Source organism: Pleuronectes platessa, chromosome 13, assembly GCF_947347685.1.
Source record: "Pleuronectes platessa chromosome 13, fPlePla1.1, whole genome shotgun sequence".
In the NCBI taxonomy this organism is placed as follows: Eukaryota; Metazoa; Chordata; class Actinopteri; order Pleuronectiformes; family Pleuronectidae; genus Pleuronectes; species Pleuronectes platessa.
In genome coordinates, this window is record NC_070638.1 from 9,410,769 (window position 1) to 9,654,561 (window position 243,793).

The following is a 243,793-nucleotide window of genomic DNA, read 5'->3' on the forward strand; positions in this document are numbered from 1 at the left end:
ATTCAACAGGGCCAAAAACACTTTTGTACCAGATAGTAATGACTGGTATAGTCAGACGAACACGTCACAGAATGAGACAGGCAGCCACTATCTTCAGGTAAATAGTTAATGTTAGAACTTTATTTGATTACGGTTGGCTGCATCTGGAATGTGTTTGTTCACGTTTTCACTTGTAAAGATCATGATCATTAATATTATTGTTAAAAACCTAATAATTGAGCTACATGAACATTGTGACTCTAGTTTGAGCCTGACCCGCTGCTGTAAGTAATCTAGAGCACAAACTCCACAGTTGTAGAAATGAATAAATATGCTGTTTTAGTAACATTGTTTTAAGAAGTGCCCAAAAGTATCCCTCCGTAAGTTATATAATTATGATCTACGTATTTCAATTATATATTTGTAAATTTTAAGTATTAGGAACCAGTGTTAATTTCGTTGACGAAGACGATGACGAAATATATTCGTTAACGACCTTTTTTCCATGACGAAGACGAGACGAAGACGTAACGAAAACGAATCTTTGAAAATAAAAACTATGACGAAATCTATTTTAATTTTTGTTGACGAGACGAGACGAGACGAAAATGTTGGTGGTTGACTAAGTCACAATAATTTTTAAAAAATCATCGTATCAGGCCGTCATGAAGTATCAGGAGCGGGCGAGTGAATCTGTGTGTGTGTGTGTGTGTGTGTGTGCCTGTGCGCTCCCAGATAGCGCTCCGGTCCGTAGCTCCGCCCCCCGCCTCGCGCACTCGCTCAGAGAGACACAGTGAAAGCAGAGCGCGTTCTCGTGGAGCAGCCTCTCAGTGACGGCTGCTTCTTAACTATGGAAACAGTGAAAACCAGAGTTTCTCTGGTCTCAGCTGCTCAGAGATCAGCGCAGCAGCTTCTTCATCAGAGCAGAAGCTGCAGTTGGTTTGTACCGATGTTCAGTTTCTGTGTCCGGCTCCAGTCTGACCTGCTCTCCCTTTTTGTTTTCACATTTAAAATTAAATATATATTTTTAAGCTATTAGGCTGCAGCTATATGTTTTTATAGAAAAGGAGTTTAATGTGGCTATTAAATGTGACTAAAACTAGACTAAAATGGAATTAGTTTTCGTCGACTAAAACTAGACTAAAATGGAATTAGTTTTCGTCGACTAAAACTAGACTAAAATGGAATTTGTTTTCGTCGACTAAAACTAGACTAAAATGGAATTTGTTTTCGTCGACTAAAACTAGACTAAAACTAAGAAGGATTAAAATGACTAAAAGCTGACTAAAACTAATATGCATTTTCGTCAAAAGACTAAGACTAAGACTAAATCAAAAATAGCTGCCAAAATTAACACTGTTAGGAACATGCAGGGTAGAAAAGTCTTGAAAGATGTAATAACACAGTATTGATTTTTGAGACATCATCAGCCTTATCCGCTGAAGGTTCAGTGGGTAGAATTTAGAGGTGAGTTTTTCATGTTGCCTCTGAACACTCCTGACCTCGCTCTCCCCTTCTAAACATGACAAATACCCGTGGTAGCCTTCAATTTTCATGAAAACTCAAAATGTGTTTAGTTTGTCCGGTTCGGACTCCTGTAAAAACATGGTTGCTCAGGGATTACAGACACTAACACGAGACACAGTGCAGGTATTTTCTCAGAGACTCAAAACATTGAAATAGAAATTTAAAGTACCATATAGGTTTTTTTTGTATAAAAATGGACCAACTGAGAGCCAATCCCCAATTTCGTTTTGTTTGTTTTTGCATCCCTGCCTCATAGGTTTCACGGTAAATAAAAGTCCTGTGTCTGTTTTTATGGCGGGTGGCTGTCGTGGTCAGCGTTACGGCTGCTGGTGTGGGTCTTCGTTTGGCCAAGCATCATTTCACTTCATCTTTCCTCAGCCTCGTATAGCAGGCTTGACATGGGCCCAACGAGCTCCCCAGATATAACAAATAGTGGGAGTTGGACTTACAAACCAGAACTGTTTCTTAGTGACGACGAGGAGTAAGAAAAACACTCTGATTATGGACAATGCGGAATTTTCATCATCGCCTGTACTGGAAATTCCACACCAATATTTGATATTTACAATCAATAAATGCACAGTATGCTGCCGAGTCACATATACAGGAGATGAATGCACCTTTGTTCGGAATGACAGCTTGGGAATTCCTGAACTGTGACTCCCTCAGTAGTTTAGAGTATCGTTTTGCGGGCTTGTTCCCTTCTGTGCAATTACAGTACTCAAAGAGATTGAAAAACACTGGTGTAATGTCTCTGGTTTCAGTGCTGCCTTTATGCCGAACAGTAAATCTGTCTCGGCCATTGGTCCATTTAACCAGATAAGGAGTTATTCCATGCCTCACACAAGTCTGATGTCAGAGCCACTAATGACTTTGCTGGCTGACAGTGTTTTTTGCGCAGACATCACAGGAAGTAGCTGTTAGTCGAGCCTGCAAAGTACAGATATTTATAGGTTGAATAGACTGAAATATTAGATCTGTATAGCTTGGACACATGTGACCCTGAGTTTGGCACAAGGTGCAAAAACGACTCTCTTCATATATCTTCGAACATGAAAATGACATTTTCCTGGAATTCATCCGTACAGATTATTATGACCTCACTCGAGATGACCCTTGGTATATGTATTTTATAGTGTATGGTGTACTGACAGTGGCGTCATACAGTATAGCAGGTTTTCCAAGAGAGGACAACTGACGAATAGCGACTCAGGCTGCTTTCAGACATGAACTGAACTCCGGATAATCTCCTGGAATTATCCGGAGGGGCCGTATGTGGCAGCGCAAATGTCAGAGTCGGTTGTTGTGAACATTTTACAGAGTTATTCCCGTCAGCGCCCTAGAAAAAACTCCAGAGAGCTTCTGAGTGAGCCCATGTGAGAATACAGAAGGAAAAGGTTCTGGGAATTCACCATAAGCGAGTGGCGTGACCGACGCAAGATAGTAAAAAGTAAAAAATACACGTCAAAGATGCTAAAGAAGATTTGAGGCTTTCATGATTAAGGGCCAACGTTGGTGTCAATGTGCCGTAAACACGTAAACCCTGCAGTAGAATTGATCTGTTATGTCCTGCCTCCTGCAGGCTCTACTCAGGCGACACAAATATTATCATATTGTTGTGAATGTGTCTGACCCGGAAAGTTTCATTCTTCATATGTGAAAGGCAGAGTCCAGATAATTTCCACACTTGTTTGGAAAGTTTCCAAAGTTCTTGTCTGAAAACGACTTTATTTTTAGAGTTGTCTTTTCTGTGACTTTGTTAAAAACTAAAACCACGAGGCTTATCACAGTTTATCCAAATTTTTCGGGTCACACATCAGTGGGATCCCTTTGTTACATTGTTTTTTTATTCCCTTCTAACTTGTTCCCTGAGCTATAAGACTTCTCTTTTCCCATTTGCACTGTAGCCAGGGCAGAGGAGAAGCAGAGCAGTGTAACAGTCCAGCATGAAACCTGAGCTACGTTTAAGCTGTCGCACAATAAACCCCCGGCTGTAAAGCGAAAGCCTCCCATGTTGATGGGCAGTTAAAGCACGTGGGGTCCTAAATCTTAACGGTCAAACAGGCTTTGGGTCCAACCAAGCACCTGGATTACAGGAGAGGAAGACAGACACTTGCTGGTGTGGCTGCAGTTGTTTGCATGATTGCTTCTGTTCATCACCGTTAAGTTAGATGCGATCTTGCAATTACTGTCAAGGCCTTTTTTCCGCCATTATTGTTCAGACTTTCTCTGAGCAAAGAGCATCGAGTGATAGCATTGGCTTGTCATCTGGAAGTAAGCCACGGGGGTGTTTCAGACTGAAATAGGCCTTGTCATTGTTTTTTTTCCGAAGGCCTCCCTCACTGAAAAGTGCTTTTCTCAGCACCGGCCTGTCTGGCTGCGCTTCCTGTCCCTCAGCTCTCCCATTCACGTTGTTATTAGGCCCAGCAAATGGCCCTGGTTCACCGGTGGTCTCCCCTAATAACCGCCACTGATGGACGGGTCTCGCTGCTCGTGGCCTTGGGCGTCACTAGACATCCAGCGAGCAGGCAGAGCGCGCTCCACTGTAACATACACAGGAAAATGCTTAACTGCTGTAACTCGAGCACGGAATGAAATAGATTGTAATGACCTAAAACACATCTAATGGAGAGAAAATATTGCAGGGCCACCAGTTGCTTGGGGATAGAGGAACTGGTTTCCCTAACGGCGATGTTGAGGGACGTCGGGGGAAAAAAGGGTAATCCGATCTGCAGAGTTAATCTGGATAAGTAAAGACATGTTTACACCACAAATGAGGTCTGAATATTCTCCACTGCACTTTGCCGAATTAGAGTTTCAGTGGTATAATGAGGTGTATATACGCCTTTTAAATGTGATTTGCACAATTCCTCAAGCATGTAAAAATGACCTAAACAGAAACATGATCCCTGCAATTTCAACAGGGAACAGAGCAACTATTTGTGTAGCCTGTTACCGAATGAACACCAGATACTGAGAGAGTTAATGACAGCAGTGATGACAGCGTGGATGATTTCGATGGTGGTGAGGATGATGATGAAGACAATTACAATTTAGAAGAGGACGATGAAGATAGTGGTGACGCAAATTACTTTAAAGACGACTGACAGATTCGTTAAATCAGCAGACCTTCCATTTCATACAGAAGTAAACAAAAGCCGGCGACTAGATTGTGGGCAACAGCCATGGAATTTGTGGGTTCAACTTTTTGATTTTATCAGCTGAGTTTCCTGGCATGACATTATACAAACAATACATGAGTTGTTAAATAATCCAACCTCCACTCCACATTCAAGTTGTCGGACAGAGGAGCCTGTAAACTTTGGGTCTTAAATATACACAGGGTAGCACATGATAACAGACATGGTAAAGCTGCAAATCCCAGACACAAGGTCTCAGTAGGTTGATAGGTAGGGAGACATATTCTAGCATGTTTGCATCATTGTGCCCATTTGTGCGAACCCTGTTTTTATAAGGACATGGGGTATGCAGCCACTGGTGCGGTTAATATGTGATCCTTCCTTAGCTCCCATTTTCGCAGTTTGTAGAAAGGTTGGTGGCCCCTCTGCTTCTGCTAGGTAGCCAAGATAATTGTGTCCAGAATCAAGAAAGTGGGCAACCGAGTTAATTTATTTTTATTGTAGACGTTAAATTCATCAACCACCATATGCACTCCAGCCCCCTACACACTTCTACAACGAGTGATACAAAACTCTACAGCCCTGCCTTGCGTTAAACATTTCCAAAGTGACCTGCCGATAATCATTGTCCAAACAAAGGGTTTAGCGAGTGGTCATTTCCGTGATTAATGGACTAATGAAACTAAGTTTGCGAGTCCAAGTAGTCTCACAATTTTCGCTTCAACACTCTTAGAGTGTCATGATACATTTTATTGGGTTTCTTTAACATGGATTCCTGAAAATGTCCTCCAAGGATCTCTAACGTCTCAGTGTGCTGCTGTCATTTAGTGCCCATATCTCTAATGTCACAACCCCCCCCCCCCCCCCCCCCCAATAAACAAGGATATTTGAGCACAAGATCTGACTTAAACAAGAAAACAGAAAATCTACTTGGTATGTACTATTCTTAAAAAAGCACATTCCTTGCAATATTAGCTATTATATGACTTCTTAAAGAGGTCTTGCTTAAAAATATGTTCTTAGGGGGTGGCAGCCCGAATTCTGCATTTCCCTTGGGTGCACTGAAAGTGGCCGTCTTGAGCCTCTATGTGAGGGAAGGGGATAGGGAGTAAGATATGAGTCTGCGGTACTCAAGAGCCCCAGCCTCAACCTCACAAACATCATTTGACTCTTGGCAAGAGCTTAAACTCTGTTGCTCTGTTTCCCCTTTGGCAACCGTGAAGTGCTGGCGGGAAGATTTGGGACAACATGAACCCTGCTGGCTCCTAGCATGAATTTATAATGCAAAAATTCGAGTTACGGCCGGGTTTTAGTTTCTTCTGTCATTTGTGACCCCTTCAGATTCTGACACTGAAAGCTAACTCCTTAATCAGTCAGCCATAATCACTTTATTGTAGCGCTGCTGCCGTGGAGAGTGAAAGATGTCGGCGGGTAACATGTCTGGTCTCTGCAGCGAGGGTATTTCCTGATTCCCATGACACCTCAGTTCCCTCTCCAAACAGCCTCTGGATATCTGATTTAAACCCTTTATATGCTTTTGCTAATAAAATAGCTGGATATTTTTTGTAGCAAGGCAGATTCAGTTGTTTACAGAGCAACTACTTCTCCTTTTCAAAAACATGTTACTGTGCTAAAAAGGCCATTAATGACGGCACTGGATACAGACCTGTCACCAAAAGAAAGCAATAAATGCACAAATGGAAAAGAGATTCAGCTACTACTATCAATAGCAATGCAGTCATTTCCTGTTAAACGTAGTACAACTTTACAAGTATACTGACAAAAAACGTCCTGGACTGCTGCTTGAAACGGCTTGAATTTCTTTAAAAATACATATATATATTGAATGAAATTTTACCTTTTTAACCCACATAGTAAATGAAACACATATTAACAAAATCTGAGTTTAAAACTTCACCCTCGGTAAGTGGATGAGAGCAGAGAAAACACCGACTCCATTTTCCCCTTATACACGTTATACAGTATATAGGCTTCACATGCTTTATATACATTTGAACTGGATCTTTAATGTCTCAGTTGTCTGTCGGTGTAAAAGTTGACCGTCACAAAGTCCTTATCAGGAGGAAGCATGTTGAGGACACACGACGATGGAGACTCGTAAAAACCCAGTGACACTTGGCATATTTTCCACAACACATGAGGATGCGTCAAGAGTTACTGAGCCAGCAATATAATGTCTCACACACGCACACACACACATTCCACAACACAACGTGGACCATTAGTGGCGACTTGATGCATGTTTTAGATAATAAAAAGAACATCCTTTTTTACATACTCCTCCTGTCGTCCGACGGAGAGGCCTCAGGGAGGTGAGACACGGGTGTTGGGGGAGGGGGGCTGGCGAGGGGGATATGTTTCCCTGTGTTTTGCTGAGTTTGTTGGGTTCAGATGACTTTCATGATTAAGTCAAAGGAGCTGAGGAGGATTTACAGTCTCCCTGTGTGGCGAGGTGAAGCGAGAGAAGTCACTTTGCCTTGACAGCAAATGGAGGGAGCGTAACCCCCCCCCCCCCTTGAAGGAGCGAGGTTTCGAACTCTCTCTCTCCGATGCTTGGCTGCTTACTAACATCAGCAGGAGGCTCCAGTGATGCAAAAAAAACTGCCTTTAAAATGAAGCATCATGCAAACCCACCACCTCCCCCGGTCTACACTCCCAGTCCATCACCCTGTGTACTCACCTTTCTCAGTCATTCTCAGCCTCTATGCGTCTCTGCCCTCCCCAAGTCTTCACAGTGCTGTTTCTGTGTCCGCCCACCGCTCCCCTTAAACACACCCTCTCTGCTCTCCCCTCTCCTCAGCCTGAAATAAATCAATGCTAGTTGGAGCTCAGTTGTAATAAATCAGGCCCTGTCCGGGACTGGAGCCTGCCCAGTCAGCCTGTCACTGCCTGGCCTTCACTCAGGATTAATTAAAGGCCTGATATAAAGCCCAGATGTGCAGGAGCAAGGGAGCCCTGAACCCCATTTAGCAGCTTTAGTCTCTCTCTCTCTCTCTTCCTGAAAACACACACACATGCCCTGTACATGAACACGGACACAGGCAGATCAACACACTGAGGTCTCCACATGCGTCCATGACTTTCTTGTATGTGCCACATGGTCATATGGCGCTCATCGGGCCCTCTGTGTACTTGTCACGTCCCCGCTGTCAGAGAGTCTCTCTCCTCCTGTGATATTCCTCATGAAATGAAAAGAGGCATGGATACAGGGAGGGTAACAGCAGCAGATGCCTTTGCTGCATGTATTTGTCTCCCTAACCCTGCATCTGTCCAAAGCATCTGAATGGTGGAGAGAACGTGGAGACCATATGGGAAAAGGGTCTTTAAGGTTTTTAAAGGAGACGTGCACAGGGATCTATTCTATGGGAGGGGGAATAACAGACAGCTAATATAATCACAATAATGTGTGTTTCATTTCTAAATATATAATGTTAAGTGACAGTTGGAGCTCTTTCTGATCTCTCGATTGAATCATCTGTAAAAAAGAAAGGTTATAAGTTTGTGTGTATAGAAAAAAAAGAGGATACTATTTTGGGGGCTGAAAGAGGGCAAACAATCAAGATGCATCAGCAATGAGCTTTTGATTTAACTGCATTCATATCAAATAAACAGCTACAAAAACATATAGCTGTTGAATGGAAGACGGAGTCCAGGCCCGAATATTTTATGTGAACATCGGAAGCCCCAGTTTTCTGTCTCGAGGCTAATTCGTCAGACAATAACCGATTTAGGCCCGAGATTGTCAAGCTTATAATTCTGGCAAGGTAGATAAATTCTGATAATACATGCAAGATCACTGATGTTGTCTTACCAATTGACCAAAGAAATTACAAGAAAAAAGTTTAAATAAAAAAGTAATGGTTTAAAGACAGCATCTATAGTTTTACTGTCTCTATATGGAGTGTGTGTTTTTCTAAAGAAAACTTCTTAATACGTACACACAATGGTAAATTTAAAATCTATAAAGTAAAAAGCATGCAGTAGTAGGTTGTATCACATCAGGTTGAAAGTTTATGCTTTAACTCGTCACGCTCGAGTTTCAAACTCACTCTAACTTGACAATGACAATACATGAGCGGCTGTTAATTGAGGGTCCAAGCGATCTGACATTGTCTCGTCTTTATAGGTCCCTCAGCGGAGGCGGGTTGTGTTGCTGGAGGAGGGGGAGGTTGTTCTGACTTGTGAGGTCAAGGGTTGCGAGGCATACTTTATTGCATGATGACTGAGAGGGGGATTAGATGAGTAAGATATCACTCTGTTTTCTGGTCACGGCTGAGCGAGGTTAACCCACAGTGGCCCTGAGGCCTGGGCTGAGAGGAAGGGGGGGGGGGGGGGGGGGGGGGAAGAGGGTATCGCAAGGGCAGGGGTGGCTCAGGGGACTATTGGGCTGATTCCCGATAGCCGCAGAGCGGTCTGGCCTTCCCGTTCGACGGCAAATGCTCACACAGGAAATTAGAGGTCTGGGCTTCCCTTTTTCACACGAGATCCTCTTGCAAACAGCCCCTTTCTTTTCTTTTTGCAGATCACATTGACACTTGTGAATGCACAAAGGAGCATTTTGACAGAATTAGCATATTCCATTTCACAAGAAAAAACACACACACGATTTCACTAAGATTTCACGCCTGTGGAGTTATTTTCCAGCCATTCTTTGCAGTCATGTCAGTGCCTGTAAAACCTTTGTCCTGCTCCACAGCTCAAACTACACACAGTGGAGTCCATTTATTTGTCTGGACCGTGGGATGCCTACACCCATTACACATATATTGTTCAAAGTTCAGGCAACATAAATGACTATCATCCTTCTTCATATCTCTGCTTGCGGAGGCCGGACTGAGGATGTGGGGCCCATGCAGTCAGAGATCATGGCTTAAACAGATTGAGGCCATTCTCTCGTGTCAGACATGATATAGCCGCTTGGTGCCTAATGGGCCTGGAAAAAGAGGTAAACATGTCCTCGACCCTGTGAATTCCATTACATAAAGAAGTTGATTTGCAACTCTGGGTGCACTAACAGCAAAGATGGAACTGAACTTCTCCAGATAAGCTCTGAATGCTCGAGAAGCCAAAGCCACGGAATTCGCAGAAGAAAAACACGGACAAATAAACAAACTGCTTCGCTTTTTAAACGGTCGCTACAACACGACATGAACGGGTTTCGGTGTTTTATCAGATAATCGACAAATGACTCCGCAAAGTGTTCTCACTTAGACCCGAAGATACAATCAACACCCAGGATGAATGTTACTTGGTATCCAGGCGTTAAAGCAGGAAGAAAAATAAACCCCGAGAGTAATTGCTGATATGTTCCTAATGTGCCCCCTCACCCCTTACCTCCCCTTCCCTGTACCCCCTGCTGATAGGCCACCCCTGATGGCTGTCACACCTGGTGTTGAAGACAGTAGGGTGTATTTTATCTGCTCAGGGCCCATTGGGGGGCTATTCGTCTTCCTTCAGCCTGGTGTTGGGAGGTCAGGGACAATCCCTCTGTTTATCCCCCTGTCCGTCAACGCCGCACACATCCCTGGAGTTTCTCCCCAATCTCCCCCATGAAAGCGAGGCACACTTGCACTGCCGGGCTGTAATGGTTAAGCAGGTCAATCAAGATGCTTGGCACTAAATCCGACCAGGGGGGAATGATGTTTTAAAACATGTTTAACACCAACACATGTGAAACCGCTGCATACAGCAATTGCCAGTAGTGCAATTTATGGCTCGAGCATGACTTTTAGATAAATACGTGTCCTGACAAAGTGTCTGGCTGAGCAGAAAATGTTTCTATTCCATATTCCATCTTTTTATATTTTCTGGAGATGCATGGTCATATTTTTGTTGAACTTCGCTACACACTCCTGCAAAGTAGTTAACTTGGCCTTGTTTGGCTGTGGAGTGTGTGCAGTGGCCAGTAAGAGCACTGTTTATCTCCTCTGCATTGCACTACTGCTTCTGCCTGCACACGTGTGTCTGGGATTCTGGGATAGGTCCCCTGGGCCGACGGACCACACATGTGGAGAACGTGAACTCGGCGCTCAAACGGCTCCTCCATGACAAAAGAAGGGGAAAAACAGGAATTTGTAGTCAACAGAAACATGAAACAAGTATTTTAAATTAATGGTTTTTGACACACAAATGTACATAAAATAACACTTTATTTACGGCATGAAATTATGATTTGTCCAACGCTCCAATAAATAAATCTCCTCCGTTTAAAATTACATCACTCTCGGATGAGGTAACGTCTTGCCTTGGCCGCTTTCAGCCGCACATCAGGCTATCTCAAGTCCCATATCTCTCAGCAAGCGAACCATTTTCAGCTACACAAAATAAATCCCAGGCTTTATCAAGAATTACGTCAACAAAACCTTTTTTTGAATTCATTTTGTTTTTCAGGAAAACCAACAAACATTCTTTGCATGTTCCAAGTGACAAAGAGAACAAGCGGGAAGGAGGGAGAGAGAGAGAGAGAGAATGAGCGAAGTAGAGGAGGGAGGAGTGTGTGAGTGTAGAAGCTGAAATCTGACTCACAAGCTTGCACTCTTGCCTCTCTCTCTGGGACTCCTCGACTTGGCTTCGACTTAATTGCGTCCCCGATATAAACAAGGGGGTTAGTGTGAGAGCAGACCAGCAGCTGAGGGGCTCAAGCAGAGGGCCAGACTGGGGATTGAGTTCAGAGGGGAAGGACTTAACACAGAAACCGATATAAAATATGCAAGAGAGTGAAAAGGAGAGGGACATGGACCGAGGATTAAAGATAGAAGGGAAGAGTTAATAATTCCTTAAGACAGCAGAGATGACAAAAAATTAGGGGTCGGGACGGAATCGGGCCCCGTCACCATTTCACATGTCGCCATATTTTGCATCAAAGCCAGCACGACTGGCGTATCAAGTGGTAATGCTGCGCTGTAATGCCAGAACCGAGGCATCAGACAGTAGCCCTGCTGGCTCCAGTGCAGTCGAAGCTGCCTCTCTGAACATCTCTTTCACAGATGCTCCCCTCTGATCGATTAGTTCCAGCCCTCTCAAATAGACAGCTAGGGATTGGATTCCATTATAAGTGATCCATGCTCAGAGTCGCAGGCCCACCAGGCCGAGGCAGATGCTGCTGAGGTGCATCTCTGGATTAAGCCCCTAAACTAACAAAACAACTGAGGTAAGGGCCGGTAGCAGCCCAGAAGACCTGCGGCTGATTCAATCTACGGATAAAACCATGCCACTGGAGAATATTACCTTGTAAAACACGCTTTAGTAGCAGTACTTTTCTCTTCCAGACTGTAATGATACTGATGAATACTTTGACAATCTGTGAGCTTTATTTGGTTTTCTTGCAGAAAGTTCAGGATGGATATAACCTTATCTCTGTATCATAAATAGCAGCTGGTTAGCTTAGCATAAAAACCTACAAAAATAACCATACAAATGGGAAATTTTATTAAAATCTGCAAGTCTTCCCCAGTCTGTTACCTAAAACAAAAACATAATATTTAAATGTATCCATTAATGGTATTTTATTTTATTAAGAGCTTTATTTTCTCATTTCACGTTAACACTTAGAAAAAAAAAATCCCTTAAAATCCTGCACCATCCGAAACAAATATTTTGTATTCATAAATTCTGATGAGTGATCCACTGAACTGGTTAAACAGTAACCGCCTGTAACGGAGGCTGTAAGAAGAAAAGATTTCACAACCAGGCGGTAGCGATTTCATTGGTCGATGTCACACGTTGCATTTTATTGGTTGTTCAATTGGGTCATTCCCCTAAAAGAAAAAAACACAGATATGAGTGAAGAAAAATCAGTGTAAAGAAAAAGAAATTTAGCAACAGTAGATAAAGTGCAGAGAATTGGGTCGGGACTTTATCCGGAGTTTTCTGAAAGCAGCTTGTGTTTGATTTTGAGCAGCAGCAACAAAGACAACTTATTGATTCATTATTTTGCAAAATAATTCCAAAATCTGAACATGAAATAAAAAAAAGAATGCTCTCAAAATGAAATACCACAGATGAAAAATAACCATGCCTGCAGCACTGCTATCCCCACCATGCAGCACTTAAATATCAAGGAACATAAGTCTTCAGCAGTGGCCACATAGATGAGAGCTTACCTCCCTGAACTGTCTTAAACTTCTCCATCAAAAATATTTATAAGACTGCTTCTGTTATTATTGTTGCATGAAGCCTCCCCCCTGGGAGCTCATATGATACAAGCTGTAGAAGGAGAAACATCAAGTGGAACAGACGTTTACATGGAATACAAAGTGGATATTCCATGAACCCTTTCAATATAAGCACAGTTTAAGAGAATGGAGGGAGGTGTGAACCTTTTCTGCTTATCTCGAGTAGAATGAAAAGTGAATAACTCTGATCACAGCTCTAAACAAAAGTTAGATTTCAGAGTTCCCAAGAACTTGGTGTTTGACGTGGCATTCTTCTCAGGCTAAACTGGGACAAACTGTATCCTGGGCAGCTGCCAGGGTGTAAAATGCCCAATTTCAGTCCTGGCCATTTAGGCGGCAATCATCCACAAGGTCAGGCCGGTCCCAGCACTTCATTTCTCATCTATTTCGTTTCCACCCCTGACAGCTAAATGATGGCTGACGTCGACTCTGGAGATTTGTACATGGGCTGAGAAGTTGTAGCAGGCCCTAGTGTGTGTGTGTGTGTGTGTGTGTGTGTGTGTGTGTGTGTGTGTGTGTGTGTGTGTGTGTGTGTGTGTGCTCATGCCCTGCAGGGGACAAAAGAGAAGGACAAACACATGTGACATTATTTAAGAAAGCATTGACCAGGCTGTGATTTGTGTGTGTGTATGTAAACAAATTTCTAGATGTAAATGATTACAACAGTTGCCAAACCTTATCTCATCTTTTTCCAACAAAGTTCCCATGAACTTTTTCCATGCCATGGATGCCATCCTATCTTAACTTAGATTATCTCTTTACTCAGAAAATGTACAGTATGTAGCTCTCTCTCTCTTTCTCTCTCTCTGTGTGTGTTATGGGTAAAAATCCCACAGGGCACAGTCAAGGGGCTTATTAACAAATCAATGTCAGAAGAAATGCAGGGGTAGACCAGACATTTGATGCTGCGCTGCTGCAGCTCTCTGAAGCTGACTGCAGGGGGACGGGTAAAGAGGGAGGGGGGAAGTGACATCGGGAGATGAGATCCCCCCCCATAAAGCCCAAGATATCAAAAGGCACCACTTCGTCCCTGATCAACATAACTGACGGGGAGTTTCATGAGGAAATTCCAAATTGTTTTTAGAATTCTGCTCTGGAAACGAAGCATTACTTAGTCTCCAGAATCAACCAACCACCAATACACATGGAGGGACCTACTGATCATTATACACCCCCCCACTTTACATGATGGGGAGATTAAAAGAAAAAGGTGTTGAGGTAATGAGAGACACACACATGCACCATAGGCTGCAAGCTTAAGCTCAGCGTGTTCCCTGCTGAGAGTCAGATGAAAACAGATGCTTGTTTTTTCACACTCCAGGAGCTCCTATTTCAACTGTAAATCAAACAATCAGATAGTATAAGACCATTTGACAGGTACAACAAGAGGATATAGATCAAATGAGCCGGTCAGCGCTTTTACATTTCACTCATACTCGATATAAGAAACTTTAAGTACTTTTCAACAATTCAACATATGTTTTCTTGTTCAATTTTCATTTCCACTTTTTAAGAGTAGAAAGTGTTGTTTGTTATAACTTTTCCACACTTTCAACTAAATTCTCCACTCAATTCAATTCGTATTTCCTTCTCCTAACTCAGAGACCTTTGGCAGCATCTTCTGCCGACAGATGTCGTTCATCACCAGCAGCAGGGACATGATTACCATCAGCCGCCCATCACCCCTCTGGGTACTTAACTGGAATAAACAACTAACGTGTGAAAGCTTTAATGCTCGTCAACTGTCTTCGACAACTATCTGCTAATAAACCGAGATAAGAGTGATTCACTTCCATTTGCCTGTTTCTATAACGGACTGAGGAAAAGAGCAAAAGCAAACACTCTGGTGTCGGCAAACTTGTTAAGCAGAAGCCTTAAAGAAGCTTGGTTACACAGAAATGTAACACGTATGTATGTCTTCACTTTAATTTCTTTAATATCTCTATAAACTCTTTATCATACACAATAAAACACACTTTTAGTAAATCAGAATATTACATAATTTAGTGATATCTATAATGATTGTTTGAGCTGGTTTGGCTTCTTTCCACTGACGGTAGTTTATCATAGTTTTTCCACGGCAGTTTAACTACATGCTTGATTCTGCACATTAATTTGAGCCTATAGTCCTGCCATGGCCCACAAGTTATAGGTTGTTTTACGTCAGTCCTTTCATTTATCCTTTCAGACATATTTGCAATTGCTCGTCCTCCTACTTCTCCGCTTAATTCCGAACACACTCTTGTTGGAGGAAATATTAAACACATGTCTTCCTGTGCTGCAGGGGAGGATATTCTCAAAAGAGGGAGGTTACACAACATTTAGTGTGTAAAACTGCACAGATTTGGATTTTATACATAACTTAAGATGCCAATTAACAAAGAAACATCACAACATTCAAGAGGAATGAAAATGAAAATGAAATTAAATGTAATAGAAAATTGAAAGAGAACTCTGGTGTGTGGACAGTCCATGTGTGTTTGCATCAGTCTCTGTTTGTATCACGTGTGTTTCGAGTGTGTCTGTGTGTGTGTGTGTGGCATGCTCATACACACATAAGTGAATGTCTGGTCTTCATTAGTGGGGCAGGGCTAACAAGAGGTCACTGAAAATGCAACGCACAACATTAAGACCTGCTTGGCTGTACAGTTAGCAGCCAGCAAGTGAACCTGTGTTTCACCTGTTCTCTGACTTCAGAGAGCCTTAACTAATATGCTTCTCATTATCTCATGTTACATTAAAACATATTTGAAAGATACAATATATATCAATTTTGTCCTATATTCTAAAAAAAAGTTTCTGCAGGTTTCCTTAGATTAAGTTTAAGACTTTTGTCAAGTACGACTGATATGAAAGAATATCAGAGTCTGAGAGCTGCTTATACTTTTCCATAACTGAAGATAGGGTGAAGTAAATTAGAAGAGAATAACTGTGGAAACACCAAATTATCTCCCAAACCACAGACAGAGACAGTATCATCGTCTTTCCCAGGACCTTTTAAGACCTAGTATGAAATATATTAACATTTCTGGACTTAGTAAGGTCAACAGTTCAGGTTAATAAATTAGAAATGTAGAATTTTTAAAACAATGATTACGGTCATATTTTTCAAAAGTCAAAACATAAGAGCTGGATCATCCAGATATCTTCAAATAAAAGGTAATTACAAGTTTAATGTATCGGTTCACTTAAACAAGGAAAATGTTTTATTTGCAGTTGCAGGGAGATGATCTAAGTTCAGTTTTTCATCTGTGGACTGTGTCACTGCTTGTATCAACCACTAGGGTGCAGATAGTCGTATCACATGTGAGTAAATGAATCAGGGACTGAGCTATACTCTACTTCCTGAACACACAAGGTACTTCACATCTGATTGAAACACAGAGCTGTGACACACTCAATTAATAAATAATTAAAACTAGCTTGCTCGTGGTTTTCTTCATCTTTGAGCTATTGAATAAGGTTCTGATTAGAAGTTGATCCCTAACACTATGTGCTCACACTCATTCTGCAATAAGAACTAGTTCACCAGGTCTCAATGTCTGCAGAGGTAAACTAATCATTGACAAGGAACATTTATACATTATCAATTACCTTTAATGCCTTATTGGGGTGTTCTGTGCAGTTTAAGTTTGTTAAGTGCTTGAAAAAATGATATCAAAACGCATTGCAGGAAATCTGCCATGAAGTTCTGTTAATTGTCAAGTGTGTGTTAAGACGTTTCTCTAACTTTCACACACACTACGCTGGTTTTCTTAAGGCTTAGGCAAAAATAAATATTGGATTGAGACTCTGCAGATACTCGACTAAACGTGTTCTTCTTCAGGATATCCTCAGTTGAAATTTGAGCAGGTGGTGGTAGTATAACTTTTGTATTCAGGCATGAAAGTGAGTTTTCGAAGCCAAAGACATCAACAGCTGGCAAAGCACTCGATGGCTCACTGTATTGATCTTACAACCCAATAAAACATCTGCAGGTATGTATATTGTGGTCATTTGGTGCAGTGGGGAATAGAAAACTCTCACTCATTGCACCTTTAAATCACATTTTACTGGACAGTTGAGCATTGATATTATATTGGAACGTTGAATCATATAATTAGTGACTTGAGAAAGCGAGTCATGGATTTTTTAATAATTTGACTTTTATAGTAATTAACTGGGACATCCAACATATTATAAAAATAAATATAAAAGGAGAACGTTTTTTCAAAGCCCTCTTGGCTACATAATCTTAATTAATTTACAGCAGCAAACATACGGAACCATTCATCCGAGTTTATCAAAACGTAAAATGTGGAACCCAAAGGAGTTTTTCTTTAAAGTAATATGTAGCAATCCAAAACGAATCAGTGCAGGTCTGGGCCACCTCATGCTTTTTGAATTAGCGCACTGTAATGGTTTACCCAGAGCTCTTCTCAGGTACACTCACTATGACACCGAGCAAGCAGCTACTCATTGGCCATCGTGGTCAGACAGTAGCATAAAATCACCCCATTAAAAGAAAGCTAAATATTGACAGAAGGTTTAGGCTTGGCTGACTGGAAGTCAAAATTTAACACACGTGAGCTGCATCAGAAGTTTGCAATTTTTTGAAGAACCTTCCCGAAGCAGTTCTATTATTTGGCGATCAGGACGTGAAAAATGGCCGTTGTCCCGCGTTCTTCTGTGGTCCTCTGCCTCTTTAATACCACAGATGACTGGAGAACAGTTGACCCCCATCTCGGGTTGATTATTTAGCTATGCCTTCACTCAACACCCCACCTCTCCTCTCCCCACTGACCTTCTTCCTTTCTCCCCAAAAGGCCACTATTCTCTGGTCAGATTTACTGCCAAATGTGTGTGTTCCACCATATTTGTGAAATTCCCCATGTGTCAACCTCCGGCCCCCCCTACGCAGGGCTTTGAACCTGTCCGCTAACTCGAGAGCGCACATAAATCCAGCGCGCCCGATGCAGAGGAGTACACTTTCTTTACATAGGAGCCTAATTGCTGAACTTTGCCACAGCCCGGTTTGCTGAGCTGAATGATTTGTCAAAATTCCTGTCTCTCGGTGATAAATTACCCGGCCGGCCTGGTCAGCCGGGTTAACATTTTAAATAAAAAATGAGTTTCATTGGATTCTCTCGCTCGGTAACAACATCTCTCTCTTTTTTTTAATGAGAAACAAAAAAAGGGTTTAACTGGGGCAAGGTTGCTTGACAACTGGGGAATGTTTTGACATTTTCAACCCTCCCTATTAATATCACAATGAAGCAGAGACGCAGAGCCGTCATGCAACGAGAAACACGACTCTGAATCTATCATTGTCAATCTGTGAAAGTATATACCGTGCATCAGACATATATGGCAGGAAAAGTGGAGTTTTTTTTTTTTAAACGAAAATCAAATTACATCTGGAACATTTTGTTGTGATGGGTTTCATGACCACCTACACTGTGCGACTGTGAATTAAGCCGTTCGGGAGAATTGTGGGAAAAAGTGAGCGCGCCGTCCCATCAGAAGCCAAAGTGAGTGTTTGTTTTGACTCGGAGTTCTCTCTGCACTTGGACTGACCCTACGCTAAACTGACTTAGCTCAGTAACAGCACGTTGGCTTTCGCTCGCTGCTCTTTTCTGCTCATTTCCATTTGCTCTATTCTTACTTAGTCAGCTTCTTAAGCCTCACTATGAATTTTCATGTTCCTCTGCTTTACTACATTGGCAAAACAGAGGCAATAATTCTACACTGAGTGTTTTATTTTGTTCGTATAGTGACCTAAGTATCGTGGAAAACCCACAAAAACAGTCGGATAACGTCTTCTGTGACTCTGAAGGGGCAACGCTCGGTTGGCAGGATTAATTACGATGAAAGGATGCTGGTTGCATTATGGGAAATGTAGGAAACAGACCATTGTAGTCTATTTAAAGGGATTTTTTTTTACATTTATTGACCAATGTGTTCCCACCTTCTTGAAGTGCATAGGCTACTGAAAAAGTAAGTGTTCCTTTAAAATCTAGTTTACATATGGATGGATGATCATTTTAATGACCCAGCAATTTAACAAAACACCCAGAAAGAAGTGTCTTTTTCTTTTGATGATAACATCAATTGCATTTTGCTGCTTATACTCCTGTACTTTTGATTAAGTAAAGTATAAAGTATTCTTACTTCAAAGTTTTGGTACTTACAATATGGAAAACATATTAATACATCTTCTATCAAGGTAAACACGTTCTGTTTTCAAAAATGCATAAACAGGAAATTATAAATATTGTTACCTTAATGAATTTGTACATATTGACATTTCCTTCAAATTTTCTTTCATTTTGAATAGCTCAGCATTGTTTTAATATATAAATATATATACTGTAAATTGAGACAAAGTTGTCATAATAATGTAAAAGAAGCCACAAATGCATTTGTCATAATTAGTCTATTTGTCTTTGGAGCTCATATGTTGTCGAGTACAGCTGCACTCTGCTAATCTGCAGACGTTCAGGTTTTTTCCAGCCACATCAAACTGGGAGCCAAGGTTCTTCAGCCTGAGCTCTGCATGAGTGAGGCACTTTGTGCTCCGGGCTCAAAATAGCACGCAGCGCTCAATTACTGGTTAAGGAGCAAACACAGGTGTAGAATCCCCACCACCACCACTGGTGCCCCGGCCGCAGAATAAAGACACTCTTGTCCCGGCGAGCGCGACGAGGACGGCCAGGTCCGTAGCCGGCTTTGAACTGCAGAGACCACTTGGCCTGTTCGGTCCCAGAGCTAAAAGGGACCTTTTAAAAGGTGTGGAAATGAAGCGTCCCACATCAATCATGCATTTCCACCTCTGAATTATTCAGCACTCGCTGCTGCCTGCTGACTCTCATCCCCTCGGTATATATGCACGCTTGTGTGTGCGCCTGAGTCAGGGTAATGTGTGTCAGTTTTAAAGTTGTGATGTTATGTCTTTATTTTAAGTGTGTATTACCATGAGGGGTAGCTTAGCATTTCTGTTGAGCTCCTTTTGTACTTTATGCTTCTGGAATTATAACATTTAACGTTTCAGATGCAACTTTTTGGAAACTTCAGAGATTTTAGGTCCCCCCCCCTCACTGGAAATCTATTCAACATTCTGCAAGTCCTCCTTGCAGCTTCAGTGAAAGACAGTGTCTGAGGAGGTGAGAAGGGGGGCGACAAAGAGCAGAGCTCAGCGGTGTCTGCAACAGACAATGAGCGCTCTGTTTGGCTGGCTGTGATTCTGCTGGTGCGGATCAGGTGGCCCCGTTTAATTCCAGGTTCCCGGCCCCTCTCCTGCTGCTCTGCTTTTCTCTTCTCAGCACGTTCCTCGCATTTACGGGCCAAGCGGGTCCGTCCTGTGAGCTGGGTTTGACCCGCGGACCGTGCTCTGATGAATTGCTGACTAATTGGCTGAAATGAGAAGACGGGGACGGTATCACACAACCAGCCAGGTGCCGGAGAAAGTGTGAACTGTGCCAGTCACCCCACCCACTTTCACACAGTCAAAATGTAATAACATTCAACGACAGGCGAGAATCTGTGACTTTCTAATTAGAGTTTAATTGGGTAAAATGACAAGATGATTGTTAGTCAGTAACTCACAACCGGGTCCAGATCGGTGCCACAGAGGATAAGATGAAGCTGAAATTCACCTCGCACTACTCCAATATCATCAAATATCACTTAGCTATATTTTATTTATTTATGCAGAAAATTGTGTTGGCGCTCTCCTGCTGTGAGATGGTGGGAAAAAACATTATTCATCAGAAAATTGCTGCGCACAGATGAGCAAGTCTTAAATTAATCCTTTAATTATTTTGTTAACTTTTCGTAAGTGGGAGACAAAGCCCCTCACAGAAATCTATTTTTACAGTCAAAATAATGACAGCGGATTCAGCGTCTTAGTTTCAGAGTGCCGTCTGCAGCCAAAAGATCTGTGCAGTTGTGTGTGTGTGGCCGCACAGGAAATTAAGAAACCTCTGCAGCTTTAAGCATATTTGTGTCTGAATTATCTTGGAACAGAGGATTTAAACAAAAGTGAAACAAGGTTTAGTATGTGCTCGTTCTAGGCATGTGTGGTCAGCGCGCAGCTTAAATGTAGATCTGGTCTTGGCCGAGAACGCTGACCCTGAACCTGGACCCTGTCATCTTCCCAACGATTTTTTAATTACTTTTGTTTAGATGCTTTTTTTTTTGCATGCCAATATGATAAATAAGTACTGTTTTATATTTAATAAGAAACGCTCGTTATCAATTAATCATCGCAGCTGCAAAGGAACAGGTGAAAAAGTGGGAATAAAAACACGTTTGCGTCATAAAGGAATGTAGGATCTTTAAAATGCTATTAACACACTTACTTGTGCTTTGGTTTTGTTTCTTTAAGTGGGATTAAAATACCATGAGCTGCTGTGAGCGTCTGTGACCGATACGAGCATAAGCCCTTCATATTTACAGAGCTGGGATAAAACATGCAACTTCCACACTGATACATGTGAGAATAACTCTGTTACACCAGTGTGTGTGTGTGTGTGTGTGTGTGTGTGCGTGTGTGTGGGTGGGTGGGCGCTGGGGGACCCAACAGAAACAAGGCATATTTATTTTAGGGAGAAGTGCAAGGGGCAGGATGAAGATGAGACAGATCCCCGCTTTTGAGTTTTGAGCCTGAGTTCATCACAATCTCCTCCTCGCTGCTGTGCACAGCAGATCCAGAGCACTGCGAGTGTCCATCCTCTGTGGGCATGGATTTACACAGATGGTTCTTATATTGCTGGATTAGAGAGCGTATTTCCTCAATAAGTGAAAAAACAAAGGCTTCGCTGAATTTATTATGTCTTAATTGAGGAGACCTACATCAATGTATATTTTTGTGTGTGAGCAAACCTGGACTCTTTTCAGCTTTCTAATCTCTTTCAGGGATTTTTATCAGTGGAGCTAACATGGGGTCAGACGTTTACAGACAAAGTTCCTCATGTAATTTCCCTCCGTAGTAAAAGTGACATTTATATGCAATCGTCGAATAATCTTTTTCTTTTATAAAGTGTCAGTTGGATGTTGGGTCGCAAATATTTTAGGTAAATAGTTTAAATAATAATAATTTAAAATACAGCAAATAAAACATAAACCTCATGTAAAATGTTATCTGCCTTAAATACTGTATGTGTTAGATATTTATACGTCAAATTTAATTGAAATTAGTTTGTGGGAACTTGTAGCATGATTGAGGATGATGCTAAACATATATATATATATACACACACATTGGTACAATTCATATACATTGCACAACAATGTAGATACAATCCAACTTTTACTTTCCTGTTCTGTTTTTTATTCAATGATCTTTTCTTTTTCTTTGTATTTTTTTTTTAATTTATGTTAATTCATACTGTGTTTCGATATTGTGACTCATCATTTTCATATCTTATGTGATACAAATAACTTTGGTTGAACTACCTGCATCTCTTTCTTTACCCAGTTTACTTAAGCATCAGTTATAAATTACATCTGAAAATATACACAGCTTGTATTCAAATGCATGAATACAGTGAACACTATGTTGTTACTTAAACAGTTCATCTTTTATAATATTTTCATTCAAGCTCTATTAAATTCCTTTATTGTCATATGTCGGTTGTGTGGGGGAAACCTGGATAAATATGTGACAATGATTAATTCTTGACCAAATATCTTAAATATGAAAATTCCTACATGTTCTGAGTAATTCTTAATGTATACAAGTCATTCTGGTATGTGTGTATATATATATATATATATATATATATATATATATATATATATATATATGTGTGTGTGTGTTAACTGTGGTAGTGGTGCAGCAGCCTGGACTCTCTGTGCCCTCCAAGGTGAGCCCTGTCTCAAACCAGGCAAAGGGGGCCATGGGAAAGCTCAAATGCCGATTAATCACAGCTAATGAGCTGGAACAGTGTAGCACGAGCTGCCTTCCATGACCAGCTAACCTCACACTCTCTCTCTCTCTCACACTCTCCCTCTCACACACACAAACACACACACACGTAATGTCTGACATGAACAGACGTGTGAAGGGCAGAATAACAGTCACATTTTTCAGTTGTAGTGTTAGACTGCCATTAAACATGCTCGTTGATTTTATCCTAATAAATACAACCTTAGGATTATCAGAGTACTATTTTTAGCAGATTTTTTATTTAGCCTGATGAAATTATCCTTCACTTGCAAGTGAAGTCTATCCTTTGTGTCGAAAAATCTACTTAAAATGAAAAAAATGAATAAATATACTAAAAGCACTACATCGTCATTTTTAAAGCTGTAAGTCAGAGGGAAAACAAAGTCTGCCAAATTTCTTTCTTCAATAATGTTCACAAAAATGCAAACTCACCATTGTGTATTTAGAATTCTTGGCATCAAAGTGACCCCTGCAACCAGTGGGTTGTAATGAACAGAGTTTAAACAAACAAGAAAGCAGAGCGATGACTGAGAGGAGGAGGAAAACAGAAATACTGTGAGTGATGTCACATCGAAAGTGACGAACGACAGAGCTGATGTTGATAAAAAAATACTAAGTATTTTTCAGTGCTGAAAGGCGTACCATGTATGTATGACTCCATTATATAAGTTTATATATATAAATATATATATATATGTGTGTGGGCAAAAACTGAGGGTCACCATATACTACACCACTCTTTGCTTTAAATATTCTCCCTAATACCCAGTTATCGGATAAAAAAACTATGTGAGCCAAAGTGGTCTAAGGACAAAAAAAATAACATCATCTCTTTTAAAGTCGTACACGGTGCAGCTTTCATGTTACATGTGGCAAACTGTACATGTGTGGTTTCTCGACCTCTCTCTGGCTGCTGAGGAAGCTACAGCTGCGGGGCCCCCCCCTCACTGTAACAGTAATCCTTGTGGCACATATATCTCAACTGACTCTGGCGAGTGCACATTTCAGTTATCATTCCTCGAGGCACATATATCTTTAGTCCGACTTCTGTTGCAGCGTCTCACGTCCTGCCCGAGCAGGTGATGCAACCGAGAAACCGTGGAAGGCGATTGTCATTTAAATTCTTGCTGTTCGGAAAATAGATCCACTGATCCACTCGGTCGGTGGAGGTCAAGAGGGTGGGGGGGTCTTTGTGTCATAGAGAGACGTTCTGTGTACTGTAAATCAACGAGGGTAATCTATTTGACAACGGCAACGGGTGTGGCCTTAGCATTTCACAAAAAAATTTTTTTTTTTAATTTGCCCCTCACTGGAGCAGCATGTTTAGATTGTAACCCGATGCCCACATGTTAAATAAAGAATCTGAGCTCGCAGCCTGCACTGTGGAATGTATACCTGAGCAGCGTCACACTCAAGCACTTTTGTGCACACTGCTGCAGATGCTTGTTGTGCAGACACACACCTGTCTGGAGTTTAAGAAGTGCAGGATGGAAACTTAAGCAAGTGGTCCCTGCCAGAAATCTGTGGTATGGCTGTTTAATGCGTATGTCATTTGAATAAAGGAGGGTTTAGCCAAATCCACCAACTGCTTATGGCACATATCCCACAGCAAGGCATCCAAGCCACAGGCAACCTCCCACCATAACATGCTGCAGTTAAAATGTTATTCTGAGTGTTGATGCTACGGTAGCTTTAGGGCTTTAGCTCGGTTTGGGGAGTCAGTTTTTAATTTGAGGTCAGGTATAAGAGTTTCTGTATGTCTACCGATACGTTGCCCTCATTCACACGCGCAATTACCTGCAGTTCTTCACAAAAGCTAATGTATTTACTCAATCGCTGACATGCCAGACTGAAAACATGCATCTGCACAAGTCTGAAATCCCCAAATCAGCTCACGCCGTTTATTCCATCAGTGTGGGAAGAGAAGGAGGGTGGGGTGACCTCTCTGGTGTGTTTCTAATATCTCCCCAAAAATCCCTGTGGGCAGGATCGTCTTGGGTGTTCCAGGGTGGACTCCGGTGTTGTTATATTTAACGGGTTCCCAGCACAGGGAGCAGGGAGAAGAAAGCAGAGGAAAAGAGAGGGAGAAAGAGAGCTGTGTGACGCTGAGCTCACTGCAGAGTGTCGGCCCGACCTGGAGGAAAAAGCACCTTCTGTGCATGGCTTGGGGTAAGATACGCTGCCCTTTCGCTTCACCTCTCACTCTCCTTTTTTCTCTTTCTTGGTGGGGAGGAGGGATGTAGGTAATGACGCTTAAGTGAGCCTGGTGTCCGCTAATGTAATATACACAAAGCCCTTGTCAGGTCTGGATTCAATAATGTGTCATTTACCACGTCTGGAACAGATTGGCCCAGATGATCGGAGTGAACCTTTGCCCGGGTGAGGAGTACTCTGCATCACAGGGCCTGCAGGCCTTACAAGGGCCTGGCCTAGCCCCATCTCCCCTGCACCTTTCACCTCACCCACCCATGTCTTGTAAACGCTGCTGAATGCTTCCACTGAGAGGAAATTTATGGGACCAAACTGGATAGTCACATATGCATCACTTTTTCCAAAAGTTCTCCGCTGACAAGTTGTTGACCGGTCAATGGGATGTTGGCGGTAGTAAGGAATTTGCATACACAAACTGTAACCATTTGCACACCAAGCCAAACATGTGCACATACGCAGAATTCAGAGCTTGTTTTCTGGGCGTCAAACTCCTCGATCTGTCCATGAGCCTGATGCTTGCACTCCATCACTACTGGCAAGGAAATGAATAGAGAAAAGACCAGGTGCCCATGTTGAACACAATCCGAACATCCTCTGTGTTTCAAAACATTTACAGACAATTTATATTCTCCCACTTTCTGCCGGGCCCAAAGACTTTGGTCCTACCACCAGCACAAGCCTGACGTCCATGAATTACAGCATGCTCATGGGTAAAGGCAGAGGTTCAGAGGTTGTGGGCTGCGGTTCGCATACTTCCATACTCACACTTGCTATTTTGAGTGTGTGTTCACACTGACCAGTATGGCAACATGCAGTACATTACAACAGTCACTCAAAAAAGCTAAGAGAGAAACGCTGGAGAGTTCTCATCCTGAACGTTTTGGCAACATAGCGAACAGGGAGTGACCAACGAGGTATATTTAAACAGCCGAGGAAGGAGAACCTGTGCTTCTGGGCCAGAATTTCCACATTGTGCAAAATGGGGGGAACGCACAAGAAAGTAAAAAGTTATTTTTTAAATTAAGTGAGTAAAGAAGTCAGTTCTTGGCCATGCTTGATTAAAGAAAACACTACCTGCTAGAATGAAGATACTTGAAGTGCTTGTTTTACCTTGTTCCCCTTATGGAGTGACTCGGGTTTCCAAAGGATTGGTGCTGTTGTTGGTTCCCTGTATTGAGTTCAGTGCGTCTGAGCAGCCTGTCAGTCAGTTGTGTTTACAGGTCACCGGTGGCAGCTTCAGCTCCTAGACGTCGGGATTTGAGGGAATTGTTTTTAATTCATTCAAAGGAGTACTTGGTAAAAACGAATCAGTTGCCTATGCGTTAACAAGCGGTTATGGATGCTGGCTATGTGAGTCACCGTTATGAAGTCTCCGTCTCTTGGAGCTTGTGTTTTCACAGGCACCAGGGTAGGCACATGAGATCATGTTGCTAATGACTGGTAGTAGTGGGCTGTGTTCTAGAAAAGCAACTTATCAGCAATTTGTAGCTGGGGGAGAGTACATTATTTCACAGTGGTAATTACAAACACAGGGGCCAATGGAGTTGCAGGGGAGCATGTGTGTGAATTTACCATTACATCCCTGGCTGTCTGGGTGCTGGGCCCGGCCTCAGGCCCACACAGGGAGCAGGGTGCCGTAGAGGTCCAAGGGGCAGGGTGAGACAGAAGAGAAATAGCAGGAAAGAGAGTATAGCGGTATATATTTTTGGGGCCATACAGATTTAACCGGCTGGTTTTCCTCATTGTGGAGCCCTATTTTAATCTACTGGCTTGAATCTTTTATTGGACAAAGTAATTTGTACCATTCCACCTTCCCCAAGCTCGGAGGAAATTCCTAAAATGAACATGTCTTATATAGACTGTAAAGGAGGGAGAGCAGAAGGTTAAAGGAGGGAAAACAGACAAGATCGCCGTCTTTAAAACCCTCGCCCCTGCTATTACACACTCCATGTGCACTGGTGTGCTCACCCAGGCATGGTCATTCTAAAGGCTCCTCAGGTGTATTAGCTCCCCTCCGCGGCACAGACTCTGATTTAGTACCGTTAATAAACATGATGTAGTGCTTACAGCGATTGCCCCGACAGGAATGTTTCTTTTTTTCTACTTCTTTTTCATACCTACACGCAGTTTCACATGTTTGCTTGTGGAGCTGAGAGAGGGGCTAGGAAAATGTGGCCCTGAAATGGTTTATTTCAGACTCTTGCTGGTTTAATTATTTGAGCAGAGGACGCAGACAAATTCTTTTGGGGCAGGTTTAGCACTGTAACATGCCACCCCATTCACTAGAATTATAGCAGGGTCTCGGGACTGTGGCCTGTGGTTCCTGGAGCAACTCCAGCAACTTGTTGAATCACAATATGCAAACGCTCTGACTACAATTACAATCATTCTCAGTTCAATTTCGTGGCGTTTTTATTGTATTGTATTGTCACTACACATGTTTTGAGGTAATTTCGCACCACAATATATGTATAGGAAGGTCAAAAGTAAATGTCAGGTGTGTAAACCTCATGTAAATCTATAATACCTGAAATGGTGCATGGCACAGTGCAGTGCGATCTCATATGCAAAGCTTTAAAGATGAATTCATTGCTGAGGTAATTTTCTGTATATATATGAGGAGGGATTTCTCATGAATAAAAATGCAGTTTGCTTGTTTCGAGCCTCCTCAAAATAAGGCAACAAGCTGGATTCCGCCTGCCAACTTCTCTGTGTTTCAAATCCTCCAGCAACACGTTCCAGGCGCAGAGCCCACATGACCATCCACAGCTGGCTCTTATTACAAACCAATACAGTAGCCATTCTTTTTCACTTACCCCCTCCCTGTTTGGTGATGCTTATTAGAAATGTAACATACTAGTCTGGGAGTTTGTTACAGATTTATGTGCCACAGGTGCACCCTTTTAAAAACGCATTGCAATGGTTACCATACAATCTGGGCCGAGATGATATATCTACACGTAGGAAGGGAGGGGTGTGACTAACATTGATTTTTAAAAGGCAAACTTGTAAATAAAAAGTACATGTCCTGGTAGCTCAGCTGGTGGAGAGTTTACAACTTATCCAACGTCTGCATTGGCCAGAATAGGAAACTGGACCTGGCTCTTTGCTGCATGTCACCTTCCTGCCTTTCCTGTCTCTCTCAGCTTTTTATCTTATCTCATGTTACTGTCAATAAAGAAGAAATTCCTACAAATATTTGTTTTGTACTTTGTTCCAAGGAAAGAAATATGGATTTAACTTTACAGAGAGTTGTGATTTTCTTATGTAACCTATTTTTTGCAAAAGCTCTGTTATGGCCATAATATATAATTCCTATGACACGGTATGTGAAAATACTATGCAGGTGTGTATTTGTTTATCAGGATTTATACATCATCACTATTCACATAAAATATACAACCTCCTCACGGCATATTTTTTAGTGCATACAGAGAAATACAGAATTATTTCATGAAAAGATAATTTCTAGTGCATAAAATTTACAATAGTATGGGAGAAAAACAATCGATAACCAACAAATAATCAATGTATTCATTTATATAAATCACTGTTTTGCCCACTGAGGTTTAAGTCTTTACTAAATTATATTCTTTTAAGTGTCCCCCCCCCCCCCCCGCCCAGCAGCGCAAAATGTTCAGTCAGTTATGTATAATTTAGTATTTAAAGTTGGAACAAATACGTCATCTGAATTACAATGTTCACGGGTGATTTAAGTTTGACAGATTTGACAGAGCACCAAACATTTTCAGAAAGAACCATAAATTACGAAGTGAACTACAGTAAATGAGCTTTCCCCCTCTCTTGTATGGATGGCCTGTATTGGAACGAATTTCCAGAACTGCGTCTTGATGGATTTTGACCGGTACCTGGTGTGTCTGCTGCCTGTCTGTCAACACCAGATACCCTGAGCGTGAGCCTTTGTGTCGGCAGACCATTTCCCCGAGCGTCTGCAACTGCTGCCAACACGTAGGGATGGATCACACGCCTGCCCAGAACACAAGAGGCAGAACGGCGTCCTGAAATTGCTCCCGACTGACTCCTGGCTTGTGAGCAAGCACGGCCACGTTTAATAAATAGAAAGCATTCTTCCCTGAGCTTCACAACATGTGACTAAAGGTGATTAGTTCATGGACTGAGCTTTGAGTCGTAAGCTGGGGTCCTGACAGTGTCTGTCTCTTTCAATCTTTGCTCCAGTCTTCAAGTTTCACAGGCCGCTGCTCTCCCTCAGATCCTGTCCCTCCCCTGCCCCTGTTTTGACTCTTCACTTTGTCTCCAAGCTCAACTACACCTCTCCAGTTTCGTGGCACCACACCTCCTGGTTGTTATCCCCCTCTGCCCCTTTCCTTTGGCTCAGTCCCCACCCTCTCATGCTGAGGGGGGGACACTCAATGCCTTTAATGTGGCCTTGGCCCCATGTTCCTCCTGCCGGTCAGGCTGATCTGGGAGCAGTAGGCTCCGGCTCCACCCTGGGTGATTGATGGCAGTGATGCCCTCTCCTCTCACCCTCCACGCCCCACCCCTGGCTAGGGGGACAGCATAGCGTTTCATGAGCTCATCTTTGTGGCGCCCAGGCACCTCAAACGCAGGCACCACTCTTGTCTCGTCCTGCAGGACTCCCTGGGGGACACAAAGCATGTGTGACCTCCCTTTACCCAGCCTGCAACCCCATGTGCACACGACCCTCCACTACCCTCACTGTATCATCACTGTCTCCATGCTCAATCCCTCTGACAGACGGACTTAAACCTTAAATACCAGACTGCCCCTTAACATTAACATTTCAAAATGTCACCGATTCAGGTAGTGATGCAAACAATGCAAAAACAGAAGTATAATAAATGGAAATATATGCCTTTGCCAATGTTCACAATGTAGTACTTTCTACTACACTTGACTTAGTAACCATGTCAAACAACCACTCCATTAGCGGCCTAGTATACGCAAGAATTCAACAACTCCTCTAATCTAAACACCATATAAGTCACTTGCCAACAGCCCCAATACACATAGCCAGGGCTCCTGCAGGTTTACCAAACCTTTGTCATCATCATGGTTACAATAATAAACAGTCGTGGTTTGATTAGGTTTAGGCACAAAAATAATTTGGTGAGATTTAGGGGAAAGATCATGGTTTGGGTTAAGATAACTACTTCCTTAAGGTTAGAGGACAATCGTCATCATGAATACAATAATAAACAAATGGTTAAGGCTCTGGAATAGTAAAAAAAACAAAACTTTCACTACTTATTGACAGCAGTCGCCTGTGTTAAAATCTGTTGTGTTTCATGAGCCCATCTATCCCAAACTCTACTGAGGACTTATAACTCCTTGAACTGCGTCACCTAACTTCCTCCTTTTCCAAAGTTACATTTACTACGGCCTCTAGAAGTCGACTGATGGTAAAAACGTAACTATGGGTTCGAATTTGCGACTTATGGGCCTTTTCTTATTTTACAGGCAAGGTAATCGTGGGTTTTGCAAATTTGTCAACATTTATGTCATTTTCTGATGATGCGGTTGCCACTCTTGTTGTTACAGTTTACAAAAGCTTCATGGACTAGTTTCCAAGCGGTCATCCAGAAACTTGCTAGATCAGTATAACATCCCCAAATAATCAATTTACAATAACAGTGTGATTTTTTGATTTGATAAGTCAAGAATCACAGAGTATTGTGGGGCTGCTCTTCTTCCACAACAACTCCCCCTGTCACCCAGCTGCCCACACCTTACCTTAACCTCCATTCAGGAAGCTGGGAGGAGCCTGCCCTGGTTTCCATGTGGAACATTCCAAGTGGGAAGGAATCTGAGGACACTGATCACCTAATCTCTCCGACTGAACCAGCACCTGTTGGGCAGCACTGGAGCGGAGGGAGGTATCCAGATCAGTGGCAGCTCGGAGTTGACCCGATACGTTTCCCTCTGTATCAGATGGTGCTGGCTGCTACTTGACAGCCGCTCGTCCATTTCCACAGACAGGATGAATGATGGATTTTGATCAAACCTTGTTGTAAATGAATGTGTGAAATATTTAAATATATGTTGACGACCCATCGCTATATTTAGGTTTATAATTTAATCAGTTCCTCCTCTGACCCTATCTACCCTCTGCAGTCAACTCCATCAGTCCTACGTTCACCTACTGAAGAATTATGAGATTCCTTAAAGGAACATTAGAACAACCCAATTGCTGTGAGAGCACTGCTGAGGGAGCCATCTGACCCAAATGAAACTGGATCATTCATGTAAGAATAGAGCACCAATGAAAAGACATACAATACAGTCTACAAGCCCTGCCTGACAACCAATCAAATATCTCGCCCAGCTGTTCATGAGGTGACCATGTGCTGAGGAGGACCCCGAGAGACGGCGAGCTCGGACATAAATCACAGAGCAGGACGCTGCAGTTGCTGCTCGTGTCTACACGTGGTGAAGACATTGAGATTTTTGCCATAGCTGCTTTTGAGAACTTGTCATTAGTCGTGCTCGTGTTAATATTCTGTTTACACTTGGGTTTTGAAAATGCGCCTCTCGTGATAAAAGGCTCGTTGGCTATAAACACCTCTGATTCTTACAAGTAACACAACACAACGTATGTGAGATCAGAGCGGACAAACAAGCGACTCCAAAAGAAGCTCTTTCATTGGTTTCGGATCATTGCTAACAGTGGAATCCATGATTAATGTTCACTGCTGGCCTTTACAAATTGACTACACAGCAGATGAGTAATATATAATATAAGTGCTTTCCTGCATGCCACATGTGTTCTTTGTGTAGGCTACAGTAGGAGTGTACCCATGCTATGGTTCCTCTTGCTAAACGATCTGGATCGCTCTTGGAGTGAGGTTGTTAATGTGGCCAGTGGAGGTCTAGTTTTTCCTCTTGTCCAAGGTTATTTAAACTAAACCAACCATTCCTTGAAATGTCTCAAATCCCTTACAGCATGGGCCACAGCCCTAATGCCTGACAGAGGAACGCTGTTTTGCATGTAGCCTGATTATTATCTGCTACGCAAATTACTAGCAGCTGGGTTGTTCACGGCTGACGGTTCCATAGTTTATGTATTGAAACTGTTGGAATGTGGACAATTACCACTTTCGCTTTCTCACAAAAACCCTAATGCAGTTTACACAAACGATTCTCTTGAAAATCCTATTTTGAAGGGCTTTATGAGCCTCCAGGGCTGGTTCCAGCAGATAAAGAATTCCCTTCCCGTTTCATACAGTTCTCTGGTAGCAAGGACAAACCAAACAGAGACTATATTTCATGGAAAAGCTCATTGATTTCCCCCCCCCACCCCTCGTCATATAATTGTACTTACGCCGTGCAAGGCTTTTACATAATTGAGCTTTAACAAGGCTTCATGTAAGTGAAATAGGTTTTACCACCCACCTCTAAGGTCTGCTGAAGGTTAAATTTGACCAGACTCGAACCTGGACTACCATATCTCTGTTGTGATTTAGGGGTCAGAGAAAGAGGAAACCACAAAGAGGGTAGCCAGCAAACTGCTGAACTCCCAACAACTTTCTCCTCGGTGTTGTTGCTCCCCATCATGTGCTGATTCGTCACAGTGCAGGCTATTTCCAACCTGAAGCCTTTATCTCCTTAACAAGCCAAACTGTGGGAAGGTGAACGTCATTTTCGGTTTCATCTTGTAAATGATCACAATAGCTTAAAGTGAATGAGAAAACACCAGAATTCCTCCAGGATCATTAGAACTGGAAAAGTTGAAGGAGTTTTCAAGATCGCACAATCATAACATGGATAATCTTACAGCTTTGATTTTGAGTGTCTTTGTTTTAGAGGAAAAAGAGTGGAAAAGGAAAAGAGACGGACTGAAAGGAGTCAAGCTGTCCTCTTGTCAAAAGCCGGCGAGCACCTTGCGAGTGGTCGAACAGTTTAACCTATAATTACTACAATTAAAATAATACTCATATTAACAAAGAAAAATTGCTTCCAAATGGTCTTTCACATGCACGATAAAAGAAAAACAAAAACACATGGCACAGTTTGGCTTCAGAACTCTGGCACCAGAGCATGACATTTCAAATCTGAATTATGAATCTCGCATGTATGAGAAACTGTAGCTGGTTTTAAGATACAAGATAGAGTTTTACTGCACGACATTGTACATTTTGCGGAGTGACTTACAAGACCCAGGTGCAGAATCCGTACTTCATTCTTGTTTGGGTGATGGATATAGCCATTTTGTTGCTATACTATTACAATGCATGCTGGGAATTCCCGGAGTACAAGTACAACAGAGCTTGACTTGAAGTAAAACAACTCTAATGTTACTCAAACCACTGAGAGGATTCAGAAGGTTTTAACTGAATATGTCATTGAGTGTAACACAGGATGGAAATCAGACTAGGGTTTGGTATCGATTGAGTTTCAGATACCAGTGCTAAATTGATACTTTTGAAAATGGTACAAGAACTAATATTTCTTTCTTAATAAAGAATGTATTACTAAGGAAAATGGTCCATTGAGAATTAGCATATCAACTGATAAGTTTAAAGTATAATTCAATATACAAATATAAGTAACTGCAAAACTCTAAAAAAGAAAAATCACTTAATTAATCAAATGTAACCCAACTGCAATTGTAATCATGTGTGTCACCAGTTGCTTTCTTAAGTTTTTCATGTTCCTCCCTTTACACAGAATTGTTTTCAAACATATGCTGCACACTCTAGGCATTTTGTCGTTATGTCGAGTTTGAAGTAGCACGTGTAGTATAGTTTGTGTTGCTTTAAAGCAGGACAACTACCTGAGGCATCATATTTAGGCACTAAAATCGACATAGTGATTCGGTACCGGCCGTGTAAAATGTTTCGTTACTAAAGCCGAAATTTACAATTTAATACAATTTATGTTAGTAAGACTGTGGATTTAGGAGCTTTAGTGACTGATCATTTCCATCCCAATCTCTCAGACTAAACAGGCCTCTCCGGACCAAGAGAAAGGTGGAGTAAGAGAAATACAGTAAATATTGCACATACCACCCTGACATGTCACAACCCTTTTTTTTTTGCATGGAAAATTGCAGGGGTTGACATCAAAGTCAAAAGTACACTGGCGAAATCAAAATGTCAGCCGAATGCCCTATAAAAATCACTGGACCCCTCACTCCTGTGATGAAGAGAAACAAGGGAGACTCCAAAGTCAACACAATTTTCTCTCTTTCTTCAGGAAAAAAAAAGGCCCTCTCGCAGGTTTTGCCCTTTTGCTGCTCGTAGACTGCGGAGCGCTGTTAAAGAGACCTCCAGCAGTATTACCGCTTGAAGATTTTTTTTTTTTTTTTACTTCTGGCAATAACGACCTCATGTCCAGTAAGTGCCCTCCCAGTGAAGTATTGATGTAGAGGCCTGTTTTGCTGTGTGAGTGTGAGGGAGTGATCAGAGGAGTCCTGCGGACAACATCGCACCGCTGACCCTGGACATCGGTGATTGATGTCAAATGTGACCATGAAACTCAACAGGGGTTGTTGTACTTTTGATTTTATTGGCCACCATGTCAGGCTGTCTGCTCTCTGTGGTGAAAGAAAACTGCATTGCTCCAGCGTGAGTCTTTGTACATGCACATTGTAGAGACGCTGCTGAACAACAGTGTAATGATACGTTAGGGTTCGGTAAATTAATTCTTGTCCTATTTGTAGAGACAACAGTAAAAAGAGCGATTCATATATGACAGTCATCCGACCACAGTGCTAAAGAATATTATACCCTGGATAACTTTAATTCATAATGATGATACAGGTCGTTTGTGGCTGAGGTTTAACAGTGCTGCCTTGGATGTTGTAACAGAAAATTCCCATTTGGTTTTACTCATCAGTGAAAGCAGATGGGTGTCTACAAGACCACATACACACACGGTGAACCCAACATCAGCTGCGATGGCTGGCAAACATGGGAATAAGGACACAAACCCAGATTTTGTTTAATTCATACCTCGTTACGACACATAAATATCACTCTTCCTCGACGACTAAAAATACTGCCAGTAAATACAAATGCAATAATTATATTTCATTTAAAACTTCTAAAGGAAATTAGTCATGCATGAGCATGTTCTGAGGAGATTGTGTTACAGAGGATTAAAACTAGATATTTAAATGCTTCTAATTGAGCTATATAGTAAAATAAGACCTCAGAATACAAATGAGGGCCTGACCATTACTGAATCTTGTTTTGGAAATGTCTTGACCACCAAGAGACCTCTTGAAATGTATTCCCGTTATCTCTTTGCGATGAGGCCTCGGGATTTCTTTAAGCCGAGAAATGAATACTCTCAGCAAGACATTAGTGGTTTTTTGGTCCCTCGATTAGAATACCTCTGTGAACCCTGAGCTTAACACGTTCTTTGCACAGTACTTTGGTCGCTCACTCTTTGCATGTTCTCGCACAACACGATCTTCTAATACAGACACATCCACTCCCTCTCCCTAATGTCATATGTGACGTATATGTCGTATGTCACACGGCCAACGTAAAAGCTCTAGGTCGGCCCGGTAACACAGCACCAAATTAAACCGAACAATATTCCTTTTAAATTCCTCAACAGGGGTAAATTGTTGAGAGAAAGCTGAACGCTCACTAACAAAGCGTAGAAAATGAACACGGAGTGACCTGGTTTGTAAATAAAAGCAATCTGTGTGCAATTTACCGACATATTACACAATATCTGGGATGTAGAAGTGCAAATTCAAGTCCATGTTACCCGCTGCACTTCTTTCTAAGCTTCAGAAGCTGATATTGTTGGCAACCAGTCATGCTGTCTGTGCTCGACCAGTGAGCGAGTCATACCCAGTGCATGGAAAGTGCACGAAGAGACCAACAAACTTTGACCATTTCATCTCCAGCTGTTGCATGGAGAGCCGCCTGTCTGCAGTGATGTGTTGTTCTTTGTAGAGACTGACCCAGCCATCATGTCCTCCCCATGCTTTGCCTGAGCCTGTTTACACCTACACCAATTAGTGGAGGCATTTATGTACACACCTTCACACATAAATCCACACAGAAAACACAGGTTACACAAAACATTGTGACTTTCAGACATAACTTTACAGTATTTTGCTCTGCAGATTACAATCATTCTACAGAGGAGGTTCTGCTGTGTTGAATCTACAATGGCTGTCATTTAGCAGAATACGTCTCATGTATGTACGTGTGTGGGATGTGTGTAGAAAAGCAGCGGAGGAGAACACCCCCCCCCCCCCCCCCCCCCCCCAGCGTCCGCAGTCACAGCAATGGGGGAGATGTAAAACACTGGCTGCATTTTTCTCCACATTTATGCATACAGAGAGAGGTGAAAAATGGACCGGCGGTTTATAATTCCCCGATTTCTCTGGAACCCGTATTGAAATGTAAACGAGTACGATAAATTTACTTTTAACTGCCCCCCCGGGAGTTAGCCACAACGTCTGGACTTCGGGAACTCTCGTACTTTCATTAAAAGCCACATCGTTCCTTAGTTAAAGTAACAGTGTCCATCTCATAGAGGCTGTGCGGAGTGAAACCGTGCGATAACATCTGGCCTCAGAGACGTCGAGGCTAAAATGTGGAGGTAATGAGCGCGTCGGGTTTTCACCAGTGTCTCTTCACACTTTCCCAAATGGACCTTTTTATAGCTAGGTCGTTGATTATTTTTCATACGGCTCACCTTGTTTATGTAGTGATGCTCCAACTGACGGTCCCTCACTGGAAGATGATGACAATGGCCCCACAAAAAGCTTTCAGGAATGACATTTTAATATGCATCTCCGGGGAGGCTGGCTGCACCAGGTCAGACAGAGGAGGGGATTTTTCTGTTATGGATGTATAAATTAACTCCGGTTTCGGTTGCATGTCGTGGACTCGGTAGTTTGCCACAGGAACAAATGTTCTTTTGGGCCTGCAGGGTGTAAGTCAGCCCCGCGAGAGGACAAGGAAGAAGGTTTCATATTTTCTCCAAAACCTCAAAATTTGTGAAATGTGTTTTAACATTAAAAATGCATTAGAGCTGTTATTCATAGACTTTTGTATCGATCATGTTACTGTTTAATTTATTATGTTCTTTTTAATTGAAAAAAATGAAAAAGAAAAAAAAACTGCAAGACATAAAGACTGAGACCGAGTGAGCCCAAATGAGAATACAGCAGGATGTGGTCCTGGAGGATTGACTACAAGCGAGTGGGCGGGCCAATCCATATCTGTAAAAAACTAAAAATACAAATATCTCTGGATGAAAAAATGGAGCTATACGAGTGGAACACGCTTAAAATCATGTCAACTTGGAAACAAAACTAGCTTTAGGTGAGCGCTTCTGTTGACTTTTTTCGTACATGAAAAGCAAAGACGGGACCCGATTGTCCGAGCTTTCCCCGAACTCTTGTCTGAGAACAGATTTTCGAAAATGTAGGAAGAAGCATATAATCAGCATTTTTTAAACAATATTTGGAGGTATTTCTTGGCTGGGAGATGCAACTCCAGTTTGCCTGGCACTGATCTTCTCATCTAACTTTCTGCAGGAATGCAAAAAAAGCATTTCTCCTAAAACACTGAGCTATTCCTTTAAAAACAAAACAAAAAGATGAATGCATTTGGTCTGTATCAGCTGTGTGCTGAAGCTTGCAGAACATCAATCAGCAATCAAAGCTACGTTAGCGTCTTGTGGTCCTGCCAGAAAGGCACAACGCCTGGAAGGCAGCTGGAGCCAATAGAGATGGAGGAGACGGAGAGCCAGGGGGGGGGAGAGGGGAGCAAGTCAGCAGGAGAGAGGGCAGCTATGTGAAGGCGAAGCTGTGGAGGCACTGGGGCGTAATTTAAACAGGGGACGGCTGTTGCGCAGACAGGAAATGAGAGAAAGGCTAGTTCCTGGGATGGGACTGAATTGGATGTTTCAGACCCAGACCGGTATCAGAAAGAGGAGACTTATGTGGTGTTGTTAAGGGGTAACAGTAAGGTCATTGAGAGCAGCATTTCCTCTGCTGTTCACCGAGTGAGCTTGTCAGCGCCGCTATCTCGGTTCCCACATCCCTCTCAAATCATTTCAATGGGTTGGATTCAGAGTCTGAAATTCGGGCCAGAGCTGAATTAGACCTCCCGTTGCTCCGCCTGTTTATAAGCTCAGCTCTTATATGCTGCTGCTTTGATTTGGAGTTTTTGGGGGCAGTTTCATCCGATGGAAGGAAGTCGAAGTTGAAAAGGCAGGAATTATTTCAATATTACATTAAAAAAACAGGATAAAAAAAAAGAAGACAAAAGTGCATACAGGTCTGAGAATGTCCCGATGAGGCCGGTTCTTTTTTTAGTCTGCAGTTCTGATTTAAAACAGACGCGCAATACCCCAGTCAGAACCCCACTGTACCTAACCGTTCACATGTCAGTGTGCTGGGGGAGCAGGCGGGCCCGGGCTGCTCTGGACTGTGTAACGCTCGGCCATCTTGTGGGTTCTCACTGCTCAGCCTCATGAAGCGCAGAGTCCAGTGCCACGTCTGCCAGATTACTGCCCCTAATCAATCTGATTAGCCTGAGAGGGCGGACACCTCGGCTCGCATCTGGACTGCATGCCCCAACTCCCCACGGTTCGGTCTGACAGCAGCAGAGCCGAAAGCATTCAGCTACACAGGAAGCTCATTCTGATCTGTGACGTAGAAGCTCTTTCTGTGTGCTAGTGAATTCTCGTAACTCAGCCCATGGAAGCCAAGTCCTGACAAATGAAGCATGATGACTACAATCATCGGATGGATTTCTTACATGCGTCGAATTTTAAGTTTAAACACTTATATATAAGGTTTTACTGTGACAGACGGCATGACAGGAACTCAAGGGAACGCATGGGAACTGAGGTATCTAACGCAATCCTAGTCTTGCTGTTCAAATGAATTAATTTCTATAGTACAATTTCATAGCACTCCCCTGAGCTCATTTCAGTCAGAGCTCTAATGATGGTGAATTACAAGGCCACACGTATCAGCCCGGTTCCCCTTCACTTTCGCCGCTCACAGGCAAGAATAACAGCCACATAAGTCATTCCAGGCCTCCTATTATAAACAGGTGTCACTTTGGTGATAAAAAATGACATCTTAATTCGGAGGCGAGACGCTTTGTCGGAGCGGATTAACACATCATCAGAAGCGATTTATTTTTATTGTGCCAGCATCATTTGGGTGGAGGTCGAGCGTGTCAGTAGTCCTGGCCCCGGCGTGTCCCACGGGAGCATCGGAGTGGCACGTTCAGCCTTGATGTCTCTCTCCGGCTGAGGCATCTCCTGACAGGAGATTAGTGAGGCACTGTCGTTTTCTGGGAACAGATGAGTGCGCTTAGGGTGTGTTTAAAAGAGAAAGTCGCCTAAGATTGTTAGATTGTAAGATGGTTTGAAATGTGTAACATCGCTGCCAGACTAAGATGATTTGTGTCACTATCAGGAAAGAAAATAGAAGCCGGGGAAAAGTTCAAGATAATAAAATCAGAGCAAAGTTACGGACAATGACAGGAGCATATTGCGGTTTCAAGTCTTCATCACATGCCGTCACAATCACTATCGGGTGATTGTGAATTAGTATAACTTGGGTTGATTCTGTGCGAGGGAGTTGAGCAATAACACTTTTCTCTTTAAATCTGTATGGGAATGTTGTAGTGTTGTTTCATAGGGTTGCTTTAAACAATCACCATGCTGACAGCTCATATGGGACATACTGGTTTTGAGCTACACATATGAAGGATGAACAGGCAAGAGTCTGTCCAGCCTTTTCTCTTTTTAGAGCGCGCCATGTTAAGTTATTTGTTTTAATTATCCCTGACGCATTTCTCACTGTATTCAATGATGTGATTGGCTGAGTGGCATCATGTAAGATAAGATGCAACACATGCAATTGGTCAATAAACTAGAAAAGTTGCGCTGCTTAAAAAAGACAAACCCTCTTAATATTTGATTGGTTATGGGTTGGGTATGAAACACGTGAAGAAAATCTGAGCCCTTAAACAGAAGAAAAAAATCTAAATGTATGGGTAATCATACAAAATGATAATGAAAATATTTGATCATTAATTCACAAAGTTGGATCATTTTTATACTTTGGGTATAGCTTGTTTAAATTTAGACAATGCAACAGACATGATGCCTTTAAACGGGTCTCCATCACAATAGACGTGTTCAAATGGCTCATTCTTCAGCCGCTAAACAGCGCAGGAGACCTGACATGCAGTGGTCCCCGCAGGCTCGTGCTTGCTGTGCTTATGGACACACCCGACCCCAACCGTCTGTTTCTTATAAAGGATATCAAACAGTAAGAGCCGCCTGAGCCACAAAGCACCTGTTTCCGACACTTCCACTACATGTGTCTGCCGCTGTGTTCAAAGAGCCTGCAGAGGAGGAAGACAACAGTAGTGCTGTCTGTGGAACTACTGTGCATGTGACGCTTTTTCAACTTTGGTTTGATGTTCATTTCTGCACCAGCCTTATATATATACATTTTACTAACAGGAAAATCTGATTATTTTATATATATATCACCCGTTTCAGGTTGTTCATTTTGAAAACGCAAGCATGTGTTGCCCCATGACCTTGCTTCTTTTTTTTTTTAAGCCATGTTTTTAGTGTCATTTAAACAAAATCTGATTTCCTCAAAGGTTATACATGTGTTTGTGGTTTGGGCAACATCAATAATCTGAAAAAATACATGTGTTCATATCCTGGAGGTCCCATCAATGGGAGCCGCTCTTGAAAAACAGACAGAACATTGAAAAGAGTAAAATATTATGATGACACGGATGGTGGAGATGGACATCTGTGTTGTGAGTTGTGGGTTGTGACAGGGGATGAGCCCAACGCGATAAGGACAGAGGAAAAACATTAACAGGAAGACAGCATTGTTTTTTGAGGCTCACAGCTCCTGCTGTATGAACAGATACTTGCATTTATAAACACGTGTGAAGTGATAAAGCCAAACCCATAGGAAGGAGAGGAAATAGTGTTATCTCCCTTGTTGTTGGGAACAGCAGGGTGTTTCAGGTACAGTCCATGTGTGTGTGTGTGTGTGTCTTTAAGTGGGAAAATATTTACAGCTGATTAAAAACAGATAAAAGTTAATGATCAACTGCTACTTTATCTTATTTGTCAGGTCAGCTTCACAACTCCTCGTTAGTATAGTGGATAGTATCCCCGCCTGTCACGCGGGAGACCGGGGTTCAATTCCCCGACGGGGAGGAATACTTTTGGAACCTGGGTGTGACACTCGACAGTCAACTTTCCCTCACTGTCAACATTACTCCAACATCACGTTCCTGAAGCTTCATGTTGCACAACGTCAGGAGGACACGCCCCCTTCTCACTCAGTTGGTGGTGCAGGCTCTGGTCACCTCACACCTGGCCGGTCTACCTGCTAGGGCCATCCGACCTCTGCAGCTCATCCAGAATGCAACAGCTCCACTGGTCTTTAACCTAAATTCAAATTCACTCACACTTTTACTGGTTACCAGTGGCTGCCCGTATCCGTTTCAAAACACTAGTACTTGCGTACCGTGCTGCGAACGGATCGGCTCCAGTCTACTTCCAGGACACGGTGAAACGTTAAACCCCAGCCCGTTCACTCTGCATCTGCCAATCGGCTTGTTGCTCCCTCACTGCGCGCTAACCACTCAACAAAATCACGGCTGTTTGTATAAAGGCTACACACCTTCCTCCACAAACTAAAAACACACCTCTTCCAACTATACCTTGAATAAAAGTTCAAACTAGCAATTTAGTACTTATGTGCATCCAAATGTACTGAATGTGTCAGTTATTTTCCACTGACAGCAAGATTTAGCATAATATATGCAGAGGTTTCTGCCACTTCCTGTCCGTTCGGGTGTGCACGTCTCCCGACCCACCAGCTGGAGTCACTCACAGATTTCCCACCCACAAAAAGTGGTTGGTTGCCACAGCCAAACCAACCAGAACAATCCAGGAGGGAAAAAGAGTAGAATTTTCAGAGCAAGACCTTAATTAATTGAAAGTAAATGACTATCAGCATTTCAGTTCCATAAACAGTGTTTGCCTCAGAGCCACAGTCTGAGGAAGCAGGAACGAGGCCTGGAGAAGGGTCAGCAGGTCCTGACCGATGGCAGGAAGGTGCGCAGGTGAGGCAAAGTAACTTTATTTGTATCCCCTGAGCTTTGTGTGTATCAGTGTGTGTGTGTGTGTGTGTGCGCGCATTCCCTTGTGGTTAAAGAGGCAAGTCATATAGTCGTCGACCACATTACCGCAGCGCTCACACAACATAAACAGGAAGTTGTCGGAGCAGACACAAAATTGGACGCTGAGTTATGTCATGTCAGCTGACCGCAGCTCCTCGGCGACAGATCCTTCTTTGTGAGGGGGGATGTTTTTCATCTGGATGTCATCAGCTCTTTATGTTGTCTTGGTCCACACAGAGAGTCTCTCTGCAAGGCTAATGTTGGCTCTGTGGACAACTGCATAAGCTACATTTACTGTCTGAAGCGTTCAGACAAACATATACATTAAACTGCTACCTCCACTCCTCCTCCTTCTTCTCCGCCTTCTTCTCCTCCTCCTTCTCCTCCTCCCACCCCTGACCTCCCCCCCCCAGTAATGAAAACAAGATGTTTGTATTCTCTGAGGACAGTGGGTAGCAGCAGTGCAACACAAGTTAGGACTCCCTCTCCCCTCTTCACTGTGGACGCTCTATAAATACCCTTATGACTTTCTTAAATATGTGACAAAATACATTAACGCAGACTTTATGGGCACAGGTTTGGCTGCAGTGGAAATAAGTGGAGTTACGACGTCCACCAGCCTGGCAGAGATGGAGAAATGAGAGCCGAGCAGTGTGGACCTGCAGAGGCTCCCGAGGCAGAGTTCAACATACCCAGGATGTATTTTCATTATCCGGCTTCACTTAATTTAACATCGGCCGTTTTCTCATCCAACTACGAGGACGTCCGTGTGAGAGAGGCGGAGTCGTTAATTACGAGCAACATCCGCAACATGTAACAGGCAACAAATACAAGTTAGGTTCAAAAGAGTGAAATGTGAACGAGGGTCACATGACTAGAAGAGAAACAGTAGATATACATTTTGATCTCGAAAAAAATTATAAAACCAAAGAAACTGTAAATAAGTGGAGGAAGTTTATTAAGGTTATTACTGAGCATTTTTGTTTTTGTCTGATGGTGAACAAGCTATTATCAACATGTCATGTCAGACTGTTTCTGCTGCCAAAGCAGAGAGAGAATTGATGTGTGATGACCTCAATCTGACTGAAATGTTCATTTATCATCATGTATTAAACAATGTGTGGATTACTTTTTAATAAAATACATTAAAGGTTTTAGTTTTTTCTTTCTCCTCATGTTGTTCAGCTCTGCATTGATAGAATAAAACAGTACAAGCATTAACCCTGTCAGTTATTATGTCAGAGTCAAACATCTTTAAATATACTTAGAATTAGGCTCTAATAGTTCTGATTCATTTATATATTGGGATAAACTCTCCCTCTGTTTGTTAGAAGCTCCGTTTTAAAACCAGCCTGGACACATGAAAAGTCTGGAGCTGAGAAAACATTCCACTCATCTATAAAAATATCAGGACATTTGTTTTTTCTCACTCCACAGTAGGCCCAACTCTCTTGTCCCTGTCAGGATCCTGTAGATCGAGAACTCTGGGCAGTAGTTTGGCTTTTAACATCTGTTATCTCAAACTCGGACTGTGATTTAACCCCGGTAACAAGTGAATAAGATTAAAACCTGACGTTACCTGAAAAAAAAAAAAATCCCTCCTCTGTAGCACAGACCCTTGATAGACTGAGGCTAACTGAAGGGGAAATAAGGAAACCTGGCTCTCTGCGCCTGTGGTCCGAATGTACTGTAGGAGTCTGCATTTTCCACAAGGTGAGTATTACTCCCAGACTCTGCACCTGATCTTCATTTTTCAATTTGTAACCAATCTTCTCACAATTAGGCACCAAATTTAAGCATAAACACACCAGATATTCATCTTGGTTACATCAAAGCCCCGGAGTATCACTACACCGGCCCCCCCGCTCCACCTCCACCACTTAAGCCCCCGGCAGCCGCGTCCCACCCAGATTAAATTCTGCTTTAGTCTGTCACATGTTCTTTTCCTGCCATACGTTAATCCCAATCAAGGTCAATTCCTTTATGTACATTAAGTGTTTGAAGTCATCTATCTGTGTGTGATGAGGATGGATGCATGTGGCTGGAGCCCGCTGATCTGTGCCAGCCTGAATGCAGTACACCGTTACCTCCACCAGGGATGTCATGTTTCCGCCCCTGTCCATTTTTTGTTGTTGATTTGATTGTGAGCAGGATAACACAAAAAAAAACTGGACAGGTTTTCACAAAACCAGGTGGGAAAGTGGAACATGGATAAAGAAAGCACCCATTGCATTTTGAAAACAAAACTCTCCTTAAAATTCTCAGAAAGGGCTTTTTTTCATATCTAGGGGATATATATCTATTAGAAGCTGCTTGACTGACTTTAAAGAGACATGACAGAGGTATGTGCATCTTCTCTCTACATAGCTCAGCTTCAGATTGTTCTAAAGACAAAAGCGTGACATTTAAACCCTGCAAAATTTTGACTTATGTGCATTTTAAATTCCCATGAGTCATAAAGCAGCATGGTCTTTCTCTTTAACTTAAAGGCTTGATGTGGAGAAGAAAAATAAGAAAAGAAGGTAAAGTAAAACCATATCTGATATTTTCATAAAACATCGAAACAAATCCTTTCATTACATGGTCAATATTTTTCTTTACACATGACACGGGACTCCTGCTTCTTGCATATGATTTCACTTTAGCAGAGGTTCCCTCAAGAGAACCTCTGTACCACCGTGTGAGAACACTCTGTGCCTCACTGAGGAAACCTGGGTTACTAATTAAAAGGAGAGATTCCTGAGTAACAGTTGTACAAGTGACGAGAGAGAGAGAGAGAGAGAGAGAGAGAGAGAGAGAGAGAGAGAGAGAGAGAGAGAGAGAGAGAGCCAGGGCCATTTAAAATGTTTCCTCATCACCTCGCTGGATTTTCATTTCAGTCGACTTTTTTGTTGTTTAGAAAATAAGAAAAGATGCTCAAACACTTTAGTGTCGGGAAGAATGTTCCACAGCTAACACCCATGTTCACCTGAATTGGAAGAAGTCCAGTCGTACGAGTTCACCTGCTCCTGGCTCTTTGTGGAAAGGTTTGGTTAAGAATAATGGCAAAGAAGCACTTGATGTGTAAATGAAACCCCCCCAAAAAGATTACCTGCAGATCAGAGCTACAATGTTTAAGGGGAATATTCTACTGCTAATAGCAAAGCTTGCTCTCAACCCACTATAGCTGCTTTACACACACACTGACCTACTATGCTGTAGAGGACAACGCAAATGTCTGAGTCCATTTGTTCCCGACATGAAGATTACAGCAGGAAAATGTCTGAGAAATTCCCCAAGCTAAAGATGCAAAACCGAATAAAAACTAAGAAAAAAACTTCAAACATCTTAACATGAAAAAGAGGCTTCACACACGTAGAAAACACTGACGAAGACGTCAACTTGGAAAGACAACATGATTGAAAGCCAAGGACCAATGTCATTGTCAGTGTGCTGTAAACAAAAACCCAGCAGAATATACAAGTCAAGTTCTGCCTCCTGCATGATCTTCATACGTGAAAGTCAAAATATGGAAATGTCTGGATCCTACTTTCCGTACATTATCCAGAGTTTGTGTCTAAAATCCGCTTCAGTTTAGTCGCATGAAGAGAACTGAGCTTTAAACATCTGGCTGCGTTGTTCGTGATTACACTGCAGAACAAATTAGCTCTTTCCACTTTGTCTGCATCTGCAATCTGGAACCCAGCCTCCGAGTGGGATCCAGACCCAATGAAATCAAGTCAGCAAAAACATTTATTTATGCATGGGTATGTAAATTGTTAGGGTACAAGTATGTGTATATTCCTGTGTATGCATACTTCTAGTAGTATTTTAATTAACCTTGCATGTGCAGTAACGCTATGTCCCCCACGTGTGTAGTATTTGTGTATATCCATGTGTGTGCATGCCTGTCTCCCTCTTTGTGAGCGCTCAGGCGTGACTGTGTGAATGTGAGAAGGCTGTGATTGACACTTGTGTTTACAAAGCTGACTCTCTCCTACATCTTGGGTGGACCGAGCATCTCGGGCCACCTATTGTTCAGTGCTCCGGCACAAAGTAGCCTTGAATTAATGCAGCACTACTTCACGGCCATTTCTGTGTTTGGGAAAAACGACATTGATCTCAATCAGCGGTCCATTATCTTTAGCAGGCAATTATGCACATTGTCCCTTTTGCATTTGGCCTTGTGACTCGGACGTCACTGGGGCCCGGTGTAACACAAGCCGTGTGGACGACACCCGGGGCTCTCGTATATAGAGTCTTCCAGGGGAAAGCACCCCCCAGGGGCCTTTCTGCACAGGCACACACAAAAGGCAGATTTCGTCAATTCTTTATTTTCCGCTGCAGTGTGTCAAGGTTTAGTAATTCAAAGCTGCAAATTGGAGTTAAAATGCAGAGAGGAGTTACGATTTCCTCAACTTATCAGCCAGTAACGCTTTAGGTTCCAGTTTAATTTACATTTCAGGATCTTACTAAGCTCTACGAGATTTTCCAGGTCAGATGTGGTCACAATAAAAGGGAAATGTGTATTTGTGTTCTCACACAAACGGCAAATTCAGGGGAAACATCCAAACTTGGGTGCATGTCTGAAAACTGCTGCAGAAGGGGGGGGGGGGGGGGGGGGGTTCAGTGAAATCACCTGGTTCATGAAATTAACTAAGAACTTACATTGCAAATATTTAATAAATTAGCATATGTGCGTTATGCATGAGACTGCATTTACGGAATAAATTCCACCTTTAAAACCCAGAAGTGCTTTGGTAGGAGACCAAGGTTTAAGCTATAGAAACCTCCTCAGAAATGTGAAATGGTCATTGTGAAACACACTCGCTTGCCCAAACATCAAATTAATTGACCCTAATATTCAAGAGCAACTGGCAACTGGTTAACAGGTACATGGAGTCCACTTCCTGTAGAGCCGCCCATTAGCAGTTATTGACTGGAGACAGTAAACCCAGAAAAATGACTCACCTTCTACGATTGGTTAAAGCAAAATTAACTAGATTTAATACCGCCGCTTGGCCATCTTCCTCTTTGGATAAATTTCCTATTCAGCTTGTTTGAAAAATATTAAAATTAAAGTACCTGCAGGAAAATGCGAAGGTGTAATTTGAATGTACAATATGCAAGGTGTTGAATGATGTGTAGCAATGCAGGAAGGTACGGCATGATGCAGTCAGTGCACTGTCAGACAATCAATGTGGCAGTATTTCACGTAAACATTTCAGGGGAATATTTCAAATGGAGAGAGGCCATCCAGCACCAATATGAATGGCTGACTTTAAACACCTTAATGGCCCTCAGACCAGGACTTGGCACCGGTTGCAGTTATGAGTAATATCCGTCTGCAGGCAGCTAGTTCATTTAAGAGACGAGCAATAAATGGCTCAAGTGAAGGGGGGAGGAAAATAGTGTCGTTTATTTTAAACAAAGTACGGACTTGTTCCTTTTCTTTGTTTTTCAGCTCCAGAGTGGAAATCGTAAATAAGAAATAATAGCCGGTGTTTTGTGGTTTCATATTTAGCGTCGCACAACAAGTGTGCACTGAGAAAAATGATGGCCTGTAGCAGAATAACCAAATCCAGATTTTAGGTTATTAGTTCATCGATGCCTCTCTTATTTAAACCCTCGCAAACTTTGACCTTCTAATCAAATGACTCTGCCCTGAAGCTATCCACCATGACGGTACCAAACACATTCTTTAACATCTTCTCCGCAGTGACATACCATTTAAACAGCATTTGTCCTTTTTCTCTTTTAGCCCCCGTAATCTCCATGCTTCCTCCTCTAAGCCAATCCTCATGTTTTCTCTAGAACTGCCTGTCCCAACTTTGGGGGGAAAAAAGCCCATTTCCTCCTGGTTCCAAGTTCTCCCACTGAGGGACCAAGTGTGTCCCTAAGTTCAAGCAGCACCCGGGGCGATGCGAGGGATGAGGAGAACAAGAAGTGGACCAGTGTTAGAGCCAGGCAATACTCTGCAGTGTGTGGGAGAAGATTGAAGGGTTACTGACCTTACAGGGAAATAAGAAAGGCTTGAGAAAATACACAACAAAACAGGAGGCAGATCACAGTCATCTTCAACTCAGGGTCCTGATGACTTTTGTCTGCATGATATGAAAAGGTCAAAGCACAGGCCAGCCGATCGGATCTGAGGTCCAGTGGCTATGTTCCTGCTCTGTTGCCTAATATAGAGTGGTTCAAAAAAAGGTTGTAAGCACCAGTAACACTGTTCATCAGTAGGCAGCAACAAAACAAACATTATGCTTTCACTATGAAGTGATTCTGAGAATGTTGTAGCCGTGACGCAGATCATCCCCCCATGACTCACATAAAGTCAGAAATGGGGAAATAAAAATAATTTGTTATTGCACAAAATGTGTCACTGCACTTCCCCAGACCACGAGGAATACATGTGCCAAGAGAGAAGTCCATGAGGTGATTAACTTAATGCTTGTGTAACTACAAATTGTCGGAGGACCATTTTAATGTTCAGGGACAGGATGGCCTACTGTCAAACAGGAACAAACATTTGAGGAAGTTTGTAGATTCATTATGCTTTTGTTATTTTCGTCAGTGTCTTTAACATGTTATTCTTTAAAAACCCTGCATATTTTCACCCTTTTAGTTTCTATCATAGAGATAAGTTTCTCTGATCGTCTATGTAGGAAAAGTCGGCTCAAACTAACATGAAGTACAAAATTTGAATTTCCCCAGTAAGATCAGGATTGCTGAGCTATGCCATTAAAGGCCTTTCCCTTCCAGAGAGTGAAAATTTAAATAATGCTTGTTCAACCATAAAATGTCCAAAGAATAACATGTTTAGTCCTACTATCAATTTAAATATTAGAGTGAAGGGACTGTGTTGATGCTTCCCTATAGTTGTGCCAACACCGACATTGTCATACACAGACTTGTGCCTCTGAGCTGAAAGTAAAGATGGGAACAATTGGGAGATCAACTGGAAAACAAGGACATCCCTGTTGTGTGTTTTCTGTGGTATTATACACAACTGTTTGTTTTCTAGTGAGTTTGGCATTAGTTATGATTAAATGTCTTTCATCTAACACGTTCATGAAACAAACATATTGCAGATAGTTGAAATGGAAACTGCCGGTGAGAAAGAGAAACTTGAGCCGTCTTTGTAACATACACCAGCAGATGCCCAAATGGCACCGCTGCCCAGTAACGGATTAGCAGAAGAGATTTCATCAGTGTCTGGGCACAGAGTGTGATGAGGGGGGACAAGGGCTGAAAGACAAATTTTAACCACAGGCCAAGATTAGACAGCAGCGTGATGAATGTTCTCCCACATCTAATGAAGCTTCTGTCTCATATTAGCCCAGGGTGAGGGAAACAGAAAGGGAGGGAAGGAAGAGAGGCTGCGAAGGGGGGGGGACAAGGAGCAGAGAGTTATCTCAAGCTAACTTAGTTAGCTGATAGGCTCCAGGGATACAGGAGGAGAAGGGTCAAGACCCCAACCAACGTCCCCCAAGGGACCAAGGCACAGAGAAGTCAACATTCCTGAGAAACTCTGAGACCTTCCTCCCCTAGAGAGATGGAGAGATGAGGGAAAGAGCGATGGAAGGAGGAGACAGGGAGAGACGAAGAGAGGAAAAGAGTCAGAGAGCGTTGCATGTTCTTTCCATTTGCCCTCTTTACAGAACAACGAATGCACAGACGCATAAGACACAAACACACACACAACCACACACACACCTCCCCAAGCATTTTTCAGCACTTCTGCAATCTCAGGCATTATTAGATCCTCATAAACTCACCCTGACCTGCGCGCACTCGCTCCTGTCATTATTTATGAAATATTTTTAGGCAAACTCCTAAAATAGTCTTGCTCTCCTCCCCTTGGTGAAGACATTTCCAGAGCGGTGGTGGCTGGCGCCTGCAGAAGTCTGAGGAGCAAGAGGAATTCTTACTAGTTGTTGGGCGGAGAGCCACTGTTACAACAATATAGTGCGTCGTTTTTTTTGTCTTGCAAATGTGTGCAAAAACAATGTGCATAATCTATACCTGTATTTGTTTATGAGGCACAGTTTAAAGGAAATGCAAATGCTCGCTTAGGTGATCTGACAGAATTTGGCAGATGTGGTGCAGGATATGATTCTGGGAAATATGATGAGAGCACAAGAGAGATAATCACATTATCATGGAGCCTTTATCTTCGGAGTGCGATGTTGTAGCCAAGCTGACAGAGAGTCAAAGCTCTACTGAGCCAAGTATTCCTCGGACTCTTCGAAGCAATGATGTAATTATTAATTTCTTTAGTAATGAATGTAATAATTTGAGACGAAATTCATCATCTCGAAAATAAATCTCAGAAAATCCCGTCGTATATCTACACAGCGTCTCTCAGCCAACTTACAATTATCTCATCTTCTAAACCAGTAACCTGCCTTTTAGAGCCCATTCTGACAAAGCTGCTCTGCCCTGAATAAACACTGCTTTACTGAAAACAATCCCTGAGATGTCTCATCAATACTCAACTCTCATAGTCCCTGTTGTCTTTTCCCCAGATCATGTATTTATCAGAGGGCTGGATGAAGAAGCAGGGCTCTTCATTTACAATATGCCAACTTCAGTAGCCTACGTGAAGTGCTTCATACACACGGGCTGTGTAAACTGCGTGTCCCTGGTAGTGCAGCCACATGTTTTTTTTTACATGTTAGTGCAACAATGTAACTGATGCACTGTAATGGCACTTTGTCTGACCTCACAACCAAATCCCCATCACTCCCCCTACTGTACAGAAGGCACACAAAAGGCTCCCAGGACAGTAAATCTGCACAACCACCGTGTCGGGTCAGTGTTGTAAAACACACCGTTTGATCGATGTGGAATCAGAAAATAATGTGGATAAACTAAGGTCGCGACCACACATGATGTTCCTTATGCTACAGATCACAGAGGCAGTGCAGGATCACACGCAATAAAGCACTTGTTTTGGTTTTTAATTCATTGCCCAGTTCAAAGCGAGAGCAAGCACCAATAACAACGATTCCTGCCCCTTGTATGGAGTTGACGTTATTTTGTCCCCTCTGCATGTGTTTGTCTTTCCCCATCGGATCTGATGCTACGGGGCTTTGACAGCCCTCATACTGCCGTCAATCCCAGCCTGTCATCCTCATGTCCGTCCTGACAGCCCCTCCAAACATGGAGGAATGTATGGGAAATATAGCTCCTTGGAATGCCAGCGGCAATCACTGCCAGCCTACACAAAGGAACAAGAGGGCAAAGCCAAACTTTCAACTTTTCGATCGATGGCCCTATTTTTTATCCAGCTGCAGGTTATGTGCAGCAGGGAGGGAGTAAATGTAGCATTGCCCATCATGGTCCAGTGCTGTCCTGCTGGTCTGAATGGGAGCCATGGCCTCCAAACACCCTGTCTGGGCCAAAACGCTGAAGTTTCTGGCAGCGGTGGTTAGGGCGCTCACGGATACTCAAACTTTCATCGTTGGTTAAAAATAACCTGCCTCGTCTCTCAGACAAAAAAAAAAAAAAAAAGAAGCGGGCCCTGCTAATAATCACAGCTCTGTACTGGCTGTCTCGAGCATCTGGTCTGAGAATGTGTCATTTTTTAGGAGGGGCCTGGGAAACTGTAGACACCACGCTTGCTGCCCAGAATAAGAACCATGGGAATGATTGAAGGGGTCTTTTTTTGTGTGTGGGCCGCTGAACTACAACTAGCCTGTCTCCGGGACTGGACTTGCCTTCCTCGCAGCCTCTCGGCTGCCGAGCCAGGCATAATTCACTCAGCGCCTTGTTTGCCAGAAACAGATGATTTTATGGTAACACATAAATGGAGGGAGACACGATGAGGTCAGGGAATTGTGGACATGGGAGAGATGTCATCTCCCGAGGGTCAGAGCGAAGTCTCACATCGCTAACCGTGAATGTGTGTGAGTGGTTCGTGACATGCCTATGCAAATAAATTTAAATTACTACACTATTAAATGACTGCTTGACTTTTGGCCTATTTTTCCAAGCATGTTTTTCTAAACCTGAGGATCGCTTGACCCTGACACTTTTGGACATACGCCTGTTTGCTCTGTGGCCGAGAGCTGGACGAAGGATCAACACCTTTCTCGTATTTGTCTTTTTAAAAGTAAAGACACTCCACTTAGCTTCAGGAAGGCAGGCTGGATTTCTCCCTGTTTCCATCTCCTTATGCTAAGTAAACCAGCTGCTGTTTCATATTTACCATAAAAAATAAAATCATTGGACCAACTTAAAAAATTAATTCAATTTGTGACATTGAATTGGTTGAATTGGTAAAAGATTTGTTTTTGAAAATCAAGGTTAACAATAGTGTTAATGTATCTTGTTCCCTTTAAGTTGAACATACTGTATCAAGTATTTGTTAAGTTGGGAAACGTTTGTCTTTTTCAGTGTAGCACAGAGCAAGAAAGGGAATAACTACTATTTCCCCAAAACTTTATTCTCCCAAGACTGGGTTGAACATTGACAGTTTTGCTGAAATCATTCAGTGACTCTGGAGAAGAAGTATTTTTTCTCCGTTGGCACAGAGAGGACAAGTTGCTCTATCCATACTGTCCAAATGATAGGTGTGGTGTTTCTTTGATATGATTACATGTAAAACTGAAATGAAAAACCAGTCGCAGTCACCACAATGGAGCTAAACTTTGACCGCGTGTAAATTCACTAGATCTGGATTTATTTATGGATCTGTACCAAATTGCACACACTCATAAATATCACTCCCCTGAGCATGTGGTTTTTTTCATCAAGATTCATTAATTATTTTCTGGGGAGAAAAATAACACCCTATCTCACACAATGGTGAAGAAAGTGAAAGAAAAATATTTAATGGTTCTTTCCTGATCCATTATCCTCCCACCCAGTTTGGATCCAATCTGTCATCAGTTTTTTTTTCCAAAATAGTGCTTATAAACAAACAAACCAAAAGACCAAAAGACAGGAGTGAAAACATAACCTCCAGTATACTGACTTAACTTAATTCATATTAATTTGCACGGTTGATGTATTGCATGGTGTAGCAATGAAAGTGTCAAAGTCCTCATAAAGAATTTCCTCCACTTCTTCTACAGCGTATTATGTGTCAAATGATCGGGGCCCCGGTGTGAATTGTCTCAAGCTAATATGTGAAGCGCTATAAATCACTGAGGAGAAGTTTGTGCCACTGTTAACCTGGCTAACAATTAGCCTCTATAACAGGCGGAGGTGTTCATGGGAGACAAACTGGTTAATGAGTGCTGTCATGGGAAACGTGTGGCGAAGAAAATAATCTGCTGCAGTTCAGCCACAAGAAAACTAAGGCCACGAAGTTCCTAAACAAATAGTTAAGGTTCTAACATTTGCTCCACCTGGAATGCTGGATGTAAAATTTCACCAAGGGCAGAAGAAGTGACTGAGATTAATCTGCAGTTTAACTTGCGTCGTGCACGTGCCTCATTTGTTTTGATGTAATCTCTCGTCACATGCACGTGCATCGGCTTTGTCCTCTTGTATTCAGTGGACAGTGATGGAAACCAGTCTGGCTGTTGTTTGCATGAAGATAAAGTTCGTTCCCACTGCACCTGAACTGGGTCGTTCCACTTATTTGAAAGCAGGCAGGTCAAATCCGCACGAGGAAGTTTGATTCTTGCAAACATTTGTATCCGACTGACACATCAGTTATGATTGGCTTTCATAACTTTGGCCCAGCAATTAGGGGTTTTCTATTTTCCTCACTTGTCATTCTGTGGTAACGCCGCAATGAGCGAGCGACAAACTGTGAATGAGGCCCTTGATTTCTTCTTGGATTATGTTGCTGCGGCGGTGACGGAGGCGTTGAAAACCATCGCGTCAATGAACTGCAAAGAATTAACAGATGGCGGAGAGACACACACAATTACCATCACATACTGCGACTCAGACACACAACGTATTTGCAGATGTAACACACAATATGACGGTTAAATCTACAACTGGACTGGAGATGTGAAAAGTTAAGTCAGGCTCTTCATCTTACACGGTGAGCTGCAGCGTGATGATATTAACCGAACAGTTTAATGCCTAAACTTTGCTTTGTTGACAAATAACCTCATCACATGATGCAGTGATGAAGAAATTCCACCAGCTCAGATTTGTTGGCTTGGGTTGTGCGTGTCCTGAGATGTGTCCTCGGTCATGTGCATTAGCCCGGTTGACCTTTATTGCAATAGGAATAAATCACATATAAAGTCTAAATGTGTCACTGCATAGTTAGTGAATAACCACAAACTAGAACGAAAATGCAGCAGGAGTGAGAATCTGGAAATCCAACGAAGAATCCAACACTTCTTAGGCACTAAATATCTCAATCATTACTATAATAACCCTTTTTAATTATATCACTAATTATAAAATAAGCTCTACTTAATTCACAATCAGCTTTATAGGAGTTTCACTCTGGTTTCAAGTTGCTCTCAGTGTAGTAACAGAGAAACAGACTCACATAGGGACAGGGACACAAAAAAACTGAATAAAAAAGTTAAATAATGCTACAAATATAATACAAAAATACTTGTAGGTTACTTAAATCATAGTGGTGGGTGGTTCCAACTGCACAGCAACAATAACATGTGAAAAGAAAGTAGCAGAATATGCAGTTTATAATTCAGCCCATAGATTAAGTTAAAGGTCGACATATCCCCTTGTAAATTCATGACGGATCAACTTGACTTATTTCACTTTATTCCAGCACTTATTCGTTGGAGGTCGCAGAGATGGCCGTACAGTGAGGGGGCTCCCTCTGTGCGTCTGTAATCGCCTCTCCACTTACTACCAATCAAAGCTCCATTACTGCTTCGTTTTAAGGCATTAGAGATGTCAACATTGTTAAGGCATGTGTATTGTTTTCTCAGTCAGGGAAAATTAGAAAATGAATTCCTCTGGGCTGGAGTGTGTTCACGGGAGGGCGGGGGTTGGCAGGCGAGGGACGTGCGCATGTGGCAAGGTCGGGGGGGGGGGGGGGGTGTTGTCTGTGTGAGCTGAGGGAAGGTAGTGGCGGTGTAGGGGGGGGTTGTAGGGGGCGCCAAATTGTGCTCAGTCACTGGCGGATCATTTTCTCTGAGACAGCTGAATTGTGGGAAAAGAGGAAGCATGGTGGCTCTGCCATTTGTTTTGCTTGCAGCAGCCCCCTCACCCAGACCTGCTGAATACATACTGATTAAAGTAATGCGGTGAAGAGAGGTTTCTGAAAACTGTGGCCCTTGAGAACTGCAGTCCACAACGTTCTAGTTTTTGACAGGATGTTGTGGTGCAGGTAGGAAAGGAAAACTAATAAACTTGTGAATTATTTAGGGAAATCACGCCACTTTTTATTTTCTTATTTTACCTAAACCATCATATATTTACCGGGCGCTCATCCGGAGTACCTACTGACCTCATACAAAGAAACTCCTCTCTCCATACGTCCCCCCTACATCCCCTCCTCTCTCCATCCCTTGCAAGGAAATGGCAGTCCGAGCACAGTTGAGAGCAGTTATGGCGTGAGGACAACAGGGGCGTGGCTGGGCTCAAATGAGGGGACAAATTGTGCTGCAGGGAGGAGGGCCGGCAGCCAGCGGTGGCACATGGGAGGGAGGTGCAGCTCCTGAGCGGCCCAGCGGGGTCAAGCCGGCCTCCCTCTGCCATGGGAACAGGAAAGGTGTGTGAACTTTTGCCTTGTCCCGCTCAGTCCATCATCCAGCAAATGGAGCACATCAGCCACACTGGGGGGGGGGGGGGGCTGGCTGGGGTGGCAGTGGAGAGAGGTGGTCGGTGGGGGTAGGTGAACACCTCACACAGGCTCCCTTTGTGCTCCGTGCAGCGGTTTGCATTACTATGGGGTTCGCGGGGCAGCTGCAGACTGCAGTAAAGGAGATGGGCGGGCGACGGCGGAGCAACACAAGGAGAAGACCATATTGTCGGAGCAATTACCACTTAGTCATTATCATGCTCCGACACATGATCATCTGTCTTCTCAGTTAAGGTGTCACCTGGTCTTCATTTTCTGCTCAGCGGCCATTTGTTAATTGTGTGATGTCGCAAATGGGAGCCAGTCGTTTTCTCTCCTGGAGAACCAGTGACCTCTCAAACGCAGGTGTAACTTATACCATTAATAATAACGACTTAGTTTCATGGAGCACTGCCAGCGAGTAAAGAGACCCAGTGGTTTACCTGCTGGCAAAGCTTACTGGCACATGTTAATGGAAAAGAAACCACGACCCATGTGGTTAATTGCACCTGTGCTTCCATGGTTAGACTGGTCAATAAATCCTCGTTCAGCTATCTAATATGCAACACAGCATGTAGATTCCATAATGTTCTCTCGGGATTTGAGTATTAAGGAGTCATATAATGAACCAAATATGATGTAGCGAATATTATTTCTCAGAATCTGGAGAGGTCATGTCAATTTTAATGTCAAAACATCTCGTTGACATCCTGAGGTATTTGTTTTCTTACAGTTTCTCGTCCGTAGCTCGATAGAAACATCAATGCAAATGCCAAATGCAAATGCAAAATTCGTTGGTTTCTTGTTCAAAGTCTTGCGCGTTGACGAACATACTTGTCTGCTGTAAGTGATCCTGTGAAAGGTGCAGAGCCTTTCTTTCCTCCTGTATCTGGTGCACTTGGAGAGGGGAAGTGAGACTGTATGTGAGGAAATACCTCTGATTTGGTAAAGTGGTCGGGGGGGCTCTGTTCCAGGCCTGTTGTCCCACAAGAGAAACCTTTAACAACCACTCCTCCAGCCTCTCACTCTCTCATGTTATTGTTTCCTTAAATGAAGAATAGCACTTCACCCAAATTTAACTAAATTCCAATATTACTCTGACTATCACTCACTGTATTCTGAGATCGGAGTAAATAGAACTGGCCAGACTGGTCCGCTTCCTCCCAATGGGAGCTGAGTGGGAGTTCAAATAGATTTAGAGGAAAAGTTTAGAACTGAATATTTTAAGATATGTTTATTATTCTGGAATAGCCGTCAAGATATTTCGGTGAGTTTCCTTTGACGTAGCTGTTTATAATTTACACTGTTGGAGTTCACATGTTAACGTTCCTCTCCAGCAGCAGTCGTTTTGGGATCATTGAAACCATTTCATGGATTTATAGGATATAATTCTGTTCTGATCATATTAGCTGCTCCAGTAGTAAACGAGACAACATCTGCTTTTAATGTGTTTAGACTATAGACTGTATAAAGATGGACGACATGACGGCTCCCCAAAGATAAAGCCAAAGCGTCTCAATCGCCCCCTGGTGGCTGGCTGCAGAATAGGTCAAATATCTTGCCTCCTCCATATTGTTTGATGGGACATGGACCAAACTAGAAAGTACACGTGAAATACTTTCTCAAATATGGTTTCTATCATTTTTAAGGTATACATCTTATCAAACCGATGTTGGTTCAAGTGCTCTTTTTTTTAATGCAAGTTTGTTTTTAATTAGTTCTTTGATGATATGAAAAACGTGATGACATGATTGACAGCTGAGACTAGCTTACAAGTGGTTTAAGGATATATCAACGGGACGTCAAAAGCTCGGCTCCATCCCCCAAATGCTACTGTGCAGGAAATGTGCAAGATGCCAGAGTTGGTTTCCTGCATGTTTTAGATGTATTTCTGGATAGTGGGAGAAAGTAGGGACGTGTCGCCCATCTCAATGTACAGTCTATTATCTAGACACTGAGGAGGAGAAGAAATCAAACAACAAACCCAATAAAATTCCAAATTAATTTATATTGTAATTGACCTCGATTAAAGAAAGTGTTATTACCTCATTACAAATCAAAAAGAGAGTGGACATGATCATTTAATCATAAACCCAATATAAAATCATATAGTCAGTGTATGAAATGAATGCACTAATTATAATGTCAAAGAGGTGAATAGTATTGATACTTAAAACATGGGCTTTTTTAATCAGATCCAGGAACAAATAAAGAAAAAGATCCTTGGCACTTTGTAGAACCCGATGGTGAAATTTAATCATGAAATCTCATTAAGATGTCACTAAGTGGATAGAATATTGAGGGGGGGAAAAGCCAGAGATTTTGTCAATCACAGCGATTGATTTAATTAACTGCAAATCTCTTGCTATGACCCTTGTAATCCTGTTTTTTTGCCTTTTTTCACCCGGTAAAAATTAAAGTTTAACTATAAATAGAGGTGGATAATGCAGTTGACCCGAGGGGTTAATTCTCAGGCTTTTGGATGCTTTCATCCCCTGGAGGCCCTCGCCCCATGCTCTCCTCAGGTTACATTACCATGAACTCGAGAACCACCACAAGGAAATGAGTTCATATGGAGAAATGAAGCCAGGATTTGGTCCACTCGGGCACCTTTGTAGGCACTCCCAAGATGAGAGGCCGGGACGAGGCTGGGCCTAAGTCCCGATTAATTCCCCTGATTCCACGCTGCGTCATCAGGTCACTGGGAATTCAAATAAAGAGAGAAATTGGGGAATAAATGGAGAGGCTCGTGGGAGGGACCGTGGCAAACACGATCCCTTTGTTAGCGCGTGCGGTAGCTCTCCTCTCTCAACACCTGTCAGAAAGATAGGCAAACTTACATGTGACAGGAGAGAAACTTTAATGAAATGTCTCAATTAATACCAGATGAACAGGCTTGTTGAGAACAGCCACGCGGAGCCACGTGTGCACACGCCACGGAGCCGGCAGCTTTCTCTGACTAATTGCTCCTTTACATAATCTTTAAATGTTTTTACATAATCTCAAATAGTGTTTACACGTGAAATCTGCCCAGGATTAGTGTTATAAAGTGCTTTGTGGCGCCAGGATAAATATACATCCTACGCGACGGGCCCAAAGCGCTGCTGCATTTTTCTTTCTACATTTGTTCACCAAATCAAAATACAGTTGGATATTTGGGTAATGTGGCGTGAGTACACATACAGAAGTCAAACAGCGGATGACACGTCAGTCAGTCTGCACCTTTATATCCACTATTTATTTGCCCGGGTTGGTGACACTTAGGACCCGAGGCCATGGGATTTATGTCACACCACTATGATATATGCATCACGCTACAACACGTTCACACACCACATGCTACGCAGAGTCCCAGTGTACAAACAAACACACGTGTGTGAGCGCTGCCATGCACAGTCACCCCATTTCTTTCTTCTTTTTTTTTTTTGAAGAGGACTGATTGCCTGAGCAGCTGAACTCCACTGACGTCTGGAAGCTCCATTGAAACTGCTGCTGTGCAGGACTTGAAGGTAGAAGTGCCTCCTGGGGGGCTGAGCTCTGGGAAAATGGCCACTCAAGATTTGCTACTGGGGGCATCAGCTAACACGCGACCATCCGACGTAGCATTTATGTTTGTGCAAATTTTCAACCGACATTATTAAGTACTGCATTTGCTTTTGTTAAGTTAAATAAACAATATTCTGTATTGGAATCTCTGTCTTTTTTTAAAGGGACCATACCATTGTTTACAAAAGTACAAAAATCATTCAGTCAAATATCATAACATATTAGTTCATACTTAATTTTCAAAAGCATGCTGTAGATTTGTGAAACTTTCACAAGCCTTTCTTAATTTGATCTGCATGATAACAGCAGGTTTCTAGCACATCTGGTTTACATATGGAAATTTATGAAACAGTGAGAAACGTTGCAGCAAGGATTAGCCGGCGCTCCGCTAAATTCTTGATTTGACTTGTTGAATAGTGGTTGAATTGGTAAAACTGGCACAATCACGGATATGATTTTTTGAAAGCATGAAAATCATGTGAATGGATCACTGTTCTGCCTCGAGGAAAGTAATGCACAAGAGAAAAAAGAGGGAATTTTCTCCAGAGTGTTTGTTGTGTGTGTGTGTGTGTGTGTGTGTGTGTGTGTGTGTGTGTGTGTGTGTGTGTGTGTGTGTGGCCTCACAGGAAGCAGTACACGGATCCTGTGTAGCAGTGCGACGCAGGGGTCAGACAGTCCGAAATGTGCTGCCGACCTCGTTTACAAGATAATATCTGGACAAAACTGCTTCAGTCTTTCAATTATGATCCATTATACACCTTAGAACCAACAACATAGTTCTTGTCCCACTGCAGGATGTCACGCATGAGTCCCTCACAGTGTGCAGACCTGTCCCAGATCACCCCTGCTCCCCCACTGCCTCGGCACAGCCAAGCCCCCGATGCATGCATTAATCTTGTACACCCGGGAGGGGAAAAAACTCCAGCAGCTGCCAATGACGTCCCACCCAGCAAGCTCGGTCCCAGGAGCTCTACTAATACCAAGGTCATGCGGCTGCCTCGGTCCCTTTCCTCTCGCCCCGTCTGCTTACCTCAGCTACAAGGGAAGGAGAGGAAGTGTAGGACAGAAGAGCGAAGAGGAGGGCAGAGGACCTGTGGTTTTCCAAAAAGCTCGGCCGCAGCGATACCCCACAGGTCTACATCTCCATCTTCCTCAGTGTCTCAGACGGTAGAGTGTGAGATATCTGGCCTCTATCAATCTGATTCCATTGAAGACAAACAGATCCTTTGCTGCAGAGACGTGTGGTTCTGTGATGATAATAAATTAGCTTTATAACAATTATTTGGAACAAACCTTGAGATTAATTTGTTTCTTGTTTCTGTGAATAAAGCAACTAAGTTAAGCTTCACAATCCAGTGAATTTACCTTTTGAAAAATTTGAGCAGTGCCCGTTTTAAAGGTGCCTGTTTGCAATGGGCTGTTTGCTTGACCTGTGTTAGTGCTGGTAGAAGCTTTCTTTGTGAAACTGTAAAAGTGAACTGCAGGAATTGAGCTGCTGCAGGTAAAGACTGATGTGGTTCACAGAAACCTGAAACTATATAGAGAGCTGTTTGCCTGTTTATTCAAAGTTCAGTGAAGCCCAACTCATGAGAATCAATCCACATACAGACAGACAGACAAAGATATCAGGAATTATTAGATAGAGGAAGCTACGATTAAAGTTATACTGAATATTCAGTGAGAAAATTACATTTTCCAGTCAGGTGAATGATGTGAGGTAAAGTTCTGTTTGACTGTTACCAGTGTTACATGCTTGTGCAGATTTTGCTCGCTCTTTAGCTGGTAATGTAAACAGCGAACTTGCCAGGAATGACCCAGACTAATTTCAATTTTCTTAATGTTGTTTTCCTCAAGTTTTTCCTTCTACCTGTTGCCTGTAGCCTCAGAATAAGAGCAACTATTTTCACTTAAGTTGAATTTGCATGGAAGAATCTTGTTTGTGTCCACTTGGGTCTTTTTAAGGACTTTGCACTTCACTTAGTTTTCTGTTTGAACACTGTAGGTTTACATGCACCTACATGCACCTCTTACTTATTCCCCCCCTCGCTTTCTCTTTCACTTCTGGGACCCACTCTAGCAACTGTATTTGTTCCCATGCTGCCTCCGACTCACGTACTTCAGTTCTGCATGAGTGATGTCTTTTAGCCCCGTTTCCTCAACACTTCTTTTCAGTGCAGGGCGCGTGTTGAAAGGATGCCTTCTCTGTATTGCTTATAAGTGAGATACTCGCGGTAATAAATGGCCACTCCTGTCAACAGCGTGAACCTTCTTGCCAGCCTTGGACGTGCAGTGAAATGTTAAACTTTCGTCAGAGGGTTCTGGAACTCCCCGTGTGCCAACAATATTAGCTTACAATTCTCACATAGTGTTCCAAAAATACTGGGCTTGTATGAAAACACACTTATCACCCGTTGGAAGTCATGCACGGAGCGAAAGTGTTGCGGAATATAGCGCTGCAGCTCTAAACCTTTGTTTTCCAGCGTAATCAGGTTTTGATTCTGTCCTCTTGCCAACCCCACGTTCGATTCTAATTCAATCAGCGAGTCCATATATTGCACTTTTTTCCTGCTTCAAGCAGGGGGCCTATCAGACTGCTGCATTAATCATCCCCTTTAGCGGGCTCTCCCACCAGTGTACAACACACTCATTAGCTGAACCTGAGCTGTGGTAGTCATAAATCCTGTTGGGGGACGGGGGGGACGGGCTGACAATGGTATGTGACAACCATGGGAGAAATCATCAAGCTCTGGGATCCACCGCGTTTGCCATTGGTAAGAGACAGTTGTGAGAGGGAGGGATGCAGCAGTTAGGCATCAACAGGTCCCGGGCATCCACTCCTCCGCTCAGGTTGGTTGGGCAGTGAGACCCTGACAGTGGGAGATGAATGGGAGGGAATTATCTACTCACTCGGCCAGATAATAGCTCCATTTGGCCCTGAGTTAGAGAATAGCTTCTAATTAGCTCCCTGCAGTCTCCTAGACCTTCACTCCTCCCCCCCCCCCCCCCCAAAAAGAAAACACTCTTGCACATGTTGGGAGGTTTAACCAACTGGGGTGACTTTGATGACACCTTAAAAAGTAGCAAACTTCGTCCTCACCCAGTTGGCGGCATGTCCCATTTGAATGATTTTCCAATTTAAAAGAGAGAGAAAAGTTCAGTGTCAGTAAACCCTGATTAACAATATGGTGCAAGTTGGCTTTCAAACCGTAGACGACCCAATTGAGTCAAGCATTTGCATTACCTGACGCAAACAGCAGGAGTTTCTCTCAGCTAAGAGGATGGTGTGGACGTGTGAAAACTTTAAATAAAGCGATTAATATTAAACGTTTCGTCTGCAAAGCTTCTTGTGAAATGCATGTATTGGTTTTCTGGTGCAGAGATACATTAGAAAACGACTCTTATACCTGTATTCTTAATGTGAAGCTGTGAGCCAATGTGGTCACTTTAACTTGGTATAATGTGTGGAAACAGGGAAATGGATTGCATAAAAAACCATAGTGTAGAAAACAACAAGTTGTGTTATTTTTTAAAGAGCTGGGATACTGGCAGACCAGCCAAAATAAACTCCCAGCCAAGACAGGCACATAACATTGGTAAAACAGCAAATAATGGTCACTACAATAATGTTGGTTTTGCTTATAATAAATAAATAAATCAAAAGTGTTGATTGGTGAGTTCTAGAGGTGCTAGTGGGTGTGGATGCATGTTTCTTCTTGAGGGGTCATTTAAAGTGTTGAGGAGGAAATTTGCATTGCATTAGTGCACCAGATTCTGAGGACCTTTTGGGGCTATTATCACCTCCCCGGTAATAAAGAGGTGAAACCGCCTCCTCCTTGATTGGAAGTTTTCACTGTCAGTGGGGGGGCATTTACAACTGAGCTGTTCTCATTAGCATTCTGTTTATTTGTTCTCACAGTTCAAGAGCAACAAACTTCGACCATTTCCTCCTGCTGATAGGATCCACAAACCCAGAGCAGCAGTCAGGTCAACCAGCAGAGGCAGAACTGCATCTACACCACAGCTGAGCTCTCATCCAGGATAGTTGGTGTCGGGAGGCGCCACATTGTTGCCAAGCGTAAACTTTAACTTTTAAAATGATGGGTGTTTTCATGACATGAATCCAGATGCAAGGCCTTGTGGTGTTTTCAGAAATGCATTGAACTATGTACATATTCCTGAATAATGCAAATATCTCAGGATGCAAAAGAGCCATAATAAAAGATACCACGAAGATGTCAAGTCATGAAAACAATAATTGAGATTTGAGTTGTATGGGCCAGCGATGATGGCAATGTGCTGTAAACAAAAATAGGTCATTTCCATGGCACAATCCTGCCTCGTGCATCTGGCCAGGTGCCACCGCTCACCTGAATGCTCTGGACATGCTTCTGTTGTTGTTAACGTGTCCAACTCGACTTATGTGAAAAGCCAATCCTGAAAATGTCCAGATCCAATTTTCCGCACATTTTCTGGAGTTCATGTCTGGAAACAGCTTTGCAAATTTAACGACAGAAGTCGGTGAAACAAAGGTCCTTCAGTAGAAACGATCAAACGGCTCCATCGGGCCGGTTGGGACTCCTGTGTGGAAGATAACCTCCAGCACTGGCAGCAGTGGCAGGCGGTGACAGCTTTAGTGCACATGCCTGTGCCCCTGTGAGTGGACCGCATGGGGACCCCTGACATGTGGAAGCCAGCAGACAGTTGTGGAAGCCAGCAGACAGTGGCCCTGGCTCTGGGCTGCCGTTGGGGTTGAGTAGGGTTAAAGTGGGTGATGATGGTTGGAGCAATAGAAGGATAGAAGAGGGTTTAAACCATCGTGGTACCCCTCACCAACAGCTTCTCCCAGTTAACCCCGGCCGAGACGAGGACAGCAGGCCACGGACGACATGCCATGAATGTGACACGGCATGAAGTGTAGATGTGTGTGTTAAAAATCGAGCAGCTTCACGATAAGAGCTGACAAACACTGCTGCTACGAAGGAATGGTAATGGTTAAAACGACCACTAAGCCTCTTCTTCCTGACTTAGTATTCATGAATTTTTCATGGCAGACTCAATTTCAGGTTTAATATTTTCATATTTGTGGAATTCCATCTCATCTGTCAACTGTTTGTTTGAAGTGATCCGAGATATCCCAATGTAACCACAGGAACTGAGGGCTGTGGAGATTCCACTGGCAAAAAAAGGGGTGGGGAATAATGGGAAAGGCACCATGGGAAAATAAACTGCAGCCAGTGATCCCTGCATGCAACACAATCCTTTCCCAAACTCCCCTGTTTATGGATGTTGGGATTTCTATTTGCAAGTGTGACATATTTCCCATCGGCAGCGTCACGTGACTGATCGTCAGGGGGCGAAGGTGGTGGGCAGCATGCAGAGAAATTAGGGGCTAAATGATTTGTGCATCGTGGGAGCACTATCTCCTTGATTTGTTGATTTAACTGACATGTTCAAGTGCAGGCAAATACTTAAACACAGGCTCACTCAGAGTCAAAAACCTGATGGAGCTTCAGCAGCCTTCAGAGACAGCAGTATATCATTAAGTCATTAGTCATTAGTTTTGTTTGACAAGCAAAGAATTATCACTTTTCCTGAAGAGGAAGGTTAGAGAAAGTAAAGTGGGGGAAGAGATAAGCATTTAAATGCAGGTAGATAAGAATTGTGCAGCTGGATGTAGCGCTGTTTATATGTCGTATATTATGTACGCGTGTGATTTTAAAACAAAAAGTGGACCTTTAACAGCATATAACTCTCTCCTTGGCGACTTAAATACGGTATAAATCAGGTCGTAAAGTCGGTATTGGTGAGTTGAGAATGTGTCACACATCACCTCTGGGAGAGCGAGCGTATAGCAGAGCTCAGTAAAGTGGATGGAGCTGATAAAGCTGGATTGTCTGGCCGTAATCAGAGCCAGATGTGGTCAGGCCCTCGCCATGGTGGTCCGACCACATCTGCAGCGTCAGGGGGAGAGTAGGGGGAGGTGGGGTGAGGTGGAGGGAGGATGGGGAGGGCGGGGGGGGGGGGGGGGGGGGCACAGCTGGATGACCCCTGACCCAGAGGAGGGAACCACGAGCCGAGGCTGACAGCTGCCATGGCCGAGGCAGGCGACCTGCTATCATCTCCTGCGCTCACATGGTTTACGACTCTGCTCCAAAAGGTTTCGGATGACCAAAGCTTTTGTCTGCTTTCCCCCCCCCCCCCCCCGTTTCTACGATTTATTTATCAATTGTTGTATTTTGTTATCACAAAGTTGTGAATGCCCACAGATGATGATTGTATCTTACTTTGTTATGAGCACAGTGATTGATTTTACCATCATCTTGACATTATCTTTGTATTTTGAGCAAACTGCTTCATATTACATTCACATTTTACTGACTGAAAGACTCTTTTCCGCAACCTCTGGACACTACCAAGCACTTTGCAACCTCGTTCCGATAAGTGCTATACAAATAAAGTTATTATAAAAACAATCTGATCTTTGGGGAGAAAAATAATGCAAATATCTTTGCGGAGTTGGAATTTTTTCTTGGTGAGATTTAGTAATAAAAGAAGTACTTTTTAGCCAACATTTCTACTTCGCATATTCTAAAAATTCCTAAAAATAACAAATCACAATTCTTTAAATGACTCTTTTCCTTAACTTGTTTATTTCTAAAGCCATATTGTAAAACCCAAAATGTCTAACTGGAGAATCTAGAAGCTAGTGAAGCCGTCACTGCAGCAGGAAAACTGACTGACATTATCTACACGTTCACTATTAACCCAGAGGCGGGATCTGTAGCTCGATGATGGACAGCCCTGTGGTTGAAGCTTGCCTGGGGGCTATTAGTAGATCATTGGAGGAGTAACTTCTCCCTTCACGTCCTCTACTGTCCTTGGAGGTGGGAAAAAAAGGATATTGATGTGATTCAGCTGTTAAACGGGCAAAGTAAGACAGCAGCTGAGGTTAGCCATTCATTCTACCTCCATGAGGTGTGCAGTCCTGTCGATGACAGGACGGTTGTTATGTGGCTGCAGTTTATATTTTTAAAGGTAGGTCTATATATATTGTTCAGTTTGCTTTTCATAAGTTAATAAAAGTTTACTTTCCACAGCAGTGGTTTCTGCTTTCCACATGTTTTTCATATTTAGGAATCTTACCCTCACTACCATCATTACAACAGATTTTTCATCCTTATAGACTAGAATGTCATACAGTAGCGTGCAATACTCCGCCATGGTCAAAAGGTATATGATTCATGACTAATTGTCTTGTGAAATCAAGAAAATTTGAAAAACTCAACATTACATTTTTTTTACGGTTCTTCCTTGGGTCATGCCGCACCCCTCAACAACATTTCATGGAAATCAGTCGAGTAGTTTTTGTGAAACCCTGCTGTCTAACAGACGCAGGCGAAAACATGAAACCTCGTTGGCCGAGGTAATAATCTCACCATAACATAGGAAATATTTGTTGGAAGTGTGTTACATGTGTCATCACTAGCACACAGTGTAACACCCCATTTATGCGAAATGGGCGATATTCTCGATCCCACAAAGTCCTTTCATATCTGCTCGTGATGGATACGGGGGGGGGGGGGGGGGGGGGGGGCCAGTCACACATAACTCCCTATACTTCAGGCCTGTGTGGCGCTGCGATAGGGGTGAAGTCTTCATCACCATGGCAGCGGGGACTTTATCTCCTGCGCCTGATGATGGAGTTGCCATAAAAGAAGAGATTTGTCTGTCTTCACGACCCCCGAGATGAACGAGGTGCCGCATGAAGTATCGCCAGGACGGAGCGCCTCCTCAGTTTGCTTCAGGTGCCTCATGCTTCCCTCTCTCCCTTCCTCCCTCCCTCCCTGCCTGCACCCCCTCATTTTACTACAGTGAAGGTATGCATTTATCAAGAGGAGGAGACCTAAATCACTTCTCGCAGCCAGGCTAGGGGTTGGAATGCCGGGGCTGATATGGCTGAACACACTTGTGCTTGAGTGTGCATGCTTACATTGTGTGCATGCCTCCGCTCAGGTACATGTTTCTTGTTGCTGTTCAAGTTTTCTCCTCATAGATGAATCCAGGTGACTAAGACAAGTAAACAAAACATTCTCAATCTTAAAAAACTAATTCACAATTAATATACGCAGGGTAATTTCAGGCCCTCCTATTTGCACACTAATTGGTAACTCCAGCAGCAGGTTAATTATTGCTTGGGCAGAGGGTTATTGTCAACTGTCATTTTCCACCCCCAAATTTACGCATCATCACCTTAAATGGATAATATTATGAATTATTTTACGACATCCGTCCTATAAACAGATTCAAAACAAAGACGCCTTAGAGGCTTTGTAGATAACAGAACAACAAGTGGAAAGAGAAGAATGAAGTTGACTTAGTGATTTTAAACAAACAACCACATCAAGGTGGATAATAATTAGAACTGATTATAACGTCTATTAAATTAATTGCATGGTTACAGACTAGTTTTGTATTTATGAATTTCAATAAAAACACAAATAGCGAGTTGGAAATGTGTCAGAGTTTCTCCATTTTCAGAAGTAAAAAAAGTTATTTTACTCGCTTGACCTCTCTATTTACATAAATGTGTTTTTGCCAAGAAAAGAAAAACCCCAAAGAGGAGTACTGTAGTTCAGGAGGTATGTCCATGTATTTTTCTCTGACTTCTTGTTATCAGCGCCCCACACTCCATTACATAAGTGTGAAAACACTCAGGACTATGGTAAAGGAAAACGAGGAAGGGATATAAAGATAGAGAGAGAGAGAGCACAGGCACCTCCTTCAGAGCTCAGGCATTTCCTTCTGGGATATCCCCCTTTTACGAGCTCTGAGGGGAAAAGGAGAGATGGTGCAGAGGAAAAAGTGAATGTAAAGTTGGCAGACAGTCCATTAGGGCGTGTTCTCCTGAGGGTTGAGGGGCAGCGAGCTACAATGACCTCTAATGGATGTGAGTGACGGCCAGTCGGTGCTGGATCAGCCGGCGAGGAGTGGCTGGAAAGGGGCCCTTTCCCCATTGTTCTCGCTGTGACGTTCCCTGCCATGCTTCAGTGAGGGCAGGTGCTTTAGGGTGTCAAAATAGGAAGACCCAGGGACAGGCTTGGCTGCTGTCCATGCTCCTCTGACACATGACAAAAGATCCACTCTCACCTCGGCACAAAAAGGAGAGCAGAAGTGAGAGCAGGTCGCTTACAAAGACTCCGATCTGTGCTTCAACGGGAAAGGGCTGAATAACCTTTGGACCCAAATGAATGTGTTCTGGAAAGATTTGGTCATCTCCCCTTTCTTCGGTTGTGAGTTTGCCACGATATGAATATCACACTGACAACTGTCTTTCCATGGACGCTGATATATGATCGTCTTTAAATAAGGCGGGTAAGGACATTTTGTTCTGATCACGTCAATTTGACAAATGGCGTTTTCAGTAACTCTGAAGCATCGTTAATTAAAGATCAAGAATTGGATAATTAAAGAAGTAATTGGAGACAAAATATGGATTCTAGAAGCAGATCTTACTTTTCAAAATCAAAATCTTACAAAAATAAAAAAACATTGATTAACGTGATGGCGGGTTGGTTGCGTGATAAATGAAGAAAGGTCGCACACAAAGAAAAAAGGAAATCAGAGCAGGACAGTGTCCGAGTGAAGAGCAAAAGAAGGAGCCAAGTCGTTATCAAAGCCCAAGTGATTATTTTCCACAAGATTTTCCTGTCAGGATGTTATGAATGTCTCGGTGTTCAGCGCTGGGTGATAAATGGTGTCGCTTGTGCAGCGCTGATGTCATATAACAGCCTCAAGGCCCGACTTCCTCTCCAGTAAGTGTGCACCGAAGGATGCACTCGCTCCGTCCTGTCCAGGGCACATGGACTGTGTGTGTGTGTGTATGTGTGTGTGTGTGTCGGAAAGGTATATAGATGTCTTTGTGTTTCTCATACTTTCCATCACTGTAAAAAATCTTCTGGGGGGATTTCAGCCGTCTGTAACCTAAACGTTTCCCCCTATTTTCAAATTTCAGAAGCTTGTAGACAGAAGCAATTAGATCCATCATCTACAGTTGCGCAGACGGCCATTATTTACACTAGTTGCTGCATTATTGATTATATTTCATCCCCATGTGTGCAACGTGAGGGTGACATGTATTTATGTTGGCAGTAAAAAAACGTTTCCCCTACAATAATGCATGCCACGGTATTAATTTATTAAGTCTCTACGCGTTGTTTGGTGTCATGGTATATCGAGGCTTTACTTTCCAACTGAGGGATTGTGTTAGGTGTCCTGCTGCGCAAAGAAAGCCACGGCAGGAGTATCACCGCTTTCTAAACTCGACACTTAAAACATTTTTCCCAATGTAATATCTCCCCGATGTGGGAATTCACCTTTCCCCCTCTTCAGTGATTGACTGCAGATTCGTCATTGCCTAGCAACCGCTGCCAAACACAGCGGGCCTGACCAGCCTTGGATTTCTCCACAAGCTTTGGAAGGAAGTGCACGGAGCTCTAATAAACGGGATGTTCCAAAACAGCAAGAGGAAAAATAAAGAAAATTTGTTTATCTGCACCAACATAAGTGTTAGCATGTCTGGCAGACTGACTTAACAGCAAGGATGGACCCCCCCCCCCTCATACAACAACACCAACCACCATCAAAAAAACAAAACGATATCAAGAAGATACTGATGGGAATCATATGATACTTTTAATGTAAATACTTTAATCTGTTTATCCCATTGACTAATGTAAAGATGGAGGTCGCGTCTCCACTCCTTCTCACTATCCAGAAATGAAAATTCATACATAAAAAAGCCACCACCATGTGCATTTAGAGCCAGAATCTCCTAAATACCGACCTGGGGTGGAGCCAAAGTAGCGAAGTCACTTCGGCACAATTGCTCGACCAATCAGGAGTCAGTCTCAGCGGTCAATCATGCAGTTGCAACTTGTTTTTTTTCTCTTTTCCAACAAAAAGTAATAAGAAGTGGCAGAAAAATGTATGTTCCCATCCATTAACATGGAGGAGGAGAGATTTACTAGCTATACTGCAGCCAGCCGCCATGTGAAGATTGAGACACTTCGGCCTTATTTTTGCCGTCCATCTTTATGGTTCATGTATCCAAAATATTAAAGGGTTAATTGTAACTTAACAACGAGTGAACTTTCCAACCCACTTGACTGACTCCTGTCTCAGCTGCTGCTTATCGTGACTGAGACATCCATTAATAAAAACTCAGAAGCCCCAGAGCTTGTGCTTAAGTCCACGTGCATGTGAGTAAGTGTAATTTTTGGATTCCTTCCCTCGTTTTCCTCTTAACTTTATCTCCTCTCACAGAGCGAGTGAGATTGCGGGCTGACTAAGTCTCTCCAGTGCCAGCGGAGTCTGCTGCCATTGTTCTGGGCTGTGAGGGCAGCCGAGCTGTCGTTGATGGACAACACCACTGATTCCCTCGCGCTTCCTGTACAGACCCAGACAGAGCGGTTTGCCTCAGCGCTCTTATCATGCATGTCCCTGTGCCAGGAGGGAAGAAAACCAAGGGGAAGCTGGGGGAGCATTAAGAGCAAGAAGAGGGTTTTTCCTTTATGTGCTCTTGCTTGACAAAGAGCCAATATCCAATGCGAGTGGATGAGTGAAGACACTGCGTATTAACTTGGACTCAAGTGCATTATTTGTGGGAGCTAAAACACCCTTTTCATTACGATTCTGTTTCTCCCTGTTTGGGCACGACGAGATGCAAGATTACTGCTGCTGATAAGATAAGAATGTAGCAGTCGCCTGCTCTGGTTGCTGGTGCAGAAGGAGGAAATGCCTATCTGATGGGGTTTTCAAATTGGATTTTGAATGGCCAGACAGGGAAGGAGAAAAATATTTACACTATTGACATCTCCATCTCTGGGAGTTGACGGCATGGCCTCTGGGCAGAGTTATAAACAACGGGAACACATTCAATTAAACAGTCGAAGTGAGATTTGGCCAAAGGCGATTTGCTGACGTATTTGACTTTGTGGCATCTTTCACTTCACTCTGCATTTCTTTAACTCATTGGAATCATAAAATGTTTTATAATGGATCTTGAAATGTGCAAACTTTAACACTTTAAAAGGTGTTAAAACACTATTTAAGGTGGTGCATTTAATTTGATATTATCATAATTAATTTTCATATCTGGCCAACATACTATGTGACCATAATCCATACACCTCACCTGTCTCAAAATCAATATCGAAAAGGATGGAGTGGATTGGTAAAAGCCCAACAACCCTGAGGGTTAATGGATCAATAACAGTAACCTTCACAGTACCACATATCTATATAAATCTGACCATAACACTATGCCTTTATTTAACTCCAACCAGTCTCTGTCTGCATACTTGCCCTTTTGAGTATGTCTGCGACTATCCAAATGAAATATAAGCTATTTCCTAATTCATCGTGTCATTCACTTAAAAAGAATGTTTGTCATGACACGACAGCTGGCCTCAGACCCGCTTCAGGTCAGCTCCAGCATGGCAGTGATATTAGTCAGCATGAAAACAAATGACTCAGCTCACATGGACAGAGCAGGATTGGATAAAGCTGGCAAGCGTCTGTGGAAGATATTGGACTCAAGAGATTATAAGACTCAAACGCACACAAAACAAAGAATCATTTGTTACATTATTGATTTAAAAAAGTTAATCTTTCATTTTAAATTTGGATTTGAAGCTGCTACTCAAAGCTTTTAATGTTGAGCCATCAACTAGTCACCTAATGAAAACACGAGAAGCCGTTTTGCTTTCCGCATCATAAAAGGTAAAACCTGTCTATAATCCCCCAGCTGGTGGAGATACAGGCCCAGGTGGCCTGTGAATCCTTCTGTCTCCCTGCTCACACTGTCCACTGACATGCATCAGGCCCCAAATATCTCCAATTTCTTTCAGAGAGAAGACATTTGAGTCACTGGGTCTGCAGCAGATCTATGCAGGTTTGTGCAGTTAACACAGGGTCTAAGCCTCCAGGTTGCAATTTTTCAAATAAAAGAAACCACTATAACATTATTGCATCACCATATCATTTAAAGTAGCGGTTGATAAGTTGTTTCTACAACTAAGACACATTCTATCTTATTGGTTAAAATGCTTTTCATGTCCCGATAGGTAAAGAAGCCGGTGTGGCCTTGGCAGGAATGTGATAAACAACCAATCATTTCATTTCAGTCCAAATAAAACAATTGGTTGGCGTACCTGTCGTCTTCTAGCAGTAGACACGCTTGCAGTGCTCGTTCATATAGCCATAACTTTGACGAGAGGGCCAATGGCAGGGGTGGGATGTGTCGCTAGAATTTTATAGTGTAGCCTGCTCTTGCTTTTCCAGGATTACCCTGGCTTTAAAACCACTCACACAAAGATACTTTTGTCCATTTTCTGTACATAAACAGGACTATTCTTCTCAGCTGCTTCCCTACGCCAACAGGAGCTGGATCCGAGACATTTTTAAGTGGACTAACTAGACTCCTGACCTCACCGTCAACCACTTGTCAGACCCTTTGTGTTTGTCTTCTCGTGGCATAGGCGAGTCAATTATTGAGAAAATGCATGAACAGAGGGGTCAATGTGTTTTTTCCAAAGGTTAAATCAAGTGTGCGACCTCCGCATGGAAGATTGATGGTTGCTTCAGGACAGCCGAGGCAACACACAGCCTGGGATATTTGTAAACTTTGGAGCGGCCGTGCAGCCCTGGTCCTCAATTTGAAGGAGTGGCTGTGCGAGGTGAGTGGAGCACAGAGCTATTTATTTCAGTGAACTGCCGGGGACTGCAGCCCTGCGAGCGCTTTCATGTTTCCCCATACGCCGTGCCCTATGCAATCCGCCCGCCTGTTATGAGCATGAAGTAAACAAAACATTAGGTCATCATAAATCACTGGCCAATGACATGTCTGGAGCTGAGATTGGACAACTGGAGTGGAGCAGTGGAGCATAGACCGGGGGGGGGGGGGGGCGGCCTCTCGCCGTGCAGCCTGCAGCTACTTCTCTCCTCCTCGGTCCCAATGTGTAAGATCATTATTAAAATTGCAGCTCAATTAAGATAAGACTAAATTACTTTCTCTGTCTCCCCCTTTGATGTTCGGGGGATTTTCTACATTTGAAAAACAGGCTGTTTAAACGGAGCAGGGTGGGGGGGCAATGGCTCTGAGCGCGCTTTGATGTTGGGAAGTCGACGGGGAGTTACACAGGCTTTGGGTTTTGATTGGAAACGTGCATGATTGTTTTTTTGTGAGGTTTTACAGACAGGGCTCCATTTTCAAAAGCAAACGCGAGATCCCGTTCGCTTCATTGCAAAGTCAATTCTTGGCAGAATGAGAAAGAACAAATGTGAGCGAGTGGTACGTGTGTGTGTGTGTGCGTGTGCGTGTGAGCGTGTGTGTGTGTGTGTGTGTGTGTGCACATGCGTGTTACATTCCACTTGCCGTGAACTCTACCACTCGGTTGCCACAGGCCCTGAGCGCTGAAACGTGACTTGTTTTATTCTGGGTCTGCCCTCGTCTATGCTGAATCAGTGTCAAGTGAACTTTTTTCCTACTGTGTGTAAAGAACGGTGTACAGAGCTAATAGGTGTGTGTGTGTGTGTGTGTGTGTGTGTGTGTGTGAAGACCTCAACAGGATAAAAGGTAATTATATTAATCTCATCATAAAATCAGATTACCAATGACAGTACATAATATAAAATGTGTGTGTGACTCATGTCTTTAAATGATTGGTAAAAGAAAACATAAATAAGAATCCCACATCAGATAAATAATCTTTTTGAATTTTAATACAAAGTATAACTTTTCACCGCAACCAATTCAAACGCTGCCCATTGTTCCTCCATGTTCTCTTTGTCCCTAAAGTTCATGTATTTGCCTGAATTCCCACTGTAAACACAATGGCAGAAACATCAGAGGCCCCTGCACTGGGGATGTTTATATGAGCCGAGAGCCTGGAGATGGAACAGAGATACGAGTGCTGATCTGTGAAAGGAACCACCGCTGTATCGCTGCTGCTCGCCATCACACACAAACACCATCTGGATGCCTCTCGCCCAGACGGAGAAGACCTCACACCTGCACACCTCCGCAGAAACACACACACACACACACACACAAAGGGCCACTGAAATTACATGAAAAGTGAAGTTCTGACACGCTCCTAAAGTCGAGGTGAAAAAAAGCACACACACGAATAACACACTGACCTTTGCTTCTCCTAATTCTTTGGCGTCTGCAGATCATATCTTTCTCTGTTTTGCAAACTCCACAGACGCTCATCCTCAGTTTCTGACTTTTCTTTACAAAGCACCCAGGCACGACAATAGAGAGTGGTCGACTTACGGAAAATGGGTTAACTGGCTGACGAGTAAACAATGGGCCAGTGAGGAAAGACCGTCAGGAGGAAAGCTTTTCCTCTCAGAGGTCAGAGGTCAGTGTGTCCACTGACACCGGCTCAGACAGCTGACATTTGAGACACACTTTGAATCGCTCCAAAGAGACGGGCTGTTTTTTTTTCTTCAAACCCAAGATTGTTGTATTTGTTTACACATGTGTATATTATACTACATATGTTTGAAAGAATGCCTTTTTGTTTACATTTTGCTTTTGTTCCATGTTGTATATTTTATTACCTCAACAGTCTTATACCGTATGTTTATGCTGTTTGAGGTCACAGGAAACATCTCCGTTCAAGGTTAACGCTGATAACCGGATCCATGTGGTGATTATGAAGAGTGAAGTGATTGAAACATCATTAAAGCAAATAAAATCCTTTAACGGGAGCTTTTAAGTGTCTGATCGTCTCTGTTAAAATCAGCACCCATCTAAAAGAAACTTAATTTTTTCCTTTTTGATGAAGTGTTGCCCCATCTGCACTCGAAAGTTACTAATCTAGTAATTTAAAAGTTTGTTTTTCCTTCCTGTGGCCGTGTGTGTGTGTGTGTGTGGCTGTGTGTGTGTGTGTGTGTGTGTGTTTGTGTGTGTGTGTGTTGTGGGAGGGGGGCTGATCACATAGGTGAGACATGGAGCAGACTGACACAGCTCCTCCCTCTCGCGTTCTCTCTCTCTCTCTCTCTTTCTCTCTCTCTCACACACACACGTATACGCACACACAGAGTGTCGGTAGTTCGGAAGCCCAGTGTTATGAGTTAAACAGCAGCCATGGCGAAGTCAATCAGTCATGCTGTAATTGACCTGCAGGAAAACTGATGAGTAACCGCCGAGTAGAAGCATCAAGACCCGTTTAATGTTTGCTCACGTTTAAAGTTTCAAATAAAGTTTAATATCGATGGCAAGTGTCATCGCCTAAATAATCTAAATCTCATTGACTCAAACATCATTTATCAAATCTGTTAACATTATAAAAAGGCAGGAAAGAGGAGGAGAGACCGACGAGTCTACTTCCTGCACTGGACGTGTTCTTGTTGACAGTCGGGATTTTCTGTAGTAGCTCTGAATTTTCTCATCACTTCTCCATCAGATAATTTTACAACACGCTGACCCGATGGAGTGATTGACAGAGCAAATACATGATCAGATGTTTTCATCTCTGATGGGTCTAAGGAGAAATAGCAGAGGAGTCTGTTTTTAATAAATCAGCTGCAGGACATTGGATTAGTGGAGTCCCAGAGAGCACGGAGACATGTTCAACATTGGCCTCCTTTTTGATTAGCTGCTGCCATCTGAACTTCACAATAAGAGAGGAGGCAGGAGAGGAGAGATGTGACGATTAGCGGGAAATAATTCCAGAGGAAGTCGGTTACAGACAGTTTTCGTGGTCACACACGTTAAAAAAACACGGCTAATACATGATTTCATAATCTCTCAGTGCTGCACAGTGGAGGACTACGCCGACTCTGCCGGGAACTAATGGGTTTCGTGAAGATTTTAGATCTATCTCACTTTACACACACACACACACATGGACATGAAAATCTAATTTCAAGTGTTTTCCTCAGTGATCCACCCTCTTGTGAGGAGCCACTTTTCCCTTCTATTTTGAAAAAGGAAGATAGGAGACATCTACTCTGCAACACAATTCATCACTGTCTCTCCCTCTGGATAGTGTGACACTCTCTTTTCTCCTTCTCGGAGGGATTATAGAACTCAAAGCTGAGATGGGTCACTTCCAGCCCGGTCTCCTACACATCTTTGTAGGTGCACATGACACCCACCCGCCTTCCTGAGCTTTAAAAGATGTGGGGATCAGGACAGTGTGGTGAAAACGGATGATGCCGGCTTGGGTGTATACATTTCCTCATAAAGGCCCTATGCATTCTTTGAACATAAATTTGCAGTCATGTAATATTGTGTCTTTCAACGCCTAATAAATTGTGCGTTTGTGAATTCATTGTCCTGAACAATTGTTTTATGGTTTTGTTTCAGGTTCTATAGTCTGAGAATTGTTTACATTTACTATAGTTGCTTTCTATATTTTTCAATTATTAACATTAAGGTAAATCAAGGCATAGAATTCAGGCTGTACATGTCACCAATACTTTAGTGGCTTGATGTACATTGTTGTTGTTTTTCTCTGTGTACATTTAAAAAAGGACAAAAAACGATGTTATTGCATTTTCTAATTAATTTTAAATATTCAGGTTGTTATAACATCCAACATATAACGTTTATGCATATATGTTATATTTTCAAAGCACTCAATGAGGCTGTATTTTTTTTCCCACATCAGTATTAGTGGGGTTCTTCGTGTGCTGTTGATGTTTTCATAGCCCAGTGGCCGCCCTGCACCATAAAATGACATGAGACCCCCGAAAGACACAGACAACTGCTACTGTGGCTCAGATGGCAGGAGCTGCACCGCTCTGAAGTGGCCCTCTCATGTCACAAGATACAGAGTTCAAGTTTGTTAGGTCCGCCTGTTTGTCTCAGCCAAAGCTGGATTTCTTCCTTCTTTAAAATGATTGTTTAGCCTCATGATTCATACATGTGCATGTCAGTTGCTATTTGCAGAACTCAGGCAAATAAAAAATTCTAAGAAATTAAAATTACTTTTTTTATTGTTCTATTGAACTGTTTTATTCTATTTAATATACTTATTTTGCCTTTTACTTTAGTTTGCCATTTTCTACCATGACCTCAAGACACAATCCTAACTCAAAAATGTTAAGAGCTGGCGAATCATTCATTTTTTTTTGCATGTCTAAAGCACCTACTTTTTAAATAAATACATCATCTCCTTAAACATACATAAAATGTCCCATACTGAGAAAATAGTGTAAAAAGTGTAAAGTGTAAAAACGTGCAAATGAAATAAGAAAATATATAAATACAAGAAGGAACTTTTTATCAACCACACCTGCAACACGAGCTCAGTTTTATTTCATTCCTCAGCGACCATTCAGATTAAAAAGAATGTTGTAAAGTTGACGGGTACGAGACCTTCAAAATGAATAGCCTATAATCATAAAATTAAACTACTTGACAGTAAATTACTGTATGTCATGCCGGTGTATAATTGGGACATTCAAGTGCTCGCTGCGTAAAAAAGGTGCTATAATTAGAAACCGCAGGCCCGGGGCTGCAGAGAAGCACGTTCTGTGTAACCTGAAGGCGACTCTGTTCGTTTTTTGAGGTGGATTCGCCAAGGCTGTCGGGTTATTCGCAGGTCGACCGTTCCCCCCCTCCCACACCCGGTCTGACTTCACAGTACCCCATTATCCCTCCACCCCAGAACCTGCACCAGTTCGTTTCTCCCTCTCTGACTTTAGGGTTTCCCGCAGCATTAATCCAGGAGCCTTGTTTACGCATCGCCTGTTCGGTGTGAATCGTTTCTTTTGACAATCACCATTCGTCTTTAAGAAATGAGACGCGCAGCATTTAGAGGCCGCACGCAGCGGTTATTTTCCCCCTCTGAGAGACAAGTGCTGGACCTCCAACCTCTCGCTCGTTTGGCCGCAGCGCAGACAGAGTTTGCGTCTCCGGGACTCTTTAATTGGAAGCAGATGGCGCACGGGTCTTGATCATTATAACACAGAGCAGATAGAAAAAAAATACTCCCAGCATTTTCCATAGTGAGCTGGTTACTGCAGCCATACAGGTGCAACACACACAGTCTGCAGCGAGACCTCAGTGCATCTCAGTCCCTGCCCCCCCCCCCCTTTCTTATTGGGAAAATGTTTTTTGCAGTCGCGTTGCATTTTACGCATAACGCTACCGCCCTTTTACGCGCAGTGAGGATGGACTAATAATCGGTTCCTAGATTCCCAAAAGAACTGCGAGCTTTATAATCTATTGACACGGTGGTCTACATCTATCCCCTGCGACCGTAAACGCACCAGAGACATTATTTTATCCTGTCAACTTCAATCTGCACTGATGTGAAAAATCCGGAAAATCCAGTTTATTTACCTTCTATCGAATAAATAGGCTCCAGTATCTTCGCTGCTCTAAAAGTAAAGATAAATGATCAATAACTGATAACACCATTTGGATAAAGTCACATCAAAGCTTAAGGTTTTAAAGTCAAGTTTTACCATTCGATTTTTGGATGTGTTTTAATTGCACATAACTGTATCATAAATTCATAAATGCACGTTTATAATTGATTTCATTCGATATTTAGCATTTAGAAGATATTGTATACATGAAAATAATATGAAGTTATTGGGAAGCTGTGTATTTTTAATGGCATTTCTTCTGACTTCAGCCAACTGTATCTGACATATACAGTATAGGTTACACATGTGCAATACTTAACATGGTTCAAATCACTATTCATTTCCAGAATAAAAACCTGTAGCTACTTGTTTAAGCAAAAATCTGAATTTAAAATTAAGTTTTCTGGCAGGGCAATCAGCCACATATTAGCATTAAATACTGTTATTTAAATGCAGGCTTCAGAAACCACATAAGGTAACCAATCCGAACCTGAGAGGAGGTTCTGATTTGTTGAATATTAAAAGCATTTCTGCCACAGGCGCTTTTGTCTTTGCTATTTGACCCAAAGCACTGAGGGAAGTTGTGCCTTTTCAGGAATGTAGCGGAACGTTTCAGGGGGAAAGAGGCAGAGTATAAAAATCTGTGCAAGGGCTCAAAACAGGGGCCCCCCCCAACATGTCCCCGTGTTGAGGACAAGGGCCCCGTTGGGGACATCTGATTAGACTTGTTGTTGCTGTTGTTGAAATAACCATCTGCAGGGCACTTTAGGTGGAGGCATAACTGTACAATCAAAACAAAACAAAAAACAGCAACCCCTATCCAGAGAAGGGAAATGAAAGTAAAATTAAATTTGTACTTATTTTGCAGTGGGGCCCCTCGGGACGGATGAAGGGCCCCGGGCAACACATAGAAACCCCATAGTCTCTAATGGCAGTGGCTACCTTCATTTACAGTGTATGCAGCCATTTCCCATCCTTCTGCAGAGTGTGTAGCTTCTTTTGGGGCTAACCTGTATTTCTATAATTTACAGTAAAGGAATTCAGATCTGGTCCTTCTCTCTCTCACTCTGTGTCTACCTCTCTCTACCCCTCTCTCTCTCTGCTACGTCCTGTTATATTGTTGATGGTGCTCTCTGCTCTGGCGGCCGACATCCTCCTCATTGACCCCCGTCTCTCCCTCTCTGCCTTTTCCGTCTCATGAAAAACGATTCCAGCGCTCTGATTGAATTTTATTCCTTCCTGACCCGGGCTATTCTGCGAGGGCGCCATCAATCTTTGGACTAACACGACGTTTGTTTATTGGGGCCTTTTACTTTGGGTAGAGTATCTAATGGCTTCTATGAGCTGGCTTGTCGCTGCGCGCACGGCGCAAACCGGGAGGGCACGGGGGGAAAAGAAGCCTGAGCCCCACGCAGGGATTCACCGTGGCTGCATGTGAACGATCCGTGTTTAGCTGTCAGTAAATATTCACATCCTTCATCTTTGTTTGGATGCGTCGTTTTATTGTCGTTCTCGTCCTTATTGTTTTGGAGGCCTGAGGAAGCCGGAAAGGGAATAAAGAATACACTCTGATAATCTGCCCTCCCTTTTGAAAACAAGGGTTTGAGACTCACAGGATAAATGTTGGCGAACTGGTGATTTGATAATGAACATGCTGTGTCTCAGTGTCTGTTACAGGCTGAGTAATATCAATAAATCAATAATCGAAATTGTTCAAATGATAAACTTTCGAGGTAAAGGATTTAAAACGGGCTTATTATGCATTGCTATGTGTTGTTTGATGGTGTAATTAATAGTACTGAATGTTTTTACTGTTATAATTACATAAAACTATTTTGTAACAATTTCTATTATTATTATTTACCTGTTATAATATTTAATTCAAACCATAGTTGTCTCTTTATGGTAGTGGTGTGGCAATCACGACCATAGTATTGAGTAGGATATTTCCTATTAATAATAATAATGAATGTTGTTGTTATTATTATTGTTGTTGTTATCACCAATGTTTGCATACAGTAGCCATACGAAGTCTATCCAAGGAAAAAGCATTATATTGTTTTTAACCTGTAAACATCATGTCAGCTATTAGTAAATACCTAACCCACCAAATAAAATAAAATAGAATTAAATGAAATAAAAAGCTAGTTTGACAGATATATATATATACATACTGCATTTAAATTAGGGCTACTGGTAAACAGCATTATATTAGATAAATGTGTATTTGGAGGTACTCGGCCAAATGTATGATTTGTCATTTATTGTGATTAAAAGAGACTGATTGGTGACGTAAACCAAATGTTTGAGCCCCTTTTCCACTCTGAAGATATAAAACTAGCGCAGACTGGGGATACAATAAAACATCAATTTGACATTTCGACAAAATAAAACCAGCTTAATAGCCACTCGATCTGTTCAATTAAAAAAAAATCCCAAACACTGAGAAGCAGTGGGATGAGTTCACGTCATGTGCAACCTGCCGGCGGTGGAGCCGTGCACGTCAGCGGCGTGTCAGCCTGGTGGGGATTCAAACGTCAAACCTGAAGTGACAACGGCACCATATCTTTGGCATGTGTGGCATGATGACATTAAGTAAGCGCTGGTATGTGCCAGTAAACACACAACGCGTTCCAAAACAAAGCGCGCAGGTTATTTCCCAGGTCTACAGGCCTGGAGGTCAACGTGATATCTAACCATCTAGTATTAACGCGTCGAGTACGAAAATGGAAATATTAAATAAAGATATAGTATGAATATTACATTTAAAACATTTCTGGGGATGAAAAGACAATTTTCTCTTTGGACGTGCGCACGCAAAACTGTTTTCCCTTAGTTTTCCAATAAGACAAGAAATAAAATGAATATTTCCAGAGCATGTAACTAAATATCATCTCACTATTTCTTTTAGGGTTTTTGCAGCAGAAGAACCTCTGAACACCTTTAATTTTAGGTAGAAATATATTTCTAGTAACTCGCAGCATTAAATTAATTAAAACTCACAGGGTCAGGTCAGATTAAGGCCTGTTTTCCCTCCACACAAAATTTAACCCGGGTCAGACCGAGTGTAAAATATCACAACAGCCTGCATCCAAGTCTGTAAGAAACGAGGGGCAACTTAACTCACATAAAATGACAAATTTATTATTAAACAAACAAACAAAAAATCCTTCAAAAAAAAATACTTTTCAACAAATGAAGAATCTTTGAAATAGTACGGCGGTATACACGTTCCTTTCTTAACTTTTATAATGGAACATTATATTTTTTGGACAATTATTTAAGGCAGTTCAATTTAGAAACACTTTTTTTTTGGTGTTTGGTCCATAATATCCGGCTACAGCTTAGAAATAAATTAGTATATGCACTTTACACGTTCATGAGAACTGGCATATCTTTAGCATATCATCACATAAAGCCACCAAAGCAAAGAGAGACTTACGTGTTATTTTTTCTGCAGTAACACTGTTCTTTAGAAAAAACCGAGATCAAGTCTTTTCTGTTTTTGTTTTCTGTCAGTCCACGAGGTGAGGGTGGAGGAGAGAAGGGGGGGAATTTACTGAAAGAGTTCAAACACCGTGAGGAAAAGATCGAGCCTGTCTTTCTTTCTTTCTTTCTTTTGGTCAGAACTTGCTGCAGTCATACACAAAAGCTCCCGAAGTGCGATAGATGGACTGGCTCGGGGGGAATGACATCTGACAGCTGTTATTCCCATTCACCGGCGAGTTATTCAAGCCAATTCGTTGGGATTCAAACATCTCTCGGACCGAGTGGAAGTTCTGCTGCTGCGCCGGGTACGTTGCGCCCAGGTGGCCCAGGTCCCCGGCCTGGTTCAGGTACCACGAAGTCAGCCTCCCTTGGTGGGGATGGTGGCCCTCCTGCCCCGAGTTCAGATTACCGTGGTTCAGGGAGGATGCGGTGGTCGTGATGGAGTAATCTGGCAACGTGTCGTCCACGGTGGTGCTCGGTGCCAAGTGGCTAGATCTGTCCCCGGCGTACAAGCTCATGGCTTGCATGTTGCAATGATAGGTGGCGTTGGAGGTAGTGGAGATGGAGTTCTGGTTACAGGGTGAACTATAGACGGAGGTCTGGCTCGGAGAATAGTTTAAGGACAATGACGGTGTTATACCTGTCCTGGTGGAGGCGCCGAGGCTGGGGGTGAGCTCTGTGGCCCCTTGTGGAGACCCCCGGAGGGAGGTCATGATGTTGTCTACGCTGAAGCCCTGCGTCGAGGCCTGGCCGTGGTGCTGGTGGTGCTCGGAGCCGTCCATGCCTATAGACCTGCTGGACGGGATGCTGTGGGGGCTCCCGCTGGACATGCTGCTGCTGTCCGGGCTCTCGATTTTGGGCACGGTGCTGAGTGAGGGCGAATCGGCCTGCGGCGGCGTGGCGCTGCCGTTCTCGGTCTTAATATCCTGGATCCTCACCGGCTGGGAGCCCTGCACCGCCTGCTCCTGGCCTTGCTGCCTGGCCGGCACGTCCTTCGTCTGCCGCTCTTCTTTCTCCTTCATCGCGTCCTTCTTCTTGAACCGCCGCCTCCTCCTCAGGAAGCTCCCGTTTTCAAACATATTGTAAGAGTCCGGGTCCAGGGTCCAGTAGCTGCCTTTACCGGGTTTCTTATCATCACGGGGCACCTTGACAAAACACTCATTGAGAGACAGATTGTGTCTGATGCTATTCTGCCAGCCCTGCTTGTTGTCTCGGTAAAATGGAAACCTCTCCATGATAAACTGGTAAATCCCGTTCAGGGTCACCTTCTTGTCAGGCGAGTTTTGGATAGCCATGGTGATGAGCGCAATGTAGCTATAGGGGGGTTTGACCATATCCTTGGGCTGAGGTTGAGGTGTGTACGGTCCATACGCACGGGCCATGCTGGCAGGGTATTGGTCATGTGCCGCATGGGAGTACATGTTCATAGGAGCAGGCATCCCCGTGTATCCTCCACCAGCAGCGGCCCGGTAGTAGCTCGGGTCGCTGCTGATGTACGGCACGACGCCCAGGGAGTTGGGACTCGAGACGGAGTAGCGAGCCTGCATGTCTTCACGTTGATCCGGCGACAATATAGCCCCAAAAATAGGCAGACGGAGAGCTCCTCTTCTCCCTCCTCTGACGACCGAGGGCGCACAAATCTCAGTCCCTCACTGCTCAGTTAAAAAAAACTGCAAAAAGAAACAGGAGAAAAGTTCACAACAGTGCGGCGTGTTGGTTTTCTCTCAGGAGCTCAAGCCGTCCCCATCCCCGTTCCTCTGCGAAACAGACGCACATTGAAAAAGTTCTGGACTTTGGACATCCGTCACCACACAGGACTTTTTGCGCAGTTAAATTCTTTCCTCCCTTTTGCTGCCAGTGGAGCTCCTCCCCGAGAAGTGCGCGGCTCGTCCAATGAGGGAGTTGGAGAGAGAGAGCTCCCGGCCACACTCAGAGCTTTAAGTAAAACGAGAGAAGGTGTTGGTAACTCCCAGCCCCGCTGCAGCCAAGACCTCAGACGTGCCAGAGCAACTCACATGTACACAATCAGATCAGGGAGCACATATCCCTGCACAGTGTTTCAAAACAGCATCCTCCATCAGACCTGTGGCTGTCCCGAGACAACCCAAACAGATGTGTCATCTCTCAAATGTTTTACACACATTTATGGAGGCCAATTAGTTTAGATATTAAAGAGTTAAATCATTTTTTCTCTGTGCGTAAAAACTGATTTTACGCACCAGGATCACTTGGCTTTATTTGGCACGCTCTCTTGCAGCTGTCCCTTTTAATAAGTTAATCAATAACACGGTGTTTTCCACTATTTTATTTTTATTGGAAACTATAGTAGTTGTATAGTTAACCAAATGTCGTCGTTTACGCGCCGCTCCGCGTCTTTTAAAGCGCGTTTTATTAGTGCAAAGCCTCCACACCAGCAGCAGATCACCGTGAGATCAAAGCAGGGCCATCGGTGGCCGTGGTGCGTTTAAGTGCGATCTCATTAAAACCAGAATTAAAAGACAGGTTTGTGCTGAGAGGGACCAGAGGGGGTGAGGGTTAATTCAAGAAAACGATTTAGAGACAAGGGGCCAAATGGCTCAACCTTGTTTACTGGCGGCCTAATGTGTTGTGATGTCTGAGGCCTACTGGGGATTTATTACCCAATTGACAGCCCAGAAACCAAACTGATTATTGGATTATTTTATTCGATTGTATTCTTGACACCGAAGTAAATCTTCAATTAAATGCTAGAGTAAAAAAATATCAGGAAAGTTTAATCAGTGTTATACCATTCTATGATTATCCACTGCCATGTTATTTATTTTATTAGGCTCAGTTTTTGGGGACAAAAGTATAAAAACTCTGATCTAACATAGAAAAAGAAGAAGTTCAATAAAGCTGTATCTGTGGTGTCAGAGGCGACCGTGCATGAAATTGTTAATGGTCATTGTGAGGCAACGTTACAGTCCCAGTGTCGCAGTAATCCTCTGCAGGTCGTCTTAATTAAATGTCCGTGCAGTGGCCTGGTGCTACGCCGGTTTCTCCTTACATGGACCCGGGCATGAACTTTTTCCACCGCCCTGGGCTGTTTACACAGTTCACGACGGGCCTTCCACTTAATCCCACGGCCTGCCCACCCAGTCCACCTTAACTCTTTATTATTTAAAGGCATCCACGGCCGAGGCCCAGTGAAGAACACGAGAAAGTGTCACAAGTGAAGCACTTGATGGTCGTTGCTTTTTTATTTTTCATACAACGAGCAATTTATCCTTATTAGAATAGATCTTTTTCTTTTTTCTTTTATGGTGATTTACCTGTACCTTCATTTTATTTCTACTCATTTTACTTCATTCATTTATTTATCAGAATTTTAAATAGAATGTTATTTTATTGTTACTAGTTTTTTTGTGTGTGTGTGTTATTTGTGCATTGTAACAACAAACTGCATCTTTCAAATTATTTCAAATTGTTATATAAATTATAAAATTATAAGAGATGATTATAAATAATCAAACCATGGGAGTATAGAGATGGCCTTTACTTTGTTAATAAATGCATATATATCATAAATACAATAAAATATAAGAAATAAAACGTAGGCTAATTATTAAAATAATTATTTGTACTATCTCCAAAAACTGATGTTGACATTAGCATCTCATAATTAAGTTGACAATGATGAAGATAGACCGATAGAGATAGACTGTCTGTCTGCCTGTCTGTATCAGTCAGACAGACAGAGGGTGTAATAACTTTGGATTTGGTTCCCTCTGGCGTAAAACAGTTTGTTAGATCTTTGCTGTCGTAAATACAAGTAAACTGATAGGTGTCACTTTTAATTGGAGTTGTCTATCCAACCATTTAAATGATATATTCAAATCGGACATCAGAGATTAAACGCATTCATAAATACATTTTGAAGAAATAATGAATTGAACAAATAAAGAAGCAAAATGACAGATGGCTGAGAAAAGCAGGCTAAAAACGAGCAAAGAAGTTGCAGGACATTTATGAAACACTGCTGTCACCAAGTGGTCCACTAAAGTACTGCAGACAGGGATTCACAATAATCTTCAGGAAAAACAAGAAGCAGCATCAGACAAGGAAACACCAGGGACCAAACAACTGTTCCAATGACATGGTTAAATATGTGGATGATATACTTGTACAGCCACATAGCTTGCTGCCTACACCATGTTGCATGCCATAAATTGGAAGATGCATGATAAAGTAATACAAATGTTTTTGTTTGATCCAAGCGAACTGAACTGAATAAATATGCACAACATTTGAAGCATTGGTATAAATAGTACATCTGAAGCCTTTCGGTGATTGACTATAGATCTTCTGGAATGGCATGGAATTGTCCATGAGTCAGCAGGTGGTGTGGGGTTGTTGTGCTCTGAAATGTAAGGTTTCCCACTGATTTGCCCACCGCCACGCCCACCCACCCACCCACACCCACCCACATCAGAATGACTTGCAATGTCTCTGTTAGGCACAGATATATGAGAGAGGAAAGTAAAATAACAGCAAAGCAAAACATGCGTCACAGACTCTCAGGAAGCATTAAGGAAGCTTTTGGGTGCGTTCAGGATCTAATGAAACACTTGTGACCGGATGATTCAGGACGGATGAAAATACAAAGTCTGAACAGTGTCTCTAAGTTCCTAGGATCACAAACTCCTGCTGCCAGTTTCCAACACCACAGTAGTCTGCTCATTGACCTCATGCTATCTGTATAATCGTTGCATAGGCATGATTATAAACAGCCAGAATATGTGGCTCTGACTAGAAGTTGCAAATTGCATTTATAATAATTAAAAGAGGAAAAAAACAAAATGCACTTACTCTTAAGTCATCATTGGCTGCTGAGTGAAAGGATCCATTATTCTGTCCTGGGCCCTTGTTCTCGTCCTCTTGGTGTTTGTATCTCAATGTGCCACATTGCTGGTTCAATAATGTCCAGTGCTGCTCCTCGAGTCTCTCACAGTCTTAGATTGTGACTTTATGTGTTAGTGCACATCTGTTTGTATCCTCCTGTCGGTCTCGGTCCTGCTCAGCGATCACCAGTTCCATTACATTTCCACCAGTTTCATCACATTTCCAACAGTTTCGTCACATTTTTCCACTTCCATCAGTCACTTTTACCACTATTCGTTTCCAGGTTTCCACTCTCCACGCATTGACGTGCATGTAGATTCCACATTGATCACAACACATCTCTCTAATGCTAAGTCACCCGAAAAAACCTCGCTCAGGGTAACAGGAAGTAGAGGTAAGGTGAAAGGTTCAATGCGTGCAGCCATTGGCTGAGTCAGGTCACCTGTGTTGGCTGCGTGTTTAAAAAAAATCTAAATATAGTATTTATTTTAATTTTTTTAATTATTTAGTATTCACCCATAAGAAAATCTAACAATAACCAGACATTTCTACAGGAAACTGTGGCTATACTTAAACACCCCAGTCACCTCTGTGGCGCCACCTATTGGTCAAAAAGTCCAGATCATCTTCTTAGAACTCATTGAGGAGATGTTGCTGTTGTGCAATATCCTGAAAATGTTGTACACCAAATGCAGTCCACAGTAGTGGTTGTGTGTCCTAAACACTACTGTGTCTTTTCATTCATCTTTGTGTTGGTAGTTTTAGATACAGTAACATATTATATATATATATATATAATATGTTACTGTATCTAAAACTATAAACATATATATATATATATATATATATATATATATATATATTTCACAGGACAAAATGTATTTACGGTTTTCTTCAGCATTATGGACAGAAACATCAACAAGCTCATGGAAAGTCTGTCATGGGTGCCGTCCCCTTAAATGCCTGTTCGGAAAAAGAAGACTCATCCATGGATCTGCCTATATATCTCTCTATATATATATATTAATCTATATCTATTATTAATTTGATATCAACACTTTCAATGACACTGTGCTATTTTCTACACTTGAACTCTCAGGCATGGTTGTATCAACAGACAGACAAAACTCTATAGACTTAATATTCACCTGATAACAGCTGCTGCAGATAAAATGATCAAATAAATATATTGCTGATGTATATGTTACTAAAGTGATGAGCTCAACAATTCATCTAAACCACCCTGGATCTGCATTTAGAAATGATGTCTCAGGCTTCTGCTTTGTACCGACCCTTAAAATGCCTAAGCCTATTGACTTTTTTAGGCATTGTAAATAGGTCTAAACAATGTCACCTGTGTCTTTATATTCATTTTACCGAGTATATGAGCCTTCTTCTAATGTATTTCATAGGATCAGGTAATGTCTATCATCAATAATCATCATATCTGCTCAGTCGTTAAACGTAACCTGATCAAATGGCTATTCTGTATAATTTAATAATTTATTTGTTTACTCTCAATTTCTTTGCAAAGTGAGGCTAAACAAATAAGACAGCCCACAGAAATTAGTTTGAGCCATTGATCTTGTAATCTCCACTAGGTGGCAGTACAGTCTCATTTAAAACAAACGACCTAGAGATGAAGAATGAAACATTTTTAACATCAGAGTTTTAGGTTAATTATTTGATGTTGACTTGGTATTTTTTCTCTATTTATTTTTACTCATTAATTTAAGAGCAAATTTTACGTAAAAAATATATTTAGGTCTCTTGGTATAATAAGACCCTAATCCTAAATTTCAATTAAATTCTCCACATGAAATAAACAGCGGGGCCTAAAAGAAGGATTCATTTCTTTTGATAAATAATAATGGTGTATCTGTTAAACTTATGATAAGTAGCCCCACATTGTATGATCACTGTACTGTTAACTGTATCTTAACCTTTTTAAATAATTTGTTAAATGTTCTCTTTCATAATGTAAAAATGTCGTTGGAAGAGACCAGAAGGGATAAACAAAGTCAGTAGCTCTCAAACAACAACAACAATAGATAGACAGTATAATAAAAACAATAATAATAACAATACTTTGGCAAACGTTTAACTCATGTGAAAGTGTACTCAAATAAATTGAGTTGAATGATTTTCCACTATAAAACCTTTTTTAAATGAAACACTTCCAAACTCTCTTTTAAAAATAAATCTCTTTAATGACTTGTAACATCTTTCAGTAACACCAGGAATCCAAATTAAGTGCATGAAAAAAAGGGTACGTGTTTTATGAAGTCTTTAAGTAAAAATGTAAATATAAATGTTATCCACTTGTGTTAAGTCAGAGGTTTGCTGAAAAAATGAGGTGCGAGTCTTCAGATCATCACCATCATTAAAAGGTTTCAAAAGTTCATTAAAAATTTTAAAAAATCCTTCATCAATACTTTTATTGTCTCAATAATCAGCCTGAGGGTTGAACTGAGAGGGACGGCAGTGGACAGGTGTGTCACATGACGCACGGCTTGACGTCCTGGCAGACGCTCTGGTGATGGTGGTGGAGCTGGTGGTAATAAGAACCTCCGCTGCTGGGATGGAGGGACGAGATCCCGTTCAGGTTCAACACGAAGTCCTTCCTGTCACACCCAGGAGCCGAGTGACCGGAATACCGAGACAGTCCCACTGGAAACAAACAACACAAGTCAGGGTCACTCAGTTCTTTAGCTGGGCTGCATCATTCGTGTCTGTTATTTTTATTCCTGGTACTGGATAACCAAAGATAACATATATGTAATCTGTGCTCCAAGGGAAATGCGTTTAGGCCATTTTTAATGAGGTCATAGTGCTTTAAGTTGTAGTCTATTAAAACGCTATAATAACAATTTAACATAGTGTTGGTTGCCAGGTTCCGAAAAACCCTTTGGCTGATATTTATCTCTTGTATTTAATAAAGTTATAATCGAATAACAAATAATCAGAAATGTCTCTTTTTTGTTATTAGCAATGAAGTCAATGCTAATGCGATAATATTGTGTTATTGTTGCATTGTCCGTTTTCTGCACTGCAGCCTTGATCTTCTCGTTGAACTAAAAATATGAAAAGACAAAGCAAGCAGTTTGTTTCGGTGAAGGAGGTTAAAACAACAGCGATGAGATTTTGACAACGTGGCAAATCCAAAATGTTTAGTTTAGTTTATAACGGATCAGTTGAACAAAAGTAAATCGTGTGTTTATCATTGAGCCCCAATTCAACTTATATAGAGAGTTTATGTGAGTGTTTTACTAGAAAGTGACTAATTTGATCCATGATGTCACTAAAAACAAACATTCATACAAAATAAAAATATAATGAAACAAAAACGAACTAAAGCTTTAACAATAACAGGCTAGAATAATTGTAAATCAGTCAAAAAGAAGTGAGTACTTTTACACGTTAAAGGCCTGACTGAAGTTGCACTGAAACTAATGTTTCTACCGTTATAACGTATTTGTGACATTCTGAATAACCTTTTCAGTTTTGTTGCTGAATATTTCAGTTTCGTTCTATAGCACGAGCTCCTTTATATCTTGTGATGAAATGCAATGAGCTGGTGACATTTAGATTAAACACGAGATAATATCGGGCAGAATCTCTTTTCAAAATTCTTAACCCAATTTAATGATTTACAATGAAATATTAGAACTGAAAAACTAATCTTATGAGGATCTCTAGATTTAATTTGAACGACGATTTTCGTTGGTTCTTGACAGACACTTATTTTGTAAGTTATAATGAAAAATATATATTCGATTAGGTTGTTAAATATTTTAGTCAAAAACTTTATTTATGCATTGCTCACCTGATGCAACCCGAATAATAAAACATGAAATGTGAAAGTTTCAACAGATTTAATTCGCATTGGCTACGTTTAGCTGTTTGTGATGCGTAAAGATAACGACTCCCGTTTGGCCTGACAACCCACCACTGAGGTTTAATATGAATTATGACCTTTTACAACAGTTGCTCTATCAGATAATTCAATACATAGTTTTGTGCATATGAGCAAACAGCTTGTATCCACCTGGGATGTCAGAGGAATCCCGTGCGTTATGGTGCAGATAGCCCTGATCCAGAGAGTAGGATGAGGACATCCCTGTGTGCAGGCCAGAAGAAGATGGGCTGCCTGACGCCAGACACTGCTGCTTCATGTATGACGGAACACCAGGTGAACTCCAGTGAGAGGCTGCGTTTACATAGGGCGACTGACTGTCCAGAGAGCCCAGCATCGCAGGAGAGGACTGCAGGGGACTGCTGTTGCTGTCCGGGCAGTAGTCCGTGTTCGAGGCCGCCTGACACGCAGCCATGTACGATGACCCGGACCCTGATGACATGTGTGGGCCGTGGTGGCCCCCTCCGAGACCCTCGAAGCCGCCTGGCACTGGATTACCCATCAGGTCTAGGTTATAGCCGCCGTGACATGTCAGTGAGCCTGAGGGTGACTGGAAATCAAAGTTTTGTGGCAGCATTGACGCACCGAACCCGATGCCATTCATCATCCTGTACATTGGTTTCAAAGCCTGGCACTTCCTGCGGAATCCCCGAGGTCTGCGGCGAAAGGAGCCCTCCTCGAACATGAACTCACTGCCCGGGTCGATGGTCCAGTAGTGGCCCTTGCCGGGTCTACCCAGACCTTTGGGCAGTTTTATGAAACACTCGTTCAGAGACAGGTTGTGTCTGACGGAGTTTTTCCATCCCTGGTATGATCCCCTGAAGAAAGGGAAGCGCGCCTGCAGGAACTGGTAGATCTCGCTCAAAGTGAGCCTTTTGGTGGGAGAGCTTTGGATCGCCATCACAATGAGGGCGATGTACGAGTAAGGGGGCTTCTCGGGGCGCCTCAAACCCGAGTTCCCCTTCTTTCCTTTCACGGATGCAGGGTGCGCGCTCTCCATCACTGGCTGTGCGCTCAGCAGAGTTGAGTTCAGAGCCGCTGGTCCGGAGCATGCAGGATTAGATGGATCCAGATGTTGCTGGGAGCTTTCAGTCGTCATGGCTGCGCCTCTTTTTATCGGGGAATCCAACAACTGTGGGTTCCTGCACCTGGGAAGACTTTCTCTAAACGCTCAAAGGTTTCCTGATGTGACAATAGCAGAGGTCAGAGTCTCTTTGCGATGCTCCGCGCGTTTATGACCGTGTGCCGCCAGCCGCTGTGCCACCTTCCTCCCTATGTCCATCGCTGGCAGTAATCCCATATGAGAGGAGCAATAAGGCTCCTAGACTTTGCTTGCGCATATCCACCGCGGCCAAACACAACCCGACCACCTATCAATTCTTGAATATCTCTCTCTGCCCCTCTATCCCCCTCTATCCCTCCAAGAAATCGCCAGGAACTGCTCCCTCCCCATCTGGCCCGGATCCAGACTAGAAGCCGGACACGGCGCTGTGGAGTAAGACAAATCTCCTCCCACGCCTCCCTTTTCCAAAACACCTCCGTTCACATTCGTCAGACGAATATTTGGCCCCATAACCTGCCATGTCGTGGAATAAAGGGACTCGGTTTGCAAAAATCCTTTTGTCTCGTGGACTTGCAAAAAGTTGATGTCATTTTGCAAAGGTGCACATGAGCGGGAGTTCTGATTTGTTTGGGATCTGTTCTGGGTTATGCCTCTGACATGAGTGGGAGCATGCTTTTTCCATCAGAGCGTGCCAACATACCACACACAGTGCACGAGTGTCAGTTTACCTCTCGGGGGCCTGGATTTCATCCCTGGGGAAATGAAATTATTGTTAAAAGGTCCCAAATAATGATTTAGATGCTGGAACAACGTCAATTACTGTAAACAGCTTATTGCATTAAGTCAATTTGGAGGCAAGTCCCCACATTTATGACGTGACATAGTGAAATTCACCCCCCTACACACATTATTCCCTCAAATATCAGCAACATCAAACCTGCAGTCCTGCTGCGTCCAGGACGCGTAGCTGGCTCGAAAAGGAAATTTACTTTCTAGCCCCAGAAGAATGGGGCCTATAGTTGGAAGACATTTCTTCCTATTGTGGATTCCAGCTCGGTTAGCTCAGGATGCACCATTTGTATAAACTCTTTCCTGCGCATGTGTGTTGACTGAGGCGACAGCTATTTACAGAGCCAGACAGAAAACATAAATATTGAATGCCCCCATCCGGTTGCAGAGGGGGTCTTGAAGAGTTGGAAAATCTGATTCCCTTCAGAAACTGTGGCTTATGTTATAATTATTAAGATTTTATTCTATATTTTAATATTTTATTTGTATTTGAATTATTCTCCTGTCCTCTATCTTATTTTATTATTCTGGTGTATTGCGTGTTGCTGTCTTCTTGTTATACATTACACTTTGTGTAGCAGTTTGGTCAACCAAGTAGATTTAAATGTGCTACACAAATAAAACTGACATTGACAGTAAAAATGATAATAATTATAATGATATTGTGATTAGAGGAGGTTGATAGGAGGCCCTTATTAGTGCACTTCCAATCGCCTCCATGCAACAGCAGTCACGTGAATTCTCATACAGGTGTATCAGTCCTTCTTTAGCCCCACAGGAACCATCATGATAGCTTTGTGTTGAGTATGAATACGTTCTTTTATATTTCATTGTAAAGGGCGTTTTGTGAGAAGGTGAAACAAAAACAGTGGAAGTGCTTGTTTTCAAAACGTTTATTGAACGAACAATTCAGTAACATTCGTAACAAACAACAAATATGTATAAAATAACAAATCTGATAGTGCTTTAAAAGGGAAATGACCAGAGGTACAAAAACAAGTGAAACACCATATGCCGCATATGCCGTATAATATCACAAAAATGTAATCCCAGCAAAGATGGGAAAAAGTTCTGCCTCCTCTCCATCAGTGCACGTCGATGATTATTTAACCATCAAATGAGAAGAGAGTTCATCTCTGATATTGCAGCAGATGCGGAGCAGCAGCTCGGGAGTCCATGTGGCACGAAGGAGCCTTGAAGCATGGGAACGAGGCAGGTGGATGCGAATAAGGAGCCATCAGTTCAGAGTAGGGCGGCCAATTGAAAGCCGCAGGGTAGAGAGCGAAATGTTCCGTGTTCGAGTCCCTCTTGTACGGTGTGCTGAGGATGCTGTCTATAGCAAATGAACTAGTGAACTTGGGACATGGATCAGTCTTGGTTGCAGCCGCAGATCGTGGAGGGTTCTGCGGCTCCTCTGCGCGTTCGGACGCCTCCTCCTCCGGCTGATGCTGCTGCGCGCCGCACTTCTTGTTGATTCGTTTTCTCCTGCGACGGAACACCCCGTCAGCGAACGTGTACTCGCTGTGAGGATTGATCATCCAGTAATTGTCCTTCCCCCAAGGTCTCGACGGGTCCCGGAGCACTTTGAGAAAGCAGTCATTCAGGGACAGGTTGTGGCGCACCGAGTTCCTCCAGCCGGTGTAGCTGCCCCTGAAGAACGGGAACTTTTTCATCAGGTACTCGTTTATCTCCGCCAGAGTCAGGCGGCCACATGAGGAGTCCCGGATGGCCATGGCAATGAGGGCGATGTAGGAGAACGGGGGTTTGGGTCTCCGCGTGTACGGCTTCGACTTGCTGCTGCTTTTGCTGCTGCAGGGATGGACAGGTGGAGGGCTGTGCGCCACGCAGTCCCCATCCGAGCCCAGCTCCTCCTCAGCGCACACAGAGGAGCTCGCACTCCCCCCCTCTGCATCACTTGACATTTCAAAGTGTTTCATGTCAAAGTGGCTCCCGCACAACACCTCCAGCTTCATCCTTTTATTGTAAATCCCTTGTAATGGTGCTGCGTAAAGATCTGTCCAATAGGCTCTCCGTGCGTAAAGTTGGGTCACTCGTGTTTGTCAAGACGCAGACTGTTTGGAACTGGATCCAACGATTTACTTCTGTGTTGTCATACCGGCAAGTGGACTAAAGCCCCTCTCACCTACACTGTGAGTGAGCAGCAGTTTATAGCCGGCTCACCTAAGGACCAACCCCAACTAGGCGGGGCCATAGATGATATGCAGCGTCACACAACATCTTCCCATTCCGATTGAGCGCACGATATTCTTTAATCAAACCACGGATCTTAATAAAAAGTTTCACCATGACCCTAAATTGAAGTATCGACCATTATTAAGAGAGATATTCACCGGAAACACCAATGAGTGCAGCTCTCACCTCTGAGGGTCACCTATGAAATATGATCTTGCAAACACCTTCGGACTGTTTCACCTGAGACAACCAGGTGGCGTATTTTTCCTTTATATTTGTGAGGAGGTGCCTGCAGGTAGCACGGTGTAAATTGTCAGTTTCATGCAGCAGAATTATCTGCCTCTCTTTACCTGGATGAAACTCTTTACATCCATCTTGTAATTAAAAACATCACAATATACTGAGAGCGCTATTTATAACACAGTCTGTGGGAAAAGACTCTTAATGTGTGAGCAGGATACTAACGCCAAAGGCTGATCTTTAGATGTTTATGCCAACTGTACAGCCCGCGTAGATACCAGTGTTATTTTGTCTCCCCATTTAAAGCAAATAGTGGAGCTGGGCCTGAATTGTGGGTTCGACCTGCAAATTATTTTCTGTGATTTATTGTCTCCCTGTAAATGAATCACAAAAGAGGTGAGCTCTCAAAACAAGGGTGTGACGTGATGCCCAAAGCACAATAATGAAAATAGGCCAGCAGGTGAATGCACCTATTAAAGATACTCCCAAGCACTATAGTAGGCCCTTTAAATAGCAAATACCAATGTCTAATTGTCATTAATTACTACTGCGCAGGCTGGTTCTCCACCCACTCACTCCCTGCAGGTTCATCTGGCAGTCACGTTGAACTCAACAACACGTAACTCACAGTCTTATTCCTCGGCAAATTGTCAGAGCAAATCGCCGGCTTAGAAAACACTGTCACCAAATCATCGAATGGAAACACAATACCCAGATGGGAACCAGCATTGACGTCACACCGCGTCCACCGATACGCTGCTCCTGGGCCAAGTAGCCTTTGTTTATGCACACTGTATTTTGTAAGGCTGTTTTTCTTGCATGCAGGTTACACATGTTTGTGCTTGGCGTGAATGTTTTGATTTTCAGGTAATGATCGGTTTGGGTTGAGTGTGACACCCAATCCACGGTGAAGTCACTATTTTGAAAGGTGGCATGTCAAGGATGGATTCTTCTAAGCTCACCACACAATGACAAGAGCTCAAATAGCGTGTATTCATCCGGCATGTAGCAGCCTGTGAGGCCGCCTTGCGCTTGTATACATCAGAATCTACTTAATAACAGCTTATCTGTTACGGCTTCACGGACGCAGCCAAGAGAGGAATATGTTTGCGTCATGTGTGAGCGAGAAACCATCTCTCTAATCGTTATGACGAACGTTCGATTTCATTAATGATTGATAAATCAATAATAAACAATTCCCTATTTGACATTTGACCCCTTGTTCTTAGACAATTATTGATGCTGACATTAAGCTGGAAACATAATGCATAAGCTATTTATGAATTCCTACAGAAACACTCTAATAAAGATACCACCAGCACCACTTCCCAAAATCCTGGCAATTTCTTGATAAATCCTTGATAAGGTCTTATCTTTACAGCATGACTTTTTAATCCCACAACTATAAATCCTTAATCACACCCCTAGTTACATCTTATCAGCACTTTATTAGACAATATGCTGTTGTGGGATGATTTTCTATCCTGTTGTGTCTGGTGTATCTCTCCCCAACACGGCTTGTTGTACTAACATTATTACAAATACACTATATAATCTATAGGCTGTACATTTTGTACAAGTGTCAAAATGCTCAGCAGTCATTTTAATCTATAAAAATATAAAAAGTCTGAGTTTATTGTGTCACACTTCCCTCTGTCAATGACACACGGCCATAAATGCTTTTAGCTCAAGTCTCCTGCTCATGATTTACACCTTCTCTGTCACACTGTCACCCTCAGCTTTGTGAGATTTAGAAGCACAGTATAGGGCGGGACATTTTCTGCTGACATCAGATCAGATAATAGTTTTCAAAGCATAAGTTCTTCAAATGGAAAACCTTGAAAAGTAAAGAAATATAGAAATGGATCCTTGAGCAGCACATACAGTGTTCAGAAAAACTTGATATTTCTTGTCACACTCAATCTGATTAGATCAATTTGAATATGAGTAAACTGTCACTGTAGCTTTGATCCTGGCCTTGAAGTGTCACCTGTTGATGAGCTGAGGGTGACTAACTCCCTGGTTGTAGTTAAGGCCACTGACTTTTCCACCGACACAAAATCCTGTGAAAAATAACACATTGTATGCAGCTGTATATGAATATATTTTACAGTTGTGTCTGTTGACGTACCCACAATGGCTGCATTAGAACGTCCGCTCTGCAGTTGCTCAGTCAATTTCTTCTACATTTTCTAAATTCTATATGAGCTCCAGTTAAACAGTTCTCTGCTGGCCCAGCAGAATCCCACAGGGAAGACACATGCCCCTTGTTATAGTAAGTTCTTTCTGTCAGTTATTTGTAAACAGTTTCCTAGACATCTGTTGGAGAGCAGGTAGGAAAATAGTTTAAACAAAGTGCAGGTGTAAAGAACAAAGCTGGATCAGACATATAAATGCATCAGTTCTGCTACTGAGCTGAGGGATCTGATTTATTGCTTCAACTTTTCCATTGCATAAGACACATAAAAAAAAAATATACATGACAAATATTCAAACCTTGTTAATTTCTGCAACATGAATTGTTCTGTAATATTTCCAAAAATAACCTTTGTGAAGATGTCAGACTGAGGAGGAATTGTTTTTGTGTAACTCTCATTTAATTCCTCTTGTGTTCACATGTTTTGCAGAGGATTTCACTGCTGAGACAGTAAAAAAGATCTCAGAGTCACGAATGTGTTCGCCGATTCAAAATAGACAAAGAATTCCATGTTGATTCCATGCATTCCTTCATGCTATTTATGGCAGCCATGTGTCTATCATAATTGTACAATACATCCCACCTCAGAGTATTTCATGAAACCACTAATTACAGTATTTTGACAGGTCTGTTTTGAAACCATGTTACCGGTGTCTCAGTGTTTAACTGGAGCATTATGGTTTTGCACAAACATGTGCGTGTTCTTACTCATCATCAGACAGCTTACAGTAGAGGCTGTTGCTTCATGTACGTGTGGCCCCACCCTGTGAGTGCACAGCTGCAACTGCCCAGTAATTCATCAGAGTTTCTGTTTATGTGACTTTTCCCAAGCACAGTGATTTCCCCCGACCCTTTGAATAAGAGAAACCTGCGAGATACACACTGATGAAGATACAAAGGGGGAGATAAACAAAGTTAGAGTTCTGTCATTTCTGCTGACAGGAAAAGAAGGAGAGAAAGAAGGAGTGAAAGAAGGAGAGAAAGAAGGAGTGAAAGCAAAGGCCGGCTGCCTTTCCTGGTTTGGGAAGTTTCTATTTTGGCCTTGAGAAGTGTTGGTGCTGCTAAACAAATGGGGTGAAGATATATGTATTGAAAAGCTTTGCCACATTGATGATTTTGAATTCATATAATAAACTATGTGTGTAATTTTAGGTGTCAGCATATTTTCCTGCTCTCTAAAACATTTCACATTTTCTCAATTGTCTGATTCTAGTGTTTATTGTGAATCCAGCCTATATATATATATAAACAATGATTTTACATATGTTCGTTTACTAGCCCATTAACCCAGCTTCACCTTTCTCAAATAACCTTGTTTTTCTTTGTGTACCAGATGTGCTTTTAGTGAATTAAAGTCATCAACTACCAACTGTGGGGGGGGGGGGGTAGAGGTCACAGGCAGACCAGACAGGCAGGTTATACAAGAAACTTTTCTAAATCAAGTTTGAAAACATACTGATGCGGTTCCCGATTGGTTTTCATATTTGCATTCTAAGCTGTTTCGGTTATAACCGTTTGGTGCGGACATGGAAGCCGTTTTGTGCGCTCTCCAGAAAAACCATCTGTGCTTGTCCAAAATTGAACTGCTCTCTCGTGTTTAGACAAAAACGGGGGGGATGGAATAAACATTGAATGCAGTAACGGGGGTGGGGTTGAGTAGCAAGAACTTCCACAAAGAATTTAAGTTAAATATCCCAACAGCGCGAGCGATGACAGCGAAAGCATTTTGATTATTAAGAGGTTGATCCTTCCTTGATTTACTCGCTTTGTGGTTCTGGTTATGGCGAGGTTTGTGTTGAGAGGTGGAGAGAATCTCATAAGCTGCTCCTGGCAAGCAGCAGTACCACAAAACTGTTAATGTCATCACAAAGCAGCAGTGAGAAAAGCCAGATAAACATCTCTATCTGAGTGTGTGCAGCAGGTGCTAGGACGCGACTCCGCTTTTTGCATTGGTAGCCATTTTAACTCCTCTTCTAAAAGGTCAAAAATGGTTTTTATACCAACCTCATTCATCCATTTGACTTAAAAGATGACCCTCTGCCCCAACTCCCAGACTTTGAAGTGTCTGAGCCATTTAGCAATAAATCCCCTCTATGACTTGCCAACAAAATATGTTCCCAGTAAAAATAAAAAGAAGGGAGATAATTGCAATTATCGGATGAAATAAATATTATATTGTATGATATTTGAATGCATTTGCACATTTGATTGCAATCAATAATCCAGTAAATATGAAAGAACATTATGAACAAGAAAACTCACTCAAAAAGAAAAGATAATATAAATATGATCCCATCTATCTGAGAGGTAAGTGCACTGCCACGTTTCAATTGTGAATAAAAACTATTTAAAGTGTATTTCATGACTGACGGTGGATTTAACACTAGTTACAGGAAGCGTGATGCTGTTTTTGTTCTCGTCACAAACAAGCCTGTGTGCCAGTATGACTGCTGCCCAGTAATCTACAGCACTTATCTCCAAGAACAACAGTTGCGTGAGGCCATGGTCTGCTGCCCCATGCCTACACTTTTATGGCTGTTTTCTGACATCGACATGTGGGATCTAGATGCGAGATCTGATGCTATCACATTTAAAGTATGCTTTATTTGAAATCTTTGACATTTTTCAAGCTTCACCCATTGACTTCTTTGGTGAATGAAGTGCAACATCATCTCGAGGCTTGATTTTGATAGTAAAATCATGTTACATGAAAGAAATATCAGATTTACAGATCCTGCAATATCATTTACCTGCTCTTCATTTGATGTGCACAGGCCAAAAGCCCCTTGAAACTTCATGTAATAACTGAGCACAACAACTTTTTACAGCAACCTGTTAAAAAAAAAAGAATCTAGAAGCTGGTAGCAGGGCTTAGCCTGTCTCAACCGTGCTCAACTTGTTCTGCCTGCCTCCGGGCCTCCAGGCCTCGTTCGTGCCGGGTAGAGAAAAATATCTGTGTGATGGGATCCCCTTCAGGTGAAGTACGCTTAGATAATATCACCGTTACTGCGTCTCCAGGACCTGTTTGGGTTATTTTCAAATGAGAGAAAAGAAAAGGAAAAAAAAAAAGGCTCACACTTTAGACAACAAAGGGCACCTGCGTGCAAATGGGAGGAGGAACTCCCTTTAGGTGAGTGCCTGTAAAACGTCGGCTTTGCACGAAGCCAACACAGGTTTACCAGCACACACCTTAGTAACACCGATTCAGATGGGAGTCAATCAGAGGGCAAATACCATCTTGTCAAGAAGATTGAATGCACCGTGGATCCAGGATAAACATAATCGTTATTATCTTGTATCGTTTTTAATGTTTAATTGCCACATTATGTATTTGTTGCTTTTGTTACTAGGGTGTCTCTTCCTAATTTAATTACCCCCTTCTCTGTACAACACCACAAGGCAAAAGAGCTGTAAAAAACATTTACTCCCACATATTTACCTACAGACCAGTACCCCCCCCCAAAAAACCCCACCACCATCCACCCCATCCCCCACTACCCGATGTGTGTTTGTTCTTGTTTACAGCAGCAGGCTTTTGTCTGTGATCAGAGCAGAACTTTGAAATCCCCCTTCCCTCACGTCAAAACTCGGCTCTGGATACAAATGAATGAGGCTATTTAGATGTTTTGTGCTTAAAGTGAAATAAAAGCGGCGTCTGTTTCTCGTGGTCTCTGCAGGATACCATAAACACATCTCCCAGGTGGTCTGCGAGTGTGTGCGGATCTGTACGTGCACGTGTTTGTGTCTGTTTCTCTGTGAGTGGCGGTTTTTTAGCATGTTAGAATGCATGTGTGTGTGTGTGCGTGCGTGTGTGTTTATGAGGGAAGAAAGAGAAAAAGCCAGCACTCGTGTGGACGGTGGCCAACCTCTTATGGACGGCGGTGCTCTCAGCGGAGCCAAATGAAATCCGACAGCTGAGTTTGATGATATTTATTTCCAAGCCACACACTTCCAGACCTGCTCTGCATCCGCTCCCTGGGCCGGACCCAAGCTGAGCGCAAGGCCTCAAACCCGGTGCGAGTTTACTCCCAACGTCTGTTAACGAAGAATGTTTACAGCGTTTCTGACGAGTGTTTCGGATGAAGTGAGCTCGGGTGCACATTCCTCCTGCTGTCTCTATAAAGATGTGATTGCACACACGCTGACAGCCGTAATGGATCTTTTATGACAGTTTGGATAGACTCAAACTCTCCTGGAGGTGAATTGACCTGCTCCTACCTGCCATCCTGAGAAGATTAACTTTTCTCACAGTTGCAGTTTACACATCTGTGTTTTTCCCGAGCTCTGTTCAGTGTTAGCTGAAGCTTTTTTCGCAGACAGCACCACGACAGGCCCTGTAGCTCATACACTGAAGCTGCAACCGCCACCATTTTACTGCTATGAGCGCGATTCAAGGGATTTTCAATGCTGTCAGTCGGCCCACGGCAAAATGAATGTTCATCCCATCAGCAATAAACATTAGGTGCTGAGCATTATGTAACTTTATGTTAAGAGTGTTGACAGTAGCATTTAGCTCAAATCACTTCTTTGTCTATGTGGATGAGCGCTCACAGCGTGGCAGTGCACTTTGTATCGTTCCATAATGAAGCACTTACTCCAAGTTAGTATTTAATTCCATGAAATTACAAATGTAAAAATATCGGAAACAAGAATATAATTGTTCATAACTTTGGGAGTATTTACCATATTTCCTAAAACAAATCAAAGTTTTTCGACTAATGCAATTTTATAAAAAAAAAAAAGTCAGATAATTTGTATAAACATGATTAAGCATCTCAATTTCCTGTTGGGTTTGAATAAGTAATGTGTGTAAGTGTGTATTGTATGTTTGTCTGTGTGTCATTAGCAGAGTTTTATGAGATGACGGACACACAACAGGCACAATAACATGTTTACGTCATGATTTTAGAGCCTTTTATGATCTTCATTTCTAAGCCCAAGTGTAAATAAACACGCTAATAAAATATAAATAGAAAAAATTAAATTGTCATTGAATATAAAACAGTAATCCTTGGGCGTGTGTGTGCTTTTAGCCTTGTGTTGACGTCAAGTGCAGTTTATGGCACTTAAATGATCCACTTTATGGTCTTTTATTCTCATACTTAGCACTGGTTGACCTAAATATTTTGCAAGTCAGTTCTGCAATGAGCTGTCATGTCAATGACAGTTTGTGCAATGTGGTGCTTTTAAACCTTTAACCATCGTCGTGTTACATTTGAGACACCCAGAAAAATGTATATGCTCAGAAATGTCAATAAAGAACAATTTTGTCCAAATCCTGAGTTGCTTACACACACTTAAGTTTGTTGAAGGGTAAAAAAGATTTTGATGAGAGCCATCATTAAATCTGAGTATAACAGGAAGAGGGAAGGAGAGGAGTGATAAGTTAATTTGTCTTTGTGGACTTAAGGATCCTTGTTGTTAAGGGAAAAACGCCTTCTTCAATTCCCTCAAAAATCACGTTAGTCTCTCAGACAGCATCGTCATCGCCGACGTCAATTTGAAAGAATGTCACTGATCCAGACCTCTCCCCCATTATGAGTATGAATATCTGTCATTGAATCTGATGGACAGGATGAGCTCACAAGATATTTTAGAAATGTGTTAATGTAGCACCTTCACAAATAGAGAGACAGAAAGAGAGAGAGAGAGAGAGAGACAGAGAGAGAGAGAGAGAGAGAGAGAGAGAGAGAGAGAGAGAGAGAGAGAGAGAGAGAGAGAGAGAGAGTAGCTTGAGCCAAATGAAAAAAGCAGGTGTACGCCCGTCATTCGTCTTCAAAATAAATTCTTTCCGAGCTGTGCACACGCTGCCTCCTCAGCCGAGCAAGTATGTGTCTCGGTGTGTGATATGTGCACAATGACGGGAATGTAAACTGTGCTTGAAATCTGATCCTCTTGTAATCTTCCCAGGTTCCGAGATCAGAGGGAGATTAAGGCAGCATGCACCATGTTGGAAGTCATCAGCACCTTCTCCTCTAATAAACCATTCCCCTCAATTCAATTAATACCTGTGGTCATCGTAATGGACCCTTTTTCTGTTTTCTGAAGTTGTCTACCTGATGCACTCAAATAAGATCTTAGGTCAGGGCACGGTTTGTCTGGGACGTACGACTCTTAAAGATTTTTTGCAGGGACAAGCAATCATCCAATCAGCCCATGCCAGTAAAGTGCGTGAGAGACTGCGCCCCACCCCGTTTCATGAATCACTGCTCATCTATCCAATCTGTAACGTCAGATAAAGAAAGATAAATCAGTTGTCTATATAAACATTCCTCTCACTGACTTACGAACATGTCTGATTGAAAAGCAGCCAAGTATATTAAAAGTATGATTCATGTGAGGTTCATACAAGACAGCTAAATAATTGAGCTCGCGCCCAAGATCTGGGCAGCTGGAATCCAACTAGTGTAAACAAGAAGTCTATTGTCTTGTGATCTTGTACAATCTCCTGTGTGCTGGTAGAGGGTTCAAATCAACCTGCGTCTTAAATTCTGCAATTATCACGGTTCATTCTTGACAAAATCCCCTAAAATAAGTGTTAATTTGTTCATCTCTTAGAGAGTTTCTTGGTATCAATGGAATCACAGAGATTAGTGACCAATAACAATAACTTAATCATGCTAAACTTACAAGGAAAGTAGAGACCATCCATAACACGTAACAACATGTGTATTCATTTCTCCAGGGAGGTTATGAGGCTGCAGTTCATGGGCGTATTAAAGGTATTTGGGAGCCTCGGGCATAAAAGGGTTCCGTGGGGGGCCCCCCTACATCGAACCAAACCAAACAGCCCCCCAAAATGGAACATGTGAAACCAGATCACATCATTCTGATCTTCATACTACTCCTTTAATCTGAAAAATAATAAACAAAGCATATATTCTGCATACTCATGAATATTTGCAAAGAAGTAAAGAAAGTCTAAACACTCATCTCAATCCGAGGCTGATCATAAACACACGTTTGGACGATCTTGTCCTTAACCAAATGTCTGTTGGCAGAAATCTACTGTCATGGGGTCGTTGCAGTCTCCGGTAAGAATATAATTTAAGGAAGGTTCTCAGAAAATTGTCGTTCTCGTGGCTTAAAGAAATCAGCTGTTCTCAGGGGCCCCAGCTTTGCCTACCCTGGATACAAATGACTTTTAGCAAGCTAGCTCGCTAGCTCGAAGAGCTATTATTAAGTGGAAGGTGTACTGTAATGGACCACATTAGCTAGAGGGTCTCTAGTTATCGCTATATCACCATCCATTTTTAGAGGATATGCTGATGAACGTGGTGGTGCCACTTTCTGCTGTAACCATGCCATCAGAAGACATTTAGGACACAAATAAAGGTTTGGAATGCAACTGCGCATTCAAACAAACAGTCACCTCGAGGCAGACTAAACAATAGAGTTGAGGGAAAGTAAATTGTTTTGGAGAGGCAACCTTACGCTATAAAAAGCAGAGAAACAATAATGGTTGGTCTGTTCCGTAGACCGAGCCTGTTCTCGCTGTGTAATCTTCGGTGCCTGCTACGATGACTCACCAGCTGTTGTTGCTAAACAGGGAGGTTCAGGTTCTCGGTAGCAGACTGGCTATATACCTTTCTCAGGAAACTGGCTGTAGGACAACTGGTGAAAGGATGTTTTCTTTACAACACCCCAGTGTTTGTCAGGCCTGAGGAGGGAAGGTGGGTTAGGATGAGGTCGGCGGAGGGCTTGGGTGAGATGTGACTTCTATTTCGATCTCATTGAAAGGCGAGGACGTCCATCCTTTCGGGGGTCTGTGGTCTGTCTCTTACCTTTAACCCAGGCCGTGACATTAGAGGAGAAGAAACAGCAGGCCTGACAGAGAAGAGAGGAAATCACAAGTTTGTGACGCACAAGTTCATCGTAATAGTTTAGTCTCTGCCCAGTGGTGCTTTAATGTTTTTCTTCTTTCAAGGTATTGCCATTTAAAGGTATTGTTTGTCTGATATTTAGCAGGATCATGCAAAAACATCTGAATGGATTACCATGACACTTGGTGGATGGATGCAGTATGTGTCAGATAAGAATCAACTAAATGTTGGTGCAATTAAGGATCAGGGGGCAGATCGGAGACTTTTTTTCTGGGTTTTTCAACATTTTCTTGAAAAATCTGACATGTGTCTTAAACTGATATTTATAGGTGGTTGCAATTTGATGCGGATCCAAATAAAGTAGAGAGAGTATTGTAAGCAGATCGTTGGGCCTTGGGGGAGATGGCCTACGCTCAGCCCACAGAAGAGACGTCTCTCAAAGTGACACAGTTCTCGGTACCTGATCTGGGAATGAGCAGCGTGAATGTTGCCCATAAACACAATGGAGGGGCCGAGTCATAGAGTCAGGCACGATGAAAGCATTTCCCGTCCATTGACCTCTCGTCATTCCAAGCCTGCTGTGTTGTGGACGGAGATCAAAACAAAGCCTTTGTAATCTGATCCTCGTTCAGCATCAAACAAGCACCACCAACAAAAACAACAAACAGTGAGTTAAAAAGCCAGAGAAATGGTGGAGGAAACGGCCACAACACATGACACTAGGAGACAATGAGACTGGGGCTCTGTGTGATGCACCTTTCTGTTTACAGGTTGTGAAATGATGGTATACTATCACTCCACTTATGTTTCCAGCTAGCTGAACTGCAAACTCCCAAAATGATTCGCAAAAAAAAGATCAAAACGTACAGTTGCCCTGTGACTGCGACCACAGACAACACATGTGAATGGAGAATTCTATTTGATTTTGTTTGTGATTCATGAAGACGCTCGTTCAAGTTGTTGGAAATTAAGTTAAAGGCTTATTTTATGTTTTTTATTGTTTTGTGGAATTCAGATATTTTTGCAGATAAATGCTGGTAACCTTAGAATTTGCCATGTGCTTACTGCTATTCTGCCAAATCTGATGAAATACACACAATTTATTAAAAAATCAGGCTAACCCAATGCTTTAAACTGTATGTAATGCTAAACTTGTCTTTTTCCGATTCAACAACACCACAGTAATATGTGTTGATCATACATGTTTTTGTCTCATTACACACATGACATAAAGTGTGTTTATCCCTGTTTAGTGTCCCCTGCATAGAAACACTTGCTTGTGTTGCAAGAATTTTCAGTGCATTTCCTATTTGCCGTTGCAAGGGCCACCGTAAATATGTCCCCAAGAGTAAAAATGTAGACCTCTCAAACACTCGAGGGAACAATTAGCACAGTCTATCAGGTTACAAAAGAGTTGGAAAGTATAAGACTTTCGGAATAGTTGGAATTCCTCACAGCACAGGTGTAGACTGTGTGACCCGCGCTACAGTGAGGGAAAGCCCCGAGAATGTCGAATGTAATGCAAGGGCTGTGATAAACAAGTCAGTTGTGTTTTTCTTGGATTTTTTTAAGTTCATTTGAGTCCAAAGTAAAGTAGGTGAGATTATATATGATGAAAGACTAATATTAGACAACCTGGTGAGCACCACCTGACTGCAGGAGGCTGCAATGGCCTTTCAGAAAAACCATAAAAACGCATGAGTCACCTTGACGCATAAGGTCAGCCTTAGAAAAACATTTTTCTAAATCCTGTGTGGCTTCTCTTTCGTAAGCAAACCATTCAGATATGGGTGTTGTTTTGAGATACAGGACGAGAGGAACTGAACAAAGGAGAGTGGAATAATAAGAGCTGAATGGAAGTTGTTGTTAGCGATAACATTGCAACAGGTTATATTGTCTGCCTGCGCTTTGTGACCTCTGTTGCACCCTGACATTTACTGTCTGTGTCATCACGTCTAGTAAAATAAGCATCAAACATCTGAACATACCAGGGTGTAGCCATCTCCCTTTATTGTAGCGGTTGTCTTAAGTTACACTATGCTGCCTAATCCTGATATTTTCATTACATTATAGCTGTGTGAATATATTTAGCTGCTTAGAAAAAACATGCTCAGGTCACATGTCAGTTGAACTATATAGCTAAAGTAAACAGAGCCATTTGAAATCTATTTGATGTTTTATTTGATCTTTAGAGTTTGTTCGATGTCCTAACCATTAACACAGAGTAGTGTATAATATATACTGCAGCCAGTTAATGGAATGGAAACATAAATGGTAAAAACGTGCTGTTGCTAATTCACCTGCGGCGACACAAATGGATCATGGGAGTTGAAGAAAAAAAGGAGTGGGTGGTGAGTCGATCTCTCTCAGCTCCTGACTGGACAGAGACACATGAGCATAGTGAGAAAAACATCGTTGGTATCTTAGTCACAGCGATCATGTTGTACAGTTGGTACATTGGTTGTTTGGGGTAAATCGTAACGGACTGCACGAATGGTCAAGTGACACAAGTTGAAAATATCTTAAAAAAGAACGGGGCTGGAAAGGTAAGCTGTTAGACGATAAACCATTTATTAAAGAGACCTCTAGGTTAGTCAGAAGAAAAGAAAAGAAATTAAGGTAAAATAAAACGATGGATTCTGAGATAAGTAGCTGAAGTTTGACATTTACACTGTTTTCTTCTGCACGAGGGGAACGTGCTGAGCTTCGGGGCGTGCTCCTTCTCAATCTTTTTTTATTTTACCAAATTAAGTGGCTCAGATCTGATCTTGTTCATTGAAGTAAAGGTGCTGCATGTGTTCACGGATTGAAATGTGGGCCACAATCATGAAAATGAGTCTCTAATTATAATAAATTGGGTTTATTCTTTAAAATACCACAGACACGCTATGGCTCAGTGCTACAGTAAAAATAACTCTATCAATAACTGGTATTAAATGATGGTTAGAGATTTTCACAAAGGTGACGCCAGACTTTGAATCGTCGCCAAAACATTTACAGTATACAGCAAGTAATTTTTTTCCTCCCATAAATATGATGCATATAATTGTACAGCAACGCTGTCAATGTAATAACGGCTCTTAAGAAACTTTAATCACTGCTGCGCAGGAGGAGTGAACAATGTTTTATTACTATTTTCCACCTGTGTTGTGTAGATACAGAGTTAAACACATGCTGCTAAGCAACCGCTCTTAGACGAACTGTAAAGACATTAAGTTATGAACACCTCCTTTTTATGATTTTGGCAAAGGATATTGGTACTAAAGGCACCCTTGTAGAATGAATAGCTCTATTTGTCATTGATACTAGTTTTATCTTTTCTATGGAAAAGTGAAATAGTCTATTAACATATTATGTGTATGGATGTTTTACCTAAGAAAATGAAGCCTGTCAAGCACCTGAATACAGACATGTTTTCAGTGGAGCAATTCCACAAAAACAGACCCATTGCTTGAGAGCTGTCAGTTGGGGTGAGGCCCATATCTAAACAATCTGAGGAGAAGAGTGAGACACCCGAACACAAACAGCCATGAAATGCCTCGGTGTTATTCTGCAGGGGATTTTTTTAAAGCTTATTTAATAAGCCAACTGATGAGTAAGACACAAACATGGCCCATAGTAAACAGCAATGACTAATGTTTCTATGGAAGGGAACTCTCTGCTTCAGGGTTAGTGCTGACATGGGTGACTCCCGTCTGGCACGCGATGTGGGTTTAAGGATGTAAACAAACCTGCGTCTGGTTTTTCTCGACGCTCATCAGCCGAGTTCTCCAGATGCAGGATTGTCCCATCAGGTCCAGATCGACTGGTCCAATGCACGGCCAACCTGAATCCATGGACTATTGACCCGGTCCCAGCGCATAGCTCAGATTTCCAAACATAGGGATCGAACCGTGTCTATCAACTGACACAGTTTCCATGATTTCATTGACTTCTACAGAAGAAAAAGGAACTGAAAGAGAGATGACTCATTTTCTCCACAGTTCCTGCTTAGACTTAATTTCATTGTGAAAATTGTGACTTTGACCACCAGGAGTGTTGAATAATAACAATAACAAAACACCTAGTTTGATGACGTCATGATGCAGCATGGCATCATGGGAGTTGTTGTCTTCAGCACCGTTATCGACTAAAATCTAAAGTTAAAAGGCGGCAAAAATGTATTTCTCTGGATTTGTTGGAAACATTTTCGATAATGTAAGTACCAAGCCAACAAAGTATAGGTTAAATCGTCTTTATACTTTTCAATAATGAATTGTTTCATTTTTTAAGTTAACATGTAAGGAAATTGCGATTTCTGTATAGACAACAAAGTCTGCTGATGACCTCACACCTTATCAGCTGTGTTTTATTTTAGCTATTAAATTCGTGGCAAACACCAAACTTCAGTCAGAAAACGTTAGCAACAAGCGAGTGATCATGGTGAAGCCTTTAGCCGCTAAAGAGCCAGATAATGTCCTCAGGAGTTTGTGGAGACCAAAGCAGAGGTAAAAGGAAAGTGAACATCCTTATCAGGTGATTAGAATCTTGACCCTTAATGAATGGTGATGTTGCTTCTGTCTGCTGCATGTCTACGGCTCATATGCAAAACTCATACGGATTTATCCTGCTTAAAAAATATATAAAGATAAATTAAGAATAGGTTTATTTTCATTGTGCATCCAGAGGACCAAGATGCTGCATAAGGATTTCAAGACAAAAGCCCATCAAGTAAAGTTTACACTACAGGTTTTACTGAGAACACCTGAGATAAGATGACAGGTTAATGATACATGATGTGTGATTTTTCCGTCGCTCCCTTTCTCTTTATGATGATGTCAGGAAGTCTCACCAATCTGTTCCAAACACTTGACTTATGAGCCGGGCCTTGGTTAAACTTTAAGCTTGTTTATTTGATACCGAGTAGTAACCAAGGAATCATTTTACTATTTGGAACAATAAAGCCTCTCTAACCCATATGACAGAATTTTAATAAGGAATTCCGGTTATTATGACATGTCGCCCACTCCCTTAAAGACTGGAGTTTAACCCTGTATCAGTAACAAACCTAACCCGAAAAGTATATGTGGTAAAATCCACACACGCAGAGTGCCTTTAACTATTTTAAAACATCCAATCATACCACAATTTTATCTTATCGTATTCATTGCAGATATATCTACTCTACTCATTTGTTGTACATGTTTTATCCTTTTTATTTCCACATATATACTATACATAGTTGGATTTTTGCATATTTGAAGTACTGCCACCAGTTCTGAGTAATTTATCGGTCATTTACTGAATCATGCTATAAATGTGTTTCCCGGCCTTATAAGTAAACTTGATAAGCTGCATGTTATCAAAGGGAAGAGCTCTCAGAATTACTGCTTTATTGGGATCTATATGCTGTATAAAATTATCTAATACCTGATAACAAATGCTTGGCTAAAGATGCACAGATTCAATAAATGACTTCTCTTTCACAACATCAAAGAACTGATACTATTAACAAAATAATGTATGACATAACCGGGATTTACTCATCAGCAGATAGAATTCTCAGGGAATAGGCTGTAAATCAATAAATCGTTCCCTTTGTGTGTGCGTGCGTGTGCGTGTGTGTGTGTGAGTGTGTGTGTGTGTGTGTGTGTTCTTGTCAACTGTTTTCACAGCTGAAGAGCAGCAGAGAGGCCTGTCCACACCTCTTGACAGCTGTGTTCGGCTCAGTCACGCTATAGCAGCAGCACAGCCGTGGTCCTCACCTCTGATTGCAGGGCCCTCTAGAGTTGAAGTTCCAGATACATTCCTTCATCTGAGAGTCCCGCTCACGGTTTACATGCTGCTAGAACAAGTGACACCAAGTTGGATAATAAAAAATCCTTCAGTTGTAGATTTAAATCTCAAGGATTAGAGTTAATTAACTGTTTTAACTTTCCATTTAAATGGCTTGATATAACTCACTGGGTAATAAGGCCCACGTAATTTTGATTTCAACTCTAAATTAACCCTGTTATAATCATATCAAAGCCTTCAGTGCAAAACTGACGCTGGGTGTCACAGCGTGCATTTGATAATGTGATTAATATGATCCCTGCTTCCTGGTTTCACTCAGGGCTCCTTACATTAGCGACATGATTGATAAATGGTGATTGATAATCAGCAATCAATCATTCTGTTAAGCAAGCTGTCGTCTATTGTATCATGTAAGGAAAAGTAGCAGAGAGAGAACGAACAGAGTGGCAGGGTGCGAGGATGAGAGCAGAGAGAGTGGGTGTAGATTGTATTAAAAATGTGAAACAGAAAATTTGACAAAAAAAACATAAAACAAAGTCGTGGTACTATCTTCTCTATTGTTTTCTCAGCTCAAAGACACAAAAAAAACAGAAATATGCTTAATAGTCTTTGGCATCTTTGATGGAAAAAGCATGATACAAATCTGGCTCCACATTTTCATTATGAAGTTTTCAGACTTGATATTTACAAAAAAATTTAACAAGAAACACTATTGAACCATCAAGAAACTGTCAATTAAGTTATCAGTAACTTTAAACCTAATAAACTGAAATAGTCTAAATCAAGTTCCCTGCTGATGAAGTAAAGGATGACTTGGATTTAGTTTTGTGTTTGTGAACCAGTGATTCTGTTTAATATGAGGGTGTGGATTATTTACACATTTACATATGCATATACATAATACAGATAATATGCTCTCAGTGTAGTTATATCAGTTATATTAAATTAAAGCATATTATTTTATATTCAACATTAAGGAAACAGGTCGGAGCCAGCAAGCACTCCTGAACTGTAAAGATTCATATTTCAAGGTATTTAACTTTCTAAACAAAAAAGTTTGAATTAATTCAATGTGAACTATGAAGTATGAAGGGGGAAGATTCACTGACCCCACAGTGAGTCTAACTTACAGTTTATTAACCATGGTTATAAATGACAAATGCAACTTTACACTGCCCACAACACTGAAAAGATACATGTAAACATCTACAGCAGCATTTCTGTTTGTATCTTGAAATCAATAACTATATGTCTTTGCTCATTTGTTTGATTTTTTGTTGGATGCTTATTTAATCAGGTTGTGTCAGCCAAAATTTGACCTTTTGTTATTTCATCTGCATAGGGTGAGTTGGGTCAAGGCTGTTGGCAGACATTTGTAAAACCTTAGTTAGATGTAGTGCAAATACTTGGTGAGTCCAAAATCTCACAAAGGTGTTCAATTGGGTTTAAGTTCCACATCATTTCATAATTTCCTACTCGTGACCTCCTGTGACCTTTGGATCAGGGCATCATCAACCTATTTCTCCTGCAGACATTATGAAGAGACGATAAAAAAGAAAGATGGACACAGGCACCAGCGAAGACACAGGCACAGAGAAAGAAAACATAGAATCACCCAGTCAATCTTAGAATCGACTTATAAGAAAACACTCTCTTATTCATCACCTCGTAAATTATCCGGAGCTGAACCTCCGCTGAAAAATCTTCTGCTAATGAGGAGGTGTTGATGACCTTCACCGTTACATTCAGAGCTGCAAACACACACACACACACAGACACACACACACACACACACACACACACACACGCAGTCACTTCAAGTTATGTTTCTGTGAGAAAACTCATGACTTCCTCTAACTCTTTCTAATGATCCAAACTTTTGTGTAACTACTGAGACAAAATGCTTGATTAGTGTGTGCGTGTTCCATATATTTCAGTATCTGATTTTGCTAGCTGTGAACAGGACGTAAAGAAATATCAAAAGAGAAGTTGAATAATGATCCTGTGTTGTAAAGACAGAAAAAGCTAGTGCAGAGTGCAAGAGCAGGACACAGTGATACATCAATGGTCTGACGCTGTATAAACTAAAATGCCATGGCGCGCGCACGCACACACTCACACACACACACACACACACACACACACAAACACACGCACTCACGCACACACACACACACCATACACACACCACACACACGCACACACACTCTCTCTCTCACCAAATGATGTGTTCAAACCCGCCCCCTGCTGGGCACAATCATAAATGGTTTTGGTGAAAGCTTGACAACTTTTGAGCAAAAAATAAAGTTGTGGTTTGTATGAATATGTGTTCACAAAAATTATAAAAAAATTCTGTTAAAAACAACTTTTATTGTCTTTAATATTAAAGGAGCTATGTTGTTGGAAGCTTTTCTCTTTATAATAAGCAAACCTGGAAATTGTGAACCAGATAACGTAACATTTAATATTCACTCAATTGTTTGACGTTAAACTGTAATTTAGTTGAAGAGATTTGCTAATGAAAACAGAAATAATATTATTATCCTATGATTGTGGAGACTGTGGAAATAAATAGGCTGTAGTGGGAAAGTGTTAAGATTAATTTGTGAGGGGGCTACACAAATTGACATTTAAAACCTGCTCATATGGGTCTCCCTGGTTGAAAAGGTTGTCAGACTGTAAACCTGCAATATGATTTAAATACATTATCTTCCTTTTGAAATTATACCTGCAATTGAGCCCTTAGCGAGATATTTAGTGTGAATTATTTGTGCACTCTGCAAAGTTTGATGCTTTTTCCTTCATGTCACCAAAGAGAAGAAAAATAATTATCTGAACTTTTAAAAAATCATATCCAAATTAAATATGGAAACGTGCCGAGGCAATCTGTTTTAAATACTCTGAAATGTTTGCTCAGTTAACACATTAATTGAGATGATTGGAGGAAATACACCTCAAAGTACATGCCACTTGCCCTCGCTCTCTGAATAAATGCCATAAAATAACATTATTACATCCAAATAGAAATGATTAGACAACTATGAAAATAGCATTCACAGTGGTAATGCATCTAATTTCAATTCTCTTCTATTTAGAAAGAAAGAAACAGACAAAGAACAAATCTTAGCAGTAGACTTCATAATTGGTTAACACAATATTATGGCCTTCTATGGTCACAACACGAGTACACCCATGTTTTCAAATCCCCCCCAAATTCAGCTGTAAGAACCCATGTCTAGACAACCTGTTGCATGAGACAAAATTACAACTCGGACTAGATTCACCGAAATACTATTCAAACTACGGCCTAGCACACAAGAGCTCCATTCATATTCTATTGACAGAGCAGCTCGTGGCTAATCTTTATTATCACACGGCAAATGAATATTCTCTGGGCAAATACACCTTGATGTTGTTGCCACTGATGTTCTCCAGGCCATTTAATCCGACGCCGAGGTGTTTCCCCGCCGTAGCATGTTGTTCTAACCGAGGTTGTTAAAACCACGCTGCTGTTAAAAATACATTCCCCAGAGGGCTTGCGGGAGACTTAACATTTAAGCAGGACAGAAAGCTTTAAGTCTCATTTAATGGAAGGTCAATATTAATGTAGAGTTCTCAGTGTGTCCTTTTCATTTTTACACCTTGAAGAATGTAATCGTGGTGGTGCACTTAAGAATTAATGCCGCCTTATTGTGTTTTCCCACATACTCTCAATCCAGTCTGGTCGTCTGGATCCTGACCTGAACATATAGAGAGTGAGAAGCCTGGAAGACTTTACCTGTTCCTTTAGGTCTGAAACTTTACTTTGTGCATTCAGAGATGAGTTGAAAGTTTCTAACGTGAGCATCCTCATCCTATTTAGCTTTGTAGCTATGCTCAAAGATATTTATTTGTTTATTTGATGGGGACAGTGCTCATTGATCAACATACTGAGCTGAAACTGTACTTTATTTTATTTATCGATTTAATCTCAGGTACTTTTAACATACAGTATAAAATATCTGTACTTCCTACTTTCTACTCCACTGTATTTTTTTTTTTACAATTAATTGAGTTACACGTCAATGAAATCAATGAAAATGTTAAAAAACTTAAAGAGCCTTGCAATGTTAAAGAACGTGAAATGATACTGATCCAGATCCGCACCACAGTTCTGCCTCAGGACCATGTCCCATCCCCCAACAACATTTCATGGAAATCGGTTGCTAACTAAAACAGCATCAATCAACAAAGGCTGATGAAGACACAGCCTCATTGGCAGATGTAATGTTGTAGTTCACCGTTGTAATAAGGCCACACTCTGCAAGTACTTATAATACTTTAGGTACATTTAAAGGCAAGTACTTTAGTAGAAACATTAATGTGGTAGATTTTACTTTAACTTGAGTACATTTTGTCTATTTATTTGTGCTTTCAATTTAATAAAATGTCTGAATACTTCCTCCGGCTGGTTGTGTGGCACCAGTGACTGCAGTCGAACTGAGTGACGAACACGGCTGCAGGTCCTCAGTCCTGCTCTGACTCACTTTACGTGATATCAGATCATGAGCATAAAACATTCTCCAAATGAGAAGCCAGTCTCTCTTAGGGTTGTTTAGATTGAGGTTCTGCAGCTCAGAGTGGAGGCAACGAGAGGATCTCCTGATCCCTGTGTTTACACTCGGGCGGTTTCCTGTGTGGCTGCTGAGGGAAGAGACGCTGCAGTCAGAGACCGATCAAACATAAACACTGAACAATGGTGGATTGGGCAGAGCAGGATTTGCTGCGCGGACTGAGCTTTTCGGGGGTATCGCTGTTGGTGCCATCCAAGGACAAGGCAACTCGTGTCGAGACTGACGAGCTGCTCATAACATCAACATACAAACAGGGAGGATGAACCATTACACAAGGCTTAATCTGAGCGAGCACTGCCCCATCCGGGTGGTTTAAAGTCTTTAAGGACGTTGGTGAAAATTCTATTTCATAACCAAACATGCTGCTGATGGGGAACCACTATCATGCGTCCTGTAGTCCGAGAGAAGATAATAATTTTAATAAATTCAATAATGATAATAATAAAAATAATGATAACATGGGTCCAACATATTAGGAGTCTGTTTCGTTACCAAACCATTATGTCAAAGAAATGTTGTTAAGGCTTGATATTTTACAGTTTAACCAGGTACTTTAATGAGAAAAGAAAACACAAGTACAGCCAAATGCGTAAAACCATTACCTCAGACCCTTTAGACTTTATCTTAATGGGCACTGGCTTTTCTGAGTTGTTTATAGTCATGAAAACATCTCCTGATAGGCCTGACGGTCATATCTGTAGTGAAAGTGAGTCTCAGCTCTTTGAATCTCCGGGTAATTATGCTAAGTTGTGTGTTTATGTTGATGAATAGGCCCCCAGGCGTTTGCTGCCTGACCACAGCAGAAGCAGTGACCATCGTGCACATGTGCTCGGCCTAGAGCGCCGCGGGCGAGTCTATCAGACTCATCAGGTGAACCATGTTACACTATCAAAGCACCATCTCCCCTCTGAGAAGGCTGGTCTTACTTATCACAACCATAGGACCCTGCCTCTGCCTCGCACAACTGGACCCCGCAGTTCCTGGGTGGTCTCGGGGCTTAGTTGCATAATAACGGTGCCTCGCTGTTCCAAGAAGACGTGGAATACAGTGAGAACGCCTCATTTCAGCCAGGGGAGGAACTGCCTGATAACCTCGATGGGACGGATAAGGCGAGCTGCAGTGAGGCTCTGTGTGTCAAAGTCAAGTAAATGAAATGTTTGCGAGGTGGAAAAGTAAACCCCCGAAAACTAACCTATCTGAGATTACTGTGATATCATAGGTATGAGTATCAAATCCCATGTATTGGTTTCTTGTCCATATCTGTATTTTGTAGAGGTCTCGTCCATGAGTGGTAACAAGAGGAGGAGCAGAGTGGAGGGGGATGTGCAAAACTGGGGCACTGAATATTTGCTCTCCACTAAATCTGCACTGCCAATGTCCCTGGACCTGGACCTGGACCTGGACCTGGATCTGGACCTGGACCTGGACCTGGACCTGGACCACGCACTCTTTACAGGAGTATAGGGATTGGGAAGGGGGTGTGGTCTCCGCTTGTCTCCCCCATTTCCTTCCCTCCACACCAGCTCTAATTGGAAATTTGGGTGGCCCTGTTTATTTACATGGTTGAAATGCGGCGAGGTTGTATTTATATTTTCATGGCGCGTTCTCAGCAGTGCTGCATTACATAGCCTTCCCCTGAGATCACTGTTGGAGTGGGAGAGCCCCATGGTTGTATGTGTGTGTGTGAGTGTGTGTGTGTGTGTGTGTGTTACATTGGTGTTTGTTTGTGTGTCTGTGTGTGTGTGTGTGTGTGTGTGTGTGTGTGTGTGTGTGTGTGTGTGTGTGTGTGTCTGGAGGTTGTATGAGATCTAATCTCCTTCACTCTGAATCTGCACTTAATAGTCCTGTGGTCAAACAATTACATTTTCTAGGTTAACTTTGTCCACCAAAATAATTAAGTAAAATATATTTGTCAAAGCTTTTTTTGATAAACATGCACAAAACAACGATAAAAAGGAGAAGAAAAACAATTAATAAAATCCAGATTCATACAACAAATATTATGGGACAAATATTTCAAATTTTAATTCCCAGCTGGCTGAGATCAAGCCACTAACATACACAATGTCTTAAATATTAAAGGAAGAACATTAATGAAAGGCAGAATGTAAAGGTTTATTTGACAAATATATGGTAGGTTTTGTAAAATGCATTTGGAAAAGGACCGAAATTGAAGATACAAAATATATGTATGTAAAAAATGGATTACGTACAAATGCTCAAATCAAAATATTGAGCTAAAACTATCAAACTGACCTCAAGCTAAGAATGTCCAGGGAAAAAGGGTGAATTGTGTCAAATTTGAATCTATTTCTGTTCAAAAAGCAATAAAATAATAAATCCTTACACGTCTGTAGTTGCCGGAGTTACACACAAGGAGCCTCCCACTGTCTCACAGGTCCTGTAAGTGTATACATGGATAAAATGTATCCTCAGATGAGCCATGTCAGAGTGGTGGCACTGTGTTTATCTTTCAGACCAGGGCTGCTGAGTGGCGGAAGGCAGAGCTTTCTAGTCAAGCCGTGTCTACAGAGAGCCTGGACCTGACACTGGATAAAGTAAACACACACATACACACACACACATGAACACACACACACACACACACACACTCACAGGCCGTCAGCTGGAGACCACACACCCAGACCACACAGAGTCTGAGAGCAGCCTGAGCAGCTCTCACGCAACGCGGCCCTTGAGCTGTCACTCTGACCACCTCCGTCTCTCTGTCAGCACTCGGCCCGTGTGTCACATGACACAAAAAAACACAGACAAGGTCTCTGTGTCTAGAAAGACAGAAAAATGGAAGGAGACAGGGAAACCAAAGCGGTGCTTTTTATAGAAAGATTGTTTGCATGAATCCAAACAGTAGAAATTGATAATGTTGAGGAATCATGAACTGAGGAAGTCTATTATAAAATTGCGTGTTTATGTGTGTGTGCATGTGTGTGTGTGAGTGTGAGTGTGTGCACTCATGTGTGTATGTATGTTTGTGTTAGAGGCAGGGGTGTTACAGGGAGTCAGGCCCCAGGGCCATTAACAGTGCGCAAACCCTTTGATGCTGCAGTGATTGCTGAACTCCAGTCATTAAGATATTGGTCCATATTATAGTTCATAATCTGCAGAGTAGGCCACCAACTGATGACACATCAACCCCTGCTGGTCATTCACCTTCCTGCACCTACATCCGTGCACAGAGACAGAACCATCGGTTTAAGCTCGAAACTTGCCTTATATGTCCCTGGAAGATATTGAGTATATACCGTTTGGAAATAAGTCTGTATTTCCCACTTTCCTTTATCTTGTAGGTTGCCGGTCAGACTAAACAGACAGCAAGGCCCTAGCTCATGTGCCAGGGAGCCCAACACATTGTTCCACTTATCAACCCGTATCTGTTTATAGTCATCGCAGAAGTCATCTGATTGTTTTTCATTACTTCGCTGCTCCTCATCCGACAACTGTTTGTGCTTTTCCTGCCATCACAACGTATCGGGTCAAGTATATTGTTATCTGGAGAGTCTCAGATAAACACAGACGTCTGGAAACAGTCCAGGCCGATTCATTGAGATGATACACGTTTTATGTGCTGCTGACTTGGAGAAATTCTCGTGCCTTCTGACGGTAATATCGAGAGAAGAGAACTCATTAACAACAGTAATAAAAATAATCATAATAATAATGATTAGGGTGAAACATATGGATTTTTTTTAACCGATGCTGAAAACCATTATTTCTGATAATTAAATATTGGCAGATAAAAACAATACTCAGTAAATTCATAGTTATTTATGAAAGGTATTATCTAAAATACCTTTAGTTAAATTGTGAAGTAAATGTCATAGAATAACCTAATTTTGAAAGTAGATGTTCATTATAGATATATGTATATACAGTTGTTTTACAGCTTCAACTTCAACTTTATTAACAAAGGATTTTAAAGACAGCATTGTTGATCCAAAGTTCTTAATAACAGAAAAATAGCAGTGAAATTAAAAACAACACAAAAATATTGTCATTATTATTATTATCACTACCATCACCAATACCAGGAATAACAATAACAACGATAACAACATACAACAACACATTGAAAGGTCGATGAATACAAATGTGCTTTCAGCTGACTTTTTAATATTTGTATTGAGGGGGCGAATTGAATGATGCGAATTGAATGATGGGAGGTCGAGAGTTCAAGAGACATTACAATACATATATGTGTGTTTTTAGTATTTACAGTTCAACCATATATATCTAATTAAATATAGATAAAAACAAAAAAACAAATACAACCAAATGTATAGAATTATATGTTTTTTTTCAAATAATACGTAAAAATGAATGCACATGTTTTCTTCATTGCATATTCTGTGAAATTAAGACGGTCCTTTCACAAACATCAATGATGATACATAATGTTTGTAAAAGGCTCATTAATCATCTGTAATTATGTCACATGGGTAGTAGGGATTCACCTATACACATGTCAGTTATATCATGCTCTGCCAATGCAAACGTCTTCATATTATCTGTTAGAATTCATGTCAGTCATTGTTTAGGTTCATGCCTCAGCAGGGGGCCGCTGACGGCTGATTGGTTCAAATGTCAGTTTGATGGGGTCAGAAGATTTTAGAAGGAAAATGAGGTCAACACTGATCAGCCCGAGTCGACAAGGGTTAAACAGCACTGTCATCACATCCTGGGCAGGGGGCTCAGGGGGCTCAGGGGTCCCTGACCCTAAACACACAGGGGCCACTGACTTCGAGTCTGATGTTTTTGTCTTGTTATTATTATGAAAGGCTTTGAGAAGTAAGGGAGTCTATCCAGGTCATGGTGTGTTGTCGATGACCGATGTCGTATGTAGAAACCTCGGTGTCCGATGTACTATGTGCACAGAGCTGAGACTTACGACCCCTTCAGGACAAGTATATATAGTCCAAAAACACCCACTGTAACATCTCCTCGTTAGTATAGTGGATAGTATCCCCGCCTGTCACGCGGGAGACCGGGGTTCAATTCCCCGACGGGGAGGAAACAAACTTTTTTTTTTTTATTTCCCTGTTGTGGGACAAATAAACATCTATTTTATCACGTGACGGACCAAGTGAATATAAGCGACCACTTCCGCAGTCGTCAAACCAGAAGAAACACGATGTTTAATCACCTCACAATAAATACACCGTTACACACCGGCCCTTTAATTTTAAGAGTTTAAAACAATTTCTAAACGTTACATATTCAAACACCTCTATCAAAGGATTTTATTTAAATTCATCTTACGATCAACAAAGAAGTGAAAATATCAACAAAGCCAACAAAAAGGCACAAATGGCAAACGTTGAGAATATTGTATTTGTGGCTCAACCAGCAGATGTCAGCAAAACATTGACTATTTCTTTCCTGTGACGCAACCTAATTTCTTCCGGTCTAGGGTCTTTGCTGTTCAATCACACATAAAACATATATGGATAAAAGTATCTGTACTGGTTTTTACACAAAACTGGATTTTGACTCTGTGGCTCAAACGATGAATAACTGAATTATGAAGAAATTAATATCCAAAATTTCAATGTAAAAGTATAAACAAAGTTAGAACAATATGAGGATTTAAATAAATAGGTCCTCACTACTGTAAGTGAAGGAAATCAACAAAAATAGGAGACGATCCATCAGTGAGGATAATTAAAGTGGGCTAATAGACGTTTTACAACAAATTGAACGTTGTAGTGTTATTAATAACACATATTGTTCATTCTTTTTGAAGTGGAAAACATTTGAACTGTTTAATAGCATCATGTGTCAGTCCCCGCCCAATAATTCATGATGAACTAGTCCAATAAGTTCATCACTGAGTCATGATGGAACCAACAGAATCTATTTCTTTCGGAGAAAGTGAAGCAGTTCATATTCTGATGGTGGTTTCATTTCTCTCTAAAACCTTTTTTGCGATGTTTGGGGGATTAGTTGAATGAACCGTTTGTTTTCCATAGCTACGAGTGAAGGGCTCAGACGATGTCGCCTGGAGTAACGGCTCTTATTCAGGCGGATAAGCTGAAGCCTGACTACAAATGATGTGGCTTCCTGCAGGGGGGGAAACACCATGGCAAAACAAGTGTTTTTTTTTTGTTATTTTTCAAACCAAATATGAGTCTCAGGCTTGCAGCTTTTTTTTTTGGGGGGGGGGGGGGGGGGGGATCAAAGGAGCTCAAAGACAAAACAACACAGTAGACATGTGTAGCAATTGATCGATTTGTTTATTTCAAAATAAATCATCTATATTCATGTTCGAGTTTTATATTAATCAATCTCTGATTATTGCTAATGTTGTTAAAAAAAACAAAAACAAATCAATATGCATACAATCTTCTTTTGCCATTTCCTCTGAAGCGTGTGTTTGTGTGTTCCTGTACTTATATCTTTGTGAGGACCATTTAAGGCATAGACCCTTCAGAGTGAGGACATTTCTGGAAAGTGAGGACATTTTGACCGGCCCAAGGGAAGTTTGAGGGTTAAGACTTAGTTTTGGGATTAGGGTTAGAATTAGGTTTAGGGTTCGGCATTTAGTTTGGATTGTAAAGGTTAGGTTAAGGGGTAGGGGAAAGCACTATGCCAATGAGTGTCCTCACTAAGATAGAAGTGTGTGTGTGTGTTTGTGTGTGTGTGTGTATACTTGAGTCACTGCAGTTGTAGGTGGGGGAGTCACATGTTTTATCTTGAGTCCATAGATGTCACTTTCTGATAAGAGAAACTGTGCAGACATACCGCCCTACACGCACGACCACACAGAACTCTTTACTACACATACACACAAACCATAACAGCACACTGAATATGAATCTGGTATTATTTCACGTCAAATGTCAAATGTCTGACTGTGAAGTAATAAACAAAAATATCACCCAGCGGAAAAAAAGATTTATGGTTCGTACACATGCACACACATGCACACTCACTCACACACACACGCACACACACACACATGCACACACACACGCATAAACATTCCCGCCTGTGATTTGGGTCATACTTTTGAAGCCATTGTGAAAGTGATGTGGTTAAGTGTGAAGGAAGTAAATGAGATCGAAACTCTGGACCACAGAAGTAAGCATAACACAACCTGTGTCCCTCCTAATGCTGCATCATTCTTTAGGACTTCGACACATTGACAGACTCCACAACCAGCTGTTTGCATTGTGTGTCTCCCTGGGTTCCTAATTAGGAAACAGACGTATTGTGGAGGTCTTGGAATGGCTTTTTTTTTTGTGATAGTCACATCCAGTGGATCTCAGGCATGAGAACCGGAGAGGTACTGCCTCCTGAACCTGCACTCACACACACCACCTCGTAGTTTTCCTTCCCATTTGAGAGGCCACTAGTTTCAGGTGAAGAGGAACAGGTACGGGAACCTCGCGAGTTACGAGATGAGTGTGACTTCTTCCAGTCAACTTCCTACAGTGAGGTCGAGATCAGCCATCATGGCCAGATGTTTCTGGTGACACAGGCTTGCTCCCTGATAATCGGTTAACAGCCACAGGTTCCTACACATTTAGCTTGTGAGAAGTTAATGCACAGCCATGTCTCATGTCTGTGTGTTCATGTTGTGAGTAGTTTAAATGAGAACTAGGTTTTCAAATAGGGCAAGATTTAGCGCTAAGTCCAGTTAATAGATACAAAGATATGTTTCAGTATTAAAAATGAATTATTATCTCTTAAATATTCCGGTGAGCTGTAACCCAAAGTTCTAGAAAATCCTTTGCTTCACTTTTATTTGTCTACAGAGAGAAACAGTATTCATGAGTTCTTTGCAACTTTTTTAAAATATAGATTTAATAGCTGTCTGCACTGATACCTAAATTCACAGATTTAATTTCCTTTGTTAACAACTATCAGACAAATGTGTAAACAAACCCTCGCTTGACATGAAAGCTTGAAAATATAATTGCAATGTACGTAAAACTGGTAAATGGGCTTCGGTCTTTATCCACCACAATCAAAACAGTCCTGTTTCAATCAATCAGATTCAGTAGAAATTGATTTTCATAAATAAACCTCCTGCTCCACATGTGGCAGCCAAGAGGGAAATCATTCGCAACATGAGCTTCCTCTACTACACAACCAGACAAGCCTTTCTTTCACGTTACAGTCCAAGCATTTTTGTGTTTTCCACTGAAACACAGAACTGAGGTCTGTGCACTGTAATCTGCGTCTGGGATGGATCACTGTCAGCCGCCACCTCGGAAAACACATTGAGTACTCATTCATACTCTGGGTTTACCACCTCGACGCACCAGTTTTCGTCTCAGGGGGCCACTCTTCCTGTGCACCTGTACGAGCACTTCCTGTCTGAGTCGACCTCTGCCCCACCCCTCCATCCCCCCTCAAACCGCATCCTTCAAGCTGTCACAATAATACTTTTAGTGGAGAGAAACAAAAAAACAAGACATTACCAAAACTGCAACAACAAGGTGTGCAAAAGAAAGCAACAGGGTCTTCCCCGTGCACTTCTGCCATTTACAGTAAGACTGCAGACACAAGAAGTGAGACACGACCAGTGGTTTACCGTCACCTCCATGCCCTACACTGTGTGTGTGTGTGTGTCTGTGTGTGTGTGTGTATGTGTGTGTATCAGTCCTGAATGTGCTGTAGAGGTCTTTGCGAAGGATAGTCGATTGTTAGGGATGTGGCGTGTTCCTGGACGTGATCGTAGCCTCGCAGGAAGTGGCCGTTGTTCTGCTGGTAATAGTAAACCAGTTTTCTGGCAAACACTGGTTCCACCTGAAATGAAAGTACCCATCAGTGAAATATGTCTGTGTTTGCTGAATCACATCGTGTTATTGTGCCCTTATTTAGGCAGAGAGCAGTAAAGAAGGAGTAAATCTAATTTGATCAGTTTTTCAGTTTAATTATTTTTTATTACAAACTTATAATACACAGATTCTGTACGTATTTCACATTCTGTCCGTTTTAAGACTGAACTTTATTTTGGTTTCAGTAAATATGAATTTATCTCTAATCCTTCAGTTTTATTCAAAACAATTAATCAATAAATGAATTAGAGTTCTTGCTGGTGAAGCAGTTTTTGTGCAGCTTGGGTCACAGTTTTCTGTCCAAAACGAGAAAAGAGAAACTTTGCCATGCCTCAAGCCGACTTGGGGCTGAGGTTTAATGCGTTCATCATAAAACATCTAGATACCCGAGCCGGGGTAACAGAACCAAACCTGCATTGCATATCTTTTCTACTATTTTGTCCGAAATGGGCCAATTCCAGCCCATTGGAACCAGACAGACTTGAGTCAGGCGTCAACACTCTGCTGTGGTTTTGCTGTATTTGTGCCCTTCTATACTTAGTGTAGATCTTGACGTTTTTATAAGAAAAATTACATATTTCTGTGGTATGATAATTATTTTCATACCATCAAAACTCAGTCTTAACCCCTTCATCCAAATATTTAGTTATTGCATTTTATGTTAGATGGTATAGCTGAACACTAACACTGGCCAAAATGTATATTTGTTTTGAGATAACCATGTTTTGTGTTTCTTTGTAAAAAAATAAACATAATATATGTATATGTATATATATATAAGAATATCTCAGTTACTTATGTTTTGTAGCGTATTAGTACCTGTGCTCTGATCATCTTTCTTTGCCGATGTGGGTCAGGATACTCGTCCCCAAAACATAGCACAACCTGGTGTCTCGGAAGATGTCGGCCATTAAGGGCAAAATCTTGAAGCTCTGTGAGAAGAGGAGGAAGAACAGAGAGGGTACATAAAAATAAACCCCCACAATGTGCGAGCCCATTTAAAAGATACAGTAAATAAACCCAGATTGACATTTTCTTGAATAACAGGTTTACTGAAAACCACTGGTGTTGATGATGGAAATGTTGGCGTGAACCGGCACAGAAAACACCTCCTAGTCGTGCTGTGTGGTGGCCCACAGGAGGTGGGTGGGGACTCCACACTCTAAACTCCTTGCTAAGAATGTGACAAGCTTCTCGGTGCAACCTCAGGAAGGGACTTACCCCGCTGAAGTAACTGCAGCATCTCCATCAATGACATTGACATCATCATAGAACCATTATCGACATCCAGCATCATACTGTAAATCACCAAAGCACCATGGTTGCTCTAGTTATTCTACAGCACAGGATAATAACTATGTGTGGGTGGAGATTTACTCTCTCAAATGGACACAAAGCAGAGATCTATGAATATTGAATATAGTTTTATAAAATATAATGTTTTTGCTGTAGTCCTAATGTTAAAATGCATCCTCCTATACTGTCATTGATGGACCAGACACTGTGAATGCTACTTATATTATAGTTCAATACAATAATAACATCAAGTCACAATAAGGTTGTGGCCAGTGCAGTACAATAACTGCATTTACTCTCAGAGTAAAGTTGTAGTTTATGCTTCTGCTTTTTCACACTATGGGGAGAGAAGTTTTAATTTTTACTCAACTACGTTTATCATACAGACAAACTAGTTACTTTGCAGATTCATGTTTTATTATCACTTTATAAAACATTATGTAAACCTATAGATTACACTGCCAAACTCTTTAAATTCAGCAGTACACCCTGGCTCTAACCAGTTAACTACTTACAATTAAACCGGTTAGTTTAGCATTCATAAGCAGTATGTAACCATTTTATAAATGCTTTATAACACACTACAATGTAGTTAATGCCGATATAAGTTCCTTCACCCAAAAGTGGAGGCTTATGAGAGTCGATATTGTAAAACATATTGTGAGTTATTTAAAATTTGTCTTTACAGGACTTAATAAGTTATATTAGCTGTGAGAAATTAATGATAGGTAATGTTGATAATGCTTTTGGATATTTTTCTCAGAAAGTAACGTGATAACAGACTCACACTTGTAAAGGAGCATTACTCTATGATGACGTCAATGAGAGTTAGAAGATGCTTTATAGACTGCGAAGCCGCAAAGCAAATTTGTCATTTTGGGCGGTAGGAATAAAAACTGACTTGACTCAAGCAACATATTTCAATACTTCCTTTTTTGTATTGCTACTGTCCATCTGTCCGAAGGTGCAGGTGTGAACATATAACTACAAGTCACATATTTCTACTCACCAATAAGGAATTGCTGGGTGTCAAACAGCTTGCACGGCTGCTCCTTCTCCAGCTTGTTGGGTTTATCCAGATATGGAGCCAGGGGTCCCTCCCAATACACCCGTCCCTGACACAGGCGCTTTGCGTACAGCCCATCGGGCATCATCCACAGCAGCACCCCCCTCTCCAGTACGTTAGGAAGCATCTCAGCACCCTGCCTCTGGGACTCGGGGTATGGGAACGGGAAAAGGATGATTTCGGCCCCGCTGTGAAGTTTGTCCTCAGGGCATGGAGAAGAGGGGGAGGAAGAGGATGACGAGGAGGAGGAGGAAGAGGAGGAGGAAGAAGAGGTGATCCGACAACCGTCCAGGCTGGTGGTGGTCACTTCCTTCACCAGAGACTCTCTGTAGAACAGGGACACATGCAGGCTGAAATCTGGAAGAAAGAGACACGATTTTTAGGAGATATGTCTTTGAAGGGAAACATTGTCAGCATCATAATTAGAGCTCCACTTCGTCTTTCTTTGGAGAATTTTACTCACTTCTCTTTTATTATTCAAATTTTTTAAACCTCCTTTTTCAATCTATCATGCCAAGGGCCAAAAAAACCCGAAACAACTGACTGTCATGACATGTTTTCAATAGTTTATAATAATACAACTTTATTTCTATGTTACTTAACAAGGTTACAAAACAAGAAAAGTACGTGTATCTATTCATATGTGTATTAGTGTATGGACATGTTACCTGTTATGGCATTGTTGTGCTCCATTGTATACACGGGGGGTTGCGACTCTGCAAAGTGCGTGTGGAAGGAGAGCTGAAAACCTGTGCAGAATGAATTAAATAAATACTGGTCATAATTAGAGTACTGAAAGTCCTTCAGGCCACTTTGGTGCAGGATTGAGGAAGTTTTATTTTGCTTTACTGTAGCCTTAAAAAAAGAGTAAGTCTTGAGGATGCATAGGGCAAAATCTACTGGAGCCCTGCTGTGTATTTGACAGGCACAGCAGCCACATGCTTCACACATGTCACAGTCGCATGCAACACAAACCGGACAGCTAACATGAATTAATATGGCTCCATGTTGTTTCCGCACACATCAATGATCACCAGTAGCTGCTCGAGCAACCACCGCCTGTGTCTCAGTTCAGTTTCATCCTGCTACATCTCCAGCTTGTATACATGTATACGTATATTAGCAAATACATTTATTTGCCCATTTAATATTAATTCAATTTATTTAAACAGTTTTTGTTTGCTAGACATAGTCATTAAAGGTCTGTAGCATTTATGACTGTGCTCTCTAAAGACAGGGCAGGAAAATATACTACACTAAATCTTACACAGTACAAAGCACAGGATAAAGTGTTTTCTTGTTTAAATAATCACTTATATGTGTGATGTGCGATGCTAATGGTGAAGTTCAAGTGACTATATTTTTTATCTTAAAAGAAGGAGTTATGTGCAGCTGCAGATTCATATTGTTCAACAATATACTAGTTGCTTTTGATGCATAAAAAGTGAGTGATAAAAGAGACTTGGACCTTGTCAGTGGGGATTTTCCCGTAAACTGCGTGTGAAGCATAGTGATAAGTGGCGACTTTTTAAATGACCAAGTGACATTTAAGATCAATGATGCCAAAGTATTCCCTACCACGGCCTCGGTTCATATAGAAGGTTAAACCATAACACAATGAAGAGAAAGAACATGATTATAACTTGTCTTTATATTTAGTATCAGTAAGATGTAAACTCAATTCCATCTGAGGCCTGTTGGAGACTGATGCTTTCATTTGGATATTCATAAAAACTGAAAAAAGCTCATCTTATATATATCAAAATAATGTTGCCCTTATTTGACCATATTTGAAATTTGAGTCGTCATTCTTGAGTGTGACTAGCTCTGCAGACGAGTCCAGGGTCATCTTACCATTTTCTGCATGTGACCCGGGCCAACCGCGGCTGACAGGTGACGGGTAGTGGCCGTACTGCAGCTCTGCATGTGGCCCGTGGTGATGTGGAGGAGCGAGGGCTTGTTGTTCGGCTGGCGAGTAATCCCTCCACTCCCTCCTCTCCTGAGAAACCATGTAGCCAGGCACCTGAACCATGCAGCAGAGGATCGGTCACGCCGGAGAATCAAAGTTTCATCAAACCAAAACGCGTTGTTTCTCAATTCATGAGTTAGACCCGATTTACAGTCACTGCTGACCTGGTTATGCAGGGAGCCATACTGAGGAATATAGCTAAGGGAATTCACATGTGATGTCGTCTCCTCCATACTGTTCATCTTCATTCCTGTACATGTAAGAAACCAAAAGTAAACTAGTCAACAACATTGGCCACGCTATGCTATTTAGACGGCACTTTGAAAGTACTCACATCTTTAAGAGTATAATGAAGTTGTATTCTACAGATTAAATGTAAAATAATGTGAGATGCAATATTGCATGCACCTTACTAGCCTGCTTCATTTTGGCAAGTTCAAACTGTGCACGTGTGAGGCTTTGCTTGTATAGGTTTAGTGACATGGGGATTTGCAGCAGTGTTATGTACACCCTCGTCTTCATAACCGAAGCCCTCTAAAAAAAGCACTCTGGCCTTTTTGGTACATGCTTCGGCTTCCTTTGTGCTTCCTGCCTCAATAGAATCAAGTGCGGTGGTGCATATATGAAAAAAAGCGTGCCAGCACTCTATAAACAATGTAAGTTGCTTGGTGAAATGCAGCGGTACTATAGTTTGAAGACTCGTCTTGGTAGTGCCACTGTACATGTGGGTGTCTACTGCCTCTCGCATGGTAAATAACTGAGTACAAACCTTTTTTGGCTTCCTCTGGGATGATTCTGTAGACTTTGTAGGGCTCTGAGATGTCCAGTTGGCTTCTTGCTACCAACTCATCGAAGTCGTTGCTTTTGTTGAGCGCACAGCGTAGCCTAGTTTTCCACGTGGGGGGATCTGGCTTGTCCACACCCTCCTTAAATTTTCCTTTGAACAGTGCCCATGCCTGAAACAAACGTGGTATATATGTATTTAAACTTTTAAACTTTACATTTTTAAAGAGTTTAAGCTTTGAGGAACGGACTAACGCATAGACACTTTAGGTTAAAGCCTTTTCAACCCTACATCACACATCTGCATATTACAGAACAATATGCCTCATAATCAGCTTTTTAAGATAAATACATTTCATTGAGAAAAACAATGTGCGGTAGAGTGTTCACAAAGCGTGGGACAGCTGGGATGGCCTGACCTTGAAGAGCGCAGCATCCTCCTCTCTGTTATAATCTTGCTTCCCTGCATGTTTCCACGGAATCCGAAAGATTGTCTTTTCGTCGTTTTCCCAAACCAATCCGATATAACTCCTGCTGTCGATCTGGTCGATCAGCCACTGTCTCAGTTTGCCGTTGCCACAGCTGACAGTCAGGCCGTTGTCCTCATCCAGGTTCATCTCTGCAAAATATTATAGTAAAGTAAAAAAACTGCACAGTACAGTGATCCAGTTCTGGTTTGGTTATATGTCTTATTTATTTTATTTTTTGTATTTATTTAAAGTACTTGTATCCCTTATCCTGAGAAAAGATAAATTATATATTTAATCAGCCGACACCGGGCTCAGTTTAAAACATGTATCATTAATTGCAGTTTAAGTAATGAATACATCGCCTGAGTTACGTAGCTTGAATCAACACTCTACAAAACTAGCACCATCACTTTTAATAGATTTTAACAAGTTTCTAGAGATGTTTGACACCTTTGGTCATATTCAAATAAAGGAAGGGGGTCGAGGTTAAAGCGGGCAAAAATAAATTTGACCTTTTTAAGATATATGCATTAATAACGACATAAGCCAAGTATCCACGACCGAATTATAAGAATGAACAACTAAAATACATGCAGGCATAGAAAGTATTGAGACATTTTATAATCAAGTTTCTTAAACTTAATACAATCCATAAGGCAGGACATGAATTCAACTTAAAACAATTTAATCTCATTCTTTCAAGTTGCATGATTAACAGAAATGACAACATTAAAGATAAAAGTAGTTAATTTTATCTTAAAATTGTACTTTTTAATTTTGATACTAATCTGAATGATTGTGATCGGGTATTTTCTCCTGACAGACACCCTTTGGGTTAACAGATTAAAACTTTGCATTAATGGTCCTGCTGAGAAGTTTCCTCTTACCTTTGATCGTGTGAGCTCCCCTGCTGAAATCTGTTTAGAAGTTCTCTGTGTCGTATTTTTAAACGTTATCACATCTTGATTTGTGGCAGGGAGGAGCCTCTCCGGCTCTGAGGTTTAAGAGGAGATGCGCAGGAGGCAGTCGTTCATTTCTGTGAAACTCAGCGCCCACGTACCGCTGCAGTGGGGAACCCCTCTATAGTCACACCCTGAGCACATGGAACAATTACCTGCATGTATCACCGTCAGAAAAATATCCTCCCACATGTTTTGTATTTTTCTAAAAGTCTGTGAATTCAACCTAGTTTCCACTGCTGAATGGAAATAATAAAGTATTTCACTTAACGTTGGGGGAAGATCTGATTTTAAGGGTTTGATGACTGATGAGGAACTGATTCCAAGAGAGATGGCTAATTATTGAGTTTAGAACATACTGTACATTATTTTGTTGGTATTACTGCCCTCAAGTGGCTGTCTATGCACAAACCCAGTGATCCATAATGTTCATAAGCCATTGTATGTAATATCTAACGATGGTGAGATTAAATTTTATTGCTTTATAGTTTCTAAAGACAGTTTAACAGAAGGAGTGAGAAAAGAACATGGTCTCTGTGTTTTTGATGCTACCATGCATGACCTCTCTTGCACATCAGACAAACAGGAAGAGAACCAGGAAACAGAGACGTAAACATAGCACAGAAGGTGTCTTATCACCTTTCATACGACAGCCCACTGCCTGAGAAACTCACACAACACGTTCCCTTTACTCGCTTTTATATCACTGTTCACAAAACACAGTTAATGACATTTATAAATTAGAAAAAAACGCAACAAAAGCTTAAACTAATGCAAGAAATAAATTGTTTTATATATGCTCTGGTTAATATATGTCCAGATATGGTTTCAGTGTTTATGTCCATTTAGAGGATTGTTCCAGCAGCATTAAACATCCTGACAGTGGTCCAATCCGTAAGCGTGTTCGACTTCCAGACGAGTCCAGATACTGAAGCATCACACACTGGTGTAACCGTCCAGACTCGGCTACTAAAGAGCTCATGAACATTTCTGGTCAGGTACCTCCAGGTGGGGGAGACACCTTTTGGTTCAACTCTTCGCCATTGACTTTGGACACTCTGGCAAGCAGGTCCCGTATGTCGGCCTCATCACTGAAGGGGTTGTCCTTATATTCGTCCCGTAGCCACTCTCTGAACTGCAGGAAAAGAAAAAGACAAACAGTTGAGATATTCTCTTCTACTCTGTTTTCCTGTAATCGAATCTTGGCACTGACCTCATCAGCCTGAGTCGCTTCAAACTGCTGGAGCTGCCGCTGAAATCCCAGGTTGGGGCCGGCACATGGTCGGACCACCTTCACGGCAGCCAGCGCCTCCTGCCAGCCCAGGCCTGTCACTGTCATGATGTAAGCTATCACCAGGGTCACACTGCGGGACACACCTGCCAAACTTTACAGTGACGGATGAAAAGTGAAATGCAGGAAAGGAAAGGTGCTTTTCCAACAAAGATTTTAGGCATGACTGCAGAGTGTTTTTCATTTAAACAGACAATATCAATTTTCGGCCACTGGGGGTCTCTCAATAATTTCAAGTAAAGTCAGTAAAGCAGCTTGGGAACAGGGAAGTTGCTCTCTTCAATACAATTGCTCAATGCCATTCAGCCGTAAATTATGTTCGAGATGGGTAAATGTTTTTAAGTTTTACAGCAAATAAACAATCCTGATCCATGTCGAAAAACATTCGGCTGGAAAAACAGCCGACAGGCTAACAGAGTGTTTGCTCTGTTTTTCTGTGAAGAGACTCAATACTGTTTTTTGGGAAGTTCAAGAATAGGCCTTCGCTTATCGTTTAATCTCTTCTGTGCAGCCGTTCCACATGGGTTCACTTGTATACTTGGTTGATCTCAGTTGTTTTCAGCTCTAGATAAACACTGTACATACCTAAATATTCAACATGACTATGATTAAACCAATAGATAGATAGAGGAAAACTGGAGGAAGTCTCAGCTCTGTTCCATAAGCCTGTGTGAGTGAGACGACATTCTAACTTCCAGGTAAAGACACAACAGGCGACCTTGCTCTCACCAGTGAACGAGGCAGCCCTCTCCTTTGAGGCGAGACTCGTGCATGAACATTATACTTTGTTTAAAGTGCTGAGTACTGTGGAGCATAAGAAAACACTTGTTAAAGTCATTCATTAAAACATTAAACCATTTGCAGAGCAGGAACTATAAGAAAACCTTGTGTTAAGAACTGAAACTGTTATCAGAGTTGGGTTAGTTATTTCAAGTATATTTCAATTTGTTGTGGTATTGTGTTAAATTCCGAATTCCAAATTGCCTAAGCAACAGATCAATTTAAAAAGTATAGATTTAGCACCGGTATTGGGAAAAATAAAAAAAAATAATGGTGTGTGTGCTTTTGCACCTGACTTGTCAGACTATCATTTCTCATCCTGGGTGGATCAGGATGAGGGTTTGCTGTGTTCAAGTTTCAGAGAGGTGTCATATTTCACAGAGCATAAACACCACCAGCTCTGAACGTATGTATGAGGCAACCGGGGCTTTGTGTGAGTGTGTCTGAGTAAACAGGCTTGTGTTTTAATATGTAAGAGAGTGACTGTGTGAAGGGGGTCATGTCAATAAATAGAGACACAGCACAAACCATTGTGCTAAAACGACGGAACTATGTTGTTTAACTTCCTGCTAAAATGTGAATTTGTGTGTGTGTGTGTGTGTCTGTGTTACGCAGTGTGGTACATGTGTCTAACCAGGCAGGCAATGACCCTTTATTCATCACCCCCCCCCCCCTTTTCATGTTAAACACCAGGGGAGGAGTGTGTCACATCACAAAAAACCACAGAGCTGTATCCAGTGGTGTTGCTGTGGTCTACTCAGAGAATAATTTCACATTAAAATGTTGAGCCTGTGAAAGCATATCATTTACACGTTGGCTTGAAGAAAGTGAACCTCAGACGCCCACGCAGTGCAGCCTCGAATGAATGCTGCTCTCTCTCTCGCTCTCTCTCTGCGTTGCATTGTTCTATGGCTGTAGCTGATTTGCTGCACATTTTGGTACTTACAGGTTTTGTGTGGGCAGGTCAGCTGCTGAAATGCAGAGATAGGTCATCTCCTAAGGGACACAGTATATTAGAGACCTGTTTGCAGCCACTTGCATGGAACAAATCAAATCAATAAAAAAAAAAGAAGCAGGAAACAAATGGTTTCATAACAATGCTCTGAAGGTTTCAGGCAATTTTGACGTGACCTGAAGACACGTTTCCACATATCCTCATATTTTTTACCACAAAACCAAGAACAGGAGCTGTGGTGAAACTTCACATCAAAATCATAACCTAGAACAAAACATAATAATGAAGAGAGACCGAACGGTCCAACCTGGCTGAGGAAAGAAACGCCTACTCTCCAACCCACACACAACTCAGCTCACTGTCCAAACCAACTGGTGTTGACTGGCATCTTTCATGATAGTCCCGAGGATCTCACAAGGAAGGAACGCCCCTGCCTATTGTTTGCTCACTCGGGACTGACACACTGTTTGCTCTCGAAGCAGCAATATCTGTGAGCATCAACGAAGCCTCCACCGGAACAACCTGACGGACCGGTTTATGGAACTGTGTCTGTGCTTAAATCATGTGCATGGGACTATTACACAGAGGAGGGTCTCTGCCAATCATATCAAATATTGGCCAAATTAGTTCACTGCAAAAAAAAAAAAAAAATGTATGAGAAACTGAAGGGGAGGGAGCAGAGAGGAGAGGGAGAGCTTCTCACCTGGAGGATTGGAGCTGCACTGTCATGGATGGACAGGATGTGTGTGATGTTGTTCCTGGCTAAGTGTTCTCGGTCTCTTGCATCTGCAACGCCACAAACCAAGAGCATGAGAACATGCGACCGTAAAATAAAGATGCAAACCAAAATGGCTTGAAATGCACAAACACACACCTTTGAAATTGCCCAAGTATAAGTCCGACAGCACCTGTAAGGACAGAGAAAGCACACACACACACACACACACACACACACACACACACACACACACACACACACACACACACACACACACACACACACACACACACACACACACACACACACACACACACACACACACACACACACACCAACTTCAGTGATACAATTTCAAACATGTGGACTGAGAAGTCATCCTGAAAATAAGTGACAAGAAACCACAGCGTCAACTAAGACCTTGAAATTATGACTGTAAAAAAAACACACAAATAAAACTATATTTAATCATGCTAAATATTTAGCAAGAAAGTTGAGGGTTTAATCTTTTTAATCAAACCAATGACAAGACATCTTTTTTTTAACAAAGCTCTAAAAGACTAACGAGGAGGATGACTGTCCTCTCCTAATTTACGCACAAGGAACATGGGAGCACTCGCGCGTAAATTCCAGCGCGTGCAACAGATGGATCTCATACCTTGTTGATTCCATTACCCATCCTGACCGACCCAGTGTGGAGAGACCCCCCGCTGACCCTCCTCGTCCTTTGAAACCTGCTTCAATCCGACAGCTTGTCGGTTTCCCAGACCCGCTGCTGCTGGGGCGCAAAAAGCTGCAGCTCCTCGTCCGAACCGAGCAGAGCACTGCTGCATATGCAGGCTCCCCGTGGTGGATGCTGGGAGTTGTAGTTCTCTGGTATAAGGAGTGTAGCGCGGCTTTTAATAGTGTGGATACAGTGGATTACGGCACAGGTGTGATCAAAACCCCAACCTTGAATTTGTGGTGAGATATGATACTGGAATATTAATACACTGCCCCATGGCCCAGTGACACCGAATACTAAACCCTAAACTGCGACTGGCTACATAGCAGGGCAAAAATAGACAAGCCCCTGTGGGAAAGCCTGGTATAAGACAGTATGTGCACACGTGTCAGGGAGTTAGTTCAGCTCTAAGTCCACGAATAAAAAAGCAAATAGAATAAATCAACGACAAAACATAGAAGAAAAGTAGAAATGAAATCACCACAGGATTAAAAATGTGAAAACAACTGTTCCAGTGTTTCCAAAAACAAGATAGTGTGTAATCTCAGTTAAGGCCTGTATGATCACGTTGTTTGAGTCAGTTAATTGAAAGTTAAATTTATACATAAAAGAGCATAAAAAGTTTTGGGGCATTAGTGTCACAAACATGTGGCTGGCACTAACATCGTTATACTCCACCTGAGGCTTTTTGTGTGCGCAACACGTACCACAGTGGGTTACTAATAAGTGCATTCATCTGTACACACAGAAGTTGTGTTGTTCTTGTGCATCACACAAATCATTCCTAATGATGTGCAGTAAATGTGCAGTATAAAGTTACTGAAGAACACCAGGCCTATATGAAGTGAGCCTGGCTGGCTTTCTTGTTTCAGATAGAAATTGATGCAACATATTGAGATCTTGTCTCACAAATAAGTATTTAAAACAACAACTTGTTTGTGCAGCAAGTAGGAGTGAGTAATGGCAGCTGCTCAACAATGGTGGCGGTGGGTGGTAGTGAGTCCTATACCAACCTTGTAATTGTCATAACCCTGGACAAAATAAAGTGGGACTTCAGCCCAGGTTTGAGTTGTTTTCACATGAAAAGGTTGTTTAAGGGTTTGGTTACTCTTTGAGATGAATACTTTCTCAGAGGCAGAGGAACTGATCCAGTGGCAGTGACGGGATGAGGAGGAGAGGCTAAACTTGCCATTGGCCCAGGGTCTAATCCTTCCCTGCAGCGAAGATGACTAACCGTTCCACCCTCAGAGCATCAATTTACTTTACACCATTATGAAAAAAAGGGTTTTCTCTGCACCACCCTTGCTTGGGGGGGCTGTCAAACCCCAACTCACTGCACCAACAGACAGAAGCATGGAGAGGGCAACCTCCATTGAGACGCTCAAAGCTCAGGGAGACAAATGGACACTGGTGCCACCGGAAAAAAAAACACCTGGACTGTGATTCTCACCTGAGGAGTTTTAAACATCTACAGGAGAAGAGGGCGGCATAATGAAGGGAAATCTTCGGTATGGTTCTGTGCATGTAAAGTAAATAAACAGTGAGGAAGACTGGACCTCAACATCCTCTTAGAATTGGCAACGGATAATAGCAAGCACTGCTACACTGGTATTATTGCTGGGGTAGCATGGCACCTGGCAGTCTTTGCACTGATAGACTGACATTGACAACATCAACAGGAAGTACGGCTATACCCACTGCACCACCACAGATAGGCTACACATTTAAACCCATGTGCCAGTTGCTTTCACTTCCTGGTGATCTGTTGTTGCTCTATAGACAGGGGCAGCATGGGAAAACCAGACTAGAGTTTGAATGGCAGTTGTGAGATGGCCTGTCCTCTACTGTACAGTGTAGGGAACTGGAAAATAATGTAGTGAGCTGGTTTTCAGTCTGATACCCGGTTCATTCAGGAATTACATTCTCACTTCAATCTTCTAAATTTCTGATTTTTCAGGGAGATAAATTAGTTTGGTGATTCATTTCTCTCATTAAAAAGTATGACTGTGCTGTATTTCATTTACGACTGAGGGAAATATGACTTATAAAGCACCTTCAATGAAACTAGGGGTGCATGAATACTAGGTTATATCTCAAAAAAACCTCACAGCATTTAATTTGTTGATGGAAAGTTGTACATGTACGTTTCTCATAGATTAGTTTGTGTTACCCTCAGCACACGGTAATCATGTCATGGCTGGAAAGTTTTCTGAGCAACCAGAAATTTACTGCCGATAAATGTGACTAATAGTAAAAGAAGAAAAGAAAAACAAACATAATGTGAACCAGATTACAGAGACAACCCATTACAGGTTAATGAGCTACCGGTGCTTTCTTGTGGCTTTAGTGAGGAATTCACAGATGGCTGCTCAAAATGTCGGCCTATATGTCAGTCATCGCCCACACTGTCAGAAAGTACGATCCGGGTGGTTTCCCGCTCTAGTTTCACATATACCATATTTTATCAATGAACTTTTTTTTCTTTAAGATGAGGCTAAGGAATGAGTTAAGCTGTGTGAATCGACCTTCTTGTTGAAAAAATAGGATTGAGGACCTGAGAGAGCGCTCGCCAAACTCCATTCAAAGAAGGTTGTGATTAAATAACTGTACAACCCCCATCATTCTAACACTGAACGAAAGGTTTATTGTTGTTGTTTAATGTTGAAGCAGTGGAAACATGAGCGAGGATGGTTTGGGTGAGTTTTAGTACCTCTGCCAGGGAGGTTATGTTTTCATTGGCTTGAGGTTGTTTGTCTGTTAGGTAGCAGGATAAGTCAAAAACCACTGGACCAATAACCATAATACTTAGTGGAAGGATGTGGGATGTGTCAGAGACGAAACCATTCCATTTTGGTGTGGGTGCTGATCAGGGGAAGGATACAGGATTTTTGTTGATTTCTCAAAGAATAATTAATGGGGCCTTGATGAAAAAAGCTGGCGTGTTTAAGGGGACTGACATTTATAAGTGTCTGAAATGAGGAGCAAATACAGATTAAAATCAAGACGTAGTGAATATAAATGTATTTTATCTGTTGATAAATCATTGCTTACAACTTTTGTTTTTGCAGAAAAAGCCTTTTAATGCATAACAGGTTCAAATGGAAGTTTGTTTGTATATTGTTAATTTAAATTTCTATGTTATCTTTCTTATTCCTGTTGTTTTGTTTTGTTCTGTGTTGTTTTGATCATGTTTGTCGTGGTGTTTTGCTTTTGGTTGTTGTGTTTTGAATTTTTTGTTGTGACTTGTCAGTGCGACTCCTGGAGATGGAGCCACAGGAGACCTTCTTCCACGCCGGCAATGGACTCTGCTGAACCGTCTGCGTACTGGGGTCGGTCGGTTCAAATCTTCAATGAAGAAGTGGGGCCTGGCAGACAGCGCTGCATGCGAGTGTGGTGCCCCTGAACAGACTGTCGAACATATTATGACAACCTGCCCCCTACACAGACCACCCTCGGAAGCCGGCCTCTTTGACGTGGGACCAGAGACAAGGGCATGGCTACAAGACACTGAGTTGGACCTCTGATGTTACACGAGAGAAGAAGAAGTGCGACTCCTCATCTGTCGTTGTCATTTGCACTTCCGGGCCTCCATACATGCATTTTGAAAAACCCTGTCTGACCTTATTCAGATTAGTGCTTTAGAGACAAAGTGTTCCCATCATATTATTGTATTATTCTAGTTTTAGTCTTCTGCGTGATTTAAAGTTGTTTAATCTGTGATAACTAACTTCACCAGTGGGTGGCGGCAAAACCAGAAGACAACATTGTTCCATTCAGAGTAAATCTGAGTCAAATCCCCGTTTATAAATGATCAAAACAGAAATAAAACAACTCGACATTAAATCATTTCTACAATCAGTTGTGTTTTTACGCCTTTTCAGCCACAACAGCGCGAATCTACTACTCATCCTGATCCCTCTGTGATCCACTTGATGGGCTGTTTGTAGTTTCCATGTCGCATGTGTAGTTTTAAACTCCGGTGGGAGGACGAAGAGGAATTCCCGGAACTAAAGTGTCTGTGTTTGATTCCGCAGCCTCTCGGGTAAGTGTCTATTTAATAGTCTCAAGTTAGAATGAAAACTAACTGTGTTTATAATGTTGTTTCTGTCACAGCTCAGGTGTTTAGTTACAGTTTAAGTTTGTGTTGTCGCCTAAAGTTTCTTAACGTGACGCGTTAGCTTAAATGTCCAGTGTCTCGACTGTGATGTCGCGTCGCGGCTTCATCCCCTCGCTCGGGGGCCTCTAACATTGTGTTTTGTGTGTGTCCGTGTGTTCACGCAGTTCGTGTGAGTCTCTAAAAGTTTGTGTGTCCCCGTTGTGTTACTGTAACTCCTCACCAGAGATGGCCACCGCACCTCAGTCCTCGTTTCAGATGAGCTCGGCGGATCTGATCCGGAAGGAGCCGCTGGACTACGGGGGCTTCGGGGACGTGTACCTGTGCTACCACGTGACCCTGGGCCAGGTGGTGCTGAAGACCCTGTTCACGGGCATCCTGCGCAACGAGTGAGTCCTCGGTGCATGCTGGGTATTCCCCCTGTGGCCCGATGCTAACTGGAATCATGTGTCCACCAAACACACACTGATTGAGAGTAGATGACAGGATGTAGAGTAACACTTCATTATCAATAGTATTATTGTTATTATAGATAGAAGAATGCTGATGTTGATAGGAGTGTTGTGGTTTTAATTGCAGCGAGTGTCCATAATGTCCAGTCTGAAGACGCTTTCTATTTCCAAGCACTAACCCTTTTAACATGGACAATAAACACGTCTGTCCCATATTCACCTTTCAGATTATGAAATATATAGATGGACGGACAGACAGATGGATTGAGAGATATACAGATTCACCGATAGACAGATAGATAGATATATGGACAGACGGATAGATAGATAGATAGACAGACAGAAAGACAGAAAGATGGACAGAAAGATAGACAGACAGATGGAAGGACGGATAGATAGATAGATAGAGTAGACGGATAGATGACCAGACAGACAGACGGATGGACAAAAAGGACGCATAGATAGATAGATAGACAGATTGAGGACAGATAGATAGATAGATAGATAGATAGATAGATAGACAGATTGAGGACAGATAGATGCGTAGATAGATAGATAGATAGACGGATAGTTGAATAGACGGACGGACGGACGGATGCACAGATGTACTGTATTGATCCCAAACTGGGAAATCATTGTGTTACAGCAGCATGTCACAGGCCTCCTTGTACACAGGGCGAAGAACAAGAGATTAAACACAAAATCCTGTCTCCCTGAAACCACTCTGAGACTCAAAATGATGCAAGTTATGTCTTGCAGATCATCTGGTTATCCCTTTATGTGCTGTGCTTTCCAGGGACAGCAAGAGGGCCCTGCTTGCGGAAGGGAACATCATGGCAAGTCTGAACCACGAGCGGGTGGTGAAGTTGTTGGGTGTGATCATGGAGGATAGAGACTGCTCACTAGTCATGGAGCTCATCCCCAGAGGCAACCTACTAGTCATGCTACAAAAGGTCAGCAGGTTTAAAATCTCTCGTCATGATGATACATTTGATCATGTATGCATCTGTGCTTTGCGTCTATAAATAACTCAACATATGTTTGATATGAATCGAAGGTTTACCCGAGTAAATTGTGCTCTGTCCCTAGGTCTCTGTACCAGTATCCGTCAAAGGTAGAATCATTTTAGAGATTTTGGAAGGGATGGTGTACCTGACAGAAAAACGTGTCATACACAAGGACATCAAGCCAGATAACATTTTAGTGGACAAGGATTTTCACATTAAGGTATATTTTTACATACATAGGCCAATGACAATTTTATAATTGTCACAGCGGGAAATCTACAGTTGTGGTAATCCAAGGATCCTCTGTTTTCTAGATCGCGGACATGGGCCTGGCCACCTGCCAGACATGGAGCAAACTCACAAAGGAGGAGTTTCGCAAGAGGAGTCGCATCAGCCAATCGGCTGGGACAAGAGGGGCCGGCACCCTGAGCTACATGGCTCCTGAGCACCTGGAGAGTATAAACACTGCCTCCTCCGAGAAATCTGATGTCTACAGCTTTGCCATCGTGGTTTGGGTCATTCTCACAAGGGAAGAGCCATACGCAAGTGAGTTAGGACCCCAAAACAGACTCAAGTCCCAATGACAGAACACATGAGTCTATTTCTCTCTTCTTCACCGTCTGATTTACTCCCTCAAAGGAAAACAGCCTTTTTCATAACCCCTAACTACATTGATTCAACATCATGTCGATAATCAAAGTGTCTTATTTGATGTCCAGATGCCAGGAGTGAAGATCACATCAGCCAGTGTGTTCGTCAAGGTGACCGACCCGCAGAGGACCGTATTCCAGAAGACACGCCTGCACAAATAATTGAGTTCATGAAGAATTGCTGGAATCACAATCCATCGAAGCGACCAACATTTAAAGGTAGCTGTGTGTGTTTGTACTTAAATCTTTGTGAGCACCATTTTGATTTAGTTTTAGGCAAGGTGCTAGGAAAGGCAATATGCCATTAAGTGTCCTCACTAAGATAGAAGTACAAGGATGTATTTGTGTTTTGTACTAATTTGTGTTACTGCTGTATGACCTTTTAGAGCATAAACACTGACCTTATTAGGACCAGTAGAACTCATGGGGACCAAATCCTGATCCTAATGAGACAAACGTTTTCATTTGTGAAGTCCTGGTCGCGGTGTGGGCATGATGTGGTCATCGTTATGGTTTTGGTTTGGCTGTCCACAATGAATGGACGTCAATGCATTGTCCAAATAAGGATAGTGCTGTGCAATTTAACCAAAATGTCCTGATAGAGGTTATTTCATATCCAAATAACGTTATTGGATTTTCACAGGACACCAAGTTTTTTAAAATGTCTTATTACAGTATGTCAACTTTCCTTCTTGAATGTCAGGCTTGATAATTTGACCCCTGCAGTTTTCTTCCTGTTCTTGCAGAGGCCCACAGCTTCTTCCTTCCTTTCTACGAGGAAACACTGGAACCACATATAGAGGAAGATCTACTTCAGCTGAGGGTAAATATATCCGTATATGTAGGATTTGATGTGGTTGTCATTTCTATAATGCACATTGGATAAAATAAACAGTTAATTGAAAGTTGAAATATACACCAAACTATTTATCTTATATCACGCTCCTCCATGTGATTCTCTTCACACAGACATACGAAGGCCCAGATGATCTTGTTGAGAAGATGAGATTGTGTTCACTGAACCCTGAATACTCTTCAGCAGGTGAGCCATGTTGGCCTACCGTGTTACATTTAATGTTCTAAATGATGAGAAAAGCTTGTTCATCTTTATTGCTTCACTTCTCTCCTCACCGGACAGACTGCCCTGCTCCTTTGGTGAGTTCAGACAAAAGTGTGCCAGTTGAAGCCAGCATTGAAGACATGCGTGACATCCAGAGCGAGCCATCGGTGGGATCTTTTCAGTCAGACGCCAGGGGAGATAACACACCTTCAGCGTTGGATGACAAACTGCATCGGGAGCTTCTGTACCACAAACACGGCAGCTACAGCTGTGAAAACCAGCCGGAGCCTGTGAACACCTTCCACCGCAACAGCTCCAATCCCTTCCTGCAATGCAACCGCACTTCAGATCGCGTGGCAATGCAACCAGAAGAAGACAAGCCGCCTGGGTCCTCTGTCCATTCCTGGTCGAAAGCTGAGCCAGAGCGGAGCAGCAGCCAGGAGCCGTGGTGTCGCCCCACATCCGGTCTCTACCAGTCCATGAACTCAACTGAATCAGATGCAACCTCATTTCCAATGTCCACCAGCTCTGCCTCACTGGATCAGCTCAACCAGCAACAGCCGCATTCCAACTTTAACCGCCAGAAATCTTGGCCCGTGACTGATACATCCGCTCCAGGCTGTCTCATGCCACCAGAGCCAGGTACAAAATGAGGCGTTTCCTCTTCTCACGTGTTTACAGCTAGTCCTGTCCCCTTTGACATTTGAAGTGTGTTTGCTTTGTGCTCATTTTAGGGTCTATTGTCATTAATAATGCCAGAGGGATTCAGATTGGAAACAGCAACGTTTTGATGATCAGAAGTTACGAGCAGCCCGATAGTTCAATACCTGCATCGACTAGCAGCGCAACCGCCTCTCTCATCAGAGAAGGCATTCAGAAATATGGTAAAGTATGCTAAAGGCTTTTTTTTATATATATAACAGATGTATTTCCTGTTTGCAAACAAATATTCAGGTTGGTGTGATTATTGAGCCCATTACAGGTAAATTCAATGTTTTCTTTCTATAAAATGACAAAAATGGTCATTGATATTTTCCAAAAAACAAAACCTTCAATTTGCATGTTTGGAAAAAGGCATAGATCCTCACATTCAAGAGGCTGAAATGTTTGTTTGCGATTATCAAATCATTTTTGATAATTTTTGCCATTTTGGAGGCAGGTCCGCGGAGCAGTGCAGATAATGTTGATAACAACAGTGTTTTCTGGTTCAACAAATACTTTAACTTGAAATCATTTTTTGCCGTTGCTTGTATTATTACTACTTACAGATTTATTTGACTGTTATTTAGAGGACTATCCCGTGACGGAGGAGCACCTGGATCTGCTGCGGAGCAACATCGGGTTGAAATGGAAGCCTATCGCGCGGCAGCTGGGTTTGACCAGTGTGGAAATAGAGACCACAGAGCACGACTACTCCCGCGACGGCCTGCCAGAGATTGTGCACCAAATGCTGGAGCGCTGGAGAATGAAGGAGGGAAGCACCGGCTGCAGAATTGGGAGGCTTTGTCAGGCTCTGTCAGGGATCATGTCGCTGGATGTCATGCAGAAAATGCTGGACATCTGCAGTTCGTGTTACTAAATCTCATAAAGGTCTTTTTTCACCTGACAGATTTGCCTCATGACTTCAAAACGCTGGTCACCGTATTGTCTGAGCTAGCTCTCTTCAAAAACAAAAACGTTGATTTGTTTTTTACGCACCAAGGTGTTTGAGAGACAACCACAGAGCTGATTGAAATTCTCTTAAGAGTAATTACCACTGTATGGTAGTCCCTCACTTTGATGAAATTATCTTTGGACCTGATTATTGTTCCATTTTAAAAGCTCAATTTCTCTTTTCAAATCACCGTAATGCTTTTTCTACCAAGCTTTATCTTTATGAGATCAACATAGGAAAGTGTTATTTCAATCATGGAATCTCAAAATCAATGTTTATTTTGTAATTTGCTATGAAGTAAAAATAGTATACCTAATTGTTTTTTTGTTTATTTCTCTTATTCAAATGACAGTTACATGACATGCATTAAGCCAAAGCAATTTTTTTACTATAAATACTGACGTTTTTTTATTTTCAGAAACTGTGTGAACTTGTTATGGAAAAAACAATGACTATTGCCTTAACAGAAAATTTAATCCATATCCAGGGACTCACTGAACAGGTTAGGTCACTGAATGTGAGGAAAGCTGAAAACATTAGTTGTTATTGAATAAACTGATGCAAATTGTACAAAAGGATAAAAATGTCTCAGTGCAGTGTTCCAGAAATCCATGTGTATTATTGTTGTAATTCTTGCCTACAGTAGGGGGCAGTCCTGCTGTAGATTATGTGCGGCCATGAATGTATTTCCCCAGATTGTCAGCTTGTCAGGTGCTTGTTTTCAGTGTCATTAGTGAGTTGCTAAACCTTCCTCACCAAACTTTCATTTTATAATGCATTTGTGATCATGTCTTGTCCTTTTGTTTTTACTGGTCCTCAGTATTGATGTAGCCTGCTAAACAATACCAGACAAAAAAAAAAGAAACACACTATTTTCCCATCCATATCTTCACAGATTTAACCAAACCTGAATTCACTGGAATTTTTTTTTTTTTTAAATAAACTGTACATATCTTCCTAAACTTCAATGTGTATTTCATATTTTGAGCGGTTGCTTGGAGATGAATATCATTTAAAGTTGATAATTTCCTCTCAATCATATTGGTAATCTCTTGCAATCAGTTGCTGGATATTAATACGTAGTATTTTTTAAATCCTGTTAATAGTTACAGAGCCGTCACTTTTAGTCATCAGCTCAACTAGTAGAATATGTATGAGCTCGATTTACACTTCATCATGTCACTTCACAGCACAATGACCTTCCGAGCCACAAGATTAGGACGGTTTCAAGTTATTCGGTGTTTAACAGTAAAATATAGCTGACATATCTTGTTTTATAAATTGTTGCAAAATGGGATTAATAAAATATGATCTATTTTATCAGATTAATAACACAAAGTAAAATCTATCGTAAAAAAGATCTACATATGATCATTAAGTTTTCGTCTGAAACCACCTCTTAGTTTAGAATATAAATCAAATAAAAAAAAACAGATGAGATTATATGTTTTGAATGTACAAAGGGCAATTTTTTTTTTACCTGGAGAGTACCCCCAAAAAATCAATCCCTTCGTGCCATCAAAGATGAGTTTCAGGGGTCCAGACGTGAGCAGGTTTTTCCATTTTTGTAACAGTAATTGCTGCATTTTCTATCAGATTTAAGGATCTGTTAAAAAGGGCACCCTGTTGATGGGTAGATAAAATCAAATGAAATGCTTTGGTCCGGGAGCAGCTGTACGCTTTGCAAAATGAGACATAAAACAGGAACAGGTCATTTAAAATAGGTAAAACACCAATATTTTAATTTGATTGAAATGGCTTTACACCCGGGGGATCAGCAGATGCAAAGGAAATACAAACAGCTGAGATGTTGTCAAAGTTGAATTTGGTTCAGAGAACTTACCCCAAACCTAATACACAGCAGATTGACACTCGAAAACGATTACAAACCACAAGTAGTATGTCTTGTGTGTCAATAGATAATTGATCCAGCACCAGAAACCATATACCTGCATTTGTCAAGTGTAAACAATACTGTGGCGGCACAGGAAAGGTATTGTTACCAGCTCCTGAAAGGTGCTCGCTCTCAGTTCACATACTGTACACCTCCACCAAATGTGTGTTGTCCCCTTTCCAACAAACCAGTGAATAACAGTGAAACCTAATATACTTTATCAAACTGTTTGGTATCAGGTTCAGTGATTCCCTTGGGTTGGAGTTAGGTTTTACTGAGATGATGTTGGCAGTGACCTGTATGTTAGAGAGCAAAATGTCAGATTAACTTTGACGATACCACTGAAGTCTGGAGGTTTTACTGAAATTCTCTGGAGAGGCAGTATGTGAGAACGCAAATGGCAGAACCAGTTGCTCCGGACATGGAAAACAAAGAGAACAAAAAGAATACAACTATCTTGAGAAAGAGGAGATTAGGTGAATTATACATGATGTCCTGTCTCCTCCTATATCCAGACAACCCCCCTTACCTGAATGTACCAGACATTGTCCTGTAGTTGTGAAAGCATCTGACAAATCTCCTGTGTTTTCATATTTAGAAGACAAACTCTGGAAAAATGACCTGACGCAGAGTAAAATTTCTGAAAAAGGCTGAATCACCAAAAATATATATGTACATTTTACTTTTTGGTCTTTTGTTCGGAGCAAAGTTATTATTTCAAACTGTCAGTTAAATTAAATTAGATCACAGGTATCGTTTTTTCTTGATGTGATCCGATTTTAAAGTGGGTGGGGCTAAATCAAAGTCATGTGGGTCTAATTTGAGTTTGAGTCAGGCTCGTTCTGATCTTGGGCAAGAGAGTTCAACTTGACCATGTCTATGCAAACTCCAATTTAAAAGACAAAGGCTCCATTCAATCCAAATGTGAAAGAGAAATACAGGATCTCCAGATAGAGGAAACAGAACATATTATAATATTGTATAGATTATTCATTCAAGCAGAAACTTAGATCCTGTTGAAATGACCTCCCAACACCTGACAAACACAAAAACAATTGTGAGCTGCAGACCAGGTTGCAGACAAAATACCTTTCCACTCAAAGCTGCAATGTCTCCAAAGCAATTAATGCGTAGCGGGCAACACAATCAGTCACATGGCTGCTGCCCAGACACTTTGGAAGCATATGGCACATTCCTGAAAAAGATTTCCTGAAATGAAGATAACCTGCAACATATGTCCCGAGATCTTCTGTAAACATTCTAAATTGAGACAAATGTCAGGGCCAAGCCACTTTTGCGGGCCCTGGCACCAGCTCTAAATTAATATGGAGGTTGTCCATCTCTGAAGGCCGTTTTGCACGCGTGGTGGCCAGCAGAGACTTCTTGTGAAACACACTTTGAGTCGGCTGCTCATGTGTTTGGAGAACTGGCTTGTCGTGATCCTTGGATGAGTCTCCATTGGCAGCCCGCTTAGTGACACCACACATTTGAGGGTAGCGTTCGCAGCATTCAAAAGCATCCTTGCACTTCTCACAATTGTGGACCGTAGGAGGTTGAGCAGCCGGTTCGGACGAGGGAAATTGGTTGTTCGGTCTGTGAATTGTGCGAATTCTAAACCTGATCTCGGGCGTGGAGAAGCCCTTTACATGGCCCTGGGAGCAGAGGCAGCTTCTCCGACAGGCATGGCACAGAGTACCCAGGTCCCTGCCTATCATCCGGCGGAAGTTTGGCCTCAGCGTCAGGTAGATGATGGGGTTGTAGATGGTGGAGGACTTGGCAAACATTGCTGGCATGGCAAATGCAAGAGGAGGGATATTATTGATTTGTCCAAAAGCAGCCCACATGGACACCACGGCATATGGACTCCACGCCGCGAAGAAGCCGATGCAGACAGCAACGCTTAGCTTGCGGGACAGAAAGCACAGAGAAGAAGAGTTAAGTTATGAAATATATATTTTGGACAACACTATATATATATATATATATTTGTTGGGGACTCTTTTCAGACGTGGATCAGTACACATTTGGTGCTCACAGTAGGATGTTCTATGTGGGACTGATTAAAGATTAATTACTGCGCCCATATTGGTGGTAATAAAGGAAGATTACACCCACGTCAACAGTGTCGCTTATTACTTCCACCAGGGTGGTTATGTTTTCACCCCTGACGTGTTGGTTGGTTTGATTATAAGCAAGACAGGGTCAGATCCAGGGATTTTTTCATTTTTGCCAAATTCAAGCGTTTTCACAGGGAAATATTCATAGACTTTGGCCGAGGTGTGCGATTTGTTGAGGCGCCGTTCTTGTTCATGTGTTTTTCAGATCACAGAGGTATAAGCTGTGCCAAGTTTTAACAACACAACCAAAACGTGTTACTTGGAAAAATTCCTTCTTGATTGTGGTCCTTACATTACAGTTACTTACTATGAGACAAATTAAGAATATCACCAGATTTCCAAATGGCGCAGATGATGATGATCATTTTTCAGCATAGGCATCAGTAGCTTCTCATCCATCACAGAACAACCGGAGCCAATTTCTAATGAGATCTCTAATGAGAAGCTGCGGCATTAGAGCAATCTATTGAGGTCACTGCCAATATCCTCAACGTATGGAGGAATTAGGAATTCTCCAGGGGACTCCGGTCCCTTGGGAACTGCTTTGATACAGTATATACCCCCGAACCCCAGACTCCACCACCAGAATATCTATACATCCTCCCAGTGTCAACATCTTTATAACCACTACTGTCTTTTATTGTCTTTTAAAACAGATTGGATGTGTGATAAAGACAAGAGGGAATACCAGTAATCAGGTAATGAAACACAAATGAGTCTCTTGGCATTGTTTTCGCCTGTGCGTGTATCCTACATCTATGGAGTTGAAGGGGTACAAGCAGATTAATGATTGTCTTCTCGGGTGTGATTACACAGAGACACGGTAATGATGGTGCCAGAAGCGAGTTAAAGTTAAAAGAGATTGAGAGAGTGTAGGAAAAAATAGGGTCAACAATTACTTCCTGTGGGCGTGAAAGGTTTATTGTGTTGTCTCTAAATCGGTATTTAGAATTTAATTTAAAAACAATTAATGGCTAATGAGCCCAATGGAATCTCTGGCCTGAAGGAGGTGATCATTTGAGTTTATCGGATCTTTCCTCCTACCTTAACAATAATTGCCTGGATGCTGCTCATGTGCGTTGGCCTGGACGCATGCTGCTCCATGCTCTTGCGCGACGCCTGCACTGTGACCAGAATGCCTGTGTAGGATGCTACAATGACACAGCACGGGAGGATGTAACAGAAGACAAACAGCGCCACGGAGAAGGAGCGTGCCGTGGTGTTCTGATTGGTCCGGAGCCAGTCAATGCAACAAGCGGTGCCGTAAGGTTCTGGCCCATATTCCCCCCAGTGGGCCAGGGGGGAGCAAGCGAAAAACAGGGCGTAGAACCAAGCACAGGCAATCAGCAGATGGCCGTGAACCGAATTGAACCTGTTTCCTGAGAAAAGAAAAAAAGGTTTACATTTTGCTATTCATGTGATTTACAGTGTCAGGATTTCTTGAATGGTCAGACTCAAAAGTAGGGCAACTGCGTTCTGTGAGAAGAGAAGATGGGTCTTGACCTTGGCTATGCTGTGTACAGTGAAGGAAGTAGGTACATGAGGAGCATAAAAAGAGAGCTTGGAAGATACGTTTAAATCTTGCTTCTTGGTCTACTGCTGCTTGAGTACTTGACAAGTTCACTCTGCTGTTTGTTTACTCGACAAGTTCATTCCTTAAACCAGCTCTACATGGCTAATATGTCTGTGTAGAAACCTCCTGGCTACTGCTCACACAAATCTTCATCCTCCTCAACAGCGCTGGAAGAATCCAAGTAAGGAAACAGTATAAACAGTATTGTTGCAGTTGCCCTATAAGATTATATTGGTCCAGTATAATGTCTCCACCAGCAGCTGCGACGCCACCGCAGTGGATACAATGCTATCCTAAGGGGCAACTGCAGCGAAATAATTTCCTTCACCAATAATTGTTTTTATGGGTCTTTGATAAGAGCCAGGCAATATTAAACATGTCTAGATAGAGGCGGAGTCTCGCTCTTAAGTCGAGAGGAAGGAAGACAAAGGGAAGACTTCAGCGAAACTCCAGCAAAGACGCAGAAAAACAAGTTGAGCCAAAAAAGGCACTTTCAGTTGACATTTCATGGATCGTAAAAGTTGCCCCATAAGATTACATTGTTGCCACTGCTCCTGTGTAGATAATTGAATGGACAGGCAGTGAGATACAGTATCACAATTCAATAAATCAAACAATTACTTTTCCAAAAGAGAAACTACATTACATAAGTTATTTTTTAGCTTCTAATTGAGAATGCTGTGCACAGACCCCTTCATGACATTGTCTGGGGAGAAGCGTTTTCTTGAGGTTAAACGGACGGCACCATTACACTGCATTAACCAACATCACGTCAACTAATGCTTATCGAGCGCAGCGCCTGTACTAGTCAGTCATCAAAGAAAAGCTAATGTGCAGTGCTTCACAGAGGGATTAGCTTCTCTTTTTGTTTTTTTGACAGTTAAATCAACAATCAGCCACTTTGGGGAGGGATGCTCATGTCATTTCAGTGGGAAACAGCTTCTGAAGAAGACTCACCATAGTGTGGGCAACATACTTTCACAAAGCACACCACGCTCAGCAGGGTGAGAGTGGTCAGACTGCAGAGACCAAACAACATTCCACAAAAAGCATAGACAGAGCACAGGGTTCTCCCATACAACCACCTGTGTGGGTGTGAGAAAGAGGGAGCGAAAGAGAGGAAGAGAGAGAGGGGGGGAGGTCGATGAGGGAGAATGTGAGAAGAAGAGGGAAAAGAGGAGCGTAAGCATGAGCATTACACTCAGGTAATCACACTGCCAACCAATCAAAGTGAACCACAAAATGTCATCAGATTTAAAAGCAGTGGCTATATAGTCTTCCTGATAGCTCATATGTTTTGCAGGAAGGGTAGTGTCTTTGATTATCTGACTGCTTTCAGACATGCTCTGGACTTCTCTTGTCCAGAGTTTCTCCTGCCAGCCCCCCGCCAAAATGAAAAATGAAAACAAATATCTCAGGATTAAAAAGTAGAGTACTTGTAAAACTACCACTTGTAAAGTACTTGTATACTACTTGTAAAACTACTTGTAAAACTTGTAATAGATGTCGACGAAGATGTCAAGAGAGCCTTTGGTGAAAGAGACTTACGCTGATGTCAATGTGCGCGGGGAAAAAGCCCCGAGACCCCCTTAGTTATATACTAATACTAATACATTATGTCCTGCATCTATGCTGTACACCCCCCCCCCCCCCCCCTTATATGTACGCTCTGGAGATTTCTGTATTGTGAATGCATCTGAACAGAGAATCTCCTGTGTAAGGCCAAATCCCTCGAAAACCGGACATCCTCTGGAGTTGGAGCCCCGTGTGGTACCTGTGGTAGAAGCTGGACGATATGGCCATGGGGTAAAGGGACAGAGTGAGGCCCAAGTCACTGACGGCCAGGTTGACGATGAAGTACTCCGCAGGTTTCAGGTGGCGCTTCTTCTTGTAGGACACATAGAGCAGGGTGCTGTTGCCAAACAGTGAACACACTCCTGCGGGGAAATGGAGCGGGAAGTGTCAGGGAAGTGGTTTTGGCTTTCCAGCGTAAATGATCAGAATCATTTCCTGCATATATAAAGCAACATTTTTGGTTATCCTTGCCTTAGACAAAGTGCTTAATTATATCAGGATTCAATAAAAAATCTGAAATTTCAAATCAGTCGACATTGATAATTATGATAAATGTCACATTATTATTGTTAAGTTTACAGACTGATTCTTTTTCCCTGAGTGAAGGTTCTGTTTTTAAATAAATAATGACAAACACTTATTTAAATCTGAGACAGATCAATAAAGTGTTATACCTCCTCAATGTGGTTACTTTACTCACCGAAAACAAAGTAGACCACAGCCACCGTTATGTCCAGTGGCTCAGGTATTTTGGACTGGAATGCAGCGTCTTCATTTAACGGCTCCATCTGAAAATAGATCACAGATTTTCAAGAGGAATCTATTGGACGTTTTTACACATAATGTAGAAGGTATTAATCGTTGTATTTGAACGGAGATTTGAGTTCACCCATACATTAACAAGTCAAATCACACCTTGTATAGCTGCTTAATAATGTGAAGGTGATTTTTTACCTTTTTTTTGTTTTTTTTTGTTTGTTTGTGAACAAGATTACACAAAAAGAACCGATCTGATTTCCACGAAACTTGGCGGAAGGCTTTGGTTTGGGTCACAACACAACCCATGCAAATTTATGCTAATCAAGATCAGGGGGCAGATCCAGGATCATTTTTTTAAATTACTTTCTTTATCATTGTGAGATAGAGCTTTTTTCAACATTTTCACAGGCACATTTAGGGCCTGGACAGAGGTATCTAGTTTTACAAGTCACTTAATTGTTGCAGATCACGTCCTTGTACCTCTCGTTATTGCTGACTGACCTTTACACTGTACAGTCCCTTCTGCAGCACAGTCAGTAGGAAGGTTTGTTCACACCAGAAATCTAAGTTTTTCCATTTGTGTAACGTTTCCTTTCAAATGTGACACTTCAAGTTCACATGAAAACAGGAACTTGCTATATTTACACCTATAATGATGATCTGGGCATGTAGTTTTATAGTTCGTCTACATGGGGTTGTCATATCATTGAGTTTAGTTTGTGATTGTATCAACCTTTTCTTAACTATTTGGTCAAAGTGATTTTTTTTTAATCTTAAGAACGAACACATCTGGTAGCCGCCCATGTGATCACATCATCAACACTCCCAGGTTCCGTGTTCTCATTCTGCTTCAGAAGTTTTAGTCCGATGGTGATGGACAGACGGAGATTGATGGATGACATGAGGGTCAATGAACAAGTGGTCAGATACATTAATGCTCTATCACCAACCTGAATTAAAGCAGCATTTCAAATTCCACAACTGCACAAGGTGTTTTTAGAGCCAAACTCCAACAGGCACGATTACACAGACAGCTGTAGTAAGGGTAGTACACTGAAAACTGTTACTGTGTTCATACATGAACACAAATCCTGGGATTTGAGGAGCTTTCTTCATTCAATATTGCTCTGCCGTAAAATATTCCAGATAAACCAGATTAAAGAATCCTTACCTCTACAAATGTGTTCCACCACAGGAAACCGCGACTGATTGAGCCACGTTTTCTTGATCCAATTTAGGTCCTAGAAAATGTCCAAGTTAGGTTTTCCACCTCACCCTGTCTTTTTCTGCCCACCATAGATCTCTCTTCTCAGACCTCGGACTCCTCGACTGACAGAATGTACGAATTGGAAGAGGGAGGAGGCTTCACTATAATGAGCTGGGAATTCACATCCCACGAACTGTGAGCTGCTCTGATCAATTAATGACGTCAATTGCACACACACCACACGCACTCACACACACAGACACACACTAAGATGCCTCCAAGTCTACCCTTGGGTGGGATTCATTCTGATAAAAGAATTGTTGTTGTTGATGAGCTTGTACTTAATACACCTACACCCCCATTCTTAAATTATCCAGATTTTTGGCCTGGTCATTGTTCACAAATGACACAAACTCTGTTGAATAGCTTTTTAATAGATTTCATTTGAATTATGAAAGTGTGACACTGATTCTAGGTAAAACACAAAGTTTCCCATGATTCTGTTCATTTGAGACTATGAAATTGTTTCTGAAAGAAATAATATATATATATATATATATATATATATATATATATATATATATTATATATTAATATATATAATATATTAATATATATATATATATATATATATTAATCAATGAACAGCTATTAGGAAGGTAGACATTGATTTATATTGTCCATTGTTAGTAATGTGGCAGCAATGGTCACAGCTTTTGGGTTGCAGTGACACGTTCCTGTTGTTTTGTCTCTGTAATTAAGTGCATTGACTTTATGATGGAAGATTAGCCCAGGTCAAAGGATGGAGGGCGTTCGGATCCACACAGATAATAAACCTTTTTCCCCTTGTATCTATTGACATTGTACACAAATGAAATATTCAACCCCCTGATTGCCTTTCTGTGGCTTTTGTCCATTACCTTGACATCTCTCTCACCCAACAAACGTTATATTGGAAAACCTTGCTCCGGCCCTTTACTTAACTGGAATTTAAATTTAAATTCTTTGAGTAAGAGCAGCCTTGTTTCACATACAGGTTTGTAATAACTGCTTTGCCAAAGGGTCCCTGGAGCTGAGATGGTTAAAATGGAAATCTTTGCTGTTTCCGCCGTGCATGTGGAGCTGCTCCTGGGATGCTTGTCAATTTGCTCCTTGTAAAAATCCCTTTATGAGCATGATTACCCATTTTTTTCTGCGGTGGGTGTTTTTGCTTTTACAGCTGCTGTGAATCCCCCACATCAACATTAATTGAATCAGTCACCGTGGGTCAAAGGCACGTGTGGTGGCACCTCGAGAATTAATTCCGAATTTGTCTCAGGAAATACAGACAGGGGAAACAATTCCAGTTTGTCACACCCTGAACGCAGGGATGGATTTTATTCAAAAGAATTACACACAGTGAAAAAACAGTCCAGCCGGCCACTTGATCTCCTCCTTTCTTACAGCCGTGAATCCTCACATACACGTTGAGCGAACACACAGCGAGAGAGAGGGTGGAACAGATCGAGCCAGAGCCTGAGATGAAAGCTGCGTTCAAGGTGTAATGGTGTTTTCAAGAATTAATTGTGATGGCAACAGAGTGGAGAAAGAAATGGACGTGCGTGATAAGATAAAATACAGGGTGAACATCAAAGTGGTGCCGGGAAAACAGAAGAAGCGATTAACACAAACTGCATGAAGACGACCGGAGCAGAAAATTAATTCAGCTTTTTTTAATTGGTGAAGGTGTTTGTGAAAGTTGGTGGAAGCTTGTACGATTTGGATACGATGAGGAATATTACAGTTCTTATAGATATTTTATTATATTAGAGTTTAAATCTAGCTGATCGCAGTTATTTAGACGTCTTTTTCATACTGTTTGGGCATTTTATCATGGGTTAACTTTATTTACCAGCTTGTTTATTTTCCCATTTAATGTATTAACTGTTAATTCATACACAACATTCAGCGTTTATCCTTTGTCTGTAGAAAGAAACCTCTTCTCCAACAAGATTCATTCAGTAGGTGCTTTTGGGCTTTTGAACATAAAACATGAACCTCATCATAAGATAATGAAAACAACCCATCCACAAATGAGAAGGGTATAAAGGGTTAGGAGGTTACAGTTACATTTGTGTCAATTAAATGATAAGTCTGTAAAAACGTGTTTTCTTTCTTCTCCTGGTTTAGTGACTTAAATCTTAGATCCATTTCAACAAAACCAACAAAGTGTGTGAAAAGCAACTCAGGAGATGTTCTCATTTCAAATACAATTTCAATTGTAAGCCCATATTCACAGATCACAACTTACCACATATGTCTGCCAGATGCTATTATATTAGAATGTGAGTTTTTAAATTCACCATTATGGAGTTAATCCCAAAACCCAAATGAAATGCTCTTGCCTTTGTAGCCCTTTAGAGTTTCTATGTGTTTTTATTTTGAAATATACCTCTAATACATTTTTTTTTAGCAACAAATCCATAAGCAGAAACTGAATCATAGCAATAACGGAAAGCTGTCGGTGACGTCGCGCTCGACAGCTCAGGTTCACGGAGCCAGTGAGCATCTGCCTGTGAAGCTGTGGGACACTGATGACCATTGGCAGGTAGCTCGAGGTTTCTAACGTCAGGAAGGAAGAGAGACAGCAACAGTGTACACAGCTGTTTACACACCAATAACTGATAATTGATTTAAGGTTGGATCAGTGATCAGGTGATTGACATCTCTGTGCTCGGTGTGGTTAGTGTGCACTGGGGCGAGGGTAGAGAGGTTTGTTCTGTAGTGGGGCCGCCGCATGAAATAAGAATTTCCATGTGTGTTTTTAATCAATCTTTCCTGTATCAATAATTAGGTATTTCTCACTATTTACTTAAAACAAAATCACAATTGTTCTCTGTATTGACATTGTGTCCTCTCTCATCCAGATCTCGTTACTACATTGACGATGTCATATGATAAATGCATAAACCTTTTTTTCAGTCTTACGGACCACTTCATCTTGCCCAAGGACACTTCAGCAGGCAGATCGGAAGAGTCGGGGGATCGAACCACCGACCCTCCGATATGTGGACAACCCACTCTCCTTCCTGAGCCCCCTGCCCCGATATCTCATGAAGACAATCAGCACAAGATTCTGATTTGATTAACTGGCAACAGATCTAAACTGATGCTTCCATGGGGACTCACTATCTGACATTTTATAACTATGGAAATTATTTGATTCACTTGGATCGCCAGTGTCTGACTTTAAATGTGATGTTGCTCGCGTGCTGTTTTTATTCCTTTTTTTTATGAGATGAGAGGAAGATGAACATTAAAAACTGATATTAAACCTGGAGGATAGAACTTTGATAAGTACAAGCAATGACAGTTTTAATCTATAAGTAAATTAGAAAATGTAAATGCACGGATTGTGTTTTCTTATCGTGAGATCCATGAAAAGAGTGAACCTGTGATCGGTGGGAGGGCTGGAGTCTTGATGGGTCGATACCACTCACAACAGGACAGATCTTTGATGGGAACAGAGGCTATTAGAACTAGAATTCACAGTATGTAAATACTGCAGATATTCATACACGGATCTCATCTTTCATTCATAACAAGAACAGCATGTGACAGAATGATACTTGCCTTATTAGGATGTTCTAAACTTTGTTTAATACAGTCTGAACAGCTTTGTGTGTTGTCTTATATCATCATTCATACCGCAAGCTTCCATATTTCCCAAAGCTTCAATTTAGTCATGGCTTAATTAAAGTCCAAAGTGTGTGCCCTGAATCATATTTACGCTTTCCCACTAACTGGGGGAAAACACATTTGAATATATACCAAAGAACATATACTCCATAAACTGGGGATTTCAAGAAAAAGACGGGGAATATTCCATGCACAGCAAATAATATAGAGAAGGGAAGGAACCTATAGCAAAGAGATAAATCGCTTGCTGTTAGGCCCTGCAGTTCTATTTCCCATTAGTGCTTCACCGATACCATGTGCAGAACCACGATTCAATCACACCAGGATTTTCCGCCCCTTTGGCTGGAGCTTATTCAGCACGTTGTGGGGTCAGTACGTGCACTGTAAAATAGAAAGGGTTAAATCACATCATCCTCTTTTCAAGAGTAGTTTTGTTTTCATCCTTCTTCCTCAAACCACCAGTGAAGTACGCTAGAGGGGAGTTTTAATATTCAAACAAATGTATGGTGAAAGTTTCATTATATAAAAATTAAACTTTAGTAGTATTTTTATTATTATTTTAGTTATTTTTATATTGATATGTATGCTTATCCGTTTTTATTTATGGTATAGCAACCGGCAACAACTCGACAACCGCGGACATGCTGCAGGATCTAAGAGCTTTCACCCCAACACTACAAAACACAGACCAGCTAAGCTCCAAGGAGTAATGAGCAAACTTGAAGTGACACAAGGGAGCAGCGTTCCTCTTATTTCTCCCTCCCCCATCTTAAGTGGAGTGTGATCTAATATACTGGGAACACTGGGCTCATTTGTAATGGAAGGCGACGACACCAATCGTATGGGCATGGGCATCTTTGGTGTTTCAATCAGATACACCACAGTTTCTGATTGAGTGGCCACAGTTTCCTATTCTGTTAGACACCTTTTCTCAAAGCATGATGGGGTGTCCAACTGGAGGCTTAATCAGATAAGGCAACATATCAAAGAAAATGGCCTTCACCAATCTGAGCTTTACCCTCAGATGGTATAGATATAGTTAAAATTGGTCTCACAGATTCACAAGGAGATTCATGACTTCAGATAAAGGCCTTGATCTCAAATTAGGATCAGTTATAATTGACAGCCACCTGCAGTGTGTAATATGTGCAGGTGGAACCTTCCATCTGCACGTATTACACCTTGTAACAAATAAGGGCCAGAGCCTGAGCTGCATCAGTTCGGCTCCATTAGTTTCATCTATTCCAGGAACCCTTCCTTTAAGTGATATAAAGCAGGGCCCAGGGAATATCAATAAGTAATCATCAAAGCCCAAAATATGACACCAGCAAAAGTCTGCATGAAGGTGACGGCCGTGTTTGATCGTTTGCTCCTGGATCGTCCTACTTCCACTGTAATAATAAGCACAATGAATAAAGGCTAAAGCTTCAAGATAAGAGACAACCCTTGACTGATTTATGGTGATTCTTTTTGGACATAAATGGGTCAAGAAGAACTCACAGGAATATAAGCCTGAGGAGCTAAATACAGTTTTTCTTGTCGTTCCTCGGTCAGCAAGCAGCACATTTTAAATGGTACAGCAGCCGTTTCTACAATTTCCATGAAGCATATCTGTGAATAATGTATAGAAAAAGAATATGTATATATAATAATGAGTTTTGTGCAGGGAGCTCGCATAAGTATACAGGAGGCAGTGTTAATTAAACGTAAAAAGTATACAGCCTCAAGGAAATTTGCTGATTAATTCCGGATCAATTTAGAAAAAAAATGTGAAAACAGAGAGTAGCAAATCACAACAAATAAATACAAAGGAAATTACAGAGATACAATAAAAAATAATCGATTCAAACACTACAAAGCACAAATTCTGTGTAAATAAATCAGTTTTCATTTAAAATTTGATTAGAAACTTCAGACTGTCAATCTATAAAGAGAGTATTATATTATGTTGGGGCCACAATTTAGACCATATGATTCCATTTGATGTAAACAGGTTCCTGAGCCTGTAGAGCTCTAGACATGTGAAAACAAGCATCTTAGAATTAATTTTAAATCTAATGGGGAGCCAGTGTAAGGGGGTGATAAGAGAAGACCTGCGGGATACATTTAGTTTGCATGATAACAAAAATAAAGTTTCACAAAAATAATTAAAGCTTTAAGTATTTGAAATGTGAGTTAAATTTGCTTGTCAGAGGTTAAACGGATTGATACAGCAGAGTTCGACCTTTAGGTCAGCTGATAGCGGCCTTCTTGCAATTCCCAGAGTTCCCTTTGTTGACTTGAAGCTGTTGTGCTTTTAAATCCCTTCTTAAAACCCTCAGCTGTTTTTTGTTTTATTATTGGTGCTTTTATCCTTTGTTAATTTGTTAAGAAAGGTTTGATACAAATAGAGCTTTTTTTTGTTAGTGGTATAATTATTATTATTAAATGTGTTTGTCTTATTCCCTGAAGGCCTGTAGTGCTTTGCTGCTTGCACCTAATCTGCAGATGTGTAAAGATCTGTTGACAGATAGTGAAGTAGATTGAAGCTGTTGTGTAACTGAGACCCTGTACATCTCCGTCAATCATCAACTTGTCAACACGTGTATTTTATTTTATTCCCTGCGACGAGCTTGTCTCTGAATGTCAGTCGGAGCTCACTACCTGTCACCTCAGGAGATGGCGGGGAGAAAAGCTGCCCTGGTTGTGTGTCTCCTTTTCGGCACCACCCTCAGTTTGGTGAGAAATTGGTGTATTGTGTTGAGTTATTATCATGTAATAACTTGATTTTTAACATATTTACTTTGATTCTATTTTGTTCAGCCCACTGAAAAGCTTGCAGGTGAGTGATTTTTATTTTTGTAGCAAGTAAAGCACAGACTCGAGTTAAGGTCAAGTTTTTCTTCAACTGTTTGACCTCTTCTGCGTTCACAGACTACGATGTGGACGGTGGACGGGACCTGGACATTTTTGACATAAATGAAGGTTTGCAAATACACAACTTTTCCTTCTCAGGTCTTCTCTCTTATTCAGTGACGAATGCAAAAACCAGTTTTCTTTGTGTGTGGACTCCGCAGAGGCAGGACTGGATCTTGCAGAGGGAGACATTGTCCTCGATGGGGTACGTGGATTTAACCGTTCATAACTTCCCCCACCTGCATGATATAATTTTTGTAAAGATTCCTTATGTTGTTGCTCTCTTTGCTTTCATCCACCGCTGCAGAGGCAAACTCGGAACTCTATAATAGGGGATGAGTACAGGTGGCCGAAGACGATCCCATACTACATGGAGGATGACTTAGGTAAGAGTGACCTGGACTCCATGCACATGTACAGTTTAGTGTGAGAGGAATACAGATGGATTTACATGACACATATGTTAAAACTGTGGTTTAAGACTATGAAGCTTCTTAAAGTTGTGAACAAACAAAACTTTGAGTATTTAAACAGCAGATTTTTTTTTAATTTAATGAACCAAGTCTTTTTTTAATTCGGTCCTTGACTCCTAAGATTCTCGTAAACTGCTCAAATACTGTATAGTAGCTTTTTCGTGATACAGTGATTTTATGTCATATTTATTATATTTAAGAACAGATTTCCCCGACATGATGGGTTAAAACGAAATCCCATTCCTGAGGAACCGGTCTAAGAAAAATCTAAATCATAACAGACAATATGGAGGGGGGTTGGGGTAGGGTCAAAGGTCATGCTTGCTGCTGAATGGAGAACGCCGGTGCTGTAGCCACAAAGGACTCCAGGGGTGGAGGGCGTCTCCCTGCTGCTCTCTTAGAGCCCACTCTAAATTTGGCCGAAGTACAGAAAACAAACAAGTGTTAAATGAAACCCAAAACATCAACAGGAACCGCTTCACCACCTCAGTGACATTCAAGAATTCATTATGGGACCAGTAAAGTCTTATCTCATCTTATATAACACAATTTAGAGGTTTTATGGTCTGTATGACTGAATGAGGGAGAAAATTAAAGGGTGAAGGCAAAGACGTGTCACCATACTGATAATGTTCGAACCTGCTTAAACAAAACCTTTACACATTATTGCATGTGAAATCAGAAATCCTCTCAGAATCAGGGCACGTTCACACCTGAGTCTAAACTGGGTGCTCCATGTTCATTTAGAACTGAGCTGGACATGTGAGTCTTGGACTTAATAGAGATAATCTTCAATCATTCAACAGGGGCCTTTTATGAATTTACTGAAAAAATCACTTTGAAGGGAATTCAAAAGCATTTTGCAGACCTGATTCATCGTGTTCTCTGCAGAGATCAATGCGAAAGGTGTGATTCTGAAGGCGTTTGAGCAGTACAGACTGAAGACCTGCATCGACTTCAAGCCCTGGAGCGGGGAATCAAACTACATTTCTATTTTCAAAGGGGGCGGGTAAGGCAGAGAGATCTCTTGGCTTTTCAGTTTATGACAACACAAGCTGTACTTCATGTTTTTATATATTCTTTATTCTAACATTGCAACAAATGTCAAAAAGTCCCAAAAATATGTTTTTTATGTTTTTTTTCCCACCAAAAGATGTTTCTCCTCTGTGGGGAACCGGCGCGTTGGCAAGCAGAGGTTGTCCATCGGGACAAACTGTGACCGCATCGCCACCATCGAACACGAGTTCCTTCATGCGCTGGGTTTCTGGCACGAAATGTCCAGATCGGACCGTGACGATTATGTCAGAATCATGTGGGACCGCATCTTAGATGGTACTGAACCTTTCACAGCTTAATCCTAAGTGATCTACACACTTTCCATCCATGCTGCTGCATTTCTTTGATCCCTTTAAACACACTTTCTTCAAGGCTGCATGTGGGTTACTAGAAATAGTCGGATTGGGGAATGTAAAGCAAGGACTGAAACACAAAATGAGTAGAATCACTTCAGTGCTCCGGAGGTTTCTGATGCAGATGTTGAAGGAAGGCACTTTCTGATGTGTTATAAAACACGTGAATGTGTTAAGCAAAGTATCTCAGCTAAATTTAGCTCTGTTGTCGATAAGTCAAATTTATCATGGGCTGCCATCAAAGTATCGAGTACTTTGATATGTCAGAGAGTTTAAGTCAGGGCTTCAAACTCGTGTCAGTCGTTGGAAAGCAACTTTTATTAGACTAATAAATAAAGAGCCTAATAAATCTCTTGAACTACGAAGCCTGTGTTTGGAGAACGGAGGAAGCCGCTGTGATGACGAGTTCCGACTGTTTGATGTTCAGGCAAAGAAAACAACTTCAACACCTACGACGACACCACCTCCAGCTCGCTGGGCGTCCCCTACGACTACGGCTCCATGATGCACTACAGCAAAAACGCCTTCAAGAACGGCAGCGAGCCCACCATCGTCACCAAGATCCCCGACTTCAGTGACGTCATCGGCCAACGCATGGAGTTCAGCGACAGCGACCTGCTCAAGCTGCACCGCCTCTACAACTGCAGTAAGAGTCCACAACTAATAACTACATTATATCTTTTATTGTCTTTCATTATAAAAGTGTCCACCTGCACCACCACTGTTGAATTATTGATTATGTTAAATTGAGCTGCAGATATCGTGGCTTATCTCCTACATGTTTGCCACATGAAAACTGTGTGACTCAGCAAAACATTCTCATTAATGTGTTGTTGATCAGTTTATAGCTGTTCAAAGTCCCTCACCTGTGTGTGTGTGTGTGTGTGTGTGTGTGTGTGCCTTTACAGCTCAGGGTTCCACCTTCCTGGACTCATGTGACTTTGAACGTGAGAACATCTGTGGTATGATCCAGGGAGAAGGGGACCAGGCAGAATGGGTCAGGGTGGCCAAGGCTGCTGGAGGCCCCGACACTGATTACTCCAACTTGGGCAAATGCACCGGTGAGAATTAATCTGGAAAGAAATTCTACATAACTTACATCCAATATATATATATATATAATAAATGAATTGTTGCTTTATGTTTCAGTGGGCTGTCGCACTGTGCATTGAAATAATGTTTAGGTGTTGAGATTATTAATCAGGTGACATGTGGATCCTCAGGTTCAGGATACTTCATGCACTTCAGCACAGGCACGGCCAACAATGGGGACACAGCTCTGCTTGAAAGCCGGCTCCTTTACCCCAAGAGAGGTTTCCAGTGTCTGCAGTTCTTCTACTACAACAGCGCCGGGCCCAGCGACAAGCTGAAGATCTCTGTCCGAGAGTACGACAAAGCAAACCCCAATGGCACACTGCGCTTCATAAAGACCATAGATGGTGAGTTTTACTGAATCCTCAAATTCTACGTTTTGAATCGTGCCGGTGTAAGAGTCAACACATTCTCTGTTTCTACCTGATGTGCTGGAGCAGGATCCCCTCAGCAGCTGTGGCAGCTGCACCATGTGAGTCTAGACGTCAAGACAAAGTTCAGAGTCGTCTTCGAAGGGTCCAAAGAGGGCACCGGGCCCTCGACAGGGGGACTGTCCCTGGATGACATCAACCTCTCTGAGACCACCTGCCCAGAGTTTGTATGGCGCGTGAAGAACTTCAGCCAGGTCATGGACAACACTGCAGTAAACACACCGATCTTCAGTCCACCATTCACATCCAAGGAGGGTTACACATTCCAAATGGGGCTGTACCCCAGTGGAAAGGAGGGCTACCCCGGCGAGCTGTCGGCCTACGCTCACCTGGTGGCCGGTGCGGGGGACGTCGGGCAGAAATGGCCCTGCCCCTGGAAGCAGATGACCATGATGCTGATGGACCAGCACCCGCACATCCTGAAGCGCATGTCCAACCAGCGCAGTGTGACCACTGACCCCAACATGAAGGCAACAGGTGCATAAAAACCATTGACTTATTATTTACTTTCAAGCACATTGTGGAAGTAACACTTTGGCTGTAACACTGTATTCATACATCCTTTCAAACAGAGTCTCAACAGTTTTTCTGGGATGACCCTCGCAAGGTGGGCTCTGAAGTCACAGACGCTGATGGGTCCAAGTATTTCCGAGGGCCGGGCGCCGGGACCGCGGTGTATCTCACGCACCTCAGAGCCAAGAGCAGGGATTTTATCAAGGGAGGGGACGCCTTATTCCTCCTCTCAATGGAGGGTAAACAGTAACACACCATACAACCTACGTACTTTGACTGTGTCCAATCATATGACAGATATGAGGGAGAGCTTGTTAATGGCACATCCCTCCCACCCATGCAAACACAATTTACAGGACTATATACAGTGATGTATAATTACATCAATGACTCCTGGGCACAACACACTCTGCAATCCAATCACTGCCTGTTCATTTCATCAATGCTCCACCACTTGAATACCATTAACCTCTCTCTCTCTCTCTCCCTCTCTCCCTCCCTCCCTCCCTCCAGATGTGTCTCATCTGACTGTGACCCAGCCTGTGCCTCCCACGACCGTACCGACAGTCACCTCTGGCCCCAATGACACCATTGGTACCACTGGCCCCACTAGCACCACTGGCCCCTGCCTCAACCAGAAGTGTCTCAATGAGGGGATCTGTATGGTGGATGCAGGGAAAGCTGTTTGCAGGTGAGGGGATGTAACGGTGGTAATGTTACTGTAAAACAGGATTTTCCTCTGAGCCGGAATTTGACTTTACTTAAGGCTGCTGTTAATGGGCAAATCCACACTCTGAAACACCTGAACTCCTCCCAACCAAAGCGGCACATCCTATTTTACATCATCTCACTCCGCCAATGTTAAATATACCCATGACATGCATGTAAGGTGCATATTATCTAGTTCCAGAACTAAAGTACAACGTCACTTTAGAGCCCATACCTCCGCCAAGGTCCGGTTATAGATATTAGTCCCCTAAATATGATCAGAGCCGAATAAATTATGTGTACTACAATTACCATTAATTCAATGATGAAACTTCTCAAACATAAAACAAAGGGGAAAAATGGTAATTGACAAGTTAAATCTCCAACACTCTTTCCTCTCTTCAGGTGAAGGGTTCTCATTTCAAAGTTTTGGAAAAATGTATTCTCACATTAGATTAAAATGAAATCTTTAGAAAAAGGCATTGGGATATTAGCTCTTGCAGATATAAACTCGTAAACTTATTTACTATCATGTCATGTCCTGTTTGTTTAATCTGTATGAAAATGACAGCGTGTTTCATCCGAACAACATATCTTTTGGTGATTTTCTGATGCTCTAATCTAAGATGAGTCCTGATAACAGCTTCTGTTTTCCACCAGCAACACTTGGTCACACCTGAATGTCTGATCTTGCTCTGTCATCCTCATCGTTTGTTTCTCCTCTGTTCTCCAGGTGTGCGGTGGGCGATGACTGGTGGTACTACGGGGACACGTGTCAGAACAGGGGCTCCGTTATGGATAAAACCAACTTGGCACTGGCCACTTCTCTGTCTGTACTGGCAGTCATGCTGGTGGTCACAGTTGTCAGCGTCATCTGCGTGAAGAAGAAGTATAAGAAACAGGGCGACAGCAGCTTCATCATGGCAAACGTGCACGCCCCAGATAAACCGTAACCAGAGACACTGAACTTTGGACAGAAACTAAAAAGTCGACTTGAAATGAAATAAATCAGCTGAATATTTGTGTATCTCATACAGCACGCTTCAGATTCAGATTTGACTCAAGGGCCTCAAAGGTAAACCATCATATACTTTATCATAACAGTATCTGAGAGTGCCCCCTTCTGGTCATTCAATGCTAAAACACTTAGAGCTATGCAAGAGTATTATTGTGCTAAATAAATTATTTTAAAACAAAAAGTTTCACATGAATGAGTCTTGATTTGACAAATTTCAACTGCACAAATGATTAAAAACAAGGCCCAGACGCGATGACTTATATTCACAAATTTAAAATTTATTATACCAAAGACAGGAACATTTGTGTTGTCACTTTTCCATGTAGATATATTTGTTTGTATTACTGAATTTGACACAGTCATGCCGGTGATAACAGTTACTGTAGGAGGGAGGTGATGTGGGACTAACATTATCCTGTGGGTGTTCATGTATGTGTGTGTATGTGTGTGTATGCATGCAAGTGTGCATGCAAAGATCTGTTTATTAGTGTTTATTAGATACAGTAATGTTGTATAGCATGGAATGCTGGGTTTTCAGAACTGCAATTGCACATTAACATTTTTGTGTGTGTATGTGTGTTTCGTATTTGTGAGTCTACTTTGAAAGATAAAGGGGAGTGACACCTCCATGACAGCAAACTCTTGGCGAACCGCACATTATCCTCCCCACCGTTACAACTTTCACCGACATACAGGTACGCAGCTCCTTCAAAAGCATCAGTATACAACATTTCTCTTATTTACAATCATTGGAAAAAAATAAACAATAAACAAAACAAAAATCACCATTTCTCTCAGAGAAGATTAGTAAAAGTGACTGAGTCACCATAAAGAGTATGCAACTCCTAGGAGTTAGTATTTAAAACTTCTACAAAAAATTTCTATGCCATTTTCCAGGCCAAGAGCCATGATTTACTGAAGAAATACAGTATTTTAAGTGCCCTATCTACAACAGTTAAGTGTGGTATTACTAGTGCACCATTCAACATAGTTCACTGACCATAAAAAGATTATGTGTCTCTGTTTTTAAAAAGTTCTTTCAGCAACTTCTCTGCTTTCACATTGAAAGATATGGTAAGTTCTTACAAAACAAACAAACAACAAACAAACCATGTAATTGTTATCAATATTAACAAGTGCTGTGGCGAGCTAATGCTATTGCAAAGAGACTAGTGTTGATTACATACTCGGCTGGTTGTCTCATGTAAAAAACAAAGAAAAGGTTCCAGTCTGTGAGAAGGGCACGGCCGTGGACACCAGGGGCCGTGGACACCAGGGGCCGTGGACACCAGGGGCCGTGGACACCAGGGGCCGTGGACACCAGGGGCCGTGGACACCAGGGGCCACGTCCACCAGGGGCCGTGGACACCAGGGGCCGTGGACACCAGGGGCCGTGGACACGGGCGTTTTGCTTTTTCAAGAGGGTGGAGTATCGTTAAAGGGCTCATTTGCTCGTTGTATTCTATGAGTTGCTTCGGTAAAAACAGGAGGAGCAGTTACAGTGCATGGTTCTCCAAGGATAAGGCTGTGTAGAGCTGGAAGGCTTTCATGTGCATGTTACAGCCTCTGGAGGAATCTCACTTCGTCTGTGACCACATTTGAGGGATATCGGAGCGGTTGGGTTGATGCCGGGTCGTGTGCATGCTGCTGCTGCTGCTGCTGGAAGGGAGATGAGGCTTTTAGTCCGTGCTGCTGCTCAGAGGGGGGTGTCGTAGTAGTCCATGGGCTGATCGGTCCCGGGGGGCTTTTGCTGTTTCTGCTGATGCTGCTTCATGATTTCCTTCACCTCCTCCTCCAGCTCAGGGGGGATGATGAACTGGTCGTCTGGGTCAGGCTGGGCCGGAGCTGTGAAGTAGCCGCCAGATTTCTTCGAGGGGGCGTCGGCAGCCACCTCAATAAGATTGTGACTCTTCTCTTGGCGTGCCACTGACCCGTTAACCCTCTGCTTAGCTGCTAGCTTTGCTCCGTCCCCACCTCCTGCTCCGACTCCCTGCCACGACTCGTCCCTCTCCAGACCGTTCTCGACGTCACCGAGGCTCATGTCGACACCTTCATCCAGGGGCTCTGGGGTGCACGGCGGTGGCGGAGGTGGGGGAAGAGTCAGCAGGGTGCGCTCCTGGCTGGCGGATGAGGGTAATGATGTTTGGGGCGATGACGAGGTGGCGAGCTCTGCTTTGAGGCAATGGATGTCTGCCTCTACTTCCACGCGGCTCCCGTTAGAGAAAACACCAGCTATGGGCTCCTCGTCCTCGCTGTCCAGCCCATTGTCTGACAGGGCGCTGGAGAAAGTGGCACTGGATAGCTGCCTCTGGAAGGAACCTGCTAAACAGGCAGGATGGAGGGCACAGCAGCTGCGAGCAGAGGGCAGCTCTGACCCAGGGAACAGGTACTGACAGGGCTGAGAGGCCGAGTGGGCATGCTGTTGCTGTAAGGACAGCACGTGGGCCGGATGGTGCAGGTGGAGGTGTGGATGGTGGGACTGGTCGTGCAGCAGCATCAGAGAGCTCTGTGGGGGTTCGTCAGACGAGGCTGTGGAGCCCACTTCGCTGCTCATCTCACTGGTGCTGATCTCGCTGCTGATTTCACTGCAGGAGGAGGGGGGCACGGGGAGGGAGCCGTCCGAGGGCCGCTCCTTGATGGCAGAGGAGGAGGAGGGATAAGTGCCCAGGCCGGGGCTCGGAGGAGGATGGGGAGGCTCAGAACAGCAGCAGGAGCAGCAGTCCTCACTCACGCTGAGCTGGACCACCACGGCGCTGAGGCTGTCGGTGCAGCCGTACCCCTGCGCCAGCGTGCACAGCTTCTTCGCAGCAGCCAGGCCGTCCGGGACGTTTCGAACAGCCTCTACAGCCTCAGTGGGAGACACAGTATCCCACAGGCCCCGGCTGCCCAGAATGAAGAACTCATCCTGGGACGTGAGAGTGACTGTCTGCACATAGGGACAAGGGATGACGGACGGGTAGAGAAAGGAGTAGCCCATGATTCTTGTAGAATCGGTCACGCCATTCACTTTGTTGTCCTATGGGGAGAAAAGTATAAGAAATGAGTATAGTGCTGACATTAATACGCTGCACATTAATTTCCATTGGCACACAGTTTGCTTCAAGGATCTTTACCTCAGTGATGATGGCCCTGTGCTGTCGGATCCTGCGGTACTCCTCCTCCAGCCCTATGTTGTGAAGCAGGGACAGCGACAGTGGCTTCCCGTCACGGCACAGAATGGCCTGGCACTTGCCCACGTTCGCAGCCGTGAGGGTGAAGCAGCCGGCAGGGTCGGTGGGGTCATGGCGAATGTGACACAGAGCTGCTGAGCCGCCCATTTTCTGACCCGCGGTCCCGAGTTTCCTTGGAAAGAAAAATAAAAAAAGAGGTTTATTCTCTTTGCTATAGAAACGTGAACACGGCCACATATATATATGACCCATTGAGCGCATTGCGTACCTTTGCATGACGAGGAAGGTGTTGGTCATGTAGTCCTCCTCGCTCTTAGTCTTGTGTATTTCTTCCGCCAGCACGTCGTTCATTGTGCACTGCAGAAGGTACGGCACTTCCACGTTCCTGTCCCCATCGAACACACCGTACAGGGCTTCACGATTTCCACAGAAGCTGTTCACTGAAAGTGCTGCGACGCAAAGTCTGAGGAGAGAAGGACAAACAGAAGAGGGGCGTCTTTAAGGTTTGAGCTCTCGTATGACAAAGACATACCAACTGCCCTGCTCCCACTGACAACACAGCGCTTTCTATCTTCCATTTATTCGACTGTGCAGCAGAACCTGTTTTGGCGTGTGACTATACGTGATTCATGATTTCATTAAGCACTGCTTCAATACAGTCTTGAGTCATCTGGCTTTCACAGCGCTCATTCTCGAGAGGTTGGGATTAGTGAGGCTCCGCTGGTCGAGTGGGATGGCGGTTGTTGTTGTTGTTGTTGTTTTTTTCTCTTTTTCATTTGAACTCACTTGTTCTTGACGCCCGAGGCCTCTGTGTAACCATGACTCCACACAGCAGGCCCACCAGATGCCTCGTTCGAGGAAAAGGTTGGAGGCGGATCAATACGGAAGCAGCGGATATTACTGGAAGACAACAGAACATGAGGGGGATCATAAATGCTGCATTATGGCGAGGCATAAAAAATGCATATAGGCTAAATATATAAGATTTTTTGAATAACTAAATTACAGCTTGTGAAAATAACAGGTTGTAGTCACACAACAGATCTCAAGACGTCCAGCAGAGACACAGAGACTTACTTTAGCTGCTCCAGGGTCTTGTGGTCCAGGTTGAGACGAGGGTTTCCAGTCAGGTCGAGCTCCTGAAGCTTGGGCGGCAGGTTCTCCGGGAGAGTGATCTCGCTCAGTTCATTACAGCTCAGATCCACACACTGACGAGAAGAGGGGAAGATGTCAATTACCACAGATAAATGTGAGCTCAACGTTTCGTAGAGGCGAAGTACTGCTTGAGGCTTACTTTCATCTCCATCAGCTGCATGACCTCCGGAAAGACCTCGATGGCGTTGGAATGGGCGATGAGCGTATGCATTCGCCAGCAGTTCATGATGGTGGTGGGCACGGTCTTCAGCATGTTCCCGCTCAGGTCCACCTCCTCCAGCTCCTCCAACTTGGCCATTTTACTGATGGATGAGACAAAGCAATAGGTGAGCCGAGGTGTGTAACATACAAAAAGGCTTTTTCTTAACGTCAGTGGTTTCCGACTTGTTCACATGAACAAAAATGACATCAATGAATCACGTTTCCATCCATGCATTCCTTCAGTCAGTGGCTTCAAACTCTGAAACGATTCTGCTGTGAGCTGCGAGCTCATTTCACTTTTAAATAACTAATTAAAAACTCAAATAAGTTAAGTAGTCTTCAACTGGGGCTTAAAGCTCAATAAAAACATGAGGGATTGCAAACCAAAATATACAAACATATTTTAGTACTACTTTATTCACTGAAATGTACATCACAACATTATACTACTAATAATACTGCTACTAATAAAGATAATTTATTCATATTGATATAAATTACATCTTTGCAAAACAGGTGACATTTTTCACAATTTTCTGACAGTTAACAAATCTTTGATAAAATAAACAGTATAAACATTCACTAAAATAATGAATTTGTGATGAGGAAAATGAATAGAAATCGATTCAGGCTGGAGTATAAACTCTGAGGTATTTACCTAGCTGGGAAGGTCTGGAGATGGTTGTATGCCATGTGCAGAATTCGTAGATGTAAGTGGCCCGTCAGCATGGGCACACACTTGTCTGTCAGCCGGTTGTTGGTGAGGTAGAGTTCCTGCAGGATGCTGTGGCTCTCCTCTGATAGGCTGGAAGGTGGCAGGTGCTCCAGCTTGTTGGCTGATGCATTCACGCATCGTAAGCTGAAGAATGAAAATTTAACATGTTTTACCTTCTTGCAGATAGTGGACATTAAAACTGAGATGAAGAGTCTTCAGCCTGACTTCCTACTTTTATGATTCCCGTTAAATCACTCCCCTCTCCCATGCTTGTAGTGTTTTTTTTTTTTATTTCCCAGCCATCTTTGCCCTTGAGCATCTTGCCTGCCCTCGATTAAAAATCCCATTCTGTACCTCATTTTAATTTTCCCTATGTTCAATCTCATTGTCAGACGTAGAGCGCATGATCTGATTAAGACAAAAATGAATTCCACACAATGACTAATGCTACCTGTCAGATTTGAGGAACAGGTTGCAAGGCAGCTCCACCAGTTGATTGTGTTGTACGTCCAGAACTTCCAGCAGAGGGCGCTCCACTCTTTCAGGAAGCTTCTGCAACTGGTTATGTCCTGCACTCAGCTTCCTAAGACTGTTGCTGCAGAACAACCTGCGGCATGAGGAGTATACAGATGCTCAGGTCAGAACGAGAACAAATAAACGTATGGATGGACGGACAGATGGACAGACATATAAATAGATGGATAGAGAGATGGAAAGACGGACGTAGCGACAGATATATTAATAGAGACATAGAGATAGAGATACAACTGACAGACAGACAGATAAATAGTTAGTTAGCAGAGAGAGAGAGAGAGAGAGAGAGAGAGAGAGAGAGAAAGAGAGAGAGAGAGATATAGATATATAGATAGATAGATAGAAAGATGGATAGATGATAGATGGATAGATGGATAGATGGATAGATGGATAGATGGATGGATAGATGGATAGAGAGATAGATAGATAAATAGATAGATAGACAGATAGATAGATAGATAGATAGATAGATAGATAGGACAAGTGTAAGTGAAGTCGACTAAAATAGTCATGGAAATGAGAGTAGAGCAGCAGGACCATGGGGGCGAGGACGGATGTGAATTCAGAAAATAGCAGCGCCTCTAGTGGAGCTTGCAGCTGAAATTCATCATCCTGACACTTATTGGGTAAAATATAAATCTACAGACACTGATGGCACCAGAGGATGAGAGAAAGTGGAAGAAAAATGGAAAGACAGAGAGAAGAGGAGGAGGTGAACTGTATCTGAGTTGACCTTCTAAAAGGCTATATAAAGACGAAGAGAATGGACGAGGGCTGTGGAGGTCACAGGCTATCTGTGTGATTTATGAGGCTCTATGGGGGATAGATGGCGGGGACAACAATCCTGCAGGGTACTTTCATTCACAGGACACATCGGGTGAGAAGGAGAGACTCACCGCGCAGGGAGCTCGGTGATGAGGTTGTGGCTCACGTCCAGAACTTCCAGCTTCTTTGCTTCACACAGCCAGTCTGGCAAGGAGTCCATATGGTTCCTACAGAACGAGAGGGGGTGATGATGATGATAAATTATGTGTACACTTACCAACAGATATAATTCATTGGGTTACTGCATGTAGTTGAATTCTCAACAGTGCTGCTCTAGAGAACAGAAGGCAGCATCTTCCATTCTGGATGGAAAGTGGCTTTTTAACCTCTGTCTGTTTGTATTCAAGCAAGATTACACAAAACCTGCTTGATGGATTTCCACAGAACTTGGTGGAAGGATTTGGGTCAGTGAAGAACCCATCAAACGTGGTGCATACACGGATCAGAGTGAAGGAAAATATATTTTCTCTTTTAACATTTTGGGATAAGGCATTTTTTCACCATTTTCCCAGGGAATAAGTCATGGATCTCTATTTCGGGAACTAATATCTATGAGAGTGTGAAATGTGGTGGAGCTTATTAGAATTTACAGGGATTGTTAGGCCTTGGTGGAGGTATGCTTTCTGCTGAGAGCAATTCTAGTTTAGTACTATTATAAATTCACTACATCAGATAACTGACCTCTCGGAGGAGCTGCAAATAATAACCACAGCCCTCGACAGAGCTCTTGAGGATTCAAAGATAATAATAAAGATAAATTCAGCCCCTTAAATTTAATTATTCTTTTCATGTCTTCTTCTTTTAATGACCAAAAGAAGTTGAGCACAGAAGCATATCTTTCACTTAACAAGCAGAGGACATGTCAAAGGTCAGGGATGATACAGTTTGACAATGACAACCCTCTTTAGTTCATAATTAACCACATTTTCCAACATCCAGTACGCAGAAAACAATCACTGCTCCTGTGTCCTTGAAGGGCACTGAGGATGTGCAGTAAATGAGCTTCATTTTCAAAATAGTTTTTTCAATTAGTGCCGCATCTGATTTTTCTTCTCACCTCGAGATATCCATGTAGCTCAGATTGGAAGGCACGGGACTGACATCCAGTTGTCGTAGCTCTGCGGGGAGAAATCAAAACACATTAACCTACAGCAAGGACAGAGGTAATCTATCGCAAAAAGCAGGTGGAGGGAAAATGGAGGGGAGAGTTTGGAGGAGGTGAAAAGTTGTTGAGGAAGAGAGACAATGACACTGCAGTATGGCCTGAATGTAAGAGGAAAGAAAATATTGCAGCGAGATTAGAAAGATGTTAAAGGTTCACAGAGGGGAGATTCGCATCATTGATTTCTGTGAAGGAAAAGATAGAACGGTGGAGATGTGAGAGGGAAGGGAAGGAATCTGTCTTTTTTTTTAAGCACACATGAGCGCCCTTGCAGAGAACTTTAAAGGCAGTGTGTGCCAAACCCACCGTTGTTGGCAGTGTAGATGCCTTTGAGCAAGCAACCCTTGGCCTTGAGGCTGGAGATGTGGTTCCTCTCGCAGTGAAGCACCTCCAGCCTGGGGAAGACTGAGGCGTCCAGCTCCGTCAGCCGGTTGTCCCTCACGTCCAGCTGGGTCACGTGCCTCAGCAGGTCGGGCTCATCTGGCACCATGCTGGAGATCTTATTCAGCCTGACAGAGGGGGCAGGGGGGAAAGCGAAGGTTCAACTCCGGCTGAGCTTCACAGGTTGTAGCCTTTCTTATGAGGGAGGGAACATGCCTTAGGTGATAGCTGATATATTGTGCAGCTGCTTGAGCTCTGTTTAACTTCAAGGGAACTGATTTAGACATATAAGGCATAAATATATTATTCTCTTCCATAAACAACATAATTTATAGTTTCAGATGAAAGAAACAGCATAAAAAGTCATGTCAAAATAGACTTTTGGTGTTTTAAAATAGACAATAATGCTGAATGCTTCATATTATACACTTGTGGTTATCACAAACTATACCTAATAACTTAGGAAAAGATAGAATGTCCATTGATCATTATTCTGTTGATTATTTGTTTCATAAAACGAAGGTAAAAACTGAGGTGTAGGAGCTTTAATAACATAAATAATTGAGTGAAATAATCTGTTGTAATAATTAATACATTTTAACCCATTAAAAGTGTACTTTTAATTAAAATACCAATAACAATATATTCCTAACTCAAATACATCATCTTTAAAATTACATGGAATACACAAAAGCAGCAAATTCAGGAGACAAGTTGCTTTAAACTCGCTGAAAGACTTTTACCTCTGTGGTTTCCAACTAAGACAACAAACACATCAGAGATACCACGTGACCTTCGCTCCACCAGGTGGGAAACGCTAGAAAATGTATTTACTGACCCAGTTTAAGCAAAGTCAGAAGAAGTCAAGTATTAACTGGAGAATACTGCAAGTCACCACAGCTCTGTGCTTTTCCACACAAGGTGAAGACACCTGATGGAGCCAGTGCAGGCAAATGATTTCCTGATTCCATGCTGTCTGGCTGACTGATCACGATTTGGCTTCTTCTTAGTATTTCCATCATTAGTGCGATAACGGGTCATTGAGCACAGTGTTTGACTGGAGCACAGGTATGACTGAGGATTTAACGTGATATTCGTTTGTATGTCAGAGATTCATTATACACTCCCAGTCATATATCATGATCAATAAATTCATATTTGTGACAATGTGCGTGCACTGTTGTACCTTAAGTCGATGTGTTTGACTCGGAGAAGTCTGAAGTTCTGCAGGACGAGTGTTTCTAGGTTGTTGCCGGCCATGCACAGCTTCTCCATGGAGGTCAAACGCTCCAGCACCTGGGGAACGTGGTTGAACTGGTTGAAGGACAGACCAAAGTAGCTCAGCCTCTGCAGGGATCCCAGCTCGTTGGGCAGCTCATCTAAACTGTTGCCATCCAAGAGGAATGTCTGCAAGCTGAGAGAGGAACATCAAGTTAGACGTTGGACTTTAGGAGGAGACAAGCAATGATGATTCTTCATTTTCACAGATATAGAAGCTCAGAGGCAAATGCCACTGTACTGACAAGTTCTTCTTCAAATATTCAGCCCTTATGATCACTACACTTGTGATTCCAGCAGGTGGCAGTAGCATCATAAATGCCCTACCGGCCACTTCAGGAATCTACAGGCATACCAGATCATTCAGGCAGATTAACTTCTCATCTTGTCATGTTTCAAACCACACACCAGTTTAAATGTTTTCCAACAGTTTTCAATTTAAAGTACATGTCCAAACCAAGCTGTCAGTACTGAATACTCTACATTACAGAGGAATACTGTAGCCTGTATTGTTGTGAAGGGACATAATACATAAATAAATTAAAACATTTAACCCGTAGAAGCACTGGGTCTTTATATATATCACATTTATATGTTTACCATGGCAATGTTTGGTATCTTTTTGTCAGCACAACATTATTTTGCTTTTACGTTGTGACATCTTGGACCATCCATGGGGTGATTGGCACCTCATGTGAGTTCAGGCCCTTATTCCATTAGCCAACTTTTTATGAAGTGAGTATAAGGGATTTTCCACTGGGTCGGAGGCCGGTACTGGAGCTCAACCAAAACTTTAAACAAGTCTTCTATGAGAGAAAAGCTTGTTCTGCCCTATTTGAAATTATGGACTAGAATGAAGATTATTTTATTTTGGTGGGGCAGAGTAAAACTTTCACTAAGACATCAAAAAACATAATTTCTAAGCCACTACAACAACGTAAAACAATCAATAAAGTTTTATTGTCATTTGAGTCCTCAAGGACACACAAAAAGCTGTCAAAGAAAAAGTACCAAAATATAAGAGGAAGAGCCCAAAACATCTGCACAACAGATGAGCCCAGAATCAAGATGAAGAAAAAGAGGATATATAAATATTTTCAAAAAAGATTGACAATGAATTTTGTCTCGTTACAAAGAGAAATTAAACAGACCAGGAACAAGGCCGTGACTCACTACCCTCACCACAAATGCTCAGTGCACGTTTCTATACGGTTTGATCACATGCTGAAAGTATCAAAGGGCACCATGACGGTTGTAAGCCATGTGCTTGTTGTTTGGTAACATTCGGCTTTATAAACTTGTGAAACTCAAACTGTTAAAAATGCAGTTGGTCTGTTCCCCATGCTCTGAGATGGCATCAGTGCAAACACTGGTCTCATGACAGCAGTAAACCCCTAACAACCAATAACAGGGAGAGGGAGGGTAAACACGTAAAACAAAATCAATAACTCAATAAGTAACAGTGTAAGAACAGGTATGGTGTAATATATATATATGGAGGTACAATGTGCATGAACTTTAGATTCAGTTATGTAAATATGAGCAAAGATTTAGATCTTGAGACACACAGTGGGGTTTAGTCACATCAGACCTGTGTCAACAACCTCCTGTTGTTACTCACTTGGTCATGGCTCCCACGGAGCTGGGCACAGAGGCCAGGTAGTTACAGCTGAGGTTGACCTCCGTCAGGGTGGGGATGTCACAGATGGCGGGGGGAAACTGACTGAGATGGTTGTTGGACAAGTTGAGGCTTCGCAGACGGGAAAACCTGAAACATGACAGAAAATAATTAATTACAGAGTAGACTGAGAAGAAGAGAAGAGAAGAGAAGAAGGGAAGAGCGATTGGAGATGTAGTTGTATCTTGTCAGCATGAATATTGCAGGAGAAGAAATGTTCATAAATACATTAATGAAATAGATTCATGGGCAATGTGGCAAAGTGTAGCTAACACTGAATTTGTTTAAGTGAAAAACACAGTTCGACCTCATCACACCCACAAACAAAGCATTCCTTTTGACTAAACCTTCCTATTTGGTTGTTGAGCAAACAAGCATGACATTGACGTCTGTGTTTTTCATTCAAACACCGATGACCAGTGGCATTTGGCGTGGTGTCCCGAGGCAGAGCGGCGACCTTCAGATGGGTGAGCCCCTAAGTGGGGTGGGAGCCAAGGGAATGAGGCGGGGAGGGGGGGGAAGGACTCTCTCTGTCCTTATTTATCCATCTACACAAATACAGACACACACGCACATGCAACCCGCTATCACCTATCGTGCACCACAGATAAAGCGGCTATGTCAAGTCAGAGATTGTCAGTAAACCATATTAGTACCGCCGGCTGGAGCAGCTGCTGATACTGGCACAATGTCAGATTTTTCTCCCTATGTGCACACACAGGTTACAAAACTCACACAAATGCACACACAGTATATCACGGCGATGGAGAAAAAAAGCAAACAAGATGTCAGAGGTATTGATTAGGGTGGCCAAGTAATTCCAGCTGAGGGTGACTCCTGCAGGCGGTGGGTGGGGTTGTGTGGGAAAATGTCATTCCGCTATTAATCAATCTGCTGAGTAATGCTCATAACCCTCCCCCCCAAGAAGCTTCCGTTGTCTGTGTCATGCTTTGTCATTCTATCCGATCATGCTATGCTCCATTCTCCTTTCCTTGTGTATTTAAAAGGAGGCCCTCATCATTTTTAACAAAGATAATCATGCAAAATTAGCTATATATATTTTTTTCTGCTACATTATAAAGCAGGTCTATGGTTTCCTTCTTCTATTGAGCCTTTTAGCCCCTTTTAACTGAATGTTTTGCTGCTCCAGCCTTTAACGTCTCTGTCATCAACCATCTTACTAGACGCTTTAACCAACATGTAATCATTAACCAACAGTCCTGATAAACCCACTGTATAAAAAAGCCTGCCCCCCCCCCACTACCAAACAGCAAAGAGACAAAATTAGCATCTAGCTAAATAAAACTAGGACCAAAACTAAGACCTAGTTACAGCAACACTACAATGACTAGGTGCTAAACAAACCAAGCAGCATTGTTACATGTTGTGGAAACTTGTTTTCTATCATGTTATACATAACTTCATATGGTAATTATATGTTTTGCGCTTACAGCTAGTCTCAAGAAGCCAAACATAGCTGTCAGAGTAGGTTTTAGCCTGCTAATCAATATTTGTGTATTCATTATTGAACAAGATCATGGTTCATCATAGCTCCTTGCAGCATTTTGAACTCTTTTAGCTCGTTGTTTTGGTATTGCAGCATGAAACTCCTGTCGTGAGCCTAATTTCTATACATTTGCTTTGTTGCGTTCAGATCAACCCACTGTACACGGCAACAAACAAAAGACAGACAAAGTTAGCAACTAGATGAAAGGTAGTGGAAAAACTACCAGCTTAAAGTTAGAGGTTTTTTTGGGGAGTTGGTGAACTGCAAAAAATATACATGAAGGGTGAAACTGGACTCTAGGTGAACATTTACAACTCTGATGGTACACGTAGCTGCTTGCTAACAGTTTCAGCATAATACTTTTAGGGTGATATAACTGCTTCATATTGTTTTTAGCCACTTCTTCTGGTTTGACAGTTAATGCAACTTTAACCTAACTTTTTGTCAAATATGTTTCTGCCACTCCTCTGACTTCCATCGCTCTTTCCTACCCCCACTCACTTCCTTGATATGTATGTCCTCTGAACTGTCATGGATATGTAAATAGACAGGCAGACAGTACGGTCATAGGTCAGGCGTCGTCAACCATGCATTACCCTCGGTGAGAGATGACCTCTGTGTCAGGGTGAGAGATGCATGCTGGGAAGACAAAACCATGCTAAAGGAAAGAGCCAGTATCCAGGACAACTGATTATGCATATCTGATTGGCAGTTCACCCACCAGTTATTATATGACCAGAAAGGAAAGGAGGAGAGAGGCATGTGACAGGTTCACACATTCCATGGCTCTTGGAAAAATACAAAGCACTGTGACTCCATGTTGGATGTCAGTGAAGACCAGTGTTTGTATTGAAACAAAAACAGACTCTCACACAACTCCCCACACCAAAACACATAAACCCACATTCGTACAGGCTGCACACAGCAGATTCGTGTTTGGGCTCCAGCTCTTTGGGTTTCAGTCTATCAGGGGCAAAGAGGAAATGCCACTGACTCTGCCACATGCTTCTATATGTCGAAAGGCCTCTATTTTCAGCTAACTATTCATCTCTTTCTCATTACTGACCTCTTTTTCACTCGTGCTGGGTCAAATGCGGATGAGCCTACTTAGGGTTTGCCAAATCTAAATGGATGTTACCTTGCTTGTCCAGCAGGGGAGCATTGAATCACTTGCTCAGATATTTAAAAAAAATCCCACATCAACTATATTGTCATTATTCAAATGATTAAGATATAACATATTAAAATAACCTGGATCTTCTTCTCATTCATAACTTTCTATCAGGAGGACATAAACCATACAGGACCTAAGGGGGAAAGATACTGTGTGCCTCACCCTAAATATTACCTGAAAGTTAACCTTAAAACGTCTCCACCTTAAAATGTAATGATTTAAAATAGAAGGACTTGCATTTTTCCCTCTAAGGAAGATAACTCTCCATTAAGTGACCGTGAAAAAAAGATGAACAGCCATCTCATGGAGAAAACAAAGAATGCCATACTGTATCAAGACTCTGTATGCACTGACCCCAAATCTGTAGCCCGCAGCCCCTGTTTCTGTGTCGCACAAGCAAGAAACTCTCTCCCTAACACACACACACACACACACATGCAAATGCACATGCAGACACTCAGCCGACCCATTCTGCAAACACATACTAAGGCATCAGATTCACACAATTAATTCAGGAAAAACTTTTGGAGATAATTTTCAGAGAGAGATGCTTTGACATTCATTTGCCACTGTGTGCATGGATGCAAATTAATACATGCATACACACACAGACACACAAAAACAAATTCACATATAGTCCTGGATGCGAGCTTTAATCTGTGAGCATGATAAGCATGCAGCAGATGGTGCCCACAGTGAGAGAGAGTGAGGGAGGCCAGGGACATTAAAAGCCTCCCTGCAGATGCATCCACCCTTTTCGGCTCTGAGCTCGTTTGGCCTGGCCTGGTACAGCACAGCCCTGGCTAGCCTCGTCTGTCTCCGTGTGCCAATGGCCACAGGCTGCTCAGATCGATGGCTTGCAAACTGTAGGCGAACGCTAAAGCACTCCAAAACAGCCAGCCATGACCTGCTGTTTGCGGTAAAGCCTTGCTGTGTCCCGTCTCTCTCTTCCTTGTACAAACAGCCCTGCCTTCTGTTGTGGCCAAATTAAGTTAAGCTTTGCTAAACCTTCTCAAGTCTCATCTTGCCCGAATCAGCCCATTCAAACCACCCAGCCAGGCCTCCTTGACCTGTAATGGATCCCAAAGGCTTTCAGCTCCTTCTGCCTATCCCGCTCCTTATAGTTCCGCCCCAGGTGTGTTTACTGTAGATTTACGATGGCACTGTACCTCTGCAGCTGCTGCAGCCGCTGGTCCGCAGGCAGGAAGTTGTGTTTGAGGTTGAGGTGGGTGAGGTCGTGGCTGTAGAAGAGGTTGGTAGGAAGCTGCTCCAGGCTGCAGCAGGACAGGTCTACCGAGTTTATTCTCTGGGACACCATCTAGATGGCGGTGGCAAGGAGAGCAACAAGGGTGGAGAAGGTTACAGAGAGAAGGAGAAAAAGAAAGATGGAGTTAAACAGGATTATCGCCCCCACACACGACTCTAGTGGTTTACTCTGTGTGTGTGTCTGTGTGTGTGTGTGTGTGTGTGTGTGTGTGTGTGTGTGTGTGTGTGCAGCCCTCTGCTTAAGGGTCAGATGTCATTCAACAGCTAATCATTTTAGGATTAGAGAGTCAGGAGAATTCAAGGAAAAGTCCTGCAGGTCAGTGACCTAACATCACACATTGCATCATCATCTAATCTAGTTAACTGCAGGTGTGTGGCGCTGTTCACCTCTGATCATTTGCTTGTCAAATTTACAGGAGCCGAGAAGCTTGAATCTACAATGAGACGACAGCGTCTCAACCACTCTTTGTATCAGAGAAAAAATTATTTCTTAAGATATCACAACAAGACTCTTGATATTTTACATTTCAACCATTAACTTCCTTTAAAATAAATATGAAGACAACATAAATACAACCAAACATATAGAACTTGAATAGAGGAAATTTTTTTACGTAAATCGCAAACATAAATGCACTGCATTGTTAATTGTGTAATATAAATGTTTAGATTTGATTTTATCAGAAAATCATAGGCAAGCATAAATACCAATACTGTTATGTCTGTGAAAGGCATAACGGTTCAATCGGGCTCTAGACAAAATCTACAGTCTGTGAACCTGAGCCTTTCAGAGCAGAGTTAGCTAGAGGCTCAGCAGTTGTCACTTGGGCACGAGCCGCCTCTTTCCAGGCTCCTATTCTGAGTGGCCCTCTGGGTGCTGGTGACATGCATGTCCCTGTTAATATTTAGAAAGGAGGGTTTCTGGCCATGGCCTACTTGAGTTCAAATTAGAGAAAGAGAGAAAGAGAGAGAGGGCGAGGGAGAGAGAGAGAGAGAGAGAGAGAGACATGAGTGCTGTTTGTGCTCCCAGAGACACTTGGGTTATAGTGCGTACTACAGAGTGGACAGTATGTGCACTTTTCAGTCTACTTATCTCACACAGTGGGATTGCAGAGCCATATTTTCATACTTCAACTTGCAGTCACCCCTAATATACAATGCACCTGACCCATAAGTGTCACTGGGGAGCATATGCTCATGTTCTCCCTCTTTTCTTCGTCTAACTCTCATCCACATGCACACAGCCAGTACCTTGGCAGCGTGTCTGTGCCATCGCAGGTGCTCCGTGAAGCTGTCAAAGCTGACGTAGTAGGTTTGACTCTGAGGGCCCGCTGAGCTGAAGGCCAAACAGTGATTGTGCTTCTTCACCTCCTCCACCTGCAGCACACACACACACACAGGATTGATGTTAGTCGCAAATACTGGCATCTCGGACCCCCCCTCTGAGTATAAATGATAAACCCACGCATATAGAGTCAGACAATAGGAAGAAGGGAAGAAAGGAAACAGAGAGGAAAAGCTGACACATCTGCGTCTCAATAGATGATCTCTTATTCGAAATGGCTCCTGCTGAGGGAAATAAGATGCTAAATGGCTGCAGGATAAACAAATGTAGCCAACCGGAAACAAACTCGTGAAAATATATAAGGCACGCATGATCATATAATGAGCCTGTGCGTGACATGAATGTATGTGAAATTGCCTTTTAGAAACGCAGAGTCACACACACACACACGCACACGCACGCACACGCACACGCACACACGCACGCACGCACACACACACACACGCACGCACACACACACACACGCACACATCCAAGGCACATGGACTCAGAATGAATGGCTGACTGGTTATAGTTACTGAATAGAATGCTGGCACACATACCAACAAACAAACCACATACAGGCCCATGCAGAGGCACTATTTGCATGAATGGTTGACTAGAGGTCATCTGTTGTTCGAGAAATGTTTAAGAAGTAGGTGTGGCGGAGCACGAGGTGTCCTTTGTGTCGAGCAGACGAGTAGAAAAGGGATATACAGAGGAGCACTCGGAGCTTACGCAGATCCATAAAGCAATAAACAGATAAAGGTCATTTTTAGGCAGGTGGTTTATAGAGAGAAATAAAGCCACTTGGATGTAATAGGGATCCATAACACTAAAGATTATTGCATGTCTTGACTGCAGATGAGAAGTGGCCAGAAAAAAAACATTTTGACTTTGTCAAGCCTGGCTTGCATCACTTCTGTGTGACCTTGAGCTGAAGTGAACAGAGCAGACAAACTGGCAGACACACTAAAGGGCAAACAGTTGCTGAAGGTAAAATGTAGCCAAGGAGAAACCTCCCTGCAGTAGACATTTGCAGAGGGTAAAGACACTTTGTCAGGTCAGTGCATGGTGATACGACATTATGATTTTATCATCCAAAGCATAAATTACATGACACTCCCATTAAAGACAAGGATGAGGAGCAACAGTTATTTCCCTGCTGTGGTGCGACTTGTACGTACTTTTCCTCCAATGAGCGGCAGGATATGCATCTTCCCTGTCTGGCTCTCTTTAACAGAGGAGACGATGAGGCAGGTGCCGCACAGGATGACCTGTCGCCTGGTCCAGCGGTTGACCGGTAGCTGAAGCTTCCCTTTCCGAACGTTGTACATCCCTGACAGCTGGATCCGCTCTGAGTTCTCGATGCTTTGGGGTTTCCCTGAAACAATAAAGACAAGATACATAGTGTGGTTAGATGAAATGAATAGATAATGTAATTTCCCCCCCAAATAACATTTGACGGTAAAACCAAGTAAGATTAAAGGCCTTATACCTGCAGCAACACCAAGCACAAACTGCAATTTCCTGTCCAGTGCCCACATGACAAAACTAACACTGTTCTTTATCAGATACTATGTTCACCGCTGTCAGCATCTTAGTCTAAAGTTATTTTTGTTGAGATAACTTTTGACCTGCAGGTGGCACCAGATGAATCACAATTGATAGGCTTCATCCTCTGGCAGCCATGAATATCTGTGCAGAACGTCATGAAAATTCCATTCAGTGGTTGTTGAGATGCTTTAGTCAGGGCCACTGTCAGGCTATAAACTGCCCTGCTAGTTACTACATAATGCCACAAAGTGAGAAATACACCCACAGTGGTCAGTGCTGTCATAGCACAAGATCTAAGTTCAGTGAGCCTTGCGTGTCCTATTTTGCACATGGAACTAAATAGTCCAGATTTGCATTCAGTGAAGCTCTCAGTCACAAACTCAAGAGCAGGTGCACCACTTCTCAATTGTGCTCTTAGAATTTCTAAGTTGCCTTTATTTGGTTTTACCCATCTGTCTTTCTCTCCTCCATGGCCTGCTCTCTTGCTTGACCGCCAGCCTGCCAAACCTGAAAGTCAGGCTGCTTATCAGGCGTTGTGTCAGCCAGGCTCTTATCGCTCTGTCTGAACATCCACCTGCTTTCTGTCTACCTCCACCTCCGCAAAAAGAAACTCATCGGGCTGGCATGCACCATGTTGTCTCTTCTCTATCTGTCCAGCTGCCGCGGTTTTGGTTTCTCTCTTCTATCGATAGTTTATAGTAATTTTATAACATTGTGTTTAACATCACAGTTTTTAGAGGAAAGACCGATGGCTATGTGGACAAAGCTTTCCCTTTCAAGTGACATGCGGCCTTAGAAAATGTGTCTAGTACTGTGACCTGCTGAATCCCTCTCGCCCCATCTCTTTTCTGTAGAGGTCATGCTATATCCATAAAGAAGTCCTCCTTAATAACAGCTTGGCTAGCTTAAACCCACAAGTCGCCATATTGGCTTACCTGTGTGTGATTTCACATAGCACGCAGGCAGGATGTGTAACGTGTAACAATAGTGTTGTCGTCCTGACCCACGATGCTGGCGCTCCCTTTTACACAGCCATCAATCAAGCTTGATCCGCTGACAAAAAGATGGAACCACAAATTCTCTCATTTCCATATTTGTACCTTTCATACAGACAACAAGCAAAAGTGTCTTTTGTCTTTGTCAAACTCTCCCGCAGGGTGAGTCAGAGGGTGTAGAGGGGAATTCAATAGAGGAAAAAGTAAGAAGGGTAAACAAGTGCGAACGTGCATACAATCTCACGGCTTTAAACAATTCAGGTTTTTCCCATGCCGTCTAAAAGGCAGTAGAGTGCTGTGCTGCACACTGCTCTGATCCAACACACTCAGCAGACCTTAACAACCTTCTGACCAGGGGTCTTCTTACATGAGCTGATGTGCTCAAACCTGAGGTCATGCCAATATATACACATTTTATTCTAATGATTTTCACACACTTGTACACAAATGAATTCAGCCGGAATTGACCTTTCCTTTGCGCTACAAACTAATCTTGCTCATAGCACAATCAATACTTGTCTGTTTTACAAAAGGATATTTACTTTGACTAAACGCTAAGTATAAACATAACCGCACTGTTGTTAAATGTTGATGAGGGGTCATGTTTGAGGGTGAGCTGCCTTGGTATATGCTTAAAGAGCAGCCACCATCAGTGGGCATGTTGCACAGTACTGCACAAACCTCTGGACAACTGACGAAAGCACAGGGATGGAGCTGTTTTAAAATTATCTTTTGTTTCGTTCTGAAGAAAAGATATAAAAATGCAAAACTGTTTGCGACATACATCAGACATACATGCAAGACCTTCCAAACAGCATGCACTTGAAAATTTGAAAACACTCCAAGTTGTGTGTGAACTACTTTAACACACGTGGGTGGTTCTGGAGAGGAAGATGTGTGTCTTACTTGAGGGGCTGTTTACACACCTGCCAAGCAATGCAGATAAATACTGTGCACAAAGCTATCAACCCATCTTTAATATCCTGTATATGACACTGTACGTTGCATAAACGCAAACCTCTTTCATAAATGTTTTTGCTGTTCTATAGCACTAACAGCAGTCATTGAAACTTGATGTATATGTTAAGGGATCTGTACTATTTAAAATCATTTGCTCTTACTCTGTATTTACATGTGAATGTGAAAAATTCAGCTGAAAACCCTTTTGGGATTTTATGAATCCACCTATCACAATAAAAAAATATTTATAGGTGTAATCTTTATAGTGTCTGATTTAAATCGACAGAGACTTCTTTACTTTATAACCACAGCGAGCTGATAATTATATTAGTCTAACAAACCTAACAAAATAGTTTAGTTTAACATTTGTATTTGTATCAAATTCCACAAGGAACATCCCTTCTCAAAAATGGTGTGCCTTTCTGTCTGTTGCTCCACACTATTTCACATGAGTGAGTGTTGCAGGGAGTGAATAAAACTGCAGGTTTGATCTCTTTTTAAAAAGGTCATCATTGCCATGCACTCCAGGAACACTATTGAGGGTGTGGGCATTTGTTTTATTGTGTGTATATGTACACAGTGGTACAAGTTCTGACTGGGTGAAAAGTGGAAGAGGAAGCGGCTTAAAGAAAGAAAGTAAAAAGGCTTGGTCTTATATACATAGTTGTGACCATTGTTCAGATTCACTGTAATGGTATTTCATGCACCAGCTACATTGCTGAAGTGACGTGTTAGGTGAGTAATTGACAATGCCATGCACAAAATGTATCAGTTGTCCTCTCTTGTTTTCACTCACACTCAAGTGGTTGAGATAAGGGAGTTAAACTGGGGACTGAGGTTTTCTTTGAGAGGCAGCAAGAGGAAGGAATTGATAAGGAACCTACGATAAGGAAATGAGCTGAAAATGTGAGTTTGAAACATTTATTATTAACTATCCCCACAATGGTCAATTTAGAGCCTCCAATCAACCTCATCCCCATGTGTCTAACTGGAGAAAACCCATAGATTCCAGATCACCACCACCAATGTCTAATCAAGTAAATCCAAAGGCAAGGAGCCACTCATCCACCAAATTCCATCTGAATCCATGAGACACCATGCTAGGAGACAGACAAACCAACTGGGGTGACTGAACAGACTCGTTACCTCGTTCCAACCTCACTGGCTGGCAGAGGTAACCGGCTGGAGCATCTTTTTATGGCTGAGCATCCGAAGGGGGTATGTGTTGCATTAGACAAATTATTCACAAGCTTTTAGCCTCAATGTGTCACATGGGCATATTCCTACTATTTTTAGGCCTTTTGTTGGAACATGCTCTCTCCCACACAAGCATATGCACAAAACACACACACCCTGCTCCTCCTCCTACTCACACACACACTCACTCACATGCACATGCACATGCACACGCACACGCACGCTGACACAGTGACGGTGATTAACCATCTCCATATGTGCATCCCTGAATTTTGATGGACCAGAAACAGCGAGAGGGTTTATTTCTTTTTCAGAGGGAGAACAGCACAGACAGCTTGAGCTTGAGTGGGGCTACTTTTGTGAAGAGAGAAGCTGAAAAGGCACTCCAGTATGGGTGTTGCAGTTTTACAACTATCTCACATGGAGGTGGGATGACTCGATAGAGGCAAACGTTTCAGGCTTGACCATGGGAACGCACAGTGGAGGAAGCAGGGAGACGGGTGGGACTCCCATGTGAGCATCCTGTTTACAGGGGTGGACCAGAGACGAGCGGGGTACAGTAGGGGAAGGAAGTTACGGAGAGACAGTTTTATTCCAAATGTCGGAGCCACTGGCCGCCTACACTCAAAATATTTTGAGCAGCGATGATTTTAGTCATGGTGGTGATCCCATAACCTATGGGCGATGCATGAGATGTGAATGTAAAAATAATAGACAGGCCCTGCAAGGTGGGTGTGTTCGTGCTCTATTCCTAGACATACGGCATGTGGGAGCAGGAGTACTACAGTGTGTGTTTGTGTTGGTTACTGGAGAGGGCTTCCTTCCCTTTTCCCCAGGAGGAGGAAGAGACAGTTTCCACTCCACGCTTGATTCCAATGTGTAAGCAGCCCTACCGCTCGAGACCATTATCGCCTTATCTTCCTAATCTCCCTTTGAATGATGAAAACTATTCCTGCGACAGCATAAAGACACAGTCAGTGATCCAAATGTGGAGCGATATAACACCTTATATATTTAATATGTGTTACACCGTGAAAATATCAAAATATTTTCACCTTGAAGCACAGGTTGGTTTTATAGTGTAAATACTAAAACACCAACTGAGATAAATTGAAGACCATATCAACTGTATATATGTAGAGAGCTTTCATTCAATACCCGATGCATTCATGCATAAGCATTAGGATCAAACTTTGATCTCACGCTTTGGCCTTGACCTTTGACGGATTTGAAAAAATAAAATAATAATAACAATATCACAGGTCTTGACCCCACAATCCAAACTGGATTAAAACCACTGGAGTTATAACCTTAATGGACAGACAGATGGACAAACAGCATTGGTTAAAATACACCAGCCTACTACTTTGCAGCACGGGTGTAAAATACATTTTAAAAGGGAGACAACCCAACAACCAAAAATCCAAGTTAATTTCTTGTCGGGCTCTTAAATGTTAACATTAAAGTTAATGAATGGCTTTTTTTATTGACTGTTAAAGCGATAATATTTTATTTCTGCAACATAAATTTCTCAATTACACGGAAAGCGTCGAAATTGCAAAACTGGCACTTTGCATTTTCGGTTCAAGTGAGGACGTTAAGCCTGTGAAACACACGTTACCGTACTATTCAAGAACGAGTACGCAGATGTGTTACAGCTGCTCCTTATAGTGAGCAGCGATAGATACCAATATGGAAGTATTTTTCCCAGAGACAACCACATGGTTTCTTCCACTGCATGGATACAAACCTGCTTCCCAGATGCCCCACTGGCCAAGACTTCCATTACAGTTAGCAATCAGCACCCGTGGCTGACCCCTCTCCATCCATCACCCGTTTAGCAGATCAATGTCTCTCTTTACTCTGGAGCTTCTCGGTAATAACAAGGATGCCACCGTGGTTAATCCTCCTGCCCTGCTAAATGCAACCTGACATCAGCACACCTCCACTACAGGACTGGGCATGCCGTACCGTAGGGCATCAATGACCCACATAAGTCGCAACGGGGCACACGCATGCGTAGGCGCAAACACACACACACACACACACGTGCTTATTCTATAGGCGGGAAAAGATGTGATGCACCGGATGGCATGACTCAAGAACCTATAAATACATCTATATCGGGTCCTTATATCTCCACTCTCTGCATTTTTTTCGCTTCTTTTGAATTTAATCTAAACTGAGTCTTGTTAAAGATCTAACTATAAAGGAAGCATGTCTACTATCTGATGGAGGACAGGACACCAATGAACTGTTAGATTTGTCATTCATCCGTACAGTGCTGGAGTTTAGAGTTTAGGGAAGTTGGTAGAGAAGCGAAATGCAAAGAGATGTAACACTGCCAGCTGTTACTCGGTGACACAAATAACGGTACTATTCCTCTATTACAAAACACACACATGCACACACAATGTCAAGATGCATCAGCTTTAAGGTGTCTGTGTGCAGGCGAGGGACGGATGTGCCTCCCATATCTGATCAGCTATGCCTAAATCGCTCCACTCCTTTATTTGTTTCTCAGTCTCTTCGGATGACTTGAGGTGATTACCCAGATCCAAAGTGACAGGCCGGTGCTAAGCCAACTGTCTGCTCGGGCAGCGGTGGACGAGCCTTGCCGGAAGGTGGAAGAGGCCACTACGGGTGACAGGCAGCTCGCTGCACTCACCTCAGCGCTACACATTTCAACCACAAACGTTGCACTTTACCTCTCTGCACCTTTTAAAACGACGCATATGTTAAACCGTGAACGTTTTTCAGCGGTGTCGTTTAGCTTCACAGTTCCTCGAATGAGTGATACTTAATTAGTATTTAACATCTTCTTAAAAAGTTGCCACATGTTCTTATATAAGCGGGTCTTTAGAGGTACCATGGGATGCCTCCCCCTCTGGCACTGAGGAGGTGTTAATGTGTGAAATGTTTCAAGCTGTTCTTTGTGTTAAATTGATATGAAGATGATGTACATGTCTGCATGGGAAATCAGTGAGATGCTTCTCTACTATCTCTATATTTGCACATGGGCCTATGGGTTTCCATGTCCTTACTTGGAATTGTGTGCAACATAAATAAGTTTGGCTGCCATGTTGTTTTACATTTGAAGATGCTGGACCACATTTCGACTGCAACAGAGACTACGTTCAAATGATCAGGAGTCAAAAGATCAAATGAGGACGAGCTAGAGAACAAAAGATTAATTTAAGCCACAACCTCGACCTTTCAGTCAAGACCAGGAACTTTGTTCAAGGCGCTAAAAGGTTCCTGCAGAGCGTTGTTTGCCTGGTGATATATGAACAACCGACGGCTACAACAAGCTGTTCCAGTCCAGTGCACCAAGCAGCAGTAATGACTTTACAACAATGATGATGCTATATAAATCGAGCACTACAATAATAAACATGGAAGAGATGTTTTATGTGATGATTTACTGTTTTACACTCTGGATTATTGAGTCAATGCTAGAAAAGAAACTAGAGCTAGTAATGAACTGTCAATGTATTCATTTGAAATGGGAAACAAAAACTAAGGAAAACTAGGATTTTACAAGCTATTTTTAATTTAGACCCTGGATCCTGTGGTGGAACCACAGCTTTTGTTGGAAGTGGTCAACTGGTGTTGCTTAAGGGACGGCAATGTCGGTCTAGTCCGATGGTCAACCACTTTGACACAGACTGAATTGTCTGGGAAATTATTGAATGGATTTCAATGGTATTTTGTAAAGACATGAAGTTCTTTAGATGATGACACCATTGGCTTTTTCTGTGGCAATGCATCTTGTGTCACTAACACATCATCAGGACAAATTTTCTGTTTATTTTTTGTCATTCCGACAAAATAAGCGTAATGACTCCGTCATAAGGACGGAATATGAAACACTTAAGAGCAGTCAACAGGAAATCTTGACCAACAGCTGTAAACGATGCAGTGTTTGAACAGCCTCACAAGCAGTTGATTAGCTAGACGAGCACTAATGATTGTTTAATCATTCATGTTACCGCTTGCTTTTATCAACAATTTAATTAATGGAACAATTAAAGATGATCAGATTGTTTTGCATTTTAGAAGGGGGGGGGGGGCATGTTTGTTTTTCATGACAGGAAAGGGGAGGGTTACAGTGAATAGTTTTAACTACCTGGAAAACAAGAAACGTATGAGGTGTGTGTGCACTAGCGGAGTGCTTACAGTCCCTCTTGAAAAAGCTGAGTGACATTCTGCTTTGTGCTCCCATCTATTGTCAGTCACTGCAAATCTTTCAGCTTAAACAGCTCGAGGTGATGTTTCTTACACCCAATCTCCACTGATAGCAGCTGCTGATGCAGCGTTAGGCAGCAGTGCTCTTTTGGCTCAGGGAACTCTGGGGAAAATATGCTGCCAAGGCCCAGGTGACCATGAGGCGTGCATCCATCCCCGGAGAGAGGGCAAAGTGGATAATTAATAGCTTGATGGATGCCCTCAAATTCTGATAGCTCATCTCTCTTAGACATGTCACCAGGAAGGACACAATCAGAGAGAAACAGGCACACACGCAGACACACACAGTTACACACACGCAGACACTGTACAATCCCTCCTCCTTCAGTCCAGTGAAACACATCCGGAATCCAAATGAGGTCACAGCCGGCAATATCTCCCCCATCAAACCATTATTACCCTTTGGCCCTGGGGAGAAGGGAACTAAACACCCTCCTGCTATTAAAGGCATTGCACAGCTCCATCTATCAGGTCAGCGCATTACTCTCCACTGCCTGTAGGGGAAGTGTGTGGATGCACTACAACACAGGGATGACCTGAAGGAGGATTTGCAGTGCGCCGTAATGCAGATTTTTTTTTTTTCTTACTTGAATTTGACCCACTTGCAAACTCAGTTACTCTCCTGCATTTTTTATTTCTAGCACGACTTTATTCACAAACAATATGAATATGAAATCACAACTCTCTCGTAACTCTCACCTGACAGCTGGAATGAGGAACTACAATTAGAAAGGCCCCCATAAGAGCTTAATAAATCACGTTGTGCAGCTATGAATTTTTAAATAAATGATTAATGTGCACCTAAGTCAAAGAAATAGCAGCGTTTCCATAAGCAGCACTGTCCTTCACGATACTCGCTGCATTGTGGACATGCTCCATCAAGCCATTCAATCAATATCAGCCTAAAAATAGAAGCCGGTACAGCGGACAGAGACGAGAATTGTGTTATGGATGCTTTAAATTGCAGGTGTTGGCATCAGTATGTGGAATAAAAGGAGGAAGATTTCCCCCTCCCTGTGATTCCCTCTGTCAGTGGAGGGGGTCTGACGCTGATGTATAAGCGGATATATGCTCCCCTCCTCCTCTCCTCCTCTCCCCAGCTCCACTCCTGCCGCTGTTATGTAATGAGTGTGTGTTACGAAACCTTACATTGAAAAACACAAGCCCAATGAGCGGCGAGCAGCACACAGACACACACATGAAGAGCTCTGGGGATTGCTTTAGCCTCCTCGCTTGTGTGTAAGTGAATGCAAATGTTGCCACCGTGTCTACTGTGGTGGAAAACAATGCCCGCATGTTAACTCGTGCATACAACATGTGTGGAAGCATGTGTGCACGAGGGTGTGGACTATGAAAGCATGGGTGTACATTTTTGTACGATTGCGAAGCTGTGAAAGTGTGCTGAGCTTCTAAATGAATTATTTAGTAGGTTTGTGAGGGAACGTGTATGTATGTGTATAAATATATATACTAATAAATGCATGAAGAAAAAACCAAGAGTCCATAGTGGCATATTGCAGTAAAGTCTGGATAGTGGGAGATACAGACAGGACAAGCGAAGCAGAGACAATAATGTATAGATAGATAAACAGACATAGAAAGACAGAAAAAGAGTTGCTACAGGCGCATCCTGTCACCTCGGGCAGAAAGACCCACAGGAGGAAAGAGCACAACCTCAGATAATCTCACTCAGCTGTAAACCACCGCATTAAGAGTGGCACAGAACAGAAAACCATCCGTCAGACAGACACCACTGTCCAAAAATAGGAATTGCAGCGTTGTAAGCTGAGTGGAAGCACAACTACGGTACCTGAAATAAGTCAATGTTGACTCAAGCATTTAGGCTGTTAATGTTAATGAATTATGATTATGAATGAAATCTATAGCTCTCCCAGAACGTTTTCCAATGCACCAGTATATATTAACACATCCTCAAGAACTAGATAAAATACACAGAATCGTGGATTGAGTCTGGTACAGTAGAGATTTACCTCACAGAGAATAACCATTAACACCGAGGTAATTAGATAAACACATAGCTTGCACAATCCATGCAATTCACTGTAAACGGATACATTTACAGTTAATTACATTCACTGATGCAAGTAGATTATCACGTTGCTGTCAGATAAACGCAGGTAGCACTTAAGCCATTAGCATCTCCAATAGTTGTTTAGTGTAATGGATACATTGACACATTGCTAATTGGCCATGTAAATTATGAGTTCCTCTGAAGAAATATAAAACAGGTCCTTTTAGACATATTTTATTATGCATATTCTGAGCTATATTTACACAAATTAATAATAAAAAAAAATCCCCTTTATCAAATCCGAATTATTATTAGATTTAATGAAACCTAATTCAATGAACTAAAAACTGTATTACTGACTGATGGCAGCAACAAAAAGCAATGAGGGGGGTTCATTTGACTGTGCCTTTTGTTTTAAGTTACAATACTAATAATTAAAAAATGTTCATCATATCAAACCCAATGTAACTGGATTTGTATAGTAAATGACATCATCACTGCCTGGCACAATCTGCCTTTCCTCTACTGGATTCATGTGGCATGCACCTGCACTATAGGGGATTCGCATGAAACAAAGCGTGCACCGAAATACCCTCAGAAGATAAAAGCCAGTGCATGTGCACATTGCACATGATGTGTGCAAATGCTCAAATGTTACGTGATGACATCATCTGGAAGAGCAACACAGTCATTCACAGTCATTTCGAAAGAGGACATTTTTTTTTAATAAGGCTACAGTGATTTATGAAAGACACAAGCTGCACAAGCTGCGTGTCTTCCTCTTACGCTGCCTCCTCACTCGTGCTGCATGTGCACTGAATCCCCTATTTGTGACTGTGTAGCTCCTCAAAGTGTTTCCTGACCTCAGGGATTGATAAAGGGTTCCAATCATTCCAATCGCAAATTCAATGTTTATGCTGGAAAAAGGTAGCCTGGATGCCAGACGAACTTAGCCCCGCCCACAACATTTTTGGTCGGGCAGTTCGGTCTGGAGTCGCTCCATTGGGAAAAAATTATGGGGCGTGTTTCAACTGACCAGGAAGTAAAATTCCTCTTCGCTCAATTGGATAGACCTACAACCAATCAGAGCAACGTAGTATGTGACGTATGCTAAGCAACGCATTGTGAGTTATTTACTAACGCCGGGTTCACACCGGACGCTTCAGCGCAGCGCCAAGCCTTAAATAACAGCTGGCTCCCATCCACTCCCATGTTAAAACTTTGTGCCGGTCACACCGGAGGCTGAAGCACCGCGAGGCAGCCTTGGCGCAGCGCGGTGCTTCAGCCTCCGGTGTGACCGGCACAAAGCCGTGCAGCGAACTACTGGATCAACGGGTGATATTATTAGCGCTGCCCGGCGGTTCAGCGTCGCTTCAGTGTCCGTTGTGAACAGCCAAGCGCCGGGGCGATAGGGATTAGCGCGGTGCTTTGGCGTCGCCTCCACGTTCTGTGTTCCTCTTTCAAAATGAATGCGCTGTCGATGTCTTCTAAAACAGACTCAATGGCAGTGGGAAAAAGGTCCTGTAGAATGTGAATGCGCGCGCGCACGCACACACGCACACACACACACACACACACACACACACCTGTACAGTCAGATTCCTTTGAACAAAACTTAAATTATTTTGTTATCAGCAGAGATGCTATAAGAGGACAGTGAGGTCTATTTACTGAAGACCCTTCATCACATCATTTTAGGCTGATTAAATGCTTTTTTTCCTTCCAGGTTAAAATACTTTGATGTCTCAGTTGGCTCCCGAGTGGTGCTAATATCTTGCTAGCTAAAGGTCAGATGCATTCTCCATCAAACCCAGAGTTTATGTAATGCTGCTCCGTGTGGATTGACGCAAAATGCATTCACTGGCGTGGACGAGGGATGAATATTGTATGTTGGGGAATAATGAATAACCAGCAGGTCATGAATGCGTGAGAAACAAACGGGAGCCTGCACAGTAGCACACACACACACACACACACACGCACATCCAGCAAGCCTGCACACGTGTGAACTGAGTTACTGTTGTGTGATAGTAAATTGGCAGGAGTGCTATGGTGCCCACTTATGTAATGTCTCTGTCTTGCTTGCTCTCACTCACACACACACACACACAGATTATAACCAGAAAGGATTTAAACTATGCGAGTGTGAATATTTTAACGTTTCAGAGGGCATGGAAGGTCTCAGCTGAACTGAAATGTTTTAGTTTTTCCCTACTCATCATCCTCCATTATCCATTCCCCTAGGTATATAACGTCAGGTTTCACTATCTCCAGCTGTCATCCATACACTCTAATCCTCTACCTACTTTCTTCTCCTAAGATAAAAAGTCTGAGTTAATGTTTTATGAGGCGGCCCTTGCAGGGATTCACCATTTCCGGCCCAGCTAACTCACGACCTGACCTCTCTTTCTTCACACCACAGCACTCTCTTTAGATATGTCAGCGCGGTTTCCAGCACACAGACGCTACATCAATACTAATATGATCTCCATCCAGACGAGCGGTTTAGCTTTGTCTCTGTAATAATTCTACTAATTCACCTGAAAACACATATCGCACTGGGAATGTGAGTTCCAGTTTAAACAGGGAGCAAGTAGTCTAATCTGCAGCAAATACTACGGACGAGAAAGAACAGTTGTGAAAAGAAAGACGAGAGATTTCTTTTCTTGGGCCGACACCGAGGAGGAAGATTTACTGACCATTGTTTTCTTGTTTTATTTCAATGCTGGTAGTTAAGTCGTGACTGATAAGAACCAATTAGGAAGTGTACGAATTTTTGCCGATACATACTGCAACACAGCCCCAGAGTTTTCAAACTAAAACGGACCCGACAGCGTTTCCGAACCCCTCTGTTGTAGGCGCTCAAAACTGGAAAGAGTGAAGCAATTTAAAGCTAAAACACAGTCTTGTGGATAAAGTCAGAGGCACTGTAAGTGAAAAGAGAAGCTCCAAAGTGTGCCAGATAGTGTACCAATTTAACATTAGTATTCCCTTCAGGCCTCCTCTGCATCCACAGCTTCCTCTTCCTCCGGCCCAAACTGGCACACCCATTCCCTGGCCCCTCCCACAGCCCTCCACTTGCCAGCGGTCCCCGCAGTGTGTCCTCAGCACGGCCTGTGCCATCACGTTCAAGGATACACTGTTGACAGCTACGGGTCACTGCAGTCCAGGCACAGGGTGGCACACACTCATGAATGATGCAGCACTCGCCCTCAGTCTTACAGACCTCTGCTAACACATGAGGACACATAATCAGGCTAGCATGGGGTGCATGGTCGCACAATGGCACAGAGGAAAGCTGTGGCGTTTAGGGAAGATGCAATTAAAGCAAATCCCACAAGTCAACAAGCTGTGTATGACAACTTTGAGAAAGATTCTCTGCCTAGAGAAGCTCAATACTAAGGTATGACCTGAGGCTTACATCCCCATAATGAGCTCCATTATACTAGCCTGGATGCCAGACGAACTTAGCCCCGCCCACAACATTTTAGGTCGGGCAGTTCGGTCTGGAGTCGCTCCTTTGAGGAAAAATTATGCCCGACCGGGCCAATCAGATTGTCAGGGCGGGCTTTATACGATGATTGACAGATGATCAACGGTAACGTAATCAACCACGTCATCACAGTGCCCTTGGGTTGAATTCGTTTTCAACAAACATGCCTGCCGCTGGCGAGCTGAGATGTGTAGATGCTGCCATTGAGTCTGTTTTAGAAGACATCGACAGCGTATTCATTTTGAAAGAGGAACACAGAACGTGGAGGCGACGCCAAAGCACCGCGCTAATCCCTATCGCCCCGGCGCTGGGCTGTTCACAACGGACACTGAAGCGACGCTGAACCGCCGGGCAGCGCTAATAATATCCCCCGTTGATCCAGTAGATCGCTGCACGGCTTTGTGCCGGTCACACCGGAGGCTGAAGCACCGCGCTGCGCCAAGGCTGCCTCGCGGTGCTTCAGCCTCCGGTGTGACCGGCACAAAGTTTTAACATGGGAGTGGATGAGAGCCAGCTGTTATTTAAGGCTTGGCGCTGCGCTGAAGCGTCCGGTGTGAACCCGGCGTTAGTAAATAACTCACAATGCGTTGCTTAGCATATGTAACAAGTGTGGACTATAAGGTTCGGTTGGAGCCCTTCGTGTGAATACCAAGACACAGACAAAAAGGTGCTTTTAAATATAAATTGTATTGTACACATTTAATTCACGCCATGCATGCAGTCATTCATTCATTCAGTTATATGTTCAGTTAATTAGAGTCTGTTGGTCCAAAAAAAGGTTATTCCAAGGAGGGGGGAGAAAAAAAAAGGTTACGGTTAGTTCTCTCCTACCGCTCGCAGGGCAAGGAGGCTCGTAGGGAAAGGTTGGTTCTGAAAAAGTCCATACAGGGATAGCTCGCCATCAATTGTCGGTATCTTCGCACTTCGCACTGCTTCGCACTTCGCACTGCTCAACCATTAAAGAGGAAGTGCGCCTCTCGACCCGGATATTTATAGTGCTGAAACCGGAAGTAGTAGTTGCACTTGCGGTTCGGAAAATATTTTATTTTTAAATTATTTTAAACTCATGAGACCTGGGTTACACTTTCCCCCCCTGATCTCATGTCCGTCCCGTGACATGGAACTGGCAGATTATCAATAGAATATTCTGATGTGACAGACGGGGGAACTTCAGGATCTGTTATGTATGCAAAAACAGTTGCCAACCCATAGTAAAGTGATTGGATAGTGTCCAATACGGGGCTTCCAAGTTTGGTATACTGGAGTCGATCGGGCGGTTTCCTGGTTCTGGTGGATCCTGGTAGACTCGGAGGAGGGAGTGTCTCCGTGGAGCCACATGAGGGAGGCTGTTCCACTGAGGAGACAAGTCGACGTCCCACGGTGTACACAACCTTTTCATCGGACCGGTGTATGAGCCAGTAGAGGGTGTCCAAGGCCTAACTCCTGCTTCTGCCTTTTGGACCCAGGAGTGTTTTGGTTCAGTTGGTCGACAGCGCGAGAGACTGAGCTGAAAAAGCGTCTGAAAGCGGCGGAGCAGACTGGGTCGTTGATTCAGGGAGCCATGTGATCCAGTGTTTATTTCAGATAAAACAAATAACTTCAAACAGTGTGCTTTGATGACAGACCAGACCAGATCATAGCCAACTAACTCTCATCAAAGGAGAAACTTTTCAAGGGGACGGCTGCACAAGAATCTGAATATATCTGAAGTTAGGATGGGACTGTCCTTCAACCTGTTATAGGTTTATTTGAGGAAGCTGGCTGCTAAGAACAAAGCTCTGATGGAGCAGGGGGCAGAGAACGCTGCTCGAGGTGCAGAAAACACCTTTCTGAAGAGGCGGCTGGATGCAGAGAACACCGCTCTGAAGAAAAAGGATGTATATAACGGAACTCTGGTTGAAGAAAACATTGCACTGAAGAAGAAGCTGATTGCTGCAAACAAAGCCCTGATGGAGCAGTTGAACGAGAAAGCTGCTCTAGGTGCAGAAAACACCGCTCTGAAAAAGCAGGCTGTATATAACCTTGCTCTGGGTGAAGAAAACATTGTACTGAAGAAGAAGCTGGATGCTGCAAACACAGTTATAAAGGAGCATGTGGCAGAGAAAGCTATTCTGGAAAACCTGGCTGGAGTAAACGCTGATCTAGCCGCAGACAGACATGCTCTGAAGAAAGAGCTAACTGCTAGGAACGCAACTCTGAGGAGGATATTCTCTACTGCCTCTCAGATGAATCAGGCCGGAGAGGACTTGTTCAAGATTGTGAAGTCTGTGGACACATCAAGAATCAGAGATAAAGACCTGGAGAAGAAGCTCGAAGATCTGAAGACGACGCTAAAAGAGAAGGAGAAAGAAAACTTTTCCCTGAGCGTTGATCTTCAGCTTCAGGACCAGGACAAGGTGATAGTGGAACACGAGTGGAAGGAGAAATTTAAAGATTTGCAGGAGAAGTATGAAGAGAAGCTGAGGTGCAGCGTCCTTGAGCAGGTGGAAAAAGAGAGAAAGACGGATGAGGCAATTAAACTACTGATTCTGCAGAAAATTGAGCTTCAGAGATTCACCTTGAAGACCAATGAGTACAGAGAGAAGGTCAAGAAGGAGATGAAGGAGAAGAAGAACCAGGAAAAGCAGGAAAAGAAAGAGCAACAGGAGAGAGAGAAGAAGGACAAGGAGGAGAGGAAAAAACTGAAGAAGAGAGAGAAGAAGGAGGAGAGAGGAGAAGAAGAAGTTGGGAAGATGTTTTCATGTTTTTGTTTTAAATGACGGAACTCGTCCTAATCTCCATTCTCATCTTCCTCTACCTCAACCCCCTCCTCATCCTGACTCCCCCCACTCCCTGACCCCTTAACCCCTTCCCACCCCCCACCCCCCTTACCCCCCTCCCTCCTTACACCTGTATTATATGTATAAATACTCTTTATCAGGATGATTCATTCATTTTGATATAATTGCTTAGACTCGCAGATCCATCCATAGAGTAAAGTGTGGTGATGGTATTATTGTTATTAATCAAGTGAGCTAGATGGTCACTAACAGCTACCATTTTAACACTTTTTCACAATAAATACTTTTAAGTGTAACTGTCAATGTTTGTCATCATCCACTCGATTCAGAAATGTGAATCAGCCCTGTTGACATCAACACGGTTCATTAAAGCACTGATACAAAGACAAAAAAAAAAAGGTTACGGTTAGTTCTCTCCTACCGCTCGCAGGGCAAGGAGGCTCGTAGGGAAAGGTTGGTTCTGAAAAAGTCCATACAGGGATAGCTCGCCATCAATTGTCGGTATCTTCGCACTTCGCACTGCTTCGCACTTCGCACTGCTCAACCATTAAAGAGGAAGTGCGCCTCTCGACCCGGATATTTATAGTGCCGAAACCGGAAGTAGTAGTTGCACTTCCGGTTCGGAAAATATTTTATTTTTAAATTATTTTAAAGTCATGAGACCTGGGTTACACATACGTCACATACTACGTTGCTCTGATTGGTTGTAGGTCTATCCAATTGAGCGAAGAGGAATTTTACTTCCTGGTCAGTTGAAACACGCCCCATAATCACAGCCCAATGGAGCGGTCTCAGACTCACATTCTGACTAGAATTGTGAGTCTGACAACGTCAGGCTACCATTATACCATATGTAACATTATAATAAAGCTTCATCTATAGAACCATATGGAGTCACAGCATATGGGCCAAAGATGATAAACATGGACTATAATTGTATATACATATTAGAGCCTGACCAATAATGATCTTTAGGGACTGATGTAGATTCAGATATTAGAAGCTTGAAAATGAAATGTAACTGAGGCTTGATATCGTATATTTTAACAAAAACTTTATAATTTATAAATATAATGAATACACAAATGCAGCAAAACACATTGAACTGTCATCTACTACATACATGATTATGCATCATTTTAACTAGTTAATCAATGGATTAATAAGAGAACAATTTGTATTCATACAGTTATTTATCAATGGGGTAATACAGCCAACTACCATTGCGCCACCACAAAGGTGAGACATAGAACAGTTCAAATCAGTGGTTTTATTTCTCGTATTGCTCAACTTCCAGAAATACTGGTGCCTATTTTTTCCCACGATGCAACATGATAGTGTTCAATTTCAGTTGTCTGATAAATGCCCTCAATCTATTCAACTCCACACCCTGAGTCTGTAAAGATTCCTCAGGGGTGACACACACTAATAGCTGTGTTTAAAAGTTTGGTGTGCAGTAATGCAGGGCTCTATTATAAAAATCTAGCAGTAGCAAATTCAAGCCAAATTTTATTTTTTACTACTTGGGGTCAGATTAAGGAAAGATTTCTCTGACGCTAGACAAAAACAACAGGCAATCAACAGGTAAATCATTTTCAGATGATCCTGCTGTCATATCTTTACAATTTTACCGTAATCCCAACAAGGGCTGTCTTAAACACACATATTTTCTCATGCTTCAGGGCACCGGTTGCTCATCGGCAGCGTCACTGTGTCACCTCGGCCTCCGCATTCTGTCACTCATGACTTGTTAATGGCCTGTGTACAGCAGCAGCCTGTCTCTGCAGCACTCCACACGGCTCTGATAAAGCGCGGCGCCTTATGGGGGCTTAGAGATGGCGAGAAAGCGAGTGGAGTGAGCTATTGTAATCTTAAGCACCAGCACAATAACCCACCCCCCCACCCCCTCACCCCCTCCCAGACACAGAGGGTTTTACGTTTACCCACCTCGCTTTCAACCCCCCCTGGGAAGTGCATCAGGGGAGGGTGAAATACGAGAGCCATGGATGAAGGGACAGTTGCGATAAAGGAGAAGGCTGACGACACCTCCCTCTGATACTGAGGCTACAGGGGTGAGAGGAGAACGTTAATTGGTAGGCCGGGGAAGTTTGGACATCATGCACAAGGCTAGAGCTGATTGTGGTGGAGTGCACGTCTATGGATGGAATGCATGGGTTTGTGAGTGTGTGTGTGTGTGTGCGTGTGTGCGTGTTTATGTGTATGTCAGTGATTAATTATCCTGCAGGAAGTTCTGCCTGTTTGTCACCCTGGGTTCCCCTGTTCATTTGTACTACTGCATTAATAATGGCTGTCGTTGATGAAGCGGGGGACATATTCCATTCATCGCTCCACCGTCTTAGGTCCTTTTCAAAAGACCATAGTCACAGTCAATATTGGCTTGAGCCACAAGTGCTCCCCAAAGTGTCTTGTAGTGAAAACCAGCACCATAAATCCTCATTTAGTCAACCTGACAGATGCAACACAACAAATGTCCAAAATCAAGCTTTTCAAATGAGAAGGAACAAGTAATTAATGCCATTATCCTGAATACAATGGACCTCAACTACAATGCCAGCACACCCATAGTTGAACATAATGATAATATGTGGTTTGAGCACAGATTGTGAAAATCCTGCAATTTTAATTTTAACTTAACACTGAATTTATGCCAATAAAAATGTACCTGACAGGAAAGCTGTTACCTTGCTATGAATAACCTTCTGTATTTTCATGGCCGCCTCCTGAGGCTTTAATCAGATTCTTTACAAAAAACAGAAATAAATGTTCAATGGCGATGTAGAAAAAAATGCAACTATCCTAGCGCGGATGTCCATTAGGCAAACACATATTTAAAAGGTCACAAAAGAGCAAAAGTGCAGAAGATAATTAAGTAGACTGTTGCAGCAATGAATGGAATGTGAATTCTATGACATTTGTCATATTCTATTATGGGCTAAATAAATGTCCTTCCTAATTTATTGACAGTGAAAAGTTCACATAATGCAGCTCTAAAGACTCTTTTGCAGAGGAAATTAGGAATCAATTCAGAGGGGATTCACATCTGAAATGACTAACAATTACAGGAGCATCAATGTTTGGTGTTGTTACACACACAAAAGCATCTCTGAAGTGTCTTACTGCACAACAACATATTTTTTTGGGTGCTGCACTGCCACCAAAACCCTTTGTCCTCTTATGTCATTAAGATTGAGAGCATGATAAGTGAACAGAAGCAGAGACTTAATGGGTCAGTGTGACACAAGGACAAGTCTTATCACAAATCACTTTCTTCCTGGGCTGGAATTAAGTGCTTTCATTACACATTAATTTGCTATAATGTATATAATTTAATGAACTTCATCACTGGCACTTTTAACATTGTAAACACACAGCATACACTGTCAACTACTGGCAGCAGAGATGCAGTTATTTAGGTCAGTTATTTATCAAAAATATTGCTGCACTCTCCATCATTTTGTACAGCTGAGTAAATTTTGTCAAATTAACGAGGCATGTTCTCCAATAAAATCCTTAATGCCAGGCTTAACTGAACTCATGAGCATAGCTTGAGATGCTCAATTCAACTTACATCAAGAAGTATAGGCACATTTTTGCACTTTAAAAGATAAAACAATCTCTCTTGAAAATATGACATGGCACCTTTTCGCTTTCTTCAGTGAACAGATGTGATTTCATGGACTGTGTGTGTGTGTGTGAGCATGTGCTACTATTCAACTATCAGATTCCTGAGAAAATCAGATTTAAGTCAAAGGCAGCAACACGAGCACCAGAGCAGGATACTGTACCCGCTCCTGTCTAAACCTGTTTTCATCTCAAACTAGGCTATGCAATTTAAGTATTTGTGCCTATCTAAATTACATGTACAACAAAGCCGACATGCTTTTTAGAGTTTAATCCGTTAGCTCATGTAAAAAGCAACATAATCTCCATAAATAACACAGAGCAACTGTGCTGTGACAATGCTCGCTGTAGGTTAAAGTTTGATGACGAATCCGCTGTAACAACCGTCACAATACATTCCCCGTGGTGCCAGGAAATATATGATCAGTGTGGGATGACTGTCTGTGACATATAGTTTGTGCCACTGACTGGAATTATTAGCTGCTAATCCAGCGATGAAGGGACAGTAAAACGACTTTCAGTTCCAAGTTTTCCCTCAGGGTGGCCCGCAAACACGCAGATAATTGTTTGTTATTGTTTGCGCTTAACCTCTAATGCCATTTATTATCAGAGGCTATGAAGGACTCTCGCAGCTTAGCTAAATATGGAAGCGAACCACTGGGACGTTGCAGGCATCCAAGTTTTTTTTCTGGGAGATTTTATATTAGGCCGCCATGTTGTAGTATTCCTTTGATAGTGCGGAAGAAGCAGAGTAATTAGAAGATTCGTACAAAAAGGAACAGGACAGGCAATAATAAAAGGTAAGCAGCTTTGTTATTTTTAGTTCAGCTATTTATTTATTTTTCATAATACAATAAAAATAGGGCTGATGGGAAGAAGGAGCCTTGGAGTAATTGACAGGAAAGTTGTCGGCTACAGAGTAGGTTGTTCTTTAATCCCACAGAAGGACACAGCCCAGAAAGTAATCAGACCCCAGATCTGTGGTTAAAGCTACAATCAGTCTGGTTCATTGCAGAGAGAAAGGAGGGAAAAGACGGAGAGGAAGGCTTTCACACAAGAGGAGCGAAGAGGATGAGAGGGAGAGAGAGCGAAGCATTAAAGGGCAGCTCTCTCCTGATGATGCGCAGGGATAGGATGAGTGAATGAATGAGATTGTGATGCTGTTGCACATTCCCCTGCCCCCACGTGCTCACTTTTCTCTTTCTTCTCCTCCTCCTCTCCCCCTACCCTCCCGGACTCCCTCCTTTTTCTTGCCTTTTGTTTTGTTTAAAATTTAACAAGGTCTGGAACAGTGGAGGGCTGAAGCGGGCATCCGGGGTGTTTTGGCTCGGCTTCGTGTCACATGCAGGGGCCATGTGAACACAGTGCCACTGAGGGAGTGGGAGGGGGTAACGGGGGTGTACAGGCAGAAAGAGGCAGAGAGAGAGAGAGAGAGAGAGAGAGAGAGAGAGAGAGAGAGAGAGAGAGAGAGATAAAGAACAACAGAGGGGAAGTATTCAACCAGAGGGACTGGGAAGCAGTGTGAGCCAGAGGAAAATTGGGTGGCAGCCGAGCGAATGTTACTAAAGCTGTAGAGAGACACTGCAAACGAAACAGGAACTGGAGACAAAATAAGACTGGCCAGCGAAACTGTGTAAGAGCAAACAGAGCACAAATTAAAAGGGGGAAAGGACAGGGGGAGGAAAAGTTACTTCCTGGTGCAGCAGGTGAATGTTCCTCTCTTTTCTCCCCAGGGCCTGGGTGATTATCGTTCTGCGCCGCTAACAGCAAGTGACAAGCAAGTTGCCATGTTAATGATTGAGACCGGCCGCACGTGGAGGGACGTCTCCTCTTCTGGACTTTAAGCTTCACCGATCTCAGACACGCTGTTCCTATCTACTCTGACTCAGCTTTATAGAGCACACCGGTGTAACTGAGTGATATCCAATAGAACAGTCTTACATTAAATCGAACAGTTATGAAGCCTAGGATAGTCTGTTTTGGGATGTACAGTTTGTTTAGCATTAGATGAATCTGTTCAGTTTTGGTGAACACTGGATATATATTTTTTACAACATAACGTTCTGAAAGGGCAGTTGGTCTGCTGCGTTGTTGCTTTTGATATTTCAAACCTGCAATAACTTATTTCTGGGGCAATGGAAACACGCTGTGGCCATAACACTGACATTATTGGTTATTATTTTTTTGCAAAAACATATTTACACATCTAGGAGATATGACGCAAAAGTAATATGATTTTAGATTCCGGTGCCTGTGCACCTGATGAGTGTAACTCCAGAATTCACTCTGCTTTTAGATATGTATTTGGTCTCTACCAACTCCTGAGGGAAATATCTCTCTCTTCAGTAGCAAAATGCTCCTCTATTTTTATCAGTTCATCTCTAGCTTTGCTTATATATATATATATATATATATATATATATATATAAATATCCGGATTACTCACTGTGACTTCAAAAAACAATGCTATTAAAGCAGTGAGAGTAAATCAAAATTACAATTACCTTAAGCCTTGAGTCCTGCACCAGGTAACACAGCAATAAAGTTGTGCAACATGTAAAAAATATATATCTATATATGACTAAAACGGGACATAGGCGAGTGGTGGGTGAGAACGAAAGTATCTTTTTTATCTGGAGAAATCAGAAATCAAAATGATTGTGCAGTATTTATAACATTTAAATCAGCTTATATGAAGCCCAGTCCACCGCGAGGATTTGTTGTATTGTTGAGAGCATATGACACCACCTTCGACCAATTCACTTTCCCTCAAATAACTGTCTCTACAGACAGTGAACGCACTGGTACAGAAAATGGATCACATAAAGGCAAAAGTAGCCAGTGGTGAATATGTTCTTTTCTCAGTAGCTTTGCTCCTTTAAAAATAATTAGCTTTCGATAGCCGCAAGCTAGTCTGCTGAGGAAACACATTGACAGCTGCAGGAGCACTGAAGGTGCTGAGACGAGTGACAGATACTTTTCCAAAAACACAACTCAACCACCGAAAACTGGAGAAGGACACAACCTATTTGATGTGATTGACTATGTGTGTAGCATGTGTGTTTAATCACGTTTGACGGGTTGGGTTCCGGGAAATATGTTAACAGTTCCAAGCAGGTCCAGATTTGACTTGAAGATAATTGCAGGTAACAGGTCAGGTCCAGTAAGAAGCTCTGCGGGTGCAGGTTTGCAAAAAATGGACCCATGCAGGGCTCTGCCTTGAAGCAGGAGAAGCAAAACAAAAACCTGAAATACACTAAAATGCACTGTGGAAAAGAGAAAACCTCTACGTAGATGGGTAATAATTATCTATGGTCATTTCCATAGCTAAAAGAACAAATACAAGATTACAGCAGTTGTATTCGTATACATAGATGCATATATGGGTTGCTACCTTTGCCTGATAAAGGGGCCTGAATATTTCCTCCACCACTGCAAACACCACAACAACACAAACTACAGAATCTAAATATTGTTGCAAAAACACAGGATTCATGCAGATCTTCAGTTCTGCATTAGACTGCACATGTTTGGAATTGCTGCATCTACAATGATGACATTCTGTAGATGTACCTCTAGGATTTATATGAGTCGTATACATTAACCACAGTCCCCCCCCCCCCACTGTTTGCTTTTCAAGCCTTTCTCTTAAAATAAACACCCGACAATGAGGAAGTATCATTCTTAGGCTTCAGCACTTTTTTTTTTTCAGGGGAAGATGAACTTTAAACTAGGTCATTTCATATCAACAAATCTGCCCTCTCTTATTAGAGCAGAGTCCATAAAAACAAGATCAGCTCCACCCAAATACACCTTATCTCGCTGTGTCCAAATGATACAAAGAAAGATTCGGGGACAGTCTGTTAAACCTCCGAGCTCATTTCACACAATACTATTAGCAATACACTCATCTATTTAGCTTTATGTTTCTGTATGGTAGGAAGGAGCCTCTGTGAAAACAGGACCTCTAATAAACAACGCTTCAAAACCTAACTGGCCCTTTTAACTATCATTTGATCAACATGTGTGTAAGACAATAATGCAAAGAAATTGGAATTTTAACACAATGTGAAATAGCCTCTCTGGAGACTATGCTTTGTAAAACAAATAAGTGTAAGCACCACTGGAGCGTTGGTATTTAAAAAGCTCCTATCCGAGAACTGACACAGTTCTGTCCTGTACACCAGCGGGCAAGCAGGCTGTGTGTTCCCTAATCGGAATTTTTTGGGCCTCTTTAATGCTGAGAGTTGCAGATGTTGTCTGGTATTAGGCTGTGCTGCTGCTGATCAAAGCTGTGGAAAGTGAGCCCCTGCTGGTCTGCCTCTAATCCCCCAACCCAGCCAACCTCATGCATGTGGCCAGGGCAGGGACTGGTGCACGACTCTGGGACAGTCGGCCCCCTCCATGACCCTGCTGAAGGGGGAACCTCTTGCTCGCCTTTGCTCGTGAACTCCATCTACTCTGCACTGTCGAGGTTTCTGGGTAGGATTCAGCAAGGGCAGTTTGACAGACAGCTGAGAGGCACGGCTGCTCCCATAGGGCAGGAGAAGCCCCTGCCCTTCCCAAACGCCAGCCCCCCTTCCCAGTCTGTGTCTTATGATGTGCCTGCAGCCAGACAGGAGTGACATATCAGCATGACATTGTTCGGCCTAGATTCAGCTGCTTACCTCAAAGCATTGAGAATTTCAATTGCATTCCTTCTGCTACATATTTCCACAGGGGAACGTGAACTAAACAAAACTGTACATCAAAACAAGCAAACACACAAGAGGAGGCGGGGAAAAAAGGGCGATTTTACGTGTATTAAACCAGTAGGAATAATTTACACAAGCTTAATTTGACTTTTACCTTTTATTAATATTTTTATTTAATAATTATGAGGATGACCAGTAATTCTTGGAATGTGAAGCAATAAGCTATGGAGGGATAAAGAGATATGAGAAGATAAATGGAAGCTGTCAGATGGTGTGAGCGAGGAGGAGATGCGAGGAGAGATAGCGAAAGCTGAAGGAGGGGGATCGATCAAGAGAGAAATTGAGAGAGGGACAAAGATCCGGCCCGAGAGGGAATGAGAGGAGGGTGGGAAGATGTCAGCCAGCGAGGCAATCTATATTAGACAGAAAACAGCTCCCTTGGCTTTAACTGCTACAAGCTGACACCGCCATCCCGTCCCTGTCTGCACTCAGCAGACACAAACAGACACACGCATGAATCCTCAGACACACACATACACACCCAGCTCAACGCTGAGCGTATGGTCACATTTCATTTAAGACCACTTGTACACGTGGAGCTGGCTGTGAATAAGCATGAAATAAAGTATATAAATCCATTCGTTGATTGCTGCCTCGCTATCATTTCAGGCGCACACATAGTGAACCTAAAAATGTAAGTGCACACTGACACATGCGTATTGGATTTGAGCTCTGGAACGTGTGAAAGCTGATCACACAATTACATAATGACTCAGCAATGGGCCATTTAGAGAAACCATTAGCTATCAGGCGTGGACATACAGTAGATGGGAGAAAGGATGAGGCGGCCTTGTGTTTGCATTCATGGAGAATCTGCAGTTGTGCCAAACAAAGCCATGTTTTGCAGATTTAAGTGAAACCGAGACTTGAATACTGCGATTCATGACTGTTGCCTAGAAAAAGAAAATTCGATTAAAAAAAAACATTCACTGAACCACTTTGAGTGATCAGCATATCAAAATTGAAACCATGACAAAAATCAGACAGACTGTTCTCCTTCTGCCTTTACATTTTTTTTTCATAGAGACACAAGAGTGAGTATGTGAGCAATCTGGCGTAATGACGATACGACTGGAACGACAAGACTGACAAGACAGAGTGAGCGGTTCTCTCTGCTTAATAGCTGGAGAAAGCTGGGAGCTTCATTAAGCCTTTAAACCTCACAGAGTCGTTTAAGTCATCGCGTCACAAGCCACCGCCTCCTCAGAGAAGGCCTGAGGTAAGAGTGGAAAGACACAGCCCTGAATGAGATCCCTCGAAGCTTCTACAGTGATCAAACTGTCTTCTTATAATGTAACACCATGTGTCTACATGGTAAATGGCCGATTATTCCAGGAAAGCTGCTTCTATTGCATGTGCCCATTCATATTATTTTTCTGCAATTTGAGCCCTTTAAAGTTTTGTTATCATTGTTTAAAACCTTTGATTTCTATGATGACGTTAAGAAAATTGTGTGTGTTTAATTATGTCGTACATGAAGGACTAAACATCTGTAATAGATGTGAAGGAGGAAAGCCGCTCTTGTAGGAAACAAGAGGGAAAACCTCTTTAAATATTACGCAAGAGGTACAAAAGTAAGAACTAGAATGGTGTTCAGCAGAGCGCGAACCTCCACCAAGGTCCAACAGTCCCTTTAAATCAAGCTGCACCACATTTTGCACGCTCAGAGTTCTCAGTTACCTAAATGTTCAGATTTTTTTCAAACGAAATCCATGGAAATGTTGAAAAACATCTAATTTCGCAATGTAAGAAAAAAACAATCTATACAAAGATTTAATGGGTTCCTCCCTGACCGATACCGCATCTTTCCACCAAGTGTCACTGAAATCTGTAAGGTTGTTTTTGTGTAATCTTGCTTTCAAACCTGAGCATCCATGCAGAGAAAACCCCTTTCGAAAGGTGCAATATATTATGTTATTTTGAAAAAAATTATTCCCATTACTAATCCAGATGATATAAAATGTCTTACCATTAATGTACAGTCACAAAAAGAGAGTAAATCCATATTAGACCCTTGTTGTTTGAAAGCAGGTTTCACCACACATCTCTGCTGTTAGTAGTTCTGCTTGAACAGTTCTTCCTGCCAAGTTCACCTTGCTAGCGAATACAGAAAATAATGTGGGAATTAAATGGAAACTGGGTGAAGCGTTTTGACACCGCTACTGAGCCCGAATTTGTTTCACAGGAGCTCAAGCTATAAACTTGTGTCGGGCTAAAAGGAATTAATGCATTGATAGTTTCTCAGCCAGCATACGCCAGTGGTCATTAATTTCACTCATAAAACAGGCCGAAATCCTAACACCGCTTTGGATTTACAAGAGGCTGCTTTTAAAAAGAAAACATCTCAACGGTAATAGGCTGAGTGGCGAGTTCACAATGAGCTGAAGTGCGTGGATGAAGAGTGTTTGCAAGGCTGAGGAGGGCAATGATTCTAAATAATTTACTGCACTGCTCTGATTTGTTTAAGATCTCCAAGTCCACCGCCTCTAGGGAAACCTTGTGCCAGTGTGTGTTGGGGTTCAGTATAATTTTCTTTTCTTGTTAGTCCTCACACAAACAACAACCTCTGGGTGAGGGACCTTCATTACATGTAGGACTAAAGATCTCCTGTCCTCAGAGAAGAATTAACACGTATCTGAACCCTATACTTTCACTTGAATGGACAATTAAAACATGACTGTGACTTAGGGGGCAGTTAGAAAAACCTGTTGAAACCCAACTCTCTTGGAATACAATACTTGTATTTACAGCTAAGGCATCCTGTGCTTGTCAGCAGTAGAATGTGAACGTATTGATTATATGAGTCAGTGTATGTTTGTTTTTTATTACCCTTTTGCCTTTTACTCAAAACTCTAATAAAGCTGGCTAAGCATGACAAGAGGCTCCTGTGTGGGCAGCCCTGAAAGGATCACTCGTCAGGCTGCCAAAGAGGACAGCGGCCCTTTGAACTAGGCAGCCTTCTGTACATGCATGCAAGTGTGTGTGTGTGTGTGTGTGTCAAGCTGGGCAAAGTGACTTCTCTCATCTGGCCACCGCAAAGTCTGTGCAGTCAAAGCACGACCTGAACCCTTCAAAGTTAAATTGGCCCAAAGGATCTGCCAGGACGCGCCGCAGCAACTCCTCGACTTAACGGCCTCCTCCCATCCTCCTCCTGCTTCCCTGATCACGCCGCGTGCTGAACGCCTCATCTGCCTCTTTTATTAAAGACACAGTACCGTTTATTGGCCGCGTGTGTGCTTCATATCTAGGTTACGATCAAATCGGCAATCAAATTATTGCAATTGCTGAGAAACTGGGCTGTAAAATAGGGTTTGGAAACTGGACTTCCTGTATCAAAGGCCACTATGCATGCACAGGCATGCAGACAAAAAGGCCCTCAGTGTGACTGAGGTCTACAGTTGTGGCAGCTGCGGCTGAGTCGGCCAGCGAGTCAGCTGAGGCTGGCCCCATCTCCACTATCTGAGCAGGAAAACCATTTAAATTCAGCTCAACATGTGTCGGCATGGTATCCCCCTCGCCCATACACACCCCCCCAACCCCCCTCACTCCACTTCCTCCTCAGCAGACGTGCCTGACATTCTAGGGGAGCCAGCGTACATTCCTCACATGCTTTACTAGTGTAAGGAAATGGAAGAAGAGCAGGCCAGACGCGTCGGCTCCTCATTCCTTTTACACTGAGTGCTTTCTTAGTAAGTGCGTATGTCTGTGTGTGTGTGTGTGTGTGTGTGTGTGTGTGTGTGTATGTGTGTGTGTGTGTGTGTGTGTGTGAGCTCTTCTGTGTCCTCCATGGGACAAAATGAGAATTACTCCTTTTCTGCAGCCTGCGTACTACTGAGTGGCGTCATTGGCTGAGGAGAACTCAGGTGACCACAGTTAAGCTGTCTCACATGGGATTTGGAGGCGTCGCCCTGAGAGAGGCTTCAGGAACTGTTGCTGCTGCTGGTTGAGCTCAGCTGACTGCACAGACTCATTGCTTTTATTTCCCTAAACGCACATCCATTCACACGAGCCCCCCGCCTGCACGCTCAAACAACCTGCCACATAATGCCATCTAAATTAAACCACTCCGGTAGCACCTCAAGCAACTCAGTATTTTAAGAGCACAATAGGTCACAGAGCACGTGAGCCTGTGAATGTGAGCAGCAGCACATGTGGCCATTTCAGCATCGTATTGAGTGACCTGTAGTTCAACAGCCTCTCTGGAGAGTAAGCTCAGAGTGAGTGTCTCTGTTAGGGTCTCTTTCTCCATAGTTCAGCAAACAGACTGTCTCTGCGCAACTGTGGTCACCAGCCCCCCCCCCCCCCCCCAAACACTTGCCTCAGCAGTGACAGCAATAGCATAAGTGGTGGAGGCGGGTAGCTTGGTGAAGAAAGGGGCTTCCTGCGCTTTGGAGCACGTTAAACCAGCTTGGCAGGCTGTTAGTTAGTGTGACAGGGGCCGAGCTGGATGCCATTAGGACAGGCACTGTGCAGCATCTCAATGACCAGAACTCACTGAGTCCACAGAGAGGGTTTATGGTCCTCCCGGCCATACCGCTCCCACCCCTACTCTCCACCCAACCACAAAGGCATTCAGCCTTTTCATTAGGATGATAATGGGGCAAAAGCCGGAAAGGGCCCCATGTCTGAGCACCATAACTTGCGGTGATGGCTTTGTAGCGATGTCATGCGTGTCCATGGGAGCACTGTGTGCTGCTACGGTCCAATAGAAAAGACAAGGCCGGAAGAGACAAACAAACAAACAAACAAATAAAACACGGATATGGAAATTAAAAGGAAGTCCCTGAGGCAAGGTGGATCTGGCCAAGCAGCACAGTTTGGACCATGACCTCGCTGTGACCTGTTTCTAAACCAGTGGTGCACTCACCTTCTCTGACAGCAACGAATGTGTAGAGATAATATGTGGAAAGGGGAATTAATAGTGGGGTTTGCTCTAATAGTAGAATATGTGAATACACACATCTTGAAAGCACCTGTTACTAAGACTGAGCATCATGTGCTGTGCAAAGGAGGCCTCAGCAAGTCCCCAAACGAGCCTGAGGAACCGGATGGTGAGAGAACGTGATTAGATCTGAAAGCATCATTCCTCTTACCTGCGTAGAAACGTAACAAGGAGCCGATTTCTGTGTTAAGCCCTTCCTCTTGAACTCGCCAAGGGTCCTTAAATCCAAGCTTAAAGAGAAAGTCATTCTGGATCTGCAGAGGCCTCTCATCTGGGCTAAGCCTCCTGACGGCTTCACCATGAAGCTGCACATACAGCGTGGGGCTGGAATCACAGGAATTCCCATTGTGGTCTTCTGACAGCCCTGGTTTTGCAGAGTCCGGATGTTGGATGTCAGGTGTAGTACCTGTAGAACAGGCTCTTGACAATGAGCCGGCACTGCTGCTGGTTGGCATGCTGCCCAGGCTGTGTGGGCTCAGCCTGCTGTCCGGCCCCACATTGTCATTTAAAGGTCCCGTGTTGCACTGCTTGTAGCTGGCAGTGATGCCCCCGTTGTGATGCTGGGAGATGGGGTCCATGCTGGTGCTCGACGCTGGACAGTCGAGATCCAGTTCGTCCGAGGAGCTGCCGTACATGTCGTGGCCCTCCGTGGCGCTGTCAAACGTGGGGCTGAGGATGGAAGCCTCAGTGCCCAGGATCATGTCATCACTCAGGGAGTCCCTGTGCTCGCTGAGCCGGGCCCCGGAGCTGAGGTCATCGAACGCACTGCTCTCCACGTCCGAGCCAGAGTTCAGTCCATAGCTGTCCACGCCATTCCTGTGCTCTGAGTCATCGTCATTGGGGGTGTCCATGTTGGAGTTGGAATTCAAATCTGACAGGGAACAGGTGATGATGTCTTGCGACTCTGAATCAGGGGTGAAAAGTTTCCCATCAACGTCCTGTTGCGTTTGCCTCTCGTCTGCATTCTCCAGGAGCAGCAGCCTCAGCCGGTCTCTCGGATGGCCCCTTAGATCGGTGGATTCCAGGGGGGTCAGGTGGTTGCCTTTCATACTCGAGTCTTCCATCCCCTTGCATGGGTTATCACCATAATCATACTTCACATTGCAGTTGCCATTTTGGTCAGTCTTGGGGTTGTCTTTACAGAAAATGCGCATAACGGAGCTCGACTTACTGCAGAGTTTACTCAGCCGGAGCGCCACCTCGCCGGCTGTGGTGTCCATAGTGCAAAGGACCGGCCTGGGATATGTGGGCGTCAGTCGGTCGTGGACATGTACGGAGCCCCGGTGGAGATCTGCCCTCACCCACTCTCGATCTGCGGGCTGCAGCTGCATGTTCTGCCGGTGCTTCAGCAGCGTCTTCCTGTCCAGACTCCGGGTGTGCAGCGACGCGGAGGACAGGGCCGAGTTCATCTTGGCACCGCGGCCGGCGGTGACAGCCGGGGCGGCGGTGGCTGCAGCTGCGGCGGAGAGGTTCCTCTTCAAGCGCCTGCGTCTCAACAGGAGGGAGCCGGAGTTGCTGGACGAGCCCCGGCCATTCGACGCCACGGCTCGGTCTGACGCACTGGATCCCGCGGCCGAGGCGGAGTGAGGGAGGCTGTTCCCGTTCCTCGCCTCTGCGCGGGAGGGAGACGAATGTCCACCGCCATCGTCCAACGGAGTCCCGCGGGCGACAGACAGTCCGATGGGCTTCTTCATGAACTTCGCCGCGCCTCCATCCGACGCGTCCTCAGCGGCAGCCTGCACGCTTTCCATCTCTGTCCCGCTCGGGGTAAATAACGGTGCGCACTCGGTTCCACCTACTACTACATTTAAAAGCCAGGAGAGGAGCCCGCCTCGCTAAATGTCCGCCGACCGGGCGGTGTGGCTGACTCGTCCCGCTGGTAGTCATTCACTTCTCGCCTTCCCTTTCCCTGCCGGAGTCTCCTCCACTGCTCCGGGGAGGGGGGGAGAGAAAAAAACCATGTTACCGATGAAATTCTCTGGGAAGAGGCAGGGCAGGGCGTGCGGGGCCGGATCGGGGCGGAGACGTGACGGCGCGTCCCGCTCCGAGCAGAGCGCAGCGCCGGAATATGAAATGAACGTCGGCCGACCTCCTACGCAAATGCCGCCTGATATATATTCATGAGGACGACACAAGATGGGGGTCGCCGACAACAACGCGGTGGATTGTGGGAAGCGTAGTGCGTCGCTGCTGCCGGTGAGGAGGAGGGAGAGCGGCGGGACTACATTTCCCGTGGAGGCGGCGGGCAGACGACGAGAGTAAACACGGCTCGGTGTTGAAATGTTTTGGAGCTGCGGAGTCTCCTCTGCTGGATGAATGGAGAAAGTGTAAAAAAAATTATGAACGCGTCACATTAAACATGGAGTCTGCAGCCAAAACAAACACGCACTTATTATGAGGGTTGCAAAACGGCGAGGTGGAAATAAAATACTTTAAATTCCGTAGTGTGGAGGAATGATGCTTCACTGCGGGGCCCATTTATTTATAGACGAGCGGTGACGAGGCAAATAACTTGAGCACCATCTCGTCGGGACGCCATTTCACAAGGCCGCCGCGCACACTGGTTCTCTTGTGTTTAGCGCCATCTAGTGTCCGGAAGGTGAACCCCCCAACCCCTCAGGAATATAAGCCATATTATAGAAATGGGTCTTTAAAGAGAGAGTTAAAAGAGGAAAGCGAGGTAGCTTGTCAGATTCCCAGTTGAAGGTTAGTCCATAGTCGTGGAAATCATCCAGAAAAAGTAGTTCCACGCCCTCACCCTGGGAACCAAGAGTAGATCTGCAGATCTGAGATCAGGGGATTAGAAAGGTCAGTGGTGATAAGAGGGGGCAATGCCACTTAGAGATTTAAAAACAGCTATAAACTTTAAAATCAATTCTGAGCGAGACAGGTATAGCCAGTGCAGTGAGGCGAGAATGGGGGAGATGTGTTCATACTTTCGAGCTTTTGTAAGATTTCTAGATGGCCCGGAGACAAAAGCATGAGTAACAGTTTGTGCATCACTGAATGTGAGAAATTATCAAATTTTGTCAATAAAAAATTATAATTATTACCGAAATCCAGTGTCACCGTCAGAGGTACGCAGGGTTCCTCACCACGTCTTTTAAGTACAGATAATTTGCACATTCGCCAGTTGATGTGGTGCAAAGATGGTGGGAATCAAAAAGACAAATTTAATATAGTAGATCCCAGTGTAAAACCAAAGGTTTTCCAATAAATATATAAAAAATAATACTGAAAGCCAATGAATGTACAACTCGTTTTGTGTTTGTAATTTTCAAAATGAATTCCATCTGAAAATAACTGGTACCAATCTCTAACACAATGTTTTTTCTGAGTTTCAAATGGTTTCACATCCCTTGCGATGCGGAACATATGTATTTATTAATAACCGATCTAACATTTTAGCTTTATAAAAGACGATTAAACCTGAGAGGGGGAAGTGTGGCTAAGTACTTTTACAACTGGTACAGACATTATCTTGCTCAATGGGTTCAACCATGCAAGTTTCTATCTGGTGATAAATTAACACTTTCACTCACATCTTTAATTTCTAAATGCCTCAACATTTTTTTATGTGCCACTTATTTATTAGTACTGTCTTTCCTGGTTTAATGGCAGAATCGTGTTTCTGAGGGCCAACCTCATACAGAATGTGTTCCATCAAGTATGCATCCGTAACTTCCTCATGGCCTTACCTTTAAAGGGTTACCTTAATTTAATTAACGTATTTCTGGTAAGGTGCTTGCAGACAGCTGGATATGTAAGACGTTCAAATTCTGTACAAGCAAAACAACACAAGCATAATTTTATGTTACTACACATTTAAACTGGACTCAGAATAAAAATACTGGTTCAAAAGATTTTTATCTTTACAGGTATCCCTCAAAATGGCTACAAGATGCAGGACCTGAACTGGGATTGTTATTCAAGTATCCCGAAGAAATAATGCATACAATACGAGTGCATTCAGAGATGGAATTTAATTGGCATGATTTATCCTTTACATGGTGTTCTGTATTTCAAAAGTGACACACACAAAAAAAACTCTTTCAAATGCATCAGTTTGCTCCATCGACATACAAAAGGAAACAAGATTATTGCTGAATTCATGTTCCTTGATTCCAGCAAAACGTCATGCTCGGCCCTGCGGCTCGGGCCGTCTCTCGGGAGCTGGAAACGAGAACTGGAGTGTATTTTGTATAAATTCATTCCTATTGTACTAAAACTGTGAGTGAAAATTTTAAATGGTGACGTGATGATGCTGGAATCGAACAGAAGCTTGTAAAACAAAAACAAATCTTCTGATTCAAAATCTGATATTTAGTGACCCAAATAAATGTAGATAAAAAAAAAAAAAGGTTAATATGACATGAGACTGTACTGTGCACTGATTCATAAGAACTTAACGCACAACACTTCACATACAGACCATAAAGTGCAAAATGATTTTCTCAGTTCTCACATTGGGTCATTCATCCATCACTGGCTGAGACCGTGACGTTCAAACAAGTTAACCTTTGCAGACAGATGCATCAAAGTGGGAAGCCAACAGTCTCTCACCTCTCATGATAAACAAGCACTTCAATATTGCAACTTTAAAAGTAAGACAGTAAAAAATAATAAAAATATTCTGTGTAGTTAAAGCTCACGAGCATTGGAATACTGGTACATGATCAGGTAACAAGACTTTGAAAAGTGAAGAGACAAACTGGTCACAGATCAGAAATTCAACAATATTTTACAAACTGGGGCCCTGAACTTGAAACGGTGACCGTTGTAAAGCCGAACTCTTAAATGTGCAAAGAACCTTTAGCATTAGAAATTTAAAAATCCTGACTCATAGAATCTGTGTTTTTGACGAGAGAATGCATCGTGTCCTGGGACAGATTTTAGAATTGAATGAGCTGTCGTAGAGGCAGGTTATTAGTTATTTTTTTGGATCCATCAAGAAAAAAATCTGAAAAACATCCTCCTGAATAAAGCTTTGCAAAAGTATAAAAGAAAAATGAAACCCTGAAGTGAGACGTATAGTGTATAAGCACAGTAAAAAAATGTGGGGGGGGGGGGGGACACCTGCAGTTTAACCTTTACTCTACAAACAGCAGATATTGCTTGGTCAAAAACTTAGCACAACATGAGTATAAAAGTAAAGTGTATAATACAATGCACATTATGAGCAAAGATCATTACAACACACTGCAGCAAACACACAAAAAAGTAAGATAATAAAGCGGTGAGCCTGTCTCTTGGTATTCTGATATTAAAAAGTATCTACCAAAGAGCTGGAACATGTAAAACATGTAAATGAATTGCCTCTATTAAAAAAAATATATAAAACACAAATGATCCACACACACTTGAACCAGAATATATCTCCCAGCTGCAATTTTTACATTAGTTAAATTCATAAGACTCTGACATGAATGAAACCTGCTCAATCTTCTTTATCTGTCCTTCCTTAGTATAAACAAAATGTACATTAGGAGAGAGTGCAGACGTCGCCCACACTCCCAGATTCACAGTTAGCAATTAGATGACAACATAGTCAGTACAGTGAGAATAGCGCGCTATGAGTGAAGAAGTTAGGACTAGGTGGTAATGACACAGAGGGGGCTCCAGGGGGTGCTATAGTCTCGGAAAAGCAGAAGGGGTGAAAAAAAAAAACATATTGCACATGATTTGAATGTTGGACCCCTCCCCTCCCTCCTGTGTGTCTTTCTAAGCAGCTCCCAGCAGGTGCAGTGAAGATGGATCTCCAGCTGATGTGGTGAACTCCTGGCACAGAGTCGTCCTTTGGAGGAAGAGGAGTTCAGAGTGACAGCATAATAAATAGGGCAGGATAAAAACACGTCCACTGAGACAAGTCCACTGGTGTCATCGATTAAGCGAAGGTGCAGTCGCGGGTGCCAACTAAAAAGAAGAAGATGATAATAACTCCGGCTGTCCGAATCGCTGCAGAACTGAGCGCCTGCCACAGAGCTCAGCAGGGAGGTTCAGAGAGACAGTGGAGCAGAGTCCACAGAGGGCCGATGTTGAACAACTGGAGTCATTATGTGCTACTACGGTGGATGGAGGTGTGGGTGTCTGCATCCTGCGGTGTAGTACCGACTCAGTTGTGTGGGTCTTGAAAAGGCATTTCAGAAGACATGGCCTTATTGTAGAAACGGGCACCATTTTTACTGTCCAGCACTTAAGGTTCTCAGTGGAGGAGAGCGCCACTCTGGCACTGCTCGAGACAGTGGGGGTCTACTATGGTCGGTGAAACCTAAAAATAAAAAAAACATACAACTGTGAGTTTTTCAATTATTTCATCTCATTTCATCACTTCAGCCAGAAACAGTGGCGCTGCACCAGCCAAAAACCTGCAGCACAGAAACCGCTCTGGTCGTGCATGCCGCGGTTTTATATGTTAGCATGCGTAGCCACATGCAGTTAAAGGGATTCTGCACATTACCTGGTTAAATGGCGACTTGACTCGTGCACTTCCATCTCGTTGCTCTTGAAATCGTTGAGTTCCTTGCGAATAGCTGCCTGCAGAGCACAAACAAGAAAGGGGGATTGAGAGAGGCAGCAGAGGCTTAGTAGGCAAACAGCGGCCTGGAAGCCCTGACTTGGCCCTTTTAGCACGCTTCATGCATCATTTATCCTCATCTCAAGGCCCATAAATGATTCCGCCTAATTCTCTTCACACAACGCAACAGCCTTTCAAATTCCTTCTCTTGAGACATCGAAGAGCTAGAACAATACCATTCCGTCTGTTGCTGGTCGACTGAGGTAAACAGCTTGTAAAGAAAGTCTCAATGCAGTGGATTTAAGATAACGTGCATATTTAGCTTTGAAGTACTTCTTTGATCCAAAGTGCAAAGTTAAATGCACATTTTTCGGTGTGAAAAATAGTTAAAACACTGCAAATAAAGTCAGCAGTGCTCTTCAAGTGTAACTTCACCCCTTAGTTTTCGCTGAAGTGCCGCTCTCTCCGCATCGCCGACTCCTGAGTGTTTTGTTTTTTAAACATCTCATTTAAAAAGGAAGCTGTCTGAGCACCAACCTTTTTTTTTCTCCATTCATGCAGTTCTACACCTTCACATTTAGGTCAACACAAAGCCCGGTGAATCATGGCATCTACGTAGCAACACTAGAGCAGTGCAGGGGCCGTGTGCCTTGCCCACGGGCAGAATGACTGCAGACAGTCTCAACAGGAAAGTGAGTCCAAGCTCCAAGAAAAAAAAAAACGCGCTGAAGCTGCATCCCTTCTAACGATGTCATGAGTGACAGCCACCCAGCCAGGTGATGTCACTGCTTATATGCTGCTCAGCATGACTCAACGGGATGTCTCCATGCTTCTGTGACAGGAGAACAAGCAATCAAATAACTGTCTTAACAGATAGAAACCGGGAGAAAAACAGATGGCAGCCGAGCAGCCTCGCAGGATGAGGGGGGGTCCTGAGGCCCTTCTCGTCCAATTACTGTCTTATGTAAGGGGGGAGTAGTTGCGTAATAATGACGCTGAATCCCTGTGATTTTCCAGAGCGGTATTCAGGTGTGACGTGTTGAGTTCAACAAAGCAAAACAAAAGGCAGAATATATGGTCTGCAAAAAAAGAACAAATGAAAAAAAAAAAAATATCAAGATCTCATTAAAAGTCAGAATCATGGCCCACTGGGCTTTGAGAGGCAGGACCGCTCCGGGGTGTTTACTCCACGAGGGAAATAAAACAGCTGAGGTGGAACTCGCCGTAACAAGAGAGGGGGAACACATCCTCCTGCCATTAACGGCCTGCGTTGCAAATTGCGTCATACGAGGCACAGACAGGAGTACAGGGAGCACAATGGTGTTTAAGACATTTGAGAGCAGGCGATGAGGCTGCTGGAGCATTTTAAAACATTATCTCAGTTGAACCATGAGTGATACTGGCCTTGTCGGCTGCTGTGAGCCGGGTCCAGGGCTTATCTGCCCTCCTGTCGTAGTCCTGGGCATCTGACACCTCCACGTAGTCGCAGAACCGGATGAGAATTTTGGCTTGTCGCAGCTCCTCTACAGTGGGCCTCTGGCTCAGCTGGAAAAAGTAGAACAGAATATTAGGTTACGTATTCCCTCCATTCTCAGATTTGGCATATAAACAAAACCATTTCTTATTTTGAATGCAGCTGCATCAGAGAGGAGTTCTTGTTGCCCTTGACCCTAAGCAAACGGAGGATGGAGCTCAGAAAAAACCCTGGAAGATTCTCAAACTAAACTTAAATCCTAAGCTTCAATGTGGATGGCATGAAAAGGTTTTACTGCTGTTCTATTAGATCTGTTCTTACTATCTCTTTTACTTGCTGGTACAAGTCTTCACCACAAATATAAAAGTCGACTGCAAGGTATTGTAGACGTGTGCAGCAGAACTACTGCGATCCTAAATAACCTTCAATCACCTGTACAACATTTCAAAGAAGGTCAGAACAGTCCGCAGATATGTTCTAAAGATGCAGGAGCAATAGATTCAAAAAGTATTTTATCCCTGCTGCCATCTGCCTTTAAAATGACTCATTAGGATGTATTTGTATTTGACAAGGTAATTGTTGTTATTATGTGGTTTTACCGTATGTGGTTACTTCTGGCTGTACAACTAATTGTGGATAATAAAAATAACTTGAACCGTCAACTTCAAAAAGACAATTAATAAGTGCATCATAAACCCACTCTGGATAAAAATAAACATAAATAATCTACTCAAAGGACAAACTTGTAAAAACAATGTGCTCCATATAATAGAGCCAGACAGATACTTTGTTTAATTGCAGGTCAGAGGTTTGTTTGAGGTATTTTAGAACAAGCCAAATCATTAAATGGTTCATGTTTCTGACGTAAAATGTTCTGCTCAGTTCATATCCTTAAATAAAACGGAGGGGAAGTTTTATTTTGAGCATGTCTGCAGGTGAGCACAAAGTGTGATACTTTAATTGAAAGAGACGGGAACAAGCCCGACACCTCCCGGGGGGGTCCGGAGGTTTGGCAACAAACACGCTGAAGGGCCAAGGGCAACAAGGACATCCGTGTCTCCTGGGGGAGGTGGAGACCTGAGGACTACAATGTCCGTCCTGTAGCAGATCTCTCTTCTCACCCTCGATGAGTCACTATCACAGCGTTTGTGTATCCCCTCTTTCAATTTGGTGCGCTTTAAAGATCAGGCGTGGGTTTTCACCTTCAAAGGCTTTTTGGACTCACCTTCCGCGTTAGCCTCCGTTTGATCTCCCTCTTCTCCTCCATTTCGTCTAGTTCATTGCGAGCTGCAGAGCATCAAAAGGATCAGTGTCGAAACTCTGCCAGAGCAGACACATGCAAACTGTTGACTGTTTACCAAAATGTTTATAAATTACAGAAAGGGGGACAAACACGCTATTTGCATAATGTGGCTCATTAGATTCCCACTAAATGGGATGCGTTTTCTCGAAGCAATAAAGTAGTTTCCATCACTGGCTATTTAATACTATTAGGAATGGGTATCAGGGGAGAGTGAACGCTTTGTTCCTTTCCATTCATCCCAGGGCTTCTTGGTCCGTGTTTATAATGAACAGATTGACCCATTTAAATATTTTTTTTAAAGAGCAAATTTTTTTTTTACAGAGGAAGCAAGCCGATCACATTAAATCTTGGCATTGCATCTCCCAATTTATCCATGTGTTGCAGTAAATACTCCAAAGCAATTTCAGAAACAAAAAACTTCCAGATCAGAGCAGCAAGTTAAACAAGGGGCGACATGGGTAAACAAGAATCACACTGGGAAACGGTTTCAGTTGCAAAAGCTGCAGCAGTCAAACTGCATTAGTGCTTGTGCTGAGCCCACCATGTGTCTACAGTACTACTCGTGGTTTTACGAATTCGGTGTCCCTCTAGAAAGATCAAGCCCCGTTTGTTTAACCGTGGCCCCGTGTGTTTTGAGTGATGGGAAGGACACGACTTGTCACCCTGTGCATTGTTAAGAATGTGTGTGTTGCTCCTGCGCCGGGCCAATCACGCAGGAGCCTTTGGGAGAGCAGGAGCCGCTGGTAAATCAGTCTTTTTGATGTCCCCGGCAAGAGAACTGCTTTTCTCTGATGCTGCATGTGTTTGAGCTACGAACCCCCGTCTCTCTGGACATGACTCTTCGGGGAGCCCCTGCTGCCTGTCTCACATGAAAAGGCAGACCAAGGAGGAATAAAGAGAGAGATGCATGTCAGTAGCTTTCACATAACTTGGCCTCGCAAATCAACGGGGCTGCACAAAAGGCTGCTACAAACATGGACCCATGCTCCACTCCAAGGCCTTAAATTAGGCGTTGCATGGTTGGAAAGGGCATTTGTTTTGTTTTTAAATATACAAGTTAATCAGACTTACGTTTGAGGATGTTCCTCTGCTCCAGCTCATCTGCGGTGGGCCTCTGACTCAAGCGCCTGGTGACAAACAAGCAGCGCTGGTCAGCACATTATCACAGGGAAGAGGTCAGAAAAGCAGCATTGAATCAACACAGGGGAAAAGAGTTTCTCTTGCAAACTAAGCTGTTTACAATAATCACTTATTCATCAACTGTTAAAAGAAAATCGGTGCAAATATTTAGTCGGTTCTTCCTCTGTGACACACATAAGCTGCTTTGTGACATACACCGAAGTCCCCTGAAATAAAAGTGAGAACCTGAACGTCTGAGATAGTTGATCCGGATGTTCTCTGCAGTTTTCCTGTAAATGGCTGGAGTCACACAGATCAGGAGAAGTTGTTCAGTTTTTCTCAAAGTTATCTTGCTCACACTTTGACTGAGAGCTTAATGCTTTTCTTAACATCGTTTCAGCAACACATATCTTTAAGCAATACATTTTCATAGCATTTTAGAATCACTGAAATGTTAGTGCTTCTTGCCTCATAACTGCTAAACATGTGCACTTCCCCAAACTCCACTCCGCCATATCTGATCCTTCTCTTCTAAGTGAGTGACTGCATGATAACACGTCGGTGCAGGAAGAGGCTCTGTGAAGACTGAATTTCCAGAAGGCTCTTATATGAAGGCGATTAAGGCGAGGGCAATGATGACACCTTCAAATGCAACCTGAAAGATTTCACATATCTGCTAACATGCACCTAAAATAGATGTGCCGCCATACAGTCGATACCACACACATTTACACAAAGATGCATGGAATGGAGATCACACTTTTCTTTTATGCAACAACTGAGGAGATACACATTTGTGCAGATTATCACCAATTGCAAGTGGTTCAAAACGATTGAAATACCCGAAGGCATTATGTGAAAGGTCGTTCGTTAAACTGGAGACTCTTATTATAGCACTGTGTCAGGACCCTGTGGCAGAAGACCTAAGTGTAGACGCTGGATCAATGATTGTCTCCATCTGTTTGGATCTGAAAGTCTGAAACTGCTCTGCCCCGTAAGCACTGTATGCAGAGTTAAGTCTGTGCTCAGCCCAACTTGTCTCATCTCATTTCTTGTGTCCTCTCTTCTCCCACTTGAGGGTTATCGCTCAGGAAACGTCCAGCCACCGACTCTCCGACTGGGCTTCTGGGCCGTACAGCACGGTCTGAGGATTCTTTCAGAATCACGTCAGCAAAACGCAGCTATTGTAAATAAATATGCGCAGGCTCGTCAAAAAAGATCCATTTGGATTTCCCTTCCTGAGCAGTTGCTGCCCTAGCCAGGTTTACTGTCAGCAGTGTCGGCCATGTTGACTGTCTGTTTTCCTGTATATTCACGTCAGAAGTGTGAATATTAGGAGATTATATAAAAGGAGTTATACAAGATTTAGGAAATGGCTCATTCATCCATCCATCAATCATCTAGAGCACTTGAGGGCCCAGGGGGGACTGGAGCCAATCATAGCTAACATTGTGCCCCGGACAGGTCACCAGTCCATCACACACACACACACACACACACTCTCACCCAGGGGCAATTTAAAGTCTTATGTTAACCTAACCCCAATCTGCAGGTCTTTGGACTGTGAGCGGAAGCCAGATGACCCAGAGAAAACCACAAAAAATATTCTCACAGAAAGGCCCTGGTTGGCCTCCAGGTTCGAATTTAGAACCTTCTTGCTGTGAGGCGACCACTGCATCATCATGCCACCCTAAAAATATATATATATAAAAAAGCAGATTTTATACTAAAGTATTAGCTAGCTCTGCAAGAATGAATACTGCATTGCCCAAAATGTCAGACCATTTCCTCTCGACATAAAACATGAAATCACATAAAAAAAAGCAGTAAAAATCAAAGACAAAAAGACGAAGACACCTTCTCAAGGGTAAAAGCTGAAACTCTCAAAGAGGAAGGGTCTCTGTTTTTTTTTTTCAGTGAATCAGGACAAACAGAGAAAAGTAGGGGTTGGTGCGTCCTAGAAAAAGCATCATCATAATCAATTCTGATTGGCCTGGCACAAGCAACAGCATTACAGGGAACAATGCTGTGGGCAAAAAGGCCTGAAATTAGATGGGTTTGTTTTGTGTGTAGGATGACACTGTGCAAAAGGACACAGTGACTATTTGGGAACATGACAAGTAAGCAGGCCGGCCTCCTGGGAACCGACTGGTGATGTTCAAAGAACATTTTCAAAGAGCAGTGGAATCAAATGAGGCCTGTATTCTGTGAGGGAGAAAAAACATCATGTGGTTTGATGTGTTCAATTTCTAGGATTCATGTTTGTGATGTCAACACATGTATACAAATTCCTGATATTTGTATGCTCTACACCAGCTGAGTTTGTGTGCGTGTGTGTGTGTGTGTGTAAACTGCTGGTATGAAGTGGCTTGCGTGGTGCTGATATGTGGAGGAGTCGGGTGGAGATAGTTTGGCACATGCATCACCGTGGTGATTCAGTGAGCGAGGGAGGAAGTAAGGCAGGAGGAAGAAAGAGGAGAGAGAGTGAGAGTGTGCGCTAGAGAGAAGACAAGAGAAAGGGAGAAAAAGAGAGAGGAAGGAGGGGGGGGTAAGGCATCGCAGAAATTAGGTCAGCTCCATTTCAGAGCCTCGTTCTAACGAGATAAAACATTTATCCTTATCGGATGTTGAGGAGGAAAAAAGTGACAGGATATAAAGTGTTTAATAAAAAAGAAAAGAGGCACATATTGCATCAGCTCTGATGGCGTCACACTTTAATCAGACAGGATATTGGGCCATTGGGAGCAAAAGCAAGACAAAATGCACCGTTTGGCTGAGGAGTCGGTGCCGTTTCCCGGTGGTGGAAGTCGTTGACTGAAAATATTTGGCCCATAAATTGTGCATGTGCGTCAATGGATTCCAAGATTTAAAGGACGCATGTTTTTACGTGTGCCTCACCTCGTGAGTTTGGTGCCAATCTGCTGCCGAGACTCCAGCCTCTCCTCGTCCGTCTGCATGGGCAGGATGTTCTTCTCCTCCAGCTCTCGTTTGGACGGACGGTTACTCAGCTTGATGGCCAGGGAGTCTTTCCTCAGCACCTTCTGAGCCAGGGAACCTAAACATGCACACCGCCGTCAAATCCTAGCTGTTTCCATCAGTCCACACCTCACTTAGCAGTTTTTTAACATTCGCATCATTCTGTTCTGTTAACATATGAACTTCTTAGGTGTTTGCCTCTTAAATTATTTTATCATTCGTCAGTTATTCTGGTGTCATATAGACGATATGCGTCTGCTTCTCCTAATCTGATTTAATCTGCACCAGCGCAGGTTTCTGTGGACTTGATACCTGCAGTCGGTCTTTACTTTGTGTGGCTCAAGGTGCAGGTCATAGGTGCAACCAGCTTCACCACAGGACGAGCAAACAGCCCGTTCTTAAGAGGCGGGTTTAGAATGGACACTGCAGTAGTTTAGAAAAGAAAGATTTATGGCAAAAAACAAGGTAACTGTACCTTTAAGTATTACAAATGTCTTCAATGCCCTGTAAGGTCATGATGTGGCATATTGAATGATTCTCTCACACACGACCGATCACAACCTTTAAAAGCTCCAGTATGCAGCCATGGGAAAGTAAGTCAACACAATGTCAACGACACCAACTGCTCCACACAGCTGAGCGGTTCTGCTAAGAAAACATGTTTCTGAGGGTGACTCTGGAGACCCATCTGTGGACCTAATCCTGGCCCTGCGCTGAAGGTCAAACTAATCCTCAGCTCCAGCAGCCTTCAGGTGAACTGTGCAGCTGTTGAAATGATAAGTCAAGCAAATGTGACATTTAATCTGTAGATACAAGCTGTCGCCCACCCACAGTCAATGAGAATAATCACAATCTGCCTTCACCTTTACCTTTGAGCCACAAGACCGAAGAGAATAACCATCGGCTGTTTATAAAGAAAGACTATTAAGAAATGAAGCCAAAATATTCTTGATACGGACGCTGCCATCTTGTGAATTTGGAGCCAGAGTCTGTGTAGTAGCGATCGGGGGATGGAGCCACAGAAGCGAGGTCTTGTTGAAATTTTACGCAATTTTATGACCAAATTGTTCATACACCTCCCCTCCATTAATATGGAGGAAGCTAGATTTATGAAGGCATCTCTATATACTGTATGAAAATAACTAACATAATGGAACAGAGTTAAGACTTTTGATCCTTTAAATAATCTTTGATGAAACTACTGAAATCGACGCCCTCTCCGTTTGCGACGTTTCAACTCAAGGTCACCATCAACAGCAGCCACTCACTTGTAAATATGGTGTCGTCATCCTCGTCGTCCTCTTCGTCGTCCAGCTCGTCCTCCTCGTCCTTGTACATGCTGGGCAGGTCCTCGTAGTCCGACTCGTTGGGCATGTTCTCCTTGTCGTCCTCGTAGTCGATGATCACAGACGGCACTTCCCTTCTGTCCAGGGGCAGACAGTGACCGCCGCTGTGAAACGCAGAGCTGGGGGAGTGACAGGGAGAGGTGTTCGTATTAATGTGATGGGTTATGATTATGGATATACCATTTGGCCTTGGTGAGAGGATGAGCTCGCCCTCCCTCTGACAAGTGAAAAAAATCCATCTTACTACAGAATCCTCAATTCAGATTAATTATCTAAACTGTGGCAGCCCACAATATTCTAATATGTCCAACCACAGTTTCAAAACGTACCAATTTAAAAAATTAATAATTGTAATAACAAAAGAGATCTCCAGCTTGGGGTTTTGCTCCATTGCATTGAACGAGAACACTTTTCCTTCACTCTTTCAGTCTTTGTACCCGTCACTCTGAAACTGTTGCACGAGTCGCATTCGTACACGTGCACCTCCGCTACCGCCCTGGATTAAAGGTATTCGGTGGGAAACGCTGCTTATATTACAAATCTAACTCTGCATCATCTATTAAGCAATCTGCAAACATCATTAATGACTTGTTCCTTAAATAAAAACCCTTCTGGATCCTGAAAAAGGATTTAATACAATAAGGCGGCTTCTGGTTCACAGTGAAGTGACAGCTTTGGCTTTTTAATCCAAGAATAAAGAAGAGAGGGGAGATATGAACACACACTACACTTGTGTGCAGTCCTACGCAATCCCATGCAATCCTGTGAGCTGCACAGAAGAACAGAGTAACTGATTATACAACGTGGACAATTTAGAAAGGTGATGGGAACACACTTGACTTTGCAGAGCTATTTACATGCAACTTTTAACCACATTTGATAGATTGATTATTCTAGCCGGGGCTTCTTATGATGAGCCACTGTGGCGTAAACCCCTTCCAGCTTTCAGACTAATTGTGAGCCATGTCAGGACCACTGCTTCCTTATCCCTGCCCAAATGGCTTCGGTGAGAAAGAGATCCTAATGCAAGAGGTTACATAATCATGTCCAATCCGCTATCCCGTCCCTCATTTTATTTTCTCTGGCCAAACAAGAACAAGCGGCGCTCTTGTCGAGAGCAGCTGGTCCTGTTGTGTCAGGCACACTGCTGCAGGGACACCTACTCCGTGCGCCTGTGCCCACACGTACACACATTTTACTTTAGAAAAATCAGGCCAACGCTGCCCTGTGAGGCAGCGGACCCAATTTAGACCTGAACGCCAGCGCTACATGGCGGGACGCGACCTCAATATCACCGGGACAGATTTGAGGGAAGGGGAAATAAGTCGCCACTAAAATAATAGCTAATAAACAGGACGATGATCCATGCTAATTGTAATGCACTTATTCCTGCAATTACTCGGATTAGTGTTGTTTTGGCAACAGCTTTAAATAGCAAGGGAGGAATTTTATTTTAACGACCGCAGGCTCATGAAATAAAGGAAAAACATTCTTTAAATGGGGAAACATGTTGTCACCAGTAAACCCTGTGGCCTAGATGGTTTATTGCTGTAGTTACCTGCTGCGAGGAGGTCATGTTTTCGTTTGTTTGTCTTTTGGTTAGCAGGATTGTGCAAAAACTACAGGAGGGATTAACACAAAACTTATTGGGAAGATGAGGAATGGGTCAGAGAAGAACCCATTCGATTTTGTTGTGGATCTATGATTTATTTATTGTTTTGCTTTCTTAAACATTGAGATATTTTTTGACATTTTCGTTGATTTCTCAGAGAATAATTCATGGGTCTTGATGAAAGATTAACAAGGCGTATTTAGGGACTGATATTTATGAGTGTGTGCAGTTTGCTACAGATACGAATCATATCTAGTGGTTATATGGTTTCATAAGGGGAGTGTTGGGCCTTGACAGACGTATGTGCTCGACTGAGTTTTAGTTTTCAACACTTGTTCCTCAACTTTAGTTTGACAGATATTGGGAGTGAGGTGCAGACAGACGGGGATCCATAATCCCCCTGTGACTCCACTGGAGGACAGTCGCACTTAAATGACCCAAGCGCTGATGGCGGACCAACCTTTCAAACCTCTGCATGGAGAGTGCCAGGGTTTTATTGAGCTCCTCGATGATGCGGCTGGGCGCGTGCAAGCTGCCGTACTGCAGCTGGAACGGGTGGCCGTGGCTCTGGTGGAGGCCGGAGAGGCCGACGAGCTGAGAGGGCAGCAGGCTGCCGTGGTGGAGGGACATGCCGTGCGGAGGGGCACACCTTTGGAGAGCGCTGAGGGGGTTGGGCGACGGGGACGGGGAGACCGAGGAGTCCAGCCCCCCAGTGGGCACGCAGATCATCACTTTCTTGGGCGGCAGAGGTGGAGAGTGCTTTCCTCCGGGCATGCAGAGCAACTTCATGGGCTGGCAAGAATCTTACAAGAAGAAAAAGAAAATAAAAATCAAGCATGAACAGGAAAGAAAGAGGGATTACTGAATGTTTCTACTGGGATGTGACGCATCCACTGCACTCTGCTGGTGCAGACAGATAAACAGAGCTCATGGACGATCAGACATGGCTCAGACCTCAGCGGCGAGTGGTGGGAATTAGGCCAGGGTAATGCCACTTCCCTGTGCTGACAGATTGACAATGACAGTGAGAGCCCTGCTGACCTAACCACAGGGTAATTTAATGAGACTTCTATAATCCTGTGCACATGTGTGGCAACGCAGGTAGGCTTTAAAGGAAACGCAGTCCGGGCTAGGCTGTCAAAACAAGTGCTCCTTTATGAGCTTATTAGTTATATTGACAGCCGGAACTAGTGCAATAAACTCCAGTGTTTATGTTCAATAATTTATAGGGTCAAATCAATACTATACAGTAATGAATAAAGATAAAACATCAAAGAGATTAGCTTAACGTGGTCAGCTGACCTGTGCTATGGTTGGAGATCCTGGAGAAAGGCTTTGGAGGGAGAGCAGGAGGCTGTTTATGGTACATCGGCGGCTTGGGGGGGATGTCCTGAAGGTCACTCGAGTAGGTGACCGATTTCTTGGTCGGCAGGACCATGGACGTCTTAAGAGAGGACTCCTGAGGGAAGACGCCACCGTCCATCGAGGACCGGAATTCAACGGTTGCTGAAACGGAGGCGAGGAAACAAACAATCTGAGGAGCTGGGAAAATGTGTCGGGGCTGCGGCACAAGAAAAGACTGTCAAACATCATTTTAAATAAACTCAGGGTGTTAGGCTTTGAGACAATAAGAGGAGGAGGAGGAAGACGTTTCAGAACACTAAGACTGTTGAACAACTCCAGAGTCTTTTATCAGCTTACCCCAGACCAGGAAACAGTGACAGGCGCACGGTTTGACAGACACTTGTGCCTTCTAAATCTTTTACAGTGCTGAAACATTTGATGGTTTTGGCATGATCACATTTTAAGGTCGACAGTGTGTTCACATACTCTGACAAACAATATATTTTTACACCGTGAGCTCCCCCACTTTCCAAAATGCCTCTTTTCAACACTTTACTATAAGAATGCTCACTCCTCAGGCCTCTATTTATATGATAATAAAGTCTTTTTAAAATTATTTGTTTGCATTTTTCTGCCGTTAACAAAAGACATTTAAGCCAGAAATTGTCAACAAAACCAGCAGCAGCCAACATCTGACAGCGTTGATACCGTCCACGATGAAGCAGAGCAACAATTCCTCATCCCCGGCCCTTTTCAAATTAAGAAAACATCATTCAAAACATTGCATACATTTCCTCCTCACAAATCTTTCCTTGCTTTTTAATATTTAGTTTTTTATTCTGTTGAAAGGAAGAGTGGTTCGAGTTAAATAATCTTCCAACTATATTAATGTGACACAAGTTTCAGTTTGCTTTGTCAGTAGAAATGGCCTTTAGTACCTGTACTGTACTTTCACACTTGGAGTACATTTGAGAGACTGTACCTTTTTACTTTTACTTGAGTCGAATTAAGTATCTGTACTTCTACATAAGAAAAGAAAGTATGTACTTTTGCCAAATTGGATTTAGCAGTTATTCACTTGGCAAATGGTCCCAACATCTAACTCTCAATGAGACTGGAGTGTTTGGCTGCTGTTCTCCGTATTCAATCCAGGCACACGGATATGGTGACCAGTGAAAGCCGATTACGACCGAGCAGCCAATCAGAGGAAAAGGCTGAAGAAAGAAAGCAGATTTTTGCCATTATGCAAAATTCTTTTGAATTTTCTATTCTCTTTTGTTTACTCATACTGAATCTATTTCTTTTCGGAGCATGCCAGAGCAGAATCTGTTTTGGTTCTACTGATCAGCGTGATGTTAACACGATACGGCCTCTCGGGAGATGGTACACGTTTGTTTTGCGTGTTTAAAAATAGCCACTGCTAATCTACCAAGCTGTGCACACAAGTTTTTTTTCTTGATTATAGAAAGTAGGTTGTCACTGGGCTGGAGAATTGAAAACACCTGACCTCATTTACACGGTTTCTGAGAAGTGACACAGTTGTTCTGCAGAAATTAGAGAAGGAGCCATTCAATTTAGCACTATTGGACAATTAACAAGGGCTGGACCACATCAAGGTGCTCACAGTCCTTTAAGCCAAAGAGGAGTTATCATTCCATCACTAGAATATAAATATTTATCAAATTATTCATATTATTAGAGATTTTGTTTCAGCTTTGACTTCAAAAAGTGTTTTGATCATTGTCCAAGAAGCTTAATCTGCTAAATAATCAAAATAAAAAATAAAAATGTAAGACCACAGATCTCCTCGTTTGCTCTCATCCCATGTTGGCAGCAGGGAGTTAACTTCTACTGCTTCACTAACTTTGATTTTGATGTGCTGGCGCACGGAGCGCCCCGCTGTCAGACTCTGAGTGCAGGACGTCTAAGACGCATCAAGTCGAGATCAAAGGAAGTTTAGAAAATGCTACAAAATATCTATAATGAAAGATTATATCTCAGAATGCCCCCGTGCCAAGTCTGGCAGCGTGCACTTCAGAGACTGTGCTGGAGTGATTAATGAGGTGATGAATAAGTGAAGATCTTCTCATTAAGAGCATCATCATGTCTAACTCGTCTTTGCACCCGATTCCAGTGGCAGTGAAACACCAGCTCACCTTTTTCAAAGATCTCCTTCAGCACTCCTCGCTTGATCAGCTCGTCTCGGCTCTGTCGCATGGACATCTTCCTCTCCAGCGCTGAGGAGGCGAGGAGAAGAACATGTTGAAATTGTTCGATCATTATAATATCAAACATCTTTGATTAATTTTGGTTAAAACCAGTCGTAAAAATATTAATATTTCCCCACCAGATGCTCCTACAGCCATTTAAAAAGGTTTATCAAAAACATAGCGAAATACAATTTTCTTCATTAGCAATTTAAGAAAACGCCAAAATATAGATCTCATACAGCACTTCTGCATTGTGCAGCACAGTGAGGCGGTCCATAACCAACCGTTTTTCATAACTTAGAGTAATAATGGTCTACTAATCGTATTGTGATGATTATCAATATCCACTGTTTTGAAAAATTGTATCTTTAATCTCTTAATATATTCTTTACTTACTTATTCATACATCAATAAATCTTCAGAAATATTGTTTTTGCTCATCCGGGCCAATTTATTGATTTTGCTCTAAAGATAAAGATCTGTCCACTCTCGAACCGTTAAAGCTCAAACACATGGGGCCTTGATTAACACGAGGTAAAATGATAATGGAAATATTCCAGCATCACTTCTCAGAGTGATGCGTTATGCACAAGATGGCATGTCCCAGCCCTACTGCCAGCTTCTATTTTTAGGCTTCAAAAGCTGAGGCACTTTAACATCTTTTATCAGCATAGGCTGAACAAAAGCAGAGAAAAAAGAAAACTCATGTTCCTAATTTCTAAATCTACCACTGCATGGAAACCAATTAGGAATGTGAAATGGGGGATGAGCAGCAGCAAGGTGCAGGAGTGTCCCTGCATGGCCTCTTCTAGCACGCCCTAACCCACAGAATGTACCATGTGTGCTTTACACATGACCCAGGGGTCTGGTCCCAGCTCTGTCAGGCAGCCGCCATGTGTTCAAACACCAATACGTCCTCAGTGTGGATTTATGATATCACAGACAGAAATGATCTGCATACAAAACGTCAGACGGACAAGCCTCCTGAGCAGAACTGTGGATACTTCATTGCTCGACAATTCAAAGATTCTGTCAGCAGAGCCAGTTATCAAACGGTTGGCTCCATTAGGGAGTTCCTCCAGGACACCAGATGCTCAATATCACTCCACACTTCAAAAGTCTGTTTGCCATCAGCTCCAAGGCAGGAACTATTTAAGCAGCTAAACATTAAAAAAAAAAAATATATATATATATATCGCCAATACTTCACACAAATAATAATCTCCATTGTAGCCTGAGGAAGTGGTAATCTGAAGAAATGAAAAGCAACTGCGGCCATTTCTACTTGCGATGTTAATGTTGGCAGCTTCAACCAAAAAATGATTTCCCCCCTTGAGGCTGTAAATTGAACATTAGGTCCAGAACATCAAGGGGATAGTAAATACATAGACTTTTAAAGAATTGACCAATAAAATAGATGTGGATGATTTTTTCTGATAGAGTAAAATCAGACTGTTCTTTAAATTGTTTCCCCAAATGCACCAGAGGCATTAAGAGGCAGGCGGGTGCCTCACGTTTCACTTTCAGCTCCAGGCTCAGCTCCATTACATATCACAGCCCAGAACATTGGTCAAGCTGCCGCAAAGTTTTGGAACATTCTACTTTTTACACCGAAGATGTTCTCCCAGTGTTCTTAAGTCGTTTTTATCCACATCATAGAATTGTATCTTAATCTATTTCATTTTACTGAATTTCAACTTACTCTAGTCCATGCAATTTTATTATTTTCTTGTAATAAGCAGGGTATTATTTTGTTATAAAGCACTTTTGTGAACTATGGTTGGTTGTAAATGTGCAATATAAATAAACTTAACTGAACCCAAGGTTACAGGTTAACATTATAGTGGCAGTGCTGGAATATGTTCACGGATTAAAAGTCAGTTTCATCCAAAATGAAAAGTTATTACTCAAAGCTTTGTGACATAACTGCCATGGGATGTGCCGGGTTACGCAATACCATTAACTCAAGAGGCCTTAACGAGATTTGAATGATATTATTTGCATAAAACAAAAGAGAAAATAAACTGGTGAACCTGAAAAAGGGCAGAGCAGTTGGCAAAATATCCGGGGATCGTGGCGGGAATTAAAAATACCAACTGCTCCTGCATTAAAAAAAAAACAAGAAATAAAGAAAACAACATTGCAATTAATATTTAATTAATTCATTAATAGTTTGCAAGAAGCTGAATTTCTTGTTGATTTCATCAGGAAGGGCCTGAGAGTCTCATGGGAAAACTGATTAAGTTTAAATAAACACTTTTTCACCCATTCTCAGACTGAGGGTAAATCATCAGCTGTCAGTTTAAAATAAGGTCTGTTATGTTTGTGCTTGTCCTTAAAATATCCAACCAAGGTTAAAACTTAAACCAAACATTAAAAAAGATAAAACATGATGCAACTTTTCATATCATGAAACCAGACGCTGGCCTGTAAATAAACTAATGTATCAACCATGTCCTATTTTGGGCAGCGTGTGTTCAGTCCACCGTGGCCCGAGTGCTGTCACGGTCCAAACACTCCAGCACCAAGACGAGAAGATTAGTCTCTCATCAGGGAGCATCAGCTGAGAGCATATTAAATGAAACTGGCATATCTGAAATACAGCCTGTAATGATCTGAGAACAGTACACTTTCGTTCGAAAATATATTCCACTCTGAAGTGACCCAGATAGTCAGAACACATCCTACCGAGCCTGAGGCTCAGTAGCTCAGAGTCGAGGCTTTTACCAACCGATTCTCTCACAAAAAAAAATATATTAAAAAACTGTATTAAAACTTTTCATGGAGTCTTTTTTCGTCAATGAGAAGCTAGAGCGTTAAGATTCACCCATCAGAAGTCCGGGTGTGGCTAAACAGGCCTCGACACATACAGCAGGATTTGCCTTTCTCTACCTACAATATATAATCAATGGACATGTAGGGAGTCTGTAGTGTTTTAAAGGCGGTTTTCAATATACGGGGAGATCAGTGCATTTAGACGACTTGTTCACAGGGAAATCCAATAAGTAATTGGATTAGAAATGAAGATAACATCAGACTACCACATGCATGCTCTTTTGATGGCGAGATCGCTCCCCGATAGCAGCGTGCTCCGCGATAAGGCAGCGAGCCCGATAAGAGAGGATGAAACGACGCCCCACTGTCCCCCCCCCCTCGTTCCTTCCTGAGGTGAAGAGCACGGTCCCCTCAGAGCCGGCCCTCATGTGCCTCAGATCACAACACATTGATAATCCTGGACGGTGCTCGGCGTGCAATTATCTGCGACAACATCTGCACGCCCAGTGGCTGGTCGGCTCCCCCACCGACACAGGAAACATAATCAACAGTACGACTGCGGAGACAAGATGATGGTGCATTTTGGGGGGGGGGGGGGGGGGGGGGGGGTTTAAGCGCAAGATCACAGCAGTGCTGCAGGAACCACGACTATACGTGTATCATCAACTCTATGAATTCTTTGACGACAATGATTAAAACCGCTGCTACAACACAACTGTGTTTTTTAGGGCAACAAGTGGACACCGGGGAGATTTCATTCTGAGGCTCTGCCAGCTGAGAGAAAAAAAACATTTGTTTAGAATTGGTCGTGAAATGTGGCAGGTGGAGATTTTCAGACCTCGGACACTTCTGAAAGCGCCGGGTCGATGGTCCACTAGTAAGTGAATCTAATTCTATGAACCCATACGATTAGTTTCACCCAGATAAATCTATAATTTTCTTTTCCTGGGGATCATTTCTTCCTCCTGCGAAGAAGAAAAGCTTTCTGGTAGTGTAGCTTAGCCAGAGCTAGCTGAAATGTCAGGAATGTACAAAACCTTACAAAATAGTAAAACACCAATGTCTTCCATATGCAAGACTTGAGTTTCGAGCCGTTTAAAGAAAGTAATTTTTTAGTTCTGAATTTATATCATTTGTGTTCTTTTACAGTTATGACTGTCAAACTGGAAGACAAAAGAAGTTCTACGACATTCATTCTCCGCATTTCGTTTTTTAAAGTGTTTAGCCTGAGCCAGGTCAAACGACAATGATCACATCCATTCAGGGTTAGTGGCTTACATCACATCAGGAAGGGAAACATGGTTTTGGAACATTTCTAAAATGGGATCATCTGAAGTGGCAGGAGTTTTTACAATCAGTCTAAATACACTGCTGTTGTAGCATTGACTGATTAAATGAGGGTAAATGCACAGGCGTATATCTGCTATGTCCCATTTTAAAAAACCACAGATCGATACTGAGGCTAAAGGGTCAAACTAAATCAATCCTGCTTCCTAGATGAGACGAGCTGAACTTTCTACCTCGTCGGCTTTCGTCACAACAAAGGACATAAAGGTCTGATAATGTGGAAGAATTTACAGAACGTCGTTCTACATATTATTGAGACTTTTGTTTTCCATCGCTAGATATTTTAGAAAGCTTTATCTATAGTCAAATCTCCACTTCACTCTCATCTGTTAGATATTCATACAACCGCTGGATTCAGGGTTATTTAGCATATACTGGAAATATTTGCCTGGATGTCACTATGAGCAAAGCATTTCCCATCACTTGTACTGTATGTGGCCATTTTAATAGATTTGTTTATATAAAAATGTCAACTAGCAGAGCTTTAAATCTCCATAAAAGTGCCGTTGACTAAGCCGTTAAAGTTTTTAAAATCCCTGAGCCACTTCCTGTCAGTTGAATTTACTGCACTGGTTGCTCACGCTTTGTGCGACTTCTACTCTTCCGCCGCGTGAATGCAGGTCGCATTCCACTTTATAAGGGTCTCTAAAAAGAAAAATTGGGCTCTTGCTTCCTTCTGAAATGGATGTGACAGCGTGTGCCACAGTTTCGATGCAGTCACTGCGGCTGAAGCTCGACATCACCTAGAAAACCAGGAACTGGAGGAGACCATCTTACAAAGGGGATCACGACAGGGGCGAAGCACGTCAACATGTTGTACACAGAGTTCTCAAATAATAAAGTAGCGCTATGAGGACTCGCGGGCAGGCACGTCAACATGTTTGACACGTGTCGGGGATGGTGCGATCCTGTCACGAGAGGGTCTCTAGTGATCTCAACTACACATGTGTAAAGATTCATGACGGCTGCTTGCACAAAATCTCTCCCTAGGGACATATACACACCCGGTGCGTATAACCTACTACAGCAGGTGTCTTCAGGTATCGTATTTCGCCACGACGACAAACACAAACAGACTCACAACACAAAACAAAACAAAAGTCCAGCCTCGTTGTTGCGGCTGGTAAAGCTGGACTCTCAGATTCCACTCAAAGGCTGCTCCAGTGAGATAATCTGACCCCTCAGCCTCGCTGCCATCAAAATGGATTGAACCGAACAATAGTGGAAACAATTTTTATTTTTCAGGTGGCAGCATCGTGCGTACAGAACAAGTGCATCACAAAAGCGATGGAGAGTTGTATCCACTCAGTGCCACTGTGCCCTACAACCACTGTAACAGAAACAAAACACAAAGGCCCTTTTGTCGCTCAGCACTTGATTGTTGTCCGTCACCACAACAGGGTGCGTGCTGTTATCATGGGGCGCACACGAATTAATCTACCGCACAACATCTGGATCAAGTACACGCACTCGCTTAAAAACGCAAACATCTGAAGCTCAGAAACCGATTTCATCAGCACTTTGAGAGTCTTATACTTCTTTACACCAAAAACTAGCAGCTGAAGGCGACTGACTCATTTTCCACTGCCAGTAGAGGAGCGCGCCTTCCTGGGGTTTTTAACATGACGCGTCATGTTCAATGTCACAAATGCAATGGGAAACTGAGGCGCTCCGACTTCACTGTCTTGCCAAATTTGCGTGTTCATGTGGATTTCCATCACTGCTGATCGGAGTCGGAAAAACAACATGCGTCTACTGCAGAGTCATTTGACCTGGGAGTGAATGCAGACAAACCCCAGATATTACTGGGAGTTAGACGCAGGTTTAAACAGCCAAATCCATTAAAAACAGGTTTGATTCCTTTCCCATTGCCAGTAGAGGTGTTTACCTTTATGTTTCTTTTCCCCCGATCTGTCAAATGCACCAAAAACTGAGGCGCTCTCTCCCCTCGCTGTCATGCCATATTAGTGAATTCGAACGGGTGTCACGTTTCCACCACTGCCAATCAGAGCTGATAAAAACCCATGTCTACTGCAGAGTGATTTGACCTGGGAGTGAATACTGATTCTATCCATTCACATTGCAGACAAAAGCCAGAGATTAGTGAGTGTTAGTGGGTTTTTTGACCAGTGGAAAAGAGTCTTTAGGGTTAAAACCATAGTTAAATATCAGAGTCAAAGTCAAGCTGACAAGTGGAGTCAACCAAAATGTATAATACATGTTTTGTGCCTGTGCTAAGTGATGGAGTCAACAAGAAATCCCATTAGTCGCTGTGATCACATAAGAGACTGACAAGATCAGCGGTGAGAGAGCGGTCCCAGCAAACATGATCAAATCAGACAAGAGACTGATTCATCCAGCTCATTCACGCCAGGAAAATGCTTATCTAATAACGTGATCAAATCTGAACATCCTGTCCTGTTCGGAACCACAGTCGGATCTCTGTGCGCGACTGATCGTCCTCCTGCGAAACCAAGACTCCTGCGTCCAGAGGAGCAGCCGCCGGACAGAGTCCCTCCCTCCTGTCCACCAGGAGGACAGCAGGCATCCAAGACGTGTCCGTCAGCCGTGGAAAATAAATACAGGCACATCTGAGGAGAGCCACGTCCTTCACTCGCCCCTGACAGCGCTGCAGGATCAAAAGAACTCTAAAGAGACCTCAAAACACGAAACCCCGACGCTGCACTTTTGCTGAATCAATTTGCTGCATTTTCAATCACCCTGGAGACGAAGTGCTTAATACATCATCCTTTTGACCAAAGGATATGCATTGGCTTTCTTTCGGGGTATATTCTGTCCTTGCCACGCTTATTCGTTATGCATGTTCACATCTGCATTGTGAAAAAAGAGGGGGGAAAGAGAAGCTACGTACCGGCGGAGGTCTGCTTGAACTTCTCACTCTTCTTCTTCCTCCACTTCCACGGCTTCAGGAGACGTCCCAGGGTGGCGAACTTGCTGCGACGGCGGATGGGCGGAGTGTGGCTGCCGGAGAGCATGGACTCGGAGCGCATGGCGGCCACCCTCTCGACTTCCTCAGCTGTAAGGGGGGGAAACACAATCTTGTTTAGGTGAAGATGCAGAGGTGGTGATATTCTGGTAACGGTGCAGGAGAGCTCGGGGGGGGTGGGGAACACAGCACACGGTTTTTGCTTACAACAGATCCAAGCAGCAAGAATCTGAGCCAAGTGGCCTCTTGAAAGCCAGAGTAAACAAACCTGCATATCAGAGAGCAGCATTACGCTCCGAGTACATCAGCTTGCCAAAACACACTGAACAGACTAATAAACACCTCATTAAAAAGGGGGGGAACTTTCAACTGTTCATCAAATATTGACAAGGCCCAGTGATTTGGACTTTTACAAACCACTGGGCCTCAACAGCAACACAGATATATCAAGCGTTTTGCACAGATAAACAATTACACGAGAGTCTAAATACAAAGATGCTGCGGTCCTTGGTTACAAATGGTGCCCATGTGATTAGAAAACCATATCTGGCGATCACACAGATATTTCTGACTCGCACTCAGCTGATTTAAAAAACAGCCTTAAACTACTGTGGGAACAAAGCCAGTAGCAAACAGACTCCCAGGGGTCTTACAAGAGTAAAACCAGTGTATTAGATTTCTGACGGGATGTTATCTACTGTACTCTCTGGGCGACCACTGGTTTGCCTTCGTATGCTAAATGAAAAGATTGCAAGAGAGGAGGTTTTTCATCATTTGAAATTTCTCAAAAATGTGTGAATCTTGATGGAAAACAAAATCAAACATGTTTAGGGGACTGATATATAGAAGTGTGAGTAATTTGGTGCAGATCCAAATAGAAATCCAGATGCTGTGAATTAAATAGGGTTTTATTTGGGGGACCTCGTGGTGGTACGACTTCAACTGAGTGAAATTCTAGTTATGTCTGATTGCAGACTTTTCAAATCAATGTGCACATATAAACACAACATAGTAACAACAACAGGTTTCCATAGCCAGATGTAAAGAAATGTGCGAATGTTAAGCTACTGGTCCGGGCGAGGCAGATGGACGCCCACATGGAGTCTGGTTCTGCTTGAGGTTTCTTCCGATTTCTCTCTCTCTCCACAGTGCTTGCTCGTTGTGGGAACTGTTGGGATTCTCTAATTTTTAAGGACCAGACCTTACTTTGTGAAGTGCTTTGAGAAAATATATATTATGATTTGGCACTATACAAATAAAAGTCAATATTGACAATAAGAGCAGGCAAGTATTATTACAAAAGGGAGAAGCTAATTCAGTCAGCTCTTATGTTTTTCTTCAATGAATAAAAACCAACATCTAAAGGGGATGAAATCATTCATTAATCAAACAAAAAAAAGATAAACAGATGAAGTATAGGAAAAAGAAAAGCAAAACAAAATCTAGAAAGAGGTTTTCATGGCAACACTGTCGTGCTCCAGTTCATCTGAAATGACCTCTAGCTCAGCATCTTGTCTCTGTTGTTATAGTGTCACCATGTTGCATTAGATCATCACCCTTGACATGTCAGGGAGATGCGCTCGTGGATGTTTTTAAATAATCACATTACAACCGAGATGTTTTCCAATAAACATGAATCACATTACGGACCAGTCTCCTCCCCAGGGCCACGGGACAGTGAGATAAATCATGTGACTGAGATGCAGTGGAAATCAGTTCCACGGACCATTACTTGCAGCTCTGGTGCCTCAGAGCCAAACCATCTTAGCGGTCCATGTCACCAGTCCACACTATAAATACCTCCACACAGTCGCTGCCGGTTGAAGCCAGTCCAGATTTATATTAGTTCAAATCTGAGTGAAGTGACACCCAACAGCCGAGCAACAGCTCCTAACACTGATGACGGGGAGAACGATGATATATTTAGAAATCACAATAAAAGACAGTGAACACCTTTCATCAAACTGTTCATTGTATGATATAAATCCTCTAAACATCAATGTTTTGGCAAAAGAAAGCATTACCCCCTCATTTGGACTGAACGATTTGCAGGCAGTGAGCCCCAAACCAGCACATGTACAATTTGAGTCCATTATATTTTGAGCCCGACCGATTTATCGATTTGTAAATAAAAATCTGCCGATACCAGCCTTTCACAGACATACTGGTATCTGCACTTATCATTGCCAATATGGAACTTTTATTTGCCAGAATAAACAATGCTGAAAGATTAAGATCTAAGCTTAGATAAATCTAAATTCTATATATTTGGTAGTCTGTGTTTTCTTTTTCTTTATAGTTATTTATAATGGTTTATAGTTAAACTGTGAAATATCAGGCCTCAATTACATTTCTTTGTCGTAAAAGTTTGATAATGACATCTTATGAATGTTTGGCAATTTTATAAAACAGCCTGTACATCTGTCGATGTATCGGTTTTAGAAAATGTTTATTCCCCATTATCAGTGATGGCATCGGCCTCTAAATATCTATATATGTCGGGCTCCAACTATAATTTAACAAATCAATTTCAGAGTTAAAGTAAAACATCCTCCAGGTTATGAAGTAGTAATCCGTTCTTAATGATTTCCATGACACTGTCCAGCCTTTCTATGCCATCTGCTGCACACCACCTACATCCCTCACCAGTGCAGCACAGCCAACCGATGGCTGCTTTTAATTAAAAACACTTGTTTGCACACCAAGATGGCTGAGTGATGATGTAATGACACCTTACTGGAAAATGGCTTTGTGCAACCAGCCTGCAGAGTCTCGAGCCTTTTTTTCAATAGACCAGGACTAAAAAACAATCCCCTCATCTGCATGTTCTGTGTGATGCAAAGCGAGGAGCAGCACGAGCCCAGCCCCCGAGACAAGTTCGGATCCGGTCTCCACAGCGGGGACGATGCCCAAGCCCTGCTTTTGGGGCCTTAATGCTACAATGTGGGACACTGCAGAGACATGTCGAGCAGATCCTACAGGATATGAACACACACACAGAGAGACACAAAGCACATGCGGTGATGGAGCCCGGAGGCACGACCATGGCTGGATAATGGAGCAGCCTCTCCTGGAAGGCAGCATCTACCGCAGGGCTGCACAATACATGGGCCACAACCAGCACAAGGCTCCAGCTTCACTCACCGTCCTGCGTGTCGTTCCCGCGGCTGCAGTTGCTGCAGATGTGCTTGATCTCTTTCCCGATGTGGCAGTGGATGGTGAAGGGCATGTTGTTGTTGTGGTGCGGGTAGTTGCCGTGCCCCTTCCTCCCGCCGCCGCCACCACCACCACCTCCACCGCCGCCGCTGAGCGACATGATCTTCCCCAGGCTGAACGGCTTCTTCTTGGGCTTCTCCACCGCCACGGGGGCGCTCTGCCGGCAGCCCGTGGAGAACCAGGTGCCGTGCATGATGGTGGGCGCGGGGTCCACCGTCGGGTAGTTGGCCGTCTTGAACATCGCGGGAGCCTCGGCGCACACACGCACAGGAGTGGCTTTTCAAAATTAAAAGGGCCCCGTCAATCGAGCCCTAACTAAGCCTGACCCGCAGCAGCCGCGTCCATTGACCCCGCAAAAGCAGTCCCTTCCCCCGGCTGCGTCCCTGCACCTTTACCTGAGATCCCAATCGTTTGTGTGCGCAACGCCAAATCCACCGCTGCTGCTCGGAGGAGGAGAGCTAGAGCCCTGCGAGCGGATCTGAGGGAGCTAATAATAAGAGCGAGGCAGGGTGATCGGTGAATGGCAGCGTCCACCTCTCCTCTCCACTCCACTCCTCTCCCTCCCGGAGCTGCACACTGCAGTCGGTTGTAGCTGATCCACGATTAGTGGGGCTGAGGAGTGCGCGCCTGTGATTGGCTGAGCGCTGCGCTCCTCTCATAGGCCGGTGTGGAGGAAAGGCAGGGAAAGTTGCTCATCTAATAAAGATCTTAAATTCTTTTTTTGTATTTTTGGTTTGGCAAGTTATATTATTTCAGAGATGCTCTCTGTACTGCTGCAACAACAACAAAGCAAC

General features: G+C 42.7%; 10 protein-coding genes, 1 long non-coding RNA gene and 2 other non-coding genes across 15 annotated transcripts; 5 read left to right on the forward strand and 8 right to left on the reverse strand.

The window, feature by feature from the left end:
* The first annotated feature begins 41,099 nt into the window (after positions 1 to 41,099).
* Positions 41,100 to 41,171, forward strand: trnad-guc (transfer RNA aspartic acid (anticodon GUC)). Its single transcript has one exon. It is a non-coding gene; the product is annotated as a tRNA-Asp (tRNA).
* Positions 41,172 to 41,817: 646 nt separating this feature from the next.
* Positions 41,818 to 43,299, forward strand: LOC128454979 (uncharacterized). Its single transcript, XR_008341665.1, has 2 exons — positions 41,818 to 42,085; positions 42,719 to 43,299. It is a non-coding gene; the product is annotated as an uncharacterized LOC128454979 (long non-coding RNA).
* Positions 43,300 to 81,914: 38,615 nt separating this feature from the next.
* Positions 81,915 to 84,172, reverse strand: foxc1a (forkhead box C1a). The gene has a single exon (XM_053438253.1). It carries the CDS (start codon positions 83,825 to 83,827, stop codon positions 82,415 to 82,417), a length of 1,413 nt encoding a protein of 470 aa, XP_053294228.1. The 5' UTR covers positions 83,828 to 84,172; the 3' UTR covers positions 81,915 to 82,414.
* A 5,160-nt stretch (positions 84,173 to 89,332) lies between these two features.
* On the reverse strand, positions 89,333 to 92,486 carry foxf2a (forkhead box F2a). The gene is made up of 2 exons (XM_053438364.1): positions 91,192 to 92,486; positions 89,333 to 89,813 (listed from the first exon to the last, which is right to left on the reverse strand). The coding sequence occupies exons 1-2, from the start codon at positions 92,156 to 92,158 to the stop codon at positions 89,641 to 89,643; spliced, it is 1,140 nt and encodes a 379-aa protein (XP_053294339.1). The 5' UTR covers positions 92,159 to 92,486; the 3' UTR covers positions 89,333 to 89,640.
* A 1,303-nt stretch (positions 92,487 to 93,789) lies between these two features.
* Positions 93,790 to 95,062, reverse strand: foxq1a (forkhead box Q1a). Its single transcript, XM_053438187.1, has one exon. It carries the CDS (start codon positions 94,882 to 94,884, stop codon positions 94,042 to 94,044), a length of 843 nt encoding a protein of 280 aa, XP_053294162.1. The 5' UTR covers positions 94,885 to 95,062; the 3' UTR covers positions 93,790 to 94,041.
* Positions 95,063 to 120,708: 25,646 nt separating this feature from the next.
* On the forward strand, positions 120,709 to 120,780 carry trnad-guc (transfer RNA aspartic acid (anticodon GUC)). The gene has a single exon. It is a non-coding gene; the product is annotated as a tRNA-Asp (tRNA).
* Positions 120,781 to 121,984: 1,204 nt separating this feature from the next.
* Positions 121,985 to 131,188, reverse strand: irf4a (interferon regulatory factor 4a). The gene is made up of 9 exons (XM_053437129.1): positions 131,028 to 131,188; positions 130,090 to 130,289; positions 129,657 to 129,843; positions 129,052 to 129,137; positions 128,773 to 128,941; positions 127,587 to 127,667; positions 126,862 to 127,275; positions 125,376 to 125,488; positions 121,985 to 124,524 (listed from the first exon to the last, which is right to left on the reverse strand). The coding sequence occupies exons 2-9, from the start codon at positions 130,285 to 130,287 to the stop codon at positions 124,375 to 124,377; spliced, it is 1,398 nt and encodes a 465-aa protein (XP_053293104.1). The 5' UTR covers positions 130,288 to 130,289; positions 131,028 to 131,188; the 3' UTR covers positions 121,985 to 124,374.
* Positions 131,189 to 131,781: 593 nt separating this feature from the next.
* On the reverse strand, positions 131,782 to 135,700 carry dusp22b (dual specificity phosphatase 22b). Its single transcript, XM_053437133.1, has 7 exons — positions 135,502 to 135,700; positions 135,000 to 135,033; positions 134,829 to 134,911; positions 134,117 to 134,166; positions 133,120 to 133,194; positions 132,313 to 132,484; positions 131,782 to 132,234 (listed from the first exon to the last, which is right to left on the reverse strand). The coding sequence occupies exons 1-7, from the start codon at positions 135,520 to 135,522 to the stop codon at positions 132,094 to 132,096; spliced, it is 576 nt and encodes a 191-aa protein (XP_053293108.1). The 5' UTR covers positions 135,523 to 135,700; the 3' UTR covers positions 131,782 to 132,093.
* Positions 135,701 to 139,502: 3,802 nt separating this feature from the next.
* On the forward strand, positions 139,503 to 145,436 carry ripk1l (receptor (TNFRSF)-interacting serine-threonine kinase 1, like). Of its 2 annotated transcripts, none has more exons than XM_053437132.1 (11): positions 139,503 to 139,609; positions 139,908 to 140,070; positions 140,930 to 141,086; positions 141,223 to 141,360; positions 141,455 to 141,686; positions 141,860 to 142,009; positions 142,537 to 142,613; positions 142,760 to 142,832; positions 142,929 to 143,492; positions 143,585 to 143,734; positions 144,140 to 145,436. In XM_053437132.1, exons 2-11 carry the CDS (start codon positions 139,910 to 139,912, stop codon positions 144,427 to 144,429), a joined length of 1,992 nt encoding a protein of 663 aa, XP_053293107.1. In that variant the 5' UTR covers positions 139,503 to 139,609; positions 139,908 to 139,909; the 3' UTR covers positions 144,430 to 145,436. The 2 variants fall into 2 exon arrangements, with proteins under 2 accessions (XP_053293107.1, XP_053293106.1); XM_053437131.1 differs by having other exon boundaries at positions 139,512 to 139,609; positions 139,849 to 140,070.
* Positions 145,437 to 147,675: 2,239 nt separating this feature from the next.
* On the reverse strand, positions 147,676 to 152,451 carry opn7a (opsin 7, group member a). The gene is made up of 5 exons (XM_053438641.1): positions 152,364 to 152,451; positions 151,863 to 152,025; positions 151,046 to 151,173; positions 149,560 to 149,894; positions 147,676 to 148,302 (listed from the first exon to the last, which is right to left on the reverse strand). Exons 1-5 carry the CDS (start codon positions 152,449 to 152,451, stop codon positions 147,676 to 147,678), a joined length of 1,341 nt encoding a protein of 446 aa, XP_053294616.1.
* A 7,514-nt stretch (positions 152,452 to 159,965) lies between these two features.
* Positions 159,966 to 165,781, forward strand: LOC128454530 (meprin A subunit beta-like). The gene is made up of 14 exons (XM_053437949.1): positions 159,966 to 160,043; positions 160,110 to 160,128; positions 160,221 to 160,271; positions 160,364 to 160,407; positions 160,510 to 160,588; positions 161,567 to 161,684; positions 161,829 to 162,007; positions 162,512 to 162,730; positions 162,993 to 163,145; positions 163,308 to 163,523; positions 163,617 to 164,084; positions 164,180 to 164,359; positions 164,634 to 164,811; positions 165,562 to 165,781. Exons 1-14 carry the CDS (start codon positions 159,966 to 159,968, stop codon positions 165,779 to 165,781), a joined length of 2,202 nt encoding a protein of 733 aa, XP_053293924.1.
* Positions 165,782 to 167,225: 1,444 nt separating this feature from the next.
* phlpp1 (PH domain and leucine rich repeat protein phosphatase 1) lies at positions 167,226 to 214,846 on the reverse strand. The gene is made up of 17 exons (XM_053438050.1): positions 212,968 to 214,846; positions 183,404 to 183,600; positions 182,144 to 182,269; positions 180,796 to 180,944; positions 176,889 to 177,035; positions 175,176 to 175,403; positions 173,915 to 174,117; positions 173,504 to 173,564; positions 172,518 to 172,613; positions 171,539 to 171,694; positions 171,031 to 171,231; positions 170,311 to 170,473; positions 170,094 to 170,224; positions 169,803 to 169,916; positions 169,285 to 169,479; positions 168,960 to 169,188; positions 167,226 to 168,862 (listed from the first exon to the last, which is right to left on the reverse strand). The coding sequence occupies exons 1-17, from the start codon at positions 214,565 to 214,567 to the stop codon at positions 167,543 to 167,545; spliced, it is 5,316 nt and encodes a 1,771-aa protein (XP_053294025.1). The 5' UTR covers positions 214,568 to 214,846; the 3' UTR covers positions 167,226 to 167,542.
* Positions 214,847 to 216,784: 1,938 nt separating this feature from the next.
* LOC128454614 (phosphatase and actin regulator 1) lies at positions 216,785 to 243,564 on the reverse strand. 2 transcript variants are annotated; one of them, XM_053438051.1, is made up of 13 exons: positions 242,928 to 243,564; positions 239,709 to 239,873; positions 232,661 to 232,741; positions 230,463 to 230,666; positions 229,621 to 229,963; positions 227,471 to 227,667; positions 226,125 to 226,281; positions 223,179 to 223,234; positions 222,925 to 222,966; positions 222,030 to 222,091; positions 220,735 to 220,875; positions 219,274 to 219,350; positions 216,785 to 219,084 (listed from the first exon to the last, which is right to left on the reverse strand). In XM_053438051.1, exons 1-13 carry the CDS (start codon positions 243,238 to 243,240, stop codon positions 219,069 to 219,071), a joined length of 1,854 nt encoding a protein of 617 aa, XP_053294026.1. In that variant the 5' UTR covers positions 243,241 to 243,564; the 3' UTR covers positions 216,785 to 219,068. The 2 variants fall into 2 exon arrangements, with proteins under 2 accessions (XP_053294026.1, XP_053294027.1); XM_053438052.1 differs by lacking the exon at positions 222,925 to 222,966.
* Between the last annotated feature and the right edge of the window lie 229 nt (positions 243,565 to 243,793).

Bases quoted from the DNA above. Each gene is read 5' to 3' on its own strand.
- foxq1a (XM_053438187.1), bottom strand. From the start codon at position 94,884: ATGAAGCTGGAGGTGTTGTGCGGGAGCCACTTTGACATGAAACACTTT.
- dusp22b (XM_053437133.1), bottom strand. From the start codon at position 135,522: ATGGGTAATGGAATCAACAAG. The intron at 134,912-134,999 runs GTGTGTGTTTGT...GTGGCGTTGCAG, and splicing joins ATACTTGGGCAATTTCAAAG to ATGCAAGAGACCGAGAACAC. The intron at 132,485-133,119 runs GTGAGAGCAAGG...GTCACTGTAAAG, and splicing joins GAGGGCTGCCTCGTTCACTG to TTTGGCAGGTGTGTCCCGCA.
- foxc1a (XM_053438253.1), bottom strand. From the start codon at position 83,827: ATGCAGGCTCGCTACTCCGTCTCGAGTCCCAACTCCCTGGGCGTCGTG.
- foxf2a (XM_053438364.1), bottom strand. From the start codon at position 92,158: ATGACGACTGAAAGCTCCCAGCAACATCTGGATCCATCTAATCCTGCA. The intron at 89,814-91,191 runs GTGGATACAAGC...GTTTGTTTCCAG, and splicing joins GGATTCCTCTGACATCCCAG to TGGGACTGTCTCGGTATTCC.
- phlpp1 (XM_053438050.1), bottom strand. From the start codon at position 214,567: ATGGAAAGCGTGCAGGCTGCCGCTGAGGACGCGTCGGATGGAGGCGCG. The intron at 180,945-182,143 runs GTACTGGCTGTG...ACCGCCATCTAG, and splicing joins GGCACAGACACGCTGCCAAG to ATGGTGTCCCAGAGAATAAA. The intron at 171,232-171,538 runs GTAGCATTAGTC...TTCATTCTTCAG, and splicing joins CTGTTCCTCAAATCTGACAG to CTTACGATGCGTGAATGCAT.
- irf4a (XM_053437129.1), bottom strand. From the start codon at position 130,287: ATGAACCTGGATGAGGACAACGGCCTGACTGTCAGCTGTGGCAACGGC. The intron at 129,844-130,089 runs GTCAGGCCATCC...CGTTTGTTTCAG, and splicing joins AGGATGCTGCGCTCTTCAAG to GCATGGGCACTGTTCAAAGG. The intron at 125,489-126,861 runs GTGAGTAGAAAT...CTCTTCTCACAG, and splicing joins CACCCAGCAATTCCTTATTG to AGCTTCAAGATTTTGCCCTT.
- LOC128454530 (XM_053437949.1), top strand. From the start codon at position 159,966: ATGGCGGGGAGAAAAGCTGCCCTGGTTGTGTGTCTCCTTTTCGGCACC. The intron at 160,272-160,363 runs GTTTGCAAATAC...TGGACTCCGCAG, and splicing joins CATTTTTGACATAAATGAAG to AGGCAGGACTGGATCTTGCA. The intron at 164,812-165,561 runs GTGAGGGGATGT...TCTGTTCTCCAG, and splicing joins GCAGGGAAAGCTGTTTGCAG to GTGTGCGGTGGGCGATGACT.
- LOC128454614 (XM_053438051.1), bottom strand. From the start codon at position 243,240: ATGTTCAAGACGGCCAACTACCCGACGGTGGACCCCGCGCCCACCATC. The intron at 232,742-239,708 runs GTACGTAGCTTC...TCGCCTCCTCAG, and splicing joins GTTCAAGCAGACCTCCGCCG to CGCTGGAGAGGAAGATGTCC. The intron at 223,235-226,124 runs GTGAGGCACACG...GTTTGTCACCAG, and splicing joins ATTGGCACCAAACTCACGAG to GCGCTTGAGTCAGAGGCCCA.
- ripk1l (XM_053437131.1), top strand. From the start codon at position 139,527: ATGTGTAGTTTTAAACTCCGGTGGGAGGACGAAGAGGAATTCCCGGAA. The intron at 141,087-141,222 runs GTCAGCAGGTTT...CTCTGTCCCTAG, and splicing joins TACTAGTCATGCTACAAAAG to GTCTCTGTACCAGTATCCGT. The intron at 141,687-141,859 runs GTGAGTTAGGAC...TTTGATGTCCAG, and splicing joins AAGGGAAGAGCCATACGCAA to ATGCCAGGAGTGAAGATCAC.
- opn7a (XM_053438641.1), bottom strand. From the start codon at position 152,451: ATGGAGCCGTTAAATGAAGACGCTGCATTCCAGTCCAAAATACCTGAG. The intron at 151,174-151,862 runs GTACCACACGGG...ACACCCACACAG, and splicing joins TCGTCCAGCTTCTACCACAG to GTGGTTGTATGGGAGAACCC. The intron at 148,303-149,559 runs GTAGGAGGAAAG...CTGTCCCGCAAG, and splicing joins TCCAGGCAATTATTGTTAAG to CTAAGCGTTGCTGTCTGCAT.